This window comes from Uranotaenia lowii, chromosome 1, assembly GCF_029784155.1.
Source record: "Uranotaenia lowii strain MFRU-FL chromosome 1, ASM2978415v1, whole genome shotgun sequence".
In the NCBI taxonomy this organism is placed as follows: domain Eukaryota; kingdom Metazoa; phylum Arthropoda; class Insecta; order Diptera; family Culicidae; genus Uranotaenia; species Uranotaenia lowii.
The window spans coordinates 127,256,792-127,524,338 of NC_073691.1; the positions used below are offsets into that span (position 1 = coordinate 127,256,792).

The window sequence follows — 267,547 nt, forward strand, 5'->3', positions numbered from 1 at the left end:
GATACATCCTTGTCTCACTCCAGCAGTTACCGGGATTGGTTCGGACAAGACACCATCGTGCAAGACCTTGCACGAAAATGCCTCGTATTGTGCTTCGATGAGATGGACTAGTTTCTCTGGGACCCCTCGTCGCCTTAGAGCCGCCCAGATGTTTTCATGATTAAGTCGGTCGAATGCTTTTTCGAAATCAACGAACACCAGCAGAAGAGAGTCCTGGAATTCGTTGATTTGTTCCAGTATGATTCGTAGCGTTGTGATGTGGTCCACACATGATCGTCCGGATCGGAATCCAGCTTGTTGCCGTCGGAGTGTAGCGTCGATTTTCTCCTGGATCCTGTTCAGGATCACTTTGCAGAGTACTTTGAGGGTTGTACAGATCAACGTTATGCCTCGCCAGTTACCGCACTCTGTCAGGTCTCCTTTCTTTGGGACCTTAACGAGGATACCCTGCATCCAGTCGGCCGGGAATGTTGTAGTATCCCAGATGTCAGCGAAAAGATGGTGCAACATTTGTGCTGACAGGGCAGGGTCGGCTTTCAGCATTTCAGCAGGGATGCAATCGATCCCAGGTGCTTTGTTGGATTTCATGTTTTTGATTGCCGCTTCTATTTCAGCCAGCGAGGGCGCTTCCGAGTTGACGCCATTTATGCGACTTACTGTTGGCGCTTCAAGTTGCGGGTTCTGTTGGCCATCGCTATTCGTGACTCGGAAGAGTTGTTCGAAGTGCTCAGTCCATCGTTTGAGCTGATCTGTTCGATCGGTCAATAACTGACCTGCTCGGCCTTTCAGCGGCATTCTTGCATTAGTCCTTGCACCACTGAGGCGGCGAGAAATGTCATAAAGTAATCGGATATCTCCATTGGCGGCGGCTCTTTCCCCCTCTTCGGCTAGGGAGTTTGTCCAGGCTCTCTTGTCTCGTCTACAAGCTCGTTTAACTGCCTTTTCCAGGTCCGCATATCGTAAGCGGGCGGCTGCTTTGGCTGACCCGGTACATGCCTGCTCAATTCCGACTTTCGCCTTTCTCCGATCATCGACCATCCTCCAAGTTTCATCCGACATCCATTCACTTCTTCTTCCACAAACTTTACCGAGAGTACCATGGCTCGTCGTGATAAAGGTATTCTTGATTCCACACCACTGTTCTTCGACTGTTCCGTCTGTCGGCAGCTCCGAGGCTCGGGATTCTAGCTGTTCAACGTATGCCCTTTTCACCTCTGGATTCTCCAACCGGCGGACGTCGTATCGACACCCGACTTTCTCCTCGCGCCGTTGGACACGTGCAACTCTCAGTCGTATCTCGCCAAGGACGAGGTGATGGTCAGATGCAATGTCTGCGCTTCGCTTGTTGCGGACATCAAGAAGGCTCCTTCTCCATTTTCGGCTGATGCAGATGTGGTCAATTTGATTTTCTGTTCGGTCATCTCGGGATACCCAAGTGACCTTATGTGCTGGTCGATGGGGGAAGAGCGATCCACCGATCACCATGTTGTTATTGCCACAAAATTCTACAAACAGCTCTCCGTTTTCGCTCATCTGTCCTAGGCCATGGCGCCCCATGATGCGCTCAAGGTCTTGATTGTCGGAGCCAATCTTTGCGTTGAAGTCGCCCAAATGGATTTGAATGTCACCCTTCGGAATTCTCTCTACCACGCTGTTCAGTTGACTGTAAAACTGCTCTTTCTCCTGCAAATCGGCAACGTCAGTTGGCGCATAACACTGGACCATTGTAAGGTTTCTAACCCGTGTTCTAAATCTGGCTACGATTATTCTTTCGTTTATCGGTTCCCATCTAATGAGGGCCGCGTAGGCCTGCGGGCTTAACAGGAAACCAACTCCTCGTTCCCGAGTAGCATGTTCTCCTCGTATGCCAGAGTAAAGCAGGACTTGCCCGGATTGTGTCTTGTGTTCTCCAGTATTAGGCCAACGGACTTCGCTCAGTCCCAGAATTTCAAGCTTGAGGCGGCTAGCCTCTCTAGCAAGTTGTTCCAGTTTGCCTTGTTGGGCAAGGGTTAAAACATTCCAAGTTCCAATTCGTGTCCGTGTTTTCATGCTAAAAGTCGTTGCCAAAGTTCCAGATCGGTCATTTCTTTCGGATTCCGTAACAAGTTATGAATCGGGAGCAGTAGGTTGTTAGCCTAAAGTCCCTATCCCGCGATGGGGCTGCCATCTTGGACTTAGCTGGCGGGAGCCGCATTTCATAAATTCAGCCGCTTGCTGCAAGACAGACGCTGTTTGAGCCGCCCCTGACCTGGAGAACAGACGCTCGGTTGTTGTTGCACGCCGCCCCTGACCTGGGAAACAGACGCGTGCGGCCATATCTGGATACGCACGGATAAAACCGGAAATCTGGAATGCTTGTTCTATAAGTTCTAAAAACCGTTGACGCTATTGAAAAAAAAAACTAATCTTATTCATCCCATTGAAGTAATTCAAACGTTCTTTTTATTTAACAGTTGTGGAATAAAATTTTCAGGCCATTTATTCGCTGATTATACTAGGATTTAATTTACAGTTTAATTTATCAAAAATCTAAATGATTTCATGTCACCCTAACCTGATTTTGCTTTACCACCGCCATCTGTTAAAAATAAAAAGGTTTTATATTAAAATGATAGATGGCAGATTTTATCTATCTAGCGGAAAACTACGCAGAAGGCGCTTAAATCGATCCATTATTACAAATCTGACATGCTTCAGAACAAAGCACCTGCTTTTAAGTAAAATTAAAAAACTGTATTTGATGAAAACAATCTATACATAACAATACCATAAATAATAAAAGAAAACATTATTCAAGACGTAGCATGTTTGGGGTAACAATAATTTTCAATAAATTTCACAATCGAATAAACAATATAAAATCTAAATTCCGATTTAAAACAGAGAGATCAGGTTAGCACAAGGTACCTTAAAAAATTGTTATATTTTTTACCTGAGAATCATAAAAATCTTGAAAAAATATCATTCTATACTACTAGAATTGGGGAAAAAAATTTTAACGACAATCACGTTGTCAACTAATCTGAAAGGTCAGACTCATTCAGCGGTAAACGATAAAGTTTTAGGATTTTTTTTTTGGTAAATCGTTTGTAAAATTTAGAGTTGTTAGTGTCTACCACTGGAAAAAGTGTCTAGAAATTCATTATTTAAAGCGCCTTATATTGATTTCTAAAGATTTTTTTCTGGATGAAGTTATTTTCGAAATGTGATGGATTCAAATCGTGGTGCACAACGCAAAACCTGAGTAATATGGTTTTGTATGGCTGTGGCTGTGATGAATTTTAAATGTAACATTTCTTACGTAAGATTTTTGGATACCCTCCCTACCCCCTAGTAAGAGATCGTAAGCAAATGTGAAACCCCCCCACCCCCCCCCCCCCCCCCTATGTGCTTACTTAATTTGTGAACAGCCCCTAACAAGCTGTTGGTATTGCTGACACGAACAAAATCGTTACAATCGTGCAAATAAATATTCTCAGTTTTGTTAAAGAAATTTTTACTTATTTTCTAAATTATTCTCTTGAAAATTAAAATATCTCAATGCATAAACAGCATCAGCATCCCCAAGTTATTTCAAATCTTCTTGAAATTACTTGGAACCACGGAAAACATTCATTTTGTTAACCTGTGAGATTGTGAGTGTACAGAAAGTAAGCTAATATTTTGCAGCCCCATACCATAGTACATGGAAAATAACAGGTAGGTCATTGCGCTTAACCTCACTTGAAAGCTCCGTGTATGTACACAGTATGCTTGCATACCAACAAAAATAGTTATGAAAATTTGGCAGTTTTATATAGAATGGCAATCAAAATTATTTATTTCTCCGTCGATAGCCATTCGAATCGTTTGAAAAGAGCTTCAGATTGAATCAGATCAGGCTCATCGGAAACTATTTTTTACATCGAATTTTCCTATTTGAATCATAAATAATGAGCATTCAAAAGCAATTTTCATCGCCGTCCCTCTTTGTTGAAAGCAAGCTATGTATTATTTTCTTCTGTCTATGTAAAAAATTTGATAAATGATTCAAAATAATTCATATTTATTTGATGAAAAGTAAATTTGTTTGAATTTTTATTCAAATCGCACAAGAAAAAGGTCGTCCAAGGCAAAAATATCACTAAATTTTAGTTTTAAATCGACGAAAAGCCTATTGCATATTACTCTTAGCGGTATTGAAAAGTCAAATATTGTTTGTTGCAATAAAATACATCAGTACATATTTTTCTCGAAATTTTAATGCTTGTCAATTTTTAGAAAAATGTGATTTTCTGATAAGTTTCATACATTTTCCCGTTTTTTCCATAAATATTTTTTGAGGTCTCTTACCTATACGTTGAAAGAGAGCGGAATGGCATACATCGTATATTGCAAAGTACTATGCTGCCGTTGGAAGCATAATTGTCACAAGTTACAAAAAGGCAAAGCGAGAAAAACGCAATCAAAGTTTCACAAAAGCACTTTGCTGTTATCGCACAGTTTCACAATTTTTGTTGACTTTATTGCCGTAGATCTCTGAAGTATACTCCTTTTATATGAGCCTCGACCAAATTTTTCGAAAATGAGGTGTTTTTTCAATGAAAATCCTTGTGTGACATTTATGCCGCGAAATCTTATGAATTGTAACGTAGGTGAATATCTGGTGTGTTTATTGAGAGTTCAAGGTACATATAATAAAAGGTACAGAGGAAACTAAGATACTTAGAAACGTCATACATTACATCTTTCTTCTTCAGTAGTATTCAAAGTCTGATTGTTGATTAGATTTAACCATCCTTCCCGATCTGGTTGAACTTCCTTGAGGCCGGGGACTTCTACAATCTTGAGTCGGCTCGCTTGCGGGTAACCTTTCTTCCACTTGAGATTCTGCCAATATTTCGCTGCCCTCACTGTTTGACTCCGGAGACTTGTGATGAGTACTCGGTTCGTGTACGTTGGACCGGCGCAGGTGATGAGTGTTTCGACGCAATGTCTTTCCTCCGTCCGAAACAATGTAAGACCGACCATCCTCCAATCGCTGCAAAACTTCACCATTGGACCACAATTTAGATTTAGGGTCTTGTAGTTGAACTTTTTCACCAGTACCAAATTGTGGCGGAATACGAGCACTTCTATCTGCGTACTGTTTCTGCTGATCTCTCTCACTGATAATAGCTTCTCTTACATTGTCAAAAACTTTTGGCCGAAGGGCTTCTTTCGTAATCGGCAGGTTTGAACGAACCAGTCTTCCCATCAAGCGTTCATTGGGCGAAGGGATTGACTCGCTGCGTGGAGTATTTCTTGCTTGGATAAGTGCCAATGAATGTCGGTTTGATCTTCTGCGCATTTTCTCAAAATGTTCTTACTAACTTGTACGTACCGTTCAGCTAACCCATTTGCACGGGGAAAATGCGGACTGGATGTTAGATGCTCGAAACCCCAATCATTAGCAAACTTGCGAAACTTTTCGGAGCTATATTGTGGACCGTTGTCCGATTCAACGATTTTTGGTATTCCGTGCACTGAAAACCATGTTTTCATTTCCAAGATGACAGCTTCAGACGTAGGATCCGAGAGTTTTTTGAAATCAAAGAAGTTGGAGTAACTATCTACGATGACCACGTAGTCTGCGCCTCGAAAATGGAACAAATCCGAAGCAACTCTTTCGAAAGGCAACTCAGGAACATCCTTTGAAGCAATTGTGCTTTTCGTATTGCAGCGCTGATGACGTTGGCAGATGCTGCATCCTTCAACCAGATTCTGGATATCGGTATTCATATTCACCCAAAACACGACCTGTTTTGCTCGCCGGATACAGGACTGAATACCAGAGTGACCGCTGTGAATTGCATTCAACATTTTCTTCCTCAATCCCAGTGGCACTACCACCTGATTAGATTTGAATACCAGCCCATCATACACAGCTAACTCGTCTCTAAAGCACCAATACTTTTTTAGCTCCAGAGAAACATCTTCTTTTAGATCCGGCCAGCCTCGTAAAATGACCTCCTTCAGCAGGCGGGTTTCAGAATCAGACTCAGTATGATACCGTAGCTCTTTGCACGAATCTTTCGACATTTGCAGAACTAGATGAACCTCTAGTTGTTCTTCTTCTGCTTCCGGTTCAATGCTGTGTGCAACGTCACGGCTGAGTATGTCCGGAATCGGTATGTTCTTTCCCTTAACATAAACGACTTGTGGGTTATACTGTGCAACTTCTAGTCTTATTCTGCGTAATCTTGGCGGAGCTCTATCCAAAGGTTTCCGAAAGATAGATTCGAGAGGCTTGTGGTCTGTTTCGACTTTGAGTGCTTTCCCGTAGATATATTGATGGAATCTTCGGCAAGCAAATCTAATAGCTGCTGCTTCTTTTTCTATTTGAGGGTAGTTCATTTCAGCCTTGGACAAAGCTTTAGAAGCGTAGGCAACTGGTCTTCCTTCCTGCATGAGCATAGCTCCCAATGCATTCGAACTGGCGTCTACTGAAAGGACAATGGGAAGATTGACGTCATAAAATGCCAGTACGGGTGGGGAGATCATGAGCTTTTTTATTTTCTGGAACGCAATCTCCTGTTCGCTTTCCCAGGACCAAGCCGTGTCTTTGGAGAGTAGCGCTCGCAGTGGGGCTGTTATAGCCGACAAATTCGGAACAAATTTGGCCAGATATGTAATCATCCCCAACGCCCGCTGCAGCTGCAATTTGTTGGATGGTGTTTTGAGATTCAGAACAGCTGTCAGCTTATCAGGATCTGCCATTAGACCTCCTGATGTCACAAGATGTCCAAGGAATTTTACCTTCGGTTTGTTGAATATGCATTTTTCTTTATTTAGCTTTAAACCGGAGACAATGATGCGGCTTATAACTTCCTTGGTGATTGATTCCAGGTGAGACTCGTTCTCGGCATGTATCAGTACATCGTCCATTGAACACTCAACTCCATCTATTCCTTCCAAAATATCTTGCATAACCTTTTGGAATACTTCTGGTGCTGATGCCAAACCAAAAGGGAGCCGTTTGCAACAGTACCTTCCCCAAGGGGTACCGAATGTGAGGTATTTGGATGTTCTTTCTGTGACACGAATCTGCCAAAACCCTTTTTTGCAGTCTAATATGGAGAAACACTTTGAATTTTTCAGTCTGGCAGAAATTTCCTCCATTGTCGTCAGCGGGTGATGACGTCTCAGCAAATTTTGATTGACCTGTGATGGATCAATACAGATTCTTAATTTGTTGTTACGGCGAACTAAAACCATGGCACTTACTACTGGTGTAGGCTCATGAATCCTTTCGATAACTCCCAGTTTTTCCATTGCATCAAGTTCTTTCTTCACTTGGTCCCGAATACTGTGGGGAACGTGCCTGGCTGGTCGACTTTCCCACTGTGCGTTTTCTACTAGGTCGATGTCATAAATGTAGCCCTTCAAACAACCAAGACCATCGTACACCTCGACGTCATCTATCTCGAGAGAGTCGATTCGAGTTATCAGATTCTGTGCAATGCATGTTTTCCTACCGAGTAATGGTATTACTCGTTCCTCGACCACTTTGAACGTAATCCGGGACTGCTTTTGCTTTACAGTGCAAACTGGGTCAACTTCCCCTAGAACTCGCATCTTGTGATTGGAGAACGTCAGCAACTACTTTGTTGGCGAGGGTTTTAGCGGCAACAGGTCTTATTTCTCTACCATCCAAAGTGGGAGAACATTGCAGTGGGCACCAGTATCTAATTTCACAGAAACTTTGCTGATATTAACTTTCACTGTTTCGAACCAATCCTCTCCTTCATCCAAGGCTTCCAGTGCACCGATAAACAGCTCTTCTTCTGAACTTTCACCACTCCCATTTTCGGCCAACACTGCGTGGACCGTTTTTGCTTTCCTGGCGGGACAATGAGTGGCAAAATGTCCTCTGCGGGCACAAGTATGGCATTCCTTTCCGTAAGCAGGACACTTAAACTTTTTATGATTTCTTCCACACTTTTCACACTGTATATTTTCATCACTCTCATATCTTTGTTTGTTTAATTTCATGTCCACTTTTCTTTCACTTTTTCTTTCTCTTCTGTCCATTTTCAAGACATCCACTTTCTCAGCAACTGCGACGGATGCCATCGCTTGGGACTGCCTGGCAGTCAACTCATGATTCCGACACATTTCAATTGTTTTGTCCAGGGTCAATGAGTCATTCAGAAGTTGCGGCACAAGTTTAGTGAATTTCAACCCAATTATGATCCTATCTTTCACCAGGGAATCGTGCAATTGCACGAAGTCACACTTTTTTGCTTGTTCTTTCACTCGCGTTATGAAAGTTTCTGTCAACTCATCTTCGTTTTGAGAAATTTGGTTGAACACGTAACGTTCGTATGTCACACATGATTTGGGGATGAAATATTCATCAAACTTGGCCTTTATCACTACTAGATTATTTTCTTCTTCCGGCGTAAGATTGAATGTATCAAAGATACGAATGCAATCCGCCCCAATCGCTGTCATGAAAGTGGCTACTTGCACTTGTGGTGGTTTGTCATTCAGCTGTGTCGCTGTAGCAAACCAAACAAACTGGCGGGTCCAAGATTTCCACACTTCAGCCATGTTGTCACCCAAAACCAAAGGTTTTGGTGGCTTTAATCCTGCTGCCTGTGCGGCCGCCATTTTGTCTCCTGCTTACCCGAAAACTTTGTGATCGAATTTCTCGATATTTCCACAGCCACTTCCCGTAAAATCGACAATCTTCACGATCCTCGCACTGTATTTCACGCGATCACGAAAATTTTCTACATATCGATGACTTTATTCGTTTGAAAAACAGTTTTTTCTGCTGACTAAAAGCCACAGCTTCTGACACCATGTAACGTAGGTGAATATCTGGTGTGTTTATTGAGAGTTCAAGGTACATATAATAAAAGGTACAGAGGAAACTAAGATACATAGAAACGTCATACATTACATGAATAGTCGAAAAATGGACGCATATTTGTCACACCACGAACAATTTCTCAGTAGTTGTTTGGTTTGGAATTTCGTGTGTGGCTCTTGTGTTTTGTTCGTGAATGGAAGCTTAAATTGAAAAAATCAGGTCTGAATCGGATCATTTGAAAGCGTACATTATTTGGTGATAAACATGTAGTGTTTAACGGGTTCGAACGATAAAACGGCACGGGGAGCAATTTGCGGAAGCTCACTCACTGTACAGGAAGCAACATTTCTTCAACTAACTGTCAGTTTCCGTGCTGAAAATGTCGCAACAGCGAAAGAAGTGATACCAGAAGAGGACAATCAATCCGATTGAAGTAACTCTGGCAGAATAGTTCGTAAACATTAAAAAAAAAACAGACATCTCCGGTATTTTGCGAGGTGCGTAAAATAATAAACTCAAAGTAAAACCAAAGAAAAAATGGTCTACTAAAACCACCGACAATCACATACGGCCATCCTGGACAATTGTGGATTACAGTTCCACGGCGCCGGAGGAGTAATATTTGACTGATGTTGTGAAGCGGGTTTCGTTTGCATGCACTATTCCAAGCTCCAGCAACGAACCCGAAGCAGTTTGCAGTGTTTTTCTTGCACATGCTGGAATGTCGCGAAAACGGTGACCCTACCCCCTCTTTATATTTCTGCGATCCCCTCCCGACTATTAAGAACACGTATGCCAAGTTTGGTGAAAATCTATTAAGACGTTCCGAAGTTATAACACGTTTATTTATTGAGTGTGACAAACATGCGTCCAATCGTCTTAGTGTGACAGTTATGCATCCATTTGTCCCAGTGTGACAAATTGACTTTGAATTTTTCTCGAAGTTTCTAGAATAAACTTTATGCTTCAACAAAGAATTTCAATAATAAGTATCAAATTATGACGATTGGCATCAAAAAGTTAAAAACGTCGAAATGTCACAGGTGACAATTATGCGTCCAACGGCAGTATGGCCCCATACAAACTTTTTTGGTCGCATCAAGACCTTTTGAACCATATACAGTATATATTTCCAATAAAGAAACTATAGTAAACAAAGAGGCGCAATCTGATCCCTTTTGAAATAATGAGCTTGCAACCCTGCTGTAGGTCTGCCTTTAAGACTGCTTGGTTTCGCTCGATTGGAATGACACTGACAGAAAATTAAAAATTCCAATCGTGACATTTCGTCTCATTGTTTACTATAGGCTCGTTAATTTCCAAGAACCAAGTTTTATACGTTTTTATCCTGATTACTTTGAATGTACCTTTTTTTTCTTTGATCGGTTGTTTTAAACAAATTAATCAATTGCATTGTAGGCTCTGAACCTATTTAAAGTTTCAGCTCAAGTACCGATTATTGTTTTTTTTTTTCAAACCTGTCAGGCACAATTCTAAATTTACGAAGGAATAAAAACGTTGGCAACATCCGGGAATCGCTATAAATCATTATGACCGCTCAGTAACACTTATTCAACTTGAACTAGGTACCTACCAAGATTGCCGACTCGAGTGGGAAAAGTTCCGAGAGGACATGAAATCTGTTCGCTGCGATAACTATGAAAACCGTACGAAAACAAAACGGATGAAGCATAAACAGCAAAACTTCACTACCAGACAAAACCACTAACAATAGGAAAGTTTTCTTCCTACATGTGCAGCAGCATCAGTAGGTATAGGACTAGTTCTATACTACTGTTTCGGGAAAAGTTGCATTCTAGGGTGCATGCAGCTCCATTATTTGTGTGCCCTAGACCTTGTCTTGGCAGAAGTTGTGAGTAACAATTTCTTTTTTAACAAAACAACGCAATAAGTTCACTCGGAAATTTAAGAAAACCCTGAAGCATATTTACACCAGGCCCAGTCGAATATACATCAATCACTTCATTACTACCAGGTTAGGAGTAGTGAAGTTCCGAGTATGACAATTAAAAGACAAAGATGTTGCACGAAGAGAGTGTTTTTTATGCCCTCATTATGTTAGTCTCTATCCTAAAATAACAGGTTAAATAGTATAAATATATGATTTTTATCATTAAACCTTAGAATCTTAGCTCTAATTTAACATCTTAAGAGGGAATTGAAGATCTAAAAACAGGTTTTATAATTTTTTTTCTTATGGATGAACTGCCTCCATAATATGGCAACCTTAACTATCCATTATATAAAATTCTCTTATAACGGTGTTTGTAGTACTACTCCTCCGAAATGGCCCAAACGATTAAAATGAAATTATTTTTAGAATATTCTGTAGGCATGCGAATCGGTTTATATCGAATAAAAGTAAAAAAAAAACGCATCAATTGTCCGTAATAATTAAATTTGTAGATTTTTGAATGAAATAAAAGTCATGACTTCCATTTTTTAGAAATTTTCTTTCCTTTGGGCGCCGGGCGGTTTGTTTTTCGTCTTCATAGCCCATAGTACATGGAAAATAACAGGTAGGCCATTGCGCTTAACCTCACTTCGAAGCTCCGTGTATGTACACAGCATGCTTGCATACCAACAAAAATAGTTATGAGAATTTGGCAATTTTATATAGAATGGCAATCAAAATTATTAATTTCTCCATCGATAGCCATTCGATTCTTTTGAAAAGGGCTTCAGATTAAAGGTTGTTTCTTCAGGGTCATCGGAAACTATTTTTTGCATTGGATTTTTGGATCTGAACCATAAATAATGAGCATTCAAAAGAAATTTTCATCGCCGTCCCTGTTTTTTGAGAGCAAGCAATGTTATATTTTCTTCTGTCCATGTTAAAAATTTTATAAATGATCTAAAATACTTCATGTTTCTGTGATAAAAAGTCAATTTGTTTGAATTTTCATTCAAATCGCACAAGAAAAAGGCCACACATGGCAAAAATATCACCAGATTTTAGTTTGAAATCGACAAATAGCCCATTGTATATTACTTTTAGAGATGTTAAAATGCCAAATATTGTTCGTTGCATTAAAATGCATAAGTGCATATTTTTCTCATAATTTTAATGCTTATCAATTTTAAGAAAAAATGTGATTTTCTTATTAATTCCATACATTAGCCAGTTTTTTCCATAACTATTTTTCGGGGCCTCCTACCAATACGTTGAAAGAGAGCGGAATAGCCTACCTTGTATATTTCAAAGTACTATGTCCATAGCCATGGTCGAGGCGTCGCGAGCAAACGTCGCGAGAGAATAGTAACCATGGCATAGCATACTGGTTAGTGGGAACATTTGGGCGCGTTTTTCTCACCCAGGCATACTGTCAATGCACGTGAGGGCGCTATGAAGGCTAGATGTGATATTTTTCTTTATGATTCCCAACACATTTGTACAGCACATGGTAATTAATGACGCCTTGATGTGACCCAGATTGATATTTTGCCGAACAAATCTAAACCTTTTAAACGATTTAAAAAAAATAAAACTATTTTAAATTTGTGTTTATTAAAGAAGGAATTGTTGTAAAAAATATATGAATTTAGTACTGATGCATATGAAATATTGGTATGACTCTTGGCGGACATTTGAAAAAAGGAAAGTGGGAAGATTTACATAATATTTTTACAATCCAATACGCCTAGAAACATTTTTCGAACATGTGCAAATGTGCTTAATGGAAGATTTATAAAGCGCCTTTAAATTTACAAAACATCATCAAAATCCGTTGAAAATGAACAGACACATAAACTGAACAAGAGCCTGTTCTTTAAAATAGGATATATAGGATTGATGTTTATTTAAAGACCGCATGCAAAGAACTTTTTGATTTTTTCCAAGCGTAAATGAAAGTTTTTTTTTTGTTTATTTATTTATTTAGTTAGTTTTATTTATTTATTAAGTTATCAATAAAATAAGAAAAATTTCAAATAAATAGATACACTAGAACAAGTGCAAACGTTCAACATTTACAAAAAATGTGTACATTATTTCTTCATTCATAAATGGTTGAGCCCAAATAAACAATTTGACTAAATAAACTCAACTTTTTTTTAAATCATTCACTGAAAAACAGATTCACTGTTTGTTTACACAGAATTCAAATACGTACTTATCATGAACGTGTGTTATTGTGTAACACATTTTGGCTACATAGAAGAGACTTTAGATCCGCTTTTTTGTTTAAAAGTTTTTTTTTGTGGTTGTGATATTCCAGAAGCATTTTTTTTATAGCAGAAGCAGAATTTTTTTTGATAAGTTTTTATTATGACCTGAAAGTGTTGAAAATATCCTTAACTCCTGTCGTTTCACACGGTGAAACAAAGTGCAACGCGTCTTTTAGCCATGAAACATATACCTTTTAAGATTTTTTCTCCAAAATGGTCAGAAAGGGTATCCCGAGTGTTAAATCGGAAGCGGATATTCAAAATGATTAAATATGACTTTGTAAAACAGTATTCAGTGAAATTGAAGTACAAAGCATTTTTTTATTCTGGAGAAAAACTGCAGATATATAAATGAAAGTTGAACTGTAATGATATCCGTTTGCACTAGCCCCGATGTTTCTTTATTGAAAATCACAATTTATAATAAAAAAAATACACTGTTTTTTAAGGTTTCGAGGTATATTTACATTAAAATTTCCAGAAAATAGAATGAACTCATGAAATCATCGTAGCCTTAACAGATTAGTTCTTTTCGATCTATTTAATTTTTTAAAACCTGATTTTCAATTAAATGTTATTGAATCTTGAAAATCTATATATATAAAAATGAATTTTTGTCTGTCTGTCTGTCTGTTCCCTATAGACTCAAAAACTACTGAACCGGTTTGTGTGAAACTTGGCATATAAGGGTATTGGAGGCCGGGGAAAGTTCCTATAATAGTTTGGGACCCCTCCCTATTCTTGGAGGGTGGAAGGGGGTCTTTCATTTAAAAGAAATAAGTCTTCATAACTCGAGTCCTGATCAGGCAAATCAAACCAAACTTGGCATGGGTGGGAACTTGGGTACGCGAAATGTTTTCAAAAATATTTGGTACCGTAATCCGGGGTAATATTGATCACTTTTTTCAATATTTATCGATTATGTTTTCTGTTAAGGGAAATGTGACATGTTTTATATTTTTAAAACCAGTACTGGACTCCTATGAACGTAAAACATGGATGCAGAAATTTATTGGACCTCTTTAAATTTGATTTAAAAATCGTTTTCGTCGCTGTTCAGAATTTGATGCTTTGGGGTGACATTGATCAGTCTTTATTCTGACGGTTTTAACGCGTTTTCTTGATCATAAAGGATACAAAACACCTTTATAATATTTAAAAATGCTAGTCTATCAATTTAACCTTGATTTTTAACGTTTTATTTCAAAAATAGTTATTATCGAAAAAAGAACTAATATGCTGCCTACATTTAGGGGCAAAAATAATTATAATTGCAAAATAGTTAGAGCTTCAAAATACAAATGAAATTTTACCTTCACCCATTCCCCTAGGCCCTCCCACTATTTCCATTTTCTTTTTTTTCTTGAAAGTTAACGATTTGATAGGGTTCCTATCCATTTTTCCAATACGGGCTTACTCTTGGAAAATGTCCTTATTTTTTAAATATCAAAAATATATCATTAAATGACTATAAAAATAGCACTATAACTGTTCATATACAAAGAAAAGAAGTTGTTTTTTCACCTTAACCAACCCGTTTGCTTCTAAAAGCTTGTTGGAATCATCAGAAGAGCTGTTAGTTTGCGAGCCTTGAAAAAATAGATATTTTAAGATTTTGAAATTAGATTTTTTACTAACAGAAAAATTTCAAATACAAACCAAATTTTGCCTATTTGATACTCAATTAATAGGTTTTCAAACGTAGAAAACAGTTTTCAAGAATTCAAACTATAGACTGAGCTATTGATGATAATGTGGAAAAGTTTCATGTTGGTCAAAGTTACCCCGGTGATCAATGTTACCCCGTTTTACGGTACCCCTCCCTTCTTCAAGTGGGGAGATAGAAAAGGGGGAGTGGGTCAACCTCATAATTTTGTACAGAACTGGAAAACTAATCAAGCTAATGGAACCAGAAGTGGAGATACATCAAGAAGGTGGGGGGGGGCTTTCATACCTTTCTTATGGCATAACATGAAAACTATTCGAGCAAATGAAACCAAATTGGTTTGGAAGGGTGTTTGGGTACGATAAATAGTTCTATGAATATTTGGTACCCCTCCCTCTTTCCAGTGAAGAAATAGAAAGTGGGGAGGGAGCTCCTTTACAATTTTCAGTATAAAGGGAAATCTAATCAAGTAAATGGAACCAAATTTGGCGTGAGAAGGTATTTGATTACCAGAAATGTGTCTATGGTAATTTGAGAACCCTTCGTTCTTAGAGTCAGGTCAGGAAATCTTAAGAGTGGAGGGTGCTACCATTCAATTTGTTTCATCACACGGGAACTTACCCAGCAAATGGAACGAAATTTGGCTAGGGAGGGAATTTAAGCACAAGGAATGTTTCTGTGAATATTTGGTACTACTGCCTCCATCCAGTGGGGTGATTGGATGGAGAGGGGGGGAGGGAGGTCCTTTATATTTTTTCGCATAACTCGAGAACTAATCGATCAAATGGAAACGACTTTGGCATGGGAAAGCATTTGGATACGTAAAATGGTTATTTCCTTTTTTTTAGACTTCTTTCTCCTTCAATTGGAATACAGTTAGGGAAGACTAACGATTGTTTTGCATAAATCAAGAACTTATCTAACAAATGGAAAAAATATGACTTGGGAGCATACAATCTAGCAAATGGAACAGAATTGATCACGGGAGTGTATTTAAATACACGGAATGTTTGATCTTGATCCCCACCTTCCAGGTAGAAAATAGATTGGAAGAGGGGCTCCGATACAAATTTTCTAGCATAACTTGACAACTAATAAAGCAAACGAAACCAAATTTGTCATGAGAAGGTGTTCGAGCACAAGAAATGTTTTTCCGGTGGTTTAACACTCCTCCCTTCAATAAAAAGTGGGAAAAGGGTCTCTCATACATTTTTTTAAATATTTCGATAACTATCGAGAAAATGGAACCAAATTTGCATGAGAGTATATTTATGTACGGGCAATGTTTCTTCGATGGTTTGAGGCCCCCATATCTTATATATAAAGTGAAGAAAGGGTCATCCATACTTAGAATATCTCGAGAACTTATAGAGAAGGGAGCCATATATCACATGAGATCGTATTTGTATACAAGAAGCGTTATGAGATCCCCCTTCCTTCCATTAGGGATATAGGAATGGGCAAGGGGGTCACTCTCATAATTTGTATAATATTTCGAGAACGAATGGGTGAAATAAATGTCCCTTGGCGTTTTTTTGATTCATAAAATGTTCTATGAAAGTTTGAGACCCACTCCATATTAAAAAGGGACAGCGAAGATTCATATATAAACAAAATATTTAGGCCTAAGTTTTAAACTTATGAAGCAAAGAGATCCAGAGTCATAAAAAGGATTAACACATTGATTAAAAAAAATTATGAAGTTTTCAAAATGAAAAAGGTACAATTTTATTTTGACGAAAAATTTAAATGATTTTTAAATTGAATTTAAAATTTTGTGCAAAAAAAATAAAAGTTGAATAATTAGGAACCACAAATTTCAATAAATTTTGGAAGGTGTAGCAAAGCACACCGGGTCAGCTGGTATCACATAAACTTAAATGAAATCGCAGATCACCTCCATTACTGTTCAGGAAATTTTTGAATCAGAACACTCCAATGCTTCAGTTAGAATCTTTAAAAACAATGGTTTGAATTGGCAGACATTTCCTTTAGGATAAAAAACAAAAAAGAAAAATCGGTTGAATAACAGAAAATATAAATATATTTTTTCCTCCTTTCGAAACCAATCGTTTTCATGATTGATTGGGTTAATGTTCAAAGGAATTTAATTTGCATTTTTTGCTCGAACAAATAAAAAAAGTGATTTTTTTGGATATGATTTTGATGAAAATGTGGATGTTAATTAACACTGCTTCCAAAGGTGATGATAGTGAACAAAAAGCTGCTTGAATATGGTTAGTAAAAAAAAATCTTCTCTAATGTGTTTTTATTTCTTCAGTTCTAAAAAATATACCATCCAAAGCTACTCGGGCGCTGAAAGTGCTGCGTTTGGCAGAATATTGGGCAAATACTCCCGATATTCAAAATTATTTTTCCATAAAGTTTCATTCACAATAAATTCCAATCAATGAGAAACTTTTTAATTCGATTTAATCCTTAATGGGAACTTGACATAGCGGAATAAGTAAACTAAATGGTATACAATAAATGAAACACATATATTATCAACATACAATTCGATAGAATTAAGCGGGAAAATTTGAGTAAACGGAAAGGAGGGAAACGTAAAAAATAACTAAGACAAGTTCACAAATGCGATATAATGCGCCGGTCTTGGCCTAGAGGGTAGCGTTCCAGTCCTCTAAGCCAGAGTCCATGAGATCGAATCCCGATCACGGCACATATAGTACTCTTTCTGTGGTCTGGTGGTTTTAGCATTTGTAAGATGCTAGCCATAATATCCTGAAAGTTGTACGCCTTAGAGTTAAGTAAATTATATCTCTTCAAAGAAACATGAAGTTTCACTGAGATCTTATATGTGTATGTTCGTTAATTAACAACTCAATATTTAATGATTTTTTAAATTAATAAGCGAAAAAAATGGAAAATGGACGCCAAGTTTAACATGGTAAGACGAAGTTTACCGGGTCTGCTAGTAGTTTTATAAAATTACAGCTTTGTCGTATACAAGTTATCACTTTCTAGCATTTTCAAATTAATTATACGGAAATATTGCCAGAAAACATAAATTTTGCCCGAAATATAAATAGGCGCATTTAGCCCGGACGGTTTGAGGTTTGGCATTTTAGACAACAGTTATAATAAAATCGTTTTCTCGAAAACTGAAGCAGATTTCAACATAAAAATTATTTCAATGTTAATATATAAAACAGATGCCTACTCATGTGTATATAGTTTTTATACACATATTCGATGTTATATTTGATTAAATCAGAATTAAGCTTAATAGGCGCATAAAGCCTGCTTCTCCCTGCTTCTTTATGCCAAAGCATATTCTGCAAAAACTGTAGTTTTGTACATAGTCGGTATACTCACGCCATAAGTGTCTGGGAGCTAGACTGCCCCAAATTTGTATGGGAGATTCAAAACCTGTGAAATGTTATGCGCTGCCGGCTAAAATTAATTCTATGCATAGCACTAGATCTCATGCCAAATTTGGGCCAGATCGGATTGCGGGAACGAGCCTGAAGTTTGTATGGGCTTTGAGACAATTTGCTCTGGAATTTGGGCTTTAAGAAAAACCGTATTCAAAAGAAATCAGCCGAAGGAAACTAAAGTTTATGATGCATAACTGGTTTTTCATGGTTTTCCCGAACAAAATGTCTGAAATTCCCATACAAACTTCAGCGACCCGTTCCCGTGATCCGATCTGGTCCAAATTTGGCATGAGATCTAGTAATGCATAGAATTAATTTTAGCCTGCAGCGCATAACTTTTTTAAAAGTCGGGTCGTTTGGGGCAGTCTACTGGGGGCATATCAATATTACCAATGTACCTTCGCTAAAGGTACTTCAAAATAGATGCATTAAAGCATTTTACAAGCTCCAATTTTTTGTTCTCAAGTCTAAAATTATATAAAATGATAAAACATAACATTCTACCGATCAACAAGTACAATCGTCTCAATAGAGACATTCGAAGTAGTGATATTGTAACCTTAGGCGCTTTTTGAAATTACGTAACTCTGATAATTAACCCCCCCCCTAATCACATGTTTTCAAATAAAGATTTTCCAAGGTGAAAAATTATATCCATTCAAATCGCTACTTTGTACTCATTGGCGATAACTCTCTGATAAAATAAATTGGTTATCTTATTACGAATTGCTTTGTGCTTGTAAGCTGATGATCCATCTTGTTTACTTTATTTTGTTCAAGGAGCATAACTTGTTAGGCAAAATATACTCCATTTTTAAATATTTGTCGGAATAATCAGAATTGCATTTTTTTTAATTGATTGAGAAAAAAAAGTAAAATTTTCGTCTTATAATTTAATTGAGTTCTTGGAAAAAATGTACCTAATATTTGGTTTCCCAACGGTCATTTCCGGGATATTTAATACACATTTCACAATCTTTTTCAGAATCTTTAAAGAGGAAACGTTACAATTCCCGTTTCAATCGTGTTAAAGCTTACAAATATAAACTGATTTTGGTTCACATGTCATTCTGCAAAAATTTCATGACATAAAAATATCTGTGATTAAAATGCAATTTTTAAGTAAAAATTCTAACGTAACGATGAGCATACCTCAACCCCCCCCCCCCCCTCCCCTATGTAACAATTCGTAACGCTCAAGCTTACTCGCTCCCTCCCCTAGGAGCGTTATGTTATGGCTAACTTTTATGAAATGCTATCATGTCACCAGGTGAAGAAGCTGGCTCCGGATTGCCAACAGTGGAGGTCTTTTACCACGGCCCTATGCACAGGAGGATCGGCGCGGGATCATTAAGTAAGTAAGTATCATGTCACCATCAACAGCATATCAACATTCGATTCCAAAGAAGTTTTTCAGTCGCATCCGGTACTTCGCACTTTTTCCTACCATGATGCTGAAAGAGGAACATAAAAAGAATTTTAGTAAACAAATATATTCATCATTTACAAGAAAAACTTCAACCCAAACATACAATTAAAAAGATTACAATCACATTTCTCTAAAGAAAAACTCGAAGATTCACGGTGAGTTTAGGAATTATGTTTGTCAAGTTATGTCGTAAGACGGAATACTATGTAAATAAAATAAATATACATTGAATTGAGACGGAAATTTGCAAATGAGAGTTTGAAGGGACGGGTAATTGATTCAAGATCACGGTCACACCATCCCAATGGGATAGTCGCACGTATAAGAAATAATAATAACAATGACTAACGCATATGGAAAGTACTGGATAAGTCGCCCCTTACGACGTTGACCAGTATCCCAGTGGTACTATTCATTAAGTCACTACCACACAGCAGATTTTTTAGATATTTTACTATCTCCCTAGTATTGTATGAACTTGTGCCAAATAAAGGATTTCATATTAATTCCGGCCGGTAAACTGGTTAGTAGAGAGTTCAGAAAAAGTTGTTGAAAAATGCTTTAAAGTTTTCCAATAAATTCATGAAATATTGAAAAATTTTCATCTAAAAAATTTGAAAATATTTTAAAAGAGAACATTCAAAATCAGATTTCTTTATTTGGAAAGGGCTGGATCTTTTTGTGTTGGTCGCTGTATTTTAAGGTGCGTCAAAATCACAATGGTGTGAACACTAAAACTGCTGCAGTCAAACAAGTTTTGTGATTTTTTCAAAAACAATTAAATGTTCCATTTGTCCATGAGCCTAACATAGATTTTTTCAAAATTTTCGTATGTTAGCCTAAGTGAAATTACAACCGGTCCTCAAATAAAGAGGCAGTCTTGCGGAAACCGAATTCTTTATGTTTAGCGTACCAGTTGACCAATCGGAAAGTTTTCCAAGTGGAAATCCTACCGCGCCTTCAGGGGTGGAAATCGGAAAACTTTCCTGCTAGACGACGAGAAAACTTTTCGTGCGAATATCCTGGGTCGGCCGGCAACAAATCCCTGCTCGATTCGATAGAGTGCGCTCGGGTTGAACTGAAAGTCTGCCGAAAAGTTGGAAAGTTGTCATAATTATGGGTCAGGGTTTCGGAAATTGTTTGACAAAACCCGAGGTCAAACAATCATGGAGCTTAAGCCTTTATGACCGTCGCCGGTTTCCTTCTGGTCCCTCGATTGGCAAAGTTACTGAAAACGCCTAATGTCCTCCTGGCCGGCGAATAGAAAAAGGAACCGGTTCATCATTTATGTTTACTTTTTAAGGACCGGTAGAATGAGTTACTTAAGCCTCGAATGTTGTTGGTTTCGTAAAGGGTGTTGATTTTAGTTTCACAGTAATGGATTATAGGTATTTTATTATTCATGATAGAACGTTCGAGGGAAAGTATACAAAATCCTCAAATATTTTTCATGAGAACAGATTTTTTTTATTTCCATTTATACACAGATTTCTGACTTTAAAAAGGTTCTTAATTTAAATGGAAATTCTAAGTTTATATAAAAATAGTCAACTTCCTTCATTGCTGAATCTGAAATATAAAATTTGAAATCTAAAATTTGAAATCTGAAATCTGAAACCTGAAATCTGAAATCTGAAATTTGAAATTTGAAATCTGAAATCTGAAACTAAAGTCTGAAATCTAAAATCTTAGCATGGAATTTAACATTCGCGTTGAATTTCGACTGCATTTTAGAAAATTTTCCATTTCCTGAGTGGGGAAAACTGATCGCTAAAGCACAACACACTTCCCAAGTAACACAGATTGAGCCAATTGGCTTTTTTGAGTTTTAATGTTGTTTTATGAAGACTTTTCTATGGCATCCAATTTTTAAAACGGGTTTATTGTAACATAGGAAATGCTTCATTTATTGTGTGTTTTAAAAGAGCCCTGAATGTTTTGCTAAAACTTGAATAAAACACTATCTTAAGAGTGTTGTTAAAAAGTTGCAAAAGTATTGCTAAAGCATCAATAAAACACATACTTTCCTGTCTTTATTAGGGCTTTGGTATCAGTTTTAAAAATGCGCTCAATGCGCTTTTAAAACTAGCGTTCAAGCCAAGTTGAAAAACTGTTTTATTGGCACAGTGAATGTAGGCATAATAAAACTAAGTGACAGATGATTTGACAATCGAGACGAACATTTACACGCTTAAACTTTTTTACCTCTTTTTGAGATAGCATAACCTGTTTTAAAAGGATTATCACTCAAAATTGAGAAAAGCGGGCTATAAAAATGATATAAATTAACACAGCCAAATTTATGTGATAAATAAAATCAACTTTGTTGCATCCGCATTCAAATTTAAATACAATTACATCACTAGTCGCTCAATTCTTAGGGTTCGAATAAAAGCACACTGTGAATAAACGTTTTTGTGATTCGATAAGAATAAATATAATAGACAATTAATTTACAAGTACGCCGAAAATATAACTTGTTTTATTTATCTCTCAATGCGAAGTCAATCTATATTTACGTCATCCAATCCAAAGTTAACAAAATTATTTCCGGATAAACCGCCCTTGAACATTTCTAGAAGACTGCAGCCACCGGCTTCTCCTCAGCAAATGCGGAGAAATAAGGCTTCATCACAAGCGAAAATACTCATTCTATGCTTTCATCAGTCTCAACAAGTTTCAGATGATATATATTCAGAATGAAAACCACTAGCATCGGCCGATCATTGAAAATTACTGATTATCTGATTATCGTAAGCAAAACATCCGAAGCACATATTATATAATCGTTTTATCGCTTCCAATTGCAACAATTACCTTTATAGTTTGATATGTCGCATATTATTAATAAAATCGTTTCCTAGATCGTTAGCCTACTGTTTGCAGAAAAGTTTTCCCATACAACTATTTTAACAGTTTTTAACAGTTACATAACCTTATTACATATTCATAGTACAATAATTTCGGAATTCACGATTACGGCAATGTATTTTACAATTTATATGATCGTTTGTTAAACGTTTTATTACGCTTCCTCAAATCATCGTTTGACGATTTAAGAAGTCATTTGGTTATAATTCTCATTTATGCGGGTTTTTTCAGCTTTGAGGCCAGTTTTTTTGGGGCCGTTCACTAATTACGTAAACACGATTTTGGAAATTTTTAACCCCCCCTCCCCCCTGGTAAGACAAAGTAAGATTTTTGAAAGCCCCCCCCCCTCCCCCCCTAGTAAGATCTTACATTTTAATTCTTCGAGAAATTGACACGTTTTTTTTTTTAATTGAACTCCTTAATTTTTGAAAAAAAACGTGATTAAAAGAGATTAAAATCCTAGAGAAAGTAAAGACCAAAAAAAATCAAAAATAGGTTGAAAATATTAAAAATGTGTATTACGTGCTTATAAGTAAAGTTTTTTTTAAGTTAAACTGAATAACTTCATTTGAAAAGCACAACTCATAAATAAACAACAGATGAAATGTCATAAACGAATATAGAATAATTTTCCGTAAATTTCCACAATCGAATACGAGTGAAAGATCAGGTTAGCATATGTTACCATAAAAATTGGTATGTGTTTGAGCTGAAAGCGCTCAAATCGTGGTGTCATCACGCGCAGATTTCCTATTTGTTTCTGAAAATTTTGCAATTAAAAAATTGTTATTATGAAAAGCTCTAAGCAACGATCTTTTTTAATAACGTGATTTAGTGTTTTTTGTGACATATTTGTTTGAAATGGTTGTCTATTAATTTTATAGAACCAACATTTTTTTTTTAATTCAAAGATGTTAAAAGATGAACAGCATTACATTAAAAAAAACCCAACAAATAGGTAGTGAGAAAAAATTAAAACCTAAGGTTTCGTATGGCTGTGACGAATCATAAATGTAACATTTCTTACGTAAGATTTTTGAAAACCCCCCCTACCCCCCTAGTAAGAGATCGTAAGCAAATGTGAAACCCCCCCACCCCCCCTATGTGCTTACGTAATTAGTGAACGGCCCCTTTATGACAGGAAATGATCTATTCAAAAACAGTCTGAGATTATTTGATAACAATACCTACTTATTATTTAAAGATAATTGACCATCCTCTAATCAGAGTCAAAAGGAAACAAAACAAAAAGTTGCATGTATGCCTTTTGCCAAGCAACAAATCGAAATGTTCTCATTTATTGCAAAAAACTTCTCTTTCTCATAAATGTATAAATCTATCATGAGCGTGTATTCCATTTAGAGAAACGTCAGTCGAAGCTGTGATTCAAGGTCTCTTAAAACCATTTCAAAACTGTTTATTAAAAATGTTTTATTACAACTTTTTTCTAACCGGCACAAAACCATTTAACAACTGTTTTACAACTGCCTTAAGATTTTCAATATTAACTTACTGAACGCCATGTTGATTGTGAAATTGAATCGAAATTACTGACGCCATCTTGCTGGAATTAATACTATAATACTAAAAACTGGACATTTTCAACAAATTTGACAATGTTGGCGGTACTATTTGTTGTAGAGCTAATGAATTTCAATACAAAGTAAAAATCGCATAATTTGAGCAAATTTATATTTTCCTTAAAATATAATTTTTTAACTAAAAAAATGCTTAAAATGCGGTTAACCTTCTTTTTCTTTGAGGCGCGCTTATATTTTGATGCTATTTCGTATATATTTCACCAGAAATCCGAGGTTGCAGTAAGTTTCATGCTAAGATATCTTAAAAATAAAAATGAGAATATTTTTAAATTATTTTAAATGGAATCTTTACCAATCACCAAATGCTTGGGAGAGAAAGTCATAACACGAGAAAAAAAACACGGACAGAATGCTTCCACAGTATAATTTCTATCAGATTCTACAGCTGCCACAGTAGAATTCCTATCAGATTCCACGGCTCCCACAGTAAAATTCCTATCAGAATCCATGACGTAGTTTTAAAAGAGCTGTGGATAGTCTTAAGAGGGCTCTGGAGGGTTTCTTAAATCTATGTCTATAAGGTCGAATAAAACTATTCTGTTGGATGTTTTATTATTGCTTATAGAGTTAGCTTTAAAGACGTTAACAAAGTAGGGCCAACTAGTCCATATGTTAGCTTTAAAGTGGTTGTGCTAAAGCGTAGATTACGCTTTGGCTTGTAAATAACCTTTAGGAAATAGTCTTAAGCAAACTGTTAAGGTTGGAATAAAACTTAAATTGTTACTTGGGTTATGCCGTTGTATTCTTCGTTAAAAAAGTTAATCGTCATTACTCAAAGCCACAAAATTTCCATATTGCTAATTGAAATTCATCATCAAGAGACAGCCCGGGAAAGCGTTACAAAGACACATTTTCATACAATCAGATGAAAGAATACGCCACTTCTCGGTATGATTTCATATTTTTCGGAATGAGAAAACCCCGACATAGGCTGACTAATGCGGTATCACCGTTCCATTTCCCGTTCTGGCTTGTTAACAGTCATAGGGTAGCGAAGCCATTTTACGGAATGATCTCGTTCTTGACATTTTGGATAGCAATTGTAGTTCTGTGGCAGATTCTGATATGAATTCTGTCACATCTTGTGATGATCTTTTGGTGACTTTGAAAGAACATAGTTGCTTGCTCAGCGCGTTTTAGTTGATTATTTGTTTTATTGTTAATTTTATTTAATGGTCGTTTAACAACTTAGGTCATTCTGGTAACTTTTAAGTTGAAAATCGAAAAAAAAAACATATATAATGCGAGTCAAATAAAGAAAGGAATGTATGAAAATTGCTCCGATTGCCCTTCTATCAGCGAAATGAAATCTTCAAATTCCAAGATGAGTCAAGTCCTTTTAAGTTGATCAACGAGCTTATCCTCGGTGCTTCTTGTTTTGTGAAAGCCCCCTTGAATGATTGGTGGTGGGAGTACAACACAGCTCGGGATAATACATCAAAAGCAAACCAAAATCGCGGCACGCAACACACCCGCTGATGGATAAGGAAAGGAAAGGCCGCGACTTTTGAGGAAATACATAGCAGGTAGCGAAAAAATATTGCTATCTTCCGTCAACGGCTCGCGAAAAGTAGTGGGAGGTCTTTTTCTTCTCTGACTTCGAAATTCTATCAGGTTCACAACAAGACAGGTTTCGGAGGAATTTCGGGGGCAATCAATTACAATTTTTGTCATACAGAAGCTGGGGAGCAGAACATTTGTGGCATTTGCATGAATTTATGAATCCACTAAGATGGTTCTTGTTTCATCTCTTATGAAAGTCAAAGTGTGGTTTCACCGTCAGGTGGATGTTTGACCCGATCAAGAACTGATCTTAACTGATTAGACTTGAACTTTAAAGGAATCATTTACTGAAATGACACGATAAGCATTTATTGATGATAAATTTTAATCGCCGATAAATTTATTAATTTAATATGTTCATTGACACGTGCGGCGAGATGAAACGCTAGGTAGAAGAATTTGTAAAGGCATGAAGAATAGGCGGATAGGCAAGCATCAGATGAGCTTCGTAGGATAAAGTTTGGATAGGTGTTGAAACTGTAAGTCTAGGGCATTTTTTATTGGAAAGCATGAAAGTGTAGAGGTACGCCTTTGCCGTACCACAGACTACGCTGTTTGCTCTGCGACGTAGTTCCACCTCCCCGTGGTGCAGAGTGGAAACGTGTCTGCAAGTCCGGCGTATTGCAGATGTACGGCCAAGAGAACTACACCAAACCCACTAGAGGCCGTCGACGGGTCCCGCCAAACCCGCGCGGAAGAAGTGGTGCACCCGGGTACTTTGGTACCAGTACTTGGGTGTGAGCGTGATGGTCCAACACGCTTTCGGGGGGTCATGACCCTGATATGCGGATGCGACCGGAGGGAGAGCGATCGCCAACTTGTTTTGCGCTTCGGTGGGTATAGACCCGTCTGGCAAAATGAGTAGATGCGCAAAGTGGTGGCCAATGGTGGGCCGATCACTTAGGGACGTGTTTACACGTCAGTGTCCGAGAGGCACGTTCTGCCGGAGGTGTCAGGGTTCGACACGCGTTTCGGGAAATGTTGCACCCGAACCGCGAGTGTGACCTGATGAGGGCGTTCTATAGCTCGATCTGCGCTTCGGGTGGTCAAGCGCCCGACTTGAAGATCGGGTAGTTGCGCTGAGTGGTGACTTAAGTCAACACTATTTGTGAGTTCGGAGGAGTCTGAGTCCTACACGTGGCCTAGGGGGCTTACCCCCCCTACCCGCGTGTTTGAACAGAGAAAGTGCCGTCGACAACTCGCTTTGTGTTTCTGGATCTTGGACTGGATTCACAAAGTTAGTAGTTGCGCTACGTGGGGACCTCATTCACACGATGAGATGTCGGGCCCTAACTCGTCAGAGGAGGGGTCGCGCATCGAGTTGTGTTAGAATGAGGCTATGCTATCAGAGGGTTCGGAAACGAGTATTGCCTTGGAGCGCACTAGCGCGAAATGACCTCCCACTATTGAAGCAAAGTGTGTCAAACAGTTCGAGGTGGGAACAAAGGTCAGTGGCCCCAGGTGGACTTTATGGCGTAGGGGGTACAGTGTTCCTTAGCATTGTATCATGAGTCGTCCAATTGCACCCATGGACCCAGAGTAGCAAACTGGGGGGACGCGGTGGCTCGCCGTGCCTTGGAATGCAATCCGTAAAATGGATTTACCACCTGGGTTAACAACTAATAAAAAAAAAAGACTACTCTGTTGCTCCGCGACGTAGTTCCACCTCCCCGTGGTGCAGAGTGGAAACGTGTCTGCTTTATGCAGATGTACGGCCGAGAGAACTACCCCCCCCCCCCCCCCCCCTTATGAAGACCCTCGCTAACGAATTTGGATTACGACAATGGAATTTCTATCGGAAACCGACTCCATTGGTGAAGGTGTGAAGCTAACCGTGCCGATGTACCTGGAAGGCTGGCGGGTCGTTAAGTCACGCCAGTCTCTAACGGTTGCCTGTGGGGCACCGGGACACACCCCACAGTATCCCAGTCCTTGCTGCGCTAAGCAGGTCACTGGCGCAGTGGACCGTTTGTTACCTGATTACTCGTGGGATCAAATATGCCAAAAAATCAGAAAGAAACAAAAAAGGACGGAACGGATAAAGGCGAAAGCCCGAATCCGTTCGGCGGGAGTAGCCTTAGGCGTTCACCGGTTAGGCAATCTGCCAACCCGGTGGACCCGACGGCAACGTCGGTGGAAGCACCGAGCGATGTGCGAGCGGACCCGTACGATCAAGTACAGGAAGCGCTGGAAGACCTACTGAGCTCCCCGGAACTCCAAGATCCGGGAGCTCCAGTAGAGTTGGTCACGGCCATGGCTGGCATCGCTGACCTTGTGGAATGTGTGAAGGGGAAGTCCAACATCCACAAGGAAATACGCGAGAAGCTAGCCAGGGTGATGCAGCTCTTCATCGCAGCCAACAAAGCTGTGGTGGAACGGCTTGCGGAGCCCGAGGCCGCCAGACCAAAAGAGCGAGGGCCGGCAGAGACCCCTCTGAGGGCGGACACCATCCGCCCAAAGAAGGTCAATGCCTTTGCCCAAACAGAAGGCAGCCTTGCGTTTGCTGGCAACAGCAAGCGTAAGAGAGGGTCTCCCGGGGAACTCAGACCCGGGGACCCTAAGAAAAGAGCGGAGGATCCGTCTGTCCGGCAGGATCCTGCGGCCAGCGCTTCCAAGCGGGCGGAAGGCCCTGCCGAAAAGGCAGATGAGCCGACGAGCGCAAATACCGGATGGCGGACGGTATCGCGCAAAAGGGGAAGGCCCAAAGGTACGGAGACGGGAAAAGCCAAACCCCAACCCCAACGACGCAAACGTCGCGTCAGGGAGAGGGGCGAGGCGATTGTCGTCAAAGCACCTGAGGGCACGTACGCAGATGTCTTGCGACAGATGCGTACGAACGAAGATCTCGCCGATTTAGGCGAGAAAGTTCGGAGGATCCGTCGGACACGCACCGGCGAGATGATCCTCGAACTGAAGCGTGGTGCTGGAAACTCCAGCGGGACCCTTACGGCTAAGGCCGCCGAAGCCCTTGGTGACAAGGCTGAGGTGCGTGCCCTCTGTAAGGAAGTGACCATCCGGGTTAAAAACCTGGATGAAGTCACGACGGAAGACGAACTGCGGGTGGCACTGGTCGAGCAGTGCAAAATCTGCTCTGACCAGATGACGGTTCGTCTGCGGAATGGCCCTCCCAAATCTGGTATGCAGATTGGGCTGGTCAAACTTCCGGTTGCAGCAGCAAACGCCGCACTTAAGTGTGGGCGGCTAAAGGTGGGATGGTCTATATGTCAGATATCCATCCCCCAGCAACCGGACCGGTGCTTCAAGTGCCTGTTGAACGGTCACAAGTCGTTCGACTGCACTGGGCCAGACAGAAGTGGCATATGCTGGCGCTGCAGCGAAACCGGCCACAAGTCGGCTAACTGCAAAAAGCCTGCTAAATGCCCTGTCTGCGCTGGAGACCACGCTGTTGGCAACCCTAGGTGCCCCGCCTACACAAAGGCGCAGGCGGTACCACCCCGGGCGCCAAGAGCATAGAGGTCGTCCAACTTAACCTCAACCACTGCTACACAGCACACCAGCTGTTGCGGCAGATGACAGTTGAGGAAAAGTTGGACATCGCGCTAGTGGCAGACCCATATCGCAGAGCTGCGAATGGCATTAATTGGGCGACTGATGATGCCAAACTGGCCGCGATATGGGTTACAGGTAGTTTCCCCATACAAGAAGTTGTGGCGACGGAAAACGAAGGCATGGTGGTGGCCAAAGTTAACGGGATCTACTTCTGTAGCTGCTATGCTCCCCCAAGGTGGTCCTTGGAGAGGTTTGGCACTATGGTTGACAAGATGGTGGATGTGCTAATGGGGAAAAGCCCCATCGTTATTGCTGGCGACTTTAACGCGTGGGCCGTTGAATGGGGTAGCCGCCTCACAAACCCCAGAGGTCAAACTCTTTTAGAAGCCCTGGCGAGGCTTAATGTGGATCTGGCCAACGTAGGGAATACCAGTACCTACCAAAGTTGGAACGGGAGCGAGTCAACCATAGATGTCACCTTCGGTAGCCCGGGGTTGGTAAGCGATTGGATGGTGAGCGAGGCCTACACGAATAGCGATCACTTCGCGATTCGCTATCGGCTAGGCTCAAGTACGCGGACAGGTAGACGCGAGTCTCGTACAGGAGAACGCCTCTGGAAGACAACGCAGTTCGACCAGAACGTCTTTGTCGAAGCGTTGCACTGGGAGAGGAACCTGGACAACCTGTCCGCGGAAGAACTGACGAGGGTTCTAGCTCGCGCTTGCGATGCTGCGATGCCGAGAAGGGCCAAGCATAAAAGCACTAGGCCACCCGTCTACTGGTGGACGGAGGAAATTGCGGGTCTGCGTGCCGACTGCCATAGGGCAAGGCGCAGGATGCAGAACGCAAGGACCCAAGAAGAGCGAACGGAGCGTAGGCCACTCTTCACAAGCGCGAGATCGGCCCTCCGCAGGGCCATCAACGCAAGCAAGAGGGCACGTTTCAAACAGTTATGCCGTGACGCCAACGACTGTCCATGGGGTGATGCCTATCGGATAGTCATGGGCAGAACTAAAAGTGGGGGCGCACCACCTGAAACGTGCCCCGATAAACTGAGAGTCATAATCAATGAGCTGTTCCCACAGCACGATGTTACCCGCTGGCCAACAGTCCCGTATGACTGGGACACCAGTGCCGAAGAGAGGATAACGGTGGAAGAACTTCGCGAGATCGCCAAGTCTCTCCAACCGAGGAAGGCCCCCGGACCGGACGGCATTCCGAACGTCGCGGTGAAGGCCGCGATTAGGGAATTCCCCGATATGTTCCGAACATCGTTGCAACGATACGTGACGGAACGGGTGTTTCCTGACACGTGGAAACGGCAGAAACTTGTTCTTCTGCCAAAGCCGGGTAAGCGTCCAGGAGACCCATCGGCATATCGGCCGATCTGTCTACTGGATACAGCGGGTAAGGTCCTGGAGAAGGTGATTCAGAACCGACTTCAGAGATACACGGAAAGTGAGGGCGGACTCTCGGGGAAACAGTTTGGTTTCCGTCGAGGTCGCAGCACCGTAGATGCCATCCGCTCGGTCATCGAGGTAGCGGACAGAGCCAGGCTGACCAAGAGGAGAGGGCTCCGCTTTTGCGCGGTTGTCACTCTGGATGTGAAGAACGCCTTCAACAGTGTCAGTTGGACAGCGATTGCGTCGTCGCTCATCCAAATGAGGATCCCGGCATATCTGTATAGGCTTGTGGAAAGTTACTTCCACAATCGCCAACTGCAGTATATGACCGGCGAGGGTTTGCGAACACAAGAGGTTTCGGCGGGTGTTCCACAGGGGTCAATTCTCGGCCCGGTTCTGTGGAACATCACCTACGACGAACTCCTACGAACGAGCCTCCCATCGGGAGCCGAACTCGTAGGATTTGCAGATGATGTAGTCCTCTTGGCGAGGGGCTCCTCAACAGCGGAGGTTGAGCTACTGGCCACGGTAGCTATCCAGGAAGTGGAACGCTGGATGCACTCCAAGTGCCTGCGTCTAGCCCACCACAAAACCGAGATGGTGCTTATCACCAACCTGAAATCACCCCAAACAGGTACCATTGCCGTTGGACCGTGCAACATCGTGTCTAAACGCGCAATTAAGTACCTAGGGGTGATGATTGACGACAGGCTCAGCTTCACGAGCCATGTCGAACACGTGTGCAAGAGAGCGGCAATGGCCACGGCCGCACTCACACGAATGATGCCGAACTCCTCGGCTATCCAAAGCAGCAAAAGGCGGATCATTGCAAGTGTGACCACTTCGATCTTGCGGTACGGAGCAGCGGCCTGGAGGCAGGCCCTGGGAGGAAGCTGTAACCTGCAGCGACTTAGCAGCGTTCAGCGGCTGATGAACCTGCGGGTTATCAGCGGATACCGGACCATGTCGTCCGAAGCCGCCTGTGTAGTAGCGGGTGTTATGCCCATCTCGGTTTTGCTGGAGGAGGATGTCTATTGCTACGACAACAGAGACACGCCCAACGTTCGAGATCTCGCCAATGAGGACTCGATGTCCAACTGGCAGCAGCTGTGGGACAGCTCAACGAGAGGAAGGTGGACCCATCGTCTGATCCCGCACATCGGGAGCTGGATCGGAAGAAGGCACGGTGAAGTGGACTTCTATATGACGCAATTCCTGACTGGTCATGGATGCTTCATGAAGTACCACTACCGGTTTGGACATGTGGCTTCGCCATACTGCCCAGATTGTGGTGACGTAGAGGAAACACCCGAACATGTGGTGTTTGTCTGTCCGAGGTTTGCGGCGGTACGTACTTCCATATTTGCCGCCTGTGGGCCTGACACGACAGCAGATAACGTTGTACAGAGGATGTGTGCGGATTCCAACACTTGGCACGCGGTCAGCGATGGGTTCACCCGGATCATGACTGCCCTGCAGAGGAGCTGGAACCAACGGCAGTCCGCGAACGGTGTAGGATGACTCCATCGGCGGGGAGCATCTGAGTAGTGTGCGTCCGATCCTTTGATCGAAGCTACAAAGATAAGGCAACATCTTCTGCGTAGCGGAGGTCAGGGGTGCGCCGCGAACGTGTGTAGGATACCCCAATGTCGGGGGGTATCCGAGTAGTTCCGCTTCCTAAGAGGGAAACTGCGGGGATAAGACTTTACCTTCCTCGTAGCGGATCTCGAGGGAAGAGGGTTAACCACTGTCGGGGGATACCCACGGGTAGAGAGGCTCTCGACGCCGGGCGAGCCTCTCGAGTCGGTGTAGGATGTCGTCACCGTCGGGAAACATCCGAGTCGTAGCGTTCCAAGTCCCGAATGTGTGCCGTGACAGGCGCGAGTCTAGGATAAGCTGCTCTCGATTTGGCACACAACGGGCAGGAAAATCCGCGGGCCAAAAATCCTAGGGTTGCCAACCAAGGGGGATAAAGAAGACCGGACAACGGTCGGAGTAGACTGACCCCATCGACGGGGGGCTGTCGAGTAGAGTGCGTCCGACCCCACGGTTTGAAGTTACAAAGATAAGACAATACCTTCTGCGTAGCGGATGCCGTGGGTGCGCCGCGTTCGTGTGTAGGATGCTCCACCTTCGGGGAGTATCCGAGTAGAGCGGTTCTCAACGACAGAAGCTGCGGGGATAAGACTTGACCTTCTTCGCAGTGGAAATCGTTGGGAAAGGGTTATTCCACGTTCGGGGAATACCCACGGGTAGAGTGGCTCTCGACGCCGGGCGAGCCATTCGAGTCGGTGTAGGATGACGTCTTCGTCGGGAATCATCCGAGTAGTTGCGTTAAGTCCCGCGCGTGTGCCGTGACAGGCGCGAGTCCAGGATAAGCTGCTCTCGATCTGGCACACGACGGGCAAGGTGGCAAACTTCGAACCCTGAAGATAAGAGGTCGGGCTTCGAGTCGTTAGAGGAGAGGTCAGGCCTCAAACCTTCAGGCGGAGAGGTTTGTGTGGTCAACCCCGAGTCTTTATGATAGGAGGTCGGGTCCCGAGTCGTAAGAGGAGGGATCAGGCCCCTTACCAACAAGAGGAGGGGTACAAGTGGTCACCTCGAGTCATTACGAGGAGAGGTCAGATTTCAAGTCGTTAGAGGAGAGATCGGGCCTTGAATCGTGCAGAGGAGAGGTAAACCTCGAGTCGATGCGAGGAGGGGTCGGATCTCAAGTCGTCAGAGGAGAGATCAGGCCTCAAGTCGCGAAGAGGAGAGGTTTGTGTGGGAATCTCGAGTCATTGCGAGGAGATGTCGGTTCTCAAGTCGTCAGAGGAGAGTTCAGGCGTCGAGTCGTAAGGATGAGAGGTTTTGCTGAAAGTGGTCTCGTTAATGAGTATTGCCTTTGAGCGCATTAGCGCGAATAGACCTCCCACTATTGAAGCATAGTGTACTAAACAGTTCGAGGTGGGAACCAGGTCTGCGGCCCCAGGTGGAGTTTAGGGAGTAGGGGGTATACACGGAGTATATCATGAGTCTGCCCATTGTACCCATGGACCCAGAGTAGCAAACTGGGGGGACGCGGTGGCTCGCCGTGCCTTGGAATACAATCCGTAAACCGGGATTTACCACCTGTGGTTACCAACTAAAAAAAAAAAAGACTACTCTGTATAGGAAGCGTGTTCGACTTTTGGCCGAACTTCTGGCCGACGCTCTGCGAAGTAGTTCCACCTTCTCGTGGTGCAGAGTGGAAACGTGTCTGCTTTACGCAGATGTACGGCCGAGAGAACTACAACCCCACCCCCACTTATGAAGACCTATGCAACGACCACGGAAATCGAAAATGGAAAAACTATTGGAAACCGACTCCATTTGGCGAAGGTGTTATGCTGAACCGTGCCGATGTACCTGGAAGGCTGGCGGGTCGCTAAATCACGCCAGTCTCTAACGGTAGCCTGTGGGGCACCGGGACACACCCCACAGTATCCCAGTCCTTGCTGCGCTAAGCAGGTCACTGGCGCAGTGGACCGTATACTTACCTCGCGACTCGTGGGATTAACATGACAACAAACAATAATACTAGAAACAGAAGGATGGATGGGAATGAGACGGAGAGGGACAACTGTCCCAATCCGTTTGGTAGGAGCGGACTAAGGCGCTCGCCGGTTAGGCAACCCGCCGAGCCGGTGAGGACGCCGGTTGAAAGTGGTGAGGGCGATGACCCCCTTGCAGAGGTTCAGCAGGCAGTCGAGGAACTCCTAAGCTCTCCGGAGCTTCAGGACCCTGAGACCCCTGCTGAACTGGCCGTCGCGATGGCCGGGATGGAGGACCTTGTGGATTGCGTTAGGAAAAAATCTAACATCCCCAAGGAAGTGCGAGAGAAGCTCGCAAATGTGATGGCCCTGTTTGTGAAAGCAAACAGGGCGGTGGTGAGCTTGCTCACAGCTCCGGAATGCCGGTCGAGGGCACGCGAGGACGCTGCGACTCCCCTTCGGGCAGATACAACCCGCCCGAAGAAGGTCAGCGTCTGCGTACAAACGGATGGCAATACAGAGGTAGCCGGAAACGGCAAGAGGAAAAGGGGGTCACCAGGCGAGACGAGGCCAGGAGCCCCAAAAAAGCGGGCCCGGGATCCTACGGTCCGGCAGGATCCGGGCGATGATAACGAGAGTGTTGGAGATGCGGGCGGCCAAGTTCCTAATGCGCCAACTGGGTGGCAGACGGTTGAGCGTAAGAGGAAAAGGACCACTAAGGCCAAACCCAAACCCAAGCTCAAGCCCAAACGGGTCAGGGACAAGGGGGAGGCTTTGGTGGTAAAGGCCCCCGAAGGCACCTACGCTGACGTCCTCCGTCAAATGAGGACGAGCGATAGGCTGGTGGGCCTTGGAGGGGATGTGAGGAGAATCCGCCGAACTCGTTCCGGCGAGATGATCCTCGAGCTCCGACGTGGCTCCCAGATCAAGAGTTCGGAATACAGCGCCCTCACGCAAGAGATTGTGGGGGGAGCTGCAGAAATCCGTGCCCTCAGCACCACGGTTACCGTCAGGGTGAAAAACCTTGACGAGATAGCCACGGATGTTGAGGTGCAAAACGCGCTGAGGGATCTGTGTAAGATCGGGACTGACCAGATCTCGGTCAGGATGCGTGATGGCCCTCCCAGATCTGGGACACAGGTGGCCTTTGTGAAGCTTCCGGTTGCGGCAGCAAACGCCGCACTCAAGTGTGGGCGGCTAAAGGTGGGTTGGTCTATCTGCCAGATAGCCATCCCCCAGCAACCGGAAAGGTGCTTCAGGTGCGTCGAATATGGGCACAAGTCTTTTGCGTGCAAGGGCGCTGATAGGAGCGGGTTATGTTGGCGGTGCGGCGAAGCTGGCCATCAGGCGGCTGGCTGCACCAAAGACGCGAAGTATCTCCACTGCGGTGGAGGACACAGGGCTGGCAACCCTAGGTGCCCCGCCTTTCAAAAGGCGTCGGCTGCACCTTCGCGGGGATAGAAGCGGTTCAGCTCAACCTCAACCACTGCTACTCAGCACACCAGCTGTTGTGGCAGTTGGCGTCTGAGGAAAAGTTGGACCTGGCGTTAGTAGCAGACCCATATCGCAGGACCACGGATGGCAGCAATTGGGTAACCGATAGAGCCAAACTGGCCGCGATATGGGTTACAGGAAGATACCCCATACAAGAGGTAGTTTCCGCTGGTGAGGAAGGCTTCGTTATAGCCAAGGTCAACGGGATCTTCGTCTGTAGCTGCTACGCCCCCCCGCGGTGGTCTCTGGAGAGATTCGGCGTCATGATGGACAAGATCGTCGAAGGTCTCACGGATCGGAGCCCCGTTGTCATAGGCGGGGACTTCAATGCGTGGGCCGTAGAATGGGGTAGTCGCCTTACAAACCCCAGGGGACAACTTCTACTGGAAGCCCTGGCAAGGCTAGACGTTGACCTGGGGAATGTAGGCAACACGAGGACCTACCACAGGAATGGGAGCGAGTCCATCATCGACGTCACCTTCAGCAGTCCGGGCTGGACGAGCGACTGGAGGGTAAGCGACGTGTTCACCGATAGCGATCACTTCGCGATCCGCTATCGTGTGGGCACAAGTTCGCGGGCAGGTAGAAGAGGTACGACAACAGGAGCACGTCTCTGGAAGACAACACAATTCGACCAGAACGTCTTTGTCGAGGTGTTAAACTGGGAGCGGACCTTGGAAAACCTGTCCGCGGAAAACCTAGCGAGGGTACTCACACGTGCATGCGACGCTGCGATGACGAGAAGGGCGAAGCGGAAGGACACTCGACAACCCGTCTACTGGTGGACGGCGGAAATCGCAGACCTGCGTACTAGCTGCCTTCGGGCTAGGCGACATATGCAGAGAGCGAGGTCCCCGTCAGCGAGAGCGGAGCGGAGGGTACCCTACGCAGTGGCGAGGTCTGCCCTCTGCAGGGCAATTAAGGCGAGCAAAAAGGCACGATTCAGGCAACTCTGCGAGGACGCCAACGACAACCCCTGGGGCGACGCTTACAGGATTGTCATGGCCAAAACGCGGAGTGGAGGTGCGCCACAGGAATCGTGTCCGATAAAACTGCGTGAGATCGTCAACGAGCTGTTCCCACAGCATGCGGAAGTGACATGGCCGAGGGTCCCATACGACTGGGATACGAGCGACGAGGAGAGGATTTCACTGGAGGAACTGCGCGACATCGCTAAGTCCCTTCAGTTGAACAAAGCTCCGGGTCCGGATGGCATCCCTAACGTTGCAGTGAAGGCTGCGCTCATGGAACATCCCGAAATGTTCCGGTCTTCACTGCAACAGTACGTGGATGATAGGGTCTTCCCAGATGAGTGGAAGCGGCAGCGATTGGTGCTCCTGCCAAAACCGGGCAAGCCACCTGGTGAACCATCAGCGTATCGACCGATATGTCTGCTGAACACCGCTGGCAAGGTTCTAGAAAAGGTGCTGCAGAGTAGGATCCAGCTCTACACCGAAGGAGCGAACGGCCTATCCGACGAACAGTTCGGTTTCCGGAAAGGTCGTAGCACGGTGGATGCCATTCGACTGGTCATCGAAAGGGCAGATGAAGCCAGGTTGAAGAAACGGAGAGGAGATCGGTTTTGCGCAGTGGTCACTCTCGACGTTAAGAATGCGTTTAACAGCGTCAGTTGGGCAGCGATTGCGTCGTCGCTCATCAACATGAGGATTCCGGCATATATCTGTAGGATGGTGGAGTGTTACTTCCGTGACCGCCAACTACAGTATATGACCAGCGAGGGACTGGAAACAGTGAGAGTCTCGGCAGGGGTTCCACAAGGATCGATACTTGGCCCGGTATTGTGGAACATCGTCTACGACGAACTGCTGAGACTGCGTCTCCCCACAGGAGTGAGACTTGTGGGATTCGCCGACGATGTAGTTCTCCTGGCATCGGGCCCGTCAACAGAAGAAGTCCAGCTACTCGCCACAGTAGCTATTGAGAAGGTGGAAAACTGGATGCGCTCTAAGAGCCTACGCCTAGCACACCATAAGACCGAGATGGTGCTGATCACTAACTTGATTTCGGCACAATCAGGGACGATCGCAGTTGGACCGTGCGCAATCGAGTCCAAACGTGCGGTAAAATACCTGGGGGTGATGATCGACGACCGGCTGAGCTTTACGGCCCACGTCGACTACGCCTGTAAAAGAGCGGCAATGGCGACAGCAGCCAATGTCGAACAACTCGGCGATCCGCTGCAGCAGAAGGAGGGTCCTGGCGAGCGTGACCTCGTCCATTCTGCGTTACGGAGTGGCAGCCTGGAAGGCAGCCTTGAGTAGGCAGTGTAATCTGCAACAGCTCTGCAGGGTGCAGCGGCTGAAGAACCTGCGTGTAATCAGCGCATACCGAACGGTGTCCTCGGTAGCTGCTGATGTTGTGGCGGGGGTCATGCCCATCTCGGTCTTGCTAGAGGAAGATGCCTTCTGCTACGAGAACAGGCACGTGCCCGACGTGCGGAAACATGCCAGAGAGAACTCGCTGTCCAACTGGCAGCACCAGTGGGACAGCTCGGAACGTGGCCGGTGGACCCATCGCTTGATCCCTAATATCGGATCCTGGATGGATCGAAGACATGGTGAGGTGGACTTTTGCATGACACAGTTCCTGACTGGCCATGGATGTTTCATGCAGTACCACCATCGGTTTGGACACGTGGCTTCGCCATCCTGTCTAACCTGCGAAGACATAATTGAGACGCCAGAACACGTAGTGTTCAGCTGTCCAAGGTTCGAGGAGGTACGTGCTAACATGCTTGCCGCCTGCGGACCAGACACGACAGCCGACAACATCGTGCAGAGGATGTGCGAGGACGCCAACACTTGGCGCGTGGTCAGCGATGGGTTCACCCGGATCATGACTGCCCTGCAGAGGAGTTGGAACCAGCACCAGTCCGCGATCGGTGTAGGGTGACTCCTTCGTCGGGGAGCACCTGAGTAGTGTGCGTCCGACCCTGGCAGTAAAGCATACAAAGATAAGACTCTACCTTCTGCGTATGCCGAGCTGCTAGGTACGTCGCGCGTCTGTGTGTAGGATACCTCCATCGTTATCGTCGCGGAGTATCCGAGTCGAACGCGCCCTCTGCGACGGAGGCTGTGGGGATAAGACATGACCTTCTCCGCAGTCGAACTCGTAGGGGGAAGAGTATTCACGTCGCGGAGTACTCTCGGGTAGAGTGGTCTCACGTCGCCGCCGGATGAGCCACTTGAGTCGGGTAGGATGACATCACCGTCGGGATTCATCTGAGTCGCAAGCGTCTAAGACCCGTACGTGTGCTGTGACAGGCGCGAGTCTAGGATAAGCTGCTCTCGATTCGGCACACGGCGGGCAAAAACCCTAGGGTTGCCAGCCAATAAGGGAGGAGGAAGACCGGACCACGGTCGGAGTAGAATGTCCTTTCGGCGGGGGGCATTCGAGTAGTGTGCGTCCGATCCTAGCAGCAAAGCATACAAAGATAAGACTCTACCTTCTGCGTATGCCGAGCTGTTTAGGTACGTCGCGATCGTTGTGTAGGATATCTCCACCGCCGCGGAGTATCTGAGTAGAACGCGCTCTCTACGAGGGAGGCTGCGGGGATAAGACATGACCTTCTTCGTAGTCGAACTCGTAGGGGGAAGAGTATTTACGCCGCGAAATACTCTCGGGTAGAGTGACTTCACGTCGTCGGCGGGTGAGTCATCTGAGTCGGTGTAGGATGAATTCTTCGCCGGGAATCATCCGAGTAGTTTTTCGTAAAGCCCCGGACGTGTGCTGTGACAGGCGCGTGTCTAGGATAAGCTGCTCTCGATTCGGCACACGGACGGGCAAAGAGGAGAGGGCCTCGAGCCAAGCCAGGCGGAGCCAAGACCTCAAGTCGTTAGAGGCGAGGTCATTGGTCTCTTGCAGTGGTCTCGAACAGAGGCGGAGCGCACGTTTTTCGTGGGATCCAAGCTAGTCTCGATTTGCGAGTAAAGGCCGGATCTCAAGTCGTTAGAGGCGAGGTCCTTAGTCTTGATTAGTCTTGAATCGTAATAAGAGGCAGGGTATATATGCTGGAGTTTGACTCGAACTGGAGTTTGCCGAAGAGCGCTTAAGCGCGGACTTGGTCTCCCATCTTGGGTACAGCCTTCGTTGCAGGTCCGGATGGAAATTATGGCCAGAGGCCCCAGGTGGACTTTATGGCGTAGGGGTACATAGTATCATGAGTCGTCCAATTGCACCCATGGACCCAGAGTAGCATACTGGGGGGACTCGGTCGCTCGCCGTGCCTTGGAATGCAATCCGTAAAAAGGATTTACCACCTGGGTGATCAACTTATAAAAAAAAAAGACGATATTGTTTTGCTCGCCCAAACACAACAAGACATGCAGAGCAAACTCGACGACCTCACCGAAAGCTCCAAGGCAGCAGGTCTCAAAATCAATGTCGAAAAGACCAAGTCGATGGAAATCAATACAGCAAATCGTTCCAATTTCGTGGTAGCTGGACAACAGGTTGAGACAGTGGAGTGCTTCCAGTATCTTGGTAGCCAGATTACGCCTGATGGTGGTACCAAGAAGGAAATCGAAACCCGGATCAGAAAAGCCCGATTTGCGTTTGCGAGTCTCCGAAACATCTGGCGCTCACGCCAGATCTCTCTACGAACTAAGATCCGAAACTTCAACTCAAACGTCAAATCCGTATTGCTGTACGGGTGTGAAACTTGGTGCACATATGCGGTGACGACGCGAAAACTGCAAGTTTTTGTGAATCGCTGCCTGCGGGACATCATCCGCGCTTGGTGGCCTGGCAACTGGATCTCAAACGTTGAACTTCATCGCCGGTGTCATCAAAAGGCGCTAGAAATCGAGATTCGGGAACGTAAGTGGAGATGGACTGGGCACACGCTGCGAAGAGATGAAAACGAGATTTGCAGAGAGGCGCTTGACTGGAATCCAGATGGGCATCGAAGAAGAGGCAGGCCCAAAAGCTTGTGGCGGCGAAGTCTAGCCGCTGAAATCCGCACAGTTGACGAGAACCTTGGCTGCCAGCAGTGGAGATCTTTTATCTCAGCCCTAAAGCATGGATCACTACAAATCTGGACGCATTAAAACGGGTCTATCTCGGAGCTATATAAACGAAATAAAAATGTTTTGTACTTGAAATGTAGGGTTTTTATTGCACTTTAAAGGAAAAATAATAAAAAAATTATTCCGATGTTGTTTTGATGAATTTTCGAGCTTTTGGTTGAGTATCACTCATTATAGTTCGAACACCCTATTCGCTGACCTCAGCGGCCATTTTGTTCCACAATCTCTTCATCTCTGTTGCTTCCCGAGTCGTCCTATCATTCTTCTTTATCTTCTGCTTGACAATTGCCCAAAATTTTTCGATAGAGCGGAATTGAGGGCAGTTGGGTGGGTTGATGTCCTTTTCGACAAAATCCACCCGTTGGCCCAATACCACTGTAGAACCTTCTAGCTGTAGTGGCAGCTTGCCAAATCTGGCGAAAACTTAACTAGTCCTTTGTGAGATCTAATGTACGAAAAAAAAAGTTTTTCAGGCATTCCTCCTTGTAAATTTCGGAGTCCACGGTCTTGTTTTTCACAAAAACCGGAATTTTTCGTCCGCAGCTGCAAATACCTTGCCAGATCAAACACTTTCTTGCAAACTTATCAGCAAAAACGAATTTGAAGTTGCCGGGGACATCACCATGACCAGTGCAGTGCACCACTGCAGTGGCTTTACATAATTTTTGGCTAGAAAGCTGCCGAAAATCCATCTTCATGTACGTTTCGTCATCCATGAGGATGCATCCGTCGAACTTCGTTGGAATCTTCTTGTATAACTTGCGGGCACGTCCTTTGGCTACTAAATTCTGCTTCAATGTCCGGTTTGGTTGCTTACTGGTCCGATAGGATCGTATTCCTTCGCGTAGACGAATTCTGCTGACGGTGCACCGGTCGGCGTTGAATTTCTTGGCAATGTCACAGTCCGACTACCCTGTGTTTTCCTTGATCGTTCTCAACACCTTCAAATGCAGTTTCCGATCCTTAATTCCACTATGACGCTTGGTATGAACCTGTCGATCTATAGTACGCATCTCACGGAAACGTTTGAGAACGCTACACACGGTTGATTTGACCATTTTTTAACGATTTCGCGATTTTTTGACGGGTTTTTGACGTGGGTGTTCAAAATTTATTTTCATCTCGCGGCTTCCATCATGTGTAACTTTTTTGAAACAAAACGAATCGTAATGAAATTTTCAGCACTGGTAGAAAAAACATTCCTCTACAAAGTGCTGCCAAAACATTCCGGATCCGACAACTAGGAGCACTATGGTAAAATAAATAGTGCGTCCAGATTTGTAGTGATCCATGCTTTATGCGCCGGTCAATCGGCGCTGGACCCTTAGGTAGGTAGGTAGGATACGTGCTATAAAAATTCTCGCAACCTAAACCATACCATCATACCATAAAAATGTGATTTTTTTTTGTTGATTTTTAAGATTTTTGAGAATATTTCTTGTTGATGTATTAGCTCTAAGGCCGATGACATAGTGAGAGCGATGCGATGCGAATTGACGAACGGTACCGTGGTAGAATTAAAGAGAAACTTTCGATTGCTTAGATTCAACAAGCAACTAGGTATTTCATGAAAAAAGTTATCACCAATAAAAATAAAAAATCTGAATGCATTGAAAAGTATTTAAAAAAAATGCAGACTTTGCTTGATAGAGCTTTTAATAATTTCAAGAAATGCTTTTGTAAAGATTAAATATATCAATAAATTCCCCGGCTATGCAAAGCAGGTTTTAGGATTTTTTTTTATTCTCATCCTACGGTTACAACGCTGAAATTTAAAAAAAATGATAAAAAAAAATGTAAATCATCGAATATCTTTTCTGGAATACAAGTAAGATATGGGCTCTATTTACATGAATTGTACTGCAAGAATTAAGGAATATTTTTCATCCAAAGTTATATTTTTTAGAACTTTCAGTACATCTCTGGCGTTGCTTTTACTCAGGACTATCTATTCTATTTCTGGCAGCAAAAGCCACCAAAGTTATGGGAGGTGTAAAAATTTGAGAATTTGAAATTTCAATAAAAAGCTTGCAGCGGTTTGCTGATCACACTGGCATGACACATGTTAATTGCATAAGTATAGGCGAATTTTATAAGCTTTTGGGTTAGTCACATACCTTATTTAATCAACATAACGAAAGGCGATTAATTTAATAAGTTGGTGTTAACTTTAGCTTGCCTGTTAAACTTTAGCTTGCCTGTTAAAAGTCTGAATGTATGTATCTTACTACCTTTCCCAAAATAGTATACGAGACTGTGTTAGGTCTTTTTATGGTTTATAAATTTGTTTTAACAATAAGGTTGTTTATGATTTTATGATGCATGTACTGGGTAATGGTCTTTTAATAAGTTGTGCTAAACTATACGAACGAATCATTTGGGATTCAAATATATCATGTTTCGAATTCAACCTATTAAAATATCTCAAGTTGTTTGAATGAATCGGTCAAATATTTTATGCCCCAACCTTGAGTGTTTAAAGAAAATGCTTTTCTACAAAAACAGATAGCCAAAATTTATTAAAGTTAAACTTTGTCAAGAATGAGTTGCAATTCAAATTTAATTATTGAATTGAATTACTACATTTATTTTATGATCAAGCGGGATTTTTTTTATCGCTTTTTATGTTATCTGAGATTACAATTGAGTTTGTTTTTGCTTCATGGCCTTCGCCTTTCATGGCATTCCAGTAGAATTTTATCAAGGCGTTAACAAACAGTCAAACACTATTAAAAATCTTCTTCGTTTAAGCAGTATAAGAGAACATTTGTCCAGAAGAGTTGGTATGGAAATACTGATGTTGAGTGGTGGTTGATAAGTTAAGTTCTTGCATACAATTGGCTGATTAAAAATGAAATTGAAAGTTTTTTTTATTCTACCAAATACTTTTAAAGGCTCTATCGGTATAAACCATCATATGAAATTAACATTTTTATGACTAAAAAAAATATTTACTAAGAATAACTCTCTTCCAACTTCACTTTAGATTTCATTAAAAATTCATGGATCAATAACATGCCATGTGTGTAAATTGAAAGTTTGTGAAGCATTTGGAAAAAGTTCGAAACATGATGTCGTATTCATTTTGACGTTTTAATGTTCGTTGCATGTTCTGTTGCATAATTATAGGCGATTTACATAATATTCCGAGTATACTTTAATGACGAAATAATACTCAATGTTGCTATCATGCCCTGAATGTTAAATTTAGTATCATTTTGCCTGAAAAAAGTTGGCCCAGTTCCAAAATTTGGGTATCGTTTTCGATTGGAGGATAACACAGTGATTGCCAATTTGGCTTTCAATAAATTGCTTGTTAATACCTCATTTAGGCAACCCAATGATAATTTTTTTGGAAAGCACAACAATTCCAAATTTTGGCAGTGGATTTTACTTTAAAGTGGCATTATTATGCCCTCAACACAAAATGATACGAATGAATAATAGCAAAATTAGGTTTAATTTTGCTATAAAAGTCGACTCGGAAAATACTTGGTTACTCAAAAACGTATCGAAAATAATATGGGAGCCATACATATGTCAAATTTTGCAGCTGTCTACGAACATGTTTCTCAAAATTTTTAAGATGACTGACTGTAATGAAGTCTCAATCAGATTCCCATTGGAAGTTATTCGCTAGAAGTTGAGGAAAATCTGGCCAACAGAATCAAATAACCCGGCGAAAACTAGTCTCTATAACCAAACCAAACGGTTTCGTTTTATGGATCCCGGTAATGGCAGACACAAATGGAATAAAACCGTATGGTAAGCACTCTTCACATACATACCTGGTAATAACATAAACTTATACCGACCAAAGATTTCCTTATTCGTTTGCCCCTCCTATAGTTACGATGCGAGTCTAGTTTTCCAAATCTTCCACGCCGGTGTGCCGCTGTGTGGCCAACGATTGACTTCCGGATTGAGGGAAACATAAAGTAAGTGTTGATGGGCTCATTTATTCGGAATCTGTTGTTGTTCGGTGTTACCTACAAACGTATTTCGGACCAGAACGAGCGACCTCATTTGCGAATAAAAACGGGTCATTCCGTCTTCCGAGATTTTCCTTAATGATCCGTAGAGATTTTCTTAAATCTTTTACGGTGATTTATTTTCGCTCCAGTACTGGTCCAAACTATATTGGAAAAAATAGCTATGAATTCTTCGGTGTCAACTCGATGGAACGACCCTATTCAATTTAGTGAAGAAATGAAATTTCTCTTACATCAAATTGATTTTTTCTTTTCTTTTCAAGCCATTTAAAACCTTCATAATATATCTCGTGAATGTCAAAAAGTGTGATAACAATAGTCATTCAGTCAGTTTTTTGGTCCCCAAAGAGAGAAAACACACCGCCCAATTTCGAAATTTTCAATTTTATCGTTCTCCCTCTAAAGGAGAAGTTGTTTCAAATTAAAATAAAACAAATCACAGCAGAAAGGTATATTGCTTAAAAGTACCGTTCATAAGCGCAAGGCAATGGAAATATTAATTATACAAGGGAACAGCATTCTTGGTGACTATGTTTCAATAACTGGTTTTGGAAGATTTTAAAGCACTAATTCAAATCATTCATCAGATTTTCTTTACCACCTCTAGTTTAGGAGATTTGGAAAAAGAAAATTTGAAAATGGATAAGTTTGGGATAAAATCATTCTTATGAACTAACTATTCAACAAAAAAAACCGATTTTTATTATACTTTTCTGCCACCTTCCATTAACATTTTTAGAAATTCTAATTCACAGCTATTTTTAAATCATTCAAGAAAGTCGATGAGTATTTGATATTGATGATTTTAACTCATTCAGCAAATTAAAAAAAAAAAAGAAAACTTCTATAACTTTTCTCTGAGAGATCAAAATCAGTCGCGGTCTTCAGGAAAGCTAATGATTGGATTGAAACCTTTTTTTATTGTCTTTATTTGTACCAATTCATCATGACATTTATATTACATTATAACATAAAATTAAGTGTTTAGCTCCATAATGAACTGTTCAGAGCTTTATAGTTGACTAACCACTAAATATTATATACCTATTCGTCTTAAATTTGCTGAACACAATTCAGTATTTTAGGCTTTTTTAGCTATAGCATTTTTTTATTTCGTAGAACAAATCTGTGAGCTTTCGCCATTCGAATTAATTCAAATGGCCATCGTTCATTGAAAAAATTAATAAATCTACTTTAGGCAAAAAATCATGAGCAAGTAAGTTCCAAACAGCGATTCCCCTTTTTCCTGTTTTTAATTTTCATTGTTTGCCCATATTGTTTGAGTTCAACACAATCCTGTTTGGTGCGTCGGAAAGCATACATTGTTGTTCTCTTAGAACTTCCGCTTTATTCATCATACATCTGCCTACCTCAGGTTGTTGAATGGGTTTATTTATGTGTATGAAGAGTTTGACCAAATTTGCTGAATATCGTACCCCGACCAGGCAGAAGGTGAATATTTCTCCATCCATTCACTACCAAATGCCACCTCTGGCTAAATTTCGGTCGTCATGCCACGAGAATATAAATACCTAGCTATTGCGCCTTTTGTTAAGTCAAGCGAATTGCTTAATTAGAATTTGATTAAAATTTTCCACTGATGTGTGAACCCGGGTTGATATGAAAGCTTTATGAAGCAAACTCAATTGCATACCTTTCCAGAACAATTTGATATTTAAGCACATTTAAGGACGTTTGCATGTAAAACATCGATTGATTTCGAATTGGGAAGAGATAACATTGAGGGAAAGGTGAATTCCCAAGTGGTCCAAACAGGTTTTTTAATTCAATTTGATTTGAACAAAAATTTTCAAGGAACTTAAAAGTTTGTCCATATATACTTTAACAGAAACTTACCTATTACAAGATTCCACGTAGATGAAAAGCAAATAAGCCTTATTAAGAAGCGGTGCTATCCAAGGATTCCCAACTAGTTCGAGGAGTTGGCCGGTCGCAGCATTCAATGTCTAACCGGGTTGCTGGAACAGACCTCCAAAGTCAAGACTCCGAAGAATCTTGTGGCTGGACATCGAAAGAACCACTAGAATCAGCAGCATAACCTTGTGGCTGAAGCAGGTAATTTTTTGAAATAATATTAACTGACTGAAAAATAACATGCTATTTTTTTCAGGTAAAAAACCAGTCAAGCAAAAACAAACATCAGAACCGCCAGCGAAATTATAATTTTAAACAAATTAATCTTATGAATAAATCAGCACCAACACGTGGAAAGGGTCTAAAGCAAGGATAATCTTAAATCTGGACGCACTGTTTATTATACCATAGCGCTCCTAGTTGTCGGATCTGAAATTTTTGACAGTACTTTGTTTTGGAATGCTTCCTCTATCAGTGCTGAAAATTTCATTACAATTCGCTTTGTTTCAAAAAAGTTACACATGATGGAAGCCACGAAACGAAAACTAATTTTAGACACCCACGTCACAAACCCGACGTGGGCGGGTTTAAAAATCCCAAAATCGTTAAAAAATGGTCAAATCGATCGTGATGCATACTATCGATCGGCAGGTTCATACCAAGCGTCATTGTGGAACTAAGGATCGGAAACTGCATTTGATGGTGTTGAGACCGATCAAGGCAAACCAACCCAGGGCAGTCGGACTATGACATCGCCAAGAAATTCAGTGCTGACTGCAGAAGGATTCATCTTTGCGAAGGAATACGTTCATTGAAGCAGACATTGAAGCAGAATGTAGTAGCTCTAGTAGCCAAAGGACGTGCCCGGAAGTTATACAACAAGGTTCTAACGAAGTACGACGGGTGCATTCTCATTAGGGTGTCCCAAAATTGAATAATGCCTGGGAATCTGGAGGCTCACCCAAGTAACCATAAGCATTAAGCCATAACCCTTAATTAGCATTAAATCAACATTTCTGATGCAAGTTAGCATTATATCAAAATCCATATTGCTTTTTAGTTTTGTATAAGCATTATTAATGCATAGAAGCTGTTCCAGCGTATCCCAATACGCTTGAAGAATACTCCAGAAGATTCTATGTTCAGAAAGATCAGTTACTAGCATGTTCCATTATAGAAAGTTCCAGAATATTCCATTACTATTTAGTATGTTCTACCATAGAAGGTTCCAGAATGTTCTATGTCTATACCATTGTACTTTCCTATGTTTCTAGAAAGTTCCATCATAATTCCTTAGAAGAATCTAGAATATTCTATACGTAATCTATTGATATAATTGTGATATATAGGTGAAAATAAAGTATTTCCAAATACAAAAGTGTGGTTTTGTGAATCCAAGTACCAAGAAAGTTATCCCTATCGACGTCAGTGAAGTTACCAGAACTTTGGACTGTTGTCGATGTTTATATTGTAGCTCTAATTTGCACATATAGAGCTACAATATAAAGTTAACAAGCATTTAGACTGTAGCACTAGAACTTCCTGTTAATGCTTATATAAAGCTTTTATAGAGCGTAGAAACGTCAAACCCGCGAATGTAAACAAAAGTGATTTTCCGATTTGCTGCGTGTGAGTAAGCAAGACCGCAAACGAAAACAAACAGAGCGGGCAGTTGCAGTTGTCTTCTCCCAAAATTTTCCAATACATTTCCAAACCTTCTCATGCATACATTGTCTATGAAGTTGTGTGACCCGAACAGTACTTGAAGTACGGGACAGGCTTCCGAAAAGTAGGGGAGGAGCGGGCTATATGCGCCTATTAAGCAGAACACTGATTTAATCAAATATCACATCGAATATGTGTACAAAAACTATATACACGTGTGCAGGCATCAGTTTTCTATACATTGCACAGTGGTCCAAAATACGAAAAACGTGATCGTTGCTTATAACTTTTTTAGGTCACATTTCAGCATATTGGTGTCTTCGGAGAAGTTTGTCAGTAAAATCAGCTCTATAATATAAAACTATTATTTTTAGGATTAATCCCCCTACAAGTGAGATAAAATTTCTAACTTCTCTGTTATAGGTTTTAGCTCTTTGATGTCTTCGACAAACTTGTTTAAAATCAAATTTTCTACAACTTTGTCTCAGATGTCAAGTTTCTAAAATAATTATTATCCGAGATATCGGGCAAATAAGAAACTTAACCTCTAAAAATCAGTTTATTAATAATAACTTTTTTCAGTTAATCTTAAGTTTAATAATATGTTCCACAAAGTTTTTTGTCTTACTAAAATACACCACTTTGTTGAACATTTAAAGTTTGTAAAATGTGATACTGCAGAGCTATGTTAAAAAAACTACCGAAAATAGGGCTTTTTCACGCCTTATTTTACAAACACCGGGCAACATCGGGCAGCTCGCTTTAGATGCAAAATAAAGTCGAAGATTTCGTCTACAAGATGCAGGTACAACCGTCAGTATCCACTTGTATCCAAGCGAGATACATCTATTTTAATTTTCCATGTTTGCATTAAAAACAACGATTTCTATGAATCTACATATAGCGCATTCTACCACGTGTGTTTTCTTCTAGCTTTTCCCTGCGCGATGTCAGAAGCAAAGGTTTGGAAGAGCATTTGTATTATTAGCATCAGGTTATTGTGTGTTCAATTAAAAAAGATATCCTCTACAAGCTGGAGATGCTAATAATACAAATACGCTTCCAAATCTTTGCTTCTGACATCGCGCAGGGAAAAGCTAGAAGAAAACACACGTGGTAGAATGCGCTATATGTAGATTCATAGAAATCGTTGTTTTTAATGCAAACATGGAAAATTAAAATAGATGTATCTCGCTTGGATACAAGTGGATACTGACGGTTGTACCTGCATCTTGTAGACGAAATCTTCGACTTTATTTTGCATCTAAAGCGAGCTGCCCGATGTTGCCCGGTGTTTGTAAAATAAGGCGTGAAAAAGCCCTATTTTCGGTAGTTTTTTTAACATAGCTCTGCAGTATCACATTTTACAAACTTTAAATGTTCAACAAAGTGGTGTATTTTAGTAAGACAAACAACTTTGTGGAACATATTATTAAACTTAAAATTAACTGAAAAAAGTTATTATTAATAAACTGATTTTTAGAGGTTAACTTTCTTATTTGGCTGATATCTCTGATAATAATTATTTTAGAAACTTGGCATCTGAGACAAAGTTGTAGAAAATTTGATTTTAAACAAGTTTGTCGAAGTCATCAAAGAGCTAAAACCTATAACAGAGAAGTTAGAAATTTTATCTCACTTGTAGGGGGATTAATCCTAAAAATAATAGTTTTATATTATAGAGCTGATTTTACTGACAAACTTCTCCGAAGACACCAATATGCTTAAATGTGACCTAAAAAAGTTATAAGCAACGATCACGTTTTTCGTATTTTGGACCACTGTGCATTGGAGTAATTTTTATGTTAAATTTTTTTTCTGTTTCCAAGAAAACGATTTTATTATAAGTGTTGTCTAAAATGCCGAACCTCAAACCGAGCGGGCTAAATGCGCCTATTTATGTTTTGAACCAAATTTCTGTTTTTTGGGCAATATTTCCGTATAATTTCATTGAAACTGCTAGAAAGTAATAATTTCCGTAAGACAAAGCTGAAATTTTATAAAAAAATATGTATTTTACAATTTTATGGAATAAAACAAAAGTTAGGGTTGCCATACTATGGAGGCAGTTCATCCATGAGAAAAACATTATCAAATCTCTTTTTAGATCTTCAATTTTCTTTTAAGATGTTATTCAGAGCTTAGATTTGAAGGTTCAATGATAAAAATCATTTATTTATTCTATTTAACCTGTTATTTTAGGATGGAGGCATTTTACAAACATGATGGGGGCATACAAAAACACTTTATTATTGCACTATATAATCATTATTAAACCTCCACAAAAGCTGAAATATGTTTTATTTCTTAAGTTAATTTGAGTAAGAAACAAAAACCATCCAAGTTTTTGTTTTAAGCTTCTTTACGTATAATTTTTAAAAGTCGAAATATTACATCAAAATGTATCAAAACCTTGTTTGATTTTTTAAATTTTTTTGAGTTTGTAAATTCATAAAATGCTTTCTTGCCTTATGTTCTAAGCGTATCACCCTCAAAATGCATTGGTCAGATAAGCTGTCTGGTCAGCCATTTCATCAAACAGCCGTAGGGTCATTTAACCCGATAGGCCCATTTAGGAAACCTTTCCCCTACAGCTTTGCTATGACAGCCTTTTCCTTGTCGAACAAACTGTCTCGGTTTTCCTTGCCACTCGTTTTGCTGCTGTACCGTCGGTAACGAATCGAAACGCTTCGGCTACATCGCACACGTGCGAGAACCCAGGCTGTATCTGAACAATCGGCTCAAAGCATGCGTTGCCGAAAATGTTGTGCTTTAAGCTGTAGCGAACCCAACCGACAGGTCGGTTTTGATCCCTTCAGACCATGCCCACCAACGGTTGCTAAACCTCGAATCGAGTACATTCAGCAACATATCTATCAACCCATCATCGCACCAACAGTCGCTAACTTCATTTGAGAAATAGCATTCGATCAGTAGGTTGTTAGAGGATGCGTTTATGTAGCAACCCGGTAGCAACGCAGCCGGTCGTCGCTATCAGAAAATAAACAAACACAAATACCTACCTGGATCGCAACAATGGGTGCGAAAATAAGTTAGTAGTTAATAACGCAACCAATCAAAACATCTAAAATACCGACCGAAATAGCAACTTGCGGTGGGCTTGGTCTCATGCCTCCTGTTTCGAAAATAATTTCATCCAACTGTCGGCTGCAGGGCGAGTCAGTTTTGGGCAGGACTGTCACGGGTGACTGTCGTGCCCATACCGTACCCATGCCCGATCGTATGCGCTGCTGCTCGGGTCAAATAGATCTAACGAGCCATATATTCACACCGAGCAGCAGCATATGACCGAGGCGTAACGCGATGTGTGGTGCCGGTGCAGGTTAGGCGAAAAGCGGAGGGGGGGGAGGCTGATTGGGGTGATCACCACCCGCAGTAGCTTCAAGCAATAGGAAAATACGTTCGTTCGAAATTAACTCGGCCCGAGCGAATCTCGGCTACAGTCGGACGGAGTAAGTAGTACTGTCATGCGAAATTCAACGCATTGAAAACTGTCACGAAGATTTTCCCAAAACTGTCACGGAGCTTAAAAAACTTTCATACCCACGAACAAACTTTCGCATGAGGTAAAACGAGGCCTCGCTGTACATCGCACGATCGCTCCTTTTGAAACTGTCGGGGAAAAAATATTCGGCAAGCTTTCATCGAGACGCACGTGCGGCGTTCGCAAGAATACTGTCGTTCGGCAGTACTTTTCGGAAGCCTGGTACGAGATTTTTCACCTACCTTATCAGCATCAAGAGTGGTCGAAATGGTAAAGGCGCAAGGACTCATCAAAAGTCATTCATAATTCAATTATAATCACGTCTCATTTCATAGAACCCTTCATTAAGCAAGCATAATCCTTCATTCAGCAGCTTGATTGATGTTGTATGTAATGATTTATTTTTTTAATTTTTGTTCATTTTAATAAATCAAAGAATAATTTCCTAATTTGAATTTCCGTTTCAAATCAATCATGATCAATCAATTAAAAAATTAAAAGGTGTTCTAAATATGCATTGTTAATGCTTTTATATGGCTGGCAAAAAATGACGATTTGATGGTGCTCTTATCCAACATTTCAAATGCTTATTAAAGGCTATGTCGTGATAGCATTTATTCAGCCCGCTATTTCGCCTTTTTAGCATTAAATCTGCATTATATACGCATATAGTGCAAAACAAGCATTAATTCAGAGTTATATATGGGAATATAGTGTTGATTAAGGGCTATATTTAAGTGCTTATGGTTACTTAGGAATACAACCATGGAAGTAGAAACAGGATGGAAGATGTTTTTTTGGGGGTTAAAGAAACACAAGTAGGTAATAAGTTTTTTTATTGAAGGTTTTCTTGAAAGAAAAATTATACTATATTCAAATCATATAAGTCAAACCTTCCAAACTTTTTAGAAAATTCAAGGGTTTTAAACATTAATGAAAGTGATTTCCCTTTTTTGTTTCTTAAGGATTATTAATACAAATTAAGCTTTGATTTGAAAGATTTTTGTATACACATATTTTCAAATATTTCGATTACTTAAATATGAAAAACTATAAATGTAAAAGAAATTGAACAAATGAATGATCAAATGGCAAAAGCAATATTGTTTTTAGAGTTTTTTTATTCATGCACTGTGCGAGCAAATATATCTTAGATAAAACTCAGTGACCAAAACCCCACCCATAAGGCGGTTCTCTCTATGACCCTGACTACAATACAACCGTTATCTGTAGGTATCATAACTTGATTTTCACAAGGATATTTTCCGGCATTGCAAATTTTCATCTCTTGTCCTAATTATTAAACTCGGCTAGCCTCGTTACTTAGATTACCCACTCGTGCTGAAAAAAAACTTCGTTTTGTCACTTATTACACTAACTATTTCATTTATATTTAGCTAAACAATCTCATCCTTTCATTTTTCATTCATTTGTCATTGTCAATAAAGATTCGCTTCAAACGTAATTATTAAACGAAGAACTGTAAAACTTAACCGCAATCTTCCCACTCCCAACACCCGATAGTTAGAATGTCTGAATGAAGAATGACATCCCAAACTCCAGGCTATCATCAGTAATCCCCCGAATCTGTATATGGCTCAATTACTTATCGTATACAGAAGGTAGGGCCATGAATTTATGTATGAACCGCATCAAATTGGGTTCGCTTTCATCTCTACCAATCCTCGTTCTATCATCATCGTGGTGTTCCGTTTCAGTAAAAACTAGCCAAGGCACAGACATATTTGCCAACAAGATTCGGCCTTTTATAGTAAACGATTCCGAAAAGTGCATATGGCCACCGTACAAGAAGTGCCGTTGGCAATTTCTGTGAGCGAGATGAATAAATTTTAAGTATCAATAAAGCGAGAAATGGAAGGTGGGTTTCCGACGAGAGCACATCCCATAGCCGGATGTGTGGAAATAACTTGGGATGTAGTTCCTATATATGTAGGTATATTTAGGGGAACCTCGTTCAACAAACGGCGTGTTTACTCCGGTTTAAATCCTCTTTTGTGGTAATCATTAGTGCTCGGATGGTTTTCGGATGGCTAACAGAACAGGAAATAAACCCCTTTTCCCGGGGAGCATAATCTTATATCTTCGCTGGCTGGGATCCATAACCTGCCATCGGCCGGAGTTGGCCTCTCAGTGCTCAAATTTACCCGTAAGGCATACATCTTGGAAGTGGCCATCTCTGCCAAATGCTTGCTCTCGGTTGCTGTAATCCTATCTGCAAACAATTCAATCCGTCCGTCCCTCGAGAAATGCGATGTGGCAATAACGGACATATACCTACTTACCTACATGTATGCTTATAAGAGGAAAGGTGGGAAGCCCTAATCCAAACGGCCTTACTGGTGGTAAATATCCGGCATATGGCATCGGTCGGAAGTAACCCCGGTCCTGGAAAGATGTATGCAAATGGGACCTAATCTTTTGCTCGCAATTCCTCACTTGTTCGGAAACCCGGACGCGCCGGTCCGGATCAAGAGAAAGTGGTTTTATTGGCTAGCAATAGAATATGAATTACCATATGAGCTTTCTCAAACATCGAATCAGCGAAGCGGATCAGAAAAAGTTACCAAGGGAATTTATTGCAGTTACGAACGCATGACAAGGTTCTGATAGTTGCAAAATTGGAGAGCATATTTGGTGTGTTAAGACATAAGCACAAAAATGTGAAGAATTGTTGACTGTAACCTGTTGCAATCTAATGTCGTACCGTCAAACGGGGCATCATCGTGAAAGAGTTTTTAAAAATTTAATGATTCTCATAAAAAATTAAAAAATCGAGCAATAAATGTACACATTTTTACATTTTTTGATGCCGTAAAAATCTTTACCCAGTATGACGGATTGGCTTAATGATATCACCTACAAACTTGATATTGCTTTAATTACCCTATACCAACACTGTTGGTGTACGTGTAAAAATATTTTTCGGGCAATCACCAATTTTTTTTAAATAAATATTTTTTATAATTCACTTAGCTGTCTGGGGAAAAAGGAACAAAATGAAAATCAGAACTTAATCTCATAAATCTCGTTTCCATATGCTGGGATATGATTGTTTTGCATTATTTGTGTGTTAACATTCAAATTTCGTCCATCCTAGGATTTATTTTCATGATTTAAGCTAATAGAGCTAATTTGTAGTATTTTTTACCCCTAAATGTATGCAGTAAATTTACACTTTTTCCTTAAAAACATTTTTGATAGAAAAATGTAAAATTTAATTCGAACAAAACAAAAAGTTACTGCAATTGTTGCTTTATGCGCTATGACATCGAAAATGTATCAAAAACTATAAATTTCCAAACGTTTTCATATGATTTGTTACTGATAACAGAGTTTGCTGCAACTCACCCCTTTTTTCTTAGTAGGGTGAAAATCGAATGTTTTTGAAAATTCAAAAATAACTGGTAAAACCAATAATTTTTCCGATTACGTCAATTTGGTTCCCCCTCAACCTTAAAACTTTTGATGTAAAAGAGGTATGATTATCTGTAGGCATTATGATTTTAGAAGCCATTGAAGTTGAAAATTGTTGCATGTTGCCCCAGTTGACGGTATTTGTTTTCATCTGGTGGCCAACCGGTTGTGTACCAACTGCTGTCATCTTCATATAAAAAAACGCTTTGACAGCACTTGGTGCACAACCGGTAGACCACCAGGGTGAAAACGAATACGGCATAAAAATGCCCCCTTCAAATGTGGCCTGGATATAATATAAGAATACACATCGAAAAATTATTAAATTTACACAAGCCAGAAACGCTTAAAGACTTAATATTCTTTGATCTAAAACTAAAAGGATCTAATTTTACATCGTTCAAAGGGTGATACGGTCAAAATTTGGTCAATACCAACTTGACGTATTTCTTTCAATTTTGCATTTAAACAACCTGAACACCCCTCATTTTGAAGGTGTGTGTGTAGAATGTTGCTCCTATTTTGATTTTGGAATTCACTCTTCGGTTGTCAAAATTCCGTCCAAGAAAGAAGAGCAGCGTATCAAAATTTTGCTCGCGCATCGCGAAAATCCGAGCTACACGCACGCAAAGCTGGCAAAATCGCTAAAAGTTGCCAAATCAACCGTTACAAATGTAATTAAAGTGTTTGGGGAACGTTTGTCGACAGCCAGCAGGAAGTCTGGATCGGAGGGAAATCGAAAACCGGAAGCCGCTGAGACGACAAAGAGAGTTGCCGGTAGTTTCAAGCGTAACCCTAACCTATCTCTCCGAGATGCCGCAACTAAGCTAGGTGTATCGTCTACAACCATACATCGAGCCAAAAAACGAGCCGGACTATCGACTTACAAGAAGGTAATGACTCCAAATCGCGATGATAAACAAAATGCGACGGCCAAAGCGCGATCCCGGAGGCTGTACACGACGATGCTGACGAAGTTTGACTGCGTGGTAATGGACGACGAAACCTACGTCAAAGCCGACTACAAGCAGCTTCCAGGACAGGAGTTTTATGCGGCAAAAGGAAGGGGTAAGGTAGCAGATATTTTCAAGCACATGAAACTGTCAAAGTTCGCGAAGAAATATCTGGTTTGGCAAGCCATCTGTACCTGTGGCTTGAAAAGCAGCATTTTCATAGCTTCCGGGACTGTCAACCAAGAAATTTACGTGAAAGAGTGTTTGAATAAACGTCTGCTGCCTTTCCTGAAGAAATACGGTTGTTCCGTACTGTTTTGGCCGGATTTGGCATCTTGCCATAACGGTAGAAAGACCATGGAGTGGTACGCCGCCAACAACGTGCACGTGGTTCCCAAGGACAAGAACCCTCCCTACACGCCAGAGCTCCGCCCATTTGAGAAATACTGGGCTATTGTCAAGCGGAACCTAAAGAAGACTAAAAAAACTGCTAAGGACGAGCAGCAGTTCAAGGCAAACTGGCTTTATGCGGCGAAGAAGGTGGACAAGGTGACTGTACAAAATCTGGTGGCAGGGGTTAAGCGTAAGGCCCGGCAATTCGGATTTGGAAAAGCGGAAGCCTAACTGAATATTTTTCCTGAATTTTATACAATTAAACTTGAAAAATAAATTTTATTTTAATTTTTTTAAATAAACGATTTCACCGATTTACACGCGTTTTCCCTTGACCAAATTTTGACCGTATCACCCTTTATAGCTCAAATATCAAATTCCTTAGCGCTAGAGGAGCATCTCTTAAAACCTCATTTAAAAGCTCAGAAATTCTAGAAAATGCCTAAAAAATGCAGTTATCTATTCAAATAGTTCGTAGTAGCATTATTATACACTTTTACACAGTAAATTTCAAGAAATAATCTTGATTTTTGTTGAAAAACACAAGTGGTACTATTTTTATTTCGCACCCGTTTTTCATATTTTTGGTTCTCAACGCCAATTGCTTCGTCCAAAAAAAGTAAACTTATGCTTGATTTATCCATTGGGTAATTTGAAACAAATTGCCGAAGAAAGTTTTGGTGATTTTCAATCATTCATATTTTAACAAGCAAACCACATAATGGTACCAGGTACTATTCTTGTTTCGGTCACTGTATTTCTTGTTTATATGTCCTTCTTTTCATCACTCCAAAAGAGTATAGGTAAAAGTTTTACCATAGTTTCACAATTACAGTCAGGTCAGAATCGTGATTTTTTATACATAGGTTGTTATTTGCCATCGATTGCTTCGATACGACGAATTAAAAACAGTTTATTTTACAGCTATCGAATCACCAGTTTTGAGTCTTCTGTGTTCTGTATCTCCTTTCCTTTTTTCTTTCTATTGTTAACTACTTCTTGTTAAATCACCTGCATGTCCCTTGTACCATGTTCTCGGTCAATCCATTTTTCCTTTTCCAGTTTCCTGTTTCACTTTAAATCTTCTTCTTCCTCCATATATATATTAATTTAAAACTTCAGTTTTTTCAAAATCCCCATCCAGAATAGTGGATGGTGATTTTGATTTTGATACATAAAAAGGTGAGAAGGAGATATGAAATCTCCTTATCACCTTTTTATGTATCTTTAATCCTGTATCCTGTCTCACGCTCTTTACCATTCACTTTTCTGGACGGGGATTTTGAACGAGATGAATGATACAGATTTAACAGATGGAAGCCAATTCAGACTTAAATTTCATAATAAGCGTAAAGCAAGTCTGGCATGCCTGAAGAGGAGTTGGACGTTCACGAACGGTCTGCAGCTCTTGGCTACTTCGTATTTCGCCCATGCCGTCAAAAAGTGATAGAATTGTTTTTTCCAACTTAATCTTTCTATTTCCTGATAAAATAATTACTGCTGCAGAAACTAAAAAGTAACAATAATCTTTTTGAACTTGTTCACTATTCTTTGATCAACAAAATTGCTATCATTAAGCTGCAGCTCCGCAGATCATATTGATTTTTTTCAAATCTCACCCCACCTTAACGCTGACATGCCTGTGTAATGCTATTTGTTATTTCAAGATCAGTTCCTTTTATTATAAAATCATTTTCCCAAAAACAGAAAAATTGCTCTAACGTATACAAAACAGAGGTCCGCTCATGTGCATATAGTTTTCAGACTCATATCTAATGGAATATAGGAGAAAATGAGTATTCTCCTTAGTATGCGCCTTTAGCTCGCCTCTTCATTACTAACATCACAAAAATGAAATGAACACTCGGCACAAAAAAAAACTTCATGAGTTAAATGCCTTAATAAAACTCCCAGCTAACATGAAATCGTAATAGAAATGATAATCCAAATCGAATATTCAGACATTTTCAATAACCATCGTAAACAAGTTGGTATTGAGTGATTTTCTGTCATTCATTTACGACAAGCTTTGCCCAAAAAAAGTTGAATCGGATAGCAGTTTAGTCAATTCGTAAATATGTCTCCAAATAGTTGAGAATACGCTAATTCGACATTTACAATTTGAGTAAACTGATTTACGATAAATGGGCGATCCTTCCTTCTTTCTTCCTTTGACTGGTTCGTGAACAGAAAATCTTACATATAGAGCTATAGCGCTAATCATTTGAACTGATGAGTTGGCATCGTGGTAAGATACCAGACAGACAACTCGGAGGCTGGAGTTCAAATCTCGGTCGGGAAAATTTTTTTTTCGTTTTATTCGAATTACTTCAAATTGTATATTTTGCTTTTTGTGGGGAAATCGAATCGTTAAAATCTTGTCATTGTAGATATATCGCCTCCACTTTTATAGCTATATGCTATGTTTGTAAGTTTAATACAATCTTTTCATCTGGTATATTCGTTTGATTAATTCTGTTGTTCCTGCGATATACCCTCTTAAATGTTTGCTGGGAGCTATTTGTAAATAAAAGAAAACATTGAATTAAACGTTTTCCCGCCTAAAATTCATCCAAGTGCAGAATCCTTCATCTTCCATCCAATTTGAAATTCGCAAAACGAAACAGAATTTGAACGAATGAATTATATTGATTTCCCAACTCTCCCATCTGCACGTCACACTTCTCACAACTCCTCTATCTATGGCCAAACGCAATCCAAACTCCAGCACAACTGATGGCAATCGTTCACAGTTCCAATACACAAATCGGAAGATGCTTCCAATTGATCGACATCAAGGCCCATCAGCCAGAGCTTTTATGCTGAGTCACATTATTGAAAATGTAAATGGGGAACCAGGTGACATCGAGCGATGGCATGGCATGGATAGGGATTTGTATCCATCCACCAGTTAGTAGTAACTATTAGAAAAGAAAAAACCACTAAGGCAAATTCCCCCTGGAAATGCTAACCTGGTATTATTTCTGTGCAAACATGAAGCATATGAAAATGTTGGTTGGATTGGCACAGACTAGTCGAATAATTTTTGGCAAAGCTCATCGAACTGCTAACGCTGCAAGAATGGCTTAACATGACTATTCTTCTATTCACTGTTTTCTAAATAAAACCGTACAAACTTATCATCTGTCCTATATATCGATCTACGTATATTAGAGTGCCCCAAATTGGTATGGGAAATTTAAAACCTGTGATATGTTATGCGCAGTAAGCTAAAATTGATCTTAGCACAAGATCCCATGCCAAATTCGGGCCAGATGGAAACACGGGAAGGGGTCGTTCAACGAGCCTGAACCTGAAGTTCGTATGGGGTTTTGAGACATTTTTTTCGGTAGGAACTTGAATATGAACAGGCCGATGTATGGTTTTTCTTTCAAGTCCCTGGATACCTCAACCGAGGTGAAGGTTGCTTAAAATGACACCACTCAAAATCCAGCGGTCAGATCGACGAAAATTAGGACCGCATGATTCGATTTCAGTGAACCAGTTTGTGACGCAGTGTTTCATTTATTTGTAAATAAAAATAAATTGAAGATTTTAAATTCTTTCTTTTCTTTTTTTTCTAATAGGAATTTCACAACAACAGAAAATATTTCTTTCAATTGGAATAAATGGAAAATGGTTCAATGAATATATGCAGAAAATAACATTGAAACAAAGACACTGTTTTTTGAAGCAAAGATTTTTCTCAAGAAATAGGGTAACGGACCTATTTTGGACGCTTTGGGAAGTGGCTATGCTATTTTCTTAAATAAAAAAAAGTACATGGTATAATTTAACTGTTTTGTCTGTTCATAACTAAGATCTAAGCTTTTTCTATCGAAACATATCGTCGTTTGGTGCAATGTAACAAGATTTAAGCATAAAAACTCGTTTCTTTGTTCATTACTCTGGTCGGTATTTTGGACCATCAGGTTTCTATTTTGGACCACCCTTTGGACCTATTTTGGACCACCTTTGAACTGAATAAATTTGTATTCTAATAGTGTTTTCGTTTGTTGGCAGTGGCAATCTAGTTACCCACGAGTTTTGCCCTAACTGCTGTTATAACGTTCGGTTATTAATTCAGAAGTCCACTAGTTTTGCCCGAGATTTGAACCTCAAGCAGGCGGTTGCACCCCGTAAAAATTGTCAGTGTTGGGGGTAAGCATAAGGGTGAGTATAGCAACCATATATTTACATCGTCCCGGGTAACGATTCTGTTTGTTTATTCAGAAAAAGTTTTGCCCCGCGCGAGAGAGAATGCAAACGAGTGTAAACGAATAGGCATGTTTTTGGAAAGGACGATTCCGATGCACTCATTCTGATAGGAGGTTTTGGGAGCACTGGACTGCGACAAACGCGATTTTCGTCGTCGGTATTTTAAAGTTATATTTATCTGTTTTTAGCCCTGTTTTTGTTTATTTTCATTGATTAATCGACAGGAGAAATGATCCTCATTAGTTTTCCGGTGAAATTCATAACAGCCATAGTATAACATTTGCGCAATTCAGTGTTTTGTTAATCGAAAATTCGTTTCGTAAATTTGTTTCGGGCGACCGGATGGCATTTTTGTTTAAAGTTCAGTGAAAAGCTCAAGCATGACGGTAAATGGAAAGCTTTGAGAAAGCTTCAATCAAAGAAGGCGTTGGTGTGAGATTTCCGAAAACAAGTGAATCTTGGAGCGCTTACCGACCGACAGATCAACAACTTTCAACTACAACGTGTATGATACGAAAATGAGCAGCGTAAATCAGGCAGCTAAGTACAATTTTTACTTTACCTAAGCTAAAACATTCTTCAGAAGTTTATTATTGTTGCTCGAATTGTTCGTGAAGATGAGAGCTTTTGAATCAACGCATAGGTGACAGCTTTGAATTGACGAAAAAGAAGAGCTTTTGAAAAACTGGTTGATTTCGATTCTGAAAAACAGATGGTGCTAGCGTATGTGAAACTGGTGAAAGCTCTTAAACGCTATCGTCGAAAAATATCGATAAATTCATCGATATCTTTCCAACACGGGTTTTGATTTTGAAAAGTTGCGCACTAGGAGAGATCGCAGGTTTAGTTCATTTTACTTTCTCGCTCACCATAGTTAATTTTTTTTTCATAAGACACGACTATGCTTTGACTTGGCTAGGACTTCATAGAAGTAGGTATCAGATTTTGGGCTCGCTCCCGTATTCAGAGGCTTTAAGAATTAGAATTTCATGCAAAATCATCAACAAACCCGTCCAGTGTAATGCTCTGAAATTGCACCGATAAACTTAACATCGATAAAATTGCAATTTAGGGATGCCAAAAAACAGTAAATCTTAGTTAGCTACTAGTATTTCAAACATTCATGCCAAAATGTATTATTTATTTTGTAGATATTTTTTTTAAAATTTTAAACTCAAAGTTATGCAAGATAGCATGTGTGTGTGTGTGTGTGTGTGCGTGTGTTTGTGTGTGTGTTTGTGTGTGTGTGTGTGTGTGTGTGTGTGTGTGTGTGTGTGTGTGTGTGTGTGTGTGTGTGTGTGTGTGTGTGTGTGTGTGTGTGTGTGTGTGTGTGTGTGTGTGTGTGTGTGTGTGTGTGTGTGTGTGTGTGTGTGTGTGTGTGTGTGCAAAGGGGGGGGGGGTGCAAAGCAGCAAGAGAGTAACAATGGAGATTTCCTCCTCCATTCAGTTGCTTGGGAAAAGGGTACATCAGGCAAGCGTGGCGCGATCGTTCGCGTTTTTTTTTTTTTTTTTGTTTTATCCCCGTTTGCATAATGCGTAAGAACATGTTCGCTCGTTAGGTCGTTCTTGCACTTCTCGTTATAAACGCGTGATAAAACTCAGTTAGTTGCACCGGTGACAAGAGCATTTTACGTGTATGACAATGCCAAGTTAGAACGTTTTGCTTTTCTCGTTATAAGCTCGCGTTTAAATTCGGTGAGTTGCAACCGTGCTAGGTGCATTGTACGTGTAAGACAATGCCACGTTAGGACGTTTTGCTCTTCTCATTTTAAACACGCGATAAAATTGTGCATTGTACGTGTATGACAATCCCACGTTCAGACGTTTTAGCTCTTCTAGTTTTAAGCGCGCGATAATTTGCGGTGAGTTGCACCAGTACTAAATACGTCATGCGTGTATGACAATGCCACGATAGGACGTTATGCTCTTCTCGTTATAAGCGTGCGGTAAAAATTTGGTGAATTGCACATGTGCCAAGTGCATTATACGTTAGGACGTTAGGACGCTTTGCTCTTCTCGTCTTAAACGCGCGGTAAAATTCGGTAAGTTGCACCGCTGTTAATTACATTGTACGTGTATGACAATGCCACATTAGGACGTATTTGCTCTAAATAAAAACGCGAGGTACTCGATAGTGTGTGACGCGACGATCATTAAATATTTAACTTTGCTTTGATCACATCCCTTCCCAAAGGGAATCCAGATCTTATTTACCTTCCCCACTAACAAACCACCCTTCCTGTGACGACCGTGGAGATTTAGAGGTGTATTCGGTCTCTAGTAGCAACGGAAGTCGAACTAACAATCCTTCTCTTTCCCCGATGAACCGTAAGGACGTGGCCGGCGCCGTTATTGACCATATAAATAAGATAAGGAACCTTCGAAACGTGTACACAGAAAATGGTGAGCTAATCCCAAGCCCCATTTATTTGGATCTATGTACAATTTTGATGGTTCTTGTCAATCACGGAGTAGCAACTACTGAAATGTACGGTTTGTCTAAGCTCAAGCTCAAGCTCAAGCTCAGAAAAAGTTTTGCCCCGCGCGAGTGGAGATAAACGAAAACGGCATAACTTTGCTAAATTTACGACAGCGATTTATGCGCAATTATGCGAATAATTCAGTTGATCGTTTTCTTTCTTATTCTTGTAGTCAAGTTTTGTTTGTTCACGTTAATTTATTCCCAATATCGTGTGTTTCAAATGTTTTGGAACTTTTGACAGTACACTGCAATCTAGACGACATTTTTTTCCTGTAGTGTTAAATACTGGCCAGTTGGCTTATGTATAGGATTATTTTTCTGAACGCAAATCTTTTTCAACCTAGTGATAAGCTGAGAAAGTCTGACATCTTCAACTTCGCGACATCAATTGATGCATTTTGATTTACAAAACCTTAGCGGATTTGGTTTGCCTTCAGTTCTGTAGAATACAGAGATTCAAAAAGATAAAAATGTGCGAGAATTATGAGTTCTTTTTAACCATCCAAAAGCCATTTTTTTTTTGCTGAAAAATTCACAAAATTTTAGTTTTATCTTTAAAACTACTTTTGTTCTACGAAAATTTATCGTCGGAATAATATTTTCAACAGCTTTTTTTAAATTGCATAACCACAGGGGCTGGAAAATAAGATTTTAAGTACTTTTTCGCTTGTAATTTTTACAAATTTCATCAATTTTTTCTAAAGTTTTAATACATATTAAGACTATCTCATAGCTTAAGGGGGGGGGGGGTAGGGTCTAAAGGGTATAAAAAAACACCATTTTCACAATTTTTTTCTCGAGCTATCGTTCAAACAAATGTATTAAATTTTTTTGCATTATACAAAGCATTGTTAAAAGAACATTTAGTAACTTTTTCGTAGAAAAATATTGAAAAATGAGCCGGTGACGGAGCACTTTCGAGGATGCCTTTTAGAAAACAGGATTTGCGGTGGACACTGTATCTCAGCACAGAATCATCTGAAGTAAAAAAATCAGAGCAAAATATTTTTAATAGATGTTTTTCTGGACCCCAACGTTTTTATTTAAATTAAAAAAAAAATTATGAAATTTCTGTGGCTGTTTGAAGTAAAAACTGCGATTTTTCACGAAAAAATCCGCCATTTTTCACCTGTAAAATTTCCCCAAAGTAAAAAAACCAAAAAAGAAAAACGTTGGGGTTTGGTATTTTATATGTAGAAAATAGGTTCCAAATTTGAAAAGAATCGGATAAGTAGTTTTCAAATGACGATGTCCACGGACTTTAAAAATGTGCTTTTGAGAAAAACGCGTTTGAAGTTTCTGCTTTTGCTTTCTTGCAGTATTAGATAGGAGGAGATAAAAGCCTATAATTTCTACAGTTTTGCTTCAATTGACTTGAAAATTTGACACAACATTCTAGAAATGTTTTACAATAAGAAAATAATAAAATAAAAAAATCGATTTTTTTTAAAGTGTTAGACCCTAACCCCCCCCCCCCCCCCCCCCTTAAGCTGAATTTTTTTTTTGTCAAAATTGTTCTGCTATTAATTGATTGAAATATTTAAACTGTTACCAAAATTTAACTCCTTACATATTCCCGATTTGTTGTCGATTTTTCCCCAAACCCTCATTTAGACGGGGTTTATATTTAAACTCTTTTACCTAACCAAGTATATTTTTTTCTCGAAAATCAACTCTGCACAGTTGTAACTTTTAGAAAAAAAAAACTGTCAATTATTTCTCATGAAGCAAAAAAAAAAAGTTAACTTAATAAAAAAATTGGTGTATGGCCAGTTTTTTTCATGTTTTAAGCTTCTTTTAACTGTAGCTTTTGACAACTGCTCATCAAATAATTGATATTAATAGGGGAGAATGAGGATACTTGATTCCTTATCTCGAAACTGGAATGTCTTACAAAGATCAAATGTTCTAGAAAAATGTCTCAAAATGAGCAAAATAACAATGCTTGTAGTTTAAAAAATTTTAACAAAATAATTGTTTGAGTAATTGAACTTTGTTTAAAAAATTTCACAAAATGTAACTTGAAGATCTTTTTTCATCACTTTAAAATGTTCCTTACATGGGAAAATTATGAAAAAAATATTTGTTCCAATGTATCAATCGTTCGAGCGTGAAATGAACTTCATAATGCCATATTTTCAAAGCAATGGAAAACTCTCAACTTTTTTCAGAAAAAGTTTTCTAAAATGTTGATTATGGGTGCAATTGATCCCCTAGAGTTGGGTACAATTGATCCCCCTTCCAAACGGCATATTCTTCTTCTGAATTGATCGTTATGATTGCTGATTACGAAATTACTAATATTTATCCAAAAACTAATATTTATCAAACAATTGTCTGAAGAAAAGAGCAAAAATAATTAATTTTCTCTTAATTATAGAAAATAGCGCCTGCATACTTAAGCAATGTTATTAGCTTTGAGACAAAGTTATAGAATTTTCTTCTTATGTCTGCTATAAATTGTGAAATGAGAACAAACATGACCAAAATAGTCAATTAACATTCTATCTTATGGTTTTGTTTGATTTTTATACAAGGATTAGGGCTTCCTGAATAAAAGATCAAGTCTTCCCTAACTTCAGAAAAATCGCAATTTTTTTACTAGCACGAAAATGCTTATAGTTCATCACCGGGTTCAAGTATCGTTCTAATTTTTGGAGCAAAGAAACTTGAAGTTACAAGCTGTCAGAAAATGTCAAAGACGACGAGTTGCTAAATTTTTCCAAAAAGATATGGTGAAAATAAGAAAAGGGGATCAAGTATCCCCACTCTCCCCTATGGATTGTTAAATAAACGTGGTTGAAAGCATAGTGAACAAAAAGTGAGGTATAATTATGATTGGCTAGGTTTTATGTTGATCGAAGTGAACCCCGTCGAAAGACAGGGTTGGGCTTTAGCGAGTTGATTTAATAGATTAAAGCCAATTTTCCAAAATGTTATTCATAATAAGCGATTGAAATAGTGTACATAATTGTTTTAATATCGACGTACAATGTTTTATTTCGTTCATGAACATTTAACATCAAATTCAATCCCCAGGCTATGTTGAGTGGTCCAAAATAAGTCCCTAAGGAATTAAGTAAGACATATTTTCGACATGGGTCAAATTGCTATTAAAACAAGTTTTTTCGGTTCTTCGAGCTTACAAACTAGTTTTCAAGTATTTTATCAAAGCTGTGAACATGTTTGTATTTATTAAATTCATCACAGCTTTGCAGAAATCCTCTTGAAAGTTGACTCCTATTATGGCACGTCCTCCTGAGATTAGCTTGATTCGGCCCAAATGTGAAAAATCAATTTTCAATTTTCTCTCCTTATTAGCATAATTCAATGGAATGTTAGGTATGATTGGAATCATAAGAAGTAGCTTTAACTATATTTGTTCAAAATTTTCATGATAAACATGATTTATTAGAGAAACATTGGAAAAAGCTATAAGGTGGTCCAAAATATGTACCCGGTCCAAAATAGGTCCGTTACCCTATTCTTTGAAACAAAGGGAAATGCATTTCATTCGACTCGCACCACTCGTTGAGTTCAGTCGTGTTTTACGCATCTTGAGCATTGTGAACTAAAGTGTGTGAGAAAAAGTCGTTCGTCCATTAAATCCGGGTGCTGATACCGTGCGGACGGTAATAAAGAACATTTTCCTGCCATCCCCAAAGGCAGATGAATTTTGGAAACCCCAAATTGTGGAAAAATGTGTGAGATTAGTGCTGGTGGATTACAATTTTTTATCAGTTTTTTCCTGCGTAGCTGATCGCCGAGAACAATTGATCACCAGCAGAGTAGCCGCCATTGTTTGGCAAATCGTCGCAGCCAACAAAGAAAAACACGTGGTTGTGTCGCAACTGAAGGGACCATCGCTGTACATTTGTCCGAAGAAGACATTGTGTTATATTGAAGTGCTTAAACATTGTAAGTCTTATTTTATTCTTTTTCCCTTTATCTTTTTCTATCTTTTCTCTTTACTAATTTCGAACATTGGGCTTCGCTTATATTTTTATGACGGAGGACGTTTGTGTCTCTGCCTAAAAATATGAGCGAAGGCGGGGGGTTGGATTAACCAGTTGTAGGTGATGAGAAGGTCATCTACGAAGATGAAGAACATCTGGAGGACTCAGCAGATGCTGGTCCATCGAATGCTCCGGTTTCTCCGGCAGTTGATATTTCTTCACCATCTACAGCTGCAGATAAAACATCCCGACTCCGAACTTATCCAGAAAACTCAACCTTTATTGGGGTGGTTTTTATCCGACCCAAAGCTAACGGAAATGGTTTAAACGTGGTGCAGATCACCAAAGATCTGGCGAGGTGGCCTTCCGTTACCAGCAAGGATTGAAAAACTCATTCAAACGAGCGACGGAACCTGCATCGCTCCGATTTTTGCTCATGAAAATGCCGTGGAACGCGAATGAGATGTGAGCGAGAATCTCCTGTTCTCACGAATTAATCCCGACCAAAACGAAAACACGAACAAGGTTCCTGATTCCTTTTTACTTTGCTTCCCTCTTCGCACACAAAGTCAAGCATCAACCCGACGATTGCGTAGCAGCGATCTGGTTCGTGAAAACTTTTACCAACCCGCTCATGAGCCGTGTTAGTAATGATATTATTTCTGGCCGTGGAAAAATCTTCGTCCCTATGCGAAGCTTGAGCTTGAAAAAACACTAACAGCAACAATACTGACGCCAAGCCGTGTTGGCTTTCAATAGCGTTGGCCAACAGAAATTGAAAATAAGAAGAACAGTGTGTATACGGCCGGTACAGCCAATCCATGTTAGTGATGTTATTATTCTTTCCAGGCAATTATGCCGAGCCAAAAGAATACTTTTGCTTCATGCTAGTGGTGTTATTATTGCTTCCTACGGAAGAATGTGCGTCACTTTTTGAAGCTACAAGCTTGAAAGAACATCAATAACATCAACAGCAACAGTGTACGCTTGTGTAGGGCTAGCCTTCAAACGATCGGTGCCCGGACGGTACGGACAGTTTGTCTCTGAAAAGGACAAGCTGAAAGATTTCTTTTTCTTTTGAACTGACGTACTTACTCCCCTAAACAGACAGCAAGCTTGGTATCTAAATTTTCACGAAGCAAATACGAGTCTCTCGTGATCCCGTTGCTCAGACTCGCTCATGATTATTTTGTAATACGAGCAACAAAGAAACAGCCGTCGTAGAATCGTTTGTGTTGCTATTCGTGATTGTATTGAGCACAAACGAATAGCGAGCCGGCGGCGAAGCATTCTCATGTGCGTTTCGATGAGTGAGCGATTTTTATAGTCCTTGGTTACCAGTGTTACAAAGGTAAGGTCAAACAAAATGCGCGTTGTTGTGGCCGACCGGAAGGCCGCAAACGGGATTCTTGCTATTAATTTTTTTTAAATTAGAGTATCAGCTCTATATTCCATCTCGAGACGTAGAGATCGAGGGTGTGATTACCGAATCGAGTTTGAAGGCTGAATACGTTAAGGTCCACGGCGTTGGCAAGTTTATGAGCCTTGATTCGACTTCGGTCGGAATCTTGGATTGCCGCCAACTCAAAACTGCCACCGTCGTTGATGGCATTAAAAAGTATACACCTTCAGCCTCGATTCGTGTTACCTTCTCCGGAACCGCCCTCCCTCATTACGTCTTGATTGACGGAATTTTAAAGCTTCCAGTACGCCTTTATGTGCCTCGTCCCATGCAGTGCAAGAACTGCATCAAGTTGGGGCACACTGCTTCACATTGCTGCAATAAGCAGCGATGCTAGCGTTGTGGGAGAATCATGGGGAAGGAGCGTGCTCAGCAATAGAGCAGAAATGTGTCTATTGCGGGGGTTAATCCCATGATATCTCCTCTTGCGAGGCATTTAAAGGCAGTTGGGATAAACAGAGGCGCTCTTTAAAAGAACGTTCCAACCGTTCTTATGCCGCCATATTGAAAAGCGCCTCTCCACCGGCCCAATCTCAGTCTGGTAACATTTTCTCTGTGTTGTCAGTTGATAACGAGGACACAGACACGGCTGATGAAGCAGTTTTCTCTGCAGGAGGATCTCGGAAGCGTTCAAAGGCGCCTTCCTTCCAAATACCTACAAAAATTCCAACGATTGCCTCTTCAATCAGGGTTGAGAAAAAATCATCCACATCAGAAAAAGAAAAACAAGTGCCTCCGGGATTTCACGGAAACGGACCACAGAATAAACCAACAGCTGCGGGAACTTCACAAACCCATATCTCTAACGTGATGCCAGAATTAACTACCCAGGCTGGACTCTTTAAGTTGACTGACATTTTGAATGGAATTTTCTCGTGTTTCAACATATCGGAATCCATCAGAGGTACTGTTTTTGCAATGCTTCCTGTAATAAAGACATTTTTAATGCAGTTGATGCAAACTTGACCCCTCATTTCAGTGTTTGTATCTCTCGATGGCTAATTTACACCGAGAGGTGAAGATATCACTGTAGTACAGTGGAATTGTCGTAGTCTTATTCCTAAATTGGATTCATTGAACTATTTACTTCATAAAACTAGTTGCGATATTTTTGCGTTGTCCGAAACTTGGCTTTCTTCTCAATCTAACACCTCATTCCCCGATTTTAACACTGATCACACAGACATGACAGTTAGAACAAAAATTCAACCATTTTCTGTCTAAGGGCTGTCCCAACGGTAGATGCAAAACACGGTTTTCGACCACGCTAAAACATTTCGGCTGGCACCGGTGGCGTATATTGCTGTTTTAGCACAGTTATCGATTTCGAAATTCCCAACAGTTATACGCCTTTGTTCCAAATTCATGCAAATTTGGAACAGGATTTCAAAATATACGACAGACCGATTTAGTTCACGGTGAGAAAATTTTAGCCAACAATGATTTCTTTCACACATGTTTAGGTAACATTCCCAAGCAACCAAAAGTCTCGTTAAAAAGGTCGAACACAGCTTAATCAGCATAATCAATGTGCTGAAGTTCCTTTTATTCAGCCCAAAATTTAAGTTCTTATTGAAACTTTGAAGTTCCATAACCGATTTGAACGGCCTTCTATTCAGCCCACAAGTAAACGTTTAATCAGCAAAAACAAAAAATAATTCTCCTCTCCTCTCTTATTTTGGTCATCACCAGCCCATGTGGTGCTGCCGGTTTCTCGGCATCCATCTTTATTCCTCGCATGCCCTCCCTCAATTGATCATACTTAATTGCTTTGTTTTTAATTTTGTTCGATACATGCCGGCATGCACGCCAGCTCTGCTACATAATTATTTGATTTGCTTACTCAAGCAATCAAACAACCTAATGGAAAAAATTAGTCCTGGTACCAGATTTGAACCCCATCCTCCGAGATGATAGCCGAACACGCTGCCACGACGCCACGCCTAGATGATGCTATACCAGCAGCTAAAATTAGAAGTGGTTATAAGCTTCCTAGAATACCCGCAAGGGCAACCAGCAGCCAACAGCAAAGACGCATGTTGATTATTACTAAGAAACATTACGAAACGGCGTATAAATCAATCATCCGTTAAAATAATATCGGTTAAAAAAAATTAAATTCCATGTTTTTAATTGTTAAGCATAAAATTATACAAATTCTTGATTTTATCTTGATATTTTATCAATGAATTGTTTCAAATGACTTTCAATGTGTGATAAATTCGTGGTAAGTATATACAGTTGGACGAAATTTTATAAAGTCAAACTATTTACTCTTTTCCAAAGAAATCATTTGCGAGTTAGATTTAAGTTGTTCTGAGTTGAAGTTTCAAAATAAATTATACATTTTAACAATTTCCAAGCTCCAAAAAATGATTTATTTATTATATGCCCTTTTGTGATGTTCGTTCACATTTCATATTCATTAAATGGCGGACATGTCTCATAAAAGGCTATTCGAGGAACTTTCTGGAACTTCGAGTCCATAGAAGGTTATTTGAGATCCAATTTGTAACTTTTATTCTGAATGATGCGATTGACATGTCACTGAAAAGGCTATTTGAGGAACTTCTTTCAACTTGAAGTTCACACAAGGCTATTTGAGGAACTTCTTAGAACTTGAAGTTCAAAGAAGGCTATTTGAGACCTAATTTGAAACTTTTATACTGTGTGGGTGCGATTGACATGTCACAAAAAAGGCTATTTGAGGAACTTTTTGGAACTTCAAGTCCATAGAAGGCTATTTGAGGAACCTTTTGTAACTTTCATGCTCACATTCGAGAAAATTTGGTACCAATTCCCTTTGAAACCTTTATTCAGCGAAATTCGAACTTTGGAGGAACGAGTTTAAGTAGATATGAGACTTTTGGTTGCTTGGGTTGGGTGTGATAATAGTTTCTTTTTGAGATATTATTTGAATGTTTTAGTTTCGCTTCAACCACCCTATACGTAACATAAATTGAGAAGAGATGTTAATAAAAACCATATCAAGTATAAATAATAGATCTCACATCATTCTCGATTTAATATAATTAAATAAAAAGCTTTTCATTTGGGCTCGACGAGTTAGTGAATCCAGTCAGCGTTCTAAAATTTGAAAAAAAATAAACGAAAAAAAAATTTTAATACTTTTTCGATGAGGTAAAATTATTAAAATTATTGTTAGTTCTATAATTTTTGTTTTATTTGAGATATTGAGAGATTTTTGGTTTTGTATGGATTGCTTGGAGTTTTCGTCAATATCAGCATATTTTTCTGTATCCATACATAAATTTACAAATAGTGAAACAAGTTTTTGTCAAACAAAAATGTCGACAAATCAAAGGAAAATTTCCTTTGACTTTGGGATGAACATTTCTCGTTTCCTTTATCAATCAATGTCAGCAATAACTTGAAAAAAAATTGCTTTTTCATTTCATTTCAACAAAACCTTATTCCATTGATTCAAAGCAATTTGATTGAATTAATTGAAGAATTGTTTCAATTGACCTTTTTTCCTCGTTGTGTAGTCATTTTTGCTTTTAAATTAATGAAATCCTGGTAGAATAGTTGAAATCATTGTTCGGTCAAAAAGAATATTCGTAGAATTAATTTTAAGACAATTAACCGTGAAACTCAAAACTTATGCAATTTTTCTAATAAAATGGGTTTTTTTCTTCTCAATTATGGAGTGTCTGCAATGAAAGTGTTTCCGTTTTAAATTTGCTCCTACACCGGTGGGGAGTGGGTGTTTTAGCCGATTCTAAAATTTCAAATTGTGCTAAAACTGGTATACTTAAAACCAATATTTACGCCTGAACCGTTGCAGGTGCTCTAATTATTTTTGTCAGATTTTGTAGGTTCGCAATATCGACGGCAGGTGGAGAACCTGAATATTCGACAAAAAATGCCCTGTAGGAAAAATCTACCTATTTAGCCCGGTTTTATCGTAGAAATTGCCTGTTTTTTTTAAGTTGGGTGGCATTTCCTAACTGGGATAGCATTTCTTTAAATCGATCGATGCGCACTATGGAATCGGTATTGCATACTGTTGGAAAAATTATCCAGAAAACGAAATTGAAGTTTATTTAGGATTTCATTATCAAGATATTGATAAAAATATACTTTTTATTCATTTCGGTAGGTTATATATTCGAAAGTTATCTATGAATCTTGACAAAAAAGTTTGGATCGGATAGCAAGGATATGTGTTGTACCAGGAGGGTTCTGTGAGACGTGGTTCCGGCAAATGACGGGATATTAGGGAATGCTGCTTCTTACCTGGAGCAAGCTCGGACGTGACGGGAAAATCTGGTCGGTTCACTACTTTAGGCGCTTTAGCGCGTCGTGCGTGCTCGGGAAGCCGGTTTGAACTGACTGAGCGAAGGTAGAGGGAGAGGGAGACAGTCTGCATGCGAGATGTGAAAGGGCGATAGTTGCTGTTCTTGACGAGGGGTGTTCTGATGACCGTCCAGCTACACTCTGATAAATATTGTGTCAAATATTAAACGGGAATAGGATCATCGACACTATATAAGTATTTCGGTATCCCACATCCCCTTCCTACTCACAAAAAAGAAAAAAAAGCTTTTTGCGGTGAGATTTTGTTCACATCATGTTTTTATCCATGTAATACTTTCATAATGGTCGATGCTTAACTTATTTTTAAATATTGATCGTTAATACTCCTAACGAGGATCAAATGGCGCCTTTTTGTTTACTATAGTCTGTTAAATTACTCCCTCTGCAAACTCGCACTTTATTTGAATATCTGGACAGTATTCATTTTTAAATCATATTCGCATTTCAACATCGCGTCTAGAAATTCATAAGAAATGTTTTTTACTAACATTGAATTTACATCATATTCAAATGTGATTCCTGTACAATTTGGTTTTATTTGAAGTTAGTCTATGGTTTTCAAGTTAAGCGTGTAATATTGACAATCGGAATGTTTTCTACTTCTATTTTTAACACAACTCAAAGGTCCCGCGTAGAACCGTATCAAAACAAAAGGCTACAACTTCTAATCGCTCTAATCATTGCAAAACAGTTTATTTATTCGTACAAATCCAATCGGTTGGCCAACGAGAAACGCTGCGTTCAGCATCCGGACCAAATCAGAAATTTTAGACAGGTTCCATATAAACGAACAATAAAAGAAATTGTGAACAACGGGAAAACAATCTACAATATCCATCAGTAATTGGAATTAGACCATTGTAATACCTGAGGTTTTGCTTCCGCAACGTTAATGCATTTTCTTAATTACAGCTTCCTGATCCAGCTCCAAGACTAAGTTTATAAGCAAAAATGCCATTTATTCGAATCTATGTTGCACTGATAAACATCTCTATCAGAGGGAGCTTCTGCTCCTGCTCCAACGAATCAACGTCACCAAGAATGCTCTCCAATATCTGTCCGTACCGATGGCAACGACTGTCTCAAAGCTGACCACCCTATGCACTTGGCGCTCCAAGAGGTGGCTTTTGCAACACCAAATCGTTAAGCTACATCTGTGAAATCGGAGCTCAATTTGTTCTTTTTTTTTCTCGCGAAACTCTGACTTTTTTTTTATTTCAGGCCTGGCACTCGAACGGCTGTCACCAAAAAATACCTAAACCTGTGTATAGCATATGAAAGAAATCAAGTTCCGAAGCACTCCATCTGATGTTCGAGCAATTCCATCACGTACTAGCGTAGCTTGAACTGTTCAGTGCCAGCATTAAGATTGCTTTTCGATACCTCCAGACTAATTGAACTCTTCTATTAGTAACGCCAAATATCGCCCGCTTAGCGCTTAGCTTTCGCTCAATGCATCGGTGTTGATTTTCATCGTCAAAAATCTATTCAAAATCAACTTAAAAATGTTCATAATACCACGAGTCGAGTGATCACCTCTTTTGAATTTGAACTTCAAGCTTTCACTAACATGAAAGCAGAATTCGCATCTGATCAGGCCAAAAATTCAGAGCAACAAGTTACGCTCGAAGTACCGATCACGATTTCGTATCTATAATAGCCAGAAGGGAGAGAAACTAAACCGAAACGATTTGAAAAGAAATTGCCAATCAAAGTTAGGGAGTTTGAAAGCTTTTTTGGTATCTACAAAACGTTCTTCCATGATTTTATCTTAATTGTGGCTATGAGGAGAATCTCTTTTTTTGAACCATCTGGAAGGATCCATTGCTAACCCCATCCTCTTGAGGTGTTTCACTTTTTAGTTCGTAGGGGTCAATCCATCCATCTGAGTAAGAATGCCTGCACAAATGTTAATAAAAAAAAACAGAACTGGAGTGCCCAGGGCTAGTTGTTGGTGCTATCCTAGGAGAGCTATTGAGCATGCGTACAATTGTTGGGCTGAATGTGCAAGCAGAAAGACAGCTTCTGCATCATAACGACAACTACGATAAGCAAAAAAAAAGGATATTCTCAGCACCACGCAGGAATGTAGCAGTACTTGCGTTCTTGCACGTTACAAAAGTTGTTCAAGAAGTATTATGCATGAAATACAAAGACAATGCTTAATTCCCGGACAATCAGACATTCAAATTTAAAGCACTTGTAGCGGATTATTAACGGTGAACTAGAATTTTCGATGCAGGAAAACATTTCCGGATTTGACCTTGCTTAATTTATCACTAAGGCTTATTTAAATTGATACGATAGGATTTCATTCCCACGTTGATTAATCAATTATCTGTTCCCTAACAAAAAAAAGGCTATAATAATCAATAGTGCTCTGGGAAATTTACGTTCAAAGCTTAATTATTGAAATCAATAACAATCAGGAGAAAATCAATAGCAACTAAACATTCGGTCAAAATTTTTAACTCTTGAATCTTTCACTGATCATATTTGAAACTTACGAAAATTCGTATGCATTAATGCACACATTTAAGCTTCCAAATAGTTTTGAATAGCTGAACGCCTCAAAATTTCTTCATTTTATTGGATGGTAGAATTTAATGCGGGCTATGCATCGTACACTTATAATTACTACAATTCCCCTATGTAGGAAGTGTGCCAATAGATTCTTTCTTACCAGCTGTATCCATTTCACAACAGTTGGTATCCCCAAGCTGTTCATCCTAGCGTCTGCAAAGCGTAAGTCTGCATGCCTAATCACTAACATTTTGCAAGCTAGCGTTTTAACTTCCACGAGGCGAAAGTCTGAGCAACGCTAGAAAGTTTTCCAGACTGTCTTTTTTTCATTCTTATTGCAAAGCGGAGGTATGCGTCGCACCAAGCAGCTGTCAAAAACTAGGCTTTTTAGTTTCTGTTCATTATATGCGGAAGTCTACATCGTGGCATCTTTCAAAATATCTCATTTTAACCGGCGGAGGTCTGCGTCGCGCCAGAAGACTGAATCAACATTTTGTCAGGCGGAAGTCTTCATCGCGCCATCTTTCAAACTGTCATAATCTCACAGGCAACGCTCTTACAGGCGAAGTCTTCAAAAGCGTTTCATCAGGCGGAAGTCTGCATCGCAGGATATGTAGTCTGCTGCTTTTATACATAGGCAATCCATCGATATTTATATTAATGGAGATGGACATCGGCTTTTGAAGGTTTCTACAAAAAATATTTGTACAGTTTCAAGCAAATTCTTTGAACTAAAATAAGTTTATTACTGAAAACAATTGTTCAAACAGGCTTTCAATCCCCTATACCAATATTGTCGACCAGGTATAGCTAAAATTTTCGAAGTTTCAGTCCTCGTAGTCTTCAACAATGTTCTTGCAGAAAGTGGAAGCTTCTTTCCGTCAGTTTTACGCCTTATGATTTCCATGATGAGGTTTATTGCAGCATGTGTTTGCCCAGTTTTGAATGCCCAATATCGAAGGCATTCTTCAAGGTTTAGCTTGTCGATAATATTTGCGCCCGAGCAGACTTTGATGCCTAAATCGATAGCAAACAGTAGCCAAAATGAGCTATCAATGCCAAAATGATAGCATGATTTAGTATCGCATTTCTCGCGATGGCAAAATTAGGTATCATTAAAGCATCAATATGATGCCAAATCAATGCCTACATAAGGCATTGAGACCAAAATGAAAGCAGTATTTGGTTTTGTGTTTTCCTAGATACTAAAACATGGCATCATTAAGGTTTCATTAATTACGATAGATGAGAAAAGTGAAACCAAAATGATAGCATGATTTGATATTCAATTTTCTGTGTTGAAAAATTAGATTCATTGAGGTGTTCAAAATTAAATTGAACTAAACTCACAAAGCAAATCGTTCGTTACCGGCATATTGCTCGCATTTTTAGTGTTGATTTTTATGTGATTGCAAAAATAGGCATCATTAAGGTATCATTATTCCGAAAACTGAATTTACACCTATTTAAACCTCTTTCCTTTTATTTGACTATTTCTAACATTTGAGTCGCTATGACGTTTACGGCCCTCCTCCCACTCGGCACAAAAAACTTGTAAAACAAAAAAAAAATTACCTTTAAATAAAAAAAAACGTATTAATGTTAACATAACGTATGTTATGTTAACTATTAATTTCCTGTTCGGTGTATACCGAATACAAATACAGAAACTAATGAAGATTATAATTTATAATAAATAATAAACTTTAATAAAATAACAAAGAATTCTAAACTGAGACTCAAATGAAGTGTTTAGAGTGAAGAGAAGACAAAATTTGTTGAAATATATTATACATTGGAAAAATTCATAATTTAACTCAAGGTTTTGTTCGTGTAACTTGTTAAAACATATAGTCACTGTTGTACTTATATTTTATTTTAAAATATTATCATTTTGAAGGTTTCTTTTGTCAATTTGTCATATGGTCATCTTTTGGACATGGGTGAAAAATTGTAACGCTTTTAACGTCTATCTTCATGGAATTAAATTGTGAAATTTTCAAATACGGTCCTATGTTACGGGATCTGTAACAAAATTTCATACGATGTATGATGTGAAAATTTTAAAAATCATTATAAATTACCATAATTTAGTCTTTATTCAAACAAATTAAATATCATTTTTCTATAACTTTTTGTTTTAAACAACCCCCCCCCCCCCTCTCTCCAACCTCTCGCTATGTTTCACTTACGATTAAAAAAGCTTTTAATAATTTGTTTATAAGTGAGAATTCATTAATTTCTTATTAGTTCTTATTGCATAGTTTAAAGGTAGTAAATAGCTTAATTTATTATAATCAAGAATTCTTCATGAAAAAATTCAAGACATAATGATACATACACATACACCACCAGATCAGTGCTTTAAATATTCTTTGTTGCAGATTACAAAATAAAAGCGCGCTGGCAACCCTGTTCTGCAGAAAGAAGCAGGGCGTGTACAGCTTCGGGTGTGTTAATATACCAAAACACGGAATCGGCCTTCTTGTGACAGGCAATCATAATCGTAGGCAAGGTAGGCGAACAATTAGCTGTCAAAAAGCGCTCCGTCTCCACCCCCCACTACAGAGAAATTTTTGGTACCCCTTGCCTACTTTTCCTCAATATGCATCCACCCGTAGCTGTACGCGCCTTGGAAAGAAGAGAGACGTCAAAACAACAGTTTTGTTTTGTTCTGCCGTCGTTGTCTTGTTTTGGTTCGGTTTGAATAATTGGTCAGTATTTTACCAATTGTGTTTGTGATTCTGTGTTAAGTTGATTCTATGGTGACGTAGGTTGCTGCTCCGATAACGGAATCAGACGATCTGATGGTCCATGTTGTTCGATTTCCTGCTCCGGTGGTTTTAACGCACTTCCGCAATCACAACTCCTGTAAAAAAAACTCGACGATGCAACTGCACCGAGTTATAGGCAAGCGGATGCGTCTGATTATTGCCATGAGTGTTGATTCAAGGAAACCGACTGACTGAGCAACCCTTCTTCCTCAGCAATGAGTGGTGCAGGGGATATAGAACGACGAATATTCCCCGTTCCGGAACCACCGACCGAGCATGCTCCATGTGATGATCATTGCTATGAAGCAGGAAAATTGTGTATTTTTAAGGTAATAACTTGAATAGAATAACTTTCTCTGAGTTTCTTCATTTTTAGGTCCCGACTTTTCCTTTGATTATGTAATGACTGTGTCATGAGAACTCTGCAATCAAACGCTAGCTTCCAAGTTGATTGAATCCGTCGCCTGAAAATAACGCCTGTGGTCAGAGTCTATTTCGATGTTGCAAGGTAAGTGGGCAGTAATTGTCATGATTTTAAAATACAATAGGAATGTGTGTTCTCATTTCCAGGTTTTCTCAATAAATAGGATAACGGACTTAATTTGGACCAGGGGACCGATTTTGGACCACCTTGTCTAGCTTTCTTATAAAGGAACTTATTATGAAAAAAAATTGGTGCATTACATTAAGAGACCGTGTTTCAACTATATTTGTAAGAAAAATTATAATTAATTGCTTTATAAGAGAGCTCTGGTCAAGGTGGTCCAAAATAGATCCTCTGGTCCAAAATAAGTCCGTTACCCTAATACAGTTTTTTTTTAATTTCTCAACAGCTCCAAGAATACACGCTATCTGCCCTTCGGATGATTCCAAAATCGGTGCCTCACTGAAGCAACTGGAAGGGGTTGTTGAAGCTGATAGGCGATGTCAATTGGCCAAGTGGATAGGGATAGAAAGCCATTCCTCGAGCGACTAGTGGATCAAACGATGAAACGTTTAAAAATTGAGCGGTTCGTCGCATTTGTGAAAATGCTCAAGTTGAAAGTAATAACCGAATGCACAACGTTGACAAGCTTTTTCTATCAACTGGAACCCAATCGCTCAGCGGCAGCCAAAGGTAATGAATTTGGTTCTCTGTGTTTTCTACATAATTATTCTTCTCTTTGCTTTGCACAGCGCTTTCTCTGTCCAAAAGAAACAAACATATAATATTTTGTCCCATAAGATGAGCGGATTAGCCTGGAAGAAGTCCTGGAAGGAGTGTCTTAACTAAAACCTGTCTGAACAAGCGGAATGACGGTGACTTGTTATTTAGAGCTAAGCATTCACACACCCACACCACACACACACACACACACACACACACACACACACACACACACACACACACACACACACACACACACACACACATACACACACACACACACACACACACACACGCGCGCACTGCTCGGGAGCGCTGTCCGGTCCACAAGAAACTGACAAATAATATTTTGTCTCATAAGATGAGCGGTTTTTTTTTGGGAAGAAGGCGTTGAAACGAGTGTATAAGCTAAAACCTGTCTGAACAAGTGAAATACTGGTGGCGTATTATTTTAAGCTGGGCTGGAGGCCCACACACACACACACACACACACACACACACACACACACACACACACACACACACACACACACACACACACACACACACACACACACACACACACACACACACACACGCGCGCGCGCAGAAACAGATTGGCTATTAAAACTATCCATAAATTTCATGTTATTGCCAATAATAAATTTGTCCAGCTTAGATTAACTTTTTTGTATTTGTCTTTTTGAATTTGGAATAATTAGTAATAAGAAGATGATCTTTAGGCAAATCTGACCAATGTATCATAACCAGAAGTACAAAAAAATTAGATAAAAACCTTATCTAATGAATTGTTCAAAAAATTTGAATGATTAAATAAATGTGTATAATGCAATCACAAAACAAGAAACATAGGTTAAGTGTTATCTGAGTTGCATAAGTGAAGGCGATTAAAATATTGCATTGCCATGTGTCTCAGATTCCATGTTTAATTTTATTACTTGAATATACGTTCATTCCTCATCACTTGTGTTACTTCTATATGTGCATTTACAAATGTCTATATCTAATATTACAACACTGGAAAATTTTATACTATAGTAGGGAAAAATGTCACGAAGTGGCATTTTAAGGTTATTTGTTTCCGAAATTGGACTTAACCTCACATTTTTACCTGGTTGGTATACTTGTAAATGGTTTATTCTTAAATATAGCAAGGCAATTTAATGCAAACTAAAATTTGATGCATTATTGAGAATTCAGCATACACTAAATTAGAAAAAAAAACTTTCATACATGTAGTTCATTTATATTTTCTTTCTATAATTTATTCAAATAATTATAAGATATCAACAAAAGCCCAATGTGAAATTAACTGCTTTACTGATTCTTAGTTTATAATTTCTTTTCCGTATATTCGATTAAGAAATAAAATAGCTGAATTAGTAGGCATAGAAAATCGCCTTTAATTATGCAACAAAATAGTGGATATAATATTCATGTTTCAGATATATAACGAAAATTAAAACGCCAAAATGTATATATACATTTTAGCTTTTGAATTTTCGTTATTTTTTCGAACCACGATCAACTTCTTTTTTGTTGCATAAATAAAGGCGATTTTCATCATATATCCCGTGCAGACTTTTACGGAAAAATAAAACCATCGCTATCATTTGGCCTGAATAAAGGTGATACAACACAAAAATTTGTGTATCGTTTCCCTTTAAAAGATAGCACAGCGATGCCAAATTTTGGTTTCAATGAAAGCTTGATGATGCCTCGTTTGGCAGCGTTTTTATACAGGATTTGATATCACAAGGATGCCAAATTTTGGCGCTAAATTATACCTCAAAGTGGCATCATTATGCCCTCAAAACTCGTCTTAAAATGTTGGCTAAACAAGGTATCATTAAGGTTTCAGTGAAACCTACACTTGACATTATTGAGGTATCCATATATGAAAAGTGAGACCCAAATTTTGGCATTGTACCACCTTTATTCGGGCAAAATGATACCTCATTTTACTTTCAAGGCATGATAGCAAAATTAGGTATAATTTTGCCATAAAAGTCTGCTCGGGTGTGTCTTCTGGTGTATTTTCATGATACTCATCTTCTTCGCTAACTTCGTCATATTCAGAACAAACTTCGCAGCTATCTTCATTTTCAACATTTTGAGATTGAAATAAAGAACATTCTGGAAGTTTTTGCGATTGATTTTGATGATTGCGATTCTATTGGTTCTCTAAAATCGGAAGTTAGTCAAATTTCATCTGTGGTGAAATGAACGTAACGTATATTTTTTCATACCTCTGTTCTCAGCAACGGTTGAATTCTCCTCTTCCCATTTTTGTTCCAACCTTCTTCGTTGATAGTAAAATAAGCCAGATTTTCTAATTTTCTTTGAGTATTCCATTTTTATTTTATCAATGTTGACAGTCAACAGCGAGTCAATAAATTGTAAAGCAACAACTCCAACAAAAAAACATCAACAACAAATTCTGAAAATTTGACAAATCGCTTAAAAGTCCCATATAAGTTTTTTTAAGTACTTCTAAGTAGCTTAATGATCGCTTACAAAGTCCACAACTCATGGAGTGTACACAAGTTGCATGGAAAGCGCTTAGAAGTTCCGTGTCCAACTTTTTTACCTTTCAGAAGGCGCTTAAGGTTCCTAGATACGTTTTACGTAACATGAGTACCTAAAAGTCGCGAAAAAGCTTTTTTCAGCCAAATGTGAACTTGGGAATTCCATGTTTAAGTAAGTAGGCGACTTTTGGTTGCTTGGGATCACTTTAGGGGAGAATGAGGATACTTGATCCCTGGGGATACTTGATTCCTTAGCTATATCTCAAAACTGGAATGTCTTACAAATATCAAAATGTGCCGAAAAGAGCAACACAACAAAGCTTGCAGTTAAAAAATAATTGTTAGAGTAAATGAACTTTCTTTGAAAATGTAACTTGAAGATCTTTTTTCATCACTTTAAAATGTTCCTTACATGGAAACATTCAGCTATAAATTGTGAAATGAGAACTAACATGACAAAAAAAAATTCTATCAGGGGGTATTGTTTGATTTTTTTACAAGGATTATGGCTTCCTGAATAAAAGATCAAGTCTCCGTCAATAGGGGATAAAGTCTCCCCTAATTTCAAAAATATCGCATTTTTTTACTCCCACGAAAATGCTTCTAGTTCATCTACAGGTTTAAGTATCGTTGCAATTAGAAACTTGAAGTTACAAGGTGTCAGAAAATGTAAAAGACGAGTTGCTAATTTTTTCCAAAAAATATGGTGAAAATAAGAAAAGGGGATCAGGTATCCCCACTATCCTCTACATTTATTTTGTTATACGTCAAGGTATACCAATGGGTATACTTGGGAGCTCTGTCGGCCAATCTGAAACAAAAGCAAAGTATTATGACGAGAATCAACACAACTAAAGAAATCTACCGTTCTGTTTCGATTTCCACATATTGGGCACGAAGCAAAACTCGTTCCTGAATGATAAAACAGCTTATCCTCCATAAACGGGTACGGAAAATTATTACCTTTTTTCAAGTTGAGTTGTACCGTTTTTTGTAGCTCAAACTAGGTCAACTTCACCTCGCTACGAGGTAAGTTTTACCTTTTTTCTCGGTGAATTATACCTTTTTTTAGCTAGATTCAGGTAAACTTTACCTCGCTGTGAGGTAAGTTTCACCTCGAAGAGGTAAAAGTTACCTTTTTAGCTTTCACGAGCGTTCACCTTGCTATCTCGGTAAATTTTACCTTTTTATAATTTAACGTGCATTTATATTAAACTGATTGTTCGGATAAGAAAAGAATCCTCAAAGCAGCCTTTCTCTAGTGTAGCAGCTTGAAGCTAAAATAGTTTATATTTTATTAATTTAGAGTCCTAAACAAATGTTAGCTGAAAACTTACATTTAGTTTTCTTCTACTCGGGCTCTCACACGCTTGTTCGGGCTCGGGCTCGCGCTTGTTCGGATCGGCGAATGACTATCACTTTTCCGTCCTGAACCTTATTTTTAGGAATATAATTTTTAGGATAACTAATTTAGAATATAAAGTTTCTACTTACGATTTACAATTGTTTGATTATAATTAACGTTGATTGAAACCGTCCTGAACCTGGTTTGTAGGTTATTTTCCTCGTACGTGACCTACGTGTTTTTAATTAAATTTAGCCAACAATTTCTTCAACGTATTCGTTTTGTACTCACTGTTTCACCTTTTAGAGGTTTGAATATTATAATCAGTCACTCCCGTACTACTAGTTTTAAGAAATATCCGTACTATTAGTATTCACTCTCTGGAGCCACCGGATCAGCGTTTACCACCAGTATCAGAATTTGCTTGATGAGCGGCACTCTCTGGACCCACCGTCTGGACTCTGTCAGCATTCTCTAGTACCGCCAGATTCGCCGTTCCACGTCGAAAAACACCACCAGCTGTGCGTACCAAAGCTTGACGGACTCTCCCGTCTCCAGAAACGATCGGCTCCTCGATGATTCCTCGAACCCATGCTTTGCGTCGACTGCCTTCGACCACGTATACGAGATCCTCTTTCTTTAGAGGATTTGTTTCGGAGAACCACTTGGACCGTTGATTGACTGTCGGCACGTACTCTCTAATCCACCGCTTCCATAACTCGTCGGACAGCTGCTGCGATCTCTTGTAAGCATCCCGAAGTGCTTCTGCAGGATGCGTAGGTAGAATGACTTCATGCGGCTCGTTGGGATCTGAACCTCGCAGGAAGACATTTGGACATAGTGCACCCATTCTTGAGTCCGTGGTTACAAGAGTTAGGGGCCGGCTGTTGATCATGTCCTCAGTTTCAGCAAGCGTCGTCCAAAGCGGTCATGACTTGCTTCACCGAGCGCGCAGCATCAATTTCTTGTAATCGTTGGATTATCTCCTTTCTCGCACCTCGAAAGTTCGTCCCGTTGTCTGTGAAGTATTCGGAGGCTGAACCTCGGCGGCTGATGAAACGGCGGATGGCCATGATGCATGATTGCGCGGTAAGACTAGGGGCAACTATCAAATGCACCGCTCTAACAACCATGCACGTGAACACCGTAACCCAACGTTTTTCTCTGCGGCGGCCGACGACGACTTCAACAGGACCTAGGTAGTCAATGCCCACGAAGTTAAATGGACGTTTAAAAGGAGTCAACCTTTGTACAGGAAGTGCAGGCATTCGAGGATTCTTCGGCAGACATTTACGAACCTTACACCACACACAGTTTCTTTCGGATTGTCTTATCAAATTGGTAAGACCGCTTATCACAAAACGTTGCTTGATTTCGTTTTTCACCGTCTCTCGATATCCATGTCCAAACCTTTCATGGTATTGTTGAATTAAAAGATCTGTAACGCAGTGAGATCTTGGTAGAATTATCGGAAAGCGAAGATCGAAAGGGAGGAACTCTGCCTTTTCAGAACGACCTTCCATCCTCAACACACCATCGGCGTCGATCAAGGGGACTAACTTGTAGAGAGGGCTGGATTTTTCTAGAGGAAACCAATTTTGAAAAGGTAGTTCTGCATTCTTCTTCAATATCTTGATTTCGTCGCTGTACGACCAGATCCCTGCAACGTTACACGGTTTGTCTATGTATCGTGTGACCAACATCTTTTGAATATGTGCTCGTGAATCTCGTTTTTAAGCTTTTTTTTCCTCAGATTTAAGCTTTTTTTGCCTTGAGAGCATAGGAGACGAAAGCTTAAATCTTAGGAAAAAAGCTTAAATCTGTCAAAACGAGGGGAAAAAAGGGGAAATCTGAAAGATATGCTCCATACGGTTTGAATAGCGTTGCCGCCGCATGTGTACGACTCGCTCTGAGCCAACCTGAATAGAGTATTTTCGGCACATCGATGCTCGTCTTGCCGCAACGGAACCACTACAAAAGGAATTTCAACCTTGATGAGCTTTTTAAGCTTTGGAGTCGAAAGGACTGCTTCGATGGATTTGCCAGCTGCTCTGCGCCGGCAGTTGGAGATGGATCGGAAAATGCACGCCACGGTGCGAACTGCAACGTTCCACTTCGAAAACCTGGTCACGTCGATAAAGCAACTAGGAAGCTCAACGCCGTGAAATAGGTGTATTGCTTTGATTTCCATTCTTGTGTTTGCAGCGGGAAGATTCAGTTGAGGCCACTCTGACGGCTGCTGGTACAGGAACTCCGGGCCACGAAACCATGAACCTTCGCTCGAAAGATCCGGAAGACGACCCCATTTTGTGAGCGAATCTTCGCGAATCGAAATTTAGCTTGGTCGGAACGTAGCGCCAGTCTGTCAGCTTGGAGAGGTTCAGAATTTCTCCGATTCGAAAGCCGACGAACGGTTGATAACTACGTCGGTCGGATTGAATCCAGGAGAGAACGGTACGAGAATCACTCCAGTAGAAGATTTGATGAATAGGAAGGGAATGGTTGTTCTTAACGGTGTGCCATCACCAACGAACATTTTACGGTATTTTCCACACAAATCCGTAGATACGCGACACTTTCGTACGCATTCTCCCCGGCATCACTGAAGATATGTAGCTGTATTTGGCCAAATCGTTCAGAAGGTGTCGATCCAAAGTTGCATCTTGGAATCCGAACACCCTCGACCAGAGAAAACATTGCGACCCACTGTCGCCACTTATCCAGGCACTCTCCGTCGATTCGCTGGTCCCAGTTGCAACCCGCTCGCCACAGGTCTTGCATGAGCATCTTTCCTAACACTGTAAATGGAGCCAACAGGCCAATTGGATCGAACAGCGACATAACCGTGCTCAGGACTCCCCTTTTCTTCGGTGGTTCTGCCTCTGTAGCTGCTGCGTTTGTGGGTACCGCAAAGGAAAACATGTCGTTCTGTGTGTCCCACATGATGCCGAGAACTCGTTCGTAATCCGTCACCTTGTCTTGGTTCTTCGTCACTAGGCCAAGAATTCACAATATTCTAGACCACGTCATTTGTAAAGTAAATGATGTTCCACGCGTCAAAAATAATACCATCTATAATGATGTAAGTGATCATCTCCAAATTATAACTTCGTTCGAATTACTATCAAACAAAAGAGTAGTTCAACTTTCAAAGACCGTAATTAATCACACCAAGTTAAACGACTTGTTTGGAAACTATTTTAGACAAGAAATTTCTGTGGCTAGTCCTAATGAACGCATTGCAAACATAATTTCATCCTTTAACAGTATACTTCAGGCTTCGTCGAAAACAATAACTAAGACCATGAAACTGAAAGGTAACTATTGCCCATGGATGTCTTTTGATCTTTGGACGTTGATCAAACTCAAAAATAATTACATCAAAAGAGTCAAAAATAACCCCGAAGATTCGCACCTCAAGGTCATGCTGGCCCATGTTTCAAAAAAAGTTGATATTTGTAAAAGAAACTGTAAGCGTTCGTACTATGAAAATATTCTTAGCAATACAACGCACTCAAAATTATGGAAACAAATTAACTCAATGTTGGGCAGAACAAAAAATGTGTCAACAATCACTCTCAGAATTAATGATGTCCAAATCGACAATAAACGTCAAGTGTGTCAAACACTCAATAATTTCTTTACAGGCACTGGCAAATCTCTCGCCCAAAATATTAATATTGATCCTTCCTACGACTACTTGTCGAGAATTGATCGTATCTCTAGTTCAATTTTCTTACGACCGTCAACTCCTGCTGAAGTTATGCTAACGATTCAGTCATTGAAAAATAAAAAAAGGTGTGGACCGGATAAAATCTCGTCTAATGTTTTGAAAAACCACTCGGAGTCGTTTGGCCGCATTCTTTCGGAATGCTTTAACAATATTTTGGACACAGGAATATATCCAGAAATTTTGAAAACAGCTAGAGTCACACCAATCTTCAAATCTGGAGACCCTACTGATATAAATAATTATCGACCCATATCCACTCTGAGTTTTTTTTTGTTTCGATTATAGTCGTTTTACCATCTTTATGGCATTCGCGACTTTATCAACGTTGCAGTTGGCGGATCGTTATTGAAAAACTTATCCGGTACAACTGTGTTCGATGTTTGCTCTTGGGCTCGAACTCGCGGACATCGGCTCAGGAGACAACAGACTTGCCAACTGAGCTATATCACAAGCCATATCCACTCTGAGTGTTTTCAGCAAAGTCTTCGAAAAATTATTAATAGATAGAATAAGTTCTTTTTTGAATGATAATAATGTGCTTTATCGCCTACAGTATGGTTTCAGATCTGGGTCAAGCACTCTGATTGCTATAAGTGAACTGATCGATACAATAGTTGAAAACATTGATTGTAAAAAACTTGTTGGTGGTTTGTTCCTAGACCTCAAAAAAGCCTTTGACACGCTTGATCATAATGTTCTCCTTGATAAACTAGAACGCTATGGAATCCGAGGCATTGCTAATGATCTCATCCGTAGCTACTTAATCGGTAGAAAACAATTTGTCTCTATTGAAGATGCGTTTAGTTCCTCAGAGATCCTTGAAGTTGGTGTCCCTCAAGGTAGCAACATCGGACCTCTTTTATTCCTACTATACATAAACGACATAAGCAAACTTCCACTTCATGGTTTACCACGTCTTTTTGCGGACGATACGGCACTCTTTTACCCGGAAAAATGTCCACACACCATTATCAAAAATATGGAGGAAGATTTAGTGATCTTACAGCAATATTTTTCTGCCAACTTACTTACCCTCAATCTCACGAAAACTAAATACATGATTTTTCGTTCATCACGAAAAGAGATTCAACCACACAGGGATCCAAGTTTTTTAAATGATGTTGTTGAAAAAGTTGTTTATTTTAAATATCTTGAAATCCTACTAGACGAAAAAATAACCTGGCACCATCACATTGATAATCTGCAAAAAAAATATCATCTTTCAGTGGAATTATATGGAGAGTGAAAAACTTTGTAATGCGTCACGTCATTTTAAAATTTTACCACGCGTTTGTGCACTCTCGTTTAAATTATTTAGTAGCTGTCTGGGGTAGAGCAGCATTATCTTTGCTATCTCGGCTACAAGTATTACAAAACCGATGTTTAAAAATGATTTTTAATCTTCCCAGCTGGTACTCCTCCAAATTACTTTACTCTGACAGATCTCACAATATCTTACCGTTAGCGCAACTATGTGATTTACAAACATGTCTTTTTGTCTTTGACAATTTAAATTCCTCTAATAATTTACAGAATTTGACGTTTACTACCGGTGTACGTTCTCATATCACTAGGCAAGCTAATCATCTTTTAAGATGCAGATCGTTTACTAGCCTCGGGCAACGACGAATTTCTTTTATAGGTCCTACAAAGTATAACAACCTTCCAGAGCATATTAAAAACACCAATAGTCGGAACATTTTTAAGACCAAATCTATACAACATTTTAAAGAAATATTAGCTAATACGCGACCAACAACTTAGCCAGCTTTTTATATATTTTCCTTAATCAATCCTAATTATAAGTTTTAATTTTTTTTGCTTATAATTATATGTATTAGTATTAGTATTAGTATAAGTAGTTATTTAATTATTTAATTTAATTCCCTTTTTTCTAAGTGGATCTCTTCAAAGGAAACTTTTTCCACTGAGATTCACCTTTAGTGTTATTTGTTTTGCTTAAAGTTACATTACCTCGCACATTAAATAAAAAAAAATTGAGTTCTCGGCATGAGTAAATTTTGAACGCGATCTTGAATTCTTTTATCTTACCTGCCAGACGTGCCGAGAACTGATGTGTCCATTACCAGGAGGCTCAAATTGAGTTTTTTGGTGTGGGGGAGTGTGGCGGGCCATTAAGGATAAAAAAAAATGGATTGACTCTCTGGAGCCACCACCCACTCCCAAACTTCGAAGAACAGCTGTAGAATTAGACGTCCAGTTGGTGATATCGAATCCATGATCGAGCAAGGAAAGTTTTATGTCAGTACACGAGGATTTTGGCGGCATATTGTGAAAAAAAAACGGGAAAGTAAAGCTACGTTTTATCAGTTTAAAATAGTTGTAAGTGAATATTTTAATTGTGTAACAATATTGTGAACAAAAGAAGGTAAAACTACAGATGGATTACGTCGAAAAGGTAAGCGAAATTAAACTTCACTTCGGGAACAAATTAAAGCAAGAAATTTGAAGGAGGACTTCCAAGGGAATCCCCATTTAGTTATTTCGTGATTACCTATTGTTTAAAAAATAAATAAATATTGAAGTTTCAAATATTTTCTGTTAAATGGGGAGTATCTAGTTTTAAGTTTTAATTTTCATTCTGTTTATAAATATTGCGCTCGTTATGGAATAAATAAATAACCAAGATGGCGTTCCGGATTATCCTGAAATACGAAGTCAAATATGACCAAATAACCCGATCGTAATTGCTGCTTTAAAAAATACTTTCCACTGGAACACATTAGATACAACCCCTCCCCCCCCCCCCCCCCCCTTATTTCGAGCTCCATATTGGAGGCAGTACGGTGTAAATTATACTGCACTAGGTAAGGTTCTTGAGGCGGCTTAACCAAACTTCCCCGAATTGACCATAGCACTAGCCCCAATCCGATAATCTGTTATCTGAATACATTTTTCACACGGAAAATAATAAAAAGGTAAAATTTACCGAGAAGCAGAGGTGATTTTTTTCCACCCTTTCGAGTTAAATTTTACCTTTTTTCATTCACTTAGCAAAAAGGTAAATTTTCCCTTTTTGATTTTCACAGTGGAAAAAAAGTTGATTCTATTTTTTCTCATCCACCTAGCAAAACGGTAACTTGTACCGCTGTTTTATTCACATTCCAAAAAGGTGAACGTCAGTTGGCTTAATCAATGGAATGGTTCAATTCACGGCGTGTTCGTTAATTGTTTTTTTTTAAATGCATCAGTCGATCGATTTTTTTGGTATTTGTATTCCAGCTTCTTCGGTAAGAATTATATTTTCTTTATAATTGTATTTTACTTTATTCATAATAGGAAAAATAAACCAAATGTATTAAACTATTTACACGTCCATCTTTTATTGTACCTGCTAGGATACTAGTTTTATATAACTAGACTTATTAGATTAGATTATATTGAATAAGTACCCGGGTATGTCAACAATAAAAGATGGAAAGTTTGATCATAATCGCATGACCCATTTGGTCATGTGGCTATGATTGGGCGGGGCTTATTGATAAGGAAAGTTACCTCGGGATGTGCAGCTAGGTCTCTGTCATTCTGAAATGGGTTTCTGGAATTTCAATAGAGCTAACACCACCAGCACCCGCGATTGAACAATTTTAATCAAATGGATTAAAATTGACTCCTTTGCATAACATACCTGCCAGTTCAGGGGGTCGTTGGTTGGATCACACACACACACACACACAGTTGGTGATATCGAATCCACCTTTCGAGTGGATCCAACGTACCTCTCTGGTTCGCTCGATGGCTTCCTCTTCGGTGTCGAAGCTGTCGTTGTAGTCATCGACATAATGGCGGTGAACGATAGCCTGTGCTGCTGCTGGATAACGAGTGGAAAACTGCTGGGCATTCAGGTTCTTGACGTATTGCGCCGAGCATGGAGAACTGGCAGCGCCGAAGGTGGCCACGTCCATCACGAAAACGGTAGGATGATTGTCTTCCGGGAACCGGAAAAGAAACCTTAATCCTGAGCTGATAATACATCTCTTTAATGTCACCTCCCACTGCAACTCGTTGCTCTCGAAACTTGCTGATGACTGCCGGAAGTGATGCCAATAGATCGGGGCCTTTGAGCAGGTAAGAATTGAGAGAAACACCCTGCGATTTGGCCGCCGCATCCCACACCAAACGTACCTTATGAGGTTTCTTAGGATTCAGCAGGACATTTAAAGGAAGATACCACACGGAAGGAGGATTGGTGCTCTTCAGCTCTTCTGCCGTGGCCTTATGACAGTAGCCTTTGGTCAGATAGTATTCAATCTGCTGGTTCACGATCTGCTTCATATGCGGCTCTCGTTGAAAACGTCGTTCCAGGCTCTTCAGTCGGTTCAGCGCCATCGGATAGTTATCTGGAAAAACAAGCTCCTGCTTCCAAAGTAGCCCCGTTTCGAAGCGGTCTCCTACTCGGACAGTTGTCGATTCCAGGGACTCACGGGCCTTCCGGATCTCCTCCGATTCTATGGGATTGCCTTGTGCTACATGAAGCTCTTCTTGAGCGTACTGCTCCGCCATCAGATCGTGAAGCTGATGATTGTTCAAGCTTTGAACAAGATGATGGTTCAAATAGTGATGCTGCTGCTGCTCCAGTCTCGAATCAGGACCGTAGATTGCCCAACCCAGCGCTGAACGCACGGCTATCGGTTCTCCCGGGGCACCAACCTTGGACTCCAGAGGGGCGAATAGATGTAGGTTGTCGAGGCCTATAAGAACTCTGGGAACTTCCATTTTGGTACTCGACAAAGGAACTCCGTCTAAGTGGTGGTATTTTTCTACGATGCTTCTGTAACAGGTCCTATGTAGAGGCAGCTTCAATTCTCCGACAGTGTGGGCAGACGACATCATGAACTTTCTACGAGAATCCACGGCAGATACCAGCAGGTCGATTTTCCTCGAACTATCTTCATTTCGCTTAACATTTCCTGTCCACACGATGACCAGGGGTTCCGAAGTTCCCTCGACACCCAACGAATCTGCTAGAGAGCTCTCAACAAGTGTTGTTGAAGCTCCCTCGTCCAGGAACGCCAAAGTTTGAACTGCCTTCCCTCCATGATGCATTAACAGTGATGAATATCACCCTGAAAAAAGTTACCCCATTTTTGAAGTCTAAAAACTTTTTATCATAAGTCGAATTGAAATGCAGTCTTGGGATGAAATATTTGTCATGGTTGTATACTGTTTACCGGAATTCCATTTACCGGAAGTACCATTTACCGGAATACCATATACCGGACTGTACTATTTACCGGAATTCCATTTACCGGACTATACCATTTACCGAAAAACCATTTACCGGACTATACCATTTACCGGAAAATCATTTACCGGAACTACCATTTACCGGAATTTCTTTAAAATGTATAAATATGGGTTGTATCTCATTTCCCCAAAAATTTTCGACAGAATAACCTCTCCCCAGAATTTTTATCACCAGAATTTATCATTTCTCAATTCATCATTTCACCTAAATTACCATTACCATTACAAACAAGAATTCGAAAAAAATGAACTTGTATCCATAAAAAAGATTTTTCAAAATATTTTCTTAGCGGCAAAGCTGCAACCAACGAGGATGAAGGGGCTGAGGCGGCACAAAGCCGCTGAGGCTCCCAAATCCGAGGAGGCCGCCGACCCGCCGTCGGAAGCGGCGGCCCTATTACATTGGTCTAGGTCTGTCGGGGCTTCCTAGGTCTGCGTGAAAGCTAGGGGTGATCCCTTAGCCCCGTCCGCCACGCGACAGCGTGAAGGACAATATGTCTTTCAAGTTCGAACGCGCAGCGTGAGGAGTCGGATATCAAAACGAAAAATACCCAAACCTTGCCCAAAAATAAGTTTCCGGGTAAACGGGATACAATCATAGATTAAAAATACTTAATCCGGTAAATGGCATTCCGGTAAATAGTGCATTCCGGTTAATGTCATTCCGGTAAATGGTTCATTCCGGTAGATGGCAGTCCGGTAAACGGTTCATTCCGGTAAATGAATTTCCGGTAAATAGCAGTCCGGTAAATGGTTTTCCGGTAAATGGAATTCCGGTAAACAGTATACAACCATTTGTCATAGTTTAGGCTATAAGAAAACCCGTTTTCAAAAGAAATCGGCAGAAGGTGACTAAAGTTATTTCTGAAAAACTGAATTTTCATGTTCCTCCCAAACAAAATGTCTCAAAATCCCATACAAACTTTAGGCTCGTTGAGCGACCCCTTCCCGTGATCCGATCTGGTCCAAATTTGACATGAGACCTTGAAGGTTGTATACTGTTTACCGGAATTCCATTTACCGGAAAACCATTTACCGGACTGCTATTTACCGGAAATTCATTTACCGGAATGAACCGTTTACCGGACTGCCATCTACCGGAATGAACCATTTACCGGAATGACATTAACCGGAATGCACTATTTACCGGAATGCCATTTATCGGATTAAGTATTTTTGTTGTAGAGAGCTAATCAGTAGAACGACTAGTTCGGTTGAATGTTAAGAACTGAATGACAATTTATTGAAACATCATAAACTACATTAATAACTACGGCTTGCTACGACTTCTTCATTTCAACACTCCTCCTGAAGACGTAGTAATGCCCATACTGCTTCGGTTGATTCCAAATTTCGTTGATTGTAGGGGTTTGGTTAACCCGTCGGCCATCTGCTCCTCCGTTCCCACGTAGATTAGGTCAACGACGCCTCTCTCGACAACATCGCGGACATAATGATGCCGAATGTCGATATGTTTAGTTCTCGGATTGTAGCTTCCATTTTTAGCAATCGCGAGACAACTTTGATTGTCGCACCGGATCTCGATCGGTGTCTGCTGACCAAACATCGCCGTGATTCCATGCCACCAACTTGCTTCCTGGACCGGAGCCGATAACGCCATATATTCGGCCTCGCACGTTGATAAGGCCACTGTCGTCTGCTTCCTGCATGACCAAGATATCGCTCCTCCTTGAGCCACGAATACGTACCCGCTGGTAGACTTGCGCTCATCCGGATCAGAACCCCAGTCAGCGTCACAGTAGCCAACGATATTGATGTCAGCTTTGCGCATGTACTTCAATCCATGCTTCGATGTACCTCGGAGATAACGCATGACGTGCTTCACCGCCATCCAATGTTTGGGTCCGGGATTCTTGTTAAACCGGCTCAGACAGTTAACGGCAAACAAAATATCTGGTCGAGTGCTCTGTGCCAGATACATGAGGCACCCAACTGCTTCTTGGTACGGAACATCCTTCATGGCTGCCAATTCCTGTTCGGTTTTGGGGCTCATCTCGTTCGACAACCTCTCGCTTGTGTTCATGGGGATTTTCACGGGCTTGCTGTTTACCATGCCGAACCTCTTGAGCACCGACTCCACGTACGCTTCCTGGACCAGTGTAATTCCATCCGCCGTCCTTTGAATGCGGATGCCTAGACAGTGATTCGCAGTACCTAGGTCCTTCATGCGAAAATTGCTGCTCAGTTGATCCTTCAGCTTGTCCATTTTGGCCCGGTCGTTTGACAACAGGATAATGTCATCAACGTAGATTGCAACGATGAGAAGTGTATTGCCATCTACATCCACGTAAACGCACGGGTCGTACATCGTCGAAACCATGCCTAACTTTTTCAGCGCTGCGTCGAGTTTCTGGTTCCACACCCGGCTTGATTGTTTAAGCCCGTACAGAGCTTTATTCAGCTTACACACCTTCGTTCCTTCGGTAAATCCCATCGGCTGCTCCATGTAAATTTCCTCGTGGAGGTCCCCTTGGAGGAACGCGGTCACGGCGTCCATTTGGTCGAGTTCCAGATTGTACCTCGCGGCTAGGGCGAAGAGATATCGCAGTGAACTATACCTAACGACAGGAGCGTAGGTCTCTTCGTAGTCCACCCCCTTGTTAATGCAGCTCTTGGGCAGTGGAAAGGAGAGACTTTACCTACTACTTGAGGGTAGAAACTGGAATACTTTATTTGACTATCCTAACATCCTACACCCAAAATAATCTGCACGTAGTGGCTACGTGAAAAACTACATAATTTTTATCCAATTGATTTTCACGTAGATGCTACGAAATCAATATGTAAACGCGTCCCTATAAGAATTGGTGCTTCATGGGAAGCACCTACATTTTACGTGTTTTTTTTTGTGAGTTCAACGAGGCTTATTTATGAAAGCTACGGGGAATGTTTTTAATATCGAAATGAAAATAAGGGGGTTTTTTACTTCTTACTTTTGTTATTTTTCATTAGATTAAAAAAACTTATTTTTTTGTGAATAAACTTTATTTTCACAATCTTTGCACAACATATTTATCACTACACTACACTTATTAAATATTGAAAAAAAAAACACTTTTATTTTTGTACATCCAGAATCACAGCTTTCTTTTAGGAATCCTGTAAAAATTTAAAAGTATTCATTAATAACAAAAGTATTTTTTGAATAAAACATATTTTACCTTGTCGTGAATAGTGTTCCGTTGAACATCTTATTCGGATAGTCCCACCAATGAAGCCATTGAAGTCCAGAGCCATTGCTATCAGAAAAATTAAAAAAAACGAAAATCAGCTGATTACAATTAACCATCATAATCACTTACCAAAATGAGAAATCCACAACAGATTAAATCCTCCTTGCTAACATGTTTCGCTGATGACAAAAGACGCAACGGCTTCAAAAAATTTCACAACAGCAAACAATGACGGACCTCTATTTCATTTTCCAATATGAATGTACCACTAAATGCTGGAGAAAAAAGGCACAAAATGGATTTGAAATCATCCACTTAGACTTTACGTGAAATTCACGAGTCAGTTATGTGGAAGTAAAGTAGTTACTACCGGGGCGTCCTGGATACACTGTGGTTACTACAAGTTCACGTAGAATCGATATAATGCATCGAAATCTTAGTTTGGGGCCGTTCAGATACCACGTGGACAGAAAAATGAGATTTTTGACCCCCTCCTCCCCCTCCGTGGACAAGCGTGGACATTTGGCTAACCCCTACCCCCGTCCCCGGATGTCCACGTGGACACATTTGAAAAAGTTTTTATTTTGAATACCTATTATTTGACAGTTAGAAAACACCACTTTTTGCCTTTTTGTTATTGAAATGGCTGATTTTTGTAAAACCGAATAAGAATTTCCTGATATAAAAAAAAGTTAAAAAAATTAAATTTATTAATTATCATATTTATCACTTGCTTTCAAGTAGTTACTTATTGTTTAAACTTAAACTGGAAAGGTATGTAATTTTGAAATTTTGTTTTAAACATCTTAATATTTATTCACCTTTAGAAAATATTTTGAAAGTAAGTATGTCCACGTGGACATGACCCAAACCCCTACCCCCCTCTCCGTGGACAAGCGTGGACATTTCCATACCGTCTCCCCCCCCCCTAAGTTGTCCACGTGGTATGTGAACGGCCCCTTTACGTGAAAAATCCCGTAGAAATAATTTCTAAATTCTTTTGGGTGTATTTATAGGAAAACCATCCCTACACACAAAATTTTCGAGGCCGGAATTTAGCAAAATTTTGCTCAAATTTGACCAGCTAAAAAGTTAGCAATGAAATTAGCAATTTTTTTAAACTAAAATTTTAGCAAAATAGCAAAAAGTGTCCTGACTGAATGTTTACTAATTTTTAGTAAAATAAAATCATTGTTTGCTAAAAATGTAGCAACAAAAAAATCCCCCAATAATTGCTAGAAATTTCGTAAATTTTAAATCTGTTTTTTTTCTTCTGGGTTGTGATATTCATTTTAATTAATAAGATTTTTTTTAGATGTTGTTTTAAATTTATTCTTCGCTGTTTTACGTCGCACCATTCTTCATCGTGTCCGAATTGGAGATTCAGGTTTTAGGCGCCGACCGATATTATAAAATAAGATATGGTCAGCATATTCATTGCGATTCATTGACCCGCTTTAAATGTTTGGATTCGATGATGATTCTGAAAAAAAAATTAACCTTTGTTTATATGTGTAATTACAAAAATATACTTTTTTTTTGTAGTTTCTAATCAGTTGCATCAATACTTAAAAGTGCTTAAAATTCAAACCTAAAGCAGATTATAATCACATTTTTTATTTAAAATTAAGTTAAGACTTTTGATATAAAGTTTTTGCGTCAGATTTTGAGATTCTAGAAACAGATCTCATTTAGATTGAGACATCAATTTCATTAATCAGATTACAGGTGAAGATTTCAGTTTCAGATGTGAGATTAGAGATCAGGATTACAATGTTTTTTTTATGTTTTTTTTCAAAACGAAGAAATCGTGTTCAAGATTTATTTTTTGAAATTAGGATTCCCGTGAAAACTCCAGAATTATGTTCATTACACACGATCTAAATTGCACTGTTTTGTTAAAAAAAACAATTGCTAGAGTATGTCACCTTAGCAGAAAAACGCAATTTTGCGAATATCAAATTACTTGATATGAGTTCCACAAAAATGGTGACATAAATGGTTTCATAACAAGTTCCACAAAAATGTTTCGAAAATTCTAACTTAATTTCTTTTTTATGTTAGAAATTATTTTACCTGTGATTGCTGTCCAGTATTAGAACCTTGATGCGATTCTTCATCTTCACTTTCTTCCTCCTGCTCGAAAGATTTTTTTTAATTTGGAGACCAGTTCTCTTTACTGGGTGCTGTTTATTACAGGTTCCCTAATGGCGTTCTTAAAAACGAAATGATTATAGAGAAATTTGAATAAGTTGGTACTGAACTAAAAACTTACGCCATTCTTGATTGTAAGTTGAGGTTTGCCCCAACCGTCATCATCACCAAAGGAGCAGCACTCTAGCTCCTGGCGAGTCGTAGTCTTCTTAAATTATTCATCAATATTGCTCGTCTTTCTCGAATTATACTACTTCCTAGTATGCTTGCTGTCGTTTTGAATTTTTAAAGGCCGCTCACCTGTGGTGTGCCATCGGAAGCTTTTCTTCTCCGTTAGCTGAAATGAAAAAATATTTTAAGTTAAATATAATTGTTGTTAAGTTGAAATTACACTTACCGAGCGAATTCTGCAGAATATTCTTCTCTATGAATTGATTTGGCTTCCGTGAGCAGCAGCAACGTTACCGGATCAATCGAACACCCCAAATCTCCGAGCGGAGAATTCCGGAACGGTTTAACTATTTTGTATAAAGAGTTGATTGGTCGCACCATTACAGCGATGTTATGAGCTCTTCCTCGGGCGTACATCCCAACATTATCTTTGGCCGGATCACCAAATGTCATCCACACCGGAAGAATGCTCAGTGGTACCCGCACCTGTGTAGGTGGATTTCGGAGCAGCCTGGGATGAATGCCCCGGGAACATAAAACAGAAACACAATAGGTACATTAATCGGGTTGCACCGATCAGCAAAGCTGACATTGTTGGTTGGCGGTTCTGCGTGGAACAGGTTGATCAATGAGGGATTTACACTTTCACGTAAACACGAAATCATAACACTTTTTTTCTGCTCGAAATTGCGTCAGACGGTCAGACCGAACGACACTCGGAAAAAACGACTGCGGTTCGAGTCCATGCTAATAGAATTACTCAATTTAGTAGCAAAGGGGTTTTTTTTACCCAAATTGAGCAAAAGTCATGACAATTTGGGAAAGTGCTAACTGAAAAGTAAAAAAATATTTTTGCTAACGGAAAGTAACAGCGAAATTTTGCTAAGTGGAGCCCCGAAAGTTTTGTGTGTATGGTTACATATTTGATTGTTTATTTATTATGTGTATGTTGTTATTTGTCCTATCGATTGCTTCGATTGGACAAATCTCAACACTCCTCCTCAACATACACATTCGCAGTCTTTCAACTGCCTCCGGTGGCTCCTCCTGAAGATGGGGCTACTTCTCTTCAACGCACGCACCGGAACACGCTCTCGCCCCTGTTGCAACTCGATGACCTTCCATGACTCCAGTTCGACGACCTCCACCGGGATCTGGCACGACGACCTCCCAATGGCTCTGGCCCGACGAACTTCCATGGCTCTGGTCTCAGTGCTCATCATGTGGCTCGAAGATTCTCTTCTTCGCCTCGACGCCTTTCCTGAGGCCTGCGCCTCCCAGTGGTTCCAGCCCGACGACCTCCACTTGGCTTTCCGGTCCGACTACCTTCCATGGCACCGGCTTGGCGACCTTCCGTGGTACCCCGCTCGCAAGTCCACCAGAGACTCCTGGTTCAACGACCACCACCTGGATCCTGACTTGACCACGTTTCATGATACCGGCCCGCCAACCTTCTATGGCTTCCGGTTCGACGACCTACCAGTGGCTCTGGTTCGACGACCGCATTCGTGGTCCCAGCCCTACGACCTTCCATGGCACGGGTCCGACGACCTCCCAGTGGCTCGGTCCGACGACCTTGTTTGGTTCAGGCTCGACGCTCTTCTGTTGGCCCGACGCCTCACCAATGGCACTACGACCTTCCTCTGGCTCCCGGCTCGCCGACCTTCCTATGGATTCCGGCCGGCTCGCAATGGATTCGTCCCAACGACCTTCCTTGGCACCTGTCCAACGACCACCGTTTTCCTGGCTTGTCGACCTCCACCTGGTCTCGGTCCGACGACCTTTCAGATGGCTCCTGTCCTACAACCTTCCACGGTTCCCGGCTCGTTGAATTCCCTTGGCTTCGGCTCGTTTTCCTTCCATCGGCTTCCTGGCTGGATGACTGTCCACTAGACCGCTGCAGGCTTTGTATAGGAAATCTGAAATTTATAAGTTATCACAACTCCCATACCATTTTTTGACGGAATTTTCACACACAAAAATCTCCGTAAAGTTTGGAAGCGATACATTGAGTCCTGATTTAGCGCAACGAGTTTTAATTTTGTATGGAGAATTACATGGGGAATCAATTTTTTTTATTCAAAAATCGCTACAGATTTACAGAAACATCGGAAAAATAAAGAAAAGGCTGAATACTATTCCTCGACTTAATCTCTACAAATGATGTGAAGGTACTATGATGCTTAGTTGTAACACAACAAAGATATTTGGAATTTAGAAAAGATTTATTAAAAACTCAGACGAGTTTACTTCACTCATGGCATCGCTGGCTGAAAACTTGCATGCAAGTTATTCCTTCCCAGATCGAAGAAACGGTCCCGAATCGGCCCGAAATCGGTCAGAAATTAGTCCAAAGTCAGTCCGTTTAACATGTGAAGATTTATAATGTTGAATTCTTCATAAACTAGTTTAGTAACTTTACTTTACACTATGGTGGTATTATTTAGAGAAAAAGCACCATTATTACAGTGAAAAAAATCATAACTTATATAATTTTCAATCGATTTCGGTAAAAAACCTCTTGAATCATTTGTTTTCACTGATTCACAGAATCCACAGGAAATGAATTTTTTTTCAAATGTTAAAATCAGGTCCAAAACCACAATTAAAGTTGATTTTTTCTAACAAAAAAATGCGTTATTTATCGTGTTTTCTATCATTAATTCACAAATACTGTGTGTATTGTGTTAAATTTACCCAAAAATGAAGTTCAGATGATCAATTGCAAATTTAACACTAAACATACCGACATTTTTTATATACCTATTCATACCGCGAGCAGTCATATCTTTTCCGCTAAAACTCTCTTGTTTCTTTACCGATTTCTACAAAGTTTAAAGTTTTGGAAAGCTCGTAATGTGACTCAAATACGGTTATTCAAAGTTGAAGAAAAAAAAACGGAAAACAGGCTTCGGGAAAAAAGGCTAGAAATCAGTTATTAACTACTCGAAAAAAAAATTCACTTAGTGCCTGAGAACGCTGAAGTTAGAAGCTATATGTTACATATATGGAAATATTTTTTGAAAATCTCTTAAGATCACGGCCACTAAAAATGTAAAAAACCAACCAACCGCCAAAGCTGTTCTCGTTACAGTAGAAAATTCTTGTAAAGTGAACTGGAAATTTGACGTAATTGACATTTTGGCATCTTTAGATTTCTAAAACACAGAATTTTTGACGACTTTTCAAAGGTAGCTGTTTCTTTTTTTGCTTTTTATCAATCTGCCTTTTCTGAGACTATTCTAGCACCTAGATTTGGCTTTGCACTGGAGCGCAGCGTTCTCAGGCAATAAGTGAAATTCTTTCCGAGTACTTAATAACTGATTTATAGCCTTTTTCCGAAGCCTGTTTTTCTAATTTTTTTTCTTTGACTTTGAATAACTTTGAGAAAAATAATTGTAGCTAAATTTTGTTTGAAAATCGTATTTGAGTCACATTACGAGTTTCCAAAACTATAAACTTTGTAGAGATCGGTCGAGAAACAAGAGAGTTTTAGGGGAAAATGTTTGCCGTCATTTGACCGCTCGCGGTATGCAAAGGTATACCACATGCGTTACTTAATCTTATTTTTCAACTTGGTTGTGAATTTCGGGATCGTTTCACCACATCTATCACCATGTATCTCCAATAATCTCAAAAAGTTTGTATCTTACTTTCTACATAGTGCTGCAGTTTTTTTCTATCTGCGTTACCCGATTAAAAACGCCTTTGTGTATGCCACGCATTAGCTTGTATTCAAGAATTCATCTAGGAATATTGCATGCAAGTTCAGGTTTCCAGTGCTGCTGACAGTTTTGACTGTTGATCTACTATGAATGATTTTTTTTTTACAAATTGCTTTAACTTTTTTCTGGTAGCATCTAGCTGAAAGTAACCTTAGTAAAAATTGAAGTTTAAGAATACAGTAACCCATTGAAGAAGTTATTTTTTGCATAAAACCCAAAATCGCTTCCCTAGCGATTTTAATCTCAAAAAAAAACTTTCCCCATACTAATTTCCATACAAATTTAAAACCCGTTGCGCTAATTCAGGGATGAACCAAATCATCTTATATTTAACAGAGATGATTGGAGAGCTAAAAGGAATCGAAAAAACACATGGGAGCAAAAAGTCAGTTTTTGCAGCGGTCTACTGTCCACTGTTGATTCCACTTCTCCTCGTTTCCACTAGTGCTGGGCCCATAACCTGTTGTAGAGAGCTAATCAGTAGAACGACTAGTTCGGTTGAATGTTAAGAACTGAATGACAATTTATTGAAACATCATAAACTACATTAATAACTACGGCTTGCTACGACTTCTTCATTTCAACAATTTTTAATCTATGATTGTATCCCGTTTACCCGGAAACTTATTTTTGGGCAAGGTTTGGGTATTTTAATTGATTTCATGTGTGGCATTTAAAAATCGTTTTGATATCCGACTCCTCACGCTGCGCGTTCGAACTTGAAAGACATATTGTCCTTCACGCTGTCGCGTGGCGGACGGGGCTAAGGGATCACCCCTAGCTTTCACGCAGACCTAGGAAGCCCCGACAGACCTAGACCAGAGGTCGGCAACCTGCGGCTCGCGAGCCGCATGCGGCTCTTTGGATGTATCACTGCGGCTCTCTAGCTCAATTTGTGAAGATTTTGAAAATTAATTGACATTTTCTAGAGTAAACGGACGCAACATAAGTTTTTAGTTAGTTCAGACGATATTTGCTAGGATTGAAAAAGAAACCAAAAAAAAACTATTATAGTATAAATTAACCGCATCTTTTCAGTTTTCAAGCAAGTTGATATTTAGAAATCAATTAACGTTCTTCACAAAAAGTCGCATTTGGAAGCATGGAACAATTTTTCTCTGGGGCACGGGAAGTTTTCTCGTTGATTTTGTTTCCTTTGTTGTTCTGATTTAGTCATTTAAAAACAGAGCAGTTTTTTAACGTCAAATAAATTCCTGTGGAGATTATGAAGTGGAGTTTGTTTTTCTTTATTTGAATATTTTAAAAATAAAATTAAGCACCTTTCTGATGAAATATGAACATCGGATGATGATTATAATTATGCTTTGAATACTGATAATGATAGTTATGTGTAGTAGGTATTATAATTTCTGTAAAAACCATTTTGTTTTTAAATTTTTCAAATATTGAATTCCACTTCTTCATGTTCCTGTTCAAATCTTTGGTAGTATTTCACTAATTTAAAAAAATCAAGTTCTTGATTCTAAATTTGAACTTTACTTGGTAAGCGTTAAAGTGATTTTACCAAGAAATTCTGTGCTGGTTTTCTGAGATGGGAAAAGCATTAATTTGATTAAAAAGCCGTGACGTGACGTGACGAAATTGCGTCTTTTTTACAATTCACTTGAGAAAAATCAATTATAATTAATAATTTGATCAAGATTTTCCAATACAAAGAAAAAATCCATTTATGTTCGAAAAAAATTGTATTTTTTTTAAATACGTACGAAATTTAAAATATCTGTAAAATCTGTTAATATTTCCAAAATGCTGTGTTCCGTGACCGTGATAAAGATTTGCTCAAAATTCTTGGTCATTATAGATTTTTCTGTGGTTTGTTCTAAAATTCAAAGAAAAAACTGAATATTCATAACAAATAAGAATTTCAACCTTTCAAAGCTGTTCGGCTCAATTTGACCCAAAGCGCACATTTCAATCATCTTTTAATCCTTTAATGCATGATTTTTTTTAAAATGAGAATAGCAGTAATTGACTCAGTGAAATAATAGCATTTTTAAAAAGAATAACACAACTCAACAGGATTGAAGTCGTTATTTTGAGTTTTATAAAAGTTATGGTCCATCAAAGTTGAAAAATACTTTTTGAGACTCTTAATTTATTTCAATACGATTGTGCAATTATCTTCCAAACCTTGTTAACTGGGAGGTGTTTGTGATAGATTGAGATTAAAAAAATTTATAGAATGTGCAAATCTGAAGAAATAACACCGTTTTTTCCAAAAACTACTTTTTCCAAAAAAATAAATAATTTTGATTTTTGCTATTTTTCCGCATACTTTGGTCTATATCTTACACGTACATTAAAATATTACACTAAAAATACTCTTTTAATTTCTAGAATATTTTTTGTGAATACATCATTCAAAAATATCTACGCGTTTTCGAGATATTTGGATATTGAATAGTGTTGTTTTAAAACTTCGCCGCAAAGCATAATATTTTGAAAAATCCTTTTTATGGATACAAGTTCATTTTTTTTTTTGAATTCTTGTTTGTGATGGTAATGGTAATTTTAATGAAATGATGAATTGAGAAATGATAAATTCTGGTGATAAAAATTCTGGGGAGAGGTATATTCTGTCGAAAATTTTTAGGAAAATGAGATACAACCCATATTTATACGTTTTAAAGAAATTCCGGTAAATGGTAGTTTCGGTAAATGATTTTCCGGTAAATGGTATAGTCCGGTAAATGGTTTTCCGGTAAATGGTATAGTCCGGTAAATGGTTTTCCGGTAAATGGTATAGTCCGGTAAATGGAATTCCGGTAAATAGTACAGTCCGGTATATGGTATTCCGGTAAATGGTACTTCCGGTAAATGGAATTCCGGTAAACAGTATACAACCGACCTTGAACTAGGCCTAGGATCAATTTAAGCCTGCAGCGCGTTACATTTCACAAACATGAAATATCCCAATGAGCACTCAATGAAGCCCACGGAATTTTCAGACACCAACAATATTAGGGGGAAGTCGTCTATGACCGGACACCTCCTATGGCCGGACAACATTGATTTTTCGAAAACGCAATATCCTAAAAATGTTTTAACACCATGAAAATAAAGTAAATAGAAGCCTAATATGGTGTTAGAAATATGGTATCTGAATCATCAATCTGAAAAGGTAAACCAATTATAGGCTTTGAAAGCTTTCGCCTAGTAGTTTGGCGAGGATCGTCCAAACTTTACATTTATATTGTGATCAGTTTTTACGGCTCGTCAACTGTGAATTGCACATAAACGTCATCGTTGGTTGGTTATCTTTCGACTTCAGCAGGTGTAAGATAACAAATCGGAAGCTCGAAGAAAATATTAGGAAAATAAAAAAAATGCAATTTCTCTATGACCGGACACCATATTGTTGTCTATGACTATTTTTCTTCTTAAGTAGACAGTGAGCATATAGACGATTCCAAAATGGTATTATTAATGAAAATCGGTTATGAAAATACAGCCAAATTAGTAATCAGGGTCTAATTTGCCGCCGGCCGTGGCCTAGAGGACAGCGTTCCAGTCTTCTAAGCCAGAGCCCATGAGATCGAATCCCGATCACGGCACACATAGTACACTTTCAGTGGTCTGGTGGTTTTAGCATTTGTAAGATGCTAGCCAATTATATCCTTGAAAGATTGTACGCCTTAGAGTTAAGTAAATTAGATCTCTTCAAAGAAACATGATGTTTCACTGAGATCCTATATGTGTGTGTTCGTTTTAAAAAAAAAAAAAAAAAAAAAAAATAACCTTAACCGGCTAATTGTCCTTTTTTTTAACCGTAAAGGAAGATTAAACTTATGGTCGACTTGGTGAAGTACGAGAATTTTATTGTCAAGTTGCCTACTTGACCACCTCGCGATCTTGAGCGTGATTCTAAAGCGTCACTATAATTTTTCGCTGCCGTTGCTGGAAATAATATTATCTGTTGAAAATTTTTGAATTTTCAAAGAACATTTCGTCAAGTAAAAATTATATGAACAGGTGTATCAAATAAAGATTCGAAGCTTATTTTCTGCGTAATCACTTTATTCTTTCCTATCGTTATAGTAAATTGATAAAATATATAAATGTTACAACATTTTGATTTGCATAATTATCTTAAATTCGTTTCGGAATGCCGTAAACTGATAGGCGTCGAGCTTTCGTCGTATGTAACCGAATATTCTCGTTCATGATGCATCAATAGTCTTCAAGCACCAGTAAATATACAATTGATCATAAAAATCTTGAAAGCCTTGGGCGCACGATCCGGAACACACCGTAAGCACACAGCCCAAGTGTTCCATATTTGAAAATGAATTTTACAGCTCGATGGCTGAAACTGGCCGGGGGAATAGTGACGATCGAGGCCACGGTCGAACTTTCCACCTTGCCCCAATTTTTGATGATTCCTTCGGCATGGCCAATCCCTACTACACCAACCACATTAACCGGTCTAATGCTACCATCTTGCAATTGTTGTGGTAACGCGGCAACTTGCAGTGAATGACACAGATACAGGTCCCGTTCTTGAACAAAAACTCGTCCAAAAGCGGGAAACTCGCCGGCAATTTCGAGCATGATCTCTTCCAATAGATCCTTTTTCTTGCACTGCTCCATCTCCTCGACCGTAATGTCATCGTCCATGAAGAGTAGCTTCGGGACCAGCTTTACTGTTTGCCACAGCGATAAACCCCTGAGAGCGCGCTGCAAGGTGATGTTTATTTGTCGATCGCCAAGCTGAATCAGGCATTGTGGAAGGTGATAAGCTTCCTTAACCGCCTGGCGAAATTCTCCACCCGGGGCCATTCCCAGTTTCTTAGTGATTTTGGCACTCATGTTGAGCAGCAAAATATACAACATTCCATTCACTACTCCATTGGTTTTGATTATGTTTTGAATTTTCGCCAGATTAATATCTTTAGCTTCCTCTAGTAAGGTACGTTCGTCATACTTTAGGATATGTACTCGTGATGGACACAGCTCAAGCATGACCACGTTAGGTTTCACATTGCGCATTACAAGCGAGACGTCATTTTGGGACTTTTCGCTGAAATGCGCCGTTCCCACAAGATAAACTTTGCAGCCCTCAGGGGTAGTTAGTAGGTTAACCGTTTCCGGTAGATTGGCATCGAACTCTTCTATGCTGTTGTAGATTTTGATCACCTCCTTTGAAGTTTCCGGTTGACTTGTGCCCGATTCCGTTAACTGATCATCATCAACCGGAAGCAGTGAAACATTGTGTGTTGTGTCTTTCGAATCACGAGTTGTCGGACTTTCATCGTCTTCCTTTTCGATGCTGATCATGGACACGTTGGGTTGCGTAGACTGGGGATCAGCATCGCTACTCACCGGGAGAGATACAGAATCATCGGAGCTGGAAATCACGGATAAGGTAGAGCTACCCTCGGTTGCTGTACTGATACCACTGAAATCCAAACTAATTGTGCTATCCAACTGGAGCGACGAATCCCCATTCAATGATTTGGACGGGCTCTTAAGTGGCATCTGGTTTTGGTCCTGGCGAACATTGTTATTCCGCAAACTATTTATCAGTAGTTGGGAGGATTCGCAATCATTGTTTTTTCCTTTTTGTTCAGGTTTCAGTAGCTCATTCCATTCTCGAGATAAGTTTACGTTTTCAATATCTGAAAGGAGAAAAAAAAACTAAACTATACCTACAAACAATTTTCCTAACAGTAATGTTTTCATCTAGCGGATCAAATAAACCATTTACATCGCAAGATTTATTTTGTGGTTTAGCCTTCATCGCCTTTACGCTTTCAAAATCGACAAGTGTCATAGGGAGAAAGTGAAAAAGCACAGAATACTTTCTATTGTGGGTATTACAACTTTTCTGCTATCTCTAAAGAGCACTTACCGGAATCCGTTAGCGAAAGGTCAAAATTCTCGGGGCTGAGCGTTGAATTGAAGGTTTGATCCAAAGCGCTGTTGTACTCGGACGAGGAACTGATGGGCGAAGACATCTTAACTCTTTACTCCGTTTGTCCTAAGGCTGTTCGAAGCAATATTGTGGGAAATAGTATATTTATGGGCTCTGAAATGGTAATAGGTTTTTGTTAACAAAAAAAAATCCACGTAATCTGTTTGTCCAACTTTTTTCCATTTTGCGTCACATTATTTCTGGCCATCCGAAGGTTGTTTGAACGAGCAGTCAGCAGTTAAATAGCGTACCGAATAAACCAGATATTTACCTTTAAATATACGTCTCAAAAACTGAAACATGCAACATTAAAACACAAAAATATCAATTTACAATATAAAGCACATTCGAAAAACTTCAATATTTTCAATTCATAGATGGAAGTGTTGCCATTTATTTCTACATAATAAAACATCGCAGTGCACTGTCATTTCACGCGCTTCTTTTTTTAAACCCAAAATTAAGTTGTTTTCGTTCAAAACAGCACTTCAGTGGCATCCCTCAACTTTGAGTTCTACATGGATAATCGCATAAAGCGGGCCATAGACTACACAAATGGCCTGTACAAATTCGATGATTCCACAACGATTTTTTTTTTTTTTTTTTTAAAATATGTCTTTATTTGTATCAATTCATCATTACATTTATATTACATTATTACATTAAATTAGGTGTTCAGCTCAATAATGAACTGTTCAAAGCCCTATAGTTAACTAGATAATAAAATTTATTTATAGGATTTAAACTTGCTGAGCGCAATCAAGTATTTAATGTAGGAGAACATCCTGTAATGGTAAAAATATTTTAAACTTAAAACTAAACACTATCCTAAAATAAAACTAATTATAAAGAGAACGAATCTCTGCGATGGAAGACTGCATCGATTTGCCTCTGAAGTTGTAGATGATTTTGTTGGCCATCTCTTCGATCGATTCAATGCCCGCAATCCGATGAAGATCTTCGGTGCTGTGCCAAGGTGGAAGCCGCAAAATCATTTTCAGAACCTTGTTCTGAATCCTTTGGATGGCTTTCTTCCTCGTCGCGCAGCAGCTAGACCAAATCGGAACTGCATACATTATCGCTGGTCGAAACACTTGCTTATAAATAAGCATCTTATTCCTCAGGCAGAGGCGGGATTTCCTGTTGATGAGAGAATAAAGAGATTTAGTGTATTTATTACATTTAGATTGAATATCTTCAATGTGATTTTTAAAAGTAAGATTCCGATCAAGTGTGAGTCCCAAGTACTTCACGTGATCAGACCATTCTAATGAAACCCCATTAAAAGTTATGGAATGATTTTCATTAGGTTTTAAAAATTGAGCTCTTGGCTTATGGGGAAATAAAATAAGTTGAGTTTTGGAAGCGTTAGGAGAAATTTTCCACATTTTCAAGTAATTCAAAAAGGAATTTAAATTTTGTTGCAATCTACTGCGTACCACCCGTAAATTTCGACCTTTGGCTGAAAGCAAAGTATCATCAGCAAATAATCTTCTACCTTTTCCTTCTGGTACATCAGGAAGATCAGAAGTAAAAATATTGTATAAAATCGGCCCAAGTATACTGCCCTGAGGGACACCAGCTCTAATGGGAGTCCTTTCAGAGCATGAATTTTGATAGCTTACTTGTAAGGTTCGGCTAGTCAAATAATTTTGAATAATTTTAGTGAGATATACAGGAAAATCAAATCGAGCTAATTTAGCTACTAAACCTTTGTGCCAAACACTGTCAAAAGCTTTTTCAATATCTAGAAGAGCAACACCAGTTGAATAACCTTCAGATTTGCTAGCGTTAATCATATTAGTTACACTCAAGAGTTGATGTGTAGTAGAATGCCCATGACGAAAACCAAATTGTTCATCAGGGAAAATAGAATTCTGATTAATGTGAATCATCATTCTATTCAAAATAACTCTCTCAAATAGTTTACTTAAAGAAGGAAGCAAACTAATTGGTCGATAACTTGAAGGCTCTGAAGCACTTTTACCAGGTTTCAAAATTGGAGTTACTTTGGCATTTTTCCATTTATTGGGAAAATAAGCCAAGTGAAAACATTTATTGAAGATTTTAACTAAAAAATTTAAAGTGCTTTCAGGCAACTTTTTAATAAGAATATAGAAAATCCCATCTTCCCCCGGAGCTTTCATATTTTTAAATTTTTTGAAAATCAATTTAAGTTCATCAATATTTGTCTCACAGGAACTTTCAAATACATTTTGCTTAGAAAAAATATCATCAAATTCAAGGGAAATTTGAGCATCAATTGGACTAACAACGTTTAAATTAAAATCATGAGCAGACTCAAACTGTTGGGCTAATTTTTGAGCTTTTTCTGCGTTAGTTAAAAGAAGTTTATCCCCATCTTTCAAAGTAGGAATTGGCTTCTGGGGCTTTTTCAGAATTTTAGTTAATTTCCAAAACGGCTTTGAGTAGGGTTTTATGTCCTCTACTGCTTTAGCAAAATTTTCATTACGAATGAAATTTAAACGACGTTTGATCTCTTTTTGAAGGTCGCAATAAATAAATTTCAAATAAGGATCCCTAGTACGTTGATATTGGCGTCGACGAATGTTTTTCAGTCGTATCAAAAACTGAAGATCATCATCAATTAAAGGTTGATTAAATTTATGTTTAACTTTGGGTATTGAAGCGGCTTTAGCATTGACTATTGAAGTTGTCAAATTTTCTACAGCCAAATCAATATCTTCAATTGAATTCAGTGGAACGTTTACATCTAAATTACGTTCAATAAAATTCCTATATCGCTCCCAGTCAGCTTTTTGAAAGTTAAAAGTTGATTTTAAAGGGTTTTCAATGGGACTTTGGGATAAAGAAAAAGTTACTGGAAGGTGGTCTGAATCGAGGTCCGCATGAGTAACTAATTGACTACAATGCTCGCCTAAATCCGTTAGAACCAAATCAATTGTGGAAGGATTTCTAATCGAAGAAAAACAAGTATGCCCATTAGGATATTCAACAGTGTAATAACCTGCAGAGCAGTCATTAAATAAAATATTCCCATTTGAATTTGATGAAATATTATTCCAAGATCGGTGTTTTGCATTAAAGTCACCAATAATAAAAAATTTAGATTTGTTTCTGGTGAGTTTTTGTAAATCTCCCTTCAAAAAATTTTTCTGTTCACCGCTGCATTGAAAAGGCAAATATGCGGCAATAATTATAATTTTCCCCATAGACGTTTCTAATTCAATTCCAATTGTTTCTAAGACTTTGGTATTGAATGAAGGAAGAAGTCTAAATTTGAGACGACTATTGATGACAATAGCTACACCCCCACCTTGTCGATCAAGTCGATCATTTCGCAAAATTTTAAAGAAAGCATTGCTTTTCAAGTTATTGTCCGGCTTTAAAAAAGTTTCAGTGATGGCAGCAACATGTATGTTTTGAGTTTTCAAAAATAAAAAGAATTCATCTTGGTTAGCCAGCAAAGATCTAGCGTTCCAATTCATAATATTTAAACATCTATTTGGATCCATGAGGGAATCGTAAAGTCATAATAATTTTATTAGCATAATTAAAAGAAGTTTGGAAAGCTTCAAACATTGAATTTGCTTTCAACATAAGTTGCATCATTTCCGTTAAATTTTGATGCAAAAATTTTAATTTTTCCTCAGTAATCTCACCCAAATCAACAAAATTGTTAGGATCAGAAAATGAAGGAGAAGAACAAGTATTTGAATTTCGGGGATTTTCCCAAGCCTTCGCATGAACGTTGAGACTTGGTTTTTTCCCATTTTTATTAGTTAAACCTGAAGAGGGAAACCCATTTTCAACCACCTCTGAGAACGATAAACAACGAGTCTGTGGCGCAGAATCAGCACAGGTAACATTAAAAACACTTCGGGTATTACCCAGCCGTGATTCCAATGTAGGCCGAGGCTGACTGCGAACAGGCAGGTTGTTTGCCGGCCCGACGTGTGAAGACGAAAAAGAGGAAGGAGGAGAAGAAACTTTTCTGGAAACTTTGGGATTTTTCCTAGAAGCAATAATTTTTGCCCTGATGGGACAGTCTAGCGAATTCGAGGAATGATTACCTGCGCAATTTGCACACTTGAAAAATTCTGTTTGTGGCTTATCACCACCAAAAAGGCATTTAGATTTTTCATGATCGAATGAGCCGCAAAGCATGCATCTGGCATTCATTCTACAATTTTTAGTGCCGTGACAAAAAGCTTGACAACGACGACATTGCGTAATATTTTGAAGGAAATTGGTTGAAGATTTTCGAAAAGGTTCGAATTTGACTCGACAATGAAACATAAGACGAGCCTTTTCAAGAATTTGCAAATTATTAACTTGATCCTTTTTAAAATGGATCAAATAAAGCTCAGGAGCAAAACCAACACTACTGATATTATTCGTGTTGGTTCTTTTCCTCATTTGAATTACTTGAATCGGAGAAAAACCTAACAAAGAATTTAGTTCAGTTGTGATCTCATCCGGTGTCTGATCGCCGGTGAGACCACGAAGTACAACTTTAAAAGGACGATCACTTCTAGTGTCGTAAGTAAAAAATTGATGTTTTTTATTATTCAAATAATTTAAAATTTTTTGAAAATCATTAAAAGATTCCGCCAAAATACGAGCGGTTCCCCTTCGACCGATCTGAAAAGAAATCTTCACATCCTTGACGGAAGTGACGATTTCTTTTCGAAAGGCATTGAAGTCAGGAATCGTGACCGTAATTGGTGGAACCTTTTCGTTTTTAAGAGTATAAGAAGAAGAAGGTTTCTTAGTACTCTTATCAGAATTAAATATGAATATTTCCTCATCACCGATGTTATGAAGGACATCGAATGAATTGGAAATTTCAACTTTTTTGGGCGATGGACCTGAATTAGCTTCGGCAATTCGCTTTCTACCAGCTCTTGAGCCGGCCGATGACTTCCCCATGCTGGAAAGAAAAGAGAAAATATGAATAAAAGAAAATGAAAATAATTTTAGCACTGAAAAGTGCTGATTGAAAAACAGGTAAGGAAAAAATAAATAATGTAAAAATGTTCCTGCAGGTACACAGCAACGATACGATGCTCCGGCGTACGTGTTGACGGCTCAACGGTACAAATGGAAGTGATTCCACAACGATTGTTTGATCTATGCTCGCCCACACACGATACAAACATATTTCACGCCTACACAAACGATTGCTGGCGAAAACAGCAAACGTAAAAACCATCTCCACCCTGGCTGGGAGGGGTTTGTATAAAATATTGCTGATCCACTCTTTTTTTCTATTTCTGCGATAGCTGATTTGGGCTCCCGTAGGGTACCACTGTTAAAAAAATTACAGTATTCAAGAAAAAAATGAGCATTGTTCTACATAAGGATTATTTATCGACTGAAATTAAATCGGATGAACAAGCGGAAAACATTTAAAGATGATTTAATAAAAAGTTGTCAAACAAACATGTATACCAAATATTATTATCGGATTATCTATTGTATATAAAACAAAAAATTGTGTTTGCCTTGAGCTTGGTCAATCAGCGGTCAAAATCACGGAAAAATGAATAATAAAAAAAACTGTTTGCGATGGGGTCAATAAGCGGACAAATTCACGAAAAAAAAAAGAAAACGCTGTAGTTGTTTAAATAAGTTTAGAGTTCGACGACACGGTAGCGATCTTCATTGAATGTTGGATTTCGTGCTATGTTTTGCAGTCGGAGTTATCCGTATAAAGTTTAACTGAAAAGCGGTTAGCGTGTAGAAAACCGACAGATTTTATACTGATTTGACAGATCGCACAAGTTTCGCAGTTATGAGTGCGCAGTCCAATTTTTTGCGATGCGAATGGTATTATTTCCTATAATAGATCATTATCCGTACACAACTCCTTTTTTTAACTTCTCATATACGATTTGTTACATTTAAACGACAACATAATTGAATTCGACCAGCATATAAAGTATCAAAGACGCATTTATCGCATCAAAAATCTTCGTCATGCCAAATTCGTTAATTCTCAGGCTATGGAAAAATGTGTTTTCAATAGTGTTCAATATTTTTTGTTTTGTCTGGGATTTTAACGCTCGTAATTAATTCAATCTCAATGAATACTAAGAATAATAATATTTCATTCCGATGACTTCATGTTTTGTCCTCTCTTGCAAAATAATGATTTGAAGATTAATTCAAGAATTTACTTCTTAACTTTTCAATGAAATTAGTGAGTAAGAGTGAATTTTTTAACTGTGTTTACTGCTCCGGCTAGCCTACCGCACGGAAGGCTACCGTCGCTCGATTAGAAATTTTCCCAGTAACCGCAATATTTCGATCCCGACCGATTTTACTCCAACCGTTTGGGCGCTCATTCAAGCAGTGCCATACACGATGCGAATCGTGTTCACAGCGACAAAATTTTATCGAATTTCATCGCATTTGTACAAATATTGTGTAGTCTGTGCCCGCCCTGTGAAGAATCGATTTACCGATTGTAGAGAATAATATGAGCGGAAATAATCCGAATGAAATATATAAGAAAGGATTTGTAAATATAAAGAATAATATGGTTGTAAATAATTGAAATGAAATATCCAATATATGAAATTAAAAATATGGCAGCACTTATACAAGGGCGTTCAAAGAGCCCGTGCGACAACCCTGTAACTGACAGGATGAATCGTTAAACGGAAAATGAACGAGGAGAGAAAAAGTCGGACGTTAATGAAAAGGAGAAAAAACGATCAGTTTACAAACTAGTTTCATGGAGAAAGGACGGAGTTTTTGAAGGGAGAGGATAGTTAGCAGAAGGATTGCTTTGTGAAGAAAGGGACGCTGTTCTTAAGTTTAGCTAAATAGATAAAAGATGAAAGGATGGAAATAGGAAGTAGTTTGATCGGTCTCGACAATGGCGCGGTCGGTTTGACTAATCGGTGAGTAGAAGTTTTGTTGTGAACAGAATTGTGACATTTGGTGATTGTGTGATGGATTTTTTTTCTCATTTGTGATTTTGTGAATGTGATGTGCGACAGAATGCAGGCTTTTGAAAATAGGAATGGGTGTTTGAAGTTCAAGCTCCTGGTCGGGGGATCTGTGTTGGTTGTATGTGTTAGTAAAATTGTTGGCCTGTAAGGGCTGAATCTAGTATTGGAAGTTGGAGTGGCTTGTGGATGGTAATAGTTTGGATTAACGAGTTATGGGTGGATTCATTTCTCTGGGTCCTGAATTATTTAACGAATTACGAGCGAGTACTTTATTATGCATCAAACAAAAAAAGTTATACTCAATGTGAATCAATAGAGCCACTAAAAAGAGGAATTCAGGGCATTTTTGAGAAAGATCGGTCAGCCACAATAACAAGAAGCTGGGTGATGAGACGGCGAAGATGACAAAATATGAAAATGAGAAAATGGGAAGATAAGAAAAAAGATAAGAGACTGTAGAGATAAATGGAAGTAATGAGATGGGAGAGATGAAACGTTCAAACTAAAATGAAATGTCTAAAAAAAAAAAAAAGGAGAAGGAAGTAGGCTTTGGAAAAAGAATTATTGTGTGAAGTACAAACCTTCTGAGAAAGGTAGTACTTGAATGGAAGTACAAACCCCTGAGAGGGGCAGTACATGAATGTAGGTACAGACCCCTGAGTGGGGTAGTACTTGAACGGAGGTACAAACCCCTGAGAGGGGCAGTACTTGGAGGAATGTACAAACCCCTGAGAGGGGCAGTACGTGAATGGAGGTACAGACCCCTGAGTGGGGTAGTACTGGAACGGAGGTACAAACCCCTGAGAGGGGCAGTACTTGAAGGTATGTACAAACCCCTGAGAGGGGCAGTACGTGAATGGAGGTACAAACCCCTGAGAGGGGTAGTACTTGAACGGAGGTACAAACCCCTGAGAGGGGCAGTACTTGAAGGGAGGTAGAGATTCCGGAAAGTAACATTACTTGTAGGAATGTACAAATTCCTGTACAAATTAAAAATAAGTAAAAAAAAGCTAAAAACATTAAAAGAAAATACACAGGCTGCGAAAATAAAAAAAAACTGGGTATTGAGAACATGAAAATATTGAAAGAGGACAATATAAGAACAGAAAATAAGTGAAAGAAAAATTTGATATAAAAAGGAGAAGATGGAGAGACAAGGGGAAGATGAAATGAAAAAAAATAACAAGAAAGATAGGAAGGAACATAAGAAATAAGAAGGTAAAAAGATTAGCTGGTTAAGATCAAAGATGGGTGCAGAGACGAAGAAAAGAATACTAAATTTAAAAAAAAAACGGAATCGATAAAAATTAGACGAATAGTAAAAGAATAGATGATAAGATGAGAAGACACTAAAACGACTCAAAAAGGGTAGTTAAGAGGTGAGAGATATGATGGAAAGGGGATAATAGGATAATGTAATGAGATGCGATAAATAGTATTATTCATAGACTTACTGGGCTCATGAGCAAATAATTTGGAAGAAAGGAAAGATAATAGTAATAGAGAGAAAGGAATTAAATAAATAGAACGAAACATAAAAAAGTTATGATTAGGAATTGAGACGACGAAGAGTAATCGGATTTCAATATGAGAAAATGAAAATATTGAAAGAGGACAATATAAGAACAGAAGGTTGGCGAAAGGAAATTTTGGTAATTAGAAGATCAGAGGCTAGACAGAGAAGTGGATGAAAGGATGAAAAGGTGAGAAGATGTGAATCGAGAGAAGTACAAAACAATGAATTAAAAAAAAATAAGAGAGGTTTGGACTGAAGAGGTAGGAAAATGGAAGCATTATAAGTTAATAAAGATCTGAGCTCAGATGACAAAAAGATGCCAAGAATAAAAAAAAAAACAAATGGGAAGAAGGATAAATAAGATGAGAGGCTAGAGAGAAAAGTGAAAAAAAACATGATAAGATGAGAAGATAAGAATATAATATGAGAAGTATGAAGGGAAGATGCATCGATGAGAAAATGGAAGGAGGTTGAAGAAAGTAGTTCAGAGGCTGAAGAGATGACGAAAAGAAGATAACCAGATGAGATATTGAGCCGGTATAAATGGTATTAGTCATTGACTTAGCTAGACTAATGAACAGATAAAGTGATTAGAAACAAAAAAAAATCATAGAGAAAAAGTAATTTATTAAATAAAAAAAGGCCACAACAATAAGAAGCAGGATATTGAGATGACGAAAAGTAAATCGACTTGAGATGAGAAAATGAAACGATTGAAAGATGACGATTTAAGAACAAAAAATTGGTAATTAGAAGATGAGAGGTTGGAAAGGCAAGAGGAAGAAAGCATGATAGGACGAAAGATGTTGATTGAGATGGGAGAGAAGATACGATGAAAGGAAAATTAAATAAGGGAGGGGGGGATAAAAAAACATTTTCGAAATCAGAACATTTAAAAAAAAACAAAAAAAAAATTTATAACACGAGAGGCTGGAGAGAATTGTATAAGATGATAAGACATGAAGAATAGAAAATTTGAAAGGTGATAAGAGAAGTGAAACGATGAGAATTCGAAATGATTTCAAGGAAAGGAACTTAAGCTGGAGAGATGACGAAAAGAGGCTAATTAGTTTTTTTTTAAATTTATTAATCCTGAGGATTTTAACATTTAGATGTCGTTCATACCTCAGGCTAATTAGATGAGATATTAAGACGGTCTAAAGATGATAATATGAGAAGACAGGGAGAATATAAGATGATAACTGTAATGCAAGAAGTTGAACGGTGAAAAAAAAAAGTAGTTGAGGCTGGAGGGAAGAGCGGATGAAAATATGATAAAATCAGAGGATTTAAATTGAGAATGGAATGATGAAAAAAAAAAATTAAATAAGAGATATTAAAACAGATGAGATAGGAAGGTGAAGGGTTGAATACCAAAGATCAAAGCTAGGAGCGGAGACGCCAAAAAAATGACAGAATTTTGAAATCAGAAAATTTAAAAATAAAAATTACAATTAAAGAGGCTGGAGATAAAAGTGGAAAAAAGATAATAAGATGAGAAGACAAGAAAAGCAGATAATGAGAAATGTGATGGAAAGAAACACCTGTTTATCTGTGGAAACATCGATGAGAAATAGAAACGACTTTAAAAAAAGCAGTAAAAGCTGCATGGAGAGATGACGAGAAGAGGATAATAAGATGAGATATTGAGAAGGTATAAATAGCATTACACATTAACATCGATCAGTTTATGAGCAGATAAATTATTTAGAAAAAAAATTAGTTATATATATAAAAAAAAAATCAAATAAAAAAGGCCACGACAATAAGAAGCGTGTATAAAGATGACGAAATGTCATCTCAAAGTGAGAAAATGACAAGATTGAAAGATGAAGATGTAAGAACAGAAAACTGGCAACTAGAAGATGATAGAGTGAAGAGAAAAGTGGAAGAAAAGATGATAAGATGAGAATTGAGACGGGAGAGATGAAACGATGAAGAAAAATTAAATAAGAGAGGTTCAAACAGAGGAAATAAGAAAAACACATTAGATAACAAAGATCAATGCTGGCAGCTAAGACGACAAAATATGACCGAATTTTTAAATTAATTTTGAAAAATGTAAGGATGGAGAGAAAGGTAGAAGAAAAGATGATAATATGAGAAGACAGGGAGAATATAAGATGATTACTGTGATGCAAGAAGTGAAACGGTGAAAAAAAAAGTAGTTGAGGCTGGAGGGAAGAGCGGAAGAAAATATGATAAAATCAGAGGATTTAAATTGAGAATGGAATGATGAAAGAAATAAATAAATAAGAGATGTTAAAACAGATGAGATAGGAAGGTGAAAGGGTTGAATAACAAAGATCAAAGCTAGGTGCTGAGACGACAAGAAGATGACAGGATTTTAAAATCAGAAAAATTAAAGGTAAAAATTACAATTAAGGAGGCTAGATATAAGAGTGGAGTAAGGATGATAGGATGGGTAAAGGATGAGAAGTGTAATGGGAGGATAAAACGATGAGAAACTGAAACGACTTAAAAAAAAGTTGTTGAAAGGCTGAGGAAATCACGAAAAGAGAATGGTAAGATGAGCTATTGAGACGGTGTAGAAAATATTGTTTTTGTCACTTTGCGATGAAAGGGAAATGAAATAACAGAGGTTGAAACTGAAGAAGAGAAAAAAACATTTGATTAAAAAAAAGATCAAAGCTGGGAGCTGAGACGACAAAAAGATGACAGAATTTTAAAATTAAAGGAAAGTGGAATGCTGGAGAGAAATGTAGGAGATAAGATGATAATATAAGAAGATAGGAAGAACAGAAGATGATAAATGTGATGAGAGAAGTAAAACGATAAAAAAGTAATTGAGAGGCTGGAGAGAAGAGTGGAAGAAAAGATGATAAAATCAGAGGAATTGAATTGAGACGGGAAGGGTGAAACAATGGAAAAGAATTAAATAAGAGATGTTGAAACAGAAGTGAAAAGAAGATGAAGGGTTGAATAACAAAGATCAAAACTGGGTGCTAAGACGACACAAAAAAAAGATGACAGGATTTGAAAATCAGAAAATTGAAAAATAAAAATTACAGCTGAAAAGGCTGGATATGAAGGTGAAGTAGGGATGATAGGACGGGAGGACAGAAACAGTAGAGGTTGAGAAGTGTAACAGGAGGATAAAACGATGAGAAACTGAACTGACTAAAAAAAAAAGAAGTTGAGAGTCGAGAGGCTGAAGAAATGATGAGAGAAGAATGGTAACATGAGCTATTGAAACAGTGTAAAAAAATATTGTTTATTAACTTTACTAGGCTCACGAGCAAGGCCACGACAATTGGAGGCTGGGTATTAAGATGACGAAGGGTAACCGAATTTCGAAGTGAACAGATTGCATGAGGACGATATGAGAACGGTGAATAAGTGAGAGGAATTTGGTAATTAGAAGATGCGAGGCGAGAGAGAAGTGGAAGAAAAGATGATCCTAGGATTTGAATAAAGACGGGATGGATGAAGCAATGAGAATGAAAAGAATTGAGTAAAAGGTTGACACAGAAGAAATAAGAGGATTAAAGGATGTAAAGATGGGAGCAATCTCGAGAAAGATCGGTCAGCTACGACAATGGGAGGCTGAGTGCTGAGACGACGAAAGGATGTCAGGATTTGAAAATACGAAAATTGAAAGAAAAGATAATAAGATGAAAAGAAAGGATAAGTGGAAGATAAAATATGTGATGGGCAAGATTAAACCATGCAAAAAAAAAACCGAATTGAAAATTATAAAAAAATAGTTTAAGAAGCTGGAGATATGACGAAAAGAGGTTAATAAGATGAGTTATTGAAACGATATCAATATGTGAGGGCTAGAAGATGGGCATATTTTCGATGGTTGGTGATATTTCCACTATCAGAGGCGAATGGATATTACCAGAAGATACTTTTTGATTCAGCCTTGGTTAGGCAGGATTGGCGGAATCTAAAACGAACAAGAAGGGTGAATGTGATGTAGTCTACTTACGAGATGAACACATCACAATAACAATACAAAATACCATTATTGAACTGAAGATAAGATTCATTCGTTCGCGGTTAATTCGCATTGCATCCGGGTTGTGACGTCAAGATTAAACCATGCAAAAAAAAAAACCGAATTGAAAATTATAAAAAAATAGTTTAAGAAGCTGGAGATATGACGAAAAGAGGTTAATAAGATGAGTTATTGAAACGATATCAATATGTGAGGGCTAGAAGATGGGCATATTTTCGATGGTTGGTGATATTTCCACTATCAGAGGCGAATGGATATTACCAGAAGATACTTTTTGATTCAGCCTTGGTTAGGCAGGATTGGCGGAATCTAAAACGAACAAGAAGGGTGAATGTGATGTAGTCTACTTACGAGATGAACACATCACAATAACAATACAAAATACCATTATTGAACTGAAGATAAGATTCATTCGTTCGCGGTTAATTCGCATTGCATCCGGGTTGTGACGTCTCCTGTCGAAACCATCAACAAATAGTAGGCAATTCTCTATTGGCGTAAGTCTAGTTCGGTATAATTGACGAGTTTTTTTTTTAAATGAACCGAAAAGAAGAATTAATGTAGTATAATTTCAGAACGATTTTTCTGTGACTTAGCCATTGGGTTCGTTTGTTAATGTCGTTGGCGTTAGCTTTATATGTTACACTACGTTACCCTGTCAGAGAAAAGATATACCTGCACGGTTATTTAAAATTACTCAACTTGTCAATTCTTATCCTGCAGAACAACTGTAAGTTTAATTGAGTTAAGCTTATCGGTTTGAAAGTAGAGTATTGGGTACAAATATGTATTGAGTAAATAGATGGAGATACATTTATATATAAAAAAAAGGAATTAGCAACATAAAGTTAAAAGAGGAAGAAAAGATGGAGAGGTTCGACTTGGACAATAAAGACCAGCTAAATATGTTAGTCAGTTTGAACTATGTTAAATGATGACATTATTTTGTAGTATGGCTCGTCAGTTCGCATTATTAAAACTAAATAATCAGCTAGCGGGCGAGTAAAAGTTCAATTTACACTGAACAATTTGTTGCAACCTGCTAACGGTTCAGCTTAATCAGAGTGTAAAACCTTGAACATAAATAAGGTAAAGAGAAAGAATATTCAATCAAATATATTCCATTTAAAGTTCCATGGAGATGATATTAAAGTTAATATATTCATTGGAAATGTCTAAAGCAAAAATAAGTTCGAGTTGGTTAGCAGTGGTAAATGTATATTTAATATGAATTAACATATAGTATAGGGGTGGAGGCGAATGTAGAGAATAATATGAGCGGAAATAATCCGAATGAAATATATAAGAAAGGATTTGTAAATATAAAGAATAATATGGTTGTAAATAATTGAAATGAAATATCCAATATATGAAATTAAAAATATGGCAGCACTTATACAAGGGCGTTCAAAGAGCCCGTGCGACAACCCTGTAACTGACAGGATGAATCGTTAAACGGAAAATGAACGAGGAGAGAAAAAGTCGGACGTTAATGAAAAGGAGAAAAAACGATCAGTTTACAAACTAGTTTCATGGAGAAAGGACGGAGTTTTTGAAGGGAGAGGATAGTTAGCAGAAGGATTGCTTTGTGAAGAAAGGGACGCTGTTCTTAAGTTTAGCTAAATAGATAAAAGATGAAAGGATGGAAATAGGAAGTAGTTTGATCGGTCTCGACACCGATGTTCGTTTATTTTTTTACCGAAAAAATTACCGAACAGTTTAACGATTTACACATGTTAGGATTTCGGTAAAAAAATTACCGAACTCGGTAATTTTCGTTTACTGTGTACTTAACGCGGCGAAACAGATTTCAATTTGTTCCGCCACGTGAGAACGCATTGGCCGCATTCGCCAATTCGCATCGCATCGCTCTCACTATAGCATTTATCTCTCTTGTTTCCCAACGGATTTTTACAAAATTTATTGTTGTGGAAACCTCGCACGCAGAAAAATTTATTGTAATATCAATCAAATTTGGGCCGAAAATAATAAAAATTTTGGTTGGGAAAAAGCAGAAATATATTTTTGTCTAAATCGATAAAAAACGCCACTTGGAATTGAACTTATCGTTTATGTTAAGGTAATATAGGCCCTTTTTGAAAATAAACCATATTCATTTTCATAATAATAAAAAAAAATTTGGGTAAAATTGAAAAAATGAGATTGGAAAGAAAATTTATTTTCGTTGTTCAAAATTACATTTTGTTGTGGTTTTAAAAATTAAAGTGATTAGTAACAATTCAATGTATTTCATATAAATTAACTAGAACATATTTTCAGGTTCTGCTGTATTGATATAGAAATGTTTTTTTTTCAATTTTTCTTTATTTATTCACTCCATTTAACGGGGTATAGCCACCAAACCAACCATTGTCTCCTCAAGCTCCAATAATGAAAGCGGCGATGCTGCTTGTGGTAAAGGCCAACTCTGGAAGGACCTATTGATGGCCGTCCATGCGGGATTGACGGAATGTCGGCCCTATGGAGTTGGAGTTTGAGGTCTGATGAATCTATTCCGCCCATCGATCTGTGGAAAATGAATGATTTTTCGTTAATATTTTACTAAACTTGATTACGATTTTGAATTATCAAATTAGCTTACCTTTCATGGAACAAATATGCGGATGAGAATATCCGTTCAGGATCGGATCTAGATTCCTGCGGCTCTGAAAGGCAGGCTGTATTCCGGCATGCGCCCTCCAGGAGCACGTACCCGTTCGTGCCTGCATGCCTGCCCAATATTCCAGGTTCCGAGGTTTCCTGCAAATAAAAATAGCTAAAAAGATTGAATAAATAAAACTTAAATTTCGAAATCTACCGGTGTCTGGTCCAGCAGAAACGGTGAATGAGCTCCAGCTAAAACGGTTTGGTTCGATCGGATGCTGGAAAATTTTGTATATTTTTTTTTTTTCTTTTTTTCACTTATCGTTTTTTAGTTGCACGTCGAACGAAATAAACCAAATTTTGGTTGCAAATTAAATCAAATTTAATTTGTAAGTAATTAAAAATGTGCATGTATAAATAACAAAATTTGGTTATTATTTTCGATCTATTTTTTCGTGAAAGGTATCAAAAAAAACTGCATCGAATATATAAAATAAAATAACAATTCGTTTTGTTGAAACCATCCCCCATTCTTTTTCTGCGTGCGTAATGTAACTCAAATATGTTTTACAGTATACTCGAAATCCAGTGCAAAGTTGAATTTAAGTCTTAGAAAATCTGAGAAATTTCAAATAGGGCCTTTGCTTAGTGCATGTGGGTCAAACGGGCCATAGACTACACACACGACGATTGTTTGATCTATGCTCACCCACACACGATACAAACATATTTCACGCGTACACAAACGATTGCTGGCGAAAACAGCAACAGCAACAACAAAAAACCTCTACCCTGGCTGGGGCTGAGTAAATGGCTTGGATTTTGTACAAGCACCACCATACCATAGACCATGCCACAGAGCGTGGCTTGTGTAGTGATTCAAACTTTAAATATCGTACCTCCCGTTTTACAATGATAAGTTCACAACATCACAAATAGACAAACCAATGGCTCAAAATATTTCGATCCCGACCAATTTTATTCAAACCGTTTGCGCGGTCATTCAAGCAGTTCCATACAAATGTTGTACAAATGTTGCGTAGTCTGTGGCCCGCTTTAGAGCCGTGACAGAGCTGCACGGAAAATAAAAAAAAAGGTAAAATTTACCTTTTTGCGAGGTGAATTTTTTCCACCCCTCTTTCGAGGTAAATGTTACCTTTTTTTCATTCACCTAGCAAAAAGGTAAATTTTACCTTTTTCGCATTCACCTAGCAAAATAGTAAATAATACCGTTTTCCCATTTACTGATTTAAAAGGTAAATGCTGGTTGATTTGATTGTTTTCTTCAATAAAAATTAAAAAAATACAAAATTCTTTCAAAAATGATATTTATTGGAGATAAATAGGGACTGGTCATTCGGCTTCGCGTTCTTCTGAGCCACTATGGCCGCTGAATCCAACTGCGTTGCGTATATTCATGGCCTCCTCCGTTCGACTAATCCGGTCAGGTTCGGCTTTTCCGGCTGGAGGATGACGTGGAATACACCTCAAAGCTCTATGGGCCGATCTGAAACAAAATCAATAGTATTATGACGAGAACCATCACAACTAAATGATATTTAAGAACACTTACCATTCTATTCCGATTTTCACATATTAGGCACAAAGCAAAACTTGTTCCTAGAATGACAAAACAGCTTAACCTCAATGAACGGGTTCGGCGAATAGTTACTTTTTTTAGAAGAATTGTACCGTTTTGTTTAGCTCAATCCAGGTCAATTACACCTCGCTACGAGGTAAGTTTTACCTTATTTGGATTTACCTTTTTTTCAAGGTGAATTATACTTTTTTATCGAGCTCAATTCAGGTGAACTTCACCTCGCTACGAGGTAAGATTTACCTTTTTTGGATTCACCTTTTTTCTCGGTGAATTGTACCTTTTATCCAACTTCGATTCAGGTAAATTTTACCTCACTGTGAGGTGAGTTTCACCTCGAAGAGGTAGAAGTTACCTTTTTGGCTTTCACGAGCGTTCACCTTTGCTAACTCGGTAAATTTTACCTTTTTATTATTTTCCGTGTGCTTGTAAAATGAATGCGGATCTAAAGCGGGCTATAGACTACACAAATGGCCTGTACAAATTCGATGATTCCACGACGATTAATTGTTTGATCTATGCTAGTGCTAAAGCGTCTAAAGCGGGCCATAGACTATACAACGGGCGTGTGCAAATTCGATGATTCCACGAGGATTGTTTGATCTATGCTCGCCCATACACGATGCAAACAAATTTAGAGCGAACACAAACGATTGCTGGCGAAAACAGCTACAGCAACAAGAAACCATCTCCACCCCGGCTCTCAGCCTCAGCCTAAATGACCTTATTATTAAAACTAGTTTATTAAAGGCCTTTTACTTTTACAAAGTTTTAATGTGCCGAGTGTGTTCGTTTCACTAGGTTAGTAGGAAAGGGGGCCGTAATAGTCGCGGCGACTCAACAGTTAGAAAAAAAAAAATTTAAACAAGGGAAAAGGAAGGGGTTTTTGGGGTTATTCTCCAATATCAGTTTCCATTAGGGTCCAGTGGTGGCCTCCTGTAGCTGTGGTTTCGGTAGCTACGGTTCGGTATCGGTTTCCGATCTTCTGGCCAGCCTTCCTCAGGAATGTGTCGAACCCGTTGGATGAGAGGTGGTACTAATAAATAAACAAAACAGACATTAAATGAAGAACACACAAGGGGAGAGTTTACGTGGGTAAGCGGACTAAACGACCAAGTCAGACAGCTTGAGATATTTGTAAATTGGGAACAAATATCCAAAATCTAAGTTTGCCAAAATGTCTCGAATTGGAACACCAGGTAATCTACCTCGGGCCCTAAGGGTATCCAGTAGCCAAGCCCTCGTTTGACCATACCTTTCACACGTCCATACAACATGATCGATGTCGTGGTAGCCATCCCCACAAACGCAAACATTGGTTGCAGCGAGATTAATACGAAACAAGTGCGCGTCAAGCCGGCAGTGATTTGACATGAGCCGAGAAATCACGCGAATGAAATCGCGACTCATGTTGAAATGCTTAAACCATGCCTTCGTCGGAACCCTAAATGACCTTAATTTTGTTAAAAAAAAAAAAGCATCATACACCATGCCACAGAGGATGGTTTGTACAAAATATTTCGATCCCGACCGATTATTCTCAAACAGTGCCATACACGATGTAAATCGTATTCACAGCGACAGAATTTCATCGCATTTGCACAAATATGGTGTAGTCTATCGCCCGCTTGAAGAAAAACGTTATTTCTTGCGATGATGTGACCAATCATGGGAAAATTTTCAAAATACGGAAAATTTTGATTATGCCAGTTCACTAATGTGTAAATTTATTTCCAGCTTGTTAGCTATCCTGTAAATAAGAAGATTTTGATATAAATTGAACTCTTATCAATGGAAACATAACAAATATTTGTTTTTTTTTTGCCAAATTTCGCAACATCGGCACTTAACTTCATCCTCCGAATGAAAAACTCGTTATAGTTGGATCAGAATCCGCCTACAAAGTATCTACCGCAGAGTTCATTTCAAGTGGCCTAATGGAACATTTGATTTTTTTCAAGTTTTGTTCTGCTCAGTTCTTCACTGATGATCAATGAAAAATCGAAATAATAGTACTATTTGAGAGAAGATGATTATAAATACACTCACTGACTGTTTCTTAGACACGAATCGCATATATTTTTGAAAAAAAAAAAAACATTTCAGTTGAACTTCAGTTGAATTGTTAAAAAAATGTCTAATGTGTGCCCAACAGACCTCTTGTATGTAAGAGTAGCAAGAGCCCTATTGACAAAAGGTTCGATAAACAGCTACCTTTAAAAATTCGTCAAAAAATCTGTGCTTTGTATTTTGAAAATCTTAAAGACACAAATGTGCTAAATTACGTTAATTTTTCAATAAACTGTCCGCAGGAGGAGACCAACATCTTGGACTTCCTTCGCAGTGCAGATTTATTCCACAAGATATGAAAACCAACCGAGAAGAATGATCCTAATGGGTTCAACACCGCATAAGTCGAGGAAGAATGGCCTTAAAGGTTTAATTCCTTTAAAAAAAGTCAACTTTTCAATCCTCTTTTCAAAATTTATAACTTATTATAACTTAGACAATTTTTACGGTTCATGATGCAATTCCACCCAGGTGGAAGGTGGGTTGTCAGATAGTGGCAATTTAGGCGTTATAAAACCTACAACAATCGAGTAAAATGTTGGGTAACAAATTCCTAATAACTGTAGCTTGCTACAGAGGTCACTGTCTACTGTGTCTACTGTCGAGTTACTCGACTCGTCTTATGTAATAGGGCCCGTAATTGGTTTTAGTGGCCAGTGATAAGTTCGGAATGCAGGAATTCATTATGTTATTTCCTGTAGTGTCATCCTTTAGTCCTGGTGATATCATACCGAATAAATTATCCAGCCGTTATCAAGGTGTTATGCACCGCGGCCGTCATGTCATATATCAACCGAATAAGTTTGCATGTTCCAAATAGAAGTAGGAACGGAGGATTCAGCATCTAAATCTAATTGAAGTGCAATTACGAGGTCCGCCTCATTCCGTTCTTATTAAACCTTCAGTTGAACCAAGAGGAATGGCTATTTTTACGCAACTCACCAAGCAAGAAGAAAACGATTAGTCTTTTCACAGTCCACAGGTTTTCTGTTAATTTCACAGAAAAAATTTGTTGTTTAACAGCACGCTCAACTGCCCCATCCTTTTTCGTCTCTTCCGGTATAGGTTATGTTTCTCGTTTTTCAGTGCTTGTAACTGGAGTTTCAAGCGGCCGACCATTAGGATATTCTGTGGATCTGGCCACGTTGATTTCACTTATCTTGAGATATACAAGTGAATGACTTTCTTTAAACAAGATAGCAAAACTTTTGAAATGCTTTTCTTTCAAACCCTGTTCATAATCCCTACGGAAACACCATCATATATAGTAGGTACGCATTCTTGTCGACATAGGGATTTGTGATGATTCACTTCCGGGACAGGACAAAAACTCCAAACTGTAACTCTTTTTCAATGGTTGCTTCTTGTATATTTTTTGAAAGAGGTTTTCTTTTATCAAAGGTGGAAAAATTACTGACACTCCTCCCGTTACTTTTCATCACTGCTGTTTGCTATTTGCTTTCTTCACACTCTTGTTATTTTTAATTAAGATCTTGTTATTCATCTATTTTGTTTTGCTTTGTAGAGAATTGAGTTTAATTTATTATCAATAATCTGTCGTCACATTTTTTTGTTTAATTTTTTTTAAATTCTATTTTCAAGAAATTTTTTTATCTTAAATTAAACAGAGCAGCATGTTTTGTTTCACTTTTTACAAAAAAGAAAATATTAGACTCACATTTTCTGCCAGGAATTCAAGAATGATCAATTCTACTTTAGTGTCTACCTCTTATCCATTTACAGTTATATTCCTTCTCACACAGATCATACGTGCCACCTGATAAAGTATGCAGAAATCCTATTTTGATCTTTCATTTTACACAGATTTAAACAAAAAATCATACAAACAAACGCACATCCATTCGCGGCATACGATTTAGTTGCGGAAGTAAACAGGGTGTTCTCTGAAAACCCTTGCGCATTTCTTTATGTTCTTTTTAAGCCGAATCGCTCGTGTCGGACGATTCGTTGTCACTTACTTGTCTCTAAATTTTTAATTCAATTTGTTTCCTTGTCTCACAGAGTCATCAGTAGTTTATACAGTTATCGTTAGTTTAAATAGATTTTTTTTCCAAGGGTACCGATCAATCGCTCAGCAGCCTCGCGTCCTAAGATTAGAGATAAAATCGCAAATAAAATCTAACTTGCTTCTTCTTGGCGCACAAATATTTCACGCAATTCAATTGATATTCGGTGTGGTTGAAGTGTTTTCTTGCGTTAGTAGAATACGATTCAATTGAGCAGTGCTTCCATTGTGTATGGATGAAGTGGCTGCTGTTGCTGCTGTTGATGTAAATGTGGATACACCTGTTGTTGTTGCTGTTGATTCAGTTGTTTCGGAGGTTCGGGTCAGTCTAGGATTACAACCTGTAGATCACTGTTGTTGGATTTATTATTGCTAGTAGTGCTGCCATTGTTGTTTGTGCTTGTGCTGTTCATGTTGCCACTGCCGGTTCCATGGCTCGCCAGCTGAGCTGCTAACGGGTGAACACTGGCCAAAGCAGCGGCTGCGGCAATATTAGAGTTGAGATTAAAGTTAAGATTGGCTGCGACTGAGTGTGAAAGCTGTCCGGACGCCGTCAGCTGAGCTGTCAATTGAGATGGAAGTGCGGCGGTAGACTGTTGAGAGATTCCCGCTGCGGCAACAGCTGCAGCGGCCGCTGCAGAAACTCCGGTCGTCACCGGTGGTAGTAATGTAGCTATGATGGCGGCATGCTTCGGATGAAGATTTCTCCAAGGTTTTCTGGCCGAACGCCTCAGTTCTACGATTGGTATCTTACGCCGAATTTTCCTAAAACCATAATTTAACATGGTTATATGAAACACTTTCTTCAGTTTTAAACATCGTTTGGGTGGGCAAAACACATTATTTTTCTAAACTTTCCTATTTATTAAAATATTAAATATATTTATTTAATATTAAATATTAAAAATTATTTTATAAAAACTCTTTATATGTAAACCGTTGAAAGGCTTTCAAACGTCAAACGACATTAGTCAAAAATGAACGATAGAAATTATGCTAGGTTCAATCATCGGGAACAACTGCTGAAACTCACCTGCTGGATTCCATTGAGCGATAATATACATCGTCGGGAGCGTCCATCCAACTTATCACCTGCTTGCGACCGGAGCCCGTCCGAGCCATTTGAGCAATTTTTGGTTTACCGTTCATCTGGAGAGCAAGGTTAGTGGATTTAGTATCAGTTCAAATGTTCTACAAGTGTCGTGTAGTAGGTTGATGGTACTTACATGGTGTCGGGGGAGAGGTTGTCCAGCTGCCTGCGCTGCCGCCATCATGGCAGCATATTGTTCCGGTGTCGGTCGATGCGATGGCATAGGATCTTTGTTTGGCCTTTTTGCAGGTGGTGGAGCTGTCGGACCTATGGTTGATGCAGCGAAACTTTAGCAACTGTTTTAAAATTATCCACGAAAAAAGAAATACTCACCATCAATTCCATTAGCATCCTCGTAGTTCCTTCGTTTCTGGGCACCAGATATGTTGCTGGTGATGTTGCTAGTGATACTGGTAGCGGCAGGAGCAGATGTGAGGCTTGGCGTCGTTCGTCCAGTTGCTGCTACTACTGATACCGTGGTGCTCAGTGAACCTGGAAGACCAGCTGCAATACTAGTTGCAATGGGACTTTGAGCTTCGATTGGTATCGTTTGTATTGCCGCTGCTGTAGCCGGTGTCGCCGGCGGTGGATTTAGCAGTATTTTTTCAGCCTCAGGTTTGTTTGGTATTCGTTCGTATATTAAGCTTCCGTCTGGCGCTTTTGGTGGTTTAGGGAAGGCTACAACATCCGGCTTTGGCATTTTATCCTTTGGCGTAAGAATCAGCCATTCGCCAACAGTTGTTCCAGGGTTTCCAAGTCTTGTCGCAATGTTAGTCACACTTCCACGTTCTCGTTTTTTACAAACCACTAATCGACGCGCCTCTTCTATGCTCTTTCCGGCTTCCGCTTCAGTGACTGTAATTTTTTTTTAAATATTTTTATTAAATAAAAAAAAGTGAATTTAAGATAAGGTACTCACATTCTTGTTTCACAGCTGCAGTGTTAATTGCATAAGAAGGTTGACGGGCGGCTTTTTTCAACTTGATGATATGCCTACAGAGCCGCCTGGATAACCGAGTGGTTAGCGTAGTATGCAGGTAAAAAGCCGTTCTCGTCTTCATGATCGGACGTGGAGAACCAGAACGGATTTGAATTCCATGCGCTTGGGCGTAATGTCGTGCCAAATGAGCTTTTAGTTTAAATTCCTTACCACAATTTACAATAGAACATTTAAACGATGGACTGTTGAGAAGAAGAAAAATAAGCCGTTAATATAAAAACACTCATCAAAGACGCATACTACCTGTGGGGCCTGTGATTACTCAGTCCGCTGGAACTTAGAGCACCAATGGGGCCACTGCTGGCCACAATAGTTAAATCGTCGTCGATGTCGCTGCCAGTGCTCCCGGTACCAGTACCGCCGCTGCCACCGCCGGCTCCTCGCTGTTTCTTCAGCGAAATTACTCCTCCAGTCGTCGTCGATGTATCAATATCACCACTATCCGCTAACCGAGATGCTACTTTAAGGCCTCCGTATCGCTTCCAATATGTCCAACAAGTTTGACACAGACGACAGCTCATGTGGGTAGGACCCCAAGTATACCACTGGTGAAGAATTGGAAGTATAAATAATGTCAAAATAATAAGGTCTGAATAAGGGATAGTATCCACTCACCTGTTGTGATGCTTGTGTAGAGCAAGACTCACATGGCTTGCCACTGCTCACGGTGAAAAGTTCAACACCGCTGCTGCCGTTCGAGTTACCGTTCAGAATATTCTTATTGTTGTTGGATATCAGTGCTGGGCTTGGCTTGGTATAGTTAGGAATGTAAACTTGCTTCAACTTCGACTCAGCCTCCACGGCCTTCACTCGCTTCTGCTGCACGTAGCGGTCGGTTGTTTTCCACATGTAATAGTATTCCACTATACTTTTCAAAGTCTTCCACGGTAGCTGCAAAGTAGGATTAGAAATTAGTTTTGAGATCTTCACCACTGCATCGGGTGTAAAGTTAGCACAATTTCACTTATCATCCCATCAGTTGGTCGATAGGTACTACTATTACTCACAAAGTCATTCCGGATGTCGTTAAAATCTTTTCCATATTTTTCTAGGGCATCCTCAAATAAATTTGCCTCAGACGCACTCCACTCTTCCATTTCGTCTCGACATAGCACCGGCCCACTGGAGGGCACTAACGAACACATCGCATCTTCTACCGAGTAATTGTGCTTGTGCAGGGTATCCATAGCATGAAACTAGAATATGAAAACAACCGCTTGTAAGTACCTACCTATGTTCATAACGGTAAACAATGGTTCTGTAAAGCACTTACCAAAGTAATATCACGACTAGCGGCCGCGGCCGACATGTGTAAGGACGGTTGCTTCACTGAACTAGTACAGTCTAGTGCGCGGGCAAAGGTTCCTACCGATCGGGACACCACCAGGAACTGATCGATCTTTTTGTCGGTTAGCGAGTGCTCCGGTGTCCACACGAGGGTCTCCATTTCCTCCAGAGTACGTTCGTACTTCTCACCATCCTTCAGAATGGACTGCAACTCTGTCTGGTATCGACTGCCCACGCGAATTTCGCCCTTATCTGCCAGCAGAGTTTTTTGTGTTGGGTCGAACACTAAGCAGTAGAAGAAGGTATCCTGAAAAATAAAACAAACCAAACCATACGATGAACCAAGATCCCGGATTACAAAAACCGTGGCTTTAATTTCGACTGCGCGTTTCGAAAGAGATCGTCAAAGCTAGTTGCGTTGGAAGTCGATCCTTTACTGCTACTCACGTCTTTGTTCAGATAGCTGAGCAACGATTCCTCCTCATTGAGCAACGTTACCGAGCATTTGCCTCGGATTTGGGTAGCGGGCAGGGTTTCTACTTGACGGGAAAGGAACAACTCGCGGTGCTTGATCTGGTGCCTTTGCTTTGGGTTCAGCTGTTCGCCTCGATCGTTTCCGCTGCCTGCGTTGTTCGGGCTGTTTCGTTCTTCCTCCAGCGCAACTGCAAAATAAGATAGAAAAAATATTTATTAACTGGAACCTGAGTTGTTACGTATGTTATTAACAATTGTACAATAATTTTTCCTAAAAAGTTCGCGTGGTTTTATAGAGGAAACTTTTAATCTAAATAATCTGTTTGGGACTTGAAAACACGAAATCAGTAAACTCTCTTCGTAAATACTTTGTTGTCAATGCCCAAAAAAACAGAGTGTGCAACTTTTCTACTAAATTAAAAACATATAGGCAGGTGATTTCAGGGTCACGGTCAATGTAATCTGGTTGAAATAAAAATAAATCTCTTGTCATGTTGATGACAACGGAAAATGAAAATTTAATTTCAATATGCACTGGTACCTACATATATAAGTAGGTACATGACCCTTCCAATGGGTGAAAATCACTTTTCCTTTTTATACTCGATTCCAGCCGTGTTTGCAAATGTGCCAATTTTTGCAATGAAAATATAATTATAACACCATACCAAAAAAGAGTGAGAGTGTCAGTATTTATCCTGAATTGGTTGAACGAGAAATTTTGCCGATTAAAATCACAGATGGCCCGAATCCCCACAGGAAAAACCTCGAGCCCCGATCCGGTTCGACCCGGCAGGGCTTTGCGGGGTGCATTCATTCACACGCTTTTGACTGACATCGGGGGCTTCATCGGTGTTTCATTTATGAATGGTAGATAGGGGATTGTAACACGGTCTTTTCAAAAATATGCAACCGGGGTTGAATAATATTGATTGATTGTTACTATCAGCTGATTGACGAGAGAAAAAAAAACAAACAAATGTGACGAGCTATTTTACTATTTTATACCGTATTCGTTTTCACCACCCGAAAGTGTTGCACCATCCACGCTGAAAACGAGCATGAATCGAGTTTTGCACCCACCTTTGTTGGTGTACGTGAAATCAGCAATGTCAACAGAAAACATCAAGCTGTCAAAAATCCATTACAGCTAGTAGGGGAGATGAGGGCATAACGAGCACCCGAGGCATAATGAGAACTACGCTTTTCTACGAAAGTGCGTATTTTCTCAAATAAATTTTCATGAGGATTTGTTTCGTACTTCCTATAGTATTAATTTTTCACAAAAAAAGGAATCTCCTTATCATCTTTACAGAGATATTTAAAAAAAACTAGCTTGGTTCTCAAGTTACGAAAATATTATAATTTTTGAGCACCACGAAATAAGCTCTTATGATCTTAAAATAACCTTGATCTATAATGTACGCACTGCAACATGATGTACTCATTGTTTCTCAATTTTTACCATCATAAAATTTTTGATTTTTCACTTTTATCAATTTTAAAACACGTATTTACTTAAATTTGTTGACTAGGGGCATATAGAGCACCATATTATCGAGGCATAATGAGCATTTTCTGCCGTAGAATCTAGCAGCGAATTAAAATTAATTTATAGCGCCACACCTTGACTATTTTTCATCCGACAATTTAGCCTATTGGTAAGGTGTCGGAGAGGTAATCAAAAGACTAGAGTTAGATTTCTGTTCGAGGTGATTTTTTTCCATTCACAATTCATGATCGATTTTTTTATTGTTACATTATACGGCTAGTAGCATCATCCTCCGAACAAAGCACATAATGTATGAGCGTGCGTGAATTGTTTGTATTCTACAAACAGACCTAGATTATTTTGTTATTGCTTTGTGATGAATCTACGACTCACCTGACTTCATCGAATTGAATTCGCTGCTAGATTCCCCGGCAAAAACGCACATCTTGCTCTGATTAATGGTGCTCATACTGCCTCAGGGGGGGTTCTCATTATGCCTCCACAGTGGCTGGTTTTCAGCTTTTGGCAAAATTTTTTAAAATGCATTTTTTAACGTTTTCATCTAGTTTTTCGCGTTTCAGCCCGTTAGGGAATAGGCTTTTCAAGTGTCTGAACACGAAACAATAATGTAACCTCCATATTATAGCTATTTCCTATGGTTAAATAACCGTTTTCCTTAAGGTGGCCATTATGCCCCCATCTCCCCTATTTGTTTTCGTTGACTTCGAAAATTGAAATGAAATTTACTTTAGTTGATCATTATCTTTTAAATAATATGAAAATTTTAGCATGAATTTATATATTATGTTGAATTGTGAAGATTTCAGATTTATTTTGCTTGGTAGATTCGCCTCTGGCTCTGATGATAACTGCAATACCGGCTGATTCTGGGCGGTCTATGTTTGCTGCTGCTAGACTGCAGTTACCCCAGCTTGAAGGTTCCGGTATTTTGAACGTTTATTCCTCGCAAATACCTCGAGTACCTATATTCGTTTTCAGATGACAAAAGAAAAATTCTTGGAAGTCAAATTGGCGAACTCAGATCGCGGAAGACAGACATACCGAAACGAACGAAATTCAAGCTCCCAATGCGGGTGTAGTCTCGAACTACCGTTTTTGAAGGGCAACGGGAGGGAATCCGGGACTTGGCGCAACCGAGCATCGTCACCCTAAGGCACAGCTCGAAGCAGAGTAGCTTCGATGCAGCTGAACGCTTCTTGCTGTGGAGACCAACTTATAAGGCCCTCCCGAACAAGACAACTTTTCGGTTTGAGCGATTCCACCAGATCTTTGGGTTGGCCTTTTTGCACTCGGATTTGCTGCTCTTTTTCGGCATCGCCTGGAACCGATTGCAGCAAGCCTTATGGGCACATTTCTTCTTGGGAGCGTTGTTTGCTTTGGAACGTGCCATCCAGGTGAAATTTTCCGCCTCTGTTGGAAACGGCACTGGTATTGAATCCGGAACAAGTTTCTGTTCTTCGGGATAATAAAGAGAAAAAAACAGCTCGAACGCAATTGTTGCGGTATAGAAATAAACCAACCACCTGATATTTGTTTACATCGGGAAGCACGTGCTGTCAAAATTCATGATAGTATTGGTGAGAGCGCAAGCAACACCGAATATTTTCAGAGTGTTCCACCGTCCACTTTATGGTGCACTACCAGTGGACTACTCATCGTGAAAACGAGCATGAAAACAGCAAAAAGTGCACTACCGGTAGTGCCCCGGTGCACCACCACACGAAAACGAATTCTCTATTAATTAGCATGTCATTCTTAAGCCTCGTCCACACTCGGCAACTTGAAGTGCGATTTCGGTTGATGAGACTTGTTTATGTTTACATTTTGGTTGCTGAAAGTCTCCCATACTTGTCGGGAGACTTGAGACATGCAACTTTTCGTCTAGTTCAAAATGTAAACATAAACAAGTCTAATGGCGTATTTTTTTTTGATTCCGGATTTGGCTCTGAAACCGTCAGAATAGAAAAACGAGTTTCGGGTTTCGAGTTATTCCATACGTAGGTGTGCGTGAGAACGAGCGCAATGTTTACATGCAGCTGTCATTTTGTTCTCCCTTCTGGATTTCTTCATTCAGTTCTTCACATCCGGATTGCCGTTTTTCGTGTCCGGATTGCACTGGACCACGGAAAATAAAAAAAAGGTAAAATTTACCTTTTTGCGAGGTGAATTTTTTCCACCCCTCTTTCGAGGTAAATTTTACCTTTTTTTCATTCACCTAGCAAAAAGGTAAATTTTACCTTTTTTCAATTTACCTAGCAAAAAGGTAAATTTTACCTTTTTCGCATTCACCTAGCAAAATAGTAAATAATACGGTTTTCCCATTTACTGATTTAAAAGGTAAATGCTGGTTGGTTTGATTGTTTTCTTCAATAAGAATTAAAAAAATACAAAATTTTTTAAAAATGATATTTATTGGAGATAAATAGGGACTGGTAATTCAGCTTCGCGTTCTTCTGAGCCGCTATGGCCGCTGAATCCACCTGCGTTGCGTACATTCATGGCCTCCTCCGTTCGACTAATCCGGTCAGGTTCGGCTTTTCCGGCTGGAGGATGACGTGGAATACACCTCAAAGCTCTATGGGCCGATCTGAAACAAAATCAATAGTATTATGACGAGAACCAGCAGAACTAAATGATATTTAAGAACACTTATTATTCTATTCCGATTTTCACATATTAGGCACAAAGCAAAACTTGTTCCTAGAATGACAAAACAGCTTAACCTCAATGAACGGGTTCGGCGAATAGTTACTTTTTTTTAGAAGAATTGTACCGTTTTGTTTGGCTCAATCCAGGTCAATTACACCTCGCTACGAGGTAAGTTTTACCTTATTTGGATTTACCTTTTTTCTAGGTGAATTATACTTTTTTATCGAGCTCAATTCACCTCGCTACGAGGTAAGATTAACCTTTTTTGGATTCACCTTTTTTCTCGGTGAATTGTACCTTTTTTCAAACCTTGATTCAGGTAAATTTTACCTCACTGTGAGGTGAGTTTCACCTCGAAGAGGTAGAAGTTACCTTTTTGGCTTTCACGAGCGTTCACCTTTGCTAACTCGGTAAATTTTACCTTTTTATTATTTTCCGTGACTGCATATAGTACGATTTTCCTTGGCTGAGAGGTTCAAAATCTTGGCAATAATCATTTGCCCGTTCATTATTTCAACTGTTTGTTTTCAGCCAAAAACAGCTGTTTAATGTTTTGACAACAACGTTGAGAGTATTGGTGGACTTCTCGCAAAACTGACTTTCTTCTCAGGGCGACTCCGTCCCTTTTTCGAGCGAACCTAGGTTGCCTCTCGAGCAATAAATGAGCACGATGACAGCAGTTAGAGCGAACCTAGGTTGCCTCTAGTTTGTCTCCAGGAGTAAAAAAATACGGTATAAGGCATTTCCCCACTTGTCAGGCGAACAGCTGATTTCTCATGTTTACATTTTCTCGACATATCGTGGTAGGGTAAACATAACAACAACATTACGCATGTTCAATTACCAGATAGCAACAAAATAAAATTTGCAATGCCATTATAGTGGTTTTGCAAGCGCACCTTAGTGAGAAGAATATAAATTCTTTATTTAATTAATTTTAAATTCATAATAAGTTAAGACATGAAGGTATGTTAATGTTTTTGATTAAAGAAGTTTTTAAAAAGAAAGCATTGAACAGTGTTTATCATTCAAGATCAAAATGGCGACCAGTTGGTGTTTACATTTTTCAAAACAAAAACAAAAAGTTACCCTACCACAATCTGTCTCAGGAAATACTCTATAAGCAACCGAAATCGCAGTCCAAGCTGCCTAGTGTGGACTAGGCTTTAGTCGAGCTGTCATCGGATCGCGTGGTTTTTACCATTTGGCTGAGATTTTTTGTCGAGTTGCAGTTTTAACATCAGTTTAAAAACCTGGTTTTTTCCGTCGAAGAAGTGCCGTAGTAAATAGTTTATAAAGAGAAAACATTAAAGTGCGGTATTTATAGTGATCACGGGCGAAAATCGTTTTCAAAGTGCGAGAGAACGCTAAAAATAAGTAAGGTTAGGTGTTGCGATGAGTGACCTAGAGCCTGGGGAGGGCAAACTCCCCAGCCCCAAAGAAGATCAGGAAAGCAGAAATGCAGCACCGAAGAAAGCACCAGAAAATTTCCTATACACCAACATGGATTGTGGTCCATACAGAGTGTATGTGGAACTAAGAAACCCCACGGAGAGCACAGCGAAAATTAACAAATTCTCACTTGGATCCATGCTGCGGTCGAATGAGTTTTTTAAAAGGTTCATAACGGATATGAAGTATGCTGGGCGGTCGAAGATTCTGGTTTTTATAAGCACATTCAACAGGGCAAATCAGCTCGTTAAGTTTCTTAATGAACCTGAACAGCCCTACAAGGCCTACGTCCCTAAGCACCTGGTGTGCGTCACAGGTATTGTGATGGGCATTCCAGAGGCAATCACCGATGAAGAAATTATGGCTGACATCGAGTGTGATGTATCGGTACTAGAGGTAAAGAGGTTAACTAGACTCCAGGACGGCAAGAAAATACCTTCAAACAGAATCAGCATCACTTTCCGCGCTAGTGCTTTGCCCGATCGCGTGAAATTGTTTTGTTGTGCGGCACGAGTGAAGCCTTTCATCCAGAAAGTAGTTATCTGTCAGAAGTGTCTCCGGATCAACCACAAAACTGACAACTGTAAGAGTGTGAGACGTTGCTCGAATTGTGGTGACAAACATGATAGCGAAAGCGAATTCAGAAACTGTCAGCGTCAAATGAGGTGTACCAACTGTAGGAGTAACAATCACAACGCACTGAGCGCTGATTGTCCTGAAATCAAACGTCAGGAGCGGATAAAAACCTTGATGTCTAAACGTAACCTGACGTTCGTTGAAGCCGGAGAACAGATCCCAAGATATGGTAACAATATGTATGAAATTCTCAACAATGTTGACGAATTTCCCAACCTGGAAGAATCCTACGGAAGTGTGGCCGGTAGTAGCTCAACACTAGTGGAACAATGGGCTCAGGCCAATATTGAGAGAACACCTATTCGCCCCGCGGTGAAAATTGGAAATCCTGTTCAGCCAGCTCAGCAGAAAGGGATAAAACGAAGGAAGCAGGAGGACACAAAGGCATTACAGACAACAGCGCAACGTAACGCAATTATCGAAGCAACTACATCTAATCGGCCGATGGGAGCAGCTTTGGAGAATCCGTACAGAGTAGACGACAACGAACGTGTAGAAAACACTGTACAGCAGATGTATAACAAACTCAGAAACGAACAGCAAACCACCCTCATGAGATTCTATGCAGATTTCATCACTCAAGTAGGAGATGACGAAGACGCGAAAACAAAGTTCAAGAATTGCACCCGGAAGTATTTTGATTTAGCAAGCGAAGTCATCAACAGGTAATCCAACTTCGTCACCAGAAAGGTAAGCACCCCCATAGTTCATACCAGTAATATTATCAATCAAAAACATGGATAAGTACGCCCTAAAGATATTTCAATGCAACGTGCAAAGCTTAGCCAAAAATAAATGTGAAATTCATCGATCTATGGTGGACGGCAGTTACGACATTGGTTTACTCTCAGAAACATGGATTGACCCTCTTTTAGAAAACACAAACAAATATAAGATCACAGGTTACCACCATATTTCAAATTCTCGACTGGATGGTTACGGAGGAGCAAGCATTTTGCTCAAACAAGGTTATAGCTACACGGAAGTAAAAATACCTAATTTGTCCCAAAAAACGCAAATAGTTGCGGTTTCAATTTTAAGTTTAAAAATTCTCATCATATCTGCTTATATTAGTCCCTCAATTAACTACAATGACTTTAAAGATGATATCACAAGATTGTTCGATAAAATTCAGCCTTTTAGCCAAGTCCTTTTGGGTGGTGATTTAAACTCCCATCACCAAGATTGGGGTAATAATTTTTCTGATAGGAAAGGAATATTTCTTCAAGAAAAGATCAGCGAATCGGATTGTACCATACTCAATGATGGATCGCCAACCTTCATCCCGATAATGCTTAACAGGCAAGCATCTGCAATCGACATAAGTTTTTGTCTCTTGAATCTACCTTATCAGCCCAAATGGAAAGTTCTATCGCACGGTATAGGAGGAAGCTTTCATATGGCGATTGAAATCGTGTTACAAACTCAAGACCAACATGAAATTCGTTACGTTTATAACAAAAGCAGTATCTTGAAGCAAGTTGAAGAACTTGAGGATCATGAAGTCTCTAGTTTAGAGGATTTAAAAAAACAGGTTTCAAAAATTAAAAAGCAAAACCGTAGGAAAGATAATAAAGTTCCAAAGTATTGGTGGACGAAAGAGGTAGATGAAGCGTGGCAACAAAAAAAAAGGTGCTCGTAGACAGTTCAACAGACAATCAAGTTTAGCAAACCTATTAACATTCAAACAAAAGTCAGCGATATTCCAAAGAAAAAAACGAGAGCAAATGAAAATAAAATTAGAAGAGTTTATTGATGAGATTGGACCCTTTACAAGTTCTAAGGAACTCTGGTCCAAAGTAGGAAGATTAACAGGCAAACGAGCGAAACAAGTTGAGAACAATATTTTACTAGACGACGTTTCTGCGGTAAATACATTCTTAGATAAACATTTCGGCCCACATGAACATCACGATTGGATAAACCCCTATCCTGTAGCCACTAGTGCTCTTATCAGTCTTGAAAAATGGTCTAAAATACTTCATTCTAAAAAAATCCATTCAGCCCCGGGCGAAGACGGTCTTTCCTATGAAATCTTACGCAGACTTAACCCAACAGTAGTTAGAAACATTATCAGTGAGCTGAATATTATGTGGATGAGAGGATTTCCTAATGATGAATTGAAATCGATCAAAGTGGTGGCAATTCCTAAACCGGGTAAAGACCAAACAAGTCCTGAAGGAAAAAGGCCTATATCTCTCGTACCAACAATTACTAAGATTGTTAACTCTGCGGTTCTGGCCGAGCTACATTTACATTTAGAAACCAACCAAATCCTACCCCCGACCTCTTTTGGTTTTAGAAAGAATATGTCGACAAATACTGCTATCTGCTACGTCGTGAACGAACTCAAAAGAAATCGCAGAGAGAATAATCTCTCAGCTTTGATTTGTGTAGATCTCTCAAATGCGTTTAATGCTGTGCGAACGGACACACTGATTAATACACTTAGCAGGTATGGCGTACCAGCGGACATAACAACATGGATTGGGTCATTTTTAACAGATCGCAAAATAAACTTTCACACCAGGACAGCTATTCTTACAAGAAGGATAAGTAATGGTTTACCACAAGGTGACGTTCTGTCCCCCACACTATTTAACGTGTATACCGCAGAGTTGCATGGTCTCAGAGTAGAAGGTGTTAGCCTCGTACAATATGCGGATGATTTTGAAATCATAGTAACAGCTAAAAACTGGAATGTTCTGGAAGAAAGAGCTCAAGAATTCCTTAACCTGTTCATAGAGGCCTGTATGCGTCTGAATTTAAATATTAATTCCGAAAAATCCAAAGTGATGGTCATGGGTCTGAGTAGAAGGCCATTTACTCTTTTCGCTAATGGTAATAAACTCGAAACCGTAAATAAACACCTTTACCTGGGGGTATACTTGGACAAATCTCTCAATTTTGGCGCACATATTAAGACGATAAGAGCAAAAATAAAAGACCGTCAAAATATGTTAAAAATTATAAGTGGCACAAAATACGGTTCTCATCCACAGGTCTTAGCTAAACTTTACCCTCCTTTGAATAGAAGCATATTAGAGTATGGTTGTGTGGTTCACAACAACGCGGCTGCTACAACCAGGAAAATATTGGACGTGGTGAATAATCAATGTTTGAGAAAAATCACCGGAAATACGAGATCTACACCGTTGAATGCCCTTTCTGCATTGAGTGGACAAGAGCCGTTACATCTGCGTCAAGAGATGGTTACTGGAAGAGAGATTGCCAGATGCTTCTACCGTAACAACATTGTTTGCAAACAACTGAGCAAGTTGATCAATCACCAGATAGATGATCCAAACAAATACACGTATATGGAAAGAGTTTATATGGCTGACAAGGAGTTGTATAGCAGAATATCACCTCTAACCAAGATAGAACATCACGAGAATGTTACAATTAACATACAGCTGAGTGAAGACACGATAGTTAAAGCTAATACAAGCAGCAAACGACTAAAACAAATGACCTTGGGAGTAATGTATGGTAAATTTCAAAATCGTGGTAGAATCTTTACTGATGCATCAAAAGAAGCAAGTCATTGTGGTATAGGGATATACATTGAATATTCCAACAGAAGACACTTTTTTCGCTTGACCCAGGAGTGCTCCATAACAACAGCTGAATTAACAGCAATTTGGTATGCTATGCAAATAATAGAGCAGGAGGAGTATCTGTTTTTTGTAGTCTACACGGATTCAAGATCTTCATGCCAGATATTGGACAAGGCTAGGATAACTGGTGAAGGCGAAAGACTTGTTGCAGAAATCTTAAGCATAGCCGAAAAATGGGGTACTGCATTCCAGTGGATACCTAGCCATGTACAGGTAAATGGTAATGAAATAGCGGATGGATTAGCGAAAATGGGACTAAACGACGAAGCACAACTATATGAGAACAAATTACTGCTGAAGGACGTATTCAACTATCTTCAAACTAGATTAACATCACAAACAGATCAATGGTACGTAACGGAGTCGAGTAAAAAAGGTGCGAAATACTTCGCAATCCAATCCAACTGGCCTAAACAGGTTTGGTACACCAAGCAACAATTTAAGGGAAGAGAGATTCGCCTGTTGAATCGTCTCATGACTGGCCACGATTTTTCAAAATATTGGTTGGCGAAATGGCGTATAGAAAATGATTCGAAATGTGAGACCTGTAATGAAGAGGAAACAGCTGAGCACATCATATTGCATTGTCCTAAATACAGAAGTCATAGAAGTATTTACTCATTTGATGGTGAATTTCAAACCCTGATTGATTTATTTAAAACTGGTAATTATGAACTATATGGTGAGGTAGCTAATTTCGTCGAACAAGCGAAGATAGATTTATGATTTGGAAAAATAAAACAGATAACACGACAAGTGTTTGGATTACTGGGCATATAGTCATTGTCACTGGCCCAACAATCTGGAGCAGTCGCTCCAAGAAAGAAAGAAGAAGAAGAAGAAGAGAATTAGCATGTACCTAAATGTGAAGTAAATATAATAGCTTTCACTAAAAAAATATGAATTTCTAAGTATCACACAAATAATATATGAACTTTTTTTAAATGATTTAAAAAGTTTTGCATTGAACAGGTTTACAAATTTTACCAAACTGAACATGCCTTATCTTTAAAACAATAGTAGGGGAGATAAGAGCATAATGAGCACTCCTCTTTTCTACAAAAGTACGTATTTTCTTAAATAAATTTTCATGAGGATTTGTTTCGTACTACCTATAGTATTAATTTTTCACAAAAAAAGGAATCTCCTTACCATCTTTACAGAAATATTAAGTAATAACGAGCTAGGTTCTCAAGTGACGAAAATATTATAATTTTTGAGCACTACCATAAGCTTTTATGACCTTTAAATCATCTTTATCTGAAATTTACGCACTGCAACATGATTTACATAATGTTTCTCAATTTTCAGCATCATAAAATTTTTGTTAAAAGTTTATCTATTGTGGTATTACCCCGCATTATTATTTTTACTTTGCTATGCTACTCGACACCCCTGCACTATTAGTTGAAGTTGCTGTTGTTTAACGGCAGCACTACGAGCACACACTTAACAAGGTAGGATTTCCAAGTGCAATCTAAGGTCCCTTGAAAAGATCCATCCACATGCATGTGCTGCATCATTGAGGCGTACAATTCCAAGGTATACCCGGCTAGCATTTCACTAATGCTAAAACCGCCTACCTTCATCGTACCATGTGTGCCAGGTTATGTCACGACCGGGATTCGATCGCATGAACGTTGGCTTAGAAGACAAGGATGCTATCCTCTAGGCCACGATCTGCTGACGTTATTAGATAGATTACAAGTGTTTCTAACATTTTGCTTCAAAAGTTTGAAAAAATAGTGTTCAGTATTGTTTTAATAGCCATCGTCCCCACTTACCCCGGTGTACCTTGATTTCATTATGATTTTTAATAAGGCCAAAATTCATAGCCCATTTTCAAAGCAGTGATAATATAAAGAAAGTCCCATCTGAAAATTATTGTTTTTTTAACAATAAAGTTATTTAAAACAAAGCGGAAATGTGCATTGTAGTAAAATTGGCACATTTCGAATAAAGAACATTTAACGATTCAAAACAATTGAAAATAAGAGAATTCAAGTAACATAAAGTCTGTTTCACATAGAATCTGGTCGGATAAAATAGATCAAGATCATTTCTCCACATAGAAATAACGTACAACAAAAGTAAAAATGTCATTTTGTAGGGTTTTGCACGTTAAGGAAAAAAAATACATAAAAATCATTCGTCAGCTTTTCGGATGAATTTTCGAACTTTTTTTGTGATACCACCCATCATTTTCTGCACAGTACTGCTGGTAACCTCATTCGCCATCGTGTTCCATTTGAGCGCGTTTTTTCATGGTACTGCCACATTTCTTCAGTTTGCCCTTAACTATTGCCCAATATTTCTCGATGGGACGAAAATCCGGACAGTTAGCTGGATTGATACTTTTTTCAACAAAATCGATCTTGTTATCCTTATACCACTTAACGACATCCCGGCTGTAGTGGCAGCTTGCCAGGTCCGGCCAGAACTTCACCGGACCTTTGTGGGACCGAATGAATGGCAAAACGCTCTTCTGGAGACATTCTTCTTTGTAAACATTTCCATTCATTGTGTCTCCAGTGATGAACATCTTAGTTTTCTTCCCACAACTACAGATCCCTTGCCAAATCATCAACTTACGAGCAAATTTATCTGCGAAAACAAACTTGAATCTACCCACAACATTCCCTTTACGCTTCGCAAGGTAAAATTTGTTTCCGGGTATTTGTCCAAAATCCATTTTGACGTAAGATTCGTCGTCCATCAAAATGCATCCATTGTACTTGGTCAACACTTTCTCGTACAACTTCCTTGCCCTGGTTTTGGCAACCAGGTTTTGTTTCAGCGTCCTGTTGGGGTGTTTGCTTGCATGATACGACCGCAAGCCTTCTCGCATTTTCGTCGAGCTGTACTGTGGTTCGTCTTGAACTTTTTCGCCAAGTCACGCAAGGAGATTCCAGGATTATTGTGAACTGATCGCATTACCTTTGCTCGCAGCTTCCGGTCTTATGTTCCACTTTTACGCCTGGTTTGTTTTGCTCGATCCACCGTAAGGATCTCCTGGTAACGTTACAGCACCGAATTTACAGTCGATTTTGGATATTTCAGGAATTTCGCGATCTTTACCCCTGACCACGTCGGTTTCTCTACATGAGTGTGCAGAATTTTCTCTCGCCTTTCGCGTTTCATCGCCGATAACTTTTAACTGACTCCTTAAATCTTGATGAAATTTTCACCACTAAGTAAACAAATCATCCGGATCAAAACACTCAATAGATTCAATAGATTCGCGATGTGACAACTAGGGGTGCTGTACTGCCCCTATTCGCATATGAGTCCCATGTGTAAAAACTGCAAACCGAGAAAAACGCTTGTGAAGTTTGAAACTTGTTTTCATGAAAACAATCGTATGCATCGTTTGTTGGCCAAACCTATCAATAGTTCGGATAGAAAACACTTCAAGGAATACTTTTGTTTACTTTTGCGCTAATACTAACTAATAATTACGGAGAAATTTCAATAAAACACTCATGTGTTTTCACATGGGACACATCAGGGGTCATATTTTTTTCGAAATTTTCGGAACAAACTTCGAACAAAAACTCGTTTTATTGGTAAATTGGAGCACAAAGAAGCGTTTTCCATCGATAACTCAAAAACGATGAAAATGCACATGGGACTCATATGCGAATAGGGGCAGTGTAGTAAATGAAAAGATGCGACCAGATTCTATGTGAAATAGACTTTACAAAAGTGAATTTACGCTAGAAATCAAGTCATGTTGATCCATACAAGCATAATGATACCAAAATTTGGAATATTTTCCCCATAATATGCCATCTGAAAATGTTTCCTTACTTGATATTTTATAAGTTCACTGAAGGTTCAAAATATTAAATTTAAACAAAATTCAACGTTACTCAACGCGCATTTATTGAAAGTAAGTATTTCATGGTAACCAGTTTCATCAAAGATTCAACGATTCAAGAAATCTGCGGCAGAAAAATTTTATTTAAAAAAATGTGAAACTGAACTCACTTCATAGTGAAATTTTTCATACTCCAAAGTAGTCCAATATGTCGTTTTTGTGTCACTTTCTTTTTTTTTTTTTTGCCCTAATGAATGAATACATAAAGCTTAGTTCTTTTAGAAATGGGACACTTTCTTTTGCTAATAACAGTAATAACTCGCTTACTAGTAATCGGATATTCGAAATTTTGACAGCATTTTGCTGCCTGTGAAAAGTACTATCAGACATATTTTTGTCAAAATTTAAAATTTACGCGTTTTTGAAATATTTACGATGTAAGAGAAAAAGTAAATAAATATTTTGCGCATTTTCCTTCAAAATCCGTCATTATCGAATTGATAGCTGACAAAACCGTTGATTATTCACAGAGTTACTGTGTGTGAGGGATGGAAAAGTATGAAAACACTGTCAAAAATGTCCACCAAAGTTCAAATCAAGCATTGGAGTGAAGCACATGATCGGCAACTACGGTTAAGGGTCGTCAGGGAATTCATTAAAACTTAAAATTAAAACATGGGAGCTTTACAGCACATCTAATTGATTTCACGTGTCAAATTTTGACAAGGAATCAGTAAAAGGGTCGTCCATAATATTTTCGATTTTTTTTTTGCAATTTAACTACGTTGTTAGGCATATATCGAGGCAAAAATTGAAATACGAGAGTTTTGCAGCTCGAGGAATTGATTTCTGATAACAAACTTTCTACTAGACGACAGAAAAAGGGGTCGTTACTATTTACTGTTTAATGTTTTTGCAATAATTGTTTTATTATGCATGAGATCCAGACAAAAATTAATTCACGGGTGATTTACAAACGGATAATTGATTTTTGAATTAAAATTTTGAATCAGACGACAGAAAAGGGGTCGTTCATATAACGGTTATAATATTTTAGATATAATTTCATTGTTATGCATCCGAAAAAGACAAAAATTCGTACACGGGTGTTCTTTTTGAAGGTCAATCAATATATTATTTTAAATTTCCGTTAGGGAGACAAGCAAATAAGTCGCAAATTCTGTTTAGTATTTTGAGTAATTTTTTCATCAACTCTGAAGTTAAAGGAGAAACAAAGTTGATACGGGATCAGCTAGTTTTGTATAAAATACAATCATTTGCCAAAATTCTGCTCCTGTGGAAAAAAAAACAACAATTTTCAAAACGAAAACTTTGGTTTTCGCTGTTTTTAAAGCCTAAATAGAGTAATCTTGTATGTACCCTTCGCAACCTACGATCTATACTTACTGATTATACTTCAAGTTTAATCTTATGATGGTTTTACTTCGCTATTATCAGATTTTGCCGGCAGAAATTCCACTAAAAACGCTTTAAAGTGGCTAAAAAATAATCTAGTTTTATTAATTTCGAATCAGCTGTATCCACTAAATTGCCCTCAGTTTATTTCAAAAGAGGAGTATTGAACCAAAAATAGCAGAAATTTAAGGAGGAGGATATAGCTAACTAAAATACAGATTAGATGAAGTACAAGTTTGAAAAACTGATCAATACAGGGTGGCCAGCGTATGTCCATAATCAAATTCCCGGTTTACCTGATAATGATTTTAATCTTTTTTCCGGTTTTGACATACTCAGATAAATACTTTACTATACTTAATTTTTATTTCAAATTCAATTGCTATACAGGTTTACAAAATTTGACCTTTCTGAAGAGTCAAGAGCTGATTTCTATTTGAGGCGCTGATTCCAAGCAACCAGCTTTTTTATCATCTCAACAGTTGATTGAGGTTTTGTTTACCTTGAAATAGGTCGAGGTTTACTTTAAAAATATCTACAGTTTAAATAAAATCAACAACATTCGTAGGATTCCAAAATTTTAGATGTTTTGTCATATCAATTTCATTGAAAATCGTGAGTTATGTTGACTTCCGAGTAACATCAGTTTTCATTCCGTTTATTTTTTCCGATTCTGTAAAACATTGAAATTTCGAAGACATTTAAAAGAATTTCACGTCAAAAGGAAGGCATTGTTTTATGAGATCTACAACATCTAGGAAACATCTGAATCCTTAAGGGACATAAGTTGGAAGAAATCGTTTTCGATTTTCATAAAAGCCCCTTTAATCCAAAGGGGTATAAGTGCATTAAAGCTAGTTTCGAGAAAAGACGCTTTTAAGCTGGTTTGGTTATTTTCCGTACATTTAAAAAATGTATTTTTTTTAATGTTAAAATATTTAAATAAAATTACTAGAATCTGGAAAAATCTCCAAAATAAATATGTTTTAAAATATGAAGAATCGATTGGTGTTATTAACTCAAAATTGAACATTTTTGCACTTATACCTCATTGACCTCATAGCCTCATATAAGTTTAATAGCTCATCAATTATCAATGTCAGAATCAGAACTAATGAGATTTAGAGACTCCACACGACATATTACTTAAAATAGAAATTATTGAAAAAATTTGAATTCAAGACCCAAAAATTCCCAAAATCAGAATTACAAACATAAAAATTTGTTCACCTGTGTAATTTGAAAATAAAATTTCTATTCTAAGTTACCAACTTAAAAATCTAGGTCAATTTTAGTTGTAAATATTGATTTGTTTTTCAAAATTTTATCTCTTCCACAGACATTCTCAAAGACTCTGATTTTGAAGCTGTATATTTGTTTGAAAATTGCATTTCAATCTTCATGTTAGATAGAAAATCTTAAATTTCAGTCTGATTTCTAAACAACAAATCTTAATTTTAAACCTGAATTCTGAATATGAATTCTTCATCTGCATTTTCAGTCGGACTTCTGTATCAAAAAAAAAAAAAAACAATCCGATCTCTTAATTTGAATTTTCTACCTGCATTCTGAATTAGGATCGAAAATAAATTCAGATTCTAAAATTCTTATCCAAATTTTGAATATTAATTCTGTGTGATACTTTTTCGGAACAGTCTATTGAATAGCAAAAACGACTATTTATATCATAAATATATAGTCTTTTCTGTTAGCCGAAAAAGTATCCCACAAAATCCATTAAAAGTCGACAAATACCTCATGAATATTATTTCGGAATCTGATTAATTAAAACTCAGACTCTTGTGGCTAGTACTTCTAACATTTGAAGAAACAGCTCCATTTTGACATACAAATTTCCCACTCCATCTCTTATTTAATAACAAAACTGAACAAATTGACAAATTTGTACTTAAAGCTTCTGAAAAAAAAATCTTTGGATGAATTTTCCTATTTAGTATGTAATTATATTAGGAGGAAAAAAAATTCTTTCGTTGATAGTTTTCCCCGATTTTGATTTCGAATTCCCGGTTATTTCCCGGTTTTCCCGGTGCTATTTTTAATTCCCGGTTTTTCCCGGTTATCCAGGTTTTTCTGGTTTTCTAGCCACCCTGTTAATATCATGACTGAAAAAAAGTGTGCGCCGGCTGATGGGAGGTACCAAAAATAAAGTAGAATTTTTTGGGATTATTTTTGAATTTCTCAAACCTTGTGGTCTAAATGGCTTCGTTCTGGTTCAAAACCCATCCATGATTTATTCCAGAATTTTAAGTAACGTTTACATTAGTAAATTTGAACTTTAAGGTTTGTATGGGAAAATTTAATATTTTGTATTGGAAAATCAACATCATTTTTGTTTCTTCTGTGGAACCGAGCCTGTCGATTGTTTTTGTGCCAATTTATAAATTCTATAAAAGAAATTTTTCGCTGAACAACTTAGTTGGAGACCGTAGCTTCGTAATCTATTAATCGTAGGATATAGCTAGACTGGTACGGAAATTTTAAAATCAAATAATGCTCGGATTCCGACAGATTTTAAGATAAAACCGTCCGGATACGCACCGGAAGAAATTAGGAATGCTGAAAAAAAGTTTTACAGGAATTTTGTGAAGAATATTTTCACAAGAGAAAATAGAATGATCTTAGCTCGGTTAGGATTTTTTTTCAATTAAATTCACTGTTTATGATTACTTATTTGCGCTAGATTTAATTACAGACAATATGTTCGTTAGAAATGCGTGGTAGGTGGTGTAGTTGGGCTCAAAAACAAGCTCAACGGTTGTGTCGCCGAAATTCTCAGGTGGGTTCTGGGATTAAAGATACGTTGCCTACACAACCTATCGTTAATTTTGTGTCCCGAATAGAATGTAAAAAATGCGCCTGACACATAGGCCCGAAACCACCCATCCCGCCTCAAGTACCCCCCCCTTTATCCACCCAACTCGAGCAAATAAATTCGATATACATGCATGCGTTGTTAGGAGATGCATGCACACCGTACAGAAACAATGCAATGGTCCTGTTGCAATGTGCAGGTCTTAGTTTGTCCACCCCTCTCGTCCCTAGTTCTGCTTTCGTTCTCCTTATCTACATTCACCATTAGTTGCCTGGTAGTTGAGTTGAGTTGAGCTCAACATCCCTTCCCGGTGCGTGGGATGGGGTGGGGTTTTCCCAAACTTTCGAACCGGACATGGACAACACCACTCTGACTGGCAAGTGAGTCGCGTCGTCATCGTCCTACCTACCCCGTTAGTTATCCCCAGATTTTCTATACATTTAACATACAGCCAGCTAGCCAGCTACGCACTTTCGCACAAATACACCCACAATACAATCGACGAGGTCTAGTGGTGGAATTTGGATGGGGAGTCCGGTAGTAGATTCTAGTCGTTAGGTGGTTGCACTTCTACTCTTCTGATGCAGCTGCTGGTGGGATGATTGGTGCATCCAATGGCTGTAGAAAATGCACCGGATGCAGCTTTGTACACCCCCGGCTGGAATCGATCGATGTTGTGTTTTGTGTAGGTATAACGTTGCGTTTTCGGTCTCCTGCCGGAATTGGGAGGTGTGGGCTGGGAGCTGTGTATATTTTGGGGAGGCTAGTTTCAATACATCAGATTCTATGGACCCGGGGAATAGTTTCGCGGCCGCCGATTTTTGGGCGGGGGTAGGTTTTTTTTCTCGAGCGCGAAACAGTTGAAGTTGGAGAGGCAAATATTTTTTGTTGGTTCCTGTTGTAGAACAGGTTTAATATAGGTTGGATTTTTTTTTTGTTGAAACTAGAAGGAAGAATTCGTGTATGTACTATAAAAATATGAGAGGATGTAGAGACGGATACGGTTTTTTTTTCGGAGATGCACCGCGTTGCAGTGATGACCGAAATCGATCCGGATAACTCAACTATAGAGGTACTGGACGAAGGTAACTGTTAGACTTTAGACGAAAACGACATTCACCTCCATTTCATCAAAATCAAAATACGAGATTAAGAGGGTGGCGCGGCAGATCGGATTGGATCGGATCCGGATCCGGAAGGGGGCACTTTTTGGGATACCGCACAAAATTTCCATCGGGCGCACATGCCGCTTGCTGTAAATACAGCTACAGATGAATATATTTTATACATGGTTCCGGAGAATGTGTGTTGTACACATATATTATTCCGAGTCCTACCGTCATCTTCGTCTCGTAGCAGACGAACAGAGGGCATAAATACAATCTCCCATTCCGTTCCGGAGCTGGCTGCTGGGTCCACCATTGCGTCTACAGCCGCCGTGCCATTGTCGTTCTCGTCCTGCTTTGCACATGAATTTTCTTTTACCCACCTCAGCGACCACCATCAGCAAGCATCCCGGCAGAGTACATCCAACCGACCAAGCCAATCTCATTTTCCCTATGCTTATTTCACGGAACTAGACTTTGCCGAACGTCCGTCCGCTGTCCGTGAAGTAGAAAGCTCGTACGACACTCGAGGGATGGATGGTGAGATGGTAAGTGAAGCCAGCCAGCCGGCCACCTCCAGCGCGTATCCCCAATCATTCCCACCGTGCTCCATGCGATTCTCGCTTCGATTCCATTATCATCGCAGTCAAGTGAAAACAACCATGCACACATGGACGGCAAACAGTTCAAAATCCGAGAAACTGTATTAAGTACCACTAGCGAGACGCTCGACACCAACCTACACATGACTCTAAACCCCAAACACGCCTCCCCCTCCCCCTCCTGCCTTATCGACAGTCAGCACCAAAGCTTCAATCAACTATTGCTACCTTTTTCTATGCATAGCTTATCACTGAAGTTTAAAAGCTCGATATAAGCCCACGCGCTTATCTAAAAGAAAATATACTCTCAAAAAATCAAGACAATCACTTTTTTGAAATATTTAAAAAGTTTAATTTTCGCCATTAATACGTTTGAAATCAAGAGACCAACCAATCATCCATCGATGTCTTGAGCAAGGTTTTTAGAACACACAAGGTTCTCCGACTTTCACAGTAAGTAGGCGAGGAGTGCGCGGGGCGCTCAATGAGTTTGTTTACAAACATAAGAATATTGGCTCAGCTGTTCAACGGTTTGTTGGTAAACAAATTACGTGGATTCCGCAGTTGCAAGACCAAAATAGTCAGAATTTGACATACGGTAACACCTTCTATATATACACACACCTTGGTCTTAAGAATAAATCTACTGATAAACAAAAGGAAGTTTGTTTCTTATTTACAGGTTAAATTCAACAGGTTCAAGTAAACGAAATTCACCAAAACGGGAATAGGTTGAGTTTGTATGGAAATTTGACATCGTTTTTTTTGTTCTAACTTCTATGCACATGCATTTATTGCTCTACAACTTTGGATTTTCTTATACATTAAGGACCGCGAAGAAATCTTATCTCGAAACAGCGAAATTCAGCACTCTATATCTTAGAAACCACTGTAACACTTTGGTGACTAATTTTTACCTATGATTTTTGTCTAACAACCCACGAATAAAAAATAATTTAAACAAATTATTTTTGTAACTATATGATTATTCATTTTTAAGTTCTCATTCATAGTTTTCGTATGAAATCGTAACTTAAGACACGAATGCCACAAGGATGGTAAAGTGTCATTAATAAAACCTTAACGAAAGTAACTTTAGAAAAGTGATCCTTAGCCTAAAGGGTAAGCTAATTTTTTTAATGAAACCTCTAGAAACAAAACATGAAATTTGCTTTCATCGATGGATAAAATTTTTGAATTTGTTTGCAAGTTCAGTAGATCAACGATATTTGATTTCAGCGTAAAATAAGTTTTTTTTAGGATAGCTTTAAATTTATCTATACTCAAATCAAACAAGCCTAATCTTCTAAACTGTTTTGCAAATTCCAAGATTCTAACCTTTGATGAAAATTTAAAAAAAATAAAAAAAAAAACAGTAAGAGATAAAAAATGTTCGAATCAATTTTGCTTGATGCAAACTTGAACGAAATTTATGATTTAAGTTTGAAATTTGGCTTTAAAAATGCTGCAATATTAATAATGTTTAACAATACACCGAAAAAATAATAAAAAATTGCAGATTTTTTAGGTAAAGATCAGGTACATTTTTCTTAAGAAGAAAATACTTTTCATAAAGAATCAATTCCATACTAAAAATCCTGTGGATTTTTTTTTTAAATATAATTTGGGATATTTTGCATGAATTAAAACTTAGACAATTAACTTAAATTATACTTTATATTTGTGATTTTCAGTTGAATTGTGTGTACAAACTTATTAGCATAGCATAGCATAGCATAGCATAGGATGACTACACACATCTAGCATTGGCTGATACACGAGGTACAACTGATAATCAAGAGCAACGCAAATTGCCAAAATGAGCATCTGGATTCAACATTCATTCCAAGTGCTGCTCTTGAAGATCAGTGTGGTACCATGATGCACACCGTGACAAGTCAATGTAATCATACACTGAAAGAAAAATCATGGTATTCCAAAATGAATAAAAATGTTTAATTTTACCATACGTTAATATTGTCGATATAAATAAAGTTTTAGTTAGTTTGACGACTTTTTGATTAATTTTACCATGCGGGGCAGAAAAAAGATGGTAAACTTTAATGAAAAAAGAGGTTTAATTATACCATGCGCAAAATTGGTTGATAATTATGAAGTTTTGGTTATTTTGACGATCTTTTGGTTAATGCTACCATGCGGGTCAAAAGAAAATGTGGTAAACCTACATAAAAAGAGGTTTAATTTTACCATGCGGAACGTTTTGTGCATTCGAATATAAAATTTTGGTTATCGTGAAAATACTGTGGTACATTTTACCATGGTTGTCAATAGCCAAAATACTTTCAATTAGATGTGTCATCTTGCACTTTGTTGCCTCCTTGCCATTGAAATGGCTTTGGATTTTAATTTATTGTTGAAACATTGGAAACAATATTGATTTTGTGCTATGTGCCGCGATCTTAAAGGTAAAGTGTTTTGGTGTGGTCATGTCACAAAAGATATCATGTTTTATTTATCCGCAGAAGGCCATTACAATCTGGAGTGCAAGCAGAGTCATCAACGGCCGCTAATTTCAACAGTTTATAAAATTTTCAAGAGTAAGTAAAATTTATTAGTATTTCTGCACAATATTTAACTTTTTTAAAATTTCTAGGGCACGGGGCGATGATAATTCGAGAAGACCAAAATAAAATCTTGGGACAACCGCGGAACACCGGAAACAAAATGTCGAAGGAACCTTCATCAAGTTAGGTTTTGCCATTTAGTTCCTGATCCAGTGTTAATGACAAAAATATTATTTGTGAAGAAAAAAATAAAAGTGATGAATAAATAAACCAGCATTTTAAAAATTTAAATGATTTCATTGAATGCATGGATAAATTACCATAGTTTTGTCTTAAATACCATGGCATATTAAAATTGACCGTCATTCTGCCATAACGCACCATAACACGTTCACATAGTAATTTTAACTAATGTGTTGTTCAAGATAAACAAAAACGTACTCGAAAAAAAACCATCTGTTTTTATTTTTAAATTTACCCTCGGATATGGTAACGGTTACCATGATTTTTTTTTTCGGTGTAGAAGGGATTATCTGAAACAGCAAAAATAACTCTTTAGGTGCAGAGAACTCATACGACCCATAAAGCTGTTTCAGAAAGGAATGGAAGGGATGTTTTAGTGGGAAATCCTACATGACAAATAGGATTGACAAAATATGTTAAAATATAATCAAAATAAAATGAAACAATTTCACCAAAGTCCATTGATAGGCGATGAGGGAAGGAGGCAGCGTGGGTTGATTTCTATTTGATGGTCCTGTTGCACTAATGATGATAATCCCTGCACCTTCCAGTCACTGTTGTTTGATAATCCAGCAAGTGCTTATGGATGATTTTTCGGGATTTGAGTGCTTCTTTTCTTCTGCTGATTTTTTTAACACAATCGTCACTGCTATCCTTATACAGATTTCGAAAAAGAAGCTTCTAAACAGATAACAATCACAATATATTCACGAAAACAAAACTTTGAATCGTGTGTACAAACTTATTCTTATTAAAAATTTTGAAATCTGGAAATTGAATTGACAAACTAATTTTTAAGTTTATGTTCTCTTGAATTTCTCAACAATTTTATGTTGATTGAAAAACTCATTCACAAGCTAAATCGTTTTCTGAATTTTAAATCTGAATTCTAAACCTGAATCCAAAAATTAAACTTTGAATCGGTTTCCGAATTTCTATACGATTTCCGTAATGTAAAAAATACGATTTCTGAATCTTAATTCCAGATCACAATTTCATGAGCCTAATCTTAGAGCCCTCATTCATGATTCTATTATTTAAATTCTGTAGGGCTGGTTTGATATTAATTCATTATTTCAATTATTTATTTTTAATTATTTATCTTTAATTTTTAAATCTGATTTAAAATGTGAATTTCGAATGATGAATCAGAATCTGGTTTTCAATTTTGAATCGCCACTTAGAAGCTTTAAATGTTTAAATTTAGTGTTAGAATAAAGTATAAGAACTTCGAATTTGAATATAAAAAAATCTTCTTTTCCCATATTCGAACAACTTTAATCAAAATATTGAAAATGCATTTGATTTTCGAAAAACATGATTCAAATTTGATATAAAATGCAAAACAGAATTCGAACAAGGATTTCAAAGCCGGTTTTCAGTCCTAATTTCTTATGATTATTCGAACTGAAAATCAAGAATCCTAAACATGATAGAAAATCAAAAATACGAAAATATGTAGAAATACAATTTTGTTTATAGGAATATGGAACCAGAACCTCCAAAATGGGTTTAATTTAAAGATTAATATTCAGACCTGAATTTCTATGATAAGGTTGCCAAATTTCCCGGTTGAAACCGGATTGGCCCGGATATTTAATATAAAATTTGGGAAAAGTCCTAGATTTTTTATGAGCAATTCCTAGGTTTTGACCAAAATTGCCCGGTTTTGCCTGGATTTGGTCGACAATTCAAATACTCGAATTTGCCAGGTTTTTATATAAAACAGCACTGATTTGTCCGGCCCGGATACGTGCTGAAAAAAATCTGACAACCTTATTCTATGAACAAGTGAGAAAATTTTAAAAAACTGTAGCAGAGTTTTCAACTTGAAATGGGTTTTTGAGGTTTTTGTGTTAGTTTTTAGTTCAGATAGTTACTCTTGAATATCTTTGCTCTATTATCATAATTTGATTATGAATTTAAAATCTTGAGTGTAGAGTAGAATACCTCGCTTGCTTTTTTGGACCCTCATGGGGGGAGGGTTAATTATTTTTTATATTTTTTTTAAATTTTGTATTCTACATTTCAAATCTTTATGATACTTCCCAATTGTCATTAGGTGAATAATTCTCGATGAAGCACAAACCAGACGATCAATGATGAAATGAAAAACATTCAAAATATCCATCCGGTCATTATTTTAAATCAGGGAATTTTAGTTGGTGATAAGGGTATTAAAAAAAATGAATTAAATTTTGAATTTTGCAGCTCATATCAGCAAAACTCTTCCGTAATGTTTGCACGTGATTAATTAACAATTTTTATTTGAAGATACCACAAACCATCAAAAGATACGCAGACAACATCGCAATTTTAGACAGTATACTGAACTCATTTCCAGTTTACATGTTTAAAATGTTTTGTATTCTCTGTGATAGCATTTGAAAGAAATCAAATCATAGGGGCCCCCGAGAAAAATTGCCCCGGACCCCCGATGGTTTAATCCGGCCCTGCATTTGAGTTATGATTCTAGAAGTGGCGAGTAAAAATCGAGATATCTTGTATTTGGTCCGCAATGTGTTAATTTTGACATAATTTCAGACACTTGCTTTCAAGACGGTTAAATGATACGCGTTACGACAAAAAGTTATTAAGAGTAGAAGAGAGTTACCGCTTTAATCCGGTGTTCAAAGCCGACAACATCCTATGGATGGATGACACAAATACTATTATTCGCGTGTATTTCCCTTTTTGCTTGTTATTGTGGCTCGATCCGTTGAGGTCAATTTACTTGTTGTAAATGTACTTGTTCGCTGTTGACTTATTAGGGATCTACCGTCAACTGAAAGTCGATCCCTAAAATCTACGGATTTTTGGATATTTCTACGGATTCCCTACGGAAAATATAATTTGTTCAGTTTACGAGATTTAAATATGGATCGCTTTTTGACAGATTCTTTTTCCCTCAGTTTACTAATCTGAATCACATTTCACACTCCTTCAATAGCGTTTTCGTTATTCCCACTGGCACACTTTTACTTCATAAACAAACAATCTTGAGATACGTTTCCAGTTGGGAAAATTCAAAGCCGAATACTGCTGCCTGTTGTTCCCAAGAGAGTCGGCAGAGCGACGATCGCGCTTTTCGTACATATATAGAGTTTAAGTGCTTTCAGCCTTTTTGGATTATAATTGAGGCGCTTAGGATCAGAGGGGTGCAAGTGCCGAAATGATGATTTCGAGAAAACGGGCCTCAAAGTTTTTTTTCTTAATCAAAATTATCGAATCAATTTTTCTACTAAATTATCGATGGTGTGTGTCTCATGAAGTCTAAAATGAACGATTCTGGAAGAAAAACCAAAGTTTTTGCGATATTTATGTTAAAACGGCGAACTACTTTTATTGATATTTTTCACTTGCACACCCTTCTGATCCCAAGAATGACACTTGCACCCCTCTGACTCCAAACAATATGATAGCATCCTTTTGGAAATTGTATGTAACGAGTATTTTCAGTATGATACTAGATGTTTTGTTTTTGTTCACAGATTTAATTTTCTGCGTTTTCGGGCTTCAAATTTCTATGCAACTCATAATGAACGAGGTTTGCAAGTTCCACTATCCTAATTCCCAGTTTAGCTGGTCGCTTTTTCCGGTAGAACCAACGTACGCTTCCCCTTGGTTTCGTAGCTTTTTTAGCAAGATGAGTTTCCAGACTGCCTGATTTCGTTGGCGTTTTTGGGGTCTTGATGAATGGCCAGTTGACTCTCCAGGAATGGACTCATTCTCGCTAGCAACTGCAGCAGCAGCAACTTCTGATTATCCAGAAGAACCGTGGATGTTTAATTTTTCTTTTTTGGTCTAATTATACCAGGCCTCTTTCCTAAACAGTTATGTAAATATTCCTTAAGAGACTTTATGTAATTTTTTATAAACTACCTGTCGCAACGACTCATCTGAACTTTTCGAAGTTTCATTTTGTTCCGTGGGATAGTATGTGACATCATGATCAGAGCCTGTCGAAAACTCTGAATCCTCTGAGCTTTCATCCGAGAGATTTTTCTTAGATATACCTATTTGCCAAAAAATTATTGTTAAGTGCGTTTTGTGTTTACCTTTTATCCCTATTAGCATTGGTTAAATTCGCCAAAAAAAATATTTTAGAATTTTTTGTATACATAACAATGAGATTTTTATGCCGACGAAGTTACACCTGAATCTATTTTCATCACTTCTCTATCTGAGGACTTTGGAACCAGTAGAAAATCCTAGTCGGAGCTAGATGATGTTGTTTTCAACTGACAAAAATGTATACGTTCTAATGAAATCAGCCTAAAAGTATAATCCTTTGGTGTCAGAAGGGTGCAAGTGCACTTGCACCCTTCTGACACCAAACGAAACAGGATTTTCATTGACACGTTTTTTTATAAATAGCTTAAAAATATCGAAATAATTTTTCTTTTGACCTGTGTCTTCTACAGAATGTTAATCTATACTTTAACTATCCAAAAAACAGTTTATCTCAATTTTGATAAAAAATCACTTGCACCCCTCTGATCCTAAGTGCCTCAATTAAAAAATGAAATTTTAATTTTAAGGAAACATAAGACTGCTAAGTCGATAACTAACTACCATCATGATAATTTTTTTCGAATTTTTAACAGTACAATTTTGATTACTCTCAAAACTGTTCAAAGTTACACAGTGTCTTCATACTTGGGGGAAAAACTGAAAAATTACAAGCTTGCACTAATGGATATGCACATTTTGTAAGCAGCGGGAACATGATGTTGTAGGTAGGTATATGCATTAAGCGGTCAGTTATTGGGGTCTGAAAGCGCTCATTGCGTAGGGTTGGCCTTCGAACGCACCAGCCATTCTGCGGATGACTGCCCTCCTTCTTCTTTTGGCGAGCTGGCTGACTGGCGTGAGTACTTGGGATCGCCCTAGCTTTATTGTGCAAAGCCTAGTAATTAAAAGCAAACAAAACATGATTTATATTTCATTATAACGGAACACTACGGTACAGCAGGGTTTCCTGTTTCTATACTTAAGCGCCAGACCAACCTGTTCAAAAAAATAAAAACAAATGGTATGGAGTATGGTCATTGCTTCATCGAAGCAAAAATCGGACACAATTATGAAGTCTTAAAGTCTCGACGACAACTTGGAAACAAAACTTTTCTATGTTTGCCGAAAGGGAAAAGTTACATCATATATCTAAATCCCCTTGTCAATTAATCTAGAATACACGGAGCGAAAAATTTTCTCTACACTCATACTTGACTGTGCTATCAACATGGCATTTTACGTAACGTCCGAATATGACCACCTGAATCGACCAGAGCAGCAGTCAAAAAAAGAAGAACAAAAATTTCGTTTACCTTCCCGAGAAAGTAGAGAGGTTCAGCAGAAGAAGCCCTTTCATTGCGGAAACTCATTTTCCGTTTTCCATTTTCATCATCTTCTCCACTTGTTGATTTTCGACATGATTAAAGTATAAAACCAGTACCTATATTGAACGCGATTCCAATCTGCAGCAGGTAAGCACTGACATATCTAGCCAGAACTATCTCTCAAAAAGTCAATAAGGGTAGTGTGGCTTTCAATTTTGTCGAGAGCATCATTCATTTTTACATTGTACACTTTAATAAATTAAAATGAGGAAGGCCAAGATTTTTGATACACTTACAAATTTATAAATAAAATGGGTTTAAATGATTCAATATTCAAATAGAACGAAATTAACAACAACACCCTTGTTCAGAAACTGTGTTTGATGCTGCTAACAAGCATGACGGTTGATGGAACTAAAAAAGGCTACCGCCGACGTACTAGGTTCAATTTTGCTAGAACGTGCGGTAGGTACCAAAAATATCAGATCTTCAACATTCGAGAAGGATAGAAAATAAGGAAAAAACAAACTTCTGTATTGATGAGAGAACAGTCAGCACTGTAGAGCCAAAAACCCAAGATACAGCCCAACCGAAATGTATGCCATGAAACGATACTGGCGGTGAAAATCATCTCGAAAACAGATCCCATGCTGCAAGTTATCCGGAAAAAGTAATAGATACATATGTATATGGAAACCACCAGACTACTACCTTATACTTTCAATGGCAAGGACTCGTGTGCTGCCTTCTAATAAAGGAAGAAACTTTCTAGCTTTGCTGAATCCTTTTTTCAATACGATGCTGCCTTTCTTTGATATGTTTTATTTAACTTAACAAATCTCAATGATTTGTGATAAGATTAACCGGGATTTTGAAACATGAAAAATAACCTAAAGCCTTTAACTGTTTGTTAAGTCTTATTCACGATCCAATGTACTGGTTTTGTGATAATTTTAAGACATCTGGAATCAGGCGCGGTCCTATGGGGGACTGGTGATCGCAGTGATCACCCCAACCTTATACGGGAAAACCCGTTAAAAATATACGAAAATGCTCGAACTTCATAAAAATTTAGAACTTTTCCTAGTTGGTACACTTTTGAATTTTCAAAATTTTCCACTCCGTGGGAGCGTTTCTTAAACAAAGTGCAGTCAAATTTTTCATTGGGGTGATCAATTTTCCAATAGGCACTTCAGAAGCGTAGGACTTCTACTGGCAGCTTCACTTTCATATCTTTCTTTAAACATTGTAACTATCATTCAATATGAAAATTGTTAGCCTCAATTTTTTTCGCAGAAAAAATCAAAGAAGTTTAGTTATGATTACGTACCACTTTAGTTATACGAATAACTTTATCGTTTAGGAAACAATTAATACATTTTTATCCAAAAATTAATTGCATAGCTACATGGGCTTAGTGATTTAATTTCAGTATCTACTTTTTCGGTTGCAACCATTTAACATATTTGTTGATTAAATGTCGTTTTTTTAGTCGAACCCCGCCTTAAGACGTGTTTTATATTTCTCTTTTTCATGGTCCGTTTCCAGTTTTCTCACGTTAAGGGTTTCTTAGATGAAGCTTTTGACAACTGCTCGTCATACAGTTGCCATTAGTATGGATTGCTAGATTAACACATTTTGAATCATTCTGCGCAAAAAGTAAATTAAAATAAGAATAGGCTTGGCTTTGATGACGATTGTACTAAACTCCGTGTACAAGCGGGTTTAGAGGGTTAATCAAATTCAATTGAGATATTTTTTTTTAATTAAGTTACAAATCGAAAACAGACATGTCAAACATAGAAAGGCAACAATTTTTTTTTTCAATTATTTTACCGTTTGCTGTGAAACATGATATAAATGGAAAATTAAAAACTTTGAAATTAAGGGTATCCATTTTTTTTTCTTCTTTTGATTACCTTTTAATAAATAACATCACAACCATTAAAGTACACAGGAAGTCCCGATTTTGACAGAAAGCATAATTAAGACAATTAAACTGGGTAGATAATTTCAATTCAGAAGATGCATTTAAATTTTGGAATCACACAAGAAGTTTTAAGATGTCTACAACACGAAAGTCTTAGCTCACATTTTACACTAACTCTTCGATTGCTTTCCTCCTTCCATTTTCATCTCTATCTAAGACCCATTCCAATACGTGTATAAAAGATAATCTAAATTGCGTACGAGTCTAAATGGTATATCGATTGATTCAGAATTTAAAGCATTACATTTTGATATTAAAAGTTTATTTCTCGATAAAATAGTCAATGAAGTCATTACGCGTATGCCACAACTTGCCCATTTTAGATTTTCTTAAAATTTCACATTTCCTATTAATGATTGAAGGTTATGTTTGAAAAAATACTTTTAAAAGAGTGTAGTTTTTTAGAAAATTCTGAAAAATAAGAACTTTCGAAATGCTGAGTGATCGACTGGAATGGGTCCTAACTAGAATCATTCGATCTTAAGGAAAAGATCGATCTTCAAGATTCATTCAGATGGGTGGTCGTAGGAGCGATTCACCTTAAAATTGAAGCTTGAGGATTGATCTTTTATAGATCGATCTTATCCATTTTTAACAAGAAAGAGAACATTTTTTTTATGATTAGGATAAAATAGAACTCGAAGCCTCAAAGATGCGTTAAACTTCTATCTTTGGTTGAAATAAATGCATATAAACATTTTAATTTAGCTACTCAATATATTGAAAAATTCCAAACAATTACTCTGGTTTACCTTACATATATCTTGAGCCAATCAAATTAAGCAATAAAAAATTATCATTGTTGTATTTTCAAGGTCGAAGAAAAATCATTATTCCAAAATCAAAATGAATATATTGTTACAAAATTCTGATTTCAGAAGCGAGTATATGAATTTGAAAAAAAAAATAGAATTCGGATTTAGGTACCATACCTCAGATTTTGAATTCATCATCAGTCATCATTTAAAAATAAGTTAAGAAACTCAAAAATGAGTGATATCATAAATTTATATGTGTGTATTCGTCTTAAATTAAAATTTCATAATGCCATCGAATTTAAAAAATCATATTTTGAATTTTGTTTCCGAACTCGGCTGAATTTTAAGATTCATACCAATCATCAATCCAAATCACAATGATAATCTAAATTGAAACTTATAATCCAGTTTCAGATTTGACAAAAAAGTGTTATTATTGCAAAGACAACAGCTATTTTAGTGTATATGTTTCAATAGCTGTTTCGAAAGATTTTGGCATCATGCAATATTCCGTCGGATTTTGCCAATCGCCTCTAGTTTTGGTTCTATAGCTCGTATGATTTTAAAAGCCGTTTTTACTAAATTGCAGCTCATTGAAATAAAAAACCTAAATAAAAACTAGAAACTGATTTAAACTGTATTTATTATCCTGTATTTTATGAAGGATCAAGATTTTGCCTAGATTTTCGAATTTCAGAGATACAATGCTTTAGTTAGAGAAAAAAAAGAAATTTGACAATTTTAAGAAAATTCAATTGAAAATGATATAGCCATTTCATTTCTGACATCACACAAGGGCGTTGAATCTCACGCCAAACCACATGTTCGATGTCTTGGTAGCCTTGGCCACAGCTACAGAGATTGTTGCTAGACAGATTTCCACGATAGAGAAAAGCGTTCAAGGAACAGTGATTGGACATGAGTCTTGAAAATGTTCGTATAAAATCACGACTCAAGTTCAAACACTTGAACCATGGCTTACCTGTGGGATAATAGAGTGGAGAATTTTTTAATATTAATGTTCTTAATTTATTTAACATCTATGTAGAAGACTGCAAAACGTTTTGATTTTTGATCAAATTCCTGAATTTCCGTGGAAATGTAAAAAAAAAACCTATGTAACTTTTTCTGATAAGCCAAAATTATTCAATCATTTTATTTGCAGTCATCGAGAAAGTTGATCATTTTATAAAAGACCATATTTTCAATTTTAAACACTCTCAAGTTACTTAAAATCATAGATTTTTTTAAAATCATTTTTTAAACATCGGAGAAAAAGGAAAATTTAAAAAAAATCTGAACATAATTTTTCATTTTATTCATTTTAGTTACCCCTTTATTGGAAAATTGTTACTTTTCTAAACGAATGATTCAAATTTCAGTTCATTCGATTCAAGTTTAATGAAGTTCTAAATTAAAGATAGAATAGAATAAAATTTAGATTTAGAATTGAAATTCTTGAACTACAATTCACAACGAGAAATGAATTTAAGAATCGATTAAAAAAACATGATATTTTAGAATCATCATTCTGAAAAATATAACAGGTTTGTAGAGACAAGACTGGTTGGTTTGGAGAACACCTTAATAATCATTTTTATTCTGACATAGTAAAGTAACGACTACTGAGATACTACAACCTCTCTCTTGCCTATTTTCTTTAACTGCTTCATTTATTTCGTTCTTTGTCGTTTACTCTTCGATGATTCAATACTTCTTGTCGCGTTATCATATTGAGAATGTGTTGGTAAGTTAATCAGTAAAGGATTATTACTTTTAATTCGTTTTGTGTTTTTATGTGTCGATCTGTTATCTTCCCTGTTTCCATGTTTTTTAGTTTTAAGCGAGTTCCTTCTCTACTTAGGTATGTTCGACTGGACTGTAGTTTTTTGTTAACTTGTTCTTTTTGACGAAGGATTTCACGACTACAAGGTCTCCTACATCAGTGTTACAATGTTTAGCATTGTTCCTTGTATTTGTATGTATTTCTCCTTTCTCTCTTCTTAATTTATCATTTTAATGGCTTGTTTTATATTGATCTTTCGCCTAACGTGAGGTAATTTGTCGCGAATATTAAATCCACGGAACCGTGTGTTGAATAGTCACTCCATTAATAGAGCAAAATCTCTTAAACTCTTCAGATGCAAACGGCTGACCATTGTCGCATACAATAATGTTGGGATATCCAAATCAAGCAAACACTTCTCGCATTTTTGTGATAGTCAATTTGGCGGTCATTGAGCTTTGAATCACTACTTCTAAGTATCTAGAAAGAAAAAACATAAATGAAACCAAGATCATCGATTGATTTCAAAATAAAAATTTAATGATTCAACCTAGAGAAATAATCAGTTAGTACTAGTCCTCATCGCCAATTTGTAGAGAAAAGACTGGTTGGTTTGGAGAACAACTTAATAGTAGAGATGTACCGAATATTCGGTCGGCCGAATACCGCCAAAAAACCGTTAAGCCGAATATTCGGCTCACCGAATAGTTGGGCTAGGTATTCGGCCGAATACCAGTGGAAATAATAATTCAAATCAAATCAAATCATAATTCAAAAAAATCTGGAATAAACTGTAATAAAAGTATAATGCGATATTCGTCAGCACTCTCCTGTACCATCTACAGTGAAAGGTACACGGATACACCTAAGATGTTTAACTGAAACCATAAATTTTTTATGATTGTGTAGTTTTTTCAACATTGCTATTAGATATTTTTTAAATTATCCTAATTCATTTGAAAAAAGTTGACAATTATGTTACAAAATCTCCCAATTGCTAGATGTGAGGTCTCAGAATCATCTGTAGCAGGAGTTCAAGATCAGACAATATCAAAACAGAACTAGATCTAGATCTGGGACAGAAGCTCCGTTAAATCGACATCTCGAAGCTTAGGTGCGGTTATGAATGCCAAACATTGAAAACCTACTCAATACTAGAATTGAAAGTGTTTGTCATCCATTGTTTTTTTTGGTTGTGACTATTTTAGATCCCGAAATTTTGATTCCGGATAATATCGATTTTTTGGATCAACTTAACCAATGTATGTCAAAAATATAAAAACATGGACATACTGTCAATACCATAAGACTTTTGTAATCAGAATACCTGATGTTACCACGAAATAGCTACTGTTCAAACTTTTTCATCTATGTTTAAAATATTCCCTGAACAAAAATAATCAAGTTTCAATAAAAAAAACCACATTTAAATGCTTACCAAGGGCAGGGTCTAGTACGGCTTGGGCGGCTTGCTCTTCCCCCACCGGCGTTTTCAGCCACATTTTTTTCAGCTTCATTGCTACGGGGGAATCGTCGGACGTTGCCACTAGAGAGAAGAGGTAAGAAGAAATAGTTTCAGTTGAAATATTTCATATGACAGATAAAATAACAACAATAGACGGCGAGTCGAATTTATATCGAACAGTTTCCTGGAAGAACACTTACAACACATACTATTATCTACCGGTACAATCAGAAACTACGCATGGAAAAACCATCCTCTTCTAGTTTCTGTTCTTTTCTCGGTAACAAGGATGTACCTTAACTTGTTTTTCTCCAGTGCATTGTGAAAGTTTCCCCCAGAGCCGATGGTACACGTAAAGGAACAAGCCGAATAATTAATTGCAAAATAGGCTCCCATAAGCATATTGAACATTTTTGAGAATATTGAGTTCATACCACGATGTGCACAGACGAAACAGTCTAAATGCATTCTTCTGTCTCAGCATTTTGGGTTCAGATCAAAATCAAAACCAATTTAAACTGCAATGCGTTTCCGGACAGGGAAAGATTTCTCGTTGCACAGGCTTGTCGATAAGCTCTTTTTTTTCACATTTTTCTGTATTGATTGCCCAAATATTCGACCGAACTTGAAAATTAAACTACAGAAGGAATTAAAAATTCTAATTAAATATTCAATCGACGTGTGAAACCTATTGCATGATGGAAAATTCAGGAGCCTATCCACTTGTTAAAAACTAGGAATAGTGCGAATTTATAGAAGCCTTCAGGATTATTAATGTTATGCACCTACATATGTATATTATATGAATTTTCATTTGAATAGTAAAAGGGCTTATGATATAGCTCAGTTGGCAAGTCAGTTGCCTTCTGAGCCGATGTCTGCGAGTTTTCGAGCCCCAGAGTGAGTATCGAACACAGTTGTACCGGATAAATTTTTCAATAACTGTCTGCCAACTGCAACGTTGATATAAAGTCGCAAATGCCGTAGCGATGGCAGAACGACTATAATCGAAACAAAAAAAATGAATAGTTTGATAATTGAGTTGTTAAAAATTAAGCAGGCAACTTGACAAAAAAATGTAAATAACTCTCAACTCGCATTATTGACATTGGTTCATTCGACAATTTCGATGCCAACCTCAGGACTTGCATTGGAATCAATTTGTTGATTATAGGCTTATTATAAAGTTAAGCTTCACTAATATTTTTATTTAGTTATCATTAAGATCAACATGAATCCGTTGATGTTTTACACAAATGAACAAATGTACCATTCGTTAGGCTCTACCAAATTTCGAAAAATCTTACAAAAATCAGTTGGTTCCTAATGAAAGTTTGCTCTATGTGTACCTCTAAGCACAAAACTTTCGATAATGCTCGCGAAAGTTGTGTAGTCTAATACACAAAAAAAAACGTAGAGTCAGCAGAAAACCGAAGCATACCTCGAAGATAACCCTTTTTCGTGGCATTTTTTGTACCTGGCGGTTCTAATCGGATTTTGAATTTCATTCTTCACTTTTCCAACTGCTATTCACCAGGTGGCCCATCATCAAATGTTACTTTTTGGGAGTTTCTTTGGGTTTTGGGCTGTGCTTTTGGTGTTCGCATTCTACCACTGTACCCCACGAAGATGTGACGGGTAAGTGAGATTTGTTCTGAACACCGGTTCGAATTTGAAAATATGAGTTCTTATGAGATGTGCTTCAGTTTTTAGCTATACCTTATATGCATGTACTTCACCTATCGCGATCGGACTTTGAAACACTTCGAGCCAAGTCTGATCCTCTTGGGTGAAATAGAACGGTCGTCTACGTGCCACAAGTGATGGAGGAAAGATCTCCAAACATTCTAATGGAGCCCTCAATTATCACTTCACACGATACGGAAATGTTAAAAAATTATTGTTACGATTTTGTACTTTATGTATTCGACCCAAACCTAGATTTTTCACAGTTTGGATTTTTTTCCATAAAGCTGGTGTTTGATCTGCATTTCTCTCGCCGACAGTTGGCTAGTATTGAGAAAACGGTAGACACTGAATCTATCGCTGACTCCACAACCTCTGCTGTTCTGGAAAGGGTATTAAAGGAATAACAATTAAAAATGGTTCGGACATGTCACAAGACATTATTGGATTGAAATAAGAATCATGGCGATAAACCCGAAAATAGAATTTGAGCTTGGCTCCGCATAATATTTCCGGGGTTTGAAGTATTCAGAAGCCCTTTCGGAACCTCTGTTGAATACTCCATATCTACGTGCAAACTGCAAAGTAAACCTTATTGCTTCAAGGAATACGACATATGCGTTTAACACGATTTTTCTGTGTTACAAATAGTTTATACAAGGAGAGCCGTAAGCGGTGAGGATTGATAAACTAAAAACGAAAAAATGCTTTTATATGCTTAATTTTGGAAGAAAAAAACGTTTACCTATTAATTCCTACCTATGCAAAGTGTTTCATTGACGGTTTCGTTTTACCTAGAAACGTGTTGAATATTTCTCAAAAACATTTTTAAAGGTTTCAAAATGTCGGTAGTAAACATATCTAACAAATACAATCCCGTTTTCACATAAGCTATATCCCAGTTATTAATTAAAGCTTATTGTGAAAATTATAAAGTGATTTTAAGAAAAAAATATGTTTTCACACGATCAATCAATTTCTTCCAACAAAAATACAAATTTCTTGACTTGTAATTCCACACAAATCAAAAAGAACCATTAATTTCATTTTCCATTTAGATTATACAATTTAAAAAAAGTGAAGACTTATCGTTGAACGAAGAAACAAACATCTCATGGAAAGTTCAAAATTCCATAGATACAACATTTAATAATTGGAGGATAAAATACAAACTCACCTATTTTTTTGTAACCTGAAACACGTTAAGATTTTTCCTAATTTAATCGATGTTTATTCGACAATAAACATTAAGTAATCGTTAATTCAGAATTCGGAATCACTTATTGGTAGCAGGACCTACCGTGTCCCCTGCAAAAAATCTGTTACCGCGAAAGCGGTTTGTTAACATATAGAGCAGGCATGTCAAACTGGGGGTTTGCGGGCCGCATGCGGCCCTCGGCCTTGGTCAATGCGGCCCGCGTAGCCCCGTCTTAAATTGTCCCATAAAAAAACACCACCGATTTTTATGTAAAATATTACTCCAAAAAACTAAAGTTGAATGTAACGTTTTCAACTTAATGCAAATGTTTTTCGATGTTCAAATTTCCTTTCAGAAAAACACGTGTAACATTGTTGCTCTGAACCACAGATTGAGGTGAGATTCCGCTTCCGTGTAAGATTGTGCGTAAACATTCATAGCGTAAACAACATAAATATCTTCCAAGTATTTTGGTAGGTACTATTATTTTTGCTTTACCGAAGGAACATCAGACATATTGTGATATTTTGTTAAAAAAACATTATTCGTTGTAAAAAAGCACGTGCTAAATAATCAAAAATTTTCCGTGAGTAAATTTGTAGCTCTGAATAATTTTATTTCAGTGACCACTTGTATAACGTTCTTCTTCTTCTTCTTCGTTCTTTTGCTGACACTACTGGTAGCTGTCATCTTGTTGGTGGCACAGCTTTGTTTGCTATATTGCCAACTTATTATTGTTTATAGTCGGTTGGACTTTTCTTGTTTGATAGGTATTTTGTTTCAGAGACAGTATTTACTTTTTAATGTAACATTGTTTGCATTAGAGTTCGAGTTTGGATTCTTTTCTAACGTTTAGTTAATTTCGCGGTGAGTTTGTTGGTTGCACCGGAATTGAACAAAAACATATCCCACCGCTGGAGTCTTCTTATTGTCTCAAACCTATCCGAATACGTGAGTATAAACAGCATACATTTTTAATAACACTAGTTAACAATATTTTTAGTTCGTAAATTGAGAGTCATTTTTAATACTATACCGGTCACTGAAATAAAAAAAAATCGAAAATTTTGATTATTGCAGTTTTTGAAATACTGTAAAATGAAAAAAAATTGTGTTTTTTAAAAAATATCTTCAGCTACTGTTCATAAAATTATCATTTTCTATAAACTGACCAATAAACTGCTCTTCGCAGATATTTTTTTGACATCTTTCCGGATTCAGAGATCGATTTTAAATTTGAAACTTGACCGTCAATAAATAAAGTTAAGTTTTTTTGTAAACAATTGCAATCACATCATATGAGGGCCTCAAAGCCAAAGGGGTATTAGTGCACAAAAGCTACTTTCGAGATAGCACGCTTCAAAGTTTCTTTGATGTGCGATTTTCCATATACTTTTTGGGAAGTTGTAGTGTTTTTCCGTTCCAAAAATTATGAAGATAAAATTATAAAAATCTAAAATAAGCACTGAATAAAGATTTTAATACAACTAATTGCTTAGAGTGATTATCTCAAAAATGATCATTTTTGCAATTACACCCCTTTGGCTCAAAGAGCTTCATATATAAGCCAATATGTCAGAGCTTTTTTTCTCAGAAAAATAGAAATTAATACAGACAAAGAATTAGTTACTACAGCACCATATACTAGCAGGAGAAAAATTCAGGACGAAAAAAGAATATTTCAGGCAAAATGGGAGTGAGTTATTGATATTGTCATTGAAGTTGAAATCCGAAGTTTTCGCGCTGGTGATCGGCAACCTTGCCAACTAGCGACGTTGTGAAATATCATTACTGGCAACGCTTTTGTAAAGTAATAACCAGCGTGCCTATACAGCTACGGGTGGTTGCATATTGAGCAACAGTAGGCAAGGAGTACCAAAAGTTTTTCATTGGTGGGGGGTGGAGACGGAGCGCTTTTTGACAGCGAATTGTTTGCCTACCATGCCTATGATTACGATTGCCTGTCACAAGACGATTCCGTGTATTCACGCAGAGTAAACTTGAATTTTGGAACGAACTAAATCTGACTTTGATTCAAAACATTCATTTTTTTGAATCCAGCTCCTGTTTTCTTTAAATCAATGAATTATAGTTTTTATTGAAAAGAATAATTTTTGAAAGAATACATTTTTTGAATTGAATAACTTTGGACTTTGATTTCAAACAAATTCTTTGATTCAAAAGAAATTTGTTCAATTGCATATTTTCTTAGAAACAAAGTAAATTTTCTTTCAACCGATGAAAAATGTTTTAAACTGAAAAGAATAATTTTTTGAAACAAAAACTTCAAACTTAGAAGATATTTTGCATTGACTTGCAAGAAGAACAGAAAACCGAAAAATCGAATAAAGTTCGGCCGCTCGTTTTGAAAATCAAACCAGTGAATCGGAGTAAGCTATAAATAAGGAGGATAAAGGATGCAAAATGGTAATTGTAAGTTAATAAATACTGAATATTTAAGTGAATTCAAGATTTTCTAAAACGCTTGTATAGTTACAGGACCACGGCCGACGGATAGATTTCCAAGTCACTCGAACATGGAGAAAGCTGCGCAAAGTAACACCTCCCCAAATCCCGCGGTCGTATTTTTTCGGCCCAATCTTCAACGGCAATCACCAGTCTGACCAGCCAGCAGCTGGAGTGGCTCTCGGAAGTTTATTGACCGGCCCACGGAGAATGCGAAACTTTGTCAACGATATCAAGGACCCTACTCGGTTACAGTGAACCAGTGTTTTATGTGTTTGTGAATAAAAAAGAATTTAAGAACTAAAATTGTATCTTTTTATTATTCAAACTCCTAATAGGAACTTCGAAACAACAGGGTAAAAATCTTCCAATTGGAATAAATGGAAAATGGTTCAATGAATAAATGCTTTTAAATCTATATCTAAATTACCTTTGAGCAAATATAATAACTTTAAATCAAATGAAACTGGTTTTTGTATCAAAGCATAAATATTTTCAACCTAAGATTTTTCAAAAGAAAAAATCTCTGAAACAGAGGAAAATGCATTTGAACCAAAGGATTTTTTATTTATACCAAAACCAAAGGAAAAAATCCTTTGTTTTTGCAGCACTTTCCTTTGAAATAAAAAATCTTTGGTATAAGAACACACCCGAAGTTGTACACGTCCTGATAATAACTTGTCGCCAGTGAGTGTCGCCAGTAAATGTCGCCAGCGCTCATTGACGATAACTCCGGTTTGGGGATTCAGCGACAATGTTAAACAAAATAATCTGCTTGATATGTAATTTCAGCATAAGTGTACCAAAAGAGTACAATGTCAAAGGACACTACTCTAGCGACAAAAAAGCTTATGATGCTTACACGAGAAATTTGTTGCCGGAATTCTTGCTATGTTTGCAAGTACCTATCTATGTGAGCAGTTTTTTTTTCCATAATGAAAGCTACAAAAACTCCTCATTGTTCGAGATTAACTGATACAAATTTATCATCAATAATAACAGTGTCAGTGCCAAATAAACTTCAACTTGATATTAATGAACTAGTATCTCAGAGAAGATGTCAATCATAAGTACAATAGATATAATGCATTATAATATAAGAATGTTAAACATTAAAAGCTTTAATAAAAATTTAACGCAAAATTTCATTCCAAGTTTACTTTTAACTATATTCCATTGTATTGTATCTAATCTTCGCGAAACTAATATGTTATGTTTTCTAGCTGATTTTGGCTGCGGCCCTCTACGTCGTAGAAAATTTTTAATGCGGCCCGCACACCTAAACGAGTTTGACATGCCTGATATAGAGGAAAGTGTTCCTAAATGCGGCTAGCGGGTTACAGCCGTTTGATGAAACAGCTGGCGAAACAATATATCTAATCAAAAATATTTAAAATTTTATGAATTTACAAATTCTTTTTGTTAATTCATACATGGTTTTGTTTTTTTACATGTTATTTTCAAATATTTTTTTTTTAATTATACGTAAAGAAGACTTAAACAAAAACTTGGGTGGTTTTTGTTTCTCATTCAGATGAACATAATTTTATATGGGACCTTCTCCGTACCCGTTTTGAAGGTGGAACGTTGCTTGTGGAACAAAGTTCAAGAAAATTTCTCGAAAAATTTTTTAGTTGGGTCATATTTTTTTATTGATGGTGGCACAGCTCTCAAAAGTGGGAGAGATCTTCAAAAATAATGGATCATCTTGTGATGTCAAAGCTTACATGTGTACACAATTTCACGAAAAAAAACGGTAGAGGAGTGTGGGCTATCATGGGCCACTTTATTATATAAGATAACACAAAATAAATGGAAACGTTTTCTACATTTTTATGGTATCATTAGGTAATTTTTTCATAAATTAATTTCTCCGGGTTCTATCTGTTTGAAAAAAGTATTTTTTATTTTTGGATTTTGAAAAATGATGGGATGGGCTACCAATTCCAAATTGACTAGATAACGTGTAAAGTTTATGAGTTGATCCAAAACTGAAAGTTCATAATTCATTCAGTTATTTTAAAGCGATTTCATGTGAGGAAATAAAAGAGAGAGTTGTGTATGATCGAATAATTCCTAAAACCTGACTCGCGAACGTTTCGGCAAAATTCCTTATATTTTTCATAACTCTTCATTTGGCATAAGAAAACTTAACAGATAGGAAAAAAGGTATTTTAAGTTCTGAATGTGTCTAAAACATAATAATATAGGTGGCCTAAGATACCCCACAAAATGTGGCCTACGATTCCCCACAAGCTATGATTTGCAAATTGGTTGCGTTTGTGTGACTTATTGATGTTTCATCAAAAATTCCTTTTCCACGTGAAAGAGCATGACAAAACTAAGATCCTAAGCGTATGAGCATATTTTTGTTATGAGCTTTAGATTCTACTTCGATACAATTAGCGGGTGCCTTTTTAAATATGTAACCTTTTTTTTTTTAATTTTTTTAAGCTTGATAAATAAAAGAAACATATTATGCGTATTTAAGTCAACAACATATAGAAAAATATGCTCTCGCAAAGCGACGACGATGACTGTTGGATTTTGATTTTTGTCTCAACACACATTTGAGATATTTAGAGTTGCCCACGTTTCTCCCACGGCCCAAGTTACCCCGCTTTCCACTACGAAGTTGTTTGAGTTGGGCCGTATTAAACAATGATCTTGTAAGATATCCTCCATTTTGTAAGTGATAGCGGTCATTTTAATTCACCGCTTAAAGGGTGTTACGGTCAAAATTTGGTCAAGGGAAAACGCGTGTAAATCGATGAAATCGTTTATTTAAAAAATCAAATTAAATTTCTTTTTCAAGTTTAATTAGTATAAAATTCAGGAAAAATATTAATAAGGCTTCCGCTTTTCCAAATCCGAATTGCTGGGCCTTACGCTTAACCCCTGCAATCAGATTTTGTACAAGCTGGCTGTTCACCTTCTTCGCCGCAGAAAGCCAGTTTGCCTTGAACTGCTGCTCGTCCTTAGCAGCTTTTTTGGTCTTCTTTAGGTTCCGCTTGACAATAGCCCAGTATTTCTCAATTGGGCGGAGCTCTGGCGTGTTGGGAGAGTTCTTGTCCTTGGGAACCACCTGCACGTTGTTGGCGGCGTACCAGATGGCTTGCCAAACCAGATATTTCTTCGCGAACTTTGACAGTTTCATGTGCTTGAAAATATCTGCTACCTTTCCCCTTCCTTTTGCCGTGTAAAACTCCTGTCCCGGAAGCTGCTTGTAGTCAGCTTTGACGTAGGTTTCGTCGTCCATTACCACGCAGTCAAACTTCGTCAGCATCGTCGTGTACAGTATCATCGTATCGTCGTATTTTGTTTATCATTGCGTTTTGGAGTCACTACCTTCTTGTAAGTCGATAGTCCGTCTCGTTTTTTGGCTCGATGCACGGTTGTAGACGATACACCCAGCTTATTTGCGGCATCTCGGAGAGAAAGGTCAGGGTTTCGCTTGGAACTACCGGCAACTCTCTTTATCGTCTCAGCGGGTTCCGGTTTTCGATTTCCCCCCGATCCAGACTTAATGGCTGTCGACAAACGTTCCCCAAACATTTTAATTACATTTGTAATGGTTGATTTGGCAACTTTTAGCGATTTTGCCAGCTTTGCGTGCGAGTAGCTCGGATTTTCGCGATGCGCGAGCCAAATTTTGATACGCTGCTCTTCTTCTTTGGACGGCATTTTGACAACTGAAGAGTGAATTCCAAAATCAAAATAGGAGCAACATTCTACACTCACACACCTTCAAAATGAGGGGTGTTCAGGTTTTTAAATGCAAAATTGAAAGAAATACGTCAAGTTGATATTGACCTAATTTTGACCATATCCCCCTTTAAAAAGAAAACGTGTTGTGCTCCATCTAAATTGTATTGTTTTTATTCTGGTAACACTAAAAAAACGGTTCTAAGCTCAAGAGTAGTAAGATGCTAGCCATTAAATCATTGAAAGGTGTTTTTATGTCACTTTCGACTTTTTATTTCTGACTCTTATTCATGAAAATGTTAAAAGAAGGTAATACAAATTAATTTTTTGGAATTAAATCTGTAACTAGTTTCCAATTTGTTGATGTTTCACATGATTTCCCAATGAAATTTATAGAAATAGCGTCACAGAAAACCGTTACGGGATTTTAGGTTCAAATCACAGAATTCGAGATTTTTTTTGTCAAAAACAATTTTTTTGGCAACCTTGCATGCTGAACAAACTCGACGACCTCACCGAAAGCTTCAGGGCAACAGGTCATAAAGTCAACATTGTAAAGACCAAGTCGATGAAGATCAACACAGAGAACTCCCTAGTTTCATGGTAGCTAGATAAAGCCTGATGACAAAAAAGACATGGAGACCCAGATCAGAAAAGCCCGATTTGCGTTTGCAAGGCTCCGAAACATCAAGTGCTCACGTCAGATATCTCTACGAACAAAAATCAGAATCTTCAAATCAAACGTCAAATCCATATTGCTGTACGGTTCGAAACTTGATGCACATATGCAGTAACGACCCAAAAAACTGCAAGTATTTCTGAATCGCTGCCTGTGGAATATCATCCGCGCTTGGTGGCCTGGCTATTGGATCTTAAACGTAGAACTTCATCTCCGGTGTCATCAAAAGGTGCTAGAATTCAAGACTAGGGAGCCGAAAGTGGAGATGGATAGGACATAAGACGCTGCGAAAAGATGTGAAAGAGATTTGCAGAGAGGCGCTTCAGTGGGATCCAAAAGGACATCGAAGGAGAGGCGGACCCAGAAGCTCGAGGCGGGAAGCTTAGCCACCGGAATCCGAACTGTAGACGAGAATCTTGACTGGGACTAAGTGAAGACGCTGGCTCCGAATCGTCGACATTGGAAGCCACGGCACTAAGCACCGGAGGATCGGCGCAGGAACATCAAGTAAGTTAAATAAGCTTAACAAGATAAGAAGTGCAAATTTACATAAATATGTTTATCGATTTAAAAGTTCACCAGAGTTCCTGCATTCTAGTTTGTAATTTATTTCAGCTAAAATACAGCTTTTGAAATTAGATTCAAAATATTATATGAATGAAGTTAAAACGATGAACCATAACAGGGGAAAAAATTGCACCCCAAGTATCAGAAACACCTGTGAAGAGAAGAGTGTAACATCGATGATTACTCATGGAAGCCAAGGAGTGCGTTATCATGCAAATGAAAGAATCTGCTGCAGCCGTTGACTGGTTGATTGAAAACTCTTCTTGGTGGAGAGCTACATACCTTCTACCTCTATGATGTGGAAACAACCTCTGGGTGGAGAAGGAAAGTTTATTTTGTGTTTCTCATTACTGTCGCTATTTTTCGCCTTCGGCCATTTCCAGTACACCTATACTTTTCTTTGCTGCAACATTACCGGTCTCTCTATCCTTCTCGTCCTTACTGTTTTGCCTTGCAGTTCCCGCCGCCGTCCCTTCCCTCACAATAAAACGGGTCTTGGGTTTCACAAGTGCCGGTTCAAAACCACGCTGATCACATTTGGATTCATCTGGTGGTCCGGTTCGGACGGTTTTTTGGTTAAGCGTCGTCGCTCGGTTTGGTGGATTCTTTTCCTTTGTCGAGTTGAAATGAATCAAGCAGGGACGTAGCCATGTTGCGGAACCTGGTACGGAAGAACCCATCCGGCAAACCAAGTCCGCTGACTCCCGAAAACCCGAACTCGAATCAGTGTGTTGTGGGTGGATGATGGGTGGTTGGGTGCTGGGTTGTGGGTTTTTGGTTGAATGCTGTGTGTTTGTGCTGTTCTAGAGAGAACGAGATCCCTCTGTACTGTGTTTGTAAACTTTCGCGCAACAACACCATTCCACAGCATCCTTTTTCGGCGAGTCAGTCTCCTTGCCTATACATTGCGGACATTCTAGCTTGCTAGCTGCCATGCCGCTTGGAGGGGAAGAACAGCCAAGCGAGAAGAAGGAGCAAGATACCGGAAAAGAGTGGTGCGGGAAGTTCTCAACGGATGGTGTATTGCACTCGTTGGGTTATAGATTAAAGGAAGAAGCAACACACCAACCCCAACTGTTCGTTGCCGTCCCAAATTTGGTTCAGACACACGGCTAGAAGAGATAGAGGAGAGAGAGAGTGAAAGCAGAGTGGAAAAGTGTATACACCCGAGAAAATAGGATTGGGTGGTGGGTGGCGATTTTCCATTTTGCTTTTTCCACTTTTTTTTGCTCCTCATAAGCACATCGATGTTACCAGGAGGGGTTGAGGAAAAATAACTGATGCTGGATTTCAGCTTTCTCTTTGATGGAATATGTAGGCAGGAGCATCTCGGCCAAGGCCGTATTATGCGAGGAAAGAAGCATGGGGAAACTTTTTTTTTATAATTATGATGACAAGGAATGGAACCATAACAACATGTAATAAAACTTATCAAGTAAAGAGCGCTCGAGTTGCAGCTTCCGGTCGAGATGATAAATTTTCTTGGTATCGGGTCAATGTCATAAACTAGCTTTCAAGAATTCACAAATTTTCTAATCGAAGGTAGGAAAAACAATGCGGAAAATCCCCATAAGCTCACACAAATTTTTGATGCTTATTATCAGCTTGAATAAAATATGATACTTTTTTCATTTGCTCCATAATTTGTTTGTAATATAAGATGAAATGTTTTTACGATTTTTTGCGACGCTTTACCATCCTTGTGGCATTTGTGTCTTATAAGATGAAATAAATTGTATGGTTTTCTACGTTTCGAGTTATAAAAATTGTTTCCCCAAGTTCTGACAGTGTGAAAGAAGATTTTTTTCAGTTTTCCAAAACAGTAATTTCATAATTCATTTAGAAATATTGGTTAAGAACCATCTTTGGCGGCGTGCAGGAGAACGGAGTGTGGAGGCGAAGGATAAACCACGAACTAGCGCGAATCTACGGCGAAATCAGTATCCAGAAAATGTCCTACAAAATAGGTGTTCGCTGCAAATTCGGTAGGAGCGAGACGAGCAGGGGCGCAACGAGCGAAGTGGTTAGACCAAGTGGAGCGTGATCTGGCGAATGTGGAATGCCCGAGAAGTTGGAGAACAGTTGCCATAGACCGAGTGTATTGGAGGGATATTGTTCATCAGTTTATGTCGTGAGACGGAACACCATTTAAATAAATAAATTAATTAGAAATATTAAAGAATTTTCAAGAAATTTCAAGTGAGGATATAAAAAAAGGGTTGTAAACTTTGAAAATGTTCCAAAAACCAGGCCCACGAACTTTTTCGAAAAGTTCTTTATAAAGGATTTTTGTAGGTCTCTATGACATTTTATGAAATACAGTAGGTAGTTTTTCGATTTTATCACTGTTCGATTTTATCAATACCCGCCAAATTCACGCTCGATTTTATCACGGTTATTGTTTCGATTTTATCACGCTTTTTTAGAAATCATGCAGAAACCAATTCCAGGGCCTTAATTTTCTTTCAAAAGCGTAGAGCGATTTGTTCATGATATTTTTTATGGTTTATGTTATGGTATATAGGTATTGAATAATATGAAAACGCCATTGAACTGCTTATTTTAGCTGAATAGTGTAAAAATCGTCATTTGGATTTTAAAAACTCTTGTAATAATCGACATAAATATTTTAACGTCACGCTAATGCTAGTGTTGTTATTTGTGCTTGATTAGCCGCTCTAAAAAAGTAAACTTGTTTTGTTATGCGAATCATAAAAAGATGTGGGTGAATTTAAGCGTTTTTGAAAAAAGATATGTATCTCTGATTTCTTTGTTTTATTTGGTTATTTGAAAGGGTGGCGTGCGCAATCCTGATTGGACAGCCTTTAGTATTGTCTGAATGGATAATTTTGGAAGATCAAAATGAAATTCTGGTAGCTTGGCCTTAAAATGTGTAAAAAGGACCAAGATTTCTATTTTTCTTTTTCGAAAAGGTAATTTTTTTAGTAAATCAAAGGTATAAGATTAAAATATTGAAATTTGAAATTTGCAGAAGAAATTTTTTGATGGATTTTTCGATTTCAAAATCGGCATAAGATATAACGGCTGTTAAATTTCCATAAAAACTTTATTATTCACTTTAATTAGACATAGACTACCAAATTGATATTTAACATGTTTTTATTTCAAGAGAAGAATAGTTGGATCTGAAATCGGTCCTTTGTGTTTAGTAATCTTTGATAATTACATTTTATGATCAAAATTTATTGATACAATACGTTCCTACCGCTGAAAATATTATAAATTATTGATTAAAGACAGTAAAAATACGTTTTTTAACTTTAATTTTTGATTTCGCCAAATTCACGGTTTCGCCATATTCACGGTGAAATTTTTTTCGACCGTGATAAAATCGAAAAACTACTGTAATTGATAGAATATTTTTCATAAGTCTGCATGTGGCATAAGAAAACATAACAGATAGGGAAAATGAATGTCATGAATGTGTATAAAAACACGAACATGCAGGTGCATCCCCATAAGCAAATTGCGTTAGAGTGACTTAGGTTGGAACAATTATCAATTTCTGTCATGTCTGTCAATCAATTTTGTCACCCCCCTCCCCCCCCCCCCCCCCCTCTTCGAAATTTATTTCATGGAAATTTCGATAAAAATTTCAAGCATCCGAAAGATTACAAGACCAAAAAACAAATTTTGGAAGATTGATGTTATTTCACCATGTGTATTCTTGATTTTATTGAATTTTTATATAAAAAACTACTTGATTTATAGGTTTTGTGCAATGATATAGTATGCTATTTTGTTGCATACAAGCTTTTGTGCAATTTATTTGTTTTTCGCGTTATTTTTTACTGATCCCCCCCCCCCCTCCCCCTCGCGATGTTCCAACTCCGAGCGACACAAGAAGGATTTGAAATTTGTTCCGGCCTTATTGATATTTGATGAAAAATTCCTGAAAAAGAGCAAGATAAAACGATGATCATAAGCATATAAGCATAGTTGTGTTATGAACATAAGGTTTCCCAATATGCATTTTCCCAAAATAATTGTAAATGCCGTCAACTGAGGCGTCATGCAACAATTTTTCCATTTAAATGGCTTCTAAAAACATAATGTCCACAGATAATCATACCGCTTGTACATCAAAAGTTCTAAGATTCAATCATGGAACATCAAATTGACACAGTCGGAAAAATTATTGTTTCATCAGTTATTTTTAAATTTACAAAAAGCTGTGATTTTCACCCTATTAAGAAAAAGGGGTAAATTGCAACAAACTTTGTTTTTAATGAAAAAACAAATGAAAACGATTGAAAATTTATATTTTTTTTATATATTTGTGATGTCATAATGCATAAAGTATCAATTGCAGTGATTGTAAAAACGAGATTTTAAAGGTGAATTTTTGATTTACATTTGATGCATTTTAGTCCAGAATGGTAAATGAATTATAAAAAATATTTATTAAAAAAAGATTTGCGATTGCACAAAATATTTTTACACCAACAGTGTTGGTATAGGATAATAAAAGCAATATAAATTTGGTAGGTGATATAAAAGCCAACCCCTCATACTAAGTAAAGTTCCTTACGGCAACGAAAAAAGTAAAAATTTGTACATCTTTTGCTCGATTTTTTTAAATTTTCTATGGAAATGAAAAAATTCAAAAAACTATCTCACGATGTTAGAAACTATGTCATTAACTTAAATGACAATTTAATTACATTATATTAAAATAAATATGGAATAAGTGTTGTGGTCTACAAACGTTGCATCTAACCCTGCTGTTTCAAGGTAATTTAGTTCAGCTGGTTGAATAAAAGCAACATATGTGCACACAGGTCAACAACATAGGTTAACCTATGCTTACGCAGAGCGACGATGATGACAGTTGGAATGATATTTTTATCTAAACATACATCCGAGATATTGAGGTGGCCCAGGTTAACCCATGACCCACGATACTTCAACTTCACTTGCTTAACCATAATACGAATATTATTCTCAAAAAAGTATCTGAGTAAAATAAAAAAAACACATTTTCGAGGTGAAGATTTCTACAGTTTGGTCCATAAAAAATAAACATATTTTTTGTGGATGTATTAGCTCTAACCTTCATCTGTCAATTGATGTAAACAAAGCAGTAGTACAGTATCAGGATATATTGACAGTTCTTTACGAACACTATCTTACCGAAAGGCGTCAGCCCTAACCTCCAAACAAGAATGAAACGATTAGTTTTATCAAAAGGACGTTACCACAATGCAATTTTCCTAATACAAAATTACTGATTTCGTCCCTTCGAGAAGCCGATTGAGTTATCAATGTTTTGATTTCGAATGCTACCCAGAATGGAGCCAATCAAAACAAAGGTTTGGTTGCTATGTCACTTGACGTTGTATTGTAATGCAAAAACCGTCTGGAAGGTCGTGTCAGTGTTTTAGTACTTAACGACGGCGACGTGACGCCCGGCGTGCTGTTGTGCAGACACCTTAATACTTCAGAGGCGAAAATAATACCTCACATCACAACATGACTGAAAAAGTGTGCCTCCATACGATCAAACGAAAGGTTTGATCTTGGATGCACTCGTTAATTACTGCTCTAACTCTAAATGACTAGTGTTTGAGTAAACAGTGTCATTTCAGAAGTACAGTATGATCCATAAAAATTCGAAAATTTGTCATAAAGTTTCAAAAACACTTTTCTTGATGGTAACGTCATTAAAAAACTATTTTATTTATTCAGGCATGTAGATGAACATGGTAGAAATTAGAAATAATTACTAGATGTGTCCACTTTCGATCGCAACTACTCTTTCAGACAAGATCCCTCCAGGAAGCCTTCAGAGAATCGACACTTGGGTGAGACAGAGGATCTACAGGCCTTCGCTTGCACATACGCCTATATAAAAAAAAATCGAGGGAGTTAAAATCCGGCCCGGTATTCTCTTCCAGCCAGTATGGTATGGGCTTGGATAATTGTTGGAAAACAACATTCTCGGGTTCATCATAGTTTGCCCGAATCCACGGAAGCACCTGATTCTTTCAAATGTCCATGTAGACTACAGTATTAACTTTCACTCCAGCTTTAAGGGGGGGTCTAACACTTTCAAAAAATCTTTTTTTTTATTTTTTTATTTTCTTATTGTAAAACATTTCAAGAATATTGTGTCAAATTTCAAGTCAATTGAAGCAAAATTGTAGAAATTATAGGCCTTTATCTCCTCCTATTTAATACTGCAAGAAAGCAAGAGCAGAAACTTCATACGCGATTTTCTCGAAAGCACATTTTTAAAGTCCGTGGACATCGTCATTTGCAAACTACTTATCCGATTCTTTTCAAATTTGGAACATATTTTCTACATATAAAATACCAGACCCCAACGTTTTTCTTTTTTTGTTTTTTTACTTTGGGGAGATTTTACAGTTAAAAAAATTGCGGATTTTTTTCGTGAAAAATCGTAGTTTTTACTTCAAGCAGCCACAAAAATTTCATAAAAAAAATTTCAAGTTAAATAAAAACGTTGGGGTCCAGAAAAACATCTATGAAAAATATTTTGCTCTGATTTTTTGACTTCAGATGATTCTGTGCTGAGATACAGTGTCCACCGCAAATCCTGTTTTCTAAAAGGCATCTTCGAAAGTGCTCCGTCACCGGCTCATTTTTCAATATTTTTCTACGAAAAAATTACTAAATGTTCTTTTAGCAATGCTTTGTATAATGCAAAAAATTTGAATACATTTGTTTGAACGATAGCTCTAGAAAAAAATCGTGAAAATGGTGTTTTTTTTACCCGTTAGACCCTAGACCACCCCCCCACCCCTGGCGGCATCTTCCATCCATTCGCAGCAACCACTCCAAATACCATGGGATGCTTGGTAGTACACTTGAACATCCTTAGCCTGTACACCTAGGTTTTTTTTTACACGGTTTTTTTTTACGCGGTTTTTTTTTACACGGCTTTTTTTACACGGTTTTCGGGAATTAACACGGTTTTTTTTTACACGGTTTTCGCGAATTAACACGGTTTTTGAGAGAAAATATTCTAAGTCCTTTTCAAAGGAAAACACTTATAGTGTTTTCGTTTATTGGCAGTGGCAACCTAGTTACCCACGAGTTTTGCCCTAACTGCTGTTATTATGTTCGGTTATTAATTCAGAAGTCCACTAGTTTTGCCCGAGATTTGAACCTCAAGCAGGCGGTTGCACCCCGTAAAAGTTGTCAGTGTTGGGGGTAAGCATAAGGGTGAGTATAGCAACCATATATTTGCATCGTCCCGGGTAACGATTCTGTTTGTTTATTCAGAAAAAGTTTTGCCCCGCGCGAGTGGAGAAAAACGAAAACGGCATTAGAATCTTTTTGAAGTTGGGAAAACCTTATCTCTTAGACTAAGAACATGATACATGAGACCTGAGACCTGGGACCTGAGACCTGGGACCTGAGACCTGAGACCTGAGACTTGAGACATGAGACATGAGACCTGAGACATGACACATTAGAAATTAGATATGAGACCTGAGACCTGGAGCGTGAGACAAGGGATATTAGACTTGAGACCTCAGCATGAGACATCAGACCTGAGACCTGAGACCTGAGGCATGAGACAAGAATCATGAAACATGAGATTTAAGACCTGAGACATGGGACATGAGACATGAGACATGAGGCATGAGACATAAGACATAAGACATAAGACATGAGACCTGAGGTATGAGACAAGAGCCATGAAACATGAGACCTGAGACCTGAGACATGAGACTTTGGACCTGAGACCGGAGACAAGCTACTAGTATTAGTACCGCGAAAAATAAGTTTCGCTCCGATTTCAACATGCGACCCCTCTAGTGAAAGGGTTTGACTTGTGGGTGACGAAAAATAGTGTCGCGACTTTGCTAGTACAAGCTACTAGTGTTTGTACCGCGAGAAATTAGTTTAGCTCCGATTTCAACTTCCGACCGGTCAAGTGAAAGGGGTTGACTTGCAGGTGACGAAAAATAGTGTCGCGACTTCGCTAGTACAAGCTACTAGTGTTAGTACCGCGAGAAATTAGTTTAGCTCCGATTTCAACTTGCGACCCCTCTAGTGAAAGGGTTTGACTTGTAGGTGACGAAAAATAGTGTCGCGAGTTCGCTAGTACAAGCTACTAGTGTTAGTACCGCGATAAATTAGTTAGGCTCCGATTTCAACTTGCGACCCCTCTAGTGAAAGGGTTTGACTTGTAGGTGACGAAAAATAGTGTCGCGACTTCGCTAGTACAAGCTACTAGTGTTAGTATCGCGAGAAATTAGTTTAGCTCCGATTTCAACTTTCGACCGGTCAAGTGAAAGGGGTTGACTTGCAGGTGACGAAAAATAGTGTCGCGACTTCGCTAGTACAAGCTTCTAGTGTTAGTACCGCGAGAAATTAGTTAAGCTCCGATTTCAACTTGCGAACCCTCTAGTGAAAGGGTTTGACTTGCAGGTGACGAAAAATAGTGTCGCGTGTTCGCTAATACAAGCTACTAGTGTTAGTATCGCGAAAAATTAGTTTAGCTCCGATTTCAACTTTCGACCGGTCAAGTGAAAGGGGTTGACTTGCAGGTGACGAAAAGTAGTGTCGCGACTTCGGTAGTACAAGCTACTAGTGTAAGTATCACGAGAAATTAGTTTAGCTCCGATTTCAACTTTCAACCGTTCAAGTGAAAGGGTTTGACACTGTTTTTCGTCACCCACAAGTGAAAACCTTTCACTAGAGGGGTCGCAAGTTGAAATCAGGGCTTAATTAATTTCTCGCGGTACTAACACTAGAAGCTTGTACTAGCGAACACGCAACACTATTTTTCGTTACCTTCTTGTCAAACCCTTTCACTTGAGGGGTTGCAAGTTGAAATCGGAGCTAAACTAATTTTTCGCGATACTAACACTAGTAGCTTGTATTAGCGAACACGCGACACTATTTTTCGTCACCTGCAAGTCAAACCTTTTCACTAGAGGGTTCGCAAGTTGAAATCGGAGCTTAACTAATTTCTCGCGGTACTAACACTAGTAGCTTGTACTAGCGAAGTCGCGACACTATTTTTCGTTACCTACAAATCAAACCCTTTCACTTGACTGGTCGAAAGTTGAAATCGGAGCTAAACTAATTTTTCGCGATACTAACACTACTAGCTTGTACTAGCGATTTCGCGACAATATTTTTCGTCACCTACAAGTCAAACCCTTTCACTAGAGGGGTCGCCAGTTGAAATCGGAGCTAATCTAATTTTTCGCGGTAATAACACTAGTAGCTTGTCTCAAGTCTAAAGTCTCAGGTCTCAGGTCTCATCTTTCATGGCTCTTGTCTCATACCTCAGGTCTCATGTCTTATGTCTTATGTCTCAGGTCTCAGGTCTCAGGTCTCATATCTCATGCCTCATGTCTCATGTCTCATGTCTCATGTCTCAGGTGTCATGTCTTAAGTCTCAAGTCTCATGTCTCAGGTCCCATGTCCCATGTCTCAGGTGTCAGGTCTCGTGTTTTATGTCTAAGGTTTCTAGTCTCAGGTCTCAGGTCTAATGTGGACTTAGATCTCAGGTGTCATGTCTAAAGTCTCAGGTCTCATGTCTCTAGTCTACATTCTCAAGTCCAGGTCTCAAGTCTCAAGTCTCAGGTCTCAGGTCTTAAGTGTCAGACCTTCAGAGCTGCAGAATTCGATTGGTCTTTTTTTACACGGTTTTCGGGAATTAACACGGTTTTTTTTACACGGTTTTCGGGAATTAGCACGGTTTTTTTACACGGTTTTCGGGAATTAACACGGTTTTTTTTTACACGGTTTTTTTTACGCGGTACGTATATCAGTGTAAAAAAAAACCTTACTGTATTCAAAAACTCCTCTCGCTTGAAAAAGGGGCCATTTTGTTTTGAAATTTAAAGGGATTATTTGGCCGGGCTTCGACCAGACCGAACTGAGCGCCATGAGAAAATTGAGAAACAACAGAATTTGAATCTCGTGTAATCACCATACCAGATAGAAATAGCAAATATGATTGACTGAAACCAATTTCTTGGTTTATAAACAATCGATTCTAGTTCATAAATTTCAAAGTTTTTGTAACTAGATGAAAATATTTGCACTTTAAGGTCAAGTGTCTCGAAAAAATGCTGATGGCGTTCAGTTCGGTCTGGTCGAATCGCGACCATTTATTGTATTGAAGATCCCTTATATTGTGGCTCCTTCAACCTTCGAGCCTTCAAGACAATCTAGAAGCTGAGATGCAATGATAAATAGTTCGCTATTGAATAATGTTGACATTTAATCTTCTTCTTCTTCTTCTAACACCAACATGAAAAAAACTTGTATGCATCCTGGAAAATGAAAAACTTGCGTTAATCATTTTTCTTTTCAACATAGTATCTGATACATAGAACATGCATTGCAGATACTACTACGGCCAGGCCAACCATGTGATGAAAACGCAAAAGATACAGGAACAAGGGGGAGATGAAGCGTGGAGTTCCCTACCCTATTATATAGGGTTAGTTTATAAAATGATTATGTTTAAAATATACAGTTTGAATCAGAAATAAAAACAAAAAAAAATGGATTGATCTCACCAGAAACTTCTTGGGTTGACGCTTATCCAGACAGGCCTGAAACGATGATCTCTTCCATCAGTTTGTTCATTTTGTATTACAATTGCGAACATGTTTGAACCGGCGATTCCTGGCCACTGTTCACTTTGTACCCCATGCGAAATTTCTTCCCGAGTACATCGCTAAAGTCAACGTTCACGGAAATGTACTTTCCCTTGAGCTTGTTGTAGGATTCTTCGGTCGTTATGTGTACACGCTCGATGCTCTAGTTACAAGCTTCTTCATCATTTCTAATCAGCTCTGGCACCGGCTCCAGCTGTCGCAGTGGCCACTAGACATTATCCACCAATTTTGGCAATAAATTATGCTTGTACACCTCAAAACATCAACCGAACAAGAAATCAATACGATGCAAATTCAAAGCATCAAACTTCTAAACAATTTCTTCATCACACAAAAAAAACAATTTAGAAATATTTGTTTTTCCAGGAGTTAAAATTAGCAGCAAAAAATATCACAACCGTCATTCACAGCAGCAGCCTACTTTCCTCTATTGAATAATGTTGACATTTAATTTAAATAAAATTTTTCTAAAATAATTCTAACAAACTTAATTTTTTCCATGGAAGAGGTAGCAAAACATACCGGGTCAGTTAAAGCATGGATCACTACAAATCTGGACGCACTATTTATTTTACCATAGTGCTCCTAGTTGTCGAATCTGGAATGTTTTGGCAGCACGTAGAGCAGCGGTCGGGGAACCGGGGTAAATTACCCCAAATGGGGTAAAAGTGAAATTTTTGGGGGTAACAGTGAATATTTTGTGAGTGAAAAGTGTATATTTTCATTTTGCAATTTTATGAATTTGTTGGTGCATAATATGAAGATGCTTTAAAAATTTCGATTTCGTTTTTTTGCTCTTCGTCATGGGGTAATATAAACTTAAATAAAAATGTTTTGGGGTAATGATTCAAAAAGTTCCCCGATCCCTGTTGTAGAGGAATGTTTCTTCTACCAGTGCTGAAAATTTCATTACGATTCGTTTTGTTTCAAAAAAGTTACACGTGGTGGAAGCCGCGAGATGAAAATAAATTTTGAACACCCACGTCAAAAACCCGACGTGGTCGGGTTCAAAAATCGCGAAATCGTTAAAAATTGTCAAATCAACGTTGTGTAGCGTTCTCAAACGTTTCCGTGAGATGCGTACTATAGATCGGCAGGTTCATACCAAGCGTTATAGTGGACCTAAGAATCAGAAACTGCATTTGAAGGTGTTGAGAACGATCAAGGAAAACACAGGGTAGTCGGACTATGACATTGCCAAGAAATTCAACGCCGACCGGTGCACCGTCAGCAGAATTCGTCTACGCGAAGGAATACGATCCTATCGGACCAGTAAGCAACCAAACCGGACATTGAAGCAGAATTTAGTAGCCAAAGGACGTGCCCGCAAGTTATACAAGAAGATTCCATCCAACGAAGTTCGACGGATGCATCCTCATGGATGACGAAACGTACGTGAAGATGGATTTTGGGCAGCTTTCTGGCCAAAAATTATGTAAAGCCACTGCAGTGGTGCACTGCACTGGTCATGGCGATGTCCCCGGCAACTTCAAATTCGTTTTTGCTGATAAGTGTGCAAGAAAGTGTTTGATCTGGCAAGGTATTTACAGCTGCGGACGAAAAATTCCGTTTTTTGTGAAAAACAAGACCATGGACTCCGAAATTTACAAGGAGGAATGCCTGAAAAACTTTTTTTTTCGTACATTAGATCTAACAAAGGACTAGTTAAGTTTTCGCCAGATTTGGCAAGCTGCCACTACAGCTAGGAGGTTCTACAGTGGTATTGGGCCAACGGGTGGATTTTGTCGAAAAGGACATCAACCCACCCAACTGCCCTCAATTCCGCCCTATCGAAAAATTTTGGGCAATTGTCAAGCAGAAGATGAAGAAGAATGGTAGGACGACTCGGGAAGCAACAGAGATGAAGAGATTGTGGAACAAAATGGCCGCTGAGGTCAGCGAATAGGGTGTTCAAACTATAGTGAGTGATACTCAACCAAAAGTTCGAAAATTCATCAAAACAACATCGGAATAATTTTTTTATTATTTTTTCTTTAAAGTGCAATAAAAACCCTACATTTCAAGTACAAAACATTTTTCATTTTTATTTCGTTTACATAGCTCCGAGATAGACCCGTTTTAATGCGTCCAGATTTGTAGTGATCCATGCTTTAGTCATTAATAAGAACTTTCGCAGACTAGCCCTGGTTTACCCATACATAAGCTTGCCAGATTGCCGGGTTTTGTGCGGTCTTGCTCAGATAATCAATACAAATTTTGAGAAAGGTCCGGTCCGACTCGGTAGCCCAGATTTCGTTGAAAAATGTCCAGATTTTGCAAGCCCAATAGATTTGAAATATTTATATCTGTTTAATGAAAAAAAGTTTTACTTTTTTGCTTGATTTTTGTTGAAAATTTCTTCAGTTTTGACAAAATTTGCCCGGATATTTTCCGGTTTATGGGTTGAAAATTTTGAAATCAAATGCCTGGATTTTGCCAGGTCATATTTAGAGTGATATTTTGGAGCCACTGCACGCAAAATGCAGCCTTCACTCCGATCTAGCGTAATCCATATCACAGCGTAATTGGCATAAGAAAAGAACGCGACCAGCAATTATTCGATTTGAGACCGCCGGCATTAACCTCCCAGCGCAACCGCATGAATGAAAGAAGTGTAGTTAAAGGTTTTTTCGTTTGCACAACCCACTAAAATGAGTGACCTTCCTTACATATCAGCGAAGAAGATGACGGCAGTGATCTTCGAAGACGACATTTCTTCATTGTTTTTAGATTAAAGGATTTTTCAAATGCTGAATTCGTTAATTTTTCTATTCAAGTCTGTTATGATGTACAAGCGAATGTATGTACTTCTAACGTTCATATATTTATATAATTGATTTGAATGCAATAAACAATATAATCTGATGGATCATGTTACTAAATTTACAAATTTGGAACCGACCCCATTGAATTTATATGGATTTGTATGAAAATCAGTGATTCGTTAAACGGTGTAGGCCGTATAACGAGGTATGATTGTATATTAAAATACAAGTTTTTCAGGAACTTTGCGTGGGTGGCTTCGTTCCGCTTTCACCACCCCCAACTCATCCTGTTACCCATCCCCGCATTTCCCGAGCAAGTCGAAGATTCGAAGGGTTCGATGTGGCCGGTGACGCAGAACTGAGGAAGGATAAAATACTATAGACATTCTTTAGCCTCATCCTCAGCTTCTTCCCCCAACTTCGGCCGTGTATAGCCAGGCAGACAGCCCATCGAAATGAAATGGTGCCCGTAATTTTCCTACGTTTTTTTTCTTCTACTTTCCTGCAACATGCTCCTCTTCTATATTCTAGCGTTCCTGCCGGTCGTCGGTGTCGGTTGGTTGGTCGGTTGGTTGGTCGGTTGGTTGGTCGGTTGGTTGGTCGGTTGATACGAAGCAAACTGAACTTGTGTGTTCGCTTCTTTATTATTTTGGGTGATGGCTTCTTGCCTTCTTCCCTCCTCTGGTTATTTCTACAACCTTTGCTCTAAAAAAAACGAGCGAAAAAGAACGAGCTTTCGTTGACGTTGACGTTCCATGCTGCAAAGCATACGCCATTAGAAGGTTGGGAAGAAGAAAAAAAGGGAAAAACTATTAAATTACGCAAACTTTTCCATCGCGACGCCAGGTTGTTTTTAAAGGACAAGTGCGAATTTTTCCCTAATCAATATTTCAAATTCGTGTTAATATTTGGCAGCAAAAAGATGTGTATTTCGGTAATTATTTATCTTATCTGATAAATTTAGCATAATTTCCATGGAAGTACAGTTGATCTTTCTATGATTAGAAAATCACAGCAGGTTCGCAATGCTTGACGCAAATTTGTTATGTTTACCGTCTTACAATTGGTCAGACAATTAGCATGTAAAGCATGTAAAGACACCTTATTTTAATAAACTTTTTGTTTTTTTTTAAATGCAGTTTTATAAAATGTTGTTCTGAGACTTCTTCGATTTTTTTTTCGAAAATCTCGCGATATACCAGCCGTTGAAAAGCAGTCGAGCGATATCAAGATACGATATCTGTGATGTTTTGGGGAAGTATAGCGATGAGAGGGAAATTAATGTACATAGCTATTTATTGATAGTGGTGTGAAAATAAACAAGGAGTATCACTTTTTATACATTTTCAAATGCCATTTACATCCTTGTGCGTGTGCCATAACGTATTTGTTTTTGCTTTCGACATCATTCAGCACCAGCGCATAAAGCATTGATTGTTCAGAAATAGTGAAAACAGATGTTGCCTTTTTTCATCAGTTCACCTGAATGGATCCGTCACCGGATTTGAACCCACTAGACTTCAATATCTGGGGACACACGCTGGGGAAGTTAGACGACGTTTAGCATTCGAAGTTGAACGTCGCACACAGGAGTATTTTACCCCAAATCCTGGAGAAAACCTCGAAGTTAAAATTTGAGAAAAATTATTTTTTTTTAGGTTTTTTGGTTGTTAGATAGTTGTTGAATATTAGTATTGTCGATTTATAGTGAGTTCGTAATGGCATATCTCGAAACATTGATGTATCAAAATTATAAATTTTGTCTTCCAAAATTTGGTGAACACACGTACAATTACAGACTGCGTAACACGCAGAATAATGTGACTATTAACACAATTTCTTCTACAAATCTTCAGTTTTAATATGACCAATGAATTGCGGTTGAAATTGCGTTAATTTTTTGATAAACACATGAAGTAGAGAAGCTAAACAAAATAGTGCAATGTTTTTTAACAAACCTATATTGTTTTTTAACTAATTAGTGTTGAAGTTTATCTTCCGGGCTCCGCCGGGAAAAATTTCATATAACACACGAATGCTTCTAACTTCCTTAAACATGTCCAAAAGAAAAATCGTGCGCATACTTGCGAACTCGAGCTATTTCCAATTTTGAAATCCAAAAATTTGAGCGATTTTTGTCCCTAATTTTGTTTCAGATAGCGAGCATGCCATGCATTTACTTTGTGTTATACAAACGTTTTTTATTGCGTTTGATTTGTTTGTTTAAAAAATGGTATTTTTCATCATTTCTGATAGTTGATCGGCTGGTTGCTTCGAATTTACTTGAAAACAAACATTTTATAAGAGTGCAGCAAGTGACCCAAAAAGACCAAAATTAAGAAATTTGAAATTTTGGTTAAAAATGAGTTGTGTATACTTGAAAACAACGAAAAAAAGGTTTTTAATCATTTTAAAGAGAAAACAGGTTTTGGCCAACATTTTCCATAGAGTACTCCTATGTGCGTCGTTGAAAAAAAAAGTGTTTTGAAGAAAAAAAATCTGATTTTCTGTGATTTCACACAAAAATTCTGTGACGATTTTCTGTGATGCTTCTTTCCATTAACTTCATTCAAAAGTCACGTCGACTTGCGTCTTTTTTTTTTTCATTTTAAAGGGTGATACGATCAAAATTTGGTCAATATCAACTTGACGTATTTCTTTGAATTTTGCATTTAAAAACCTGAACACCCCTCATTTGAAGGTCTGTGTGTGTGTAGAATGTTGCTCCTATTTTGATTTTGGAATTCACTCTTTAGTTGTCAAAATGCCGTCCAAGGAAGAAGAGCAGCGTATCAAAATTTGGCTCGCGCATCGCGAAAATCCGAGCTACTCGCACGCAAAGCTGGCATAATCGCTATAAGTTGCCAAATCAACCGTTACAAATGTAATTAAAGTGTTTGGGGAACGTTTGGCGACAGCCAGGAAGTCTGGAGGCGACAAAGAGAGTTGCCGGTAGTTTCAAGCGAAACCCTAATCTCTCTCTCCGAGATGCCGCAAATAAGCTGGGTGTATCGTCTACAACCGTGCATCGAGCCAAAAAACGAGCTGGACTATCGACTTATAAGAAGGTAGTGACTCCAAATCGCGATGATAAACAAAATACGACGGCCCAAGCGCGATCCCGGAGGCTGTACACGACGATGCTGACGAAGTTTGACTGCGTGGTAATGGACGACGAAACCTACGTCAAAGCCGACTACAAGCAGCTTCCGGGACAGGAGTATAATACGGCAAAAGGAAGGGGAAAGGTAGCAGATATTTTCAAGCACATGAAACTGTCAAAGTTCGCGAAGAAATATTTGGTTTGGTAAGCCATCTGTACCTATGGCTAGAAAAGCAGCATTTTCATAGCTTCCGGAACTGTCAACCTAGAAATTTACGTGAAAGAGTGTTTGAATAAACGTCTGCTGCCTTTTCTGAAGAAACACGATTGTTCCGTATTGTTTTGGCCGGATTTGGCAACTTGCCATTACGGTAAAAAGGCCATGGAGTGGTACGCCGCCAACAACGTGCAGGTGGTTCCTAAGGACAAGAACCCTCCCAACACGCTAGAGCTCCGCCCAATTGAGAAATACTGGGCTATTGTCAAGCGGAACCTAAAGAAGACCAAAAAAAAACTGCTAAGGACGAGCAGCAGTTCAAGGCAAACTGGCTTTCTGCGGCGAAGAAGGTGGACGAGGTGGCTGTACAAAATCTGATGGCAGGGGTTAAGCGTAAGACCCGACAATTCGGATTTGGAAAAGCGGAAGCCTAACTGAATATTTTTCCTGAGTTTTATACTGATTAAACCTAAAAAAGAAATTTAATTTGATTTTTTAAATAAACAATTTCACCGATTTACACGCGTTTTCCCTTGATCAAATTTTGACCGTACCTTTACCTAAGAAAAATCAATTAATTATAACCAATTTTATCATATTTTTCCTATTCAAAAATTATTATCCAAGTCTCTATTGACATAAAAAATCGAATTTGGAAAAACGATCAAAATTTTGAAGTTCTGTGAAATCTGTGAATATTTCTAAAATTCTGTGATCTGTGTCCTGTGATGAAAATTAGCTAAAAATTCTATGAAATTACAGATTTTTCTGTGATGAACCGTTTCATGAGTACGACATGAAGATTGTATGAGTTCTGTCGTTTTCCAATAAATTTTTATGGGAGCCCCCCTGTTTCAAAACCGAGAGGATTCGTTCTGTATGATCAATCAACGCTTTGTGCTTAATCATTAGACTGGCCCATAACAAAAAAAATCGTTATATTCCACGCGGCACCCTTTAGGTTGGTGCCTTGAAGTGAAAAAATAACTTGCTGAAGGTTAAAGGTCATTTGGCAGAAGCACGAGCTGGCGCAAAGGACTTGAAATTTGTATGGAGATTTTCGGCAAAATGTATGAAAAATCGGCATACTTTCACTCTTTGTGTTCTAAACTATGTTTCCAGTATGCTAGAAAGCTCAGAATTTCAAATCAAATAAATGCGAAAAAATTACACATTTAATTGCAGATAACTCATCACCGTCAACTCGCATCGCGTCACAATCTTCTACAAACTTGTTTGTCATTGTTTGAACTACAATTCCTGAAATTCTAGCATACTGGAAACATATTTTAGAACACAAAGAGTGAAAGTTTGTCAATTTTTTATACATTTTGCCGAAACTCCCAAAACTTTCAGAAAGTCATTTTTTCACCTAAATGCACCAATCTAGGGGGTTCCGCGTTGAATAAGATTTTGTAAAAATCATTCCATATAAATTAGATCCAGTCTACTAATCATGCTTGTGGATCAATTTGATTTTATACGGGAGCCCCCTGTTTTGAGAGTGGCATGAGCCATTCAGTAAAAAAAGATCACCTCACAAAAATTTCATTAAAATTCCATGAAAATTGTATGATTTCCGTCGTTTTCCTAATAATTTTGTATGTGAGCCACCCGTTTCAAAAGCGAAAGGGTTCACGTAATAAATCAACTTCAACCCATTTTCATGAAAATCAACTAAAACTTATTCGAGTAATGTCATCATTTATGTTAAATTTGTATCGGAGCCCCCCTTCCACAAAAAGTTGAGGTCTTGAAACTATAACACAAACCATCCTTGGCCCAGAAAGCTCTAGGATACCAAATTCCACCTCATTCTGATCACCCGTTTATACGTGATGGTGTTACAAAGAAAACGTCTCTATTTTTACATACTTTGAATAGAAAAATGATTCGTACAGTCCTAGTTTCTACACTGAAAACGTTTTTAAAAAACACTTTTTTAAGCAAAAATCGCAGCAAAATAACTTCATTTTTGTGCATCAATCTGTCTTTTTTAAAATCAAATGTTGTATTTCTCAAACAAATAACGTTCGTAAAAAATGTTTAATTTGAAACTATGAGTCCTCAAAATAATATAAAAAAATGACCGTTTACTGGTGCTTAGACTGGTTTAACTTCTCCATTTTTCTTCGGATTATAACCAAACTTTTAGGGATGATTTTTTTATTGCAACTTCTAATAATCAAGCCAAATTTGAGCTTATTCGAAAAGTCTTCGATAAAGGGCGATGAGTTTCTGTGAAGAAAAGTTTAATTTTCTTAATTATTTTTGTAAATGATTTCTTGCGATCCATTGTTTGTGTAAATTTACGTTCTTTTGAATTTTGATGGCCACTGTGGCTAGGTGAAAAACAACATCCAAAACAGTGAAAATTATTTTTATATCCGTTTTCGATTTCAAAACTTTCAAAAGTGTTATATCCATCTCAACCAGATCAATAACAACTGGACTTACATTTCCCAATTAGACAGTTTAGCAGATTCAAAAAACTTTTTGGACAATTAAAACGAGAAATTTCAACTCCTTGAAAAAGGCATAATAAATGCCGAAACGTCGGATGAAGAAATAAAAATCGTTTTATGATTTTTTCGTGACTGAAATCGCCGAAAATCAATTTATTCATTACCCATCCAGTCGATAGAATTTTAATATAAAGAAGATCTTGAGACTTTTAATAAATTTGATCAAAAATAATTATTTCCAGAATTATTGCTGATTTTTTAGTGTTAACTGTTAGAAAAATGTTCGATACATGTTGGTAGTTTTTTATGTATAATACAATATCATTAAGATATGTTTAAAACCAACCACCAAAATAAAAAAAAAACGTTAATTTCACAAACAATGGATCGCTAGAAAACATTTACCGAAAGAACTGGAAAAAAAACTCAAAAAAACTCATCGCACTTTTGTCGCTTCCCGTGGCGTAGAGCATAGCCTTCTAGTCTTCTAAGAAAGCAGTCATGAGATCGAATCCCGGTTACGGCATACGTAGTACACTTTCTGTGGGTTGGTGGTTTCAGGATTTGTAAGATGCTAGCCATCATATCCTAGAAAGATGTACGCTTAGAGTTAAGAAAAAAGGAAACATCAAGTTTCATTCAGATCCTGTGTACTAACTAAGGGATGAAAATGTATGTGTTTAAAAAAAAAAAGTTTCCGAAAAAGCTCAAATTTAGCATGCTTATTAGAAATTTCATAGAAAGTCATCACTGAATGTTTAGTTGTAATTCGAAGAAAAATGGAGAGTTAAACCCCTCTAAGCACCAGTGCACGGACAATTTTTTGACATTATTTTGAGGATTTGAATATTTTTTACGAAGGGTTATTTGTATAAGAAATACAACAATTGATCTTAAAAGAGGACAAACTGATTCACAAAATGAAGTCATTTCACTACCATTTTTGTTTGGAAAGTGTCCGTGATGAACGTTTTGTTGTTAAAACTAGTGATGTCTGAACAATTGATTGATTCACATATAAGATTATCACCGACTTATTTGACTGAAATCAAATGGAAAGACCTATTAACCATAAGCTTACATAATAAATAGTTGATCGATTCGATATGACAAACGATGGGTGGAATAAAAAAAATAAAAAAAGGGGGAGGGAACTCACTTTGATGCTTATCAGCTAATTGCACGAGTGGTGTGGGTAGATCTCGCCTCCGGTAGAAGCACATCATCTTCGCTTCGACGTTACCGGCAGGCGTTTTGTTCAGCTCGTCTATCCGACGGATCTGAAACGGAGTCGTCGACGATGTCTCCACGTAGACATAATCTGCGAAAAAAAGGTTTGGAGAAAAAAATCAGACGATTAGCTACTTATGTGCGATAATTGATAAGCCGCCGACCGTGGCCTAGAGGATAGCGTTCCAGTCTTCTAAGCCAGAGGTCATGAGATCGAATCTCGATCACGGCATACATAGTACTCTTTCTGTGGGCTGGTGGTGTTAGCATTAGTAAGATGCTAGCCATTATGTCCTTGAAAGATGTACGCTTTAGTCTTAAGTAGAATTTAGATCTCTTCAAAGAAACATGAAGTTTCACTGAGATCCTATATGTGTGTGTTCGTTTAAAAAAAAAAGATAACAGATATTTAAAAATTGAAAAGTTATGAGAAAATAGTATTAGTTCATCTATAAGGAGTGTATTCGAAAAAAATTTCCCACCACCACTTGACAGATTGTTATAAAAATTTGCACACGTACTTATTACTAGGTAATTTTACTGAAAATTTCATCAATTTCCAACCATGCATTCAAAAGTTATCTACAAAAGAAAGTGTTGCATTTTGCCAATACACTTCTTAGAAAGGTTATGAACTAAATTCTTTAAGTTTTGAAACTTGAGTCATCCATTTAAATGCAAACCAAAATTTTGTTCATTCACTAAACATATGATTGCAGCTGATATCTCTAGTCAGGAATTCAGTCATGGGAGTTAACAGAATTTCATAGAGACTTTCAAAACATGTTTTTCCTAAATTTAATGGAATTTAACGGAATTTTTTAATGGAATACTCAAGGAACAAATTTACAACATAACCTTGAATCGTAAACAGTATCAAAATAATGCGTCAAGCACGTCATTGAAGAATTTTCGATTCACTGGAATTATTCAACATGTGATCTCTCGATTCCAGTAATATTTATTAAAGTGTGACCGGGATAATAACGATACATTATTGTGCATCGTCATGTTAACCATAAACAAATACACACTACACGTTCAGCGGGAGGAAAAAAAGTCATTCACACTCTCCTGGAGATGAGCTCACGAAGTATGGTGAAAGGGGGTTATCAGTCAGCTTACAGCCAACAACAAATAAATCGGCGACAACGCACGGCTGGGAATGTATCGTTATATTTAAATCATAATAATAGAGAAAATATGTACACTCTATCTATGCCGATGACACGAGTTGATTCATTTATGGGAAACTTACCTCTGGAAAATGGTGATGATAGATTTTTCGACACTTTAATTCATTATTATAATTATTTAGGCTTGTTTAGCTATGCCTCAAATTTATTAATCCGATGCTGTGGTGAGTCGATATTTTTTTATAAATGCCCAGAGTAGAGTATACAACATTGTAACTATCAGGTAGGTTGTTTTAATATAAATTTTAAGTTTATGAAATTACTAGCTGACCCGATTCGCTTTGCTACACCTTTCAAAACTAAATGAAATTTCATAAAAAATATTCAAATTTCAATCGTTTTAAGAGCACGATTTAATCAAATTACAACATAAACCAAAAGTCACCGCTATAGAATGAGAGACGCAGCTGAAGTTTCGAATTGCAATACAAAGATGACATAAGCACTGCAAGAAAGGGATGGTTTCAAATAATCGTAGAAATCCATCCCATGCCAAATTTGGTTCTATTTGCTTGGTTAGTAGGTAAGTCAAGTTTTGCAAAAACATGAAGGGAGTCCCATTTCCTTTTTCTACCTCTCCATTGGATGGAGGGGTGGGTACTTAATATTCATAGAAATATTTCTTGAACTCAAATACCCTTTGATGCCAAATTTGGTTTCATTTGCTCAATTAACTCTCAAGTTATGCAAAAAATTTGTATGGAAGCTCCTTTCCCCATTTATACCTCCCGCGCTGGAAGAAAGGAAGGACCTCAATTTATCAGACAATCATTTCTCCTATTCAAATACCCTCCCATGCCAAATTCTGTTCAATTTGCTCGATATGTTCTCAACTAATATATAAAACTTGTATGGAAGCTCCCTCTCCCTTTCCTTCCTCCCTGCTGGAATAAGTGAGGTGCCTCAAATAACCAAAGAAACATTTCTTGTATTCAAATACCCTTACATGCCAAGTTTGGTTCCATTTGCTTGATTAGTTCTTGATTTATGTAAACAATTATAAGAGAGTCTCCCTCTCCTTTTCCTATCTCCCCACTGAAAAAAGGAGGAGTACCAAACAATCATAGAAACATTCCTCGTACCAAAATTCATTCCCATGCCAAATTTGGTTCCCTTTACATAATCAGTTCTCGAGTTATGTAGACTTGTCACTTTTATTCGAGAAACCCCCTCCCCCCTTTCAGTGAGAGGGAGGGGCCCCAAACTATTATAGGAATATTCCCCGGCCTCAGAAGCTTCCACCTGCCAAGTTTCACGTAAATCGGTTCAGTAGTTTTCGAGTCGATAGGCAATTTATATTAGCATGGCAGAAATTTCAAAAGAAAACACGTTTTAGAACGAATATGAATTCCAATTTCCTTTTGATTGTGTTGTAAGGCCTCTATTTCACTATATGTTATGAAGTTTTTTATATCCTTCGAAGATTGCATTATGTTTTTTACTTGTTTTATGAATGAACGCAATGTTACCTTGAAGCTAACACGTGCAAGAATGAAGAAAAATTCAGCTTTTGAAAGGTCTAACTGGTGTTTAACTGATTGTCATGATTTTATCCAACCGGTTTACCATAATTTTTATGTAGAACAATAAACATCAATTAATGATAGTTGACTTAATTTACAAAACGCGAATAAAAGATTGTGGTTTTGTGTAAAAATTCGTGTTTTGATTACTTTATTGTAATGAGCAGCTTAAACTGCACTGTCTTGAACATTTTCATGGAAAACATTGAACTAATTTTAAAGTTTTGCAAATTTGAGTGGGGAAAATCCACCATTTTGTCAACTTCGACTTTATACAAAAATTATTCGAAAATGCAACTTTTTTGTACCGATCTAGAAGAGATTCTAGAATAACATGTTTTCGAAGTTGAAAATTTCCAGCTGGTGTTACGAATTATCAACGAAATAGGCAAGTTTCCTCGTAAATTAACAGTTTTTTCGTCATTGTGACGTCACAGTCTGTACCAATAGTAGAGCAGGCCTGCCTTGACACTACCTTCTTTAAATATTCCTTGCAGATAGATAGACAGACAGACAGAAATTCATTTTTATATACAGTGAGCGTGTTTTGCCTGTAAAAATATGAATGAATGAAAAGCACCAAAATTTTCTTCTACAATTTGTTTTGAATTGTTTAACGGATAAATCAAGCATAAATTTACTTTTTTTAGGCGTTGCAATTGGCGTTGAGGACCAAAAATATGAAAAAAGGGTGCGAAATAAGAATAGTACCGCTTGTGTTTTCCAACAAAAACAAGATTATTTCTAGAAATGTACTGTGTTAAAGTGAATAAAAATGCTTCTATGAATTGTTTGAATAGATAACTGCATTTCAAGAAGTTTTCTAGAATTGCAAAGGTTCTCAAAGCTTTTTAAAGGGGTTTTTAAGAGATGCTCCTCTAGCATTTAGGACTTTGATATTTGAGCTATAATACTTTATCAAAATGCTTGATTTCTTCATTAACATTCATTAGTATGATGCAAAAGGAAGAAACATAGATTTGAGGCTGAATTTGATTTTTAATTCAACAGGCTTCAAATTCAAAAATAATTATGTTTTTAAATAATCAAACAATATTTCTCTAATTTCAAGTCATATATGGCAGCACTATCTTTCAATCAAACCGAATTAATGCCCATTTTCGAATATCTGTGATTAATTCAGGTGTGCTGGATGATTTTGGTCAAGAAATAAGTTCTTGGTACCGTGTGAACGCCTTGGAAATTCTAAGATCATATATTTAAAAAATTTGAATTTCATCAAGGTATCTGAAAGTGAATTTCTTGGACCGATAATCAGAATAAATTTGTACTTTCCGATGGAGCTTGATAGACCAGACGACTAGCAGTATTATTGGTATGATTTGAAATTGAATCGGAAGTTGAGATGAGCAGGAATTTTGGCGGTGGTTTTTCTTGTGCTGGTGATTTGTTTTGCAAATCCGGAAAAGCTTTCTGCAGCATGAACTAAAAAAACAACTGATACCCTCAGAGCCAAAGGGGTGTAAGTGACAAAATGGTCAATTTGAGTTAATGATGCCACACGATTTTTCATATTTCAAACTTTAATTGATTTTTTCAGATTTTTAGAATTTTATTTACATACTTTACATTAAAAAAAAATAAAAAAATTTGAAAAATATATGGGAAATGGTCAAACACAACAACTTTAAAGCGTGTTTTCTCGAATAAGCTTTTATGCACTTATACCCCTTTGGCTCCAAGGGCCTCAACTGTGTTGACAAACTACCTCGAAATGATGAAAATTGGCCTAAATAAACCTGGAAAATCAATATTGAGACTTAATTTGGTTTTAAATGCAAGATAGTGCTGCCATCTATGACTTAAAACTGGAAAAAGTTATGTTTCCTGAAAAAAAAAATCTATGTTTTTGATTTCCAACCTGTTTTTTCCTATTGAAAATAAACTCAGAATGTTTGTTTCATCATGCCATTTTAATGAAGAAAGTAAATTAAATAGTTTCTCAGCTGGAATATCAAATTCCTTAATTCTAGAAGAGCATCTTTTAAAATCCCCTTATAAAACCTTTGAAAACCACCTTTGGAATTTTAGAAAACTCCTTAAAATGCAGTAATCTATTCAAATAATTCGTAGAAGTATTATTAGTCACTGTACACAGTAATTTTTTTTAGAAATAATCTTGTTTTTGTTGAAAAACACAAGTGGTACTATTCTTATTTCGGACCCTTTTTTTAATATTTTTAGTCCTCAACGCCAAAGGCAACGTCCAAAAAAAGTAAACTTATGCTTGATTGTTGATGATAATCATACATATTTTAACAGGCAAAACACATAGTGGTACTATTCATATTTCGCTCACTGTATATAGATATATGGGTGAAATTTTATATTTTCTGAGAAAGAATATTTAGGAATTGAAAGATTGAAGATGGATAGAAGATTAGAATAAGGTGAAAGATGTTGAAAATGGGCGGAAGATAATTTAAGCGGTAAATTTTTACATTCCCATTATTCTACAAACAATTAAATCCAGTCTATTTACACACTTTATCATCGTCTAAAGTTAGTTGAATGGTAAAATTCTTATTAGTTCAGAGATGTACCGAATATTCGGTCGGCCGAATATTCGGCGTCGAATACCGCCCAAAAACCGTTAGGCCGAATATTCGGCTCACCGTATAGTTGAGCTAAGTATTCGGCCGAATAGGCCGAATATTTATTTTTTAAATTTATAAAATCACAGACTTGTCAAATTTTTCAAATTATTCTGGATAATTTATAAAATATCCAAAAGTAATTTTGAACATCAGAGGTGTATCCGTATATTTTTCACTGTAGATCGTACAGGGGAATACTAACAAGAATCGCTTTATACTTGGATTATAGATTATTCCGGATTTTCTTGAAATATCCAAGTTTTCGCATAAATCCAAAAATAAATTCCAGATAAGTCAAATCTGGCCAGATGCCCGGCTTTATTCAAATTAAATGCTAAACCAAATAAAAATCTCTATTTTCTCTTTCAAAATTTTTTTTCTGCTGTTCTTGTTGATGAAAAATTCCTTAATGTAATTGCGTACGCCGATGATCTACTGATTTTTGTTCGAAATGATTGTGAATTTGATAAGTTATTGGAAATACTTGATTCTTATAGTTCGTTTGCTAATATTAAATTAAATGATAAAAAATCTGGTTTCATCCGATTAAATAATGCTCGAGTGGGTCCTCAAAAAATTCAAGAGTTAGAAAGTCTCAAAGTTCTAGGAGTTACGTTTGAAAAGAATTGGACATCTTCAGTTACAACTAACTTTGACCGTTTGATAAATACAATGAAATCGACTTTACAGCTACACAGCATTCGTTCCTTGAATATTTATCAAAGATGTATTGTTCTAAATGTTTTTATATTATCTAAGTTGTGGTACACTGCTCAAATATTTCCCCCTTCAAATAAACACTTAGCACAAATCAAATCAGCTTGCGGAAAGTTTCTGTGGAGCGGGTATATGTTTAAATTGGATAGAAGACAACTTTATTTGGATTATTGTAAAGGTGGTTTACGTTTGATAGATCCAGAGTCCAAAGCAAAGGCATTATTTTTGAAAAATATTTTTTACAATTTAAATGAGGATGGTACTTACTCGAAAGATAAATATTTAATTGATTTCAATTCTAAACAACGACTCACACGGAATGCAAGAGATTGGATATCTGTAGGTAAGATTTTGGATAATAATTTTGATTTAACATCTACCAAATCACTTTATGAATACTTCATCAAAGAACAAAATTATCAACCTGAGATTGAAAAAAAGATAATAGCTCCTTGGAATATTGTATGGGAAAATTTAAATGATAAAGTTATATCTCTCAAAGACCGTGAAATAATTTTTACGTTTGTAAATGATCTGATCCCGAATAAATATAAATTAAAACAATATAATATCGGTAATTTAACTAACATTTCCTGTGATAAATGTCATGTAATGGATACGAACGAACATAGAATTAAACTTTGCCCCAAATCGAAATTTGTCTGGAATTGGTGTACTTCAATAATCAAAAGTCGTTACAAAATAAGTTGTCATGATATAGAAGAGATTTTGTTTATCCCTGTTTTAAGGAAGTCAAAAAAATCTGTGGCTTCATTATGGTTGTTAACGAAAGTAATATCTTTCAATTTGAGGGTAAAAGAACCTGATTTGTATGTTTTAAAAAAAGAAATAAGAGAAATGAGATGGAACAAAAGTAGATGGTTCAGTAAAGAGTTCGGTAATGAGTTGAATATTTGTTGATGAACCTTTATGAGTCGTGTTGCGAGAGCTGGAAGAGTAGAATAGAGCAAGTTAAAACGATGAATTGTTAACCCGAACATTTAGTTTTAAATAATTAATTTTAATAAAAAAAAAAAAAAAAAATAAAAAAAAAAAAAAAGATCTGAATTTTGAATTTTGAACCTGAAAAAAAAAAAAAAAAAAAAAAAAAAAAAAAAAAAAAAATTCTTGATTTTGTGTCCAAAAACGATTATTAAACTATTTCAAAATGAACATGAATTTTAGTTTAATTTCTACATACGATTTTAATACTGTTGTTGTGATTCAATGAAAACTTCAAAATTCAAGTTTTTTTTTTCACTGTCTTCTTGTATGTTTTTGGACTAGATTTTGCTCAAATTTGCCCTTTTTTCAATTTTTTTTAAAAATCATCCTCAATTGCCCGACCGTGTGGTTAAAGCATGGTATGCTTTTAAGGTTAAAATCATCGTACCTTTAAACAACTATTTTGAACATGTCTAGCTCATATTCGACTTTCATCTAATTCGATATCAAAAAAGTAATATCAAATTGCTTGGCACCTGTTTCGACGTGTTGTGGCCAGATTTTACAGGAACCCATTCCCTTTGATGATAATGGCCCTAGAAGCGACAAATCATCTGATGTCCTTTCAGTTATTGGTGACATTTTTTAAATCAGAGAGACCCCTACTTTAAAAAGATCATAGAATACATCATCTTATTATATCATCTGGTTGAAAAAAAAATCGACTCAAGAACATGAGGGGCATTAAGATGGAAGAAATAGAAGGAAATTGAAATAATCGCTTTTGTATTTTTATTAAAAACCCAACAGAATATCCGGCCGAATATTCGTTTGGCCGAATAGTTGAAAGGGTCAATATTCGGTATTCGGCCGTTCGCCGAATACCACTGTTCGGTACATCTCTAGTTCATTATATTTTTTTTCAACCGTTGTAGATTAATCTGAAGTTTGTGGCCGTTATTGCTGCCGATCTCCACTGATCATAATTGCAAAACAGAAACTGAAGAAGTGTAGACGATAAAATCGCATTATGATAATGACATAGTTTAGAACGACGACGACGGCGTGCGGAGCTCAGCACTAAAATGAACGCGCATAGTTAATACTTACAGGGAACCTGGGGAAGAAATAATAATCGAGAGAAGCAGCGATGATGGTGGTTTAAACCCTGAAGGAGAAGGTCAAACTAAAAAAAATGATGGAAGAACAATCGGTAGCAACCGGTAAGGCCCAACTGTTCTTTGGTAGCCCATTGGAGCATGGACCGATCGTCACGATAAACGCGCCTTCAAACACAAACGTTGTTTTATTATGAACTTTTCATAATTAATAGGTTTTTATCAGTGCTACTTGTTACTGTAAACACTTTTGATTTAGTAAGTTTCTTATTTGTTCCTAGTAGGGCGCGAACTCGAGTCTTTTGATTACCTCTCCGACACTTAACCAATAGGCTAAATCGTCAGATGTAAATATAGTTGAATGTAACTATAGTTGAAGTCAACTGAACTATAGGCTCTATAGTTCAGTTGACTTCATCGAGTTCAATTTGCTGGTAGATTTAACGGTTGGAAATGCTCATCGTGTCCCGATCAATGGTGCTTTATACGCCCAGAGTGAACAAGTTAAAGTAAAAACGCGTTTTCAAATTTGATTATAGTGAAAAAAAAAATGATGGTGAAAATTGTGGAACAATGTGTACATCATGTTGCAGTGCGTATATTATAGATCAAGATGATTTAATAATCATAAGAGCTTATTTTCCGGTGCTCAAAAATTATAATATTTTTGTCACTTGAGAAGATTTCATTTCTAATGAAAAATTAATTCTATAGGAACTACAAAACTGTTCCTCATGAAAATTTATTTGAGAAAATTCGTACTTTCGTGGAATAGAGAAGTGCTTACTATGCTCGGGTGCTCGTTATGCCCTTATCTCCCCTACATAACTAAATTAAGGCAATATAATAAGCATTCAATTTTCGTCCTTAATCATATCCATTATGTCTAAGTAAGGTGCTTGGTCAATTGCACGAAGTTCAGCTTGCGACCGCTTTTGATGAAGATTACATAGATTTCCTAATGAGTGAAACGGAAAAAGGAACATTTCAGGTTGGCTCAGCTTGTCGAACGCAGAACCTTGACAGCAAATATCCGAGTAGTAGGTAGTTCGACCATTTTATTTGGGTTCTAAGCTGTGAAATATATGTAGGTAGAAATCGTACATAAAGGCGAGATAGAAAACCACAGAAGTGACACAGAGAAGCGTACACCCGCGAAAATGAATTGGGAAGTGCAACTATTCGAGGGGTGGGAGGGTAGCTGCCATCGATATACCGCCCAGCAAGCAGAGGAGCAAAAATTGGGAGAAGTAAAGGCTGGTGATCGGTGATTCGGATGGAGAGGGTGGCGGATGACTGGATAGGATGGATGGGGTGGCGGAAGCGGGGGATTGGAAAGGGTCATCCCGAGATAGAACCATCGTCGTCGTCGTCGTCAACGTCGACACAGAACAGCGATCCACTTTACACATGCGCTACAAAAGTGCCGCTGCTGTTGCCGTTGCTCCTATTGCTGATGTTATTGCTCCTTTGACTTTGGTTTTGGTTGCAGTCGCGAAATTCACTATGATGGGTGTTCGTTCGCATTCCCCAATCCACAAACCTCCACAAACACTCGACTCGACCCGGCCTCTGTCGAATCCTTTCGCCTTTGCTGCTGCTGCTGCCTAGCTTTTGTTTGTCTCCATTTCGAAGCAAGCAGCGTGCCGCAAGAAGCGATAGGCGTAAGCTAGGATCCGAATCAGATTTGCTTCTAAATATTACTCAACTCAATGTGAAAAAAAATGTCAAGCAGGATTAAGAAATAACAGTTAAATTATAAAACTTATCTCAATTTATCCTGGCATATCGAATGTTTGTCAACGAAGTCCTGTAGACGAAAGTTTAACGAAGTCATTCGAAGGCCTTAAGATGAAACAAGCTAGATCAAAGCAAGTGAATTCATGAAACCCCTCAACTGAAAGTGATGAATTTTTCAAAGACTGATAGGGTGATTAAAGCGTTAAATGCTTTCTGCGGCCCAATTAGAGCGCGAAGCAAAGCATTTTGGTATGACGCGTTGGAATTAACTACGAAATATCTCCAACTTTTCTATATCGGCTAATACTTGAAATCGTCCTCTTTCTTTCGGGAGCAATTAAGAGCACATCAGATAAGGATTCGGATTTATTATTACAAAACCGAACGGATCTCATATTGAAATTCCAACATGTACCGGTTCAAAACATCTCGGTAAAACTTGCTTCATTAAGAATTGGAACAAACTTTTGTTCATATAGTTGCGCTCCTGGTGGACGGATTTGGAAGTTCTTGGCGCCCACGTGTCGGGAATTTTTTCAGCTTCCCGTATGTATTTTAAACAGTCCACAAATCGACTGTAATTTGTAAACAATCAACATGGAAGCCGAAAGAAGGGGAAAAAATTATGCACAGTTATTTGGTCTGCATCTAAGTTGAAATTGCCCAGAAATACCGTAAACATTGACGACGAGATATCTCAGTAAAAGTAATAAATTTCAAGTAATTAGTTCAGTAGTGACTTTAATCCTCATGTCCGTATTCAATTTGTTTAGATTTGTAATTTTTGGTTGTTCGAAAACAATCTGCAGCAATTAATTTGAAGTATGCACATACTTCTTGTAATTTGTAGTGATTGAAACGTAATATTTATGAAACATTTTCAGCTGCTCTATTACTCACTAATGCCTGAACACTCAAAATTTCCAACGATACCATACTTAGAAATTTTACATTTTCTTTATCTACTGAAATACAGTTTTTGCATAGGCAAGGCGCGTACATGACTCTTAAAAATCTACAAAGTTGCAATTAAATGTGTAGGAAACGTTGATAGTTGATAATTAAGTTAAAATAAAGGGTGTCCACGATGAAATTGCCACACTAGAAAATTGCTCTATCTTTTTAACCGATGGGTAAAATTTAATTAAAATTTGGATGGATTTAGTTCATAGTGCATTGTTTACATCCTGTAAGTTTTAAAGTCCAGTGATCAAAACTCGCGGAAATGAAGTCGAAAGAACAGATCGTGCGTGATAAAATCTTGCGCATTCATCACGAGAACAAGGATCTCTCGCATCGTTCCATGGCGAGTGATTAAGCGGTTCTAGGAGCGATTGACCACCGATCGGAAGCCCAGAAGTGAAGGAAAAAGTAGGTATTCCGTACAATACCAAAAACCACAACGGCGTAAAGGGTGATACGGTCAAAATTTGGTCAAGGGAAAACGCGTGTAAATCGATGAAATCGTTTATTTAAAAAATCAAATTAAATTTCTTTTTCAAGTTTAATTAGTATAAAATTCAGGAAAAATATCCAGCTTGGCTTCCGCTTTTCCAAATCCGAATTGCCGGGCCTTACGCTTAACCCTTGCCATCAGATTTTGTACAGCCACCTTGTCTACCTTCTTCGCCGCAGAAAGCCAGTTTGTCTTGAACTGCTGCTCGTCCTTGGCAGTTTTTTGGTCTTCTTTAGGTTCCGCTTGACAATAGCCCAATATTTCTGAATTGGGCGGAGCTCTGGCGTGTTGGGAGGGTTCTTGTCCTTGGGAACCACCTGCACGTTGTTGGCGGCATACCACTTCATGGCCTTTTTACCGTAATGGCAAGATGCCAAATCCGCCCAAAACAGTATGGAACAACCGTGTTTCTTCAGGAAAGGCAGCAGACGTTTATTCAAATACTCTTTCACATAAATTTCTTGGTTGACAGTCCCGGAAGCTATGAAAATGCTGCTTTTCGAGCCACAGGTACAAATGGCTTGCCAAACCAGATATTTCTTCGCGAACTTTGACAATTTCATGTGCTTGAAAATATCTGCTACCTTTCCCCTTCCTTTTGCCGTATAAAACTCTTGTCCCGGAAGCTGCTTGTATTCGGCTTTGACGTAGGTTTTGTCGTCCATTACCACGCAGTCAAACTTCGTCAGCATCGTCGTGTACAGCCTCCAGGATCGCGCTTTGGCCGTTGTATTTTGTTTATCATCGCGATTTGGAGTCACTTCCTTCTTGTAAGTCGATAGCCCGGCTCGTTTTTTGGCTCGATGCACGGTTGTAGACGATACACCCAGCTTATTTGCGGCATTTCGGAGAGAGAGTTTAGGGTTTCGCTTGAAACTACCGGCAACTCTCCTTGTCGTCTCAGCGGCTTCCGGTTTTCGATTTCCCCTCGATCCAGACTTCCTGGCTGTCGACAAACGTTCCCCAAACACTTTGATTACGTTTGTAACGGTTAATTTGGCAACTTTCAGCGATTTTGCCAGCTTTGCGCGCGAGTAACTCGGATTTTCGCGAAGCGCGAGCAATATTTTAATACGCTGCTCTTCTTCCTTGGGCGGCATTTTGACAACTGAAGAGTGAATTCCAAAATCAAAATAGGAGCAACATTATACACACACACGCCTTCAAAATGAGGGGTGTTCAGGTTTTTTAAATGCAAAATTGAAAGAAATACGTCAAGTTTTTTTTTTTTTTTAAATATGTCTTTATTTGTATCAATTCATCATTACATTTATATTACATTTTTTCATTAAATTAGGTGTTCAGCTCAATAATGAACTGTTCAGAGCCCTATAGTTAACTAGATATTAAAAATTTATTTGTAAGAATTAAATTTGCTTAGCGCAATTAAGAATTTAATGTAGGAGAACATCCTGTAATGGCAAAAATATTTTAAACTTAAAACTAAACACTATCCTAAAATTAAACTAGTTGTAAAGAGAACGAATCTCTGCGATGGAAGACTGCATCGATTTGCCTCTGAAGTTGGAGATGATTTTGTTGGCCATCTCTTCGATCGATTCAATGCCTGCAATCCGATGAAGATCTTCGGTGCTGTGCCAAGGTGGAAGCCGCAAAATCATTTTCAGAACCTTGTTCTGAATCCTCTGGATGGCTTTCTTCCTCGTCGCGCAGCAGCTAGACCAAATAAATACGTCAAGTTGATATTGACCAAATTTTAACCGTATCACCCTTTAGTTGGGGCCTTGAACCGAAACCCGAACGCCTCCTTGGCTATGTGGCTAAGAAGCTGCAACTAAGCCGAAGTGTAATCGCGACGAGAAGCAGAAAAAATCCGCCAAAACCCGTGCCAGGAAGATGTACCTCCTGACGAAAGTTGAATTCTGCATCATGGACGACGAAACATACATATGTGAAGGCCGGAGTGCACCTTTCGTGACCCAGGACACGATGAACGAACAGGTGCACATGAAAGAGTGCCTCCAGAAGCGGCTGCTTCCTCTCCTGAAGGCCCACAACGTCCCAACAATCTTCTGGCCAGATTTGGACTCATGCCACCACCAGACTTGTAAACCATCGACATTTTCTCTGACAGTCGCACAGCCTGCTTTTATCAGTATCATTGTTCGTGCCATCAAACGAATGCGACCGAAAACTTGCCGAACAGTCGACTACCATCAAACGAAACGAAATTCATTCTTCTTTGTGTGATTGTCGAACGAAATTTCGTGTCTTGGTACACGAGAGGGATAATTTGATGGTCAAACGACCATCATTCCCGACAGTTTACGACATCGCCTATCTCTTTCACGCAGCAGAACTTACAGACTCAATAAGCAAATGCAATGTTTTCTATTCACTCCCTCCTGTTGAAAAAAAAATTCGTCACTCTGCAGCGCCGGGTGATGTTTGGATGTGTTGGTCGAACAATGTGGAATGATTATCTCGATTATCTACGCAAGAGGGATGACAGTCAAACGACTAACCACAAAAAAAGATCAAAATTTCGTTTGATATTTTTTTGCTCTCCGATCAAACGATTGCGCTCTCCACGATTGTCACGAACGATGTGTGGTGGTTGTCTCCGGAAAAATTCAAACGATGGTGACCAATTACAAGCCTGGCCACCACTCCAAGGACGTGTTGAAGTGGTATCCGGACAATAAGGTCAATTTCGTGCCGAAAATGTTCAACCCTCCCAACACTCCGGAGCTCCGCCCCATCGAGAAGTACTGATGATGCCAAATCAAAATAAAATTTCAAGGTAATGGCTGAGGCCAACCAGTTATCAATACCATAAACTAGGCTTGCCAGATACTTTCAGAAAAAAGCGGGAAATTTCACGAAAAAAGCGGGACACAGCCTAAAAAAGCAGGACATATAAGAAAATCTTTAAAAAAAACCTTAATTGTGTAGCCAAACTTACACGTTTACCACCAGCCAAAATTATTCACAGAAAGTACACTAAGGTTTTCTTACTAACGCAGATTGATTTTGATCAGTTTTTCTTACATGACTTCTGTTTACACGGTTTTTCCCATATTCACCTTTATTTTTAACGGTTTTCGCGAACTAACACGTTATTTGAGGGAAAATATTTCAAGTCGTACATTGAAACGGTGGATTTTAACCGCGTAAAAAAGCCTTTGTGTAATTTGTACAAAAAAATTAGTTTGTTTGGTAATTTGTTTTAAAATTTGAAAACTCAAGAAAACTTCCATCTTTCTATACTTCGGGCAATTGAGTCGAAAAAGGTGGTGTATAATATAAAGCAATTTAAGTAGGATTCCGACGAAAAAATTAATCTCTATGATTCTATGATCTATCATGTTTTGGAAGCAACTTAAACAATATTTTCTTCATACATAAATTGAACGGGCTCCAAGAACACTTAACTGAATCATAATCATACTGTAATGTTAAGAGCTTTAAAGTTATTCAGTGTTGTCTTATATAAACTATGGAAAATTCTGCATATTTGGAGAAAAATAACTACTTGGAAAATTTTCTGATTAGCACAGAATTCAAACTGAGACTAAAATTTGATTTTTTACAGTGTTAGTCAGTTAACTTTGTAAAATTTCCAAGGAAAAAAGCAGCACATTTTGAGGAAAAAGCGGGACAGCGGAACATTCAACAAAAAAGCGGGACATGTCCCGCTTTTGTGGGACGGATGGCAACCTTACCATAAACCGTACATTCCCTTACACGACCAGGTGCTGACCGATTTCAACCGGTGTCTTCTGATGGACGATGAAACCTATATCAAGGTTGATTTCAGGAAAATCCCAAGTCAAAAATTTTACTTGGCAAACGGCTCGGGGGGATGTTCCAGCTGAATTTTAATTTTGTTGTCGACAAATTTGCACGAAAATTTATGATTTGGCAGGGCATTTGCAGCTGTGACAAAAAAAACGATAGTTTTCGTTACAAACAGGGTGGATGAAAATCAATAATTTTCTAAAAGAAACAAAAAAAACGGGTTTTTATTATAGATCGATTCGGCTTTGTATCTAACGCCTCGAATAAAAAAAACACGTCTCGTTCTGATTAGCGAGTTAACGATCATTAAAAAAAATATGTCAAATTCCTTTGTCAGCTTACTCCTTTGTAATGCTTTTTTTTTCGCTGTCCCCGTCTTCGGACTCTTCGAGCGGGAAAAACAATAAAGTTTTTTATTATTAGCTGACCCGGTGCGCTTTGCTACACCTTTCAAAAATAAATGAAATTTTCTAAAAATTATTGAAGTCTTATTTGTTTTGTGGGCATTATTTCAAATCAAATTACAACATAATCCAACAGCAACTGCTTTGAAATGTGAGCTGTAGGTGTAGTTTCGAACTGCAATACTAAGATGTCTTGAACTTATTTTTTGAAACTTGATTTCTAAGTTGTATTACCTCTTTGCTGTAGTGGCTGCTTGCCAAATCTGGCCAAAACTTTACTGATCCTTTGTCAGATCTAATGTACGAAAGAATACGTTTTCTCAGGCACTCCTTATTGTACATTTAGGAGTCTAGGGTCTTGTTTGTAACAAAAACTGGGGTTCTTGACCGCAGCTGCAAATACCTTGCCAGATCAAACACTTTCATAAGTCTGCAATTATCGACAAAAACGAATTTGAACTTACCGGAGACTTAACCCGACCAGTGGCTTTATAAAAATTTTGGCCTGGATACTGCCTAAAATCCATCATCACGTACGTTTCGTCATCCATGAGGATGCATCCGTCGTACTTCGTTAGAATCTTGTTGTATAACTTTGGCTACTACATTCTGCTTCAATATCCGGTTTGGTTGCTTACTAGCCCAATAAAATCGGATTTTTTCACGCAGACTAATTCTTCTGACGGTGCACCGGCGGTCGGCATTGAATTTCTTGGCGATCTCATAGTCCGACTGCCCTGGGTTTGCCTTGATCGTTCTCAACACCTTCAAATGCAGTTTTCGATCCTTAGTTTCACTATGACGATTGGTATGAAACTGCAGATCGATAGTATGCATCTCAGAGAAACGTTTAAGAACGCTGCACATGTTCGATTTTACCATTTTCAACGATTTCGCGATTTTTGAACCCGACCATGTCGGATTTTTGACGTGGGTGTCCAAAATTAATTTTCGTCTCGCGGCGTCCATCACGTGTAACTTTTTCGAAACAAAACGAATCGTAATGAAATTTTCAACACTGATGGAGGAAACATTCCAATACAAAGTACTGTCAAAACATTCCAGATCCGACCACCAGGAGCGCCGTGGTCGCTCTAATCGGTACCGTTATCTTTTACATCTAGTGACTACTGGGGCGTGGCCGGCGCCTTTATTGGTGTTCAAAGAGATCATCAATTTTGGGCATTGCAAATGTGCTGTCAATCCCAGGCACCATTTTTTGACATCTGATTAAAATTGATGGCCTCGGTCAATCAGTCAGTCTCGGTAGCAACCATTGGCGAATTCGTTCTACTGAGCCACGCCTGCGTTTGTGGAATTCGAAACGCAATTATCGTAGTAAGTTAAAGTTCGAAGATTAAAGATGGATGTGAGTAGTCAATTCAGCTAAGAAAGAGCCGAAAATGTATGTGTATACAGCGTTCAAATTGAGAGGGCTTTGGGCAGAAAAAGCGAATATATGTTAGCTGTAAATTTGAGTAGAGATTTAAACGACATGTTTCAATTTTCACATGACTTGTACGTACAGTGTTAGAGACGCATTTGGAATGTTTAAAAACTGTTCCTATAATTTCAATATTATAAACTATGAACCTCGTTACGCAGCTGGAATAAGTTCAGAGCTTGCGGGAGAACAGATGAGTTCTAGTGATGGGAGGAAGGCGGGAACGAAACAAACCAGAACGGAACGTAACGGGAAGGATATGATTTGAATTCGTTGTTTTGCTTGTGGTCGACCTGGGCGAATTCAGCTGAAGGTGGAACCTTAGTACAGCATTGCATGACCAGAGGTTGGAGGTCACAGGCAGGGTGCTTGCTGCGCTCGCTAGTAGTTTATTAGCTGACAATGGAAAGATTCCGGAGGGAAACTGGTCCAGATTTAGGCATAGGCGAATTACAACTTTCCAAACTCATCTCTTAAATAGTGACGTAAAACGATTCCAGTCTGCCTATTTGGCTGGGCGCTCTTGACTCTGACTGACTGCCGGAGACTGTCTGAGCACATGGCGAATGTAAATTAGGAAACCTCTAACCCAAAATATGAGCCTATGCGAACCGATTCCGAAGGCTTCCCAAAAACTGGCCTAAGTCTGTGTTTAGTGTGAGAAAAAGACTCATTAAAACTCATCCTCATCTTGATTGCTTTTCCCAAGGTCAACAACTTTTGGGCCAGTCTTGGTATCATTTCAACTACATACATAACGTATACCTATTCTTCATTTTTCTGATTCTACAACCTCGAAGAATCAGTCTCAATCGCCCTTCTTCCTTTGCTTTGGTATCTTCTCTGTCGATTACGGATTCTTCCTACAGTTTTCAGCAGTAAAAAACAAATCTGCTGTTCTAATCGTAGATACATATAGCGAATCGAGCATGGTTTTAGGAAGAGCATCCATTAACCTTCGGGTGTAACTGAAATTCTTAGAAAAGGAGACACATCGCATTAAAAGCCATACTCTGATATTTGGAACGGAATCGAATGTACATATGTACGTCGTCTAGAACACTTTCTCCTTGCGCCTGTTTTCTTGTCCAATACGAAATTGGGAAAACGCGTCACGGCACATAACTAGTGTCCGTTCTATTGTAAAGAAGGTTTAAAAAATGTGTACCCCATTCCATGTGTGTGTTTTAAACTTGCCAATTGCTTCTTCCCGTGTTTTTTCTTCTTCCATGAAAAACGAAAAAGAGCCGATGAACGAATTTTAACAACGCCGTTCTCTCCTCAATCGGCGTCGCCGTCGTCTTCTTTTACGTTTCGCTGCTGGCGTCCCGTCGCTGTCGTCAAGAGCAAGTAGCGTGTGCCCCTGCTTTCGTATGCTGCTGCTGGTTCAGGCCAGATAAAACAAAAATCGATACCGACAACAATATACATATACAGCAAAGAAGCGGTCTAATATATACAAACACTAACACACGCACAGGATGTACCTGCTCAGGAACCGGGAAGCAATGCACCTTTCAGGTGGTATTCGAAAATCACGTGATTGTTTCCCGCAAATTTTGGAACTTTCTATAGCCCCTAACGAAGATCGTATTATTACTTTTGGTGAAACTAGGTCGAGGACATTGAGTCGTTCAATCCGGATGAACACACAGCACATTTAACTAGATCTGATCACAAACCTCTAACCAATGACCCTTAGTTCATCCCTACAATCATTTCAATTTTCTTCTTATCATCATATCTTTTTGGGAAAAAATAGCAAACCAAGATGGTGGTTTGCTACACTTTCTGACAGCGTGTAAAACTTCCTAGTTACTATTATTCAATAATTTTTGTCATCTATTTTAACGATGTACTCACTGTCCTTGATGGACCTAAACTTGCGTATGCTGATGACCTCAAACTTTTTCACACCATCAACAGCCAAGAGGACATCGATTTCTTGCAAAGGCAGTTCAATACCTTCGCTCACTGGTGTGACACCAACTGCCTGCCTCTGAACCGGAGTAAATGTGCTGTCATTTCATTTTCTCGCAAGCGGAACTCTATACACGCGGAGTACACTCTTGGTAACGAAACCATCGCCCGGGTGAACCACATCAACGATCTGGGCGTGATCCTAGACCATCGGCTGGAGTTTAAGACGCATACGAATTACATCGTTGATAAAGCATCTAGAAGTCTTGGCTTCTTATTTCGCGTAACCAAGGAGTTCAAAGATGTGTACTGCCTAAAAAGCTTGTATTGCAGCATCGTTCGCTCAACTCTCGAATATGCATCAGCAGTTTGATGCCCATTTTACCAGAATGGAGCCGAACGAATTGAGGCTATCCAGCGGCGCTTCATGCGGTATGCCCTGAGACACTTGAACTGGCTAGATCCGTTTCGTTTACCCAGTTACGAAAGCCGTTGCCGCCAAATTGATTTGGACACACTTCATGTGCGCCGAAACGCTGCACGTGTTTTAGTCGTAGCGGATCTCCTCGCATCGAGAATTGACTCTCCCGTGTTGCTGGAAGCTATTCCCCTTAGTGTGCGGCCCCGAGGACTAAGGAACCAAAATCTGCAGCTCTATGTTCCAATTCGGCTGAACAACTACGGAGCCAACAGCGCTCTTATCGCTCTTATAGGAATTTTTAGAACATTTAACCGCTTCGCCGAGTACTTCGATTTCAACGTTTCAAGAGCCACTTTCCGAAGAAAAATTTTAATGGTATCGAGGACTGAGTAGACTAAGGTAGTAGTTTTTAACTTGTTTGTAACTCATTATTTTATTAAGCTATCATTAGGATCAACAGGTGATCCGTTGATGTTTTTTACACAAATAAACAAAGAAGCACAATAACTGATCCCTTTCACCCCCTAATATTGATCTTTTTTATCAAGATAACAAACTGTGCAAAATTTCATTTTGATTGGACAACCCTAAGGCCACCCTCAAACGCCTTAAAATTGGAAAATTTATGAAAAAAAGATAAAAAAAATCATTGAAAAAAATCTTTATTTATTTCTTTCAATACTTTATGGGAGTCAGGACCGGAAAATATAAATTGGCTGCAGCATTTTTTTTTTACTTTGAGGCTACTAAGCACTTTTTGAAAGCTGATTTAAAATCTTCGCTTACGTTTGGTTTCGCATTTCATTCCAAATTGGATTCGAAACTCATATGCATTTTCAATATTTCGATAATGATTTTCTGGATGTGAAAAGATAATTAGAAGCCAACCCGAGGTTTTCTTTCGTATTCAGATTTGAAGTTCTTGAGCTTATTATCAACTACGGTCCACCTACGACACCTAGCCAATGGCATAAGGGTTGCATTCCGTGATTGGTTCGAAAAAATCAACATTTCACAATGAACCAAGTGAATGATTGCTGGGAGCAAGCAACGCAATCGCACTGTACAGTTTTGAGAATTTCAGACTTTGATATGAACCAATAACGACGCCGACCAGGTCCGTGTAGTCGATAATTGGAAGGGAAGTGCAGTACATGTGATGATTTGTTTGGAAAAATGCCAAAGTAACTCCAATTTTGAAACCTGGAAAAAGTGCTTCAGAGCCTTCAAGTTATCGACAGTTAGTTTGCTTCCTTCTTTAAGTAAACTATTTGAGAGAGTTATTTTGAATAGAATGATGATTCAGATTAATCAGAATTCTATTTTCCCTGATGAACAATTTGGTTTTTGTAATGGACATTCTACAGCACATCAACTTTTGAGTGTAACTAATATGATTAACGCTAGCAAATCTAAAGGTTACTCTACTGGTGTTGCTCTTCTTGATATTGAGAAAGCTTTTGACAGTGTTTGGCACAAAGGTTTAGTAGCTAAATTAGCCCGATTTGATTTTCCTGTATATCTCACTAAAATTATTCAAAATTATTTGACTAGGCGAAACTTACAAGTAAGCTATCAAAATTCATGCTCTGAAAGGACACCCATTAAAGCTGGTGTCCCTCAGGGTAGTATACTTGGGCCAATTTTATACAATATTTTTACTTCTGATCTTCCTGATGTACCAGAAGGAAAGGGTAGAAGATTGTTTGCTGAGGATACTTTGCTTTCATCCAAAGGTCGAAATTTACGGGTGGTACGCAATAGAATGCAACAAAATTTAAATCCTTCTTTGAATTACTTGAAAATGTGGAAAATTTCTCCTAACGCTTCCAAAACTCAACTTATTTTACTTCCCCATAAGCCAAGAGCTAAATTTTTAAAACCTCATAACTTTTAATGGGGTTTTATTAAAATGGTCTGATCACGTGAAGTACTTGGGACTCACACTTGATCGGAATCTTACTTTTAAAAATCACATTGAAGATATTCAATCTAAATGTAATAAATACACTAAATCTCTTTATTCTCTCATAAACAGGAAATCCAAATTGTGTTTGCGAAATAAGATGCTCATCTACAAACAGGTGTTCCGACCAGCGATTTGCAGTTCCGATTTGGTCTAGCTGCTGTGCGACGAGGAAAAAAGCCATCCAGAGGATTCAGAACAAGGTTCTGAAAATGATTTTGCGGCTTCCACCTTGGCATAGCACCGAAGATCTTCATCGGATTGCGGGCATTGAATCGATCGAAGATATGGCCAACAACATCATCTCCAACTTCAGAGGCAAATCGATGCTGTCTTCCATCGCAGAGATTCGTTCTCTCTACAAATAAGTTAGTTTTTAGGAGCTAGGGATAAGTTTATACAATTTTTTTGCTCTACAGGAATATCAAATACTTTATTGCTATAGCAAATTTAAATCAAATAAACAATGTTTAGAATTTACTGAATCGAAGAGTTGAACTGATCATAATTGATCTGAACACTTAATTTACTTGAATAATGTAACTTAAATGTAATGATTGAAAGACTAATAAAGACATATTTAAAAAAAAACTTGTTTTTTTCGAACTCAATTTTTTATTTATATTATAACATCTCTTTCAAATTTTTTTCCCGATCAGAAGAGAAAAACAAAATTATATCAAGATGAGATATTTTGATATTCTGTTTTTTTTATATCAAAATAAGATGACCCATTCCAAGCAGCCCTGAACTGGAGAACCGATTTTTATTTGTCATTATCCAAATATAAATTACATAGCGTTAGAAAGGTTATTTCTTGAGTGTCATTTTCCATTAAAAGATTTTCAGCTACCTTTTGTTAGAATTGAGAATGTTAACGTTGAAATTCAAAAATTTTAGTATGAAATTAAATTGATTTTTGCAAATATTCTTTATTTATAATATAACTTTGTCAAAAATCTAGCTATGTCAAAACAAATTACTGCAAAATGATGGTAGAAAAGCCATCTTTTAAGCATGATATAAGATAAATAACAGTTACTGCAAGTTTACGCTCTAGAATCGTTGATAAAGGTATCTATTTTTAAGCGTTGTGACGTCACGAAAATTCTACTGTTTTTAAATTTATGATTTACTGAAATTTCACATATTGTCGAAAATTGGAGGTCTCTTCAAATTTTTTGAATGGAATTTAATGCAATTTTTAGATTGAAAATCGGTTTAGCGGGTTGTGAGTTGCACCCGGGTAAAGAATGCGTTGTGACGTCACGAAAATTTGTTTACTTTTTTTCGAAAACGTTCAAGACTTTTTACTTCAACACTATGATAGTATTTCTTCAATACAAGTTCCACACAGCAATGTGCTTCAATAAACAAACTCTATTATCAAGTTTTTAAGAAACTATTTTTTTTTTTGCATTAACTTAGTTGTCTTTAAACATTTCTAATAAAACATATAAAACAGCGCTTAAAAACGCTTGATTCAAGAATAAACAAACTATCAAACAAATGAATACCTCATCGATTTTGTAAAAGAATATTTGTGAATCAAAGCAGATAGTTATCTGTGATTTGAATAAAAATCTTGTTAAAGATCAAGTTCTTCATATAGGTATCTATGTTAGAATGAAAAACGCCGCTAGTAGCTTCTATTTCTTTCTGGCATTATGTTCAAACAAAATAAGTACCATGAAATAAATGTAATGAGATTCATAAAATCTGGTAAACTGGTAAACTTAATAGATTAACTTTTCTATCAAAAAATTCATAAGATTTTAATAGAAAATTAATTAATAAAATTAATTAAATGATTTTAATAGAAAACTGCTTTTATTGAAGTTTCCACCTCAAAGAATGTCACAAGAAAATCTAAATCGAACCCCTTGTTCACATAAAATTTCACAAAAGAGACTTTGAACTGAATTACAAAATTTAATAAATCCAAATATGTACTGGCACAAGGTCTCATGCAAAATTTGGGTCTAATAATTCTAAGGGAAGGGGTTCCGCAACGCACCTGAAGTTTGTATGGAATTATGTAGATTTTGTTCGGCATGATAAAAAAAACCGTTTTTCGTCAATAATTTAGGTCTTTATCAACCAATTTTTCTTTTAATTTGAGTATTTTAAAGCTTTGATTATGACAATATTTCATCTGAGGAACACGTTTCGATTAGAGTTATCATAAAACAGCTATAACGTTCAAAATTAGCGTCGATTAACGATCATTCATGTATTTTTTGTATTTGACCCATCAGAAGCTAATTTTTGAAACTCAAAAACCTTTTTAACTAAACCATTGTCGAAATGGGATCTTGAGATAAACTATTTGTCATAATAAAAGTTTTGTGAATGACTATAATTAGAACAAACCAGCCGATAGGGACTTCATTGGTGCATAACTTGGTTTTAATGTCCTTCCAAACTCAATTTCTCATAATTTCGTACAAATTTAAGGCTCATTGTGCCCTCTATTTCCGTGGGCCAATCCCCAACTGGACTTTGTGTTAGGTCTAGGATCTAGTTATGCTTGCAACTTATAAGATGTCTTGTGTCGATTAACTATCTTTGGAAAAATCGAAGGCTTTGAAATTATCATTTATTTTTCCTTTTCTTTGCAATTAAAAATTAAAAATATTCAGAAATACATTTCAACGCTTTTACGAATAAATATTTCCTAGTTATAGTTTTGTCCTAAATAATATTCACATTATCGCATAAAAAAACTTCGAATAAAATTTATGTGAGCAGTGTTGCAAACCTTATCTGCTTATATGGGCCTTTGACATTGAATTCCTTTTAATTTTTGGGAATAAATGGATCGATTTCTTCACCAAATCACACTATTTATTAAGTTTTTAAGCATTTTAAGTAAATCAAGCTTTCATTTTAAGATTATACTTTGATTTATGTCATGTAGCTAACCATCAAATTTCGTGACGTCACAACGCTTTGCAAAACCCTGCTTTTTTTAAATTTCCCGTTGTGACGTCACGAAACTGAATCGCTCTAAAATAAATTGAAATCAAAATTTGAAAAAATCAAAAACAGCTATTTGTTGATTGTAATGAATCGATACTTTCCTGAAATTTTCATAAAATTTGATCAAATAGAAGAGCAGAAAATTGCGGCGTTGTAAAAAAAACTGAAAAGTGGGAAAAGAGGCGCGTTGTGACGTCACGATTCCTCTTGCTTATATTTTGTTAACTATTTATTCTATACAAATACTTTTGGTTTCAAATTGTAGAGAATTAAATTTTGACCTTATAATGTACAATTTATGACAAAGTGCGATATGACCTGTAAAACTTACACACAATATACCAAAAAATTGTTTTGCAAACGTTGTGACGTCACGCTGGAATGGGTCAGATATAATTTAGTACTAGCGAGGTATTGAATGACCACTTTTCATGCGATACTTCGCGGGGCACAGTCAGTTGTGTCAATTGAATTTACAGAATTTATAAATTGGCACAAATACCATCAGCAGGTTCGGTTCCACAGAAGAAACAAAAATTATGTTGATTTTTCAGTACAAAATATTTAATTTTTCCATACAAACCTTAAAGTTCAAATTTACTCATGTACACGTTACTTAAAATTCTGCAAAAAAATCATGGATGAGTTTAAGACCAAAACGAATCAGGGTTTGAGAAATTCAAAAATTACCCCAAATCGACTCAGTCTACTACTGAGCCATATAATTTCCAAGCAAGCAAACTAAGGCAGGAAAAATAACTTTTTGTGTCAATATAGATATAATTTATTTTTCTAAATAACTTTAACGACGATTTGAGCTAGAATTTTGCCATTGTTCCTTTATCATTGATTGGATCAAGGATGAGAGGTGGTAGCTAGGTTTCAAGAAAGTTGGGAACTATGGGCAGGGTGGCTAGCTATTTTTCATTTTAAAAACTTTGGCAGTGTCCTAGTCATTTGATCTAATGATTCGTGAAAATATAGGAAATCTTGAATAATGAGGTGAACTTTAATCGTTTGAATGTAAGATATTATTTTGTATCAGGGTAGAGAACTTAGATTTTGACTGAAGTTTGTTTTCAAAACATTTTTCACATAAGACATACATACATAGCAGCTCAGGAAATTTTAAGCAAAAGTTTAACGTAGCAAGAATGAAAAACAAAACAATTGCGATGTAAGGTTTGGTGACCAGGCTAATTTAAACGAAAAACGCAATATTGAAAAACAATATCATTTTCTGGTGAAAAAGATATTTCTTTAATCAGAAAAATGAAAATCTGCTTGGAAATGTCTAACGCTTCCAAAATATTTGCTTTTTGCTTAAAATAATTTTATGAAACATGGATATCGAACACTGAATCATTTGAAGTCGATCAGGTCATCAGAAACTAGATAACCAGGGTTGCTAGCGATTTTTCGTTTGGAATTCCAAAGTTTTTCCCGGTATTTCCCCGGTTTTTTCCGGTTATGAATAATGGTTTTCCCAGTTAATATACTCGTTTTTTTAATATAAAATCATAATAAAAAAAATATTGTAAAGGGCCTCAAATTTCTAATAATTGTATCCCAATCTAAACTTGCAAACCGGTTAGAAATCATAACAAATACTTTGGCGTCTTTTAACACGTATTCTTTTTGTATCAAATTGACAGGTTTTCATGAATTTTTAATTTTTAAATTTGCATCAATTCGTTGTTTTGCTCCACAACTTCAATAGTATTGCAAAAAAAAATTGAGGTCAATTGATCTTGAAACTATAATTTAGCACTTTTAAGCCACTGTGAAATTTTCTAGAAAATTTATAGAGTTTCAGAAAAAAAATTGTATAGTTTGTATAGAAATATGTAAAAAATACATCGAAGCATAATATCAAATCAGAAATATCAAAATATGAAATCATTAGAATATATTTAGTTATTTTCTGAATGCAGTTATATTTTTTTGTGCAAATCCAAAGACATGTTTTAGAAAAAAATGTTTTTTTTTCAATACAAAACAATGAATAACTTTAGTAGTGCCTTAGTCATTTGAACTAAAGATTCGTGAAAATATAGAAAATCTTGAATAAGACAGGCTGAACTTTAATTGTTTGAATGTAAGATATTATTCTATATCAGGGAGAAAGACCTTATATTTCGACAGGAGCTTGTTTTCGATACAATTTTTACTATTCTTAAATTTAGAAATAATTTTGAAATTTCGTGAAAAAATGTGAAGCATGACAATTTTCTTGGTGAAGTGCCGAAATTCCCGTTTTTCCCCGGTTTCCCGGTGACGAGATAAAATTCCAAAGTTTTTCCAGGTGTTCCCGGTTTTCCCGGTTCGCTAGCAACCCTACAAGGACTACTTGGTCCCGTAGATAAATAAGAAGGACTCACGAAGGGTGGTAAAAATAATTTGTTTTTTTTATTTAAATCAGATTTGATCCTTTATTCAGGAGATTTACCCTCGAGAATCAAACAAAATTTAAACATAAAAGGTCCATTGACTATTTTTAGCCATATTGTTTTTTTTTTCACGAAGAATTCTTTTCCTAAGACTATTCTTATTTCTAAGACTGAGGGTCCAAGTAGAACTCTTTAGTTTATCTTTATAGCATAAGAGCTTAAATTTCAATTTCTTGGAGAAAATTAAAGCTTTTAAGTCTTTTTTTACCAGGCAATAATTGGAAAAATATAAATTATTGTATGAATATAAGTAATATCAAACTTCAGGTATCAGGTATCAGGATTGAATTGTTTTCTTCCTTTTATAGGTTTTTTTCAGTTTTCTCAGGTAAATGATGAAATCTTGGATAAAAACCGGCTAGGCACAATTTTCCCATATGTTTGGATAACGTCCCGCTATTAAGCTTCTCTCATTCTGATACCTAAATATCAAGCTTAGCAATAATCACAAAACTTTTTCCTAAAGTTGCAAGTTAACCATTGTTCTGAAAATTATACTTAATGCAGTTAATATCATTATCTAACATAGACAAATTTTTCTGAGAATCATCACTCCTAGACCTGACAAGCGTTTTGGTGGATGAGGGTTAAACGTTAAGGTACCTGATATCTTCCATACATTATTAACTTTAATTAAACCTAAACTTGATTCGCAACCCGTGAACTTGTCAATTGAAAAAACCAATATTCCCCTTTCAGCTATTAACAGAACAGCAAGTCAAATAGGTCGAAAATTTGATATAAAAATGATCACAAATAAATCCAAAGCAAACACGCTCCCAGCCAGTTAGCTAGCGTTAAGCGGTTCAACTTTCCCCATCGCGGTTTAACTTCAAATCCACCCAACTAGTCTAATCTAACGGAAACAATTTAAGTCATCTCTGGTTCGGCCAAGTTTTTTTTTCATTTCAAAACGTTCATGTAGAAAAGCTCGGCCTTAGATAAACTGCGTACCAAACTATTTACAGTACACCTTTACCAGACGCAAGCCAGTTGTGTTTATGTGAGCGCAGCCCAAGCCGGGTGGTTTTTAGTGATGTATACTAGAATATATATATTTGTTTTTTTTTGCCAATTTTTGCGCTGTATACTGAGCACAAAGAGGGCAATGACATAACACGACCACAGCGATAACCTATCGAATCAACGCAATCTACTTATACCTACTGCCCACTAAATATATCTACGATGCGGTGTGTGCATGCTCATTGCTTACAGGTTGATGAGCTGCTCAGCTGATTATGCACTTGTAAATTTTGCGAGTGGCCATAGTTCTATTATAGAGAATTTGTTTTCGTGTGGTGGTGCACCGGGGCACTACCGGTAGTGCACTTTTTGCTGTTTTCATGCTCGTTTTCAGGATGAGTAGTCCACTGGTAGTGCACCATAAAGTGGACGGTGGAACACTCTGAAAATATTCGGTGTTGCTTGCGCTCTCACCAATACTATCATGAATTTTGACAGCACGTGCTTCCCGATGTAAACAAATATCAGCTGGTTGGTTTATTTCTATACCGCAAAAATTGCGTTCGAGCTGTTTTTTTTTCTCTTTATTATCCCGAAGAACGGAAACTTGTTTCGGATTCAATACCAGTGCCGTTTCCAACAGAGGCGGAGAATTTCACCTGGATGGCACGTTCCAAAGCAAACAACGCTCCCAAGAAGAAATGTGCCCAGAAGGCTTGCTGCAATCGGTTCCAGGCGATGACGAAAAAGAGCAGCAAATCCGAGTGCAAAAAGGCCAACCCAAAGATCTGGTGGAATCGCCCAAACCGAAAAGTTTTCTTGTTCGGGAGGGTCCTATAAGTTGGTCTCCACAGAAAGAATCGTTCAGCTGCATCGAAGCTACTCTGCTTCGAGCTGTGCCTTAGGGTGACGATGCTCGGTTGCGCCAAGTCCCGGATTCCCACCCGTTCGTTTCGGTCTGTTAGCAAAATTTTCTCCCCCGACTTCCGCGATCTGAGTTCGCCAATTTGACTTCCAAGAATTTTTCTTTTGTAATCTGGAAACGGAAATAGGTACTCGAACGAAGATGAGATTTGCGAGGAATAAACGTTCAAAATACCGGAACCTTCAAGCTGGGGTAACTGCAGTCTAGCAGCAGCAAACATAGACCGCCCAGAATCAGCCGGTATTGCAGTTATCATCAGAGCCAGAGGCGAATCTACCAAGCAAAATAAATCTGAAATCTTCACAATTCAACATTATACATAAATTCATGTTAAAATTTTCATATTATTTACTAGACAATGATCAACTAAAGTAAATTTGTTTCAATTTTCGAAATCAAACGAAAACAAATACCAGCTGTAATGGAATTTTGACAGCTTGATGTTTTCTGTTGACACTGCCGATTTCACGTACACCAACAAAGGTGGGTGAAAAACTCGATTCATGCTCGTTTTCAGCATGGAAGGTGCAACACTTTCGGGTGGTGAAAAAAAATACGGTATTAGAAGGTTCTTGCAGTCGCCATTTGAACAAGTTAACCAATTTGTGCGACATGTGAGTATACAATTTTTTTTAAGTTTTGTTTCTGATCCAGCATTTGGGAACCTCTAAAGTTGTAATCTGGTTGAGTTAATATGTATTTTTGGTTGTCAGCGATCCACACTCCCACACACAGGTAGTTCTCAAAACAAATAAAAATAAAATGCGAGAATATTTAAATCATCCTGAGAACACAGAGATTTATTGTATAGTGCAAGGAAACGAATGTTATAACTTAAAGATTTCCTATTAAAAAATCCAATTTTTAGAAAGCTGTTTTGTGTCATTTTTCGATTCACAGTAACTGTACACAGTAACAGTAGCGATGAGTGTTGCAGATGTGACTCATATGCGACCACACCGTTTACGAAATTTGGTTAACAAACATCGAACAGATATTGATTCAATTGATACATTTAGTGCAATGACCAAAAAGTAAAGTTATGTATTCTCAACAGGGTGGATCAATGATCAATGATTTTTTTTTAAATGAAAAAAATTAGATTTATTTGATATAAATAAAATTGTTTTGATTGAAATCGGATTTTTTTTTATTTAAATAAGTTTTTTTTGTCAAAAAACTGCTTTTTAAAGAAAAAAAATTACCATCAAAATTTTCGTCCATCATGAAATAAAGCTGAGATATTTAACTCAGTAGAATAAAGGTCGTATATGTGTAACATTCCAGATTCATGATTTTTTACATTCACCAAAGGCAGAGAAAGCCAATGCCTTCCAAATGAAATTCACATCGATTCGGCATTGTATAGACATCCAACGCCTCGAAACAAAAAGACACTTCTAGTTCTGATTATCGAGTTGATGATCATTTGAAAAACAATTAGGCTTTATCTATTATCGCACCAGTACAAAATTTTCCCTCGGGACTTTCGATTTTCGACTTACTTCCGACAAAAAAAAAGATTTATTGAGTTTCTAAAAATAAGATTTGATTGCACAATAGACATTCCGTCTACACTTGGCGGATCAATGGATTTTCACGCAAATAAAATTTGGCTTTGTTTCGACAAATACAATTATGAGAATTTCACAATCGGGTCAAGTGATTTTTGATTTGCTTCTAAGTAAGTGGCTGTGTGGCAGCGGCCTAAAGAATACTGCCACTGGGATACTGGTCCATGTCGTACGAGGCGACTTATCCAGTACTTCCCAGATACGTTTATCTCATATTTCTGTCTATTGGAAATCAATGAGGCTGTATCTGGGAGGGGGAGAAAATAGGTCAAGGTCAATTATTGCATGCAGAGTTCAGAAGTTTTTCAAGTTCAAAACATTGGAAGAAAATGTTTTAAATCTGAATCAGTTTTAAATTATTGCTAGTATTTTTGAACTTTTGTACGTATTTTCTCTCGAGTAGGGTATGCCAATAGTGCATATGTAGTACATGCATTTGCACAAGCTGTATTCTTCCATATTTTCTTGTTTTGGCAATTTGGAATATGATTTTTCATTTCAAGTTTCGCAAACGCATTGCTTACGGTCTAATTGCTTTTGGCTATCTGTTAATATTAACCAATTTGAAATCATAGAATCATGATCTAAATTACATATAGCGCAAAATTAGTGTGTTTTCCTTATAAAAGACGAGTGTTCAGTCCCTTTTATCTTCGGATTGGTAACAGAAATTTGTGGAGGTAAATGTCCTTTCATATAAAGATAATTTATTTTTAAAATTGCGCCATGGTTATTCAATCATTCAAGCCGTACAAATATCGTTTCCATGGAAAAATGTTCAAAAAAATATTTTCTTTTAAGTTGCCAAATTCCCTATTAAATGAAGCTTTTGATAAAAACTTGTAGCGCATGTCGACAGTCATATCTGTTTCACCTAATATATGTCACTTCTCTTGTATTGACACATGTTCCCTTGGCTTTAGAATGGTTATAGTGTTAAGAAGAGTCAAAGCTCCTCTAATATCGTATCGTACTCTGATATTTCGTTATCATGCGCCAATCCTGGTTCTGGAATCCACTGCTACAGCTTCGTGCAGTATTAATATCGCTTGTTTCAAATTTGGCGTCAGAGAAACTCATTGTAGTCGTCTAACCAGAGCGCTAACTGGTCAGTTAAAATAAAAATATATAAAAACAAGACTTTGTGTTCTGAATCTCCTGTATGGTTAAGTTATGATTCAGAGGTACCATGGATGGCAAAACTCCTCAGATCGGCTTGTCCAGTGAAAGAGAGTGCAATTTTTTTTTCGTCTGCTCCCCCAATCTGTGCGGGGAGAGATAAATCACACTGAAATCAAGAGTGAGATTGTCAACACTTAGGAGTGAATGAGAGCATTCACACCCGCTGATGAAGAGAATTTCCTTCTCCGGAAAAATCTGTTGCGCATTGTGTTGAGGAGAAATCTGAGAGCTAACTCAGTTTATTCTTGGTACGTTCACGAGAAAAGATGCTGCTCTCCAAATCAAAGATCCCAGAGGTGTCCTGATCTTCTAGAAGCCGTCCTGATCTTAATTGCAATTGATTTTGTAATAAAAACAGTTTAACCTCTTAAACCAATGGTAATCTTCGGTTCAGATGATATTTGAACGGTGTTTTTCGGTATAAACTACAAGTCACCTAACTTCTTATCTCTTCTGTTGCATAAATTAAGGCGTATACTGCACCGCTATTTCGCCTTAAATTATGCAATCTAGGAAAAGCTGCATTTTATTTCCACCAATCTACTGGTGTACTAAAAAATCCTAGTTTTTGTTCTTCGCGGTGTCCTAATTTTTTGACGAAACCACTTGGCACCTCTTCTTCGAACGCTACCTTTTGCAAGAAAAAAGAATACAAAACAGCAAACAGTAGTGGGCATGGTAGCGGGGGAGAAATTGTTGTTATTTTTTCTACGTTGCGTGGTGGGAGTCTAAATAATATTTTTCTTCATTTACTCTGAGGTGTATGACTGAAACACAGAGCGCTCTTTAATTAGAATTCTCTTTCTCCCACTCAGATGCGAATGCTCTCACACTTACCGACCGAGTCACTTACAGCTCGTGTAAACTCGGGTAACGAGTGGAGCACGATCAGCGAAAGAGGATTACACTCGGAAGCCGAACTGAAAACAATGTTGTTTTCTCCCGTCTCTTTGTTGTTCGAGAAGAGCCGACCAACCCTGAGAGGTATTGTACCTATATTTACCTTCCACTTAAAGCATGGATCACGTAAAATCTGGACGCATTAGAAAGGGTCTATCTAGGAGCTATGTAAACGAAATAAAAATGTTTTGTAATCAAAATGTAGGGTTTTTATTGCACTTCAAAGGGAAAATAAGAAAAAAATTATTTCGATGTTGTTTTGATGAAATTTCGAACTTTTCGTATAGAACCACTCATCATAGTTTGGACACCCTATTCACTGACCTCATCGGCCATTCACTGCCCTCAGCGGTCATTTTGTTCTACAATCTCTTCATCTCTGTTGCATCCCGAGTCGTCCTACCATTCTTCTTCATCTTCTGCTTGACAATTGCCCAAAATAGGGCCCCGCCCGATAAGGCGGAATTTTATGGCAGTTGGGTGGGTTGATGTCCTTTTCAAAAAAAATCCTCCCATTGGCCACTGTAGTACCTCCTAGCTGTAGCGGCAGCATGCCAAATCTGACGAAAACTTTACTGGTCCATTGTTAGATCTAATGTACGAAAAAAAAAAAACGTTTTTAAAGGCACTCCTTCTTGTACATTTCGGAGTCCATGGTCTTGTTTTTCACGAAAACCGGGGTTTTTCGTCCGCAGCTGCAAATACCTTGCCAGATCAAACACTTTCTTGCCAATATATCGGCCAAAACGAATTTGAACTTTTCGGGGAGATCACCTCGACCAGTAGCTTTGTAAAATTATTGGCCAGGAAGCCGCCCAAAATCAGATTTCACGATTTTTGAACCAGACCATCGGGTTTTTGACGTGGGTGTCCAAATTTAATTTTCGCCTCGCGGCTTCCATTACGTGTAACTTTTTTGGAACAAAACGAATCGTTATGAAATTTTCAGCACTGATAGAGGAAACATTTCCGAACAAAGTACTGTCAAAACATTCCAGATCCGACAGCTAGGAGCGCTATGGTATAATAAATGTCCCTCTTTTGCCCGACTACATTTCTTTAATGAATGGCAGAATTCAACAAAGTAAGTTAAAAATAGTCTATATTTCCAATATTATGAATTAAAAAAAGCTTTATTGCTTAAAAATCCCTATGTGGATAGGTTAAATGCCAACTTTGCCATTAGAAAATTGTTTATTTCCCTCATTGTAGCATCCTGGTTTGAACATTTTCTGATCATTGTAAACTCAAATCTCCTTAATTTTGCAGTTGTGAATCAATAATGTATGATTCTCTTCAGTTCATATATGCCTGTTTTTCGTTTGCTAGGAAGCTTTTAGGTACTCTCGCCTATCCTGTTGTATGCGTATCTAATTCTAAGAATTTAAACTAAAATAACAACCTGTCATTTTTCACCCAATGTGGTTATAAGCTTCAATGCTTCAAAATCCCTACGTGGATCGGCTTTATGCCCTAAATATTTATTTATTTCCTAATCCTTTTATGGTTTTCAGGTTTCTCAGGTATATGATGAAATCTGTGAAAAAAAGGCTAGGCACAATTTTGCCGTTTGTTTGGATAACATGCCGCTTTAAGCCTACCCCTTTTCTGATACCTTTTATTGATTTTTGATTTGCTTCTAAGTAAGTCTCTTCAGCGTCTATATACAACATGTTCTGCATTACTTTTAACATAATTTTATCAAAATTGATCCACAGCTGATTTTTTTTATGATTTCTTTAACTTCAATTATACGAAAAACCGTCCACACATACTCCGGTGTACCTTATATCACAGATGAACTCATGCTTCTTATTTTGTACAATATTTGACACACTACCTGTGGTCTGAAAAGTATGATGATATGATAAAATTTTTATACCACTGGTTTCAATAGTGGTTCCAACCGTGGAAAGCTTCCAATCTAGCTTTGGGAGCTGGTTTGGATTTTTAAGGAGCTTTGGAAGGCTTCACCAATTACGAAATCACTCAGAACAATAAAATGATAATGTGAAAAAAACTGACTTATGTAATTTTTCACGAAATCATTCCAAATAAATCAAAAATTTAAAATAATTAGAAACTTTCTTTAAGCTTCAACGCTGTAAAAAAAATTATTCATCTGATATCTGATTTTTTTTTTTACAAAAAGCAGCTCTTTGTCGTGTACAACTTGTACAACAAGTAATGTAAAATTATCATAATGAGATGAGGGCATCAATCACAAAAATCACATCGACCAGGAATCGAACTCGAGCCTACTGATTACCTCTCAGACATCTAACCAATAGGCCAAATCGTCAGACGATGCAAGTTAAGCTGTAGCTCTATTAGTCAGTTGACTTCATCGAGTCGAATTCGCTGCTAGATTCCCCAGCAGAAATCACTCATTATGCCTTCATTAATGGTGCTCATACTGCCTCGGGGGGTTTCTCATTATGCCTCTACACTGACTTGTTTTCAGCTTTCGGCAAAAATTTTTAAAATGCATTTTAAACTTTTTTATCTACTTTTTCAAGTTTCATCCAATTAGGCCATAGACTATTTGAGTGTCTGAACACGAAACAATTATGTAATTCACATATTACAGCGGTTCTCTATGGTTAAATAAGCGTTTTGCTGAAGGTGGCTATTATGCCCCCATCTCCCCTATTACATGAATTTGACACAAACCTAAACATTTTTTAAGTAACACTGAATTTACTTGATTACGATTTGCAATAGTTAAAAAAATACCGAATCATTTTAAATACGGAATAATTTCAAAATATTTTTTTTACAGAACTCCAAATATTCTCAAAACCATTTCAGTTTTCAAAAGTCTTTGTTCAAACATGATATTGAATTCTTAAAATTTAAAATATTGAAACCCCCTTGGTAAATACTTAAATTTTCTTATTTTTATTTTATTAAACTTGAACAGAAAAATGCATGTATATTAAATTCCACTTTCTTAAAATTGGCAACGTGTCCTGTAGATACATATCTGAATAATGCAACTTTATTCTCGATTTCAAAAAAATCTAATTTCTTTCTCACATATCACGTTAAAGGACAATGGACTGAAAAACTTATAGTTTCAATTAGAAAAAAAATGAAAATTGTGAGTGATTTATCTTACAACATATATATTAGGGTGTCCCAAAATTGCATTACTTCTGGGAATCTGGGGGCTCACCCTCCAAATGGTAGATTAGGATGTGCCGAACAAACTTTTGTATGGAGCTGACTAAAAAAAATCATGTTTAGAGGTTCCGCAAGCGCGATCTTTAAAAAAAGTCCACTTTCAAAAGATTTGATTTTAAATAAATTCTAGGTCCACAAATTTTCATAAAATTTATATATTTTAAATTTTTTTAATTTTGTTTGAGTTAAAAACTACACGTAAAAAATACAAAATGAACCAAATTTGTATCAAAATGTAAAACTAGCAAGCTATTTTCAAGGAAAAAAAAATTTTTGGTGCAAAAATTTTGAATTCAACTGACCAAAATGTGTACCAAGCGTAGAATATTTTTGATACCAATGCCATCAAAAGATGCGGATTTTTGTGCACTTTAACTTTGCTGAACAAAACATGTGGTTTGTATCAAAGTGTGAACAGCTATTCACGATTTAATGCTTAACAAAAATCACAATTTAGGATATTTTTTATTTAATTTATCAAATTTGTCATAATAAATACCTACTTTAAAATCAAAATACTTGCAAAAAAGGACTTTGATGGTTTAAAGGAGTCATCAGAAGGCCATATGCCGAATTTGAGCAGAATCGGACAACAGGAAGGGGTTGCACTGAATCTCAAGTGTGAAAGGGATTCTGAGACATAGTGTTCTAAAGAAGCATAAAAAACTGGTTTTTCATCATACATTTTTGTCTTTATCAATCGATTGCTTGATTATGAAGGTTTTATTAAAATTTCAATTAAGACTAACATTTCACCTGAGGACTGCAACTCGATTGGACTTAAAACAAAAAAGTTATGGCTGTTCCAAGATTGTATTTTTGTGGCAAATTGTCGTTTAACACACAATGAGTACTTTTTACTCATTGAGTTTTACAGGACAATTTGTAACCAAAATACAATCTTGGAACAGCCATAACTTTTTTGTTTTAAGTCCAATCGAGTTGCAGTCTTCAGGTGAAATGTTAGTCTTAATTGAAATTTTAATAAAACTTACATAACCAAGCAATCGATTGATAAAGACAAAAATGTATGATGAAAAACCAGTTTTTTATGCTTCTTTAGAACACTATGTCTCAGAATCCCTATCACACTTTAGATTCAGTGCAACCCCTTCCTGTTGTCCGATTCTGCTCAAATTCGGCATATGGCCTTCTGATGACTCCTTTAAACCATCAAAGTCTTTTTTTTGCAAGTATTTTGATTTTAAAGTAGGTATTTATTAAGACAAATTTGATAAATTAAATAAAAAATATCCTAAATTGTGATTTTTGTTAAGCATTAAATCGTGAATAGCTGTTCACACGTTGATACAAACCACATGTTTTGTTCAGCAAAGTTTAAGTGCACAAAAATCCGCATCTTTTGATGGCATTGGTATCAAAAATATTCTACGCTTGGTACACATTTTGGTGAGTTGAATTCAAAATTTTTGGACCAAAAATTTTTTTTTCCTTGAAAATAGCTTGCTAGTTTTACATTTTGATACAAATTTGGTTCATTTTGTATTTTTTACGTGTAGTTTTTAACTCAAACAAAATTTAAAAAAATTAAAATATATAAATTTTATGAAAATTTGTGGACCCAGAATTTATTTAAAATCAAATCTTTTGAAAGTGGACTTTTTTTAAAGATCGCGCTTGCGGAACCTCTAAACATGATTTTTTTTAGTCAGCTCCATACAAAAGTTTGATCGGCACATCCAAATCTACCATTTTGAGGGTGAGCCCCCAGATTCCCAGAAGTAATGCAATTTTGGGACACCCTAATATATATATATTTTTTTTACATAGATCAATTTTTTCACTGCCTTTATGAAAAGTTTTCCCAGGTGCACTGATCAAATCAAAGTTAGATGAAAAGGAAAAAAAAAAGAAATTTCAACTGTTTTGGTTAGGTTCGGATGAATTTTGAGATAGAAAATAAAAATAAAATAAAAAAGCAAATGTTGAGAATTACAATTTTTCAAAATAAACGTTCCTAAAAAAAATCTAATGCAAAACTTAAATTAAAGTTATAAAAAATTAAAATGCAGAGTTCAATGATGAGGGCAGCGAAATCGAAAAATTGGAAGACCATTGAATGAACTTAATGCCCATTGTAATTTCACTCTCTCGAACTTTAAAGGGATTAAAAAAGAGATTTGAGATCCCTTTAAAAAAAACTACTTGATATATTTAGCGTTTAAAATTAATTATTCATTTTTTGCCGTCAGCTCGTAACTTAATAAAATACATTGTTTTACATTCGAAAATCATTCCAAGGAATTTTCAACTAACTGAGGATAAATTTGTTAAAATTCGTACAAAATCTTTAAAATCATGTTAAAAATCACTGAGATTTTATCTTAACTTGATTGACTAAACTAAACATGCAGACATTTTAAATTTTTTTGTGAATCATCTTTCAATATCAGTTTTTTTTTGCTTTAAATACTAAAGAGAAAATTGCTTTGTGGCCCGTTAGAAAATCTCAAATCTGAAATTTGGAACGCCTGTTGAAAATGTTGGCAACCCATGTCGTAGAATGTTAGAACCTTGCGAAAAACGTGTGATTCAAATGTCTCCACAAATATTTATATCCTTTTAGGGGAGAGCCCACTGCGACCAGTAGTTGATCTATTGTGATAATTACCCCCGCGTTACTGTATGCTATCAGGTGACTGAATGGCTTTGGAAGCGCAGATTTTTAAGACTATTGCTGCTGATTGTTTGTTTCTACTTGACCTTCCGGTGAAAAAAGACGAAATGGCTTTGGAAGCGCAGATTTTCAGACAGCTTCTGCTGATTGTGTGTGTTGACAAGAGACAGAATTGGCTTAGGAAGCGCAGATTTATAAGGCTGCTGCTGCTGATTGCTTTGATTCAGTAGATTTATTCAACAGAGTAAGCTCACAACACATATTAGATTGTTTGTCAAGGCAACTTCTGCTGATTGTTTGTTTTGGTTAGGCCTTACCGTGGAAAAAGACGGAATCGGCTAAGGAAGCGCGGATGTTTAAGGCAGCTTTTGCTGATTGTTTGTTTTGAATTGACCTTGCGATGGAAAAGTACAGATTAGCTTAGATTTTTAAGGCTATTTCTGCTGATTTTTTGTTTTGCTTTGGCCTTCTGATTGGGAAGGCTGTTTCTAAGAATACTTTCGAATTATTCCGGCTCTCGTACATAGAGACAGAGTGACAAGAAAAGTTTAGGAAAGCTGTTGGTAAAAATGTTTTCGGATTGTTCCGGCTCTGGTAAACAAACGGCGTGTTCGTAAACTGATTTATTTGGGTGATGCATCGATTTTTTTTGGTAGGTGTCAAATCACCTTCCAATGCTTTTGCATACATTTTGTTAAATTTATGATTGCCAGCATCGATAGAAAGAACACAGATTGAAAATTGGGAGAGGAAGACTGAATAAAAAAAGAAAAAAATCTTTCAAACGTCAAATTTCTCTCATCAATCTACCAACCAGTGCGACAGAGTTAACAGACTGGTACTGGATAATCTAGCTGGTGTATCCGATTTCGATGTTTACTTTTGAATCTGCAGCAATTAACTCAGAAGACTTAAATGTAGCACCTTAACAATTGAGGTACATGACTCGCTACACAAAACTGATCATCTGAAGTTAAAATTTGAACGATTACAAATCTTTTCAACAATTGCTGTTTTTTTTTTGCAGAACAGTAAAAAAAACGATACAGCGAATTTCAGTCTTCCTTCTATAGATTGAAAAGGCTGTTGCGAAGAATATTATCGGTTATGACCAAAATAAATAAAATTTCAAATTTTGAAAGTTTTTGCTGAGAATGAAATGTAGAATTGAGATGAGGGATATTTGAAAAATAAAATAAATTTCTATGACAACGTTTGTTATTTTAGCAACACTAGGCTAAACAAACAAAACAATGTAATGCCATATTCGTTTTCATCCTGGTGGTGCACCGGTAGTGCACCAAGTGCTGTCAAAGCGTTTTTTTTTTATATGAAGATGACAGCAGTTGGTGCACAACCATCTTTCCACCAGATGAAAACGAATATGGCATAAGTCATAGATCCAGGGGGATGACAAGCTGGTTCTTTTTGCGAATATCCTTAAGAAATAAATAAATAAATTGGTGAGGCGTCGGGCCGAAAGGAGATCTTCGAACCGGAAACTGACAAGGTCGTCGAACCGGTGCCATGGAAGGTCACTGGGCTGGGACAACGAAGCAGTCGTCGTGCCCGATCTAATGGGAGGTCTTCGGACCCTGGAGGACTTACGAGCGGGGAGCCACGGAACATAACCAAGCTGGTGCCATGGAAGGTTGTCGGACCGTTGTCGGAAAAACCTTCAAGACGCAGCAAGGGAGTCGAGGCCGGATGTCAACTAGAAGGTCGTCGGATCGGAGCAAGGTGGAGGTCATCGAGCCAGAAATCATACACTGTCGATGGGCCGGGTCCACTGAATAAGATAAGATCGTCGAGCCGGAAGCCAGAAGAAAGGTCATCGAGCTACAACAGGGGCGAGTGCGTCGTGCAAATTAAGGCGACAATTGAGGTGCGATCCTTGAAGAGGAGCAGCCCAATCTTCAGGAGGAGGCAGTTAGAAGACAACGGAATGTATGTGTTGAGGAGGAGTGTTGAAATTCGTCTCATCGAAGCAATCGATGAGATGAATAGCCACACACGCATAGTGTTTTTGAATCACGTGAAAACAATTATTAAGTGTGAGAGTAAGTTCACTCGTGTTGAAGAAAAGTGTAGCACATTTTGAAAATTTTAACAATTTTAACAAACTTTTTTCAAGATCTGCTGCCGTCAAACTTTTTTACAACACTGTCTCTATTTCAGACGTACCTGATATAAATCCAACTATTTTCGCATCACAGCATGCGAAAATAGACATAGTGCTGAAAAGAAAATTTACGGCCGCAGATCATGAAAAAAAAAAATTAATAATGAATAAGGTACACTCTGAAAGTTTTAGGAATTCTTAGAATTTGATAACCTTATTTCAAAATTGCAACCTACACTCAGAAATGAAAAAAATATGAAAATTATTATATTTCAATAACTCCGATATTTCTATGACATTAATATCCAGGAATATTAAAAAATAACTATTTCAGATATTTAAATTTATGCATCCGATTAATTTCTTGGCGTGTAATGATCCAATGCATAAAATTTAATAACCGAGATATTATATATTATTTTGTTCAAACAAACGCTTTGTGCGTTTGAGTCCCAACTAAACAGGTATGAGCACATGCTAGATTCTTCAGTTGCTAAATGCCTTTCAACTTGACTGCATGCAGATTCCATTCTCTCTAAATATTTGACTGAATCATATTTAAAAAGGATGGACTCAATTGCAGCAAGTGATATTACCAGCGAAATGACATGTTTTATGCTATGGTCAATTATGCACATTGACCATAGAACATGAACGAAAATCAAACGATTTTCGTTTGCTTTTTCTGTTTATTTCTGCTTTAAGCGTTTGGTTTTACGTTACGGCTCAAACTTTTTTTCTGAGCACCAGATGTCGTTGCATAACATTTCTCAATGCATAAATTTTAATCGCAGAAATATTTCCCAGTGAGAAATATCCCAGTAATTACACCATGAGAAATATCCGTGTGCGTAAAGAGGGAGATATGTGAAAATAACTAAAAAGTAACTGTTTGATATTTTATTTATTTCTGAGTGTAGGGTATGGAGCAAACATAACTTTCAAAATCAAGACCCCCCCCCCCCCCCGCTACGTACTACATTCATGGTAGTGTGTCATAGACAAAAGTTATACATGTCCTGGAAGTCTGGGGATGGGAACGTTGTAAAAGCAGCTGTAGAAAAAATGTGCAATTTAGCTGACCTTCATTGAAATCATAAGAGGATCACGTGTTCATCCTTAGGCTACCCGCATAAATGAGGATTGTAGCCAAACGATTTCTCAAATAATCAAACGACGATTTAATAAAGCGTAAAAAAACGTTTAGCAAACGATTATTCAAACCTTGAAATACATTGGCCTAATCGTACATTCTGAATTCACTTTATTTTTAATATGTCGTTAGGTTATGTAATTGTTAAAAACTGTTAAAACACTTGTATGGAGGAACAGTTCTACGAACAGTTGAGATAATGTATAAAATCCGCTTGTAGAAACGTTTTTTGTGCATCGAACCATTATTGCTATAGTTTTCTTTAAAGTTCTCTTGTATATAAACATTTATAGCAATTGTTTGAAAGAATTTAACAAAACGTTTTCCAACGTTATAAAAACGGTATTCGGAACCGTGCATGAATAAATCACGCACACATGGACAAATGTGTTTGGAGGAGTTTTAGGATTCGAATAAATAAAAACACCATTTCTTTTCATTATTTTTATATTATTTGAATTCACCGAGGCACCGAGTTCGTATTTCATTTGAAATTAGCATCCTACGAGGATGATTAATAGAGCCAAAATTTTCACTGGCCGCACATAGCTCACTATAGTGGGAGGTTCCCACGGCTGGGGAACTTGGATTCCGCGCTTGTAGGTTCAGGTTTCAGCTGCAGATGTTTTTTCTGTCCAGTTCCAACGGCAGCCGAATAATTTTGTGAGTTGTTGGTGGTCCTTTTCCACGAGCCACGGGCCCAAAGGAATCTGCTGTTTGAGGCCATATTTGCGAGTTGCTATAAAGAAAAAAATGAATTTATTGCTAATAACAGAAGAAAATTGATATTTTTGAAGATAACTTACCACTTTTAATCCCGAATTTTCGTGAATTCTCCGAAGTTGAAAACTTAACAGCGAAAACTTTTACCCGGCGCGCAGTGTTGTTTTTCTTTTTTTCACATTCATTAGACAGTTTTCGGCAGAGGTGCCAAATATTCTGATGATTTATGATTTGCACTTTTTTTTTAAACAAAATCTCCGACATAAATTTTAATACTTAAGTAATTTTTGATCGAATAGGATTTTAATTTTTTTTGTAAGTTCTTTATTTGAAACGGCTCATACTTTTAGGCTTTAAGGAGCCAAACTCGTTTTGTTTGATTACAATTGTTGCTTATATCTAGTTCACTTTTTGAAGAAAAAAGAAGATAGATAGGGAAAAATGAACATAAAAAGGATTATAGACGAAGATCAATAGTTTTTAGGAAAAGGTATATTTCGAACATGTAGTTCAAATCTATCACAGCCAGGACATCTCTCACTGGAACATAGGGTGGTTTTCCTCGGGCCCCAAGGGAATCTATGAAGTTCGTTCTAGCGAAAAGATGAACCTCGCACGATCAAACAATATATTTTAAATTTTTGTTTAGGTTTATTTTTGTTGTTAATTTGTAATGTTTATTTTCTGTCTATATGTTTCATTTGATTCAAGAAATAATCCTATATCAGTGATCAGAAGAAACTAAAAAAAACCTAAATGTATGCTAATTTTCGTTTTGTTTAATCACCTACATTGTATTTATTTGACCCGAATGACAATTGTTAAAGGGTTTGTAATAAATATTAATTATAATAACAACCTAGATTGTATTTGTTTTTGTACTGATTAACGTGCAAAACCATCTGGCATCTTTGACCGGCGTTTCGATCGTTTTTGACGTGCGTATGACAGAAAGAATGGACGGTATGTGTAAAGGTTTAAGATCATTTTCACGGTTAAAGAAAAATTGCAAGAAATCGTACATACCATTCTATCACCTTTCCAGATACCATCACATTTTCACATGAACGTAAATGTTTCGTTTTCATCGTTGTCGAAGTAAAGTTTGATAGAACATCTGCGTTTACAAAAACAATCACTATTTCTGAAACCGTAGATTAATTGTATGGACTGTTTTAGATATAGTTTTTTAGTATGCGGGTAGGTAATCAAATGCTTTCAGATTTAGATTTATTTTTAACGAAAAAGGTAAAAAATTTGTTGTATAAACTTTCTGCCTATTATTATCCTTATCTCAAACAAAACTTACCTCCGACTCGGTACATATTAGTCGTCATTTTGGCGATAGTTTCCTGGAGAACTTATTAATCCACCTCGAAACGAACCGGCTTGAAGTACCGAAAACCGTTCGCACAAATCAAATAAGAGAAATGCAGGCTCAACTTGATGTTTGTGCTGGTTTTTCGTTGACCTGTTGTTGTATTATTTGCCGTGCCTCTTACTATCCCTTGCACAATTTTTCGATGTTGTTGCAGACAAGGTATAAAAACTCGACAGCAACGATCGCAGTGTCCCACTTCCGGTATCCCCAAATACCGGAACTATCGAACGCGCATTCGAAAAACACCGTACTTGTGTTTCGATTATAGGATGCGATGTGTGGGAAGAGATGAGGGAGGGGTGAGGGTTGAAAAGGAGTATGGTGTGTTTAAAAAAAACAAAGCTTGTTTCAAGATTTCTCTTCTTCTTTTTGTTTCACTACTAGCTTGCATTTATTCTGCACATAACAAGCCTGGCATACTAGATACCTTTCAAATACATTCACTTTTTTGTTTGATATTTTTGCTGTTGTTGTTTTTATCAAAATAAACACTATCAAAAAAAAAGCAGACAAAACGCTTGCCCGATTTTGTCCACTTCGCCTCACGGTAAACTCCCACTGTACGGAGCACGATTTTAACGACGATAATATTATGGTGTATAATTATCATCCATTCTGATCGTGTCTCGTCGCTCTATTTTCGCGTGTGTTTTGTGTTTTTTCTTTGCTCCACACCGTTCGATTCGATCGAAGACGGCAGCTTGAGCTTTTACACTTTTGCTTCTGCCATTTGCGTCTCTGTGTGGGCAATTTGCTTTACTTTTTCCTCTCTTTGCTACCACTTTCTTCTACACTTTGCGCTAGTCAGAGGTATTGTAACTGTGCATCTCTCCCACAAGACCAGTAATTGATATCAAAAAGGGGGGCATCAGTTTCCATCCACCAAACGGCGTTGTCTAAAACCGGATCAGAACGCTTTCACTTAAGAGCTTTTTTTCTTACGCTATCAACCAATCGAAATCGTCACCAAATTCTTCCGGCTAAGAAATCGAAGTATCTACAGAATCCATTGAACCACCACCAAAAGGTAAACTCAAGCGCTCCGAAGTTAAATCACAATTTATCAGAACTGTGGGAAAAGCGGGCCTGTTTGATTTCGGGTTATTTTTTGGGGCTGAAAGACCATCCACCTCTGACACAATGTGCAACTCTTCTTCTTTCACACCCTTCGCGCTTATCTTTCTTTTCTTCCTGCACACACTGCCTGAACGATGATGGTTCAAACCCCCCCGTGGAAGAATGACCAGGAACTCGCTGGAAGACAATACGAGCCTGCAGGTCAGTTCCGGTTCCGAATTTCACCCGCACTTGATTATACACAACTTCCGGCACACTTGAGACTCACTTTCGACCCCGGCGGGACCGTATTTCACTCAAATCCGGACAATTGCAACCTTCAGGACGCGTCTCTCGTTTTTACCAAGCTCCGCCATTTTGGCTTTTGCGGTGCTGTTCTTTCCCATTCGGTTGATGACTTTTCTTCGATTTCATTCAAGTTCGATGCTTTTTAGTACACGGATTGGCCACTGGTAGCGCTCATACAGAGGGATTTCAATGACAATATGTCTGTTCAATCAACTCTAGTAGAAACGGGTCGAAACAAGTAGAAATGGATTGATAGTTGATCACCTGTCTCTTTCCAATTGACTTCGACCGACTTCTACCAAGTCGAAACTAATCCTGCTGCCGAGCTGGATTGGTTTCGACTAGTTTCAACTTGCTCCATTGAACAACGACCTGACTAGTTTCGACCAAAACATTGGCTCGTTGAACATCTATCAGTTAACAGAAACCAGTTGAAACCGATTTTTACTAACGATTGAACGAAGCTAATATATATTCAACGTCTGCTCAACATCTGCTTTAATTGAACAGCTGTTGGGTAGCATAAACAGACAACAAAAACAAACATTCCTATAAGAAAATACACCGAGTTGAATGAATTTCAAATTCTAGAATATGCGGAAATGCCAGGGGGGTGACAATCTGGTTCTTCTTACGAACAAGAATCTTTTTCTTTTTTCTATCCACCGGGAGAAAAGTTTATGGTGTTTTCCTCTCAGCGCAGTACAGAGTTGAAAAAGTCAAAATTCCAACCAATTAGTGTGCAATCATTCATAATTCTCTAGGATTTGACATCTAGTCCGGTTCCTTGACAGCTAAATGTCGATTTGTTACACTCAGAACAGAAACAACCCAAAAATAAGAACGCCAGAGCAGCAAAACAAAGTTCAGCTGATGTTTTTAATTTTGGGCTGTTGTCAACACCCCAAAATACAAGTTCACAGCTTGAACTGATGCCCCAAAAACTTATCGTTCGGAATTTATTTCGTTTGTTGTCGCCATGCTGTTCCATTTAATTAAAAATTGAATTTGTTTCAAATAAAAGCAGTGAAAAATCGCTAGTGAGTTATAAAACATTGATTACTAGTAACTATTTTAGTAACACGTGTAATTCAAAACCACAATTTTCTCTTTTCAGCACCAGCAATTGTTACAATTTGGAAAATAAAAATTGCAGGCTTGGACAAACAAATTGAACGGGGATACTACAGATATATTAAAAGGTGAGTATATAAAATATAACTTCTTGATTTGCGAGTAAGTTTAAAACGTGCAGTGGAATCGCTATTGTTAAATCTTTAGATTATTTTGAATATTTCATATTATTATTTTCATGGACATATTAATATATGTAATCTATTTTTGCAATTGCAATTTTATTTATTTTATTTGTATTAATTAATTATTTTTTTGTTTTCCATTTTCGTTACAGAGCTCGAATGAATCATGGGAATTAAAAATATAACTACAACAAAACTCAAAACTACAAGTTCAAAACTAAATTGACTGAAAATAAATAAAAAACTTCAAACAACGCCTTTTATTTTTTAATTAATTCTATGCCCATTTAAAATGTTATGAATATGAACATAAAATAAATATCGTTTTCTCGTCAGAATGGCTTTCTCAATTTTGGGGTGTGAAAAAGAGCTCGATTCTCAAGTTTGGGAAAACCCCTCCAAACTTATTTTCGTCGGGAGCCAGTTTCATCCGATTTTGCGGCATTACAACTTGGTTTTGGGTTGTGGCTGCCTAGAGTGTATGGGCCCACAAAATCGTAGGCCCGTAATTTTGATGGTTGTCAAAATCAATGACAAACACTCTAAGCAATTATAACCCAAAATCAAGTTGTTATGCCGCAAAATCGGATGAAACTGGCTCCCGACGAAAATAAGTTCGGGGGGGTTTTCCCAAACTTGAGAATGAAGCTCTTTCTCACACCCCAAAATCGAGAACACCATTTGGAGGGAAAAACGATATATTTAAACTAGACAAAAATGCTAAACGGTAAAAAGAAGATGAAAACAAATTATTTATTTTCAATATTGCGATGCTTTATCTGGTAGTTTTTTTACGGTATAAATATACATATGTTACAAATTTTCTGAAAATGATGTCCTCCTTTTTAATATTTTTCTTTGAATGTCAGTAAATTTCTTGCATCAGGTGAACCTATTCCGAGAATTTCACTATCACTAGGAATTGTGTCAAACTTTTGAACGATGTTCTGGCTGCTCTTCGTTGGTCTCTCGGTTGAGGAAACAATATTTGATTATGTCCGGAGAAACAACGCCATTCTGTGCGGTTCCCTGGGCAACCATTAAGCAATCATTAAGGATCCAGTGCAGCTGTTGCTTTTCCGAACGGCAAAGAAACTCCGAAAGGTTTTGCATGTTGTCCGGAGGCATGATTTATCTGATATTTGAGTAGTAGACCTAGCCGATAAAAAATGTCCATTGAAATTCATAATAAATGTTAAAGCGAAGTATAGAACTTACTTGAACTGACGTGATTTTGATTTTTCCTCCAATCAATTTATGGAATACCGCTCTCTTTTCTATTCGCAACGACAAAACGAAATAAAATCGCCAACTGAAATGAATTACGTTTTTTGGGGCATGAAGTTCAAGGTTCGAACTATGTTTTGGACCTTTTCTACCACCCCAAAATCAAGAAAGTTGGCTGAACTTTGTTTTGATGCGCTGGCGATCTTAATTTTGGGTTGTTTACATTCTGCGTGAAGGATAGGGATGTCACCCCCCTGGGAAATACACAAATCTTGAGTTTGTTTTGATTAGGTCGTATGAACGGCAGAGGTGCCAGGTCGTTTTGTCAAAAATCAGGACAACGCGAAGAAAAAATCAGGATTTTTCAGGACACCATCAAATTGGTGAAAACAAAATGCAGTTCTGCTAAGATTGCATAACTAAAGGCGAAATATAGGTGCTGAAGACGCCTCGAATTATGCAGCTGAAGCGAGAATAACCTTGGCTGGCCTGCAGTTCATATCGAAAAACCTCATTTGAATGTCATTTGAATCAAAGAATCTCTTTGGTTTAACTGGTTAAACAAATTTATTTAAGATTTGTTTGATGTTCGCGTCATTTAACAATAAATTAAGTTATGATTTGGATATTTTCTAAAAATCAGGACAAATCAGGACATTTTAAGGGCAATTTTTCAAAAATCAGGACAATTCAAGCGTTTTTGAAAAATCAGGACGGTCTCTCGAAAATCAGGACAAATCCTGATAAATCAGGACACCTGACACCCCTGATGAACGGCCCTGGGCAGAGTGCCTCCAGTAGGGTGGGTGCATACTGAGGAAAAGTAGGCAAGGGGTACTAAAAGTTTCTCATTGGTGGGGGGTGGAGACGGTGCGCTTTTTGACAGCGAATTGTTCGCCTACCATGCCTACGATTACGATTGCCTGTCACAAGGGTCACAAGATGGACGATTCCGTGCATTGGTATAAGAACACACCTAGCTTTACCCGCCTTGGCCCTGGGTATGAACAGAGGTGCCAGGTGTCCTGATTTTCGAGAGACCGTCCTGATTTTTCAAAAACTCTCGAGTTGTCCTGATTTTTTAAAATTCATCTCTAAAATGTCCTGATTTGTCCTGATTATCATGAAAACTTCTTAAATATGATCGAATTTGTAGTTAAACTACGAGAAAATCGAATAAATAGAACATAAAATAGTTAAACCCATTTAACAAATGGTGATCTACGGTTCAGATGACATTTAAATGGTGTTTTTAAATATGAACTACCGGCCAACCATCAAGCTGCGTACTGTTTTTGCATAAATCAAGGCGTTTTAAGCACCTGTATGTATGCAATCTAAGTAGAAATCCTTATTATTTTCATGAATTAAGAGGTGTCCTGAAAAATCCTGATTTTCAACTTCGCCTTGTCCTGATTTTTGACGAAACCACCTGGCACCCCTGGGTATGAACCACATCCCAACAAACATTTTTGCTGATTAAAAACGCCAATTCTCTGATCGTATGCTGTTTTGAGGTGCTGATTGCTGTTTCAGCTTTCTGGCTGAAGAAAGAAATATTTCAGCGCTGTTTCAGCGTATAAGGAAGTTTTATTTCAGCCAATAGAAAGTAGGGGAAAATTGGCTGAAGAATAACTCGTTCAGCCTTTCGTTTCATGTGGTTTCATGTCATCTTCGCTGATTAATTTCTCCAGATCTCGATGTTTAAGGGCTGAACAGCAGCTTCTCTCTGAATTTGGGTTGCCTTCTTTCAGCAAGATAGCTGATTTAAAATTAGAACTAAACAATGTTTCAGCGGTTGTTCAGCAAAAAATGTTTGTTGGGATGGGTGTGAATATATTGCTCAAGCAAAATTCTAGAGTTTGTTTTGATTAAGTCGTATAAGCTAACATAAACAAAAATGAGTTATTTGCTGCAGACGATTGAAAAACATGTGTTCTACGTTAGGTAAAAATTTGGTTTCATTTGATCAATAAATACATTTTAGAACATGATTTGAATTTAAGACGTATTAAAACTTTCTCATGTTTGAGTGCAATTTGGTTTAAACGACGTTTTGCGCAGCACTGGATTGCCGTGATGCAAAATGACACAAAACAACATTTCGCCGGGTTGGTTTTTGCGACGTTTTTCATTTTGGAAGGAAATTCATTGCGCAGGTGCTGAAATGCTTATTTCTCGCGTGAGCTTTCATTACGTCGAATGAAACAGAAACACCGAACCGAGAAAAACGCTTCTGAAATTTGAAGAGTGTTTTTCAAATCCTATTTTTATTCCTTCGCCGATAACCCTTCAACAAATACGCAATATTCATGGAAACTAATTGTGTCAGATATTCCACATTATGAATTTAATTTTTTGCAATTTTTAGAGCTATTTTTTAATCACATAGGAACATACGACATATTTAAACTTAAATCGTTCATACGTCTGAACACATTCGTCGTTTGGAGGGGAAATTTGTTTCATTCGTCTCTTTTCTTTCGTCCTTTGATTCGTTCAACTTGCACATACGTCCAAATGTTTCTCATGTAAATACTATGGAAAATTTTCAATTTTCTCGGCGTAGTGGCTGTTTAATAAGTGGTGTAGTGGTAAATTGGTGAGTAAATGCATAATGAAATATGTGAATCGGGTGCGACATCGATCAAACCAACTCGCTGCTGCTGATCAGCTTTCTGTTGCCGATCAGCTGGAGGGGAAATTTGTCTCATTCGTCCTTTGATTCGTTGAACTTGCACTTACGCCCAAATGTTTCTGAGGCATGCATTGCATTGCAATTACCGGTAAGTTTTCGATTTTTTTTGACATAGGGAATGTTAACTTTGTGAGTTATCGAGTGTAGCGGTAAAATTATTAGTGAATGCGTAATAAAAGTGTGAATCGGGTGATTGTGTGACTAACAGCAGCAGGCTGCTGCCGATCAGCCTGCTGCTGTTAGTTGTTAGGTTTGCTGCTACTGCTGCTGTTCGGTTTCTTTTCCTTGCTGCATTATTGTACAGCGTTCGAAAGCCTTGAGTATCGATTTAAGAACGCCTGAAAACAAGAATCTGAAATAATATTGCCAGGCAGCGTTACCACATATACAGATTTTTCTGTAAGTATACAGATTTTTTTGAAATTTTCAAACACAGAATCTGTATATACAGATTACAGATAATTGGAAATTCATACAGATTTCATACAGATTTTCCGAAATTCAGAGATTTTCCATGATATTTTGATTATAATTCGAGTCAATAATCATCTACTTTGATGACTCAATCATCCATCAATTGACACGCTTGCAAATAAGGAAAAACTTCCAGGTTAGAGTTACAATGCAATACAACAAGCAAAGGGTTGAAGAAAGATTTAAAACCTGTGTTTAAGCATCATATACCGAAATTGGTTTGCATTATAGGAAAATGTAACTTTTAAAGGATAAAGACTTTCGACACAATTTTCAAATCTAAACTGATTGTACCCCAGAAGGGCACTGATCGTTATATTTAACGGAATATATCGACTTAAAACTTTGCGTGACCTCATTTTTCACACGTAGCGGACATGTATTTTGCCCGTTACAATTAATCGGACAAAGTTAAACCACAGAGAACAGACGTACAAGCTCGAACAAAAAATCTTCAAAAAAGTGTGTAAAATTTCAAATGCTGACACCTAAAAAATACGTTGAAAAGTGACTTGAAACAGTGCCATCTGTTGCGCCGTTCAAAAGTTACAGATCAAATTCCCAAGAGCTCATTTTTCGAAAAAGCGTAATCGTATATGAACTCAATAATAAATAAATTAATGCCACTCTAAAATAGACGGATCAAATTGATTGCTAGTTAAATGCAATAAGAGTTGCTTTTGACTGGATAGAATTTCACTTCTTTTATTTTTGCACTACTGAGGCAGTCAAAATAACGATCAGTTATGGAATAAGTTTATGCACTTCTCGAACGGTCAGAAGACGAATCGGCTATATCCAATCAATTAGGAACATTCTTGACGATCAGTCTCACCCATCAGAGCTGATTCTAGACATCACGAAGCGGATTAGCGGATTTTGCATCAGATTGTTCATAATTTAGTACTTCTATCTTGAAGGGAATAGCGATTAACTTTTAAGATATTTTTCTATTATGCAACGTGACGAAAGTGTTACGAAACTTCAACAGCAATTTTCTTGAAACATGCCAAACAATTCATACGACCTGTTCAAAACTGACCAAAATTTTGAATATTTTTCTCAGTTTTGTTTTGACAGTTCTCTTTGGCGTGTTTGGAGACATCTGGTGGCCCAGCCAAAAAACAAAGATTGGTTCCAAATGGTCGTTGGAAATTTTACACAAGTTTCGTGGGCTATCTTGTACGTCTGTTCTCTGTGGTTAAACCAAAAACGGTTCGCGTATACAAAATGTCAGGTTAAACACTGGTTTGACATGTCGCACAAATAGTCGCCTGCAGTAATGAGCAGCTTAGTCCAAATGAGTGCGCTACGCATTATAAAAAGGTCATCGTTGTTTAGCGTAAGTATCTGGAATGAAAATTTTTGATACAGATTTCAATACAGATTTTTGAGATTTTATGCAGATTAAAAAGATTTTTTGGCTTGAAAATACAGATTTAAATGTGGCAACGCTGTTGCCAGGTTGATATTCTGATTACCTCTACCTGTATACACTGTTTGCTCATGGAATCCATAGCGAATGTGCTAGGTTTTCCTTCCTCTGCACATTCGCCGTTTGGAAGAAGGGACGTAAGCAACATTGAAATGGGCAAGCAAGGTTTTGTTTCATTCGTCATTTTGAAAGTCTTAAATTTTATACATTAAAAGGGTTAAATTGATTGTTTTATCAATCATATAGGTAGATAATGTTCTAATGAAGCCTTTTTAGTGAATATCTCAGTTTTTCAAATTTTGTTTCATTCGACGTAATGAAAGCTCACGCGAGATTTATTGAAACGGGAATCGTTTAAAAGAGTGGTTCTGATTATAGTGAAATAAATTTCTTCATCTTGTTACTAGGTAAGTGCAATTATCATTAAGTCCAAACTTTTGTTTAGCCTGATAATTTTTCTCCCAACCCAACAGCGGCAACCAATATAGAAGCTTCGGATGAGCTATTTATGTGGTTTCTGTATTGCGCATATCACCTGCAGACAACGCTTCAGGGATTCAAATGACTTTATTAAATTCTCTTTTCTAAGATGCTTGAGAAATTACCGCTGGAAGAATTTTAATAATTGAGTCATACCCAAGAGGAATCATAATATGTAAAGGTTATAGAAATTTAGTACTTGAAGCAAATTAGCAGAAATAAGCGAAGGTAAGGACAAAATAAGTCTTGTTATCAGATAAAAAAAAACAATTTGCGAAACGACGTTTGCACCAAAAACGTAATGCAAAAAGTCGTAAGTACTTGTTTACCCGAACATCTAAATTTATGCCTGTGTCTCTCTCACTGGCATATTTCTCATGTATTATTGTATCGCATACCAATTTATCAGACAATTCGGATTCACATTCAAAATTAAAGATTTGAAAATGTGTTACAAAACTTCAGTAGTGATTTTTTCGAAACAAGTCGGGTGGCTCATATGACCTAATCAAATCAAACTCTAGAATTGATTTATATACACGCAAAATAATTTTCACTTAAAAAGTAAGTGACATCTGTAGTAAATTCTCGCCATACGTAATTTCATTTGAATTTTAAGTGTACCCAAGTAACCATTAAGCCATATAACATGGCCCTAACTTGGCATTATAGTGGCATATAGAAAATGCCTCACAGTGCCTGATCGTTCTGAATGCCACTTGAGTGCTGATTTGAAGCCACTTTTGGCCTGCAATTCGGCTCATATACGGCTTACCAGAAGCTGTCAAAATATTTTCCAGTGGGTACAACCCACTGGATGAAAAACAAAAAAAAAGATTGTCTTTTCCCCCACACTGTATTCTTTTTTCATATCTCCCGCACCACTTCCGCCAACCATCCCTTTTCCCTAGCTGATGATTTTTTGTCGCATAACCGGGAATCGAACTCATGATTTTTTCGAATTAGGATATGACAGCGACTTTGATAAATTGACCATTAAGTCAACGCATGCATTGCGGATAATTTGGCTTATTTAAACAAATCATTTTCTGCATCAAGAAATAATTCAATACGATCAGCTTTAAATTGTATTTAAAAGGAGATCATTCGAGGTACTCAAATGGACGAAACTTCACAGTTATGGCATTTTAATAAACATTTCCTGGGGGCAAGTTCCATTTGCTGCGATCCGGATAAAAATAGGTGCCCCAGTAGATTCAGCGATTTCCAATTTTATCATCCGCTGCCAGATGATGTTGCCCAGTGTAATGGCAGGCATTCTGCAAAGAAGAAAAGAAAATATACATATACACGACTCTAGCATTTCAATGAAAGCAAAAAAACTTACATTCGATAGCCCTTACATGAAGAATTATAAACGATAGAAAATTTCAAATCCCGAATTCATGCTTTGTTTACCTTTTTTTCTTGCCCTTCCTTTTTCTTCAAAAATGACATTTACGAAATAAGCATTGACGTTTTACTCACTCAGCTTATTTCTGTAGGGCTTGAAAGCCCTAGAATGTGCAAACCGAGCCAATAAACGGCTTATTTTGCGGCTTCGCCTTCCAGTGCTTATAAGCATTTTTAAACATTCGGTACGGCTTTCAGGCACTCAAGTGCTGTTATTAAAACATTATTCGGCTTATACAAGTGCTTAATGGTTTATTGGGTAGGTCAAGTGAATTCACTTAAGTGACCGCTCAAGTGAATTACACTGACGTTCGAGTGACATTTTTCTGAAACCACATAAATTTCTAAGTAAGTTTCAAGTTAATTGTCCCTCGTGTTTTTAAATAAAAGAACATTTATAAAACACCACTTCGATCTCAAATACTTACATTACGCTTTCGCCATAAATTTATTGATTGGAAAATGCCATCGTCATCCCAAGGCAGATCGGTTACTGCGGATAGTGCGACTTCTAAATCTTCCCTGCTGCAAACCAGAAAATCGATCCAGTCCAACCCACAAGCTGAAACATGATAACACCTTTAAATAACTTTTTCTTACATCACGTTTAACACGAAAATCGCCTAGTAAAGAATTGGGAAAATCCAAATCCAGCATAAGATTTAAACGCTGCTCTTTAGAATTTGCCATTGTGAACTCTGAAAATAAACACAATTACAACCCGACATTCACTTGAAATTCTAGTGATGGGGAAGTGAGTATTTTTTCTCACTTCAAATTCATGTGACGACTGAAGTGAATGTGGATAAATTCACTTGAAATTTAAGTGACTGCCAAGTGAAATGTATATGTCGCACTTGCATGGAAGAAAATCACTGGATCCTTTTTTTTAAGTGAAAAATCATGTGTATTTTAAGAGTGAATTTGGGTTCAGTGTATTCTATCAGTTCAGTGTAGGGGAAATAAGGGCATAACGAGCATAATAAGCACACCGTTTTTCTACATAAGTACGTATTTTCTTAACCCTCATCCGCATCAGGTTTCGTTAACCTAATCAGCACTAAGAGTGTCAATTTGACACTACAAGCTAAAATCGTTATAACTTTTGGCGTATTCAACCGATCTAAACAAAACTTATATCAATAGAAACCTTGTTATGTCAGTAAAATATGTTTAGAACATTATAATACCTTAAGCTTCTAGTTTTCTCGTTATTCAGCATGAAAGAAAAAAAATCCGAAAAAACATGCCTCAGGAAAACTGCTGTATTTCATGTATTACACGTCCAAAAAAATATTTGCCTTATGCATATGAAAGCTGAAGTTAATGTCTACAGCATGAAGCCAAGAAATATTTTTATACATTTTTTTAATGAAAGGGTCACAAAAAGTTCAAAAAAGTGGTCTGAAAATCCTACACCCAAAATAATCTGCACGTTGCTGCTACGTGAAAAACTACATAATTTCTATCCAATTGATTTTCACGTAATTTGTACGAAAAAAATAAGTAAACGCTTCTCTAATAGGAATTTTTCTCTATGAACGTCACGAGCAACTTACGTGAACGTAAAGTACGTAAAATGTGTTTAGTATCGAAATGATATTTGGATCCTGTCTACTATTTTTTTCGTTTCTACTTTCGAAAATAAAATGAAAACAAATTGGATTTCATCACAAATAAAATTTATTTCAAGATCATTCACGACACTGGCACTATACTTAATTCACGATTTAATAAAAACACAATTCCGGAACTTCTTACCAGTGAATTGGTTTGTGGAATCCTGTAAGAAATGGAAAATATTTAATAATCAAAAATAGAATCATAAAAATGATAAATAATTTACCTTTACCATACGTCCAACCGGGCCGGTGTGGTGCTTAAATAGGCTTCTTTTCACGGCCCTACCTTGTTTTCTACACGGGTTTCTAGAAGCTTTCTCCGAAGCAGGAAATATCACAAAGAACAGCTTAAATTGAATTAAATTTCAACAGGAAGACAATTCACACTTACCACCTTGCCTCCGAGGCTCGGATTTGTATTAGGGCCCCCAGGATGTCCCATGTGGTGTACTGTTTGTTTTCCGACGCTGAATGCTCTTGAGCTGTCGCATCCAACCAAAATCAAGTTGGCTAACTGACAAAAAATCCCTTTTCCAATAGGACTTACTTATTTATTTATTTATTTATTTATTGGAGGGGAAAAGCCCATATGAAAAAGATTGACCGTCACATATGCCGTCACATATGCCCTTCAAAACCCTCAATTTTTGCATCAACAGATTACAATTCAAATCTAAATGATACATCGAGTACCAAAATCAAGTTACACACAAAACTTTCGAGGCCGGAAATTAGCAAAGTTTTGCTCAAATTTGACCAGCTAGAAACATAGCAATCAATTTAGCAAAAAAAATTAACTAAAATTTTAGCAAACGAGAAAAAAGTTAGCCGCCGCATTTTTTACTCAAATTTTTAGCAAAAACCGGAGGAAAAGATCGCCCGGATCTGAAATTTCAAAATTTATTGTTTTTTAATCTGGAGAATCAGGGGGAATGTTTGATTATATAATAGAATACTCAACTTTCATTCAATTTTGATTTATTTTTCACAATTTTTTTAATTTTACACATTTTGTAAAATAGAAGTTTCGATCCTGGGAACGCACTTTCCGGCAAGCGAAGTACCAAGCAAATGCACCGGATGTGCTCGTTGAATTTTCAGTCGTGGTCCCTCTTCATTTCCAGACTGTTGTGGGTTTCTTGTTGCAGATTTAACCTGGTTGAAAAGAAAACAAACAAACAATTTTGCAATTCAAATTACGGAAAACCTGTACAGTTTATGATTGACTCTTACCTCTGTCGCTTCCGGTGTCGATTTGGCCAGTATTTTGTTGTTGACTAAGCCACCTTTTGAACCACTAGCAGCGATCTTTCGGAACCGCGCTCAATCGTGTCTGTTTGTTTTTTTTTCTTCTCCCTACCCGCGGCGGCTGCTGTCTGTACACAAAGTGGCTAGAAGTCCTTCATTCTACTAAAATCAAGCAAGATGAACTTTCATACTGCTAAAATCAAGTAAATTTAGCTTTTTGCTAACTCAACGGTAAAATTTTTTTTTTTGCTAACGAAAAGTAACAGTGAAATTTTGCTAAGTAGAGCCCCGAAAGTTTTGTGTGTAGCTAACTGACACAAAATCCCTTTTCCAATAGGACTTACTTACCAGTCAGTGGTTCCATGGTAGATTACGGAGAGCGAAGCGTATGAATTTTCCTCATTTTTATATGATTTGTGCTTACGTAAGAACTATAACTATACACATAACACACGACGTATTACAGGACACGACACATAACGTACGTACTTTACGGAAAAAAGGATATAAAGTTACACTGTAAATTTTTGTCTCGATTTCCAGCAAAAAAAATTGCTGGAAACGTTCAGCAATCCAAATTTTTGCTGGAAACCAGCAATCGGTTTTCGAATTGCTGGATTTTTCAGCATTCGGTTGTGTTCTTGTCATTTTTGCTGAAAAATCAGCAAGCGGTTTTCAGATTGCTGGACTTTCCAGCAATTGATCTAGTTTGCTGGAAAATCAGCAATCGAGTTGTCAATTTGGAATCTGTTTGTTTTCGTACGCTGGAGCAAGGTGAGACTCTATTTTACGAATTTTGGTCGGATTAATATAATTATTTTGCTTTCCTCTATATTCTAGCAACCAGGCATCAAGTCAAGGGTAAGTTTTTATTGGACAGGTAGATATTCCATAAAAGATACTTATCAATTTTTTTTACAGGTGGCGAATGATCAACACTTTGGCACAAAGCTGCCACCTTAGAGCCGATGATAGAAAATTGTAAAAATGGAAATAAATAAATCCCTGGAAATAAATAAATGGGAGAAAATAATTGTTTTTATTGCTAATTATATGCACAGCCAATATTTTCTATTTAATTTTGAATTGAAATATAAATTTGATACTAAATACGGCCGGTTGTTTTGAAAGAAAAAGCTGGTTTCCAGCAATCTGGATTGCTGATTTTCCAGCAATTTGAATTGCTGGAAACCAGCATTAACATTTGCTGTTTTTTCCAGCAATTTAAATTGCTGGAAATTTTGCTGGAAAGTCAGCGGGACAAAAACCAGCAAAATTTTGCTGTGTACCTTTTTTGTCGACCGGTTTCGGGCACGATGTTGCCCATCTACAGGACGATGTCCGACTGATTACACAAAGGATAATTACAGCTCCAGTTTCATACTTGATGTAGTATTCGTCGAACGCAATTGGCATTATGCGGATTTTTGGTTGATCAGGCTGAAGAGAGGTGAAATGATCGGCGGCTCGTCTTCGTTCATCAACGGTTTTTCGGCGGTGCTGATGAACATCGATTCCCAAGCATTCAGATGTTTTTCGTACAAACTTCCTAAATTTGACCTTTTTCCAATCGACGGAATGGTCAAACTCTGTTGAGTGGGCGGCAACACTCGATTCATTAATTCTCCCGTTCTCAACGGCATTTTTGTGTTCTTTGAGACGGACTTTGAATTTACGGCGAATTCGACCAATATAAATAGCCGGGCAGACTCGGCAGAATTATCCAAAATTGACTAACGGAATCAGCCAGATTCTTCTGCAGCATGGTCTAAAAACTGCATACAAGAGTGGAAACACCCTCAAGGATCGTCTAGTCTCGCTTAAAGACAAGATTCCTGAGGAGGATAGATCCGGAATTTATGAAATTCCGTGCAGCAGCTGCCCGGCTATTTATATTGGTCAAACTCGCCGTAAATTCAAAGTCCGTCTCAAAGAACACAAAAATGCCGTTGAGAACGGGAGAATTAATGAATCGAGTGTTTCCGCCCACACAACAGAGTTTGACCATTCCGTCGATTGGAAAAAGGTCAAATTTAGGAAGTTTGTACGAAAAACATCACATCTGAATGCTTGGGAATCGATGTTCATCAGCACCGCCGAAAAACCGTTGATGAACGAAGACGAGCCGCCGATCATTTCACCCCTCTTCAGCCTGATCAACCAAAAATCCGCATAATGCCAATTGCGTTCGACGAATACTATTGTCGCTGAATCCCCAAACCGGAGTTATCGTCAATGAGTGCTGGCGACATTTACTGGCGACACTCACTGGCGACAAGTTATTATCAGGACGTGTACAACTTCGGGTGTGTTCTTATACCAAAGATTTTTTATTTCAAAGGAAGTGCCGCAAAAACAAAGGATTTTTTCCTTTGGTTTTGGTATAAATAAAAAATCCTTTGGTTCAAATGCATTTTCCTCTGTTTCAAAGATTTTTTCTTTTGAAAAATCTTAGATTCAAAATATTAATGCTTTGATACAAAAACCAGTTTCATTTGATTTAAAGTTATTATCTTTGCTCAAAGGTAATTTAGATATAGATTTAAAAGCATTTATTCATTGAACCATTTTCCATTTATTCCAATTGGAAGATTTTTACCCTGTTGTATCGAAGTTCCTATTAGGAGTTTGAATAATAAAAAGATCAAGGACTAAAAAAATCGTGCACACGAGTGGCGATTCCCGCTCGTCTGCGATTTTTACCCGTAAAGGTTCGCCAAAGCGCAAAAATCTCTTAGGTTCGTGAACCATAGGAAACGCGAGCGAAGCAGTCCAACCAACAGACGATTCTTTTGGATTTTGAATCCTATCTCGCTCGTGGTAACATACATGAAAATTTTTAAACTTCCGAAAGCCACTCCAGCTGCTGGCTGGTCCGACTGGTGATTGCCGTTGAAGATTGGGCCGAAAAAATACGACCGCGGGATTTGGGGAAGTGTTACTTTGCGCAGCTTTCTCCATGTTCGAGAGACTTGGAAATCTATCCGTCGGCCGTGGTCCTGTAACTATACAAGCGTTTTAGAAAATCTTGAATTCACTTAAATATTCAATATTTATTAACTTACACCACAGAGAACTTACACTTACCATTTTGCATCCTGAATCCTCCTTATTTATAGCTTACTCCGATTCACTGGTTTGATTTTTAAAACGAGCGGCCGAACTTTATTCGATTTTTCGGTTTTCTGTTCTTCTTGCAAGTCAATGCAAAATATCTTCTAAGTTTGAAGTTTTTGTTTCAAAAAATTATTCTTTTCAGTTTAAAACATTTTTCTTCGGTTGAAAGAAAATTTACTTTGTTTCTAAAGAAATATGCAATTGAACAAATTTCTTTTGAATAAAAGAATTTGTTTGAAATCAAAGTCCAAAGTTATTCAATTCAAAAAAATTATTCTTTCTTTCAAAAATTATTCTTTTCAATCAAAACTATAATTCATTGATTCAAAGAAAACAGGAGCTGGATTAAAAAAAATGAATGTTTTGAATCAAAGTCAGATTTAATTCGTTCCAAAATTTAAGTTTACTCTGCGTGAATACACGGAATCGTCCATCTTGTGACAGGCAATCGTAATCATAGGCATGGTAGGCGAACAATTCGCTGTCAAAAAGCGCTCCGTCTCCACCCCCCACCAATGAGAAACTTTTGGTACTCCTTGCCTACTGTTGCTCAATATGCAACCACCCGTAGCTGTATAGGCACGCTGGTTATTACTTTACTAAAGCGTTGCCAGTAATGATATTTCACAACGTCGCTAGTTGGCAAGGTTGCCGATCACCAGCGCGAAAACTTCGGATTTCAACTTCAATGACAATACATCAAGTATGAAACTGGAGCTGTAATTATCCTTTGTGTAATCAGTCGGACATCGTCCTGTAGATGGGCAACATCTTGCCCGAAACCGGTCGACAAAAAAGGTAACTTTATATCCTTTTTTCCGTAAAGTAAGAACGTTATGTGTCGTGTCCTGTAATACGTCGTGTGTTATGTGTATATGTATGAATTTTCGTTGAATCTTTTCGATACGATCGATTTAGTTGTTGTAATGAGGATTCCACACTACCGAGCAGTACTCTAAGTTAAATCGGACTAGTGCACAGAATAGAACTTTAAGGCATTGAATGTCTCTGAAATGCTTAGTTATTTTAAAAAGGAAACCGAGACATCTTGAAGCTTTAGTAGCAATGCATGTATGAGATATTATGGTCTGTGAATGAAAGTTGTTGGTCGAACATGACACCTAAATCTTTAATTACGCTAACACGTGTGAGAGGTGTTTGTTGAATGTGGTTGTCGTAGAAAAATGTTGAGTGTTTCCAGTGTTCCAGTGTTTCGCATTAAAAATTTATGTAGAATAGACTACTAAATTGATGCTAGTGGATCTCTTTGGCATGAAGCCGTGTTTAGTGTCGGATATATATGACGAGCGGTTGTGGGTAAAGTATTAGAGAACAACGAGTTCGAAAAATTTAGACTCTGCGCAAAGGGCAGCGATTCCGCGGTAGTTTGATATGTCAGACTTGTTTCCTTTCTTGTGGACGGGGAATACATAGGATTCCTTCTAAACGTCGGGGAACACGCCACTACGGAGTTAAAGGTGAAAAATATGGGCTAAGGCAGGCGATACCACTGTTGTGCTATTTTTTAGTATTATCTCTTTCATTGAAAATTGGATTTCGTGCAATGTTTTGCAATCGCAGTAATCCTTTCAAAGGTTGACTGAAAAGAGGTTAGCGTGTAGAACTCCTACAGATTTTACACCAATTTGACAGGTCGCACTAATGATGCAAGCTCGCACAAATGTCGCAGTCATGAGTGCGCAGTCCAATTTGGTGCGCTGTGATTAATACTATTGACGGATGCCATCCGGGCCTGGGTTAGTCGAACATTTAAGGCTGGAACAAGCGGATTCAACAGCAGCAGGAGTGATTAGCGGATGAGGTGCGATCGTAGCACGAAGTGGCACATTAGATACAGCCGCAGGAATTTCTGCTTCATTTAGGGTTTCATCGGTGAAGGAAGACACTTCTGAAGTGGTTTCGAAACAAGTTAAAAAAAAAGACATACACCGTCTTAGCCGATTTAGGCTTTACAGACTGAATAAATGACGTGGACAACTTAATTAACATTTAACACCCAGTACCGAGATGGGAATCGAACCCATGCCATCAGTGGGCTAGCGATTAACGTCTTACCACTCGACCACCGAGACAAGTTGTATATTTCTGGAGTGGCGCAAGCTACGTTGTCTGATGTGAACATGGTATTAGCACTGACCATACTGACTGGACACTCGATTTCGTTTTCTGGATAATTTTTCCAACAGTACGCAATATCGATTCCAGAGTGCGCATCGATCGATTTGAAGAAATGCTATCCCAGTTAGGAAATGCCACCCAACTTTAAAAATAAAACACGCAATTTCTACGATAAAATCGGGCTAAACAGGACCATTTTTCCTACAGGGCATTTTTTGTCAAATTTTTCTGGTTCGCCACCTGCCGTCGGTATTGCGAATCGGCAAAATCTGACAATAAAAAATTAGACAGCAAATGGTTGAATTTTTGTTCTAAGTGTCATGTCAGTGTGGCCAGTGGTATTAGGTAGAACATATTCATCGCGCTGTTTGTTGACATGACTCCAGAATTTCTTTGGGTTAGTTTTCAAATGGTTTTGAACTTTTGTTTGATATGCTGAAAACAGTGTTTTGTTCAGTTGTTTGTAACTACCATGGAGGAAGCGATATCGAAGAAGCGATATCGAGGAAGCGAAGCCCGACTATATAGCTTCAAAATAGAGTTAATATTACCGCATATGCGCTGAAGGATCAGGAAGAGTAGGCGTGTGCTGAAGCGTCAACACGCGTTTTTTTCGTGCTGCGGAAAATGTTCTCAAATAGAAAGAAATTGATTGGAATTTTAAAAGTTTAAAGCTCAAAAGAGGAAAATTGTTGTGAAATTTTTTTATCATTAATTGCAGTGAACCGACCCGAGTGTTGTGAATACCTACATTTTGTCTTACAAAGACCAGTGTCAATGTTATGTCTGAACGAGATCTAGATTATTGAAGGAATTTTTCCGACCTCGCAATTTTCTCATTTGTTTTCGTGAAAATACAATGATTCTTATCTGTTTTCGAACTTAATTTTCAAAATATGTGTAAGGATAGCAGTGTGTTAATCAAAATATCAGCAGAAGAAAGAAGCAATCAAATCCCGAAAAATGATTCATAAACACTTGCTGGATTTTCAAGCAACAGTGACTGGAAGGTGCAGGGATGCTCACCGTTAGTACAACAGGACCATCAAATATAAATCAACCCATGCTGTCTCCTTTCCTCATCGCCTATTAATGGACTTTGGTGAGATTGTTTCATTTTATTTTAATTATATTTATACAGATTTCATCAATCCTATTTGCCATGTAGGATTTTCCACTTAAACATTCCTTCCCATTCCTTTCTGAAACAGCTTTATGGGTCGTATGAGTTCCAGTGCTGCAAATTATCTTCAAGCACGAATGATACTGACTGTGATTTTCTATCAGTGTAAAAAGCTTCATCTGAAATGAACGGAATAGAAAAGTCAACAAATATAAAAGCTTCTGATCGGCTCGGTCATCCTCGTGCCTACAGAAAGCTGTGTGAGTGTGACTATCAGTCAGTAGAAAGCTCACTCGTAAACCCGAACTAACTTGTTTCACTCGAAAGCTACGAAAGCGTCTTTCGCTTAGGCATTTCTGTCACTCACTGTTTTTGATCAGTGACTGCAGCTTAAGCATTCAATCAGTGTCAGCGAAAGTTGCTGATAATTTCAGTAAGCATTTGTTTTTGCCATTTTTGCAAATTATGAATTGGGATTCAAAAAGAAAACGCGAATTGAAAATCGCTGAGACTATACGTTTACTTGAAGGGGGACAAGAGGACGGATGTATATAAAAAAAAATTGAATTTATGGTAATTAATAATGACAAAAATATGATAAAATGAGGTCAACAAATGACAAAATTATTACACAATGTGATAAATATTTTGAAAACATGATAAAATTTTGACAAAAGTATGAGAAAAATCTGACAAATATGACTAAAATTTGACAATAAAATGTCATCAATCAAACTATTAAGTCATAAATATGACAAAAAATTGACAATAAAATGACAAAACATAACAAAAATAAGACAAAAATCCGACAAATGAGACAAAAATGTGACAAATGTGATAAAAACATGAAAAATAACACAAAAATGAAGCAAATTATTTACAATACAATGACAAAACATGACAACAAAATTATAAAATTATGACAAAGTCTGACAAAAACGACATAAATTTAACAATAAAATGATTAAACTTCGAGAAAACTTTGTCGAAAACATGTGTTATGTGATGAAAATAAGACAACATTATGACATAAATCTTATTATTAAAACAAAGTTATCACAAAAAATTGACAATAAAATTAAATATGTGGTTAAAAAATGACAACAATCTGGAAGATACCACATTTGTAATATTTAATCATTTTGTCAAATTTTTACATAGTTTGACGACATAGTCGTATTTTTGTTCTTTTGATATAAAATTTTCAAATATATAAATTTGTCTGACTTCACAATTTCATGTCATGATTTTGTCAATTTATTGACATATTTTTACCACGCTTGTCATAATTTTGTTATATTTGTCATATTTTTGTCAATTGTTTACGACATTTGTCATTTTTTTTGCCATGATTTTGTCTTTTTTGTCATATTTTTGTTAAAATATTGTCACATATTAATCAGATTTGTCATATTTTCGACAGAGTTGTGTTAGTAAATATTTTTCCATTGTATTGTAAATTTCATTCCTATTTGTCAGATTTTTTGTCATAATTTTGTCATGTTTTGTCATTTTATTGCCAACTTTTTGTCCCCCACATTCGTCTACACGCTCCCTCGCCAGCGTTCGTCTCGCCAACCCGAACACTCATTTCTAAACCTTCCCACCTCTTCACACCATTTGAAACAGACGATTTTTTTATCAGAATCCTTCAAAAATAGCGATCTCAGCAGTAATTCTGAAATTTGTGCATGTCTAGCGAGTCGAACAATCTTTGTCACCATTCAACTAAACTTAATGATAATAGAAGGAAGCTTTTTTCACTTTCAGCAATGTTCGCTTGAAACTGAAAATGAAGATTGGATAACCTCATGAACCTGCAAAGAGCCTGAATGTATACTAAGCACCGATGTTGCCGATCGGTGAATGAGTGTGCAGAGAGCTTTCAGGACTGAGCTTTCTGTTCATTCTCGTATGAATCTAGTTGGAATTGAACTGACCGATACACTGCAATAAAGTCAGCTGATAATTTCTCACTGACACTGAAAATTTGCAGCACTGATGAGTTCTCTGCACCTAAAGAGTTATTTTTGCTTTTTCAGATAATCCCTTCTATGAATACATTGACTTGTCACGGTGTGCATCATGGTACAACACTGATCTTCAAGAGCAGCACTTGGAATGAATATTGAATCCAGATACTCATTTTGGCATCATGCGTTGCTCTTGATTATCAGTTGTACCTCGTGTATCAGCCAATGCTAGATGTGTGTAGTCACCCTATGCTATGCTATGCTATATGCGCTGAAGGATCAGGTCTAGAGTCGAGCTTGGAGTGGAGTTGGTTGCGAATTCCGGGGAGTCGAATATTATACGGCAAAAGGAAGGGGCAAGGTAGCAGATATTTTCAAGCACATGAGACTGTCAAAGTTCGCGAAGAAATATTTGGTTTGGCAAGCCATCTGTACCTGTGGCTTGAAAAGCAGCATTTTCATAGCTTCCGGGACTGTCAAGACAAAGAAATTTACGTGAAAGATTGTTTGAATAAACGTCTGCTGCCTTTCCTGAGAAACACGGTTGTTCCGTACTGTTTTGGTCGGATTTGGCATCTTGCCATTACTGTAAAAAGGCCATGGAGTGGCACGCCGCCAACAACGTACAGGTAGTTCCCAAGGACAAGAATCCTCCCAACACGCTAGAGCTCCGCCCAATTGAGAAATACTGGGCTATTGTCAAGCGGAACCTAAAGAAGACCAAAAAACTGCTAAGACGAGCAGCAGTTCAAGGCAAACTGGCTTTCTGCGGCGAAGAAGGTGGACAAGGTGGCTGAACAAAATCTGATGGCAGGGGTTAAGCGTAAGGCCCGGCAATTCGGATTTGGAAAAGCGGAAGCCTAACGTTGGTCTACTTAATGTGTGAAATGATTTGTCAGTGTGAAAACGAGCCGCGGGCCTTTATTGGGATCCCGATCAGAAGAGAAAAACTAAATTATATCAAGATGAGATATTTTGATATTCAATTTTTTCCTATCTGGACGAGTTATAATTTAGTACTCGTAGGATGTTAAAATATCTCAAATTATATCAAAAAGTCTTTGCAGCCATAACTAAATCAAATCAACCGTTGTTATAATGTAAACAAAATTATAACTCATCCAGATAGGATATATCAACTAAAATCTTATTGGATTTGTATGCAAAAAAAAAAAGATGGCGATAAAAGAATGAGAATCGAACTCATCACTTTCCTATTCCCATCCCATCCTGTGTGTCCTTGCTTACTACTCTACCTGATATTCATTGAAGATAGGTGTTTATTTTCGTACTAATTCAGCATAGCTCGATCCCGGCTGCTTGTTGAGGAACGGCGCGCAAAGACAGGCAGCCGTTTTGGGTTCCACAGAATTGGCCAATGAGAATTCATATAAGTGTACCTGATGAATTGGAATTTTGATGGATCGGCCGGATCGGGATCGGACAGTTGGAATTCTCAAAGAGAATCGTGCGCACGGGAATCAGGCTGTCGTTTGTGCGGATTCAAACTGGACAATGGGAATTTCTATACGTTTACTTGAAGGATCGGAATCGGACTATTGGAATTTTAAAAGGGATGCGTGCGGACGGTCAGGCAGTCGACTTCGAGTGTCGTTCAGATGAATGGAATAAGAATGAATTGGAACAGGATTATCAGGATTTGAGAAGAAAACTAGATGTACCTACTGAAATGAAGGTTCCGAAAATCCAATAGCAGCTTTTAAAGCATGCAGATCAAAACAGAGAAAAACAACAGTCCCCAGTCTTTTTCTTCCGACTCTAGAAGTATGAGTCGAAAGAAAAGTCGAATAAAAGTATACAGGTTGATTATAGTACTAGATTGAATATTAATACTTAAGCTTTGAAAATATAAATGGAACGATGCCTCAAAAATTATTATTTTCATTCATATAGGTCATCGAATAATTTCATCTTAAAGCTTCCAAAAGTGCATTTGAAAAAAAATGTTTTAATCAAAAGTAGATATAATTCTGTTTTAGAAAAAAACATTAACAACAAATCTCATTTCAAAACTATAACTGAATCAGATATAAATATCTCGCTGAGATAGTTTGAGTAACGATTTTGATATGCTCTTCTGATCGGGATTGGGCCTGCTAAAAATAATAAAGGTTGCTCTTTACTCTTACACAAATTTCCATAAGAATGACAGCTAATCGTAGTGAAATTGGAGTGAAGGCTATCGCTTTCTCTGTTTAACGCATGAGACATCGTATACAAGGGTCGCGAGCGCGCCCATCTCCCATTGGAAGCGCAAGTCTCTTCTGCAGAATTTTCCTGTATATTTACTAAACATATATAAATCTCAAGTCTACAGTACAGTATTATAAAATTTTTACTTTTTTTATGTATGTATGTATGTATGTATGTATGTATGTATGTATGTATGTATGGTTCCCCCATCGGTAGCAAGGTCCAGCCTATGTCTGTGTGGCTTGGCCTTCGAATTGCTTCTCAGGCTTCCACGGCCGATGGTTCGTCGAGGGAAGGCATCCAACCTTCAGAAAACTACAATAGTTGGCAATCCACTCCGCTTGCAATAGTCTCTTCAAATTAACCCCAGATGCATTCCCTCTGAAATGTATATATATATATATATATATATATATATATATATATATATATATATATATATATATATATATATATATATATATATATATATATATATATATATATATATATATATATATATATATATATATATATATATATATATATATATATATATATATATATATATATATATATATATATATATATATATATATATATATATATATATATATATAGGTACAAATATATATATATATATATATATATATATATATATATATATATATATATATATATATATATATATATATATATATATATATATATATATATATATATATATATATATATATATATATATATATATATATATATATATATATATATATATATATATATATATATATATATATATATATATATATATATATATATATATATATATATATATATATATATATATATATATACATATATATATTCATCAAAACCATGTCCAAAAAAAAGTTCGCCGTTTTATTATTTGTTTAAGCATAAAATTTCTTTGAGCATTTACCCATTTAATCAAGAAAACGATCAGTTGGGGAAAAATGTGTTTAGATTTTTTACTTTAACCGAATTACAGCATTTTTATTTGGATTTTTATCCCGATGGATATATCTGCCAATTTAAACCATTGTTTTTAAAGATTCTTACTGAAGCATTTGAATGTTCTGATTTAAAAATTTCCTGAACAGTGTTGGAGGTGATCTGCTATTTTATTTAAGATTATGTGATATTTTCAAGATTCAATAACATTTGAATGAAATGCAGGTTTTTAAAAATTAAAAAGACCGAAAAGAGTTAAGTTTTCATGTAAATATACCTCGAAATCTTTGAAAACATTAAAGTGACTTTCGGCTATCATCACAGTTCAACTTTCATATGTTAAGTTAATGTTATTTTTGGCACTTTCAGGTCATAATAAAAACTTATCAAAAAAAATCTGCTTCTGCTATCAAAAAAATAGTGTTTCTCGAATATCAATCACAAAAAAGTGGATCTAAAGTCTCGTCTTTGTAGCCAAAATATGTAAAACAAAATCACACGTTTATGTTAAGTACGTACTTGAATTCTGGGTAAACAAACAGTGAACCTGTAAACAGTTTTTCGGTGAATGATTTGACAAAAAAGTTGAGTTTTTTTATTTGGGCTCAACCATTTATAGATGAAGAAATAATATATACATTTTTTTTTTGTAAATGTTGAACGTTTGCACTTGTTCTAAATTAAAGCCTCTAATGTATGTTTTAACTGAAAATTCTTCTTATTTTATTGATAACCTTCACTAAAGCTTGCAAAAAATCAAAAAAAAACTTTGCATTAGACCTTAAAATAAACTTCAATCGTGTATAATCCTTTTTGAAGGAAAGGCTCTTGTTCAGTTCAAGTGTCTGTTCATTTTCAACGGATTTTGTCATAGTTCTGTAAATTTAAAAGCACTTCATATATCTTCAGTTGAGCACATTTGTACATGTTCGAAAAATGATTCTAGGGGTATTGGATTATAAAATTGAATGTAAATTTTCCCACTTTAATTTTTTTTAAATGTCCGCAAAGAGTCATACCATTATTTTATATGCATCAGTACTAAATTCATATTTTTCAGACAACAATTTCTTCTGAACTTAAAATAGTTTCATTTTTTTAAATCGTTTAAATGGTTTTGATTTGATCGGCAAAATATCAATCCGGGCGTCATTCATTACTATGTGCTGTACAAATGATGTAGGAATCGAGTAGATAAAAACACATCTAGGCTTCATATCGCCACCACATGCATTGAAATACCCCTAGAATCATTTTTCGAACATGTACAAATGTGCTCAACTGAAGATATATGAAGTGCTTTTAAATTTACAGAACTATGACAAAATCCGTTGAAAATGAACAGACACTTGAACTGAACAAGAGCCTTTCCTTCAAAAAGGATTATACACGATTGAAGTTTATTTTAAGGTCTAATGCAAAGTTTTTTTTTGATTTTTTGCAAGCTTTAGTGAAAGTTATCAATAAAATAAGAAGAATTTTCAGTTAAAACATACATTAGAGGCTTTAATTTAGAACAAGTGCAAACGTTCAACATTTACAAAAAAAAAATGTATATATTATTTCTTCATCTATAAATGGTTGAGCCCAAATAAAAAAACTCAACTTTTTTGTCAAATCATTCACCGAAAAACTGTTTACAGGTTCACTGTTTGTTTACCCAGAATTCAAGTACGTACTTAACATAAACGTGTGATTTTGTTTTACATATTTTGGCTACAAAGACGAGACTTTAGATCCACTTTTTTGTGATTGATATTCGAGAAACACTATTTTTTTGATAGCAGAAGCAGATTTTTTTTGATAAGTTTTTATTATGACCTGAAAGTGCCAAAAATAACATTAACTTAACATATGAAAGTTGAACTGTGATGATAGCCGAAAGTCACTTTAATGTTTTCAAAGATTTCGAGGTATATTTACATGAAAACTTAACTCTTTTCGGTCTTTTTAATTTTTAAAAACCTGCATTTCATTCAAATGTTATTGAATCTTGAAAATATCACATAATCTTAAATAAAATAGCAGATCACCTCCAACACTGTTCAGGAAATTTTTAAATCAGAACATTCAAATGCTTCAGTAAGAATCTTTAAAAACAATGGTTTAAATTGGCAGATATGTCCATCGGGATAAAAATCCAAATAAAAATGCTGTAATTCGGTTAAAGTAAAAAATCTAAACACATTTTTCCCCAACTGATCGTTTTCTTGATTAAATGGGTAAATGCTCAAAGAAATTTTATGCTTAAACAAATAATAAAACGGCGAACTTTTTTTTGGACATGGTTTTGATGAACATATGGATATTAATTTCCACTGCTGCTTGAAAATGGTCAGTAAAGAATTTCTGCAGTTTTAAAAAATATACCATCCAAAGTTACTCGGGAGCTGAAAGTGCTGCGATAGGTAGAATATTGGGCATATACTCCAAAAATGGTCCCGATATTCAAAATTCTTTTTCCATAAAGTATCATGTACAATAAATTTCAATTATTGAGAAACTTTTGATTTCGATTTCAACCTCGAGCAAAGCGGAGTAAATCAACTAAATGGTATTCAATAAATGAAACATAGGTATTATCAATATATAGTTATTTATGGAACAAGTTACAAAGATTGGATTTTTTAGCATGAGTCTTGCCAAGTTTGATGGTTACGTTGAGTGCTGAAAAAATCAAATTTTCAACGGGAAGCTGATACCTGATACCATTCGGAAATATTCAAAGCATACGAATCAAATAAAAGTAAATGAAAAGTACTCATGTAAGATGCACGTAAGATTGACTGAAGGTATTGTATTGACCCGTAGAATTGAATTAAAATTCTTAGGTTTGATTCCGATAGAATTAAGCGGGACAATTTGAGTAAACGGAAAAGAAGGATATGTAAAAAAAACTAGGACATGTTCACGAAAGCGAGACGATTAACAATCAAGATTTGATGCTTTTTCAAAGTAAAACAGCGAAGAAAAAAATGGAAAATGGACGCCAAGTTTAACATGGTAAAACGAAGTTTACCGGGTCTGCTAGTAT

The 267,547-nt window shown here is 37.7% G+C and overlaps 4 protein-coding genes and 3 long non-coding RNA genes across 11 annotated transcripts; 2 read left to right on the top strand and 5 right to left on the bottom strand.

The window, feature by feature from the left end:
- Positions 1-4,735: 4,735 nt before the first annotated feature.
- Positions 4,736-7,596, bottom strand: LOC129737912 (uncharacterized protein K02A2.6-like). Its single transcript, XM_055729078.1, has 3 exons — positions 7,246-7,596; positions 5,349-7,182; positions 4,736-5,286 (listed from the first exon to the last, which is right to left on the bottom strand). Exons 1-3 carry the CDS (start codon positions 7,594-7,596, stop codon positions 4,736-4,738), a joined length of 2,736 nt encoding a protein of 911 aa, XP_055585053.1.
- A 26,447-nt stretch (positions 7,597-34,043) lies between these two features.
- On the top strand, positions 34,044-44,462 carry LOC129737913 (uncharacterized). Its single transcript, XM_055729079.1, has 4 exons — positions 34,044-35,301; positions 35,418-36,706; positions 36,833-37,032; positions 44,375-44,462. Exons 1-4 carry the CDS (start codon positions 34,044-34,046, stop codon positions 44,460-44,462), a joined length of 2,835 nt encoding a protein of 944 aa, XP_055585054.1.
- A 52,200-nt stretch (positions 44,463-96,662) lies between these two features.
- On the bottom strand, positions 96,663-99,514 carry LOC129739427 (uncharacterized). Of its 2 annotated transcripts, none has more exons than XR_008735858.1 (3): positions 97,866-99,514; positions 97,391-97,805; positions 96,663-96,797 (listed from the first exon to the last, which is right to left on the bottom strand). It is a non-coding gene; the product is annotated as an uncharacterized LOC129739427 (long non-coding RNA). The 2 variants fall into 2 exon arrangements; XR_008735859.1 differs by having other exon boundaries at positions 97,391-97,529; positions 97,590-99,514.
- A 5,834-nt stretch (positions 99,515-105,348) lies between these two features.
- Positions 105,349-107,701, bottom strand: LOC129753784 (traB domain-containing protein). Of its 3 annotated transcripts, none has more exons than XM_055749648.1 (3): positions 107,571-107,681; positions 107,237-107,365; positions 105,349-107,003 (listed from the first exon to the last, which is right to left on the bottom strand). In XM_055749648.1, exons 2-3 carry the CDS (start codon positions 107,340-107,342, stop codon positions 105,592-105,594), a joined length of 1,518 nt encoding a protein of 505 aa, XP_055605623.1. In that variant the 5' UTR covers positions 107,343-107,365; positions 107,571-107,681; the 3' UTR covers positions 105,349-105,591. The 3 variants fall into 3 exon arrangements, with proteins under 3 accessions (XP_055605623.1, XP_055605616.1, XP_055605608.1); XM_055749641.1 differs by having other exon boundaries at positions 107,237-107,413; positions 107,473-107,600; XM_055749633.1 differs by having other exon boundaries at positions 105,350-107,003; positions 107,237-107,413; positions 107,571-107,701.
- A 14,231-nt stretch (positions 107,702-121,932) lies between these two features.
- On the bottom strand, positions 121,933-122,688 carry LOC129740226 (uncharacterized). The gene is made up of 3 exons (XR_008736156.1): positions 122,563-122,688; positions 122,347-122,504; positions 121,933-122,271 (listed from the first exon to the last, which is right to left on the bottom strand). It is a non-coding gene; the product is annotated as an uncharacterized LOC129740226 (long non-coding RNA).
- A 4,673-nt stretch (positions 122,689-127,361) lies between these two features.
- LOC129739930 (metastasis-associated protein MTA1) lies at positions 127,362-241,214 on the bottom strand. 2 transcript variants are annotated; one of them, XM_055731481.1, is made up of 13 exons: positions 239,704-241,214; positions 196,293-196,454; positions 165,619-165,726; positions 131,866-132,080; positions 131,405-131,725; positions 131,139-131,327; positions 130,747-131,022; positions 130,375-130,676; positions 130,051-130,313; positions 129,465-129,986; positions 129,268-129,398; positions 129,075-129,190; positions 127,362-128,806 (listed from the first exon to the last, which is right to left on the bottom strand). In XM_055731481.1, exons 1-13 carry the CDS (start codon positions 239,729-239,731, stop codon positions 128,365-128,367), a joined length of 3,075 nt encoding a protein of 1,024 aa, XP_055587456.1. In that variant the 5' UTR covers positions 239,732-241,214; the 3' UTR covers positions 127,362-128,364. The 2 variants fall into 2 exon arrangements, with proteins under 2 accessions (XP_055587456.1, XP_055587455.1); XM_055731480.1 differs by having other exon boundaries at positions 130,372-130,676.
- A 646-nt stretch (positions 241,215-241,860) lies between these two features.
- On the top strand, positions 241,861-242,801 carry LOC129749091 (uncharacterized). Its single transcript, XR_008737922.1, has 3 exons — positions 241,861-242,180; positions 242,258-242,342; positions 242,552-242,801. It is a non-coding gene; the product is annotated as an uncharacterized LOC129749091 (long non-coding RNA).
- The last annotated feature ends 24,746 nt before the right edge of the window (positions 242,802-267,547 follow it).

What these genes read in the sequence shown, in the direction of transcription:
- LOC129737912 (XM_055729078.1), bottom strand. Translation starts at nt 7,596, where the DNA reads ATGCGAGTTCTAGGGGAAGTTGACCCAGTTTGCACTGTAAAGCAAAAG. An exon ending in TTCATGAGCCTACACCAGTA is followed by an intron (nt 7,183 to 7,245) that starts GTAAGTGCCATG and finishes GATCCATCACAG; the next exon opens with GTCAATCAAAATTTGCTGAG. An exon ending in TGAACGGTACGTACAAGTTA is followed by an intron (nt 5,287 to 5,348) that starts GTAAGAACATTT and finishes CACTTATCCAAG; the next exon opens with CAAGAAATACTCCACGCAGC.
- LOC129737913 (XM_055729079.1), top strand. Translation starts at nt 34,044, where the DNA reads ATGGATGGGAATGAGACGGAGAGGGACAACTGTCCCAATCCGTTTGGT. An exon ending in CGCTGATAGGAGCGGGTTAT is followed by an intron (nt 35,302 to 35,417) that starts GTTGGCGGTGCG and finishes GCCTTTCAAAAG; the next exon opens with GCGTCGGCTGCACCTTCGCG. An exon ending in ATGGCATCCCTAACGTTGCA is followed by an intron (nt 36,707 to 36,832) that starts GTGAAGGCTGCG and finishes AAACCGGGCAAG; the next exon opens with CCACCTGGTGAACCATCAGC.
- LOC129753784 (XM_055749648.1), bottom strand. Translation starts at nt 107,342, where the DNA reads ATGTCTTCGCCCATCAGTTCCTCGTCCGAGTACAACAGCGCTTTGGAT. An exon ending in CCTTTCGCTAACGGATTCCG is followed by an intron (nt 107,004 to 107,236) that starts GTAAGTGCTCTT and finishes TTCTCCTTTCAG; the next exon opens with ATATTGAAAACGTAAACTTA.
- LOC129739930 (XM_055731480.1), bottom strand. Translation starts at nt 239,731, where the DNA reads ATGACGACTAATATGTACCGAGTCGGAG. An exon ending in CTACACAAGCATCACAACAG is followed by an intron (nt 130,677 to 130,746) that starts GTGAGTGGATAC and finishes ATTCTTCACCAG; the next exon opens with TGGTATACTTGGGGTCCTAC. An exon ending in AATCACAGGCCCCACAGGTA is followed by an intron (nt 130,314 to 130,371) that starts GTATGCGTCTTT and finishes TCTTCTCAACAG; the next exon opens with TCCATCGTTTAAATGTTCTA.